The sequence below is a fragment of the Capricornis sumatraensis genome, chromosome 15 (assembly GCF_032405125.1).
Source record: "Capricornis sumatraensis isolate serow.1 chromosome 15, serow.2, whole genome shotgun sequence".
Classification (NCBI taxonomy): Eukaryota; Metazoa; Chordata; class Mammalia; order Artiodactyla; family Bovidae; genus Capricornis; species Capricornis sumatraensis.
In genome coordinates, this window is record NC_091083.1 from 23,108,766 (window position 1) to 23,397,123 (window position 288,358).

Consider the following 288,358-nt stretch of genomic DNA (forward strand, 5'->3'; position numbering starts at 1 on the left):
TTCCTTGTCTTACCAAACACATAGGAGAGACATGAGAAACACTTTGAAGGTTGGAGCCCAGAGACACAGGCTTATTTAGACACAGGCTGAAACCTCATCAGAGGATTACAGAATCCTTCCCCTTCCCTGACATCTTACCACCATATTAATAGGGCTCCTATATAATAGCAAATTGCAGCTAAAAGAACACCAAGTCACAGACCCTATTTAAGGCATCTAGAGGGAAACCCAAAGATACCAGGGGAGACAAAAAAGAGATAATAAAGGAACTTTTAGCTTATGATACCTACAGTTAGAGTAAACAAAAAATACAGACTAACACCTAGCCAGAGAAACATGAAGCCTCACACTAGAGGTCTATATACTTCAGTTACTTTTACCCAATGTATCATGTCTGGATTTGAACAGCAACAAAATGTAAGACATGCTTAAAAATAAAAACCCAAACTGAAGAGTGCGAGTACCAGACTCACACAACAGAAATTTGAGCATAATCATAAAGAGTATCTGAGGTAACTATGACTAATTTTTGTAGAAAATGAGACAACATATAAGACCAGAAGAGTAATGTAAGAAGAAATATGGAAGCTCTAAGAAAAAAAATCACAAGGAAATGTTAAATATTTAAAATATTGCAACAGAAGTGTAGAATGTCTTTGCTGTGTTCATTAGTAGATTGGAACACAGTTAAGGAAAGACTCAGTGAGCTTAATGATATGACATTAGAAACTTTCCAAATTGAAAAGAGAACATAAATGGAAAAAAAGGAACAAGATATCAGAGATCTTTTAGAAAATTACAAAAGGCATAACACACACACATAATGAGGATACTAGAAGGAGAACAAACAATGCAACAGAAGAGATATTTAAACAATGGCAGAGAATTTTCCAACGTTCAGTTCAGTTCATTTGCTCAGTTGTGTCCAACTCTTTGCGACCCCATGAATCACAGCACGCCAGGCCTCCCTGTCCATCACCAACTCTCAGAGTTCACTGAAACTCATATCCATCGAGCTGGCGATGCCATCCAGCCACCTCATCCTCGGTCGTCCCCTTCTCCTCCTGCCTCCGATCCCTCCCAGCATCAGAGTCTTTTCCAATGAGTCAGCTCTTCGCATGAGGTGGCCAAAGTACTGGAGTTTCAGCTTTAGCATCATTGCTTCCAAAGAACACCCAGGGCTGATCGCCTTCAGAATGGACTGGTTGGATCTTCTTGCAGTCCAACGGACTCTCAAGAGTCTTCTCCAACACCACAGTTCAAAAGCATCAATTCTTCAGCGCTCAGCTTTCTTCACAGTCCAACTCTCACATCCATACATGACTACTGGAAAAACCATAGCCTTGACTAGACGGACCTTTGTTGGCAAAGTAATGTCTCTGCTTTTCAATATGCTATAAAGATTGGTCACAATTTTTCTTCCAAGGAGTAAGCATCTTTTAATTTCATGGCTGCAGTCACCATCTGCAGTGATTTTGGAGGCCCCCCCCCAACAAAAAGTCTGACACTGTTTCCACTGTTTCCCCATCTATTTCCCATCAAGTGATGGGACCAGATGCCATGATCTTAGTTTTCAGAATGTTGAGCTTTAAGCCAACTTTTTCACTCTCCTCTTTCACCTTCATCAAGAGGCTTTTATGTTCCTCTTCACTTTCTGCCATAAGGGTGGTGTCATCTGCATATCTGAGGTTGTTGATATTTCTCCTGGCAATCTTGATTCCAGCTTGTGCTCCTTCCAGCCCAGCGTTTCTCATGATGTATTCTGCATATAAGTTAAATAAGCTGGGTGACAATATACAGCCTTGAAGTACTTCTTTTCCTATTTGGAACCAGCCTGTTGTTCTATGTCCAGTTCTAACTGTTGCTTCCTGACCTGCATACAGGTTTCTCAAGAGGCAGGTCAGGTGGTCTGGTATTCCCATCTCTTGAAGAATTTACCACAGTTTATTGTGATCCACACAGTCAATGACATACAAATCAGTGAGCATAGGAATTCAGAGAACACCAAAAAAGATAAATGCAAAAAAACGACACCTATTCATATCATATTCAAAATGCAGAAAATCAAAGACAAAGAGAAAATTTTAAAAGACTTCAGGGCAAAACAAAAACAAAATAGAAATATATCTTATCTGTAGAGGGATAAGGATAAAAATATATTTTACATCTCATCAAACTATGCTAGCAAGAAGAGAATGGAGAGAAATTTAAAGTGTCTAAAGAAAACATATCAACCAAGCTAGAATTTTATTAATTTGAGACAAGGCAGACTTTAGAGCAAGGAAAATTATCAGAAATAAAGAGAGGCCTACATGATAATAAAGGGGGTCAATATCTAAGAAAACATAACAATCCTTAATGAGTATGCACCTAACAACAGAGCAACAAAATACATGAGGCAAAAATAGAAGTACAAGGAGAAACTGACAAATGTATTACATGTGCTGTTTTCAATACCATCTTATCAGTAACAGACAGGTACAACAGGCTGAAGATTCATACCTTAAAAAATTTAAAAGAACAAAAGTCATGTGAACATACTTTCAGATCACAATAGAGTTAAGCTCTATTATTTCAATGCAAAAACTAGATAAATATCTCTCACAAATAAGATGCAAAAATTCTTTAAAAAATAATAACCAATGATGTGAAACAATGTATAAAAATGATTCTATATCATGACCAAGGAGGATTTATTTCAGGCATGTAATGCTGACTCAATATGTAAAATCAATTAATGTAGCAGTTTTAGAAAAGACAGAGGAACCAGAGATCAAATTGCCAACATCCGCTGGATCATCGAAAAAGCAAGAGAGTTCCAGAAAAACATCTAATTCTGCTTTATTGACTATGCCAAAGACTTTAACTGTGTGGATCATAATAAACTGTGGAAAATTCTTCAAGAGATGGGAATACCAGACCACCTGACCTGCCTCTTGAGAAACCTGTATGCAGGAAGCAACAGTTAGAACTGGACATGGAACAACAGATGGGTTCCAAATAGGAAAAGGAGTATGTCAAGGCTGTATATTGTCACCCTGCTTATTTAACTTATATGCAGAGTACATCATGAGAAATGCTGGGCTGGAAGAAGTACAAGATGGAATCAAGATTGCTGGGAGAAATATGAACAACCTCAGATATGCAGATGACACCACCCTTATGGCAGAAAGTGAAGAGGAACATAAAAGCCTCTTGATGAAGGTGAAAGAGGAGAGTGAAAAAGTTGGCTTAAAGCTCAACATTCTGAAAACTAAGATCATGGCATCTGGTCCCATCACTTGATGGGAAATAGATGGGGAAACAGTGGAAACAGTGTCAGACTTTTTGTTGAGGGGGGCTCCAAAATCACTGCAGATGGTGACTGCAGCCATGAAATTAAAAGATGCTTACTCCTTGGAAGGAAAGTTATGACTAACCGAGACAGCATTTTGAAAAGCAGAGGCATTACTTTGCCAACAAAGGTCCATCTAGTCAAGGCTATGGTTTTTCCAGTAGTCATGTATGGATGTGAGAGTTGGACTGTGAAGAAAGCTGAGTGCTGAAGAATTGATACTTTTGAACTGTGGTGTTGGAGAAGACTCATTAGAGTCCCTTGGACTGCAAGGAGATCCAACCAGTCCATTCTGAAGGAGATCAGCCCTGGGTGTTCTTTGGAAGGAATGATGCTAAAGCTGAAACTCCATGCGAAGAGTTGACTCATTGGAAAAGACTGATGCTGGGAGAGATTGGAGGCAGGAGGAAAAGGGGATGACAGAGGATGAGATGGCTGGATGGCATCACTGACTTGATGGATGTGAGTTTGAGTGAACTCCGGGAGTTGGTGATGGACAGGGAGGCCTGGCGTGCTGCAATTCATGGGTCGCAAAGAGTCGGACAAGACTGAGCAACTGAACTGAACTGAACTGAATGTAGCTCATCACATTAACAGACAAAAGAAAAAAATCATTTGATCAATCAGAGATGCAGAAAAATTATTTTAAAAAATCTAAACCCCGTGCATGATAAAAACTGTAAGCACACCAAGAATAGTGGGAACTTCCTCAATTTGATAAATGACATCTATCAAACCCAATAGATAACATCACACTTAACAGTGAAAAACTAAATGCTATCATTATCATATCAGGATAAATCAAGGATGTCTCTTTTCACAGCTCCTACCCAGTATCATAGTGAAGTGAAGGTGAAAGTCAGTCAGTTGAGTCCACCTCTTTGCAACTCCATGGACTATAGAGTCCATTGAATTCTCCAAGCCAGAATACTGGAGTGGGTAGCGTTTTCCTTCACCAGGGGATCTTCCCAACCTAGGGATCAAACCCAGGTCTCCCGTATTGCAGGCAGATTCTTTACCAGCTGAGCCACAAAGGAAGCCCCAAAATACTGGAGTGAGTAGCCTATCCCTTCTCTGGGGATCTTCCTGACCCAGGATTCTTTACCAGCTGAGCTATCAGGGAAGCCCTATCATAGTGAAAGTCCCAGCTAATGTAATAAATCAAGAAAAGGACATAAAAAGTATATAAATTGAGAAAATTTTACAAAACTCTTCTTGTTAAAGAATAACAGCAACAACACTCCTGGAATTATACGCTGGATATAGCAAGGTTTCCAGATACACATTAATATACACAAGTCAACTGATTTCCCATATATCAGCTGTGAACAAGTGAAATTTGAAACTGACCACAATACCATTCATATTAGCATCAGTGATGAAATCTAACATATATAAAGGAGTCATCAAAGATTTAAAGTAGAGATTTTTCTATTTTCATGGATAGGAAGTTTCAATATTGTTAAACTGTCAGCTCTTTCCAAATTGATTCAGTGCAATCCCAATCAAAATCCCAACAAGTTATTTTGTGGATATTGATAAACTTATTCTAAACTTTATATGGAAAAGCAAAATACCTATGTTAGCTGACACAATATTGAAGAAAAACAAGGTGAGAGGACTGATGCCACCCAACTTCAAGACTTACTAAAAGCTACAGAAATAAGACAATTGGTGAAAGAACAGTTAAATATGTCAAGATAACAGAACAAAGAGATATAGACCTATACAAATACAGTCAATAATTTCTGACAGAAAAGCAAAAGCTCTTCAATGGAGAAAGGATTGTTTTTTCAACAAATAGTACTGACACAATGGAACAGGCAAATTAAAAAAAAAAAAAGTGAATCTAGACACAGACGTCACACCTTACTGAGAATCAATACAGAATGGATCATAGACCTAAATGTAAAATACAAAGCTATAAATGTCCTAGAAGGTAACACAGATGAACATTTTGGGGATCTCAAGTTTGGTGTTGATTTTTCAGGTAGAACACCAAAAGCACAATCCAAAAAAAAAAAATTGATAAGTTGGACTTTATTAAGAAAAATATACATATGACTTATGTTCTGTGAAAGACACTGTTAAGAGAGTGATAAAACAAGTCACAACTGGGAAAAAATATTCCCAGAACATATATCTGAAAAAGTTTTATCTAAAACATACAAAACTCTTAAAACTCCATAATTAGAAAAGAACACAATTATAACATGGGAAAAAATGTGAACAGATATTTTATCAAGGAAATCATTTAGATGGCAAATAAGAATATGAAAAGATGTTCTCTCTCTATCATAAAGGAATTGAAAGTTAAAAGAACAGTGAGATATCGCTACATCAGTTCAGTTCACTTCAGTCGCTCAGTCGTCTCCGACTCTTTGCGACCCCCTGAATTGCAGCACAGCAGGCCTCCCTGTCCATCACCAATTCCCGGAGTTCACTCAGACTCACGTCCATCGAGTTGGTGATGCCATCCAGCCATCTCATTCTCTGTCGTCCCCTTTTCCTCCTGCCTCCAATCCCTCCCAGCATCAGAGTGTTTTCCAATGAGTCAACTCTTCGCATGAGATGGCCAAAGTACTGAAGTTTCAGCTTCAGCATCAGTCCTTCCAAAGAACACCCAGGACTGATCTCCTTTAGGATGGACTGTTTGGATCTCCTTGGGGTCCAAGAGACTCTCAAGAGTCTTCTCCAACACCACAGTTCAAAAGCATCAATTCTTCGGCACTCAGCTTTCTACACAGTCCAACTCTCACATCCATACATGACCACTGGAAAAACCATAGCTTTGACTAGACGGACCTTTGCTGGCAAAGTAATATCTCTGCTTTTCAATATGCTGTCTAGGTTGGTCATAACTTTCCTTCCAAGGAGTAAGTGTCTTTTAATTTCATGGCTGCAATCACCATCTGTGGTGATTTTGGAACCCCCCAAAATAAAGTCTGACACTGTTTCCACTGTTTCCCCATCTATTTCCCATCAAGTGATGGGACCAGATGCCATGATCTTAGTTTTCTGAATGTTGAGCTTTAAGCCAACTTTTTCACTCTCTTCTTTCACTTTCATCAAGAGGCTTTTTAGTTCCTCTTCACTTTCTGCCATAAGGGTGGTGTCATATACATATCTGAGGATATTGATATTTCTCCCAGCAATCTTGATTCCATCTTGTGCCTCTTCCGGTCCAGCATTTCTCATGATGTACTCTGCATATAAGTTAAATAAGCAATATACAGCCTTGTAACAATATACAGCCTTGTAACAATATACAGCCTTGATGTATTCCTTTTCATATTTGGAACCCATCTGTTGTTCCATGTCCAGTTCTAACTGTTGCTTCCTGACCTGAGTATAGGTTTCTCAGAGGCAGGTTAGGTGGTCTGGTATTCCCATCTCTTTCAGAATTTTCCACAGTTTCTTGTGATCCACATAGTCAAAGGCTTTGGCATAGTCAATAAAGCAGAAATAGATGTTTTTCTGGAATTCTCTTGCTTTTTCCCTGATCCAGCAGATGTTGGCAATTTGGTCTCTGGTTCCTCTGCCTTTTCTAAAAACCAGCTTGAACATCTGGAAGTTCACGGTTCACGTAATGCTGAAGCCTGGCTTGGAGAATTTTGAGCATTACTTTACTAGCATCTGAGATGACTGCAAAGCAAATACAATACCCAGTTGTGGATGTGACTGGTGATAGAAGCAAGGTCTGATGCTGTAGAGAGCAATATTGCATAGGAACCTGGAATGTTAGGTCCATGAATCAAGGCAAATTGGAAGTGGTCAAACAGGAGATGAAAGAGTGAACGTCAACATTCTAGGAATCAGTGAACTAAAATGGACTGAATGGGTTAATTCAAGTCAGATGACCATTATATCTACTACTGTGGGCAGCAATCCCTTAGAAGAAATGGAGTAGCCATCAAGGTCAACAAAAGAGTCCAAAATGCAGTACTTGGATGCAATCTCATAAACGACAGAATGATCTCCATTCATTTCCAAGGCAAACCATTCAATATCACAGTAATGCCAGTCTATGCCCCAACCAGTAACGCTGAAGAAGCTGAAGTTGAACGGTTCTATGAAGACCTACAAGACCTTTTAGAACTAACACCCAAAAGAGATATCACTACATAACTATAGCTAAAATCCAAATGCTGAAAGCAACAAATGATATCAGAAATTTGGAGCAGCGGGAAATTTGATTTGTAGCTGGGAGGAAAGCAAAACACTACAGCCACTTTGAGGACGGTTTGGCAGTTTATAAAGTTAATAGTTTTACCATATGATTTAGCAACTGTATGAAAATTTATGTTGCCACAAAAGTTATGTAGTATCCAGCAGGTGTTAAGTTGTTTGTACACAATTAACAAACAAACTGTTTGGCTTTTCTTTTGGTTTAGGATCATTATGACAAAAACTACTGACATCATACAAAACACCATGAACTTCTGTCTGAACTGTTTACAGAAGACAGAAGACTGTATACAGGAGACTGGATAACTACTTATCATAAGAAAGCAAATATGGCTATACTATTATAAGGTAAAATAAATATTAAGTAAAAAAATATATCCCTAGAGATAAAGAATATACTTTTATAGAGATGAAGGCTCATGTTTACCAGGCAAATATAACAAGTATAAATTCATATGCATTTAATAACATCACTTCCAAATATATAAATCAATCCGGCAAAAAACTACCTGGAAACACAAAGAAATCCATAATCTTAGAAGGAAAATTTAACATACATCTCTTAGTAACACAGAATAAACAGAACTTCAATTAAAGAAGAACCAAACACAGTAAATATATTTGATGTAACAGATGTATACAAAAGATATGATTAAACATTCACAAACCTAAGACAGGATTTTTTGCTTTTTACTTTAGTTAAAAATAAGTTAATATTGAAATTTATCATACTTACTATTCAGGGTTTCCATTTTGCCAGCTCTAAGTTTCTCAGCTTGAGACTGGCTTTTTGATCCAACTTCATCCTCAGATGATATGTCTCTTGCTTTCTGAGCTATAAGAAAGATGTTTTTAATCCATTAAGTAGAGAACTGGATTTACTGAAAATCTTCTGTAATTCAAACACACTTCAATTATCCAGGAATTTTTCTTCTTATAGTTTGAAACAATAAAGTCAAATACCACATTATTGAGATAGTGAATTATAGAGTAAGTATGTGAAGTGTAGAGAGATGTGAAATGTAGAGGGACTTTTCAAAAGAATAGTTTTATGAGGTATTTACATTTTAGGATTAAATGTGATATTTTCTTAACAGATACAGATGAGGAAAAAAATGATAAATAGTATATTTAAAATTTAGAAGATTTATACTGGATTAAAAAATAACTAATTAGAATTTCCCTGGTGGCACAGTGCATAAGAATCTTCCTGCCAGTGTAGGGGACATTGGTTCAAACCCTGGTCCAGGAAGATTTCACTAACGGCGGAGCAACTAAGCCCACGCACCACAACTACTGAAGCCTGCATGTCCTAGAGCTAGCAAGTTGCAACTACTGAAGCCTGTGTGCCTAGAGCCTGTGCTCAGCAATGAGAAGCTATCACAAAGAGAAGCCTATGCACCACAACGAGAGAGTAGCTCCTGCTCTCTGCAACTAGAAAAATCCCGAGTGCAACAATGAAGATCCAATATAAATAAATACACCCGTGTGTACACGTAAAATTAAAAAAAATAAAAGATTTCTGAAAAAAATTAGGGAAGGTTTAAATAAATAGAGAAATATATTTAAAAACAAAAAAATCCAAAAACCAAATAAAAATTAGCAATTATATACAACTAAATCATAATATGAAAAGGTTAAGAATAGAGGGATAAAAAAATCATTCTATGCAAATAGTTACATAAAGATACTATGCCAACATCAGATAAAATAAAGGTACAAAAAATTACTACAAAATGTCTATCATAAAGACAGAATTTCAGTTCACTAAGAACATATAACAAACGAAAATCTGCATATTTATTATACATACTTACATGTAATATACCACCTATATATATGACATAGATCATGCATCTGTATTTTTATATATAATAAAGCTTTAGAAACATAAAACTGAAATTGACAGAACAAAGAGTAATGGAAAAATAAACACAGTAGTGGAATTTAACATACCTTTCTCACAAATGATAAAATAAACATAGAACTTCAATGAAATTAAGAAGGTAAAAACATCATAGTTAATCAACTTCACCTAATGGAAAACATACATACACAAACAAACACGTATTTGTTATGTATATGTGTGCATATAAGTATAAATGATACATATATAGCATATATTCCTGTCTTCAACTGAATAAATATTAAAGAACTGGAGAAAATTAATTAAAAATCATTATATGATATTCTTACTACAAAGCCTCACTTTTCTGGCAGTTCCAAGTGTTTTAATTCAAGATGAGTTTTATAAGATTTAAACTTTTTCTTTAGGTGTAAGATTTCATCTGACATCTCATCCATTTTTTCAGCTATAAGTTATAGAGGCTCTTAATCCAATAAAAAGTAAAACAGCTGGACTGTGAAATCCTTGGATTATTATGTATACCAAGAACTTAAGGTTTCCATCCAATTTTACAAGTAAATACACACAATTTAAACAAATGATCAAACCATCCTGCCCTTGCCCACCCCATCCCCTAACTGATAGTGCATTTTCAAAATGGACTATGAAATTAAGTATAAAATCATCAGAGTGGTTTCCTTAAAGTATGTGGAAGACTTGTTACTGCATACAAACACTTAAAAAGTTGTAATTAGACTTTATTGTACTAAGGATATTCATATTTAAAAATACTTTAAAACTTTTAACAACATATACAATGGGTTTAAAAGTTAAACTGATTAAAAAGTAGTAATTTCAAAATAAGGAAAGAAATAGAAAGAAACCTGAATCAGGTGCAAAAGTTAGAAAGCACCCAAAAAAGGAAATACTTAAATTTAAATATATTAGTAAGTACAATAATTATAAGTGGATTACATGTTGTTGGGCTAGACAATGACAGTCACACTGGATTTATAAACAATTTAACTATAATCTATAAGAGATGTCACTGGTTTATAAGAATATTAAAAAGATATGCAAATATGAACCGAAAGAAATCTGTAGTAGTTATATCAATGTCATACAAGCTAAGATTCTAATCAAAAGACCTTACTGGAGACAGACTAACATGGTACTATTCTCATAAAAACATTAAATAGAGAATCAGAAATCTGCAGTGGAACCTCTAGGTTTACAAGTTATGTTAGTTATCCTACAATATTGTATCTTATCTTCAAATGATATAAACAAATCATTGTCTATTTGAAGTGCAAACATCATGTGAATATGTTTTTCACATGTATATATGAAGCAGTCATTACTTTCCAGATATACAGATGCATCAAATACATTTAAAGCAACAGTTAGAACTGGACATGGAACAACAGACTGGTTCCAAATAGGAAAAGGAGTATGTCAAGGCTGTATATTGTCACCCTGCTTATTTAACTTCTATGCAGAGTACATCATGAGAAACACTGGGCTGGATGAAGTACAAGCTGGAATCAAGAATGCCAGGAGAAATGTCAATAACTTCAGATACTCAGATGATACCACCGTATGGCAGAAAGTGAAGAACTAAAGAGCATCCTGATGAAAGTGAGAGAGGAGAGTGAAAAAGTTGGCTTAAAACTCAACATTCAGAAAATGAAGATCATGGCATCCGGTCCCATAACTTCATGGTAAATAGATGGGGAAACAGTGGAAACAGTGAGAGACTTTATGTTTTGGGGCTCCAAAATCACTGCAAATGGTGACTGCAGCCAAGAAATTAAAAGACGCTTACTCCTTGGAAGGAAAGTCATGACCAACCTAGACAGCATATTAAAAAGCAGAGATATTACTTTGCTGACAAAGGTCTGTCTAGTCAAAGCTATGGTTTTTCCAGTAGTCATGTATGGATGTGAGAGTTGGATTGTGAAGAAAGCTGAGCACTGAAGAATTGATGCTTTTGAACTGTGGTGTTGGAGAAGACTCTTGAGAGTCCCTTGGACTGCAAGGAGATCCAACCAGTCCAACCTAAAGGAGATCAGTCCTGAGTGTTCATAGGAAGGACTGATGTTGAAGCTGAAACTCTAATACTTTGGCCACCTGATGAGAAGAGCTGACTCACTGGAAAAGACCCTGATGCTGGGAAAGATTGAAGGTCGGAGAAGAAGGGGACGACAGAGGACCAGATGGTTGGATGGCATCACCGACTCAATGGACATGAGTTTAGATAAACTCCAAGAGTTGGTAATGGACAGGAAGGCCTGGCGTGCTGCAGTCCATGGAGATGCAAAGAGTTGGACACGACTGAGGGAATGAACTGAACTAAACAAATATATTTAATTTGGAAATAATACTATTACTATAAACATTGTTATAAATACTTACATTTAAAATTATTATTTAGTTTTCTTATTGTATTTGTAGTTTTGAATAAAGCTTAAAATTTTTGGTATGAAATATGGCCAAGCAAAACACATATTATGTTAAAGAACATAGTGAAAGACTGAAAGAAATATATCAGATAGGAAAAATAGTGGAACTGCACTTAAATATATCAATAATCAGATTATGAGAGGTAATTAAAATATCAGGCTGAATTCTATAAGTTTCTTACCAGAAATTCAGCAAAATCACAAAGATACAGGAAAATTAAAGTAACAAGAGAGAAAAAAATGTATCGTGCAAATACCAACCAAAAGAAAGTTTGTGGAGCTACGCTGATAGCAGATAAGGTAGTTTTAAAGGAAAATAAATAAAAACTATAAAAATAATGAAGCCTCTCCCTTAGGATAAAATGCTCTGTCTCCAAGAATAATGTCACTTTAAAATTTATATGCACAAAAATAATAGAATATCACAAGATATAAACCAAAGCCTGTCACAACTACAAGAATAGAGAAATCCACAAAGTGTAAGATATAACATATTTAATTCAGTGATTACAAAAGAAAGAGATAAATCATCAATAAAGACCTGAAGTACAATGAGAATGTACAATGGGCACTGTCACAGTACAAAGTACAATGGGCTTCCTGGGTAGCTCAGTCAGTAAAGAGTCTGACTGCAATACAGGAGACCTGGGTTCAATCCCTGGGCTGGAAAGATCCCCTGGAGAAGGAAATGGTAACCCATTCCGGTATTCTTGCCTGGAGAATCCCTTGGACAAAGGAGCCTGGCAGGCTGCAGTCTATAGGGTCGCAAGAGTCGGACACAACTGAACGACTAAGTGCACAGCACGCACATTCAGCACGGGCACAATGAGAGTGATTACTAAATAAGCAAATGGTTGAAGATATATTCATAAACAAAAAACAGCATTCTGAAATTAATTGCCTACAGTTTATAAGATTTATGTTTAATTACTTACCGTCACGATTCTTCTTTTTGATAGCTGTAGGTTTCTGAGTTTGGGATTGCTTTCTTGAAAACAAATCCTTCTCAGGATGTAGATTTTCAACTGTTATCATATCGTTTTTCTGGTTTTGAAAAGGATATGCTAGGTAGAAAAACGTACATGTATAATGGAACTTCTGGATATGCCAAATAATCAAATTTTCTTTGCATAGAGCTGAACTAAGAAACATCATGTGAATAATTGTCATGAGTGTGTGTGAAAGCAGTTTTGTTACTGAGTGACCAACCTAGGTAGTATATTGAAAAGCAGAGATATTATTTTGCCAACAAAGGTCCATCTAGTCAAGACTATGGTTTTTCCAGTGGTCATGTATGGATGTCACAGTTGGACTGTGAAGAAAGCTGAGCACTGAAGAACTGATGCTTTTGAACCATGGTGTTGGAGAAGACTCTTGAGAGTCCCTTGGACTGCAAGGAGATCAAACTAGTCCATCCTAAAGGAGATCAGTCCTTGGTGTTCATTGGAAGGACTGATGCTGAAGCTGAAACTCCATACTTTGGCTACCTCATGTGAAGAGTTGACTCTTTGGAAAAGACCCTGATGCTGGGAGGGATTGGGGGCAGGAGGAGAAAGGGACAACAGAGGATGAGATGGTTGGATGGCATCACCGACTCGATGGACATGAGTTTGAGTGAACTCCGGGAGTTGGTGATGGACAGGGAGGCCTGGCGTACTGTGATTCATGGGGTTGCAAAGAGCTGGACATGACTGAGTGACTGAACTGAACTATTACCTGTGCAAATACCAACAAAATGGTATCATTACTTTTGCCATTGTTCTCAAATTATCTTAGGTCATTCATTTTGACTGCTATAAAATATATGCTCAAACACATATTCATGAACCAAAGGAAAAAAAAATCTTTTGAAGAGTTTAAAATCATTTAACATTTCCTTTAATTATTATACTTACTATAGCGTCTTTCCTCTCGAGAAGCTATCTGTTTCTTCACTTGCTTTTGGGGTTTTGAAACTGAATCTTCATTCACAAGCAGAGGATTTTGACCTGATGCTCCAAAATAACCTAAATAAAAAGACGCATTTAGTTGATTACGTGGAAAAATAGAACTATCGGGCCATCTTTAGATTTCAAATTTATAATAAGGGTACAGTAGAATTTTCTCTCATTTTTATGAAGTCATAAGTCATTGACTAATATTATAATGCCAGATCTGTCATAAAACTAGATGTTGTTGAAGCTATCTCATTATATAAATTTTCCTAAGCAGCAAGTATATTTTATTTATTCTTTTTTTGGAGGAGAAATTGGTTTTAAAAAATATATAAATTTATTTATTTTAATTGTAGGCTAATTACTTTACAATATTGTAGTGGTTTTGCCATACATAAATCTGCCACGGGTGTACATGTGTTCCCCATCCTGAACCACCCTCCCACCTCACTCCCCATCCCATCCCTCTGGGTCATCCCAGTACAACAGTCTGAAGTACCCTGTCTCATGCATTGAACCTGGACTTGTGATGCATTTCACATATGATAATATACATGTTTCAATGCCATTCTCCCTAATCAGCCAACCCTCGCCCTCTCCCGAGAGTCCAAAAGACTGATCTATACATCTGTGTCTCTTTTGCTGTCTCGCATATAGGATTATCATTACCATCCTTCTGAATTCCATATATATGCGTTAGTATACTGTATTGGTGCTTTCCTTTCTGGCTTACTTCACTCTGTATGATAGGCTCCAGTTTCATCCACCTTATTGGAACTGATTCAAACGTATTCTTTTTAATGGCTGAGTAATAATCCATTGTGTATATGTAACCACAGTTTTCTTATCCATTTGTCTGCCGATGGACATCTAGGTTGCTTCCATGTCCTGGCTATTATAAACAGTGCTGTGATGAACATTGGGGTACACGTGTCTCTTTCAATTCTGGTTTCCTTGGTGTGTATGCCCAGCAGTGGGATTGCTGGGTCATAAGGCAGTTCTATTTCCAGTTTTTTCAGGAATCCCCACACTGTTCTCCATAGTAGCTGTACTAGTTTGCATTCCCACCAACAGTGTAAGAGGGTTCCCTTTTCTCCACACCCTCTACAGCATTTATTGCTTGTAGACTTTTGGATCACAGCCATTCTGACTGGTGTGAAATGGTACCTCACTGTGGTTTTGATTTGCATTTCTCTGATAATGAGTGATGTTGAGCATCTTTTCATGTGTTTGTTAGCCATCTGTATGTCTTCTTTGGAGAAGTGTCTGTTTGCTTCTTTGGCCCATTTTTTGATTGGGTCATTTATTTGACTGGAATTGAGCTGCATGAGCAGCTTGTATATTTTTGAGATTAACTCTTTGTCAGTTGCTTCATTTGCTAATATTTTCTTCCATTCTGAAGGCTGTCTTTTCACCTTGATTATAGTTTCCTTTGTTGTGCAAAGGCTTTTAAGTTTGGGTTCCATTTGTTTCTTTTTGCTTTTATTTCCATTACTCTGGGAGGTGGGTCATAGAGGATCTTGCTGTGATTTATGTCACAGAGTGTTTTGCCTATGTTTTCTTCTAGGAGTTTTATAGTTTCTGGTCTTATGTTTAGATCTTTAATCCATTTTGAATTTATTTTTGTGTACGGTGTTGGAAAGTGTTCTAGTTTCATTCTTTTACAAGTGGTTGGCCAGTTTTCCCAGCACCACATGTTAAAGAGATTGTCTTTTCTCCGTTGTATATTCTTGCCTCCATTGTCAAAGACAAGGTGTCCATAGGTGCATGGATTTATCTCTGGGCTTTCTATTTTGTTCCATTGATCTATATTTCTGTCTTTGTGCCAGTACCATACTATCTCGATGACTGTAGCTTTGTAGTATAGCCTGAAGTCAAGCAGGTTGATTCCTCCAGTTCCATTCTTCTTTCTCAAGATTGCTTTGGCTATTCAAGTTTTTTTTTTTTTTTTGTATTTCCATACAAATTGTGAAATTATTTGTTCTAGTTCTGTGAAAAATACTGTTGGTAGCTTGATAGGGATTGCATTGAATTTATAGTTTGCTTTGGGTAGTATACTCATATTCACTATATTGATTCTTTCAAGCCATGAACATGGTATATTTCTTTGTCTATTTGTGTCCCCTTTGATTTCTTTCACCAGTGTTTTATAGTTTTCTATATATAGGTAGGTCTTTAGTTTCTTTTGGTAGATATAGTCCTATTTTATTCTTTTCATTGCAATGGAGAATGGAATTGTTTCCTTAATTTCTCTTTCTGTTTTCTCATTGTTAGTGTATAGGAAGGCAAGGGATTTCTGTGTGCTGATTTTATATCCTACAACTTTACTATATTCATTGATTAGCTCTAGTAATTTTCTGGTGGAGTCTTTAGGGTTTTCTATGTAGAGGATCATGTCATCAGCAAACAGTGAAAGTTTTACTTCTTCTTTTCCAATCTGGATTCCTTTTATTTCTTTTTCTGCTCTAATTGCTGTGGCCAAAGCTTCCAAAACTGTTGAACAGTAGTGGTGAGAGTGGGCACCCTTGTCTTGTTCCTGACTTTAGGGGAAATGCTTTCAATTTTTCACCATTGAGGATAATGTTTGCTGTGGATTTGTCATATACAGCTTTTACTATGTTGAGGTATGTTCCTTCTATTCCTGCTTTTTGGAGAGTATTTATCATACATGGATTTTGAATTTTGTCAAAGGCTTTCTCTCCATCTATTGAGATAATCATATGGTTTCTAAAGTTTGTTAACGTGGTGGATTACATTGATTGATTTGCAGATATTGAAGAATCCTTGCATCCCTGGGATAAAGCCCACTTGGTCATGGTGTATGATCTTTTTAATATGTTGTTGGATTCTATTTGCTAGAATTTTGTTAAGGATTTTTGCATGTATGTTCATCAGTGATATTGGCCTGTAGTTTTCTTTTTTTGTGGTATCTTTGTCAGGTTTTGGTATTAGGGTCATGGTGGCCTCATAGAATGAGTTTGGATGTTTACCTTCCTCTGCAATTTTCTGGAAGAGTTTGAGTAGCATAGGTGTTAGCTCTTCTCTAAATTTTTGGTAGAATTCGGCTGTGAAGCCGTCTGGCCCTGGGCTTTTGTTTGCTGGAAGATTTCTGATTACAGTTTCAATTTCCGTGCTTGTGATGGATCTGTTAAGATTTTCTATTTCTTCCTGGTTCAGTTTTGGAAAGTTGTACTTTTCTAAGAATTGTCCATTTCTTCCAAGTTGTCCATTTTATTGGCACATATTTGCTGGTAGTAGTCTTTTATGATCCTTTGTATTTCTGTGTTGTCTGTTGTGATCTCTCCATTTCTAATTTTGTTGATTTGATTCTTCTCCCTTTGTTCCTTGATGAGTCTGGCTAATGGTTTGCCAATTTTATTTATTTTGTCAAAGAACTAGCTTTTGGCTTTGTTGATTTTTGCTATGGTCTCTTTTGTTTATTTTGCATTTATTTCTGCCTTAATTTTTAAGATTTCCTTCCTTCTGCTAACCCTGAGGTTCTTCATTTCTTCCTTTTCTAGTTGCTTTAGGTGTAGAGTTCGGTTATTTAGTTGACTTTTTTCTTGTTTCTTGAGGTAAGCCTGTATTGCTATGAACCTTCCCCTTGGCACTGCTTTTACAGTGTCCCATCGTTTTTGGGTTGCTGTGTTTTCATTTTCATTCATTTCTATGTATATTTTGATTTCTTTTTTGATTTCTTCTGTGATTTGTTGGTTATTCAGTAGTGTGTTTTTCAGCCTCCACATGTTGGAATTTTTAATAGTTTTTCTCCTGTAACTGAAATGTAATCTTACTGCATTGTGGCCAGAAAGATGCTTGGAATGATTTGAATTTTTTTTGAATTTACCAAGGCTAGATTTATGGCTCAGGATGTGATCTATCCTGGAGAAGGTTCCATGTGCACTTGAGAAAAAGGTGAAATTCATTGTTTTGGGGTGAAATGTCCTATAGATATCAATTAGGTCTAACTGGTCCATAGTCATTTAAAGTTTGTGTTCCCTTGTTAATTTTTTTTTTTAGTTGACCTATCCATAGGTGTGAATGGGATATTAAAGTCTCCCACTATTACTGTGTTATTGTTATTTTCTCCTTTCAGACTTGTTAGCATTTGCCTTACATATTGCAGTGCTCCTATGTTGGGTACATATATATTTATATTGTCATATCTTCTTCTTGGATTAATCCCTTGATCATTATGCAGTGTCTTTCTTTGTCTCTTTTCAAAGCCTTTAAAGTCTATTTTATTTGATATGAGTATTGCTCCTTCTGCTTTGTTTTGGTCTCTATTTGCATGGAATGTCTTTTTCCAGCCCTTCACTTTCAGTCTGTATGTGTCCCTTGTTTTGAGGTGGGTCTCTTGTAGACAACATATATAAGGGTCTTTTTTGGGTATCCATTCAGCCAGTCTTTGTCTTTTCGTTGGGGCATTCAACCCATTTACATTTAAGGTAATTATTGATAACTGGACATGGAAAAACAGACTGGTTCCGAATAGGAAAAGGAGTACATCAAGGCTGTGTATCATCACCCTGCTTATTTAACTTATATGCAGAGTACATCATGAGAAACGCTGGGCTGGAAGAAGCACAAGCTGGAATCAAGTTTGCCAGGAGAAATATCAATAACCTCAGATATGCAGATGACACCATCCTTATGGCAGAAAGTGAAGAGGAACTAAAAAGCCTCTTGATGAAAGTGAAAGAGGAGATTGAAAAAGTTGGCTTAAAGCTCAACATTCAGAAAACGAAGATCATGGCACCTGATCTCATCACTTCATGGCAAATAGATGGGGAAACAGTGGGAACAGAGTCAGATTTTATTTTTTTTTGGCTCCAATATCACTGCAGATGGTGACTGCAGCCATGAAATTAAAAGACACTTATTCCTTGGAAGGAAAGTTATGACAAACCTAGATAGCATATTCAAAAGCAGAGATAATACTTTGCCAACAAAGGTCCATCTAATCAAGACTATGGTTTTTCCAGTGGTCATGTATGGATGTCACAGTTGGACTTGAGGAAAGCTGAGTACCGAAGAATTGATGCTTTTGAACTGTGGTGTTGGAGAAGACTCTTGAGAGTCTCTTGGACCCCAAGGAGATCCAAACAGTCCATCCTAAAGGAGATCAGTCCTTGGTGTTCATTGGAAGGACTGATGTTGAAGCTGAAACTCCAATACTTTGGCCGCCTCATGCTTAGAGTTGACTCATCAGAAAAGCCCCTGATTCTGGGAGAGATTGGGGGCAGGGGGACAAGGAGACGACAGAGGATGAGATGGTTGGATGGCATCACTGACTTAATGGACATGAGTTTGGGTAAACTCTGGGAGTTGGTGATGGACAGGGAGGCCTGGAGTGCTGTGATTCATGGGGTCGCAAAGAGTTGGACCTGACTGAGCGACTGAACTGATTATCCTATTGCCATTTACTTTGTTCTTTTGCATTTGAGTTTATACACCCCTGTGTTTCCTGTCTAGAGAAGATCCTTTAGCATTTGTTGGAGAGCTGGTTTGGTGGTGCTGAATTCTCTCAGCTTTTGCTTGTCTGTAAACCTTTTGATTTCTCCTTCATATTTGAATGAGATCCTTGCTGGGTACTGTAATCAAGGCTGTAGGTTTTTCTCTTTCATCACTTTAAGTATGTCCTGCCAGTCCCTTCTGGCCTGAAGACTTTCTATTGAAAGATCAGCTATTAAACTTATGGGGATCCCCTTTTGTGTTATTTGTTATTTTTCCCTTGCTGTTTTTAATATTTGTTCTTTGTGTTTGATCTTTGTTAATTTGATTAATATGTGTCTTGGGGTGTTTTACCTTGGGTTTATCCTGTTTGGGACTCTCTGGGTTTCTTGGACTTGGGTGATTATTTCCTTCCCCATTTTAGGGAAGTTTTCAACTATTATCTCCTCAAGTATTTTCTCATGGTCTTTCTTTTTGTCTTCTTCTTCTGGGACTCCTGTGATTCTAATGTTGGGGCATTTAACATTGTCCCAGAGGTCTCTGAGATTTTCCTCATTTCAATTCTTTTTTTTCTGTCTGCTTCATGCAGGAGACCCGGGTTCTATCCCTGGGTCGGGAAGATCCCCTGGAGAAGGAAATGGCAACCCACTCCAGTACTCTTGCCTGGAGAATCCCATGGAGGGAGGAGCCTGGTAGGCTGCAGTCCATGGGGTTGCAGAGAGTTGGATATGACTGAACGACTTCACTTTCACTTTCTATCTTCTACCTCACTTATCCTATCTTCTGCCTCCATTATTCTACTGTTGGTTCCCTCCAGAACGTTTTTGATCTCATGTTTTTACTGATTATTCATTATATATTGACTCTTTTTTACTTCTTCTAGGTCCTTGTTAAACATTTCTTGACTTTTCAGAATCCTTGTCTCCAGGCCATTTATCTGTAACTCCATTTTGTTTTCAAGATTTTGGATCATTTTCATTATCTTTATCTGAATTCTTTTTCAGGTAGATTCCCTACCTCTTTCTCTTTTGTTTGGTTTGTTGGGCATTTATCCTGTTCCTTTAACACTGAGTATTTCTCTGCCTTTTCATTGTTTAGATTGCTGTGTTTGGGGTGGCCTTTCTGTCTTTTGACAGTTTGTGGTTTTTCTTTATTGTGGAGGTTCCTCGCTGTGGGTGGTGTTGGACAGGTGGCTTGTCAAGGTTTCCTGGTTAGGGAAGCTTGTGTCAGTGTTCTGGTGGATGGAGCTGGATTTCTTCTCTCTGGAGTGCAATGAAGTGTCCAGTAGTGAGTTTTGAGATGTCAGTGCTTTTGGTGTGACTTTGGATAGCCTGTATATTGAAGCTCAGGGCAATGTTCCTGTGTTGATGGAGAATTTGTGTGGTATGTCTTGCTCTGGAACTTGTTGGCCCTTGGGTGGTGCTTGGCTTCAGTGTAGGTATGGAGGCTTTTGGATGAGCTCTTATCAATTAATGTTCCCTGGAGTCAGGAGTTCTCTGGTGTTTTCAGATTTTGGACTTAAGCCTCCTGCCTCTGGTTTTCAGTCTTATTCTTACAGTAGCTTCAAGACTTCTCCATCTATACAGCACTTAAGATAAAACATCTAGGTTAATGATGAAAAGTTTCTCCACAGTGAGGGCCACCTGGAGATGTTTTCAGAGTTACATGGAGAAGAGAAGAGGGAGGATGGAGATAGAGGTGACCAGGAGGAGAAGAGGGGGAATCAAAAGGGGAGAGAGCAAGCTAGCCAGTAATCAATTCCCTATGTGCTCTCAACAGTCTGGACCCCTCAGAGATGTTCATAGAATTATACAGAGAAGAGAAGAGGGAGGAAGGAGACAGAGGTGATCAGGAGGAGAAAAGGGGAAATTAATCAGAGAGAGACAGATCCAGCCTGTAATCAGTTCCCTAAGTGTTCTCCACAGCCCGGAACACACAAAGATTCACAGAGTTGGGTAGAGAAGACAAGGGGGAGGGATGAGATAGAGCCGATCTGATGGAGAGAAAGGAGAGTCAACAGGGGGAGAGAGCAATCAAGCCAATAATCACACTCCCAAGTAAAAATGGGTACTGCAGATTGGGTTTTAAAGGTACAAAATTGATAACAAATACCAGAAAGCAAAGATTAAAAATCTAGAGTAGAGGTTAGACTCTCAGAAATACAATATTAAAAATACAAAAAAAAGTCACAAACATTATAAAATATATACATGAAGTTTGCTTTAAAAATAGGGTCTTTTTTGTTGTTGTTGTTTTGCAAAGTACATCATGAGAAACGCTGGGCTGGATGAAGCACAAGCTGGAATCAAGATTGCTCAGATATGCAGATGATACCACCCTTAGGGCAGAAAGTGAAGAGGAACTAAAGACCCTCTTGATGAAAGTGAAAGAGGAGAGTAAAAGGTTTGGCTTAAAGCTCAACATTCAGAAAACAAAGACCATGGTATTTGCTCCCATCACTTCATGGGAAATAGATGGGTAAATAGTGGAAACAGTGTCAGACTTTATTTTCTTGGGCTCCAAAATCACTGCAGATGGTGACTGCAGCCATGAAATTAAAAGACACTTACTCCTTGGAAGAAAAGTTATGACCAACCTAGATAGCATATTCAAAAGCAGAGACATTACTTTGCCAACAAAGGTCCGTCTAGTCAAGGCTATGGTTTTTCCAGTAGTCATGTATGGATGTGAGAGTTGGACTGTGAAGAAAGCTGAGCAACAAAGAATTGATGCTTTTGAACTGAGGCATTGGAGAAGACTCCTGAGAGTCCTTTGGACTGCAACGATATCCAACCAGTCCATTCTAAAGGAGATCAGTCCTAGGCGTTCTTTTGAAGGACTGATGCTAAAGTGAAACTCTAATACTTTGGTCACCTCATGTGAAGAGTTGACTCATTGGAAAAGACCTTGATGCTGGGAGGGATTGGGGGCAGAAGGAGAAGGGGACGACAGTGGATGAGATGGTTGGATGGTATCACCGACTTGATGGATGTGAGTTTGAGTGAATTCCAGGAGTTGGTGATGGACAGGGAGGCCTGGCATGCTGTGATTCATGGGGTCACAAAGAGTCTGACGTGACTGAGTGACTGAACTGAACTAAAGTAGGTCATAAAAATGAAAATTAAAGGAGTAATAGAGGACTTTTAAAATAAGTTGAAAGAAATTTAAAAAATGATAAAAGTAAAAAATATATCTAGGAATTTCTCCGGAGCTGTTGCGGACAGTGTGGGGTCAGTTCAGTTTCAGATAGTTCCTTGATCCAGCTTATACTTCTCAAGATCTATAGGCCTTTTCCAATGTAGTCAGTGCTAACTACAGGGTTTTAATCTGTTGCACCTGTCACTTCCAAAGCCATTCCCTCTGTTTATTTTAGCTTCTTCTGTTTGCTGGTCTCTTCAGTGTCTAATTTCCACCCTGACACCAGGGGGCGAAGGTGGTCACTTATTTAGGCTCGCTTGTTCAGTCCTGCTGTGGGGAGGGAAGAACACTGCAAACAAATATCACTGGCGTGTATGGGGAGTGCTCGCAGTGTTTCTGCAGCACTGGGTTTGTCCCCGCTCACGGCATGTGTGCTTTCATGGTCTACACTGCTCAGGCTCCAGGTTGGTCTGCTAGGAACTGTCTGAGGCTGGCCCTGGGTTGCGTGCACTTTCCAGGTCTAAGCCACTCAGGTTCAGGTTCTTGGGTACTCCACAAGGTGCAGACTCAGTTGGGCTTGCGTTTTGTGCTCTTCCCAGGTCCGAGCAGCTCTGGTGACCAGGTGCTTGGCGAGCACAGTCTCCTCCAGGTGAGGGGGGTGTGTCTTATCGCCTCCCCCGTCACAGCTGCTCAATTTTCTGGGTGTACAATGGGCGTGCCTTCTCAGGTGTGCCGTGTGTCTCTTTTGGGGAGCTGATCTCTGGCTGTGACCCTCCTGGCAGATGTCAACAGTCTAGAATTCCAAGCAGTCTTGGTAGCAATGAAGCCTGCTTACAGTTTGGTAGAGGATGCCTCTCTGGTGCCGTGATTGCCCCTTTATGGCTCTGGCTGCAACCCCCCACCTCCTGCTTGTCTCTGACAGGGGATGGGCTGGTCTGCAGCCTGCTAGCTCTCCTCTGGTATTTGCTCAGTCCTTTGTTCTGTGAGTGGGCCTGGAGGTGTCTTAGGTTAGGGCTTTTTGCGGGACAGTTCTCTCTCTCTCTCTGTGGCTATCCCACAGTTTGGGTTGCTATCTCAGGTTAGTTCCTCAGATTGCCCTTAGGGCATTCTAGCCCAGTCCTTACCCTAAGCAATGCAGCCTGTGCCTCCCTGTTCAGCCCCCACTTGCTGGTGGTGGATGTGAGCACTGGGAGTTGCCATTAGACACGTAATCTGTGGGGTTTAATTATTGATTTATTTATTTTTCCTCCCAGTTTTGTTGCCCTCTGAGATTCCAAGACTCCCCACAGACCTGCCAGTGAGAGTGTTTCCTGGTGTTTGGAAACTTCTCCTCTTTTAAGACTCCCTCCCCAGGACGGATCTCCGTCCCTACCTCTTTTGTCTCTCTTTTTATCTTTTATAATTTGTCCTACCTCCTTTCGAAGACAATGGGCTGCCTTTCTGGGTACCTGATGTCCTATGCCAGCATTCAGAAGTTGTTTTGTAGAATTTGCTCAGTGTTCAAATGTTCTTTCAGTGAAATTTGTGGGGGAGAAAGTGGCCTCCCTGTCCTATTCCTCTGCCATCTTAGGACTGCCCCCCAGCAAGTATATTTTATTCTGGTCTTCAGATTTCATGAGCTATTTATACTTTAGGTTAATACATAATAATAGACCAAACAATGAAAATGCCTGTGTAGAAAGTCATTCATTAATTATAAAACACAGCCATCTAAATGTTCAAGCATAGGAGATTGGTTGACTAAAGTGATTATGTATACCACAAGTATGGTATTGGTATAAAGTAAATATGCTACAATGGTAGATAATCCTGTATGTATATACATATACACACACACACATACTATATATAGTATATAAATATCTGAACAAAGAGAGGGACATTCACTTCCCTTATTATCAATACATCAGATGCTTGCCAGATGTCATGGCATGGGAAAATGAAAGTGGTGGGGACACTGGTAGAGCTCCTGCCCTTTCATGTTTAGACTCTTACTAATACTATTGCAGTAAGTGAACAAAGACTTTTTACTTTCAGTTTGGTTCACTGTCTTTACTTTCAGTTTTGGTTCACTGACTAACTTCACAACTGATAGCTCTCTTTTCAGTGACAAATAGTGGCAGGCAGGGTGGCCCAACTAAGTACAATGTCTTTCTGGAAAAGTAAAAAGCATGAAGATCCACCTGGGCATTTTGGGGGAAATGCTAGACAAGACTACAAGGCTTGTTGGGGAGTACTAGCTGGTCAATTGCAAGAGTCTGAGGGTCCAACAATGCACTGTGCTAGCCATAGCAATGAGCCTCAGGAAGTGCTACATCAAGAATACCCAGGAGCACTCTTGGAGAGGACTTGCTGTTCAGTTTTCAGGAGGGTCTAACTATTTGTGACCCCATGGACTGCAGCATGCCAGGCTTTCCTGTCCTTCACCATCTCCCAGAGTTTGCTCAAACTCATGTCCATTAAGTCATTGATGCCATCCAACCATCTCATCCTCTGTCATCCCCTTCTCCTCCCACCTTCAATCTTTCCCAGCATCAGGTCTTTTCTAAGGAATCAGCTTTTCACATTAGGTGGCCAAAGCATTGGAGCTTCAGCTTCAGCATCAGTTCTTCCAATGAACATTCAGGATTGATTTCCTTTTTAAGATTGATTGGTTTGATTTCCTTGAAGCCCAAGGGACTCTCAAGAGTCTTCTCCAACACCACAGTTCAAAAGCATCAAGTCTTTCGTGCTCAGCCTTCTTTATGGTCCAACTCTCACATCCATACATTACTACTGGAAAAAGCATAGCTTTGATTAGATGGACCTTTGTCAGCAAAGTAATGTCTCTGCTTTTTAATATGCTATCTAGGTTTGTCATAGCTTCTCTTCCAAGGAGCAAGCATCTTTTAATTTCATGACTGAAGTTACCATCTGCAGTGATTTTGGAGCCCAAGAAAATAAAGTTGGTCACTGTTTCCACCGTTTCCCTATCTATTTACCACGAAGTGATGGGACCAGATGCCATGATCTTCATTTTTTGAATGCTGAGTTTTAAGTCATATTTTTCACTCTCCTCCTTCCCGTTCATCAAGAGACACTTTAGTTCCTCTTTGCTTTCTGCCATAAGGGTGGTGTCATCTGCATGTCTCAGGTTATTTGTATTTCTCCTGGAAATCTTGATTCCAGCTTGTGCTTCCTCCAGCCTGGAATTTTGCATGATGTACTCTGCATGTAAGTTAAATAAGCAAGGTGACAATACATTGCCTTGATGTACTCCTTTCCCAATTTGGAACCAGTCCGTTGTTCAGTGTCCGGTTCTAACTGCTGCTTCTTGACCTACATACGGTTTTCTCAGGAGCAGGTAAGGTGGTCTGGTATTCCCATCTCTTTAAGAATTTTCCACAGTTTGCTGTGATCTACACAGTCAAAGGCTTTGGCGTAGTCAATGAAGCAGATGTTTTTCTGGAATTTTCTTGCTTTTTCTATGACCCAGAGGATATTGGCAATTTGATCTCTGGTTCCTCTGCCTTTTCTAAACCTACATTGACATCTGCAAGTTCTCAGTTGACATACTGCTGAAGCCTAGCTTGGAGATTTTGAGCATTTCTTTGCTAGAATGTAAAATCAGGACAACTGTGTGGTAGCTTTAAAATTCTTTGGCATTGCCTTTCTTTGGGATTGGAATGAAAACTAACCTTTTCTAGTCCTGTGGCCACTGCTGAGTTTCCCAGTTTGCTGGCATATTGAGTGCAGCACTTTCACAGCATTATTTTAGGATTTTCAATAGCTCAGCTGGAATTCCATCATCTTCACTAGCTTTGTTTGTATTGATGCTTCCTAAGGCCCACTTGCCTTCACATTCCAGGATGTCTGGCTCTATGTGAGTGATCACACCATTGTGATTATCTGGGTCATGGAGATCTTTTTTTGTATAATTCTTCTGTGTATTCTTGCCATCTCTTCCTAATATATTCTGCTTCTGTTAGGTCTGTACTGTTTCTGTCCTTTATCGAGCCCATCTTTGTATGAAATGTTCCCTTGGTATCTCTAATTTTCTTGAAGAGATTTCCAGTCTTTCCCATTCTGTTGTTTTCCTCTATTTCTTTGCATTGTTCACTAAGGAAGGCTTTCTTATCTCTCCTTGCTATTTTCTAGAACTCTGCATTCAGATGAGTATATCTTTCTTTTTATCCTTTGCCTTTTACTTCTCTTCCTTTCTTAGCTATTTGTAAGACCTCCTCAGGCAACCATTTTGCCTTCTTGCATTTCTTTTTCTTTGGGACGGTTTTGATCACCACTTCCTGTACAATGTTACGAATCTCAGTCCATAGTTCTTCAAGCACTCTGTCTATCAGATCCAATCCCTTGAATCTATTTCTCTCTTCCACTGTATAATCATAAGGGATTTGCTTTTGTTGATACCTGAATGGCCTAGTGGTTTTCCCCACTTTCTTCAATTTAAGTCTGTAATTTGCATTAAGGAGTTCATGATCTGGGCCACAGTCAGCTCCATGTGTTATTTTTGCTGACTGTATAGAGTTTCTGCTGACTGTATAGAGCTTCTGCATCTTTGGCTGCAAAGAATGTAATCAACCTAATTTTGGTTATTGACCATCTGGTGATGTCCATGTGTATAGTATTCTCTTGTGTTGTTGGAAGAGGATGTTTTCTACGACCAGTGTGTTCTCTTGGCAATAGTCTGTTAGCCTTTGCCCTGCTTCATTTTGTACTCCAAGGCTAAACTTGCTCTTTATTTTAGGTATCTGTTGACTTCCTACTTTTGCATTCCAGTCCCCTATGATGAAAAGGACATCTTTTTTTTTTGGTGTTAGTTCTAGAAGGTCTTTCTTCATAGAACAATTCAACCTCAGATTCTTTGGCATTAGTGGTGGCATTACTGTGATATTAAATGGTTTGCCTTGGAAATGAACAGAGATCATTCTGTTATTTTCCAGATTTCATCCAAGTATTGCATTTCAGACTCTTTTGTTGACTATGAGGGCTATTCCATTTCTTCTAAGGGATTCTTGCCCACAGTAGTAGATATAATGGTCATCTGAATTAAATTCACCCATTTCCATCTGTTTTAGTTACTGATTCCTAAAATGTCAAAGTTTACTCTTGCCATCTCCTGTGTGACCACTTCCAATTTACCTTGATTGATGGACATAACATTCTAGGTTCTTATGCAATACTGTTGTCATTTTTAATGAGGTCCCAGACAATGAAGGACAGCCTAAAACTGAGACTCATGATTGAATTAAGTGAATACAGAACTCTTTGGGATTGCTCTGTATGTGATGTAAAGAGGCCTTAGAGATTTAAGTTGTTCACTTGCTTGATGAAAGAAGTAATCAAACTCAGTGAGGCACTGTGGTACTTTGTGGGCTGCATCACTATGAAGCCCCTTCTTAAGTGTGCCCTGAAAGCAGGAAGTTTGCTCAAGCTGGAGGGAGAAAGAGGGAAGAGGACAGGCAAACACTGAGACCCTTTCCTTTCTCGGTTGGGTATTATTTATGCTCTGGCAGCTTTCATTCTGAACCTGTCACTAAAATCATGTTTGGACCACCACTGCAGAGTCTATAGCGGCCCTGTTAACCATGCTATAATAATGAATAAGAACGGTAGATAAGCTTGTTAATCAGGCCAGTTTTCTAGATTTACTTCTGCTATTCCTGCTGGTTATTGAGCTAAACCAAAGCTCCTTATAAGGTCAGGTGATAATGTTCTGCAACAAATTCCAGAACTTAACTGACCTACTTTTAGACACAGAGAAAACACCTTTCTGCTCAAATGGTAAAGACTGGCTAAGACAGCAATATAAAATGGTAACCATGTACATTCTCCTGGATGATGCTTCCAGAGAAGCTCTCTGAGTCTGGATACTCAAAGAGGAGGTAGATGGCCAGGTTTTAGGACATAAGGGCCACAAAACACAGCCTCATTAGAGTCTGCATGTTTAACAACTTCTATGATGAATTGAAATTATTCCCTCTGGCTCTCCCTGTGAATATGGAGATGAGTAGGTGAGTACCTCTAACATTTTAGCAACAAACAAGTCAAAACTGCAGATCAGATCTCAGGATCTCCAGTAGGGACCAGAGGTTGTATCCCAAGGTCAGAGTTGAATATGGAGGTAGGGAAGAGTTACATTTCTGGGACTTTGGGATACCAGTACAGAGGTGGCTATGACCCTGGATCTGAGGTCATTACTAGTGGGACCCTTACCTAGATCCAGCTATGGATGGGTCTCTTTGGCCAACTCCAAACTCCAACAAAAACTTCTTAGGGCATTCACTATTGAATTTATGAGTAATATAGATGTGCTGCCTAAGTGAACACCTGCTCACACTTGCCCATAAGCCCTGAAGAAAACTGCTCCAGCTGGCACCATTTTAATGGGCATATGGAAGACCATAAACCTCCCGGACTAGCAGCCCCTAGTGCTGTTGTTTCTCAAAAACAGTAGCAACTGCCTAGAATAAAAAAGCAAAAAGCAACGCCTTCATTGCTGAGTTCAAGAATAACAAGGTCCTTTGTGAGACTAATTCTCACTCAATAGCCTCATCTAACCTGTGCACATGGCCTTAGGAGCATGGAGTCTCGATGGCTGTTGGCAGCTCAACATTGTAGTAAAACTCTGAGCACTGGCAGTACCTGACTTTGACACTGTCACAGAGGCTATTGCCCAAGATAAAAAACTTGGTATACAACAACTGACATCTCAAACTTCCTTTTCAGCATCACTGTCAATGTGGATAATCAGGATCAGTTTAATTTTGTGTGTAATGGGTTGCAATATACCACTAATGTCCATCCAAAAGTCTACCTAAATTCCCCTACTATCTGTCATTAGATATGATGAGACCTAGAAAAATTCAAGCTACTGGAAGGAACACTAGCCTTCCACTATGTTGAAGACGTCTTCCTGGTGGTCCCAGACAAGGGCACTACCCAATGATGACTGGTCATTCTGTGGACTCACATGAGGCAACATGATGAATCATTACTATAGATGAGGCACCATGACCCATTACTATATGGAAAAAGCAACAACATCCTATCCAGAGAAAATGACTGACAATATCTGGTCCTCTCAACTTCTCCAAATAAAAAGAGTTCCAACAATCAGTGGTACTTTTCTGGTATTGATACTTTCCAAACAGGGAACTTGATGGCACCCACCTATGATGTCACCAAGAAGATCTCACCTTTGTGTGGCCCAACTAACAGAGTACCCTGGTGGGGGTCTCCATTAAGCCTCCAGGCTGCCCTTCCCCTAAGCCTCTCTGATTTCTATTTGTTGTTTTAGTTACAGATCTCAAAAACTTCTGTTTATCATTTGGAGCCTAGGCAGAATGACACTGCTACTGGTCAGAAGTGCACTCTGTGCAGAATTTCCTGGAACCTGTAGTCTCCCAGAGTCAGCTAAAAGGTATACACAATTCGAGATATGATCGGACAGTTACTGAGCTTAGTGGATACTGAGTGCATGCTTTATGGCTGTGAAGTAATCTTATGACAAAGAAATTACAGTCCAAAGGTATTAACACTTTGGATCTTGCTCTCTAGTTATCTTTGGTATTCGCAGTTTAGGTCATTTATTTTTACTTCTATAAAATATACACTCAAATGCATATTCATCAACCAAAGAAAAAAGATTTTCTAATGAGATTAAAATAATTTAAAAGTTACCATAATTATTATGCTTACTTTGACTCCTTTCCTTTCTGTAATTTATTTGTTTCTCTACTTGCGTTTGGAGTTTTGACACTGGATATTGATTGAAAACCGTAAGATTTTCATCTGGTACTCCAATATGAGCTACGTAAAGAGATGCATTTAGTTCATTAAATGGAAAAACAGATCTATCATGAAATCTCTAGATTTCAAATTTACAGCAAGTGTACAGTAGAATTTTCTTTCATTTTTAAAGTTATCAGTAAATTTTCATAATGATCTTATATGCAAATAAGAAAATTTTTAAAGGATGTTACTGAAAATGTCTCATTAATTTAAAGATATTCTGAGGCATCAAATATATTTCATATTAATTTCTACTTTGGGGGCATGTATACACTAGGTAAATAGACAATAGCAGATGAAACAATAAAAATACATATGCACAAAGTTATTCATTATAGTATTATCTGTAATTGCAAGATATTTTATTTCCTGAAGAGCTAATGTTCAAGAACAGGATATTGGTTAAATGCTGTACTAAGTCACTTCAGTTGTGTCTGATTCTTTGCAACCCTATGGACTGTAGCCCACCAGGCTCCTCTGTCCATGGGGATTCTCCAGGTAAGAATACTGGAGGTGGTTGCCATGTCCTCCTCCAGGGGATCTTCCCAACCCAGGGATTGAACCTGCAGCTTTTATGTCTTCTGCACTGGCAGGCAGGTTCTTTACCACTAGTGCCACCTGGGAAGCCCCTTATTGGTTGAATAAACCAAGGCATATACAATTAATTATGGTATAGTATAAACTGTGGTATATAATGTGGTACTATTTTATATATTTATGTAAAAATAATAAAAGATTTTTATAAACTACATGGAGGGATTTCTAGGAGATAATGTTAAGTGGAAAAAAATTTTAAAGGGTAGGTAGTATGCTAAATTTTGATTCAGAAAGAAGTAATCAGAAAAATGAAAAAATAGATATTAACTTTAGAAGATGAAGCACAGAAAAGAGAAGCATAAGAAGAAAGGGAGAGAGAGGACTGGGGAATGCACAGGGATGCACTGGAAAGAAATGATGCTCTTAAGTGTACCTTTGGTAAGTAGGTCAATATGTTGCATACATTTCAAAAATAGAACTAAATCAATAAGGATAAGAAGACGAATGAAAACTGAAAGTGAATGAAAACTGAAAGCAAATGAAATGAACCTGCTGCTGCTGCTGCTAAGTTGCTTCAGTTGTGTCTGACTCTGTGTGACCCCATAGACGGCAGCCCGCCAGGCTCCCCTGTCCCTGGGATTCTCCAGGCAAGAACACTGGAGTGGGTTGCCATTTCCTTCTCCAATGCATGAAAGTGAAAAGTGAAAGTGAAGTCGCTCAGTTGTGTCTGACTCTTAGCGATCCCATGGACTGCACACCACCAGGCTCCTCCATCCATGGGATTTTCCAGGCAAGAGTACTGGAGTGGGGTGCCATTGCCTTCTCTGGAAATGAACCTACTAAAGGGTTAAAAAACCAACAATGATCCCAATTAGTCATAAATACATACCCTCAATCTTGGGCAAGAGTATGCGGAAAGACAGAAACCAAATCACTAAATATTTTCAGTAGGCTTTTCTCTTTTTTTGTTGTTGGTAGTGGTACGTGCTAAGTAATTCTGTAACAGGGGTGGAAGCACTGCAGGATTGGAGCAAATATATAGATCTGTTGATGTAAGAGTCAGGTTTAAGACCATAGAAAAAACACACACGAAATGAAGGAAGGCAAGCAGACCTGAGAGACTAAAACTAAAGGAGTCTGAGAGTCCTCATGATTTCTTGAATATAAGTGTGCATGAACATATGCATATTTATGTGCACATGTACACGTATGTGTCTATGAATATATGTACATGTGTATAAAAACTAAGGCATATGGATCCAAGTTAAAATACTGTGTGTATTGGGTAGTTTGATTCACTGATGGAGGAGGTAATTTTGTTTAATTTAGTAACAATGGCACCTGTAAGATCCATCAATACAGATGCATCCTACTTTTACTCAGACCTCTAAGCTTTCATAAATAAACATAACTACACATTAGACAAGGTCTCTACATCTCCAGTGGGGACCTGAGGACATACCCTTACAAAGTTCCAAGTAAGGAGGGGAAAAATTGCATTTCTTGGGCTTTTTGGATACTGGTGAACAAATTTCTTTGATTCCCATACCCATTATAGAAGGATGAGGAGGAAACAGATAATTCTGTATAGTTTTATTTCACCACAACAACTCTTTTCCAGACACAACTATGAGTAAATACACTTTGGGCCTCTACAAACCTCAAATATTGTGGTTTCTACCAAAGAATATGTTATTGGTAGAAATGTACTTTTTATATCAACTAGCACAACCCCCACCATGCCCCCACCATGAGATTTACTGAGTTCAGGGTATTTTAATGGGGTACGTTAAGGGGAGATAAGAAAGACTTCCTCAGCAATCAATGCAAAGAAATAGAGGAAAACAACAGAATGGGAAAGACTAGAGATCTCGTCAAGAAAATTAGAGATACCAAGGGAACATTTCACGTAAAGATGGGCTCGCTAAAGGACAGAAACAGTCCATTCTGTTAGGTATGGACCTAACAGAAGCAGAAGATATTAAGAAGAGGTGACAAGAATACACAGAAGAACTGTACAAAAAAGATCTTCATGACCAAGATAATGATGATGGTGTGATCACTCACTAGAGCCAGACATCCTGGAATGTGAAGTCAACTGGGCCTTAGGAAGCATCACTATGAACAAAGCTAGTGGAGGTGATGGAATTCCAGTTGTGCTATTTCTATTCCTGAAAGATGATGCTGTGAAAGTGCTGCACTCAATATGCCAGCAAATTTGGAAAACTCAGAGGTGGCCACGGGACTGGATAAGGTCAGTTGTTATTCCAATCCCAAAGAAAGGCAATCCCTAAGAATGCTCATACTACCACACAATTGCACTCATCTCACACACTAGTAAAGTAATGCTCAAAATTCTCCAAGTCAGGCTTCAGCAATACATGAACCATGAATTTCCAGATGTTCAAGCTGGTTTTAGAAAAGGCAGAGGAACCAGAGATCAAGTTGCCAATATCTGCTGGATCATCAAAAAAGCAAGAGAATTCCAGAAAAACATCTATTTCTGCTTTATTGACTATGCCAAAGCCTTTGACTGTGTGGATCACAATAAACTGTGGAAAATTCTGAAAGAGATGGAAATCCCAGACCACCTGACCTGCCTCTTGAGAAACCTATATGCAGGTCAGGAAGCAACAGTTAGAACTGGACATGGAACAACAGACTGGTTCCAAATAGGAAAAGGAGTACGTCAAGGCTGTATATTGTCACCCTGCTTACTTAACTTCTATGCAGAGTACATCATGAGAAATGCTGGGCTGGAAGAAGCACAAGCTGGAATCAAGATTGCCGGGAGAAATATCAATAACCTCAGATATGCAGATGACACTACCCTTGGGGCAGAAAGTGAAGAGGAACTAAAAAGCCTCTTGATGAAAGTGAAAGAGGAGAGCGAAAAAGTTGGCTTAAAGCTCAACATTCAGAAAACGAAGATCATGGCATCTGGTCCCATCACTTGATGGGAAATAGATGGGGAAACAGTGGAAACAGTGTCAGACTTTAGTTTTTTGAGCTCCAAAATCACTGCAGATGGTGACTGCAGCCATGAAATTAAAAGACGCTTACTCCCTGTAAGGAAAGTTATGACCAATCTAGTTAGCATATTGAAAAGCAGAGACATTACTTTGCCAACAAAGGTCTGTCTAGTCAAGGCTATGTTTTTTCCAGTGGTCATGTATGGATGTGAGAGTTGGACTGTGAAGAAAGCTGAGCACCGAAGAATTGATGTTTTTGAACTGTGGTGTTGGAGAAGACTCTTGAGAGTCCCTTGGACTGCAAGGATGTCCAACCAGTCCATCCTAACGGAGATCAGTCCTGGGTGTTCTTTAGGAGGACTGATGCTGAAGCTGAAACTCCAGTACTTTGGCCACCTCATGTGATGAGTTGACTCATTGGAAAAGACCCTGATTCTGGGAGGGATTGGGTCAGGAGGAGAAGGGGATGACAGAGCATGAGATGGCTGGATGGCATCACCGACTCGATGGACATGAGTTTGGGGGAACTCCAGGAGTTGGTGATGGACAGGGAGGCCTGGCGTGCTGCGATTCATGGGGTCGCAAAGAGTCAGACACAACTGAGCAACTGAACTGAACTGAATGGAGTATGTTAAAGATTATGACCTACCACACTATCAGCACCTAGCACCTCAGTCTACCAAATACAAAGTTACCAGCCTTGAGAATAAAAAGGAGCAACCACCCTCACTGTTGAGCCTTTACAGGCCAACACTATCTGTAAATTTTTTATCCATTCAGTAACTCCACATGACCTGTTTACAAGAATTTTGATGCCCAGACTCTAAATTGATTGGGGCTACCCCACATCCGAGGTCAGAGGTGGTGGACGAGAGGAGCAACCCCATGCCCAAGGAGCGGCAGCTGTGCGTGGTGCAGGAGGGCCAAGAGGAGCTACTCCATGTTCAAGGTCAGGAGGGGCGGCTGTGAGGAGATACCCCTCATCCAAGGTAAGAAGCAGCAGCTGCAATTTGCTGGAGCAGCCATGAAGAGATATCCCACGTCTAAGGTAAAACAAACCCAAGTAAGACGGTAGGTGTTGCAAGAGGGCATCAGAGGGCAGACACACTGAAACCATACTCACAGAAAACTAGCCAATCTGATCACACGGACCACAGCCTTGTCTAACTCAATGAAACTAAGCCATGCTGTGTGGGGTCACCCAAGATGGGAGGGTCACGGTGGAGAGTTCTGACAGAATGTGGTCCACTGGAGAAGGGAATGGCAAACCACTTCAGTATTCTTGCTTTGAGAACCCCAGGAACAGTATGAAAAGGCAAAATGATAGGATACTGAAAGAGGAACTCCTCATTGGTAGGTGCCCAATATGCTACTGGAGATCAGTGGAGAAATAACTCCAGAAAGAATGAAGGGATGGAGCCAAAGCAAAAACAATACCCAGTTGTGGATGTGAGTGGTGATAGAAGCAAGGTCCGATGCTGTAAAGAGCAATATTGCATAGGAACCTGGAATGTTAGGTCCATGAATCAAGGCAAATTGGAATTGGTCTAACAGGAGATGGCAAGAGTGAATGTCGACATTCTAGGAATCAGTGAACTAAAATGGACTGGAATGGGTGAATTTAACTCAGATGACCATTATATCTACTACTGTGGGCAGGAATCCCTTAGAAGAAATGGAGTAGCCATCATGGTCAACAAAAGAGTCTGAAATACAGTACTTGGATGGAATCTCAAAAACAACAGAATGATCTCTTTTTTTTTTTAATGTGTACTTCTGTTTTTATTGAATACCTTTATGTGATTTCCTTTTTTTTTTTTTTTTTTAACTTTACAATACTGTATTGGTTTTGCCATACATCAACATGAATCTGCCACAGGTATACACCTATTTGTTTCCAAGGCAAACTATTCAATATCACAGTAATCCAAGCCTATGCCCCAACCAAAAATGCTGAAGAAGCTGAAGTTGAATGGTTCTATGAAGAGCTATAAGGCCTTTTAGAACTAACATGCAAAAAAGATGTCCTCTTCATTATAGGGGACTGGAATGCAAAAGTAGGAAGTCAAGAAACACCTGCGGTAACGAAAATTTGGCCTTGGAGTACGGAATGAAGCAGGGCAAAGTCTAATAGAGTTTTGCCAAGAGAACTCACTGGTCATAGCAAACACCCTCTTCCAACAACACAAGAGAATACTATACACATGGACAGGATCAGATGGTCAACAGCGAAATCAGATTCATTATATTCTTTGCAGCCAAAGATGGAGAAGCTTTATACAGTCAGCAAAAACAAGACTGGGAGCTGACTGTGGCTCAGATCATGAACTCCTTATTGCCAAATTCAGACTGAAATAGAAGAAAGTAGGGAAAACCACTAGACCATTCAGGGATGATCTAAATCAAATCCCTTATGATTATGCAGTGGAAGTGAGAAATAGATTTAAGGGACTAGAGCTGTTAGAGTGCCTGATGAACTATGGACATTGTACAGGAGACAGGGATCAAGACCATCCCCATGGAAAAGAAATGCAGAAAAGCAAAATGGCTGTCTGAGGAGTCCTTACAAATAGCTTTAAAAAAAGAGAGGTGAAAAGCAAAGGAGAAAAAGAAAGTAATAAGCATCTGATGCAGAGTTCCAAAGAATAGCAAGGAGAGATAAGAAAGCCATTCTCAGTGATCAATGCAAAGATAGAGGAAAAGAACAGAATGGGAAAGACTAGAGATATTTTCAAGAAAATTAGAGATAGCAAGGGAACATTTCATGCAAAGATGGGATCGATAAAGGACAGAAATGGTATGGACCTAACAGAAGCAGAAGATATTAGAAGCGGTGGCAAGATTACACAGAAGAACTGTACAAAAAAGATCTTCATGACCAGATAATCACAATGGTATGATCACTCACCTAGAGCCAGACATCCTGCAATGTGAAGTCAAGTGGGCCTTAGCATCACTACGAACAAAGCTGGTGGAGGTGATGGAATTCCAGTTGCGCTATTTCTAATCCTGAAAGATGATGCTGTGAAAGTGCTGCACTCAATATGCCAGCAAATCTGGACAACTCAGCAGTGGCCACAGGACTGGAAAGTGTCAGTTTTCATTCCAATCCCAAAGAAAGGTGATGCCAAAGAATGCTCAAACTGCTGTACAATTGCACTCATCTCACACACTAGTAAAGTAATGCTCAAAATTCTCCAAGTCAGGCTTCAGCAGTACACGAACCATGAACTTCCAGATGTTCAAGCTGGTTTTAGAAAAGGCAGAGGAACCAGAGATCAAGTTGCCAATATCTGCTGGATCATCAAAAGCGCAAGAGAATTCCAGAAAAACATCTATTTCTGCTTTACTGACTATGGCAAAGTCTTTGACTGTGTGGATCACAATAAACTGTGGAAAATTCTGAAAGAAATGGGAATCCCAGACCACCTGACCTGCCCCTTGAGAAACCTACATGCAGGTCAGGAAGCAACAGTTAGAACTGGACATGGAACAACAGACTGGTTCCAAATAGGAAAAGGAGTACATCAAGGCTGCATATTGTCACCCTGCTTATTTAACTTCTATGCAGAGTACATCATGAGAAATGCTGGGCTGGAAGAAGCACAAGCTGGAATCAAGATTGCCGGGAGAAATATCAATAACCTCAGATATACAGATGACACTACCCTTGGGGCAGAAAGTGAAGAGGAACTAAAAAGCCTCTTGATGAAAGTGAAAGAGGAGAGTGAAAAAGTTGGCTTAAAGCTCAACATTCAGAAAACGAAGATCATGGCATCTGGTCCCATCACTTGATGGGAAATAGATGGGGAAACAGTGGAAACAGTGTCAGACTTTATTTTTTGAGCTCCAAAATCACTGCAGATAGTGACTGCAGCCATGAAATTAAAAGATGCTTACTCTTTGGAAGGAAAGTTATGACCAACCTAGACAGCATATTCAAAAGCAGAGACATTACTTTGCCAACAAAGGTCTGTCTAGTCAAGGCTATGTTTTTTCCAGTAGTCATGTATGGATGTGAGAGTTGGACTGTGAAGAAAGCTGAGCGCTGTAGAATTGATGCCCTTGAACTGTGGTGTTGGAGAAGACTCTTGAGAGTCCCTTGGACTGCAAGGATGTCCAACCAGTCCATCCTAACGGAGATCAGTCCTGAGTGTTCTTTGGGAGGACTGATGCTGAAGCTGAAACTCCAATACTTTGGCCACCTCATGCGAAGAGTTGACTCATTGGAAAAGAGTCTGATCCTGGGTGGGATTGGGGGCAGGAGGAGAAAGGGACAGCAGAGGATGAGATGGCTGGATGGCATCACTGACTCGATGATGAGTTTGGGTATACTCCAGGAGTTGGTGACAGTTAGGGAGGCCTGGCGTGCTGCATACCATGGGGTTGGAAAGAGTTGGAGATGACTGAGGGACTGAACTCAACTGAACACAAAGCATTAGAGCTTCTCTGGCACCAGTGGTACCTGCCATTGTGACACTTACAGAAGATAGCATTCAAGATAAAGAATCTTGGTACCCTTCAGCTGACCTCACCAATGCCCTTCTCAGCATCACTCTCCACTGGATGATAGGATTAGTCTGATGTATGCATTATGGGTTACAGTGCACATCAAGATCTTCCCATGAGACTCCCTAAATTCTCTATCTGTAATCAATGCATAGGTTAAGACCTGGGAAAAGCCCTGCTCCTGGAGGGAGTGCTAGCCTTCCACTCTTTCAGTGAAATCATCCTAGTGGGCTCAGACAAGGGACTACCCCAAAAGAACAGGATGCTCTATTTGCTTACAAGTAGGATGCAGTTAGGCCATTATTAACAAGGTACAAGGACTCAAAACTGAAGTAAAATTCCTGAGCATGATTTGTAAGGGGCATTGTCCAGAGAAAATGACTGTCATGCTTTTGACCCTCTCTGCCTCTGAAATAAAAATCTTCAGAGTAACCAGTGGGACCACACAGACATAGCCTCACTCTCACAGGATCACCTAGTATCCATCAGGTTCCCACAAAGACCAGTGTTTGCTTATGGCCTTGATGGGTAGGACCTGCTGGAAGCCCTTCAGCTGACTGCCCTATGTGCCCTTTTCGTGAAGCCCTCTGATTTCCAAGCACTGTTTCAGTTAGAGACCTTAGTAACATCTCTCTTTGCCTATGGCAATCTATGGCCACTACCACACACCAAAGTCATTCACTGGGCTTTGAGTCCATAATCTGCCATAGCTGGCTAAAAAGTACATATTCTTAATGAGGTCTATTATTGGTGTTGGTGAATAATAAGAGCATGACCTTGGTCATGTAATAATCCTAGGATAAGAAATTGCAACTAAAACATATAATACATTTGCTTTTGTTCTATAATTTTGTCAGGGTTATCATATTTTATGTCACAAAGTTTTAAATTTCTACAAAATATTTGTTCAAACACATATTTATGAACCAAATAAAGCTCTTCTGACATATTTAACTTAAAACTATATAAAATTATTGCTAATTATCATACTTACTCTTGAGTCTTTCTCCTATGGAAGTTCTTTGTTTCTTTACTTGTGCTTGTTTTTTTAACTCTGAATCTTCATGTTCAAGTATAAGATTTCCACGTGGCACTTTATCAGGAACTAAATAAGGAGATAAATTAAGTCTCTTAATAGGAAAAATTATGACTGTAAAAATTCTAGATTTTAAACTCAGAAACATTTTCTCTCATTTGCATAAAGCCCTAAGTAAATTATCGTAACACTAGATCTGATATGAAAATTTACAGAATATTTTTAATGGGTATTTATTGAAGCAGTCTCTTTGTTTCATAAATATTCTCAAGTATCAATATGTTTATATTAGATTCTAATGTTCATAAATTATTTATGCTTTAGGATAATATATATGTACAGACCAACCAATGAAAATACTTGTGCATAAGGTTGGTCATTATTGCATTATTTGTAATCACAAGATATTCAAAATCATCTGAGTGTTCAAACAATAGTATAGCACCTTCCACAATATATGTAAATCAAATCATTATGCTGTGTATCTTAAACTTATACAATGATATATGTCAAATATATCTCAATAAAATGAAAAAGTAACATAGTGCCCATTATAGTATATGATGATATGTGTATATAAATCGTAGTATACATGGTGTACAGGTGATGTGATGTGGTGTAAATATCTGTACTCAGAATGAGACATTCCCCTCCCCTATTATCAATACATCAAATGCTTGCCAGATGTCATGGGAAAAAGAGTGGTGGGAACACCGGTAGAGCTCATGCCCTTTCATGTTTAGACTCCTAATTAATTATTGCCGTAAGTGAATAAAGGCTTTTTACTTTCAGTTTGGTTCATTGTCTTTACAGATCACCTTCACAACTGATAGCTCTCTTCTCAGTGACAAATGGTGGCAAGCAGGGTGGCCCAATTAAGCAAAATGTCTTTCTTGAAAAGTAAAAAGCATGAAGATCCCCCAGGGTTTTGGGGAGATACTAGAGAGGACTACAAGGCCTGCTGGGGAGTACTAGCTGGTCAGTTGAAGAGTCTGAAGGTCCAACAATGCACTTTGCTAGCAACAGCTGAGTCTCAAGAAGTGCTACATTACGAACTCCTGGGGGCACTCTTAGAGAGGGCTAGCAAATTGTTTATGCAAGCTTCCTGGGCTAGAGGGGTAATGATGGTCCTTCTCTTTAGCCCCAGAATTCCTGCCAAAATGCCTGGTGGAATTAATGATCTAACAGAGGGACTCTGGGAAATTTATGGAAGCAATCCCTGGGTACTCCTTGTCCTCTGATGACAGTACTTAAAATTGTCACATCCTCTGCAAGCTCAGTTGCACCCAAAGATTGTTGTCAACTTTAATGAGGTCCCCATTCTGGCGGGCTACAGTCCATGGGGTTGTAAAGAGTAGGACACGACTGAGCATCTAGGCATAGCACACAGCACCAGCAACAATGGACAGCCTACAATACAGCAAGTTACTGAGACTCATGATTGAATTAAATGAACACAGAACGCTTTGAGATTGCATTGTCCATGATATAAAGAGACCTCAGAGACTTGCGTTGTTCACTTGCATGATGAAGTAGGAATCTTCTTTACCCTACTTTTTTTTTCTTCAACACTTTCCACTTCTAGTCTGGTAATTTTACTAATTCATAAAATTTTCAAGGAAGCAAATTATGGAATGAACTGATTTCAAGGAAGTAATTTTCTTAAAGTTAGCGAGAACAGTGTTACTGTGTGGGTGGACCTGTTTAACAGTGTCCTGAAAGCAGAAAATTTGATCACGGAGGCTAAGAGGAACATCCACATCCTTCTTCCTCATCTGGGAACTATTTGGGCTCTGACAGCTTTGGCCCAACAGTGATGGGCTCCCTACAACCAAAACACATGTTTAGACCAAGCTTTGAGAGGACAGCATATCTGCAAACTACACTGGTGGTCCCCAGAATTCTATAAGGAGAGAATGACAGTGATAGATAATAAGATTGTTATCAGTAACAAGACTCTAGGTTAATTGGTGCCATTCCTGCTGGTTATCTAGCTCAAATAAACCTCCTCGGAAAGTTAGATCCATTTGTCAGTGACATAATCCAGATGTTAACTGACAAATTCCTGGGAAGGCTAAATGCAACTACTGCTAAAATGACAGAGAGAGGTCATCACAGAAAGTGACATTAAAATGGTAACTGGGCACATGTAGGAGGATCTGGTAGGGCTTTTCCAAATAAACCTCTGGGTCTTATTGTTAAACAATGGGAGCGCAAAAGAAAAGATCAGTGGGTTCTCCACTTAGAAACTCAAAACTCGTGCTTTCAAGCTCCGGGAGATGGTGAAGGACAGGGAAGCCTGGCATGCTACAGTCCATGGGGTCCTTTAGAGGCCAAATGGCGTCCCTTCCTAAGGTCTGCTTCTAACTAATAGAAGCACTGTTCTTTCTTCTCCCAGGATATTCTAAAATGAATCATAGAGTCCTACGAATTTTTACCTAAACATTTTTGATTTAAAAAAAAAAACAAGACTATGAAATGTCCTATGCCCAAAGTGAGGAAATGTGGTCCTGTGAAAGGGTCAAAGTTCAAAGTTCAATGGGGAAGAACTGCATATTTTGGACTTTTGGGATAATGATGCACAGCTGACTATGACCCCCAAAATCCCAGCGTTGAGAATGAGGAGAAATGGATAAGGCTCTGATTTCCTGTCGGAAGGCACCACCAAGACCCCTACACCAAGCTTGACTACAGATATAACATATCATTATTGTGGCACTACTACTGAATGGATTTTTATTAGAGACATATTGTTGATACCCATATCTGACAGCATCTAATTCAAGCCGTAAACAAAATTACTGTAGTTAAGAAAATTTTAGTGGGACATATGGAAGATAGCAAACCTACCAAACTACCAGCTAGAAGTTTTGTCCCTCAAAAAGAGCATTAACAGGCTCAGCAATTAAAAACAAACAGAAACAACAAGAAAACTGCCACTATTGCTGTGCTTAGGAAGCCCAGGTTCATTATCTGAGCTTCCCAAAAGGCCTTGGGTACTTGGAAACTCAATCCTCAGTCACTCAACAGTATAGTACAATGATGTTTGGAAACACCATTACCTGATGACACTGTGACTGTCATAGAGGCTCTAGCCCAAGTTCAAAAAAATAGGTCTGAATCAATTCTTATTGCAAATGCCCTTTTCAGCATCCCTGTCCACAGAGATAATCAGGATCTGTTTGCCTTTTGTGTAATACTTTTCAATACTCCTTTAATGTCCTTCCACAAGGCCATGACCAGGAAATCTCACTCCCATACGGAGGACTAGCCTTCCGAAGAGTAAGGAATGTCTCCTAGTTTGTCGAGACAAGGGTACTACCCAATCAGCACTGGATGCCATTTTGACCCATATGTAGCAACATGTCTAGGATATTACTGGGACAAGAAACAAGGACCCAAGACTTATGGGAAGTTCTTGACTGGGAAGGGAGGGTAGGACTCTCTCTGGAGGCAATAACTACCCGAGTTTTAGTGACACTCAGGCTCTCAGCCCTTACAAATACAAAGGATCCCCAATGACTGGTGGGACTGTTCAGACACTGGTACTCACACATCTCCCTACATGGCCATCTTGATGACAGCACCCAGCAATCAGGTTATCAAAAAGACCTGTATGCTAACTAGGGCCTGGAGACCCTTTAAATGGCTACACAGGAAAACCTTTTCCTTGACCCCTTGAATCCACTGCCTTTTAAGTTACAGGTCTTTCTGATGCCTATTGGAGCCTGTGGCAAAAGAATAGAGCCACACATCTGAGGTACCCACCCAGCTTATGGACCCCTAATCTCTTATTGGTAGGTGAAAGTATAGAATCTCTTTGAAAGACTACTGAGCAGTTACTGGGCCTTGGTGGTCACCAAGCAAGAAGTGTTTCTACAATGCAGCCTTATAACAAGACATGTCAGCCAAATGTTAAATGGTTCCAGTTCTCTAATTTTTTATATTATTCACATTTGAAGTGCAAAATTGCTATATGTGCACAAACACATATACATGAACTAAAGAAAAAAGATCAGGTAAGATTAATTTAAAAAAAAATTTAAAGGCATCTATAACTGTTGTACTTACTACTGTGTTTTCCTTCTCCGGAAGATATCTGTTTCTGTATTTGCACTGGGAGTTTTGACACTGAATCTTGATGCTGAAGCACAGGAGTATTGTCAGGCACATCATCAGGAGCTGCACAAAATAGATTCATTAAATTCCTTCATAGACACATCAATTCAGTTCAGTCACTCAGTCGTGTCTGACTCTTTGCAACCCCATGGACTGCAGCATGCCAGGCCTCCCTGTCTATCACCAACTCCCGGAGTTTACCCAAACTTATCTCCATTGAGTCGGTGATGCCATCCAGCCATCTCATCCTCTGTCATCTCCTTCTCCTCCCGCCTTCAATCTTTCCCAGCATCAGGATCTTTCCCAATGAATCAGCTCTTCGCATCAGGTGGCCAAAGTATTGGGGTTTCAGCTTCAACATCCATCCTTCCAGTGAACACTCAGGACTGATCTCCTTTAGGATGGACTGGTTGGACCTCCTTGCGGTCCAAGGGACTCTCAAGAGTCTTCTTCAACACCACAGTTCAAAAGCATCAATTCTTCAGCACTCAGCTTTCTTTGTAGTCCAAATCTCACATCCATACATGACTACTGGAAAAACCATAGGCTTGACTAGATGGACCTTTGTTGGCAAAGTGATGTCTCTGCTTTTTAATATGCTAACTAGGTTGGTCATAACTTTTCTTCCAAGGAGCAAGTGTCTTTTAATTTCATGGCTGCAATCATCATCTGCAGTGATTTTGGAGTCCCCCAAAATAAAGTCTGTCACTGTTTCCCCATCTATTTGACATGAAGTGATGGGATTGGATGCCATGATCTCAGTTTTCTGAATGCTGAACTTTAAGCCAACTTTTTCACTCTCCTCTTTTGCTGGGGTCCTGCCCCAGTGGATCCAGGGAATTCAAAGGGGAGACGGCATAGGTGAGGAAAAACTTATTTATTTAATTAAAAATATAAAGAGAGATTAGGAAGAAATAGTGTAGTAGGAAAATTTAGTGGACAAAAGAGGCTGAATAACTTGGTTTACGTGGAGAACCAATAAAATTCCAAGACAAGGAACTTGCACCATCTACATTAGGCCACCAGCATCCTCTTGAATAGTGGGGGGTGCCCCGCCTTGGGCTCCCTCTCTTGTGGATCTTAGAAGCCAGGGCAAGTAAGTAGACATGGCGCTCCTCCACGCCCCAGATGGGAATTAAGCCAGAAGATAGAGTAAAGACACGGAGGAAACCAGTCCAGTGACTGGCCCATCTTCTATTGTCCAGAATGTTCTTTTATACCTTTTTTTTGTACATAGAGATCAATAGATAATATAAAATTATGCAGTGTCAGCAGCCCTGACTCTTATTAAGACTAGGCTTTCTCTCTGCATACCTAGTTGTATACATAAGTCTTAGGTGATTTACATCATCTTCTGGCCAGAAGGCCAATTAACAGTTTACGGCCCTTTTCTGATAAGGTTTGTCAACCAGAAGATTTATTTGTTTTAAAAATGTTGTTCTTCCCAAAGTCTGGTGCCACTCTCAGAAAGCACTAAATAAAGTTACATTCTTACATAGCAAAGATACAACAATTTATAACAATGAAAAGGAGTATAGTGATTTATAAAGAGAAAAGTAATTAACTCAAAAGTCTAGTGTTGCTAACATTAAAACTACTATATTCCTATTTCTGCATTTCAATTACATTGATTGATATCCTCCCAGGTGCCTAAAAGATAAAGAATATGGAGGCCTGGCAGCAGTCATTGAGTCAACAGTGAAAACCTGTCACCAATATAATTTTTAGCTCTTTAGAAAAGGCTCTGTATCTTTAAGATGCTTTAAGCTTTGTGCCTCTCGAGGTTGCGGGGCTGTAAGCAATTCACAAGCTGCAAAAAGTCCGGGGGAACCTGTCATGCAAGTTAGAGAGCCACCAAAGGGGTTTGAGCTGATGCAGGAGACTGAAGCCCTGAACTAACTTTTTTCCAGACAATGTCAGAAGAGCGCAAAGCACAGTAATAAAGCAGGCAGACTCTGGTTTTTGGGGGTAGATGTTCAGGAAAACTTAGGGTGAACCCCTGAAGCCAGATCACACCTTTGTGTTTTGTCGGGCTTCCTTCCTCATGACCTTTGCCATGGGCGGGATTCCTCACACCGGCTCCCGGCACTCTCTCACTTCCACCAAGAGGTTCTTTAGTTTTTCTTCACTTTCTGCCATAAGGGTGGTGTCATCTGCATATCTGAGGTTATTGATATTTCCTCCCAGCAATCTTGATTCCAGCTTGTGCTTCATCAAGCCCAGCACTTCTCATGATGTACTCTGCATATAAGTTAAATAAGCAGGGAGACAATATACAGCCTTGATGTACTCCTTTTCCTATTTGGAACCAGTCTGTTGTTCCATGTTCAGTACTAACTGTTGCTTCCTGATCTGCATATAGATTTCTCAACAGGCAGATCAGGTTGTCTGGTATTCCCATCTCTTTAAGTACTTTCCACAGTCTGCTGTGATCCACACAGTCAATGGCTTTGGCATAGTCAATAAAGCAGAAATTGATGTTTTTCTGGAACTCTCTTGCTTTTTTGATGATCCAGTGGATGTTGGCAATTTGATATCTGGTTCCTCTGCCTTTTCTAAAACGAGCTTGAACATCTGGAAGTTCACAGTTCACGTATTGCTGAAGCCTGGCTTGGAGGATTTTGAGCATTACTTTACTAGTGTGTGAGATGAGTGCAATTGTGTGATAGTTTGAGCATTCTTAGGGATTGCCTTTCTTTGGGACTGGAATGAAAACTGACCTTTTCCAGTCCTGTGGCTACTGCTGAGTTTTCCAAATTTGCTGGCATATTGAGTGCAGCACTTTCACAGCATCATCTTTCAGGATTTGAAATAGCTCAACTGGAATTCCATCACCTCCATTAGCTTTGTTCGTAGTGATGCTTTCTAAGGCCCACTTGACTTCACATTCCAAGATGTCTGGCTCTAGGTGAGTGAGCACACCATCGTGATTATCTGGGTCATGAAGATCTTTTTTGTACAGTGCTTCTGTGTATTCTTGCCACCTCTTCTTAATATCTTCTGCTTCTGTTAGGTCCATACCATTTCTGTCCTTTGTTGATCCCATATTTACATGAAATGTTCCCTTGGTATCTCTAATTTTCTTGAAGAGATCTCTAGTCTTTCCCATTCTGTTCTTTTCCTCGATTTCTTTGCACTGATCACTAAGGAAGGCTTTCTCTCCTTGCCATTCTTTGGAACTCTGCATTCAAATGGGTATATCTTTCCTTTTCTCCTTTGCTTTTGGCTTCTCTTCTTTTCACAGCTATTTGTAAGGCCTCCCCAGACAACCATTTTGCTTTTTTGCATTTCTTTTTCTTGGGGATGGTCTTGATCCCTGTCTGCTGTACAATATCACGAACCTATGTCCATAGTTCATCAGGCACTCTGTCTATCAAATCTAGTCCCTTAAATCTACTTTTCACTTCTACCGTATAATCATAAGGGATTTAATTTAGGTCACATTTGAATGGTCCAGTGGTTTTCTCTACTTTCTTCAATTTAAGTCTGAATTTGACAATAAGGAGTTCATGATCTGAGCCACAGTCAGCTCCCGGTCTTATTTTTGCTGACTGTATAGAGCTTCTCCATCTTTGGCTGCAAAGAATATAATGAATCTGATTTTGGTGTTGACCATCTGGTGATGTCCATGTTTAGAGTCTTCTCTTGTGTTGTTAGAAGAGGCTGTTTGCTATGACCAGATCTACAATAAAATCTCTTGGTTTCATACTTACAATAAGTATACTGTGAATTTTTCTCTCATTTTGATAAAGTTAAGTAAATTGGGTTTCCCTGGCAGCTCAGCTGGTAAAGAATTCTCCTGCAATGCAGAAGACCCCAGTTTGATTCCTGGGTTGGGAAGTTCCATCGGAGAAGGGATAGGCTACCCACTCAAGTAATCTTGCGCTTCCCTGGTGGCTTAGCTGGTAAAGAATATGGCTGCAATTTTGGAGAACTGGGTTCAATCCCTAGGTTGGGACGATCCCCTGGAAAAAGGAATGGCTACCCACTCCAGTATTCTGACCTGGAGACCATGGGGTCACAAAGAGTTGGACACGACTGAGCGACTTTTACTTTCACTTTGGGACTTCGCCAGTGACTCAGTGGAAAAGAATGTGCCTGTGATACAGGAGATGCTGGTTCGATCCCTGGGTGAGGAAGATCCCCCAGAGAAGGAAACTGCACCCTACTCCAGTATTCTTGTCTGGGAAATTCCATGGGTGGAGGAATCTGGCAGGCTACAGTCCATAGGATCGCAGAGTCAGACACAGCTGAAGAGACTGAGCACACATAAGTAAATTACCATAAATAACATGTGACTAGAAATTGTGAGAACATTTTTAATGAATATACTTTAAAGAGGCTGTAACAACGTAATATACATACATAGAAACATCCATATATAAAGTCTCTATTTTTCCTAGGTTATTTATACTTTGTGTGTATATCCAGTTGCTTAGCTGTGTTCAACTCTTTGGGACCCCATGGACTGTAGCCTGCCAGGCTCCTCTGTCCACAGAATTTTCAGACAAGGATACTGGAGCAGGTAGCCATTTCCAAATCCAGGAGATCTTCTTGACTCAGAGCTTGAACCTGTGTCTCTTATGTCTTCTGCACTGGCAAGTGGATTATTTACCCCTGCACCTCCTAGGAAGTCCTGTTTATACTTCAGACTAATAAAAATTCTTAGAGCTAAAAATACAAATGAGTATGTACATGGTTATTAAATACAACATATTTGTAAGTGAAAAATATTCAAAACCATATACATTTTAAAGCAAAGAAGATTAGTTCAATAAACTAGGGTACATGCTATCCACTATGGAATAATATGAATTATGGTAAATACTGTGGTACAGCTCTACACAGTGCTATAATCTGAGTGAAATGAATCTCTACATACTGATTTAAAGGGATTTCTTAAAGGGATCATCAGGAATAATGTTAAATTTAAAAAAAAAAACTAAAAAAAAGGAAAACTAGTATGGATAAGAAAAAAGAAATGAGAAAAAACAAGGATGGAGAGAAAAAATACAGGAAACACAGGAAACCTATCACAAAACAATGTATATGGTTACCAACAAGATGAGAGGGAAGACTGAGGAAGGAATAATAAGCTTCTAAGCATAGCTCTTCATATGCTTTTTAACTTTTGGAAATAGGTTCATGTTCTATGTATTTCAAAACATAATTAAACCAGTGAGGGTAAGAAGATCAAACGTAAAGAGAAAGCAAACTTATGAAATGAAACAATTGAAGGCAAAATAGAAATGGTAACTTCTCAATATAGTATTTAATATAAACCCTCACTCTTGGACATGGGATTGAGATGAGAATGGGACGGAGAATAACAGCAAGTCATGAAATCTTTTTAAAATTTGGTTTGTTTATCAAGTGGTATGTTCAAAGCTATTCTGAAACCATTTGAGAAGCATTACAGGATTGAGCAAACGTGTAATTGTGGTAAACTGTTTCCTATCTCTAGCTACATGGGCACTAATGTCCTTCATATGGCCATCAAATTGCTCAGGTATCAGTAATCAGTGCACAGGTCATGACTTTGAAGCACCTGCTCCCACAGAGAGGACTAGTAAGGACTAGACGCCCTGTGGAACCACCAGTGGCTCTTGGCTGGGCCATTAGTATACTCAGTTAATTACCTGGTACCCTAGTGAAATTCCTGGGCATGATCTCTAAGGGGTATGACTCCTCATTCCAGAGGATAGGACTGCCAACTATTCAACTCCAACAAATAAAACAGGCCCAGAAAATAGTGGGACTCTTTGACCACTTGCATTCTCATTTCCCCATGTGGAGCTCTTAATGACTCTGATCTCTGGGGTTACCAGAAAAGCTGCTTCCTTTTAGTGAGGACACAGCTAAGGGCCTAAAGGCCCTCCAACAGGGCCTGCAGAACCCATCAGATGCTTGATTTACAGATCTCAGAAATATTGCTTTGGCAAAGGAATCTATGGCAAAATGCTCCTGCCATGCATAGAGGCATCTGTTGGGCTTCTGTATCCATAATTACCTGTAGCTGACTAAAAGGCACTCTACTTTGGAGAGACACTTATTAACCTACTACTGGGCCTTGGGGCATTCATCTTCTCACAAAATAATCTTAAAAACAGAAATTCCAATCAAAGTTTAACAATATTTCTGCTTTTTTTCTCTAGATATCTCATGGTAGTCACACCCTAGTCGAAGTATAACATTTCTATAAAATACATGTTCAAAAATATATAACATGAACCAAAATAAAAACATCTTCTACTGAGTTTAATATAAAATAATTTAAGGTTTTCCATAGTTTTTATACTTACCAGTAAGTCCTTCCCCTTTGTGCAAGCTTGGTTTCTTCACTTGAATCTCTGATTTTGACACTGAGTCTTGATGATCAAGAATACGATATCTATCTGGTACTTCATCCTGAGCTGCATAAAGAGAATTTGACCCACTAAATGAAAAAACTTCACAAAAAACTTCATGTTTATGAAGTTATAAGAACATCACCAAATGCCAGGTTGTACAAGAAAACTGTGGGAAGAATGTTAACAAGGGTGCATGGAAGGTATTTTAGCACATCATTAATATTCTTACACTTCTAATATGTTTTATATTAGTCTCTCATTTTCTTAGTTTTCCAAATATTTTCAGGTAATACATATTGAAACACCAAAAAATGAAAATATACACGTACAAATTATTCATTAACAGCTAAATAGTCAAAACCACTTAAATATAAAAGCATAGGAGACTGGTAGGCTAAAGTAATGCCTGTAAACTAAGAAAATACAGACTATGGGATATAATGTGGCACACACAGCTGTACAAACAGGTATAAAAGGAATGAAGAAGACCCAACAAACTGACTCAGAAGCATTTCTAGGATTTAACTCTTAACGGGCAAGAAACAACCTCACAGAGAATACATAGTATGCTACAGGCAGGCAAGCAGGAAGGCAGGAGGAAGGAAGAGATGAAGAAAAGGAACTTTAAAAAAGTGATAAAGGTATTCATCTTTTAAAAAGGAAATATAGGAAATAAAAATCAAAAACTAATACAGTGGGTCAATTAGTCACTGCAGACATGGCTGACTGAGTTGTGCCCAGTGACTGCTGTTTGCTCTCAGCTTATGTCTGACACTGATGGATACTCCATGATATACTGAGGTTTTGAGAATCATGTCTAAAGAAAAAAATCCAGGTTTCTCAGTTCCACTTGACCAGCAATCAGAGGAGACTATATAGATTCCACTGTAGAGGAGCTACTCTTGTTAACTTAGTGTGGGACACCGGCACCTTGCTGGTAGTGTCTCAACAGAACCCCTGGTTCTGAGTTCCCTGACAGGGGCCACTGTGTCCAAGGAGGACAAGGGAGGGGATGCGGAAGAAAAGACACAAACACCTGAGACCATCTCCTTCCTCTCCTGGCTGACACTTAGTTTCTGAAAACTTCTGTCCAGGCATGGCGAACTCCCTACCACTGGAAACACTGTCTAGTTACCCAGCAATGGAGGCTCAAGAAAGGGATGGATGGGACTCTCCACCACTCATCTTGTTCCAGAAAGTGAACCATGGAGGCCAAAACAGCCTCACAAGGATCAAAACAGTGATGATACTTAGTACTAATAATGATGATACTTAGTCCTAATAATGTGCTCCCTCTGCTCTCCCCCGCTGGCAGTGATCCTAAGATGAATTCCACAGCTCTGCCTATTTTTACCTAGAATACTTGACTTTTCAAAATAAACATGATTAGGGATGAGACCATCATCCTTATATCCCCAGTGGTATCTGATGATGTATGCCAACTCAGAGTTCAAAGTGGCAGTGGGGAAAGATTGCATACCTTAGGCCATTTGGCTTCTACTTTACCAATGACTGTTATCTCTACAACTCTACACCAAGATTAGAGGAACACAGTAATGCTTTTTGACCCTTACTTACACCTGACCATAGTGCGGGTTTCTTTGGACATTATAAACCTCTATTTCATAGCTCCCACTACTGAATACATCAGTAGTGCAGATGTATTTTCTATGTGAACTCCAACTCACATCAACCCCAAGCCGTGATGAGCACTGCTGCACTCAGGATCATTTCAGTGGGGCACATGGAAGACTGCAAACCTACCAGACTCCCAGTGCCTACAGACTTCTATTCAGAACAACTATTAAGAAGAGAAAGAGGAATGTCTGCCCTGTTTGATGAGTTTAAGTGAACCAAACATCTCTGTGAGATTCTCTCTCCATTCAGTAACTAAGTAAACCTATACAATTGGCCTTGCATGCATGGACTGGACTACAGGACCACTTACTACAGCGTAACGCTATGGTACGGATCAGGACACTGGCCTTAACTGACATTGCAACTGCCATAGAGGTTCTTGCTCAAGCTAAGGCAAACAGGTATGAAGGAATTCATATTGTAAATGCCCATTTAGGCATCCCTGTCCACACAGATGATCAGGATCTGTCTGCCTTTTCTGCAATACATTTCAATACTCCTTTAATGTCCTTCCACAAGGCCATGAGCTGCAAGTCTCATTCCCAGATGGAGCACTAGCCTTTCACCTGTAATAAAGAATGTCTCCTACTTGGTCCAGGCAAGGGTACTACCCAACCAGAACTGGATGCCATTTTGATCCACATGTAGCAACGTGTCTAGGATATTACTATGGACAAGGCAAAAGGACCCATGACTCAGGAAATTCCCGGGAATAAACTGGGAAGCGACAGTGGGTATCTCTTCAGAGGCAATAATTGCTAAGTTTTAGTCATGCTCAGGCTCTCAGCCCCAACAATACAAAAGATGCCCAGTGACTGGTGGGACTGGTGAGACATTGGTACTCACACATCCCCCTACATGGCCATCCTGATGATAGCACCCAGCAATCAGATTACCAAAAAGACCTGTATGCTGAGTGGGGTCTGATTATAGGAGGCCCTGGAGGTCCTCCAACTGGCTACACAGGAAACCCTCTTGCTTGCCCTCCTGAATCCAATGCCTTTTTAAGTTATAGGTCTCATCAACATTTCTGATGCCTATTGGACCCTGTGGCAAAATAACACAGCCACACATCAGAGGTGCCCACCTGGCTTTTGGACCCCAATCTCCTATTGCTGACTAAAAGTGTAGAATCCATTGGAAAAACTACTAAGTAGTTACCGGGCCTTGGTGGACACTGAGTGCAAAGTCTTTCTACAGTGGAGTCTTATAACAATAAAGAAAGAAAGTGAAAGTGGAGTTGCTTAGTTGTGTCTGACTCTTTGCGACCCCATGGACTGTAGCCTACCAGGTTCCTCTGTCCAAGGGATTTTCCAGGCAAGAATACTGGAGTGGGTTGCCATTTCCTTCTCCAGGAGATCCTCCCAACCCAGGGATTGAACCTGGGTCTCTTGCATTGTAGACAGACGCCTTACTGAATACCAACCAAATGTTAAATGGTTCCTGTTCTCTAGTTGTTTTATATTATTCATGTGCATGCATGTTAAGTCGCTTCAGTCATGTCTGACTCTTTGCAAACCCATGGACTGTAGCCACCAGGCTCCTCTGTCCACAGGATTTCCCAGGCCAGAATACTGGAGTGGGTTTCCATTTCTTACTCTAAGGGATCTTCCCGATCCAGGGATTGAACCCAGGTCTCTCCTGCATTAGCAGGTTGATTCTTTCCCACTAGCGCTACCTGGCTATTATTCACATTTAGATCACTATCCTTGTAGCCCACCTGTAATCAGTCTGCCTGCAATGCAGGAGACCTGGGTTCAGTCCCTGGATTGGGAAGATCCCCTGGAGAAGGGAAAGGCTGCCCACTCCAGGATTCTGGCCTGGATAATTATTTGAATTGTATAGTCCCTGGGGTTGCAAACAGTTGGACATGAGTGAGCGACTTTCACATTCACATTTAGATCAAAGTGACACTATGAAATTTATGCTCAAACCAGGTGGCACAGTGGTAAAGAATCTGCCTGACAGTGCAGGAGGCATAAGAGATGTGGGCTTAATCCTTGGGCTGGAAAGATCCCCTGGAGTAAGAAATGGCTACCTATTCCACTATTCCTGCCTGGAGAATTCCATGGGCAGAGGAGCCTGGCAGGTGGGCTATAGTCCGTGGGGACTGAGCACACACTTAAGCACAAGCAAGCATATGCTCAAACACACATTCTTGAACTAAACAGAAAAATCTAATGAGATTAATTTTTTTAATTTAAAGGCATCTATAACTGTTGTACTTACTACTGTGCTTTCCTCCTCTGGGAGTTATCTGTTTCTGTACTTGCACTGGGAGTTTTGACACTGAATCTTGATGCTGAAGCACAGGAGTATGGTCAGGGACATCATTATCAGAAGCTACACAAAAGAGGGCAAAGACTAATAGAGTTTTGCCAAGAAAATGCACTGGTCATAGCAAACACCCTCTTCCAACAACACAAGAGAAGACTCTACACATGGACATCACCAGACAGTCAACACCAAAATCAGATTCATTATATCCTTTGCAGCCAAAGATGGAGAAGCTCTATACAGTCAACAAAAACAAGACCGGGAGCTGACTGTGGCTCAGATCATGAACTCCTTATTACCAAATTCAGACTTAAGTTGAAGAAAGTAGGGAAAACCACTGGACCATTCAAATATGACCTAAATCAAATCCCTTATGATTATACAGTGGAAGTGAGAAATAGATTTAAGGGCCTAGATCTGATAGATAGAATGTCTGATGAACTATGGACAGAGGTTCGTGACATTGTACAGGAGACAGGGATCAAGACCATCCCCATGGAAAAGAAATGCAAAAAAGCAAAATGGCTGTCTGGGGAGGCCTTACAAATAGCTGTGAAAAGAAGAGAGGCGAAAAGCAAAGGAGAAAAAGAAAGATATAAGCATCTGAATGCAGAGTTCCAAAGAATAGCAAGGAGAGATAAGAAAGCCTTCTGCAGTGATCAGTGCAAAGAAATCGAGGAAAAGAACAGAATGGGAAAGACTAGAGATCTCTTCAAGAAAATTAGAGATACCAAGGGAACATTTCATGCAAAGATGGGCTTGATAAAGGACAGAAATAGTATGGACATAACAGAAGCAGAAGATATTAAGAAGAGGTGGCAAGAATACACAGAAGAACTGTACAAAAAAAAAAATCTTCTCTACCTGGATAATCATGATGGTGTGATCACTCATCTAGAGCCAGACATCCTGGAATGTGAAGTCAAGTGGGCCTTACAGAGCATCACTACGAACAAAGCTAGTAGAGGTGATGGAATTCCAGTTGAGCTGTTTCAAATCCTGAAAGATGATGCTGTGAAAGTGCTGCACTCAATATGCCAGCAAATTTGGAAAACTCAGCAGTGGCCACAGGACTGGAAAAGGTCAGTTTTCATTCCAATCCCAAAGAAAGGCAATTCTAACGAATTCTCAAACTACTGACAAATCTCACATGCTAGTAAAGTAATGCTCAAAATTCTCCATGCCAGGCTTCAGCAATACATGAACTGTGAACTTCCAGATGCTCAAGCTGGTTTCAGAAAAGGCAGAGGAACCAGAGATCAAATTGCCAACATCCACTGGATCATCGAAAAAGCAAGAGAGTTCCAGAAAAACATCAATTTCTGCTTTATTGACTATGCCAAAGCCTTTGACTGTGTGGATCACAATAAACTGTGGAAAATTCTGAGAGAGATGGGAATACCAGACCACCTGACTAGCCTCTTGAGAAACCTATATGCAGGTCAGGAAGCAACAGTTAGAACTGGACATGGAACAACAGACTGGTTCCAAATAGGAAAAGGAGTACGTCAAGGCTGTATATTGTCACCCTGCTTATTTAACTTATATGCAGAGTACATCATGAGAAACGCTGGGCTGGGAGAAGCACAAGCTGGAATCAAGACTGCCGGGAGAAATATCAATAACCTCAGATATGCAGATGACACCACCCTTATGGCAGAAAGTGAAGAGGAACTAAAAAAGCCTCTTGATGAAAGTGAAAGAGGAGAGCGAAAAAGTTGGCTTAAAGCTCAACATTCAGAAAATGAAGATCATGGCATCTGGTCCCATCACTTGATGGGAAATAGATGGGGGAAACAGTGGAAACAGTGTCAGACTTTTTGTGGGGGGGGGGGGCTCCAAAATCACTGCAGATGGTGACTGCAGCCATGAAATTCAAAGACTCTTACTCCTTGGAAGAAAAGTTATGACCAACCTAGTTAGCATATTCAAAAGCAGGGACATTACTTTGACAACAAAGGTCTGTCTAGTCAAGGCTATGGTTTTTCCTGTGGTCATGTATGGATGTGAGAGTTGGACTGTGAAGAAGGCTGAGCACCGAAGAATTGATGCTTTTGAACTGTGATGTTGGAGAAGACTCTTGAGAGTCCTTTGGATTGCAAGGAGATCCAACCAGTCCATTCTGAAGGAGATCAACCCTGGGATTTCTTTGGAAGGAATGATGCTAAAGCTGAAACTCCAGTACTTTGGCCACCTCATGTGAAGAGTTGACTCATTAGAAAATACTCTGATGCTGGAAGGGATTGGGGGCAGGAGGAGAAGGGGACGACAGAGGATGAGATGACTGGATGGCATCACTGACTCTATGGACGTGAGTCTGAGTGAACTCCGGGAGGTGGTGATGGACAGGGAGGCCTGGCGTGCTGCGATTCATGGGGTCGCAAAGAGTTGGACACGACTGAGCGACTGAACTGAATACAAAAGAGATTCCTTAAGTTCCTTCATGGATACACAGATCATACTTGTGAGTGCAAAATATTCGAAAGTGTATAAGATTTTAAAGCAAAGAAGATTAAATAAACCATAATTACACACAATGGTATATATAATGTATAGCAAATAATGTGTAGAAACAGCTGTATCCATGCTATAATCTGAGTGAAACCCATCACTAGATATTGACATGAAGGGATTTCTGGATATAATGTTAACTTAGGAAAAAAACTGAAAAGGCGAAAGCTAGTATGGAAACTCTGGGTAAAGAATAAGAAGAAATGAGAAAAAAACAAGGAGAGAGGAAAATAAATAGATAAAACACAGGAAAGCTATCACCAAATGTACGTGGATATCTACAAAAGGAGAGGAAGACTGAGGAAAGAAAGATAAACCTCTAAAAGCACTGTTTTATGTACTATTTAACTCTTGAAGAAGACTCAACTCTGTACATTTCTAAATATAATTAAACTAATAAGGACAAGAATATGAAATGGAAAGAGAAAGCAAACATAATAAAACAAAACTGCTGTAGGAAAAATAAAAGGAATAATACATGGTTACCATAATTAATATAAACCCTCACAGCTGGACACGGGACAGGGGTAGGTAGGGGAAAATTGACCATAGTCAAGTCGTGAAATCAATTTCAACTTGGCTGTTGTCCTAGTGGTATGTGCAAAGTTATTCTGAAACCATGTGTAAAGCATTACAGGATGGAGCAAATGAATAATCATGCTGATGCTCTTTAGAACTCTAAGTACCTGAGCCCTGGGATCCATAAAATTGTAGGAGCCTTTTGTTTGGGGTTCCTTCAGCTGGGAGACCACCCCTCACCTCAGTCTGCACTGATGTATCCGCCCCTTGGCAGGGGTTCTTCCAATGGTGTGAAAGGGACCACAGTGGAGCTGGTTCCCATGGTGTGAAAGGGAACACAATGGAACTGGATCTACAGACAGACTGTAGACCCCTGTCTGATCTACATCCTATACTCTGAGGGTAAGTGAATAATGATTCACTGTAACCTTGAGTTTGGTTATTATCTTAATAGACCTACTCAGAAACTGGCATTTCCTTTCTCTCATTACCAAGTTAGCACAAGGAGCAGTGTGGTCAATGAAGCCCAGTGCTTTAGTGAAGGGAACATGGTGGGAAGTACCACTGAGCATGCACAGCATCATGGGGAGGGAGCTACTACTAGCTTACTTGCAAGATACAGAAAGGGGACTTTGCCAAGGAGGCAAAAGAGCTTCATAAACTACTAGGGGATACCATGCGGCTCTCAAGAGTACCTACTGCACTGTTTGCAAAAGGTCTGATTAAACTGGAGTTGATTTTAGTTCAGTTCAGTTGCTCAGTCATGTCCGACTCTTTGCGACCTGATGGACTGCAGTACGCCAGGCCTCCCTGTCCATCACCAACTCCTGGAGTTTACTCAAACTCATGTCCTTTGAATCAATGATGCCAGCCAACCATCTCATCCTCTGTCATCTCCTTCTCCTCCCACCTTCAATCTTTCCCAGCATTAGGGTCATTTCAAATGAGTCAGCTCTTCGCATCAGGTGGCCAAAGTATTGGGGTTTCAGCTTCAACATCAGTCCTTCCAATGAACACTCAGGACTGATCTCCTTTAGGATGGACTGGTTGGATCTCCTTGCAGTCCAGGGGACTCTCAAGAGTCTTCTCCAACACCACAGTTCAAAAGCATCAGTTCTTCAGCGCTCAGTGTTCTTCACAGTCCAACTCTCACATCCATACATGACTACTGGAAAAGCCATAGCCTTGACTAGAAGGACCTTTGTTGGCAAAGTAATGTCTCTGCTTTTGTGTATGCTAAGTTGGTCGTAACATTCCTTCCAAGGAGCAAGCGTCTTTTAATTTCATCGCTGCAGTCATCATCTACAGTGATTTTGGAGCCCAGAAAAATAAAGTCTGACACTGTTTCTACTGTTTCCCCATCTATTTGCCATGAAGTGATGGGAATAGATGTCATAATCTTTGTTTTCTGAATGTTGAGCTTTAAGCCAAATTTTTCAGTCTCCTCTTTCACTTCCATCAAGGGGCTCTTTAGTTTTTCTTCTCTTCCTGCCATAAGGGTGGTGTCATCTGCATATCTGAGGTTATTGATATTTCTCCTGGCAATGTTGATTCCAGCTTGTGCTGCATCCAGTCCAGCGTTTCTCATGATGTACTCTGCATATAATTTAAATAAGCAGGGTGACAATATACAGCCTTGACATACTCCTTTTCTTATTTGGAACCAGTCTGTTGTTCCATGTCCAATTGCTTCCTGACTTGCATATAAATTTCTCAAGAGTTGATTTAGTACCATAATACTATGTTGTGATAGTCACTCAGTCCTGTCTGACTCTTTTTGACCCCATGGAGTATAATCCATGGAATTTTCCAGACCAGAATACTGGAGTGGGTAAGCTGTTCTGTTCTCCATGGGATCTTCCAACCCAGGGATTGAACCCAAGTCTACCACATCGCAGGCAGATTCTTTACCAAGGAAAAGCCCAAGAATATTGGAGTGGTTAGCCTACCCCTCCTCCAATGGATCTTCCCAAACCAAGGATCGAACCTCCTGCATTGCAAGTGGATTCTTTACCAGCTGACCTAGTTTTAGGTACACAGCAAAGTGATTCACTATTTTTTCAGACTATAATCCATTGTAGGTTATTACAAGATAATGGATATAATTCTTTGTGCTCTATAGTATATCCTTGCTGCTTATCTACTTTATACACAGAAGTTTGTATCGGTTCATCCCACCACAACTGTCCTTCCCATCTTTCGTACTCCTTTTGATAACCACAAGTTAGTGTTCTATATCTGTGAGTTTTGTTTCTACTTTGTAAACACATTCGTTTTTATTATTTTTGAGATTACAGATATAAGTGATATCATACAGTATATGTCCTTTTCTCTCTAATTTGTCTCACTATAAAATACTCTCTGGAATCCATCATGTAACTGCAAATGTCAGTGCTGCACTCCTTTTCATGGCTGAGTAACATTCCATTGTATATCTCATCTTAATCCCATCATTTGTGTCTAATTCCTTGCATAAGCTTTTCAGTTCTGAAGGAGAAAAACTGTCTTTGTCCTTAGTCTTTGATTCACCTAACAAGATGCTGAATGACTCAGAAGAGAGACTCAATACACAGGCTCTGAAAAACTAGAGAAAGAATTTTATAGTTACTGATGCGTCCAGAAACTTTGGAGGCCCTGTGTGCTGAACTGCACCCCTGAATTGCACTGACCACTCTAGCATGCCCTGGAACCAACAGATAGCCTATGAGGCAGTGAGTTGTTGAGATTCACACTTTAATTGAAAAAGAAAGCAGAGTCCTAAGGATTGTTTTCCCTAGCTACTCAGAGAGACTTTGCTGACTAAGGTAGTTTGCCTCTGTGAAAAAGAAGTCATTTTGTTAAACTAGGTGAGGCAGAGGATACATTGTAGGGCTTGTTACTGTAGAACCCATTGTATGATGTGCCAGTCCCTTCTTGCCCAATGAGATAGACGAAAAGGGGGATCAGAGACATGAACACCTGAGACCTTTTCCCCTCCTTGGTTGAGTACACATCTGGCTGCAACAGAATAGCCCTTACATTGGAATTTCCATTGCCTTGAAAAACACACGTGGATCATCATCTACAGAGGTTCTTAAAGGCACTATGAGCCACACTGCTGATCTCTAAAGTCATGCGTAGAGAAAGGACAGTAAAAATATTTCTGATCTGACTCAGATTTCTATTTTGTTTCCGTCAGGTCAACTTTATAGGTTTTTAAGCTCAATTAAACCTGCTTATAAGATGATGTCTATTAGTTCACAGCGCAATGCAGATCCTGACTGACAAATTTTAAGACATAGGAAAAGAAGCTACAAAGAAAACAGTACTAACTGACCACTGAACAGACCTAAAAATGCTAAAGGGCACCCACCCCTAGATGATCTGGTTAAAGATTTTCCTAAATAAATCTCTAGGTCTAGTTCCTAACCAGTGGGGCCTCAAAGAGAATATTAATAGGCGTTTTACCAAAAAGCTCCTAGCCACATAGTGGGCCATGGGTCCCAGCACACACTAAAGTCCAAATTGTGATGACACTTGTAACTAATATTGATACAAATGCTCCTCTCTCTGCTCCAAGTGAAACTGATGTGAGTCAGAGAAGCCTCCATTACTTTTATTCAAACCTCCCAGGTTTAACCCATAAGCAACATTAGGCATTGGGTCAATATTCCAACATCATCAGTGGTTATCTGAGCATGTGTGCGAAAGTCAGAACTCAAAGTAGAGAGCAGGGATATTGTATTTCTAGAGTCATTTAGTGACTGGTGCAGAGGTGATCATGATCTCCAAGACCTTCCATGGCACAAGGGCCCTGTCATGGGTAGAAGCATCCATTGGGCTTCTGTTCCCATAATTACCTGAAGCTGGCTGAAAGGCACACAAATTCGAGAGAGACAATTATTCACCTGCTATTGTCTTTTTGGAATTGGTGATGGACAGGGAGGCCTGGAGTGCTGTGATTCATGGGGTCACAAAGAGTGGGACACTACTGAGCAACTGAACTGAACTGAATTGATTGTCCTTGGGGCATTGATCTGCTGGTCATCACCAAATAATCTTAAGAATAGAATTTTCAACCTAAGGTATCAATATTTCTGCTTTTTTCTCTAAGTAGCTCATGGTATTCACTGTTTAGTCAAAGTGTATTATTTCTATAAAATATACCTCAAAGTTACATAATCATGAAACCTAATAAAAACATCTTCTAATGAGCTTAATTTATAATAATTAAAACTTTCCTATAGCTTTTATTGTTCTTCTGTTTCTAAGTCGTGTCCAACTCTTAGCAACCCCATGGACTGTAGCACACTAGGGTCCTCTGTCCTCCAATATTACCTAGAGTTTGCTCAATCTCCTGCCCATTGAGCTGGTGATGCTATCTAACTATACTTACTAGTAAGTGTTTCCCCTTTGTGAAAACTTGGTTTCTTCACTTGAATCTCTGATTTTGACCTGGAGTCTTGACGCTCAAACATAGGATTTCCATCTAGTACTTCATCTTGAGCTGCATAGAGAGAAGAATTAAGCCCACTAAATTAAAAAAAAAAGAGAGATCTACTGAGAAATTCCTCGATTTCAAATTTATAACACGTGAACAGCAGCTGCTGCTGCTGCTACTGCTGCTAAGTCGCTTCAGTCATGTCCGACTCTGTGTGACCCCACAGATGGCAGCCCACCAGGCTTCTCTGTCCCTGGGATTCTCCAGGCAAGAACACTGGAGCGGGTTGTCATGAAGGTACAAGAACATCACTATAATGTGAGATCTTATGTGAAAACTATGAAGAGTCTTAATGAACGTGAGGAAGGTATTTTACCACATCATTAATATTTCTAGACTTCAAATATATTTTATAGTAGACTCTCATCTTCAGATATTTATTAATGTTTCCACCTAATATATATTGATATCTGTAGACAGGTCAGGAAGCAACAGTTAGAACTGGACATGGAACAACAGATGGGTTCCAAATAGGAAAAGGAGTATGTCAAGGCTGTATATTCTCACCCTGCTTATTTAACTTCTATGCAGAGTACATCATGAGAAACACTGGACTGGGAGAAACACAAGCTGGAATCAAGATTGCTGGGAGAAATATCAATAACCTCAGATATGCAGATGACACTACCCTCATGGCAGAAAGTGAAGAGGAACTAAAAAGCCTCTTGATGAAAGTGAAAGAGGAGAGTGAAAAAGTTGGCTTAAAGCTCAACATTCAGAAAACGAAGATCATGGCATCTGGTCCCATCACTTCATGGGAAATAGATGGGGAAACAGTGGAAACAGTGTCAGACTTTATTTTTTTGGGCTCCAAAATCACCGCAGATGGTGACTGCAGCCATGAAATTAAAAGACGCTTACTCCTTGGAAGAAAAGTTATGACCAACCTAGATAGCATATTCAGAAGCAGGGACATTACTTTGCCGACTAAGGTCCGTCTAGTCAAGGCTATGGTTTTTCCTGTGGTCATGTATGGATGAGAGTTGGACTGTGAAGAAGGCTGAGCACCGAAGAATTGATGGTTTTGAACTGTGGTATTGGAGAAGACTCTTGAGAGTCCCTTGGACTGCAAGGAGATCCAGCCAGTCCATTCTGAAGGAGATCAACCCTGGGATTTCTTTGGAGGGAATGATGCTAAAGCTGAAACTCCAGTACTTTGGCCACCTCATGCGAAGAGTTGACTCATTGGAAAAGAGTCTGATGCTGGGAGGGATTGGGAACAGTAGGAGAAAGGGACGACCGAGGATGAGATTGCTGGATGGCATCATGGACTCGATGGACATGAGTCTGAGTGAACTCCGGGAGATGGTGATGAACAGGGAGGCCTGGCGTGCTGCAATTCATGGGGTCGCAAAGAGTTGGACACGACTGAGCGACTGAACTGAACTGAACTGAATATATATTGATAGACCAAACAAAGAAAATACATATGTGCAAGGTAATGCATAGCAGCATATTCATAATTACAAAAAACTCAAAATCACTTAAACATAAAAGTATAGGAGATTGGTAGCTAGAGTAACACATGTAAACTATGAAAATACAGACTATGGGCTATAAAGTGGCACACAATTGTACAAATACCTGTACAAACAGGTATAAAAGGAATGAAGATCCCAACAAACTGAGTTGGAAGCATTTCTAGGAATTAACTCTTAAAGGACCAAAAAAAAAAAAAAAAAAAAAAAACCCTTAAAGAGAGAATACCTAGTGTTCCATGATGACCCAGAGAGATTTTATGGGGAGGGAGATGGGAGGGGGGGTTCATGTTTGGGAATGCATGTACACCCATGGTGGAGTCATGTCAATGTATGGCAAAACTAATACAGTATTGTAAAGTAAAATAAAGTAAAAATAAAAATTAAAAAAAAAAACGAAAGGGAACTTTAAAAAATGACAAAAGATGGTAATCTATAAAAAAGGAAACAAAGGAGGGGGCTTCCCTGGTGGCTCGGTGGTAGAGAACCTGCCTGTGGATGTAGGAGATGTGGTTCGATCCCTGATCTGGGAGGATCCCACATGCCTCGGAGGAACCAAGCCACACACTACAACTATTAGGCCTGTATTCTAGAGCCCATGTGCTGCAGCTACTGAAACCTGTGTGCCCTACAGCCTATGCTCCTCAACAAGAGAAGCCACCACCACGAGAAGGCCTCACACTACAACTGGAGGGTAGCCCCGACTTGTCACAACTAGAGAAAAGCCCCCACCGCAGTAAAGACCCAAAACATCCAAAACTAAAATAAAATTATAAAAAAATAAATACAGGAAATATAAACCAAAAACAACTTACACCGTGTGTGTGCTTAGTTGCATCTGATTCTTTGGGATTTCATGGACTACTAGGCTTTTCTGTCCATGGAATTTTCTAAGCAAGGTTGATGGAGTGGGTTTCCATTTCCTACTACAAAGGATCTTCCTGGCCCATGGATACAATGCATGTCTCCTGAGTTTCCTGTGTTGGAAGGTGGATTCTTTACCACTGTGCTAGTAGCTCACAAAAGTCACTGCAGACATGGCTGGCTAAGCAATACCTAGTGACTACTATTTGCTGTCAGCCTATCTATGACACTGATGGATACTCCAAGATGTGGTGAATTTCTGACACTCATGTCTAATGAAAGAGAACTCAGGTTTCTCAGCTTCACTTGACCAGCAACAGAGGAGACTATACAGACTCCACTGTGGAGGAGCTACTCTTGTTAATTTAGTGCGGGACACTGACACCTTGTTAGCTGTGTCTCAACAGAACCACTGGTTCTGAGTTCCCTGACAGGGGCCACTGTGTCCAAGGAGGACAAGGGAAGAAGGTGCAGAAAAAAAGAAAAACACTTGAGACAATTTCCTTCTTCTTCTGGCTGACATTTATTTTCTGAAAACTGTCCATTCATGGTGAGCTCCCTGCCACTGGAAACGGTGTCCAGTTACCCAGCAATAGAGGCTCAAAGAAGGGATGGATGGACTCCACCACTCACCTTGTGCCATAAAGTGAACCATGGAGGCCAACACAGACCCATGAGACTCAAAACATTGATGATATTTATTACTAATAACCAGCTAGTCCCTCTGCTACCCACAGTGACCTTAAGTTGAATCTGACAACTCTATTTTTACCTAGAACAGTTGGCTTTTCAAAATAAACAAGATGAGGGATTAGACTAATATCCTTTTGTCCCCAGCAGCATCTGATGATATAAGCCAACTCAGAATTCAAAGTGGCAATGAGGAGAGCCTATCCATTGGGCCATTTGGCTTCTACTTTACCAATAACTGTTATCTCCACAACTCTGATACCATGATGAGAGGATGCCATGATGAAAAGTAATGCTTTTTGACCCTTAATTAAGCCTGTCCATGGTTCAGGTGACTTTGGGCATTATAAACCTCTATTTCATAGCCCCCACAACTGAATTAAACATTAGTGCAGATGTATTTTCTGTGTGATCTCCAATTCACATCAGCCTCAAGCCATGATGAGCACTGCTGCACTCAGGATCATTTCAGTGGGGCACATGGAAGACTGTAAACCTACCAGACTCCCAGTGCCTACAGACGTGTCTCCAGATCAACTGCTAATAAGACAAAAAGTAATGCCTGCCCTGTTTGATGAGTTTAAGTGAGCCAAACATCTCTGTGAGATTCCTTTTCCATTCAACAACTAAGACAACCAGTGCATACGGCCTTACCTGCCTACAGACTTAACTATAGGCAGCTTAATGCTGTGGTACAGATCAGGACACTGGCCTGATGTAGTGACACTGTAACTGCCCTAGAGGCTCTTGACCCACCTGAAGGAAATAGGTATGAAGCAATTCATATTACAAATGCCCCTTTCAGCATCCCTGTCTACAAGATGATCAGGTTCACTTTGGCTTTTCTGCAACAGGTTTTACTACACCTTTAATGTTCTTGTCTGAAATGCAGTACTTAGGTACAATCTCAAAAAATGACACAATGATCTTGATTTGTTTCCAAGGCAAACCATTCAACATCACAGTAAACCAAGTCTATGCCCCCAACCCCTAATGCTGAAAAGCTGAATGGTTCTATGAAGACCTACAAGACCTTTTAAGCTAACATCAAAAGAAAGATGTCCTTTTCATCATAGGGAATTGGAATGAAAAAGAAGGAAGTCAAGAGAAATCTGGAGTAACAGCCAAGTTTGACCTTGGAGTACAAAATGAAACCTGGCAAAGGCTAACAGAGTTTTGCCAAGAGAACCCACTAGTCATAGCAAACACCCTCTTCCAACAACACAGGAGATGATTCTACATATGGATTTCTCTAGATGGTCAATACCAAAATCAGACTGATTATATTCTCTGCAGCCAAAGATGGAGAGGCTCTATATAGTCAGCAAAAACAAGACCTGGAGTTGACTAACTGTGGCTCAGATCATGAAATCCTTATTGCAAAATTCAGACTTAAATTGAAGAAAGTAGGGAAAACCACTAGGCCATTCAGATATGATCTAAATCAAATCTCTTATGATTATACAGTGGAAGTGAATTAAGGGATTAAATATGATAGAAAGACTGCTTGAAGAACTATGGACAAAGATTCATAACATTGTACAGGAGGCGGTGACCAAAACTATGCAAAAAGAAAAAGAAATCAAGAAGGCAAAATGGTTGTCTGAGGAGGAATTAAAAAGAGCTGAGAAAAAAAGATATAAAAGGCAAAGGAGAAAGGGAAAGATATATTCAAACAAATGCAGAGTTCCAGAGAATAGCAAGGAGAGATAAGAAAACCTTCTTAAACAAACAATGCAAAGAAATAGAGGAAAACAATTGAATAGGAAAGACTAGAGATCTCTTCAAGAAAATTGGAGATATCAAAGGAACATCTCATGTAAACATGGGCACAATAAAGGAGAGAAATGGCAAGGACCTAACAGAAGCAGAAGAGATTAAGAAGAGGTGGCAAGAATACACAGAAATGTACAAAAAAGGTCTCAATGACCCAAATAAGCATAATGGTTTGTCACTTACCTAGAATCAGACATCCTGAAATGTGAAGTCAAATGGGCCTTAGGAAGCATTACTATGAGCAAAGCTAGTTGAGTGATGAAATTATGGGTCCATCTAGTCAAAGCTACGGTTTTTCCACTAGTCATGGATGGATGTGAGAATTTGGACCATAAAGAAGGCTGAACTACAAAGAAATTATGCTTTTGAAATGTGGTGCTGGAGAAGACTCTTGAGAATCCCTTGGACAACAAGGAGATCAAACCAGTCAATCCTAAAGGAAATCAACCCTGAGGACCATTGCAAGGACTGATGCTGAAGCTGAAGTTCCAATACTCTGGCTACCTGATGTGAAGAGCTGACTCACTGGAAAAGACCCTGATGCTGGGAAAGATTGAGGCAGGAGGAGAAGGGGATATCTAAGAACGTGTTTAATGTGTTGGTTGCAAGACATCACTGACTCAATGGACATGCTGCTGCTGCTGCTAAGTCACTTCAGTCGTGTCTGACTTTGTGTGACCCCATAGACAGCAGCCGACTAGGCTCCTCTGTCCTTGGGATTATCCAGGCAAGAATACTGGAGTGGGTTGCCACTTCCTTCTCCAATGCATGAAAGTGAAAAGTGAAAATGAAGTCGCTGTCATGTCTGACTCTTCGCGACCCCATGGACTGCAGCCTATCAGGCTCCTCTGTCCATGGGACTTTCCAGGCAAGAGTACTGGAGTGGGTTGCCATTGCCTTCTCCGCAATGGACATGAGTTTCAGCAAACTCTGGGAGATAGTGAAGGACAGGGAAGCCTGGCATGCTGCAGTTCATGGGGTTGCAAAGAGTCAGACACAACTAAGACACTGAACAAATGTCCTTCCAGAAGGTTGGGCAGGAAGTCCAACTCCCAGATGGAGCACCAACCTCCACATATAATCAATGTCTCCTACTTGGTACAGGAAAGGGTACTACCCAACCAGAACCAGATGCCATTTTGACCCGCATGTGGCACTATGTCTAAGACATTATCATGGACAAGGCATAAGACCTGTGACTCATGGGAAATTCCTGGGAATAAACTGGGAAGGAAGAGTAGGTCTCTCTCAGGAGGCAATAATTGCCAAGTTTTAGTCATGCTCAGACTCTCAGTCCCAACAATACAAAGGATGCCCAGTGACTGGTGAGACTCACATATGGTAGCAGACACTGGTACTCACACATCCCCCTGCAGGGTCACCTTAATGACAGCACCCAGCGACCAGGTTACCAAAAAGACCTGCATGCTGAGTAGGGCCTGACAACAGAATGCCCTGGAGGCCCTCCAAATGCCTACACAGGCAACATTTTTCCTTTCATTAAATCTGCAGCCTTTTAAGTTACAGGTCTCAGTAATCTTTCTGATGCCTATTAGAGTCTGTGGCAAAAGAACATGGCCACACATCAGAGGTGCCCACCTGGTTCTCAGATCCCTAATCTTGTATTTGCTGGCTGAAAGCAGACACCCTTTCAAAGACTGCATACAAGTTTTGGGCTTTGGTGAACATCGAATGCAGAAGTCTCTCCATGAAATAGTCTATTCAGAAGAAATTCCAACCAAATGCTAAATGGTTCTTCCTCTGAAGTTGTTTTATATTATTCAGAGTTAGATTAAAGTGTAAAATTGCTATAAATTAAATGCTCACACATAAATTCTTGAACTAAAGAAAAAACATATGATGAGAACTTTTTTTTAAATTTAAAGGCATCTGTAATTTTATGGGCTTCCCAGGTGGCTCAGCAGTAAAGAATCCACTTGCCAATGCAGGAGACACAGATTCAATCACTGGGTTGGGAAGATCCCCTGGAGAAGGAAATGGCAACCCACTCTAGTATTCTTGCCTGGGAAATCCCATGGACAGAGGAGCCTGGTGGGCTACAGTCCATGGGCTCACAAAAAAGCCAGACATGACTTAGGGACTAAAATAGCAATAATAATAATTGTTACACTTACTGATGTGTTTTCCTCCTTTGGAAGTTTTCTGTTCCTGTACTGGAAGTTTTGACACTGATTCTTGATGCTGAAGCACAGGAGTTTTGTCTGGAGCATCATCATGAGCTACATAAAAGAAATATATTGAGTTCCTTTACAGAAAAACAGATCTACTAAGAATTCTCTAGATTTCAAATTTGTAACAATATACAGCATACTTTCTCATATTTTGAAAAAAGTTTTTATAAGTAAATTACCATAATGGGTTCCATCCCTTCATGGGAAATAGATGGGGAAACAGTGGAAACAGTGTCAGACTTTATTTTTCTGGGCTCCAAAATCACTGTAGATGGTGACTGCAGCCATGAACTTAAAAGACACTTACTCCTTGGAAGGCAAGTTATGACCAACCTAGATAGCATATTCAAAAGCAGAGATATTACTTTGCTAACAAAGGTCCACCTAGTCAAGGGTATGGTTTTTCCAGTAGTCATGTATGGATGTGAGAGCTGAACTGTGAAGAAAGCTGAGCACTGAAGAATTGATGCTTTTGAATTGTGGTGTTGGAGAAGACTCTTGAAAGTCCCTTGGACTGCAAGGAGATTCAACCAGTCCATCCTAAAGGAGACCAGTCCTGGGTGTTCATTGGAAGGACTGATGCTGAGGCTGAAACTCCAATACTTTGGCCACCTCATGTGAAGAGTTGACTCATTGGAAAAGACCCTGATGCTGGGAGGGATTGGGGGCAGGAGGAAAAGGGGACAACAGAGGATGAGATGGCTGGATGGCATCACCGACTTGATGCACATGAGTTTGGGTGAACTTGGGAGTTGGTGATGGACAGGGAGGCCTGGTGTGCTGCGATTCATGGGGGTGCAAAGAGTCGGACATGACTGAGTGATTGAACTGAACTGAACTGAACCATAATGTTAGATGTGAAATAAACATTATGGGAACATTTTTAACTGGTACACCGTAAAGCTGTTTCAGTAATATTTCTGGACACTTTATATATATGTGTGTGTGTGTTTAGATATGCACATACACACACATACATATATAAGGTCTCAAGTTTTCCTAGGTTATTTATACTATAGGCCAGTACATGCTTATTGAACTAAAAATACAAATGAATATGTCCATAGTTCCTCATTACAACAAGTTTGTAAATGTAAAATATTCTAAACCATATAAATTCTAAGGATAAAAATTCAAGTAAATAAACTAAGGTATATATTACCCGCTGATTTATAACATAAATTATGGTAAACACTGTGGGACAAACAGCTGTACCTAGAATTATAATCTGAATGAAATTAATCTCTATATACTGACTTACAGGGATTTCTAGAAGGGATTTCTAGGAATAAAGTTAAGTTAAAAAAAAAACTAAAAAGGGAAAATCTAGCATGTAAACTTTGGGTAAGGGAGAAAAAGAAATGAGAAAAAACAAGGAAAGAAAAAATAAATAGGTGAAACCCAGGAAAAGTATCATAAATCAATGTACTTGGTTGGGTACAAGATGAGAGGAAAGATTGAAAAAGGAAAGATAAGCCTGTAAAAATATCTCTTTGTACATTTTTTAACTTTCAGAAATAGATTCATGCCCTTTATATTTGAAAATATAATTCAGCCATTAAGGGTAAGAAGATGGAATAGAAAGAAAAAGTAAATGATATGATTCTGCTGAAAGCAAAATAAAAGTAGTAATTCATTGATATGGTATTTAATACAAACCCTCATAGTTGGATGTGGAAGTGGGGTGGGTAGGGGAAAGTCAACGACAGTCAAGTCATGAGATCATTTTCAAACTTGGATGTTGTCCTAATGGTATGTGCAAAGTTATTCTGAAACCATGTGTGAAGCATTACAGGATGGAGCAAATGAGTAATGATGCTGATGCTCTTTAGAACTCTAGCTACCCGAGCCCTGGGATCCATAAAATGGCAGGAGTCTTTTGTTTGGGGTTCCTTCAGCTGGGAGACCACCCGTCACCTCAGTCTGCACTGATGTGTCTGCCCCTTGGCAGGGGCTCTTCTGTGGTCTGAAAGGGAACACAGCAGAGCTGGTGATCTCCCCTGTCTGACCTACAGCCTACACTCTGAGGGTAAGTGAATAATGGTTCACTGTAACCTTGAGTTTGGTTGCTATGTTAATCGACCTATTCAGAAACTGGCATTTCTTTTCTCTCTTTACCAAGTTAGCACAAGGAGCAGTGTGCTCAATGAAGCCCAGTGCTTGTGTGGAGGGAACACTTTGGGAAGTGCCAGCCAGCATGCAGGACATGGTAGCGAGGGAGCTACCAGAGACCCACAAGGCACTCTGCCAGCAGGGAAATGACTCTCCTAAAGTTGATGCCACAGGGATCTGGAGAGTGCTATTGTGTTATTTCCAAAGTTTTCATCAAATTGAAGTTGACTTAAAATATTGTATTAGTTTCAGGTGTACAGCATAGTGATTCACTATTTTTGCAGACTATAATCCATTATAGGTTATTATAAGATAATGAATATAATTCCCTGTGCTATATAATATATCATTGTTGCTTACCTATTCTATACACAGCAGTTTGTATCTGTTCATCCCAAACCCCTGATGGTGCTTCCCATCCTTCATCTCCCTTCTGATAACGACAAGTTTCAGTTCTATATATGTGAGTCTGTTCCTATTTTGTATACACATTTATTCTTTAGAATCCTAATATAAGTGGTATCATACAGTATTTGCCTGTCTCTGGTGACTTGTCTCTCTATATAATACTCTCTGGGTCTGCACATGTTGCTGTAAATAGCAGTATTTCACGCTTTTCATGGCTGAGTAATATTCCACTGTATGCCTCATCTTAATCCATCATCTGTGCCTGGATTATTTGCATAAGCTTTTCAGTCCTGAAGTAGAACAACTGTCTATCCCCTTAGCCTCTGATTCACCTACCAAGATGCTCAATGAGTAAAGGAGAGACTCAACACATAGGCTTTGAGAAAATTAGAGAAGCAGCTTTACAGCTCCTAATGGGTCCAGAGTCTTTGGAGGCCCTGCATGCTGAATTACACCCTGGAGCCACTGTCAGCTTTAGCATGTCCTGGAACTAACAGTCTCTGGGCAGTGAGTTGTTGAGATTCATACTTTAATTAAAAACATACAAGGTCCTGAGTATTGCTCTGCCTAGCAACTTTGTGAAACATCAGTGACTAAGGTAGTCTTCCTGCATAAAAGGAAGTCACTTTATTAAACCAGGTGAGGGAGAGGGTACACTGTAGGGCCTGTCACTGTAGAACACACTGCATGATGTGCCAGTCCCTTATTGCCCAATGAGGTAGAGGAAAAGAGGGATCAGAGACGTGAACACCTAGGACATTTCCCCCTCCTTGGTTCAGTGCATGTTTGGCTCCAACAGAAGAGCCCTTACACTGGAATTCCCCTTGACTTGAAAAACACACTTTGATCATCAGTTGCAGAGGTTCTTAAAGGCTCCATGAGCCACACTGGTGTTCTCTAAAGTCACAGGTGGAGTGAGGACATTAAAAATATTTCTGATAAGACTCATATTTCTATTTAGTTTCCTTCAGGACAACTTCACTGGTTTTTGAGCTCAGTTAAACTTACTTAAACAACAGAGGATGAGATGGCTGGATGGCATCACTGACTCGATGGACGTGAGTCTGAGTGAACTCCGGGAGTTGGTGATGGACAGGGAGGCCTGGCGTGCTGCAATTCATGGGGTCGCAAAGAGTTGGACACGACTGAGCGACTGAACTGAACTGAAACTTACTTATAAGATGATGTCTGTTGGTTCACGGCACAATGCCTGACAAATTTCAAGATAAGGGAAAAGTAGCTACCAACAAAACAGTACTAATTGACCACTGAACAGACCTAAAAATGCTAATGGACATCCACCCCTAGATGATCTAGTTAAAGATTTTCCCACAGAAATCTCTAGGTCTAGTTCCTAACCAGTGGGGCCTCAAGGAGAACATTAACAGGAGTTTTACCAAGGAGCTCCTAGCCAAGTAGTGGGCCATGAGTCCCAGCACACTTCCTCACTAAAGTCCAAATTGCGATGGCACCTGTAACTAATATTGATACAAATACTCCTCCCTCTGCTCCAAGTGACAGTGACGTGAGTCAGAGAAGCCTCCGTTACTTTTATTTAAACCTCCCAGGTTTAAACCATAAGCAACATTAGGGAGTAGGTCAATATTCCAACATCATCAGTGGTTATCTGAGCATGTCTGCCAAAGTCAGAACTCAAAGTAGGGAGCAGGGATATTGTATTTCTAGAGTCATTTAGTGACTGGTGCAGAGGTGACCATGACCTCTAACACCAGATACTGAGGGGAAAAGACAACTCTCTCTGGTTGTTCATCAGAGGCCATCACCAAGGACACCCTAGGTCAAAGCCTGCATTGAGTGTATCCTGTCAGGCAACCACAGAACTCCATTTGCATGGCTTCCACTACCGAGTGTTTGTTGACACAGATGTAGTTCCTATGTGAGTGCACCTGCACTTACATTCAACCCCAGCCCTGATGGGACCTGCTGCATTTAGGGGCAGTTTTCGGGGCACAGATAAGACTGAGAATCTCCAGACTAAACAGTGTGTCCTGTGTCTTATCCAACAAATTAATGGGAAGAAAAGATGTAACTGTTCTCATTGCTAAGCTTAATGAATAGAAATGTCTCTATGAGACTTTTTTCATTGGAATAACTAACTTGATCGTTGCACACAGCCTCACACACATGTTACTCACCGATTCTAGTATGTCAATGCTATAGTATGGCCCTGAGCCCTGGTGGTACCTGCCACTGTAACTGACATACAGGTGATTCTCCAAAGTAAAAGTACTCGAAGTCCCAAACCTGATAAATCCAATATACTTTGTATGTACTTTGTATGCATTCATCTGCATACAAGCGATCCCAGTCAGTTTAAGCTTATATAGAAGGACTTGTGATATCTTACCAATGTTCTGCTCGTGGCCACCAAACAGCTCCAGTATCTGTAATCAGTGCACAGGTCACGGTTTCTAAGTGGCCTTGCTCTTACAAGGAGGAATAGTTTTCACTCAAGCGGACCCAGACAAGGACACATGCAGCAAGCACTAGATGCCCTGTGGACCCATCAGTGGCTCTTGGCTGGGCCATTAACACACAAACTTATTTACCTGGTACCCTACTGAAACTCCCGAGTGTGATCTCTAAGAGGCATACCATAACCTTGGGCTATTCAGTTCCAAAAAATGAAAAGAGGCCCAGCAGTTAATGGGACTCTGCAACCACCTGCACTAGAAGTTACCTAGGAGCAGTCTTTGATGAAACTGATCTATGATGTTACCAAAAAGGCTGTTTCATTTCAGTGAGGATACAACAAAGAGGGTACCCTAAAAGCCTTGCAACATGCCTCTTATATCAGAAACATCCCTTTACACTGGAATTTATGGCAAAAGACCCCTGCCACATGTTTAGAAATCCACTGGGCTTCTGTTCCCATAATTACCTGGAGTTGGCTGAAAGGCACACAACTCTGGAGAGACAATTATTCACCTGCTCTTGTCCTTGAGGCATTCATCTTCTAGTCACAAAATAATATTAAGGACAGAAATTCCAACAAAGGCATCAATATATTTGCTTTTTTTCCCCTAATTATCTCATGGTATTCATACCTTAGTGAAAGTATAGGATTTCTATAAAATTTATGCTCAAAAATATATAATATGAACCAAAATAAAAACATCTTCTAATGAGTTTAATTAAAGCAATATAAAGCTTTTTGCAGCGTTTACACTTACTACTAAGCCTTTCCCTTTTGTGAAAGCTTGGTTTTTTCACTTGAGTATCTGATTTTGACACTGAGCCTTGATGTACAGGCATACCGTTTCCATCTGGTACTTCATCCTGAGCTAAAGAATTCAGCCCACTAGATTAAAAAAAAAAAAAAAAGGTCTACTGGGAAATCCCTACATGGCAAATTTATACATGTGAACTGGGCAGTTTCTCCCAGTTTATGCAGCTATCATTAAATAACCATAATGTGTGATCTGTTATGAAAACTATGAGAAGAGCCTAAATGAGAATGTGTGAAAAGTATTTTATTGTTATTAATATTCCTAGATTTCAAACACTAGTTGCTCTTTTTCTGAGTTTTCTTAATATTTTCTGTTAATATTACATTGGTGCAAAAATAATTGAAGTTTTAAGTTGAACTTTGCCATTTGATACTGGAATACATTCTTAAATAAATGTGGCTGTGTTATATATCATTTTAATGTGCATTTCTCACTTTATACTTTTTTGCAAATGACATGTAATTTATTTTGTATTTATTTTAGACTATAGAAATTATGTTAGACAGAAAGCAAATTCAAACAAAGTGCAATTGTGCGGTAGTTTGAGCATTCTTTGGCATTGCCTTTCTTTGGGACTGGAATGAAAACTGACCTTTTCCAGTCCTGTGGCCACTGCTGAGTTTTCCAAAATTGCTGGCATATTGAGTGCAGCACTTTCACAGCATCATCTTTTAGGATTTGAAATAGCTCAACTGGAATTCCATCACCTCCACTAGCTTTGTTCGTAGTGATGCTTCCTAAGGCCCACCTGACTTCACATTCCAGGATGTCTGGCTCTAGGTGAGTGTGAATGATCACAGCTTTGTAAGTATCTGGGTCGTGAAGATCTTTTTTGTACAGCTCTTCTGTGTATTCTTGCCACTTCTCAATATCTTCTGCTTCTGTTAGGTCCATACCATTTTTGTCCTTTATTGAGCTCATCTTTGCATGAAATGTTCCCTTCAGTTCAGTTCAGTCACTCAGTTGTGTCTGACTCTTTGCAACCCCATAAATCGCAGCACTCCAGGCCTCCCTGTCCATCACCAACTCCCGGAGTTCACTCAGACTCACATCCATCGAGTCAGTGATGCCATCTAGCCATCTCATCCTCTGTCGTCCCCTTCTCCTCCTGCCCCCAATCCCTCCCAGCATCAGAGTCTTTTCCAATGAGTCAACTCTTCCCATGAGGTGGCCAAAGTACTGGAGTTTCAGCTTTAGCATCATTCCTTCCAAAGAAATCCCAGGGCTGATCTCCTTCAGAATGGACTGATTGGATCTCCTTGCAGTCCAAGGGACTCTCAAGAGTCTTCTCCAACACCACAGTTCAAAAGCATCAATTCTTCGGCGCTCAGCTTTCTCTACAGTCCAACTCTCACATCCATACACGACCACTGGAAAAACCATAGCCTTAATTAGACAGACCTTTGTTGGCAAAGTAATGTCTCTGTCTCTGCTTTCCAACATGCTATCTAGGTTGGTCATAACTTTTCTTCCAAGGAGTAAGCATCTTTTAATTTCATGGCTGCAATCACCATCTGCAGTGATTTTGGAGCCCCCCAAAATAAAGTCTGGCACTGTTTCCACTGTTTCCCCATCTATTTGCCATGAAGTGATGGGACCAGATGCCATGATCTTCATTTTCTGAATGTTTAGCTTTAAGCCAACTTCTCTAATTTTCTTGAAGAGATCTCTAGTCTTTCCCATTCTGTTGTTTCCCTCTATTTCTTTGCATTGATCACTGAGGAAGGCCTTCTTATCTCTCCTTGCTATTCTTTGGAACTCTGCGTTCAAATGCTTATATCTTTCCTTTTCTCCTTTGCTTTTTGCCTCTCTTGTTTTCACAGCTATTTGCAAGGCCTCTTCAGACAGCCATTTTGCTCTTTTGCATTTCTTTTCCATGAGGATGGTCTTGATCCCTGTCTCCTGTACAATTTCACGAACCTCATTCCACAGTTCATCAGGCACTCTATCAGATCTAGTCCCTTAAATCTATTTCTCACTTCTACTTATAGTCATAAGGGATTTGATTTAGGTCATAGCTGAATGGTCTAGTGGTTTTCCCCACTTTCTTCAATTTAAGTCTTAATTTGACAATAAGGAGTTCATGATCCTGGCCACAGTCAGCTCCCGGTCTTGTTTTTGCTGACTGTATGGAGCTTCTCCATCTTTGAGATGCTTACTGATAAGGTAAGCTCCTTATTGATGAGGCTGATCTAATTTAATTTACAGAAGGGTCCTACTTAAAGGATGAACAGGGACCTTACTGAGCTGGATATGCAATAATGTCCACAGCGGACATAATTAAAAACTTTTATTTATCAGAAACAAAGGCAACATAACAAGCCAAATTAAAACTCTTCTTACTCTAGCTTGTAAACTAGCTAAAGACCAGGATAACAAATATTTATATGACAGTCACTATACTTTTGAAATGGCACATAATTTTGGAATGCTATTAAAACAATGAGCTTTTTAACCTCCTCAGGAGAACTTTAAAAATCTTTTGTAATATAGCTGCCAAAACAGTTAGCAATTATTGAAACAATAGGGCACTCATTCCAAATCTGACACTACAGAAGCTAAAAGAAATCAGCTTGCTGATGCTGCAACAAAACAGACAGTTTTAAATATTAATCCTGTCCAGTCTTGAAAATGTCCACTTCTCTCCATTAACCTTGATAACCAAATAAAAGATTTCTTTATACAGGCTCAAGAGATAACCACTAAAGAAGAGAAACAGATACAACAACAGAACTAGGGAATTTTGACCCAGCTACACAAATACGGTTTAGATCAAACAAAGCAAACACTATCTAACGAAGCCTAACTGCCATTACTCCAACATGTACATTCTTTAACACACTGGGCTTTTAAGAAAATGATTCAATGGGAAAAATAATTTTGGAAATTTGCACCCATGATGGTTCAAAGGAAATATATGACATTTATTGACAGGGCTTTATTGAGACACTTAAAAAAATACTAAGTACTTTTATATTGAGCTCCCATGAAAAGGATAATGAATTACAATCTAGAGATTTTATTAGAAAGGACATCAAATAAAAGATTATTTACAGGCACAGTGAAAAAAATCTTATCAAGCATTATTAACTAGTCTATATGAAGCCAAACTGAAAGACATTAATTCATAGATTCACATCTCTCATTTTGAAAAGGCCTTCCACCTGAATGGACTTTGACTCCTGTTCCTAGCACCTGCCTTCAACTAAGCCAAGCATCACTAAGCTAGGAGAAGAAGATAACAGTAACAGACAGCTGACCCACGAGTCTGGACCAGGCTTGAAAGACCCATTCTACCAATTCAATTGTACTGCTGACCAAAGGTCTGTCTATCAAAATTAAAAGCTGTTTAATTTCTAGCTATTTTGCCCCAATGTTTAGGATGGAAATAAAACTCTTTGGTAACACTAAGTATAGCAGCAGCTGCTGCTAAGTCTCATCATTCATGTCCGACTCTGTGTGACCCCACAGATGGCAGCCCACCAGGCTCCACTGTCCCTGGGATCCTCCAAGCAAGAATCCTGGAGTGGGTTGCCATTTCCTTCTCCAGTGCATGAAAGTGGAAACTGAAAAATGAAAGTGAAGTCGCTCAGTCGTGTCTGACTCTTAGCGACCCCATGGATTGCAGCCCACCAGGCTCCTCTGTCCATGGGATTTTCCAGGCAAGAGTACTGGAGTGGGGTGCCATTGCCTTCTCCTTAAGTATAGCTACTAGGGGCAAATTAACTGACTTTTGGATTTTTATCAAATTCCTTGGTCAATACAAGGCCAACATAAGCTTCTCATAAATTTTGTCACTGACTCTTCAGATGTTCCTATAATCTATAAAATGATTTCTCATAAGCATATCCCTCCATGTTTTTGTTGTTCAGTTGCTATGTTGTGTCCAATTCTTTGTAATCCCATGGACTGCAGCATTCAGGCTTCCCTGTCCTTCACTATCTCCCAGAGTTTCCTCAAACTCATGTCCATTGAGTCAGTGATGCCATCCAACCATCTCATTCTCTGTTGTCTCCTCCTCCTGCCTGCAATTTTTCCAAGCATCAGAGTTTTTTCAAATGAGTCAGCTCTTCCCATCAGGTGGTCAAAGTACTAGAGCTACAGCTTCAGCATCAGTAATTCCAATGAATATTCAGGATTGATTTCCTTTAGGATTGACTGGGTTGATCTCCTCTGCTGTCTAACTTGAGTCTCAAGAGTCTCCAGCACCACAATCTGAAAGCATCAGTTCTTTGGTGCTCAGCCTTCTTTATGGTCCAACTCACATCTGTATGCACATGACTACTGGAAAAACCATAGCTTCGATATATGGACCTTTGCGGTAAAGTGATATCTGCTTTTTAAAACACTGTCTAGGTTTGTCATAGCTTTTCTTCTAAGGAGCAAGCATCTTTAATTTTGTGGCTGCAGTCACTGTGTGCATTGATTTTGGAGCTCAAGAAAATGGAATCTGACACTGTTTTCACTTTTTCCCCATTTATTTGCCATGAAGTGATAGGACTGGATGCCATGATCTTAGTTTTTTGAATGCTGAGTTTTAAGCCAGCTTTTTCACTCTCCTCTTTCACTTTCATCAAGAGGCTCTTTAGTTCTTCTTTGCTTTCTGCCATTAGAGTGGTATCATCTGCATAACTGAGGTTGTTGATACTTTTCCCAGCTATCTTGATTCCAGCTTTCAGTCGTCCAGCCTGGCATTTTGCATGATGCACTATGCATATAAGTTAAATAAGCAGGATGACAGTATACAGCCTTGATGTATTCCTTTCCCAATTGTGAACCAGTCCGCTGTTCCATGTCTGGTTTTATGGCCACTGTATACATGTACCACAACCTTTTTTATCCATTCATGTATCAATGGACATCTAGGTGGCTATTCTGTGCTGTGCTTAGTCATTCTGTTGTATCTGACTCTTTGTGACAGCATGGACTGTAACCCGCCAGGCTCCTCTGCCCATGGGGATTTTCCAGGCAAGAAGCTATTATAAATAGTGTTGCAATGAACATTAGGGTACATACATCTTTTTCAATTATGGTTTCCTCAGGGTATATGCCCAGTAGTGGGATTGCTGGCTAAAACGGTAGCTCTATTCCTAGTTTTTTAAGGAACCTCTATACTGTTCTCCACTGGAGAAGGCAGTGGCACCCCACTCCAGTACTCTTGCCTGGAAAATCCCATGGATGGAGGAGCCTGGTAGGCTGTAGTCCATGGGGTCACAAAGAGTCAGACACAACTGAGTGACTTCACTTTCACTTTTCACTTTCATGCATTGGAGAAGGAAATGGCAACCCACTCCAGGGTTCTTGCCTGGAGAATCCCAGGGACAGGGGAGCCTGGTGGGCTGCCGTCTATGGGGTCACACAGAGTTGGACACGACTGAAGCGACTTAGAAGCAGCAGCAGCATACTGTTCTCCACAGTGGCTGTATGAATTTACATTCCCACCAACAGTGCGAGATGGTTCCCTTTTCCCACACCCTCTTCAGCATTTATTGTTTGTAGATTTTTTGATGATGGCCATTCTGACCGGCGTGAGGTGTTCCCTCACTGCAGTTTTTATGAGAACGTTTTTAATTGGTATACCTCAAAGAAGGTGTTTCAATAATATTTCTAGACATTATATAATAATACACACACACATATATGTCTCTTGATTTCATAAGTTATTTATACCTTATGCCAACACATGTTCATAGAATAAAAAATATAAATGAATGTGTACACAGTTATTCATGTACAATGTATTGGGTTTGCCAGAAAGTTCAGCCCGGTGTTTATGTAAGATGTTATGGAAAAACTTGAACAGATTTTCTGGCCAACTAAGTATTTAGAAGTGCAAAATATTCAAAACCATAAAAATATTAAAGGAGAGAATTAGTTAAATTAAGGTATGCATTACACACTGTGGTACAATATAAATTATGGTAAATACTGTGTTACAAACAGCTATACGTAGCACTATACTCTGAGTGAAACTGAACTCTATATAATGACTTGGAGGGATTTCTATAAATAATATTAAGTTAAAAAAACTGGAAGGGGAAAACTAATATGCAAACACTGGGTAATAAAACCGAAATGAGAAAAAATAAAGGAGAGACAAAAAATAGAGAAAAGACAGGAAAACTATCACAAAACGATGCACATAGATACCTACAAGAAGAGAGAGAAGACTGAGAAGCCTCTAAGCATACTGCTTTGTATATTGTTAACTTTTGGAAGTAGTTTCATGCTCTATGTATTTCAAAATAAAAATTAGGCCAAAACAAATACGAAAATGGAATGGAAAGAAAATGCAAACTTGAAGAATTGAAACTACTGCAGGGAGAATAAAAGCAGTAATTCCTCAAACCAGTATTTACTAAAAACCCTGTCTTGGACATGGAAGTGGGGTGATCTGGGGGGAGGTGGACAACAGACAAGCCATGCAATCATTTTATAACTTGATTTGTTTCCGTAATGGTATATTCCGAGCTATTCTGAAACCATTTGAGAAGCATTACAGGATTAAGCAAATGAGTAATTGTACCAATGCTGTTTCAGAACTCTAGCTACCTGAGCTGTCATGTCCTACACGTGGCCACCACACTGCTCAAATATCTGTTATTAGTGACTGTGTCTGTGTGTAGGACTGTTAGTTGCTCAGTCATGTCTGACTCTTTGAGACCCCATGGACTGTAGCCTGCCAGGCTTCTCTGTCCATGGAATTCTCCAGGCAGGAATACTGGAGTGAACTGCCATTCCCTTCTCCAGAGGAACTTCCCAACCCAGGGATCAAACCCTGGTCTCCTGCCTCGCAGGCAGATTCTTTACTGTTTGAGCTACAGGGAAGAGGTCATCAATTTTAAGTGGCTTGCTCCTACAGGGAGGATTAGTTTTCACTCAACTAGGCCTCCCACCACAAAGGACACCACCCAACAAGGACTAGACATTGTGTGGATCTACCAGTGGCTCCTGGCTGAACCATTAGTACACACGCTTAGTGACCTGATACCATAGTGAAATTCCTGGGCGTGATCTCTAAGGGGCATGAATTCTCATTTCAGAGGACAAGACCTCCAAACTTGGGTGATTCAACTCTGACAAATAATTGGGCCCACCAAAGAGTGCATTCTCCTTTGCCCATAGAGAGTCCTTGATGAAACCAATCTATGTGGTTACCAGAGAGGCTGCTTCATTTTAGTGAGGATACAACCAAGAGAGTGCTCAAAAGGCCCCCCAACAGGCCTCCTGACCCTCATTAGATGCTTGATTTACAGATCTCCAAAACATCTGTTTGCTAATGGAGACTATGGCATAAGGGCCCTATCATGGGTAGAGGCATCCATTGGGCTTCTGTAGTTATAACTACTGGGAGCTGGCTGAAAGGCACACTGCTTTGGAGACATAGGTATTCACCTGCTCCTGGGTGTTGGGCCATTCATCTTCTGGTCACAAAATGCTCTTAAGGACAAAAATTTCTATCAAATGGTATCAGTATTTCTGCTTTTCTCTCTAGGTATCTCATGGTATCTGATTTTAGTCAAAGTGAAATATTTCAGTATGAATATATGCTCAACAAATACATTTTCATAAACCAAAATAAAAACATCTAATGGGTTTAATTTAAAACAATATAAATTTTTCTGTAGTTTTTGCACTTACTAGTAAATCTTTCCCCTGTGTGAAAGCTTTCTTTCTTCACTTGAATCTCTGATTCTGACACTGACTCTTGATGGTCAAGCATATGATTTCCATCTGGTACTTCATCTTGAGCTACAGAAAGAGAAGAATTTAGTCAACTAAATAAAAATAAAGATTTATGGTGAAACGTTTAGCTTACAATTTATAAAATGAAAACAGCAGCAGTTATCTCATTTTTATGAAGTTAAGAAGAAAATCAGCATATTGTGAAGTCTGCCATGAAAACTATCAGGAGTCTTAATGTGTGTGTATGAAAGGTACTTTACCATAAAAATAATACTCGTGGAATTCAAATGTGTTTTATGTGAAGTTTCTCATTTTCTGAGTTGCCTCAATATTTTTAGTTAATATAATTCAATAGACCAAACAAAGAAAATACATATGTACAAGGTTATTCATAGCATAATATTTGTAATTGTAAATATTAAAACCACTTAAACATAAAGCATAGGAGACTGGGAGGCTAAAGTAGCATATGTAAAGTATAAAAATATAGACTGTAGGGTGCAATGTGCACATGGAGCTGTACAAACAAGTCTAAAAAGATCCTGATGAAATGATTGGGAAGCATCTCCAGGATACAGTGCTTAATGGGGGGAAAAAACCTAAAAGAGAGAATACCAAGGATGGTTTAAGAAAGAAGGAAGGAAAAGGAAATTCAGGAAAAAAAAAAAAAGATGATGAAAGATCCTTATTTTAAAAACAAGAAATACAGGAAATGTAAATCAAAAACAATATACTGGGTCACAAGAGTCCCTGCAGACATGGCTGACTGAGCCATACCCAGTAACTACTATTTGCTCTCATGCCACTCTGACAATGACGGATATTCTGTGATATAGCCAGGTTCTGAGATTCAAGTCTAATGAAAAAGAATCCAGGTTTCTCAGTTTCACTTGACCAGCAACCTGAGGAGACTATACAGACACCACTGTGAAGGAGCTACTCTTGTTAATTTAGTGAGGGAAACAAACAGACACCTTGCTGGTTGTGTCTCAACAGAACCCCTGGTTCTGAGTTTCCTGACAGGGGCCACTGTGTCCAAGGAGGACAAGGGAGGGGATGAGGAAGAGAAAACACAAACACCTAAGACAATCTCCTTCCTCTTCTGGCTGACATTTGATTTCTGAAAATGTCTGCCCACACACGGTGAGTTCCTTGCCACTGGAAACACTGTCTAGTTACCCAGCAATGGAGGCTCAAGAAAGGGATGGATGGACTCTCCAGCACACATCTTGTGCCAGGCAGTGAGCCATGGTGGCCAACACAGCCCCATGAGACTCAAAATGGTGATGAACTTATTACTAATAATGTGCTCCCCCCAGTGACCTTAAGATGAATCTGACAACTCTATTTTTAGCCAGAATACTTGGCTTTTCAAAATAAGCAAGATTAGGGATTCTAGTCCCCAAGATTGGCTTTTAGTTTACCAAGGACTGTTATCTCCACAACTCTGACACCAGGATGAGAGGAACACAAGTAATGCATTTTGACCCTTACTTAAACCTGACCATGGTGTGGGTGCTTTTAGACATCATAAACTTCTATTTCATAGCTCCCACTGCTGAACACATAATTGCATGCATGCTAAATTGCTTCAGTCATATCCAACTCTTTGTAATCCCATGGACTGTAGCCTGCCAGGCTCCTCTGTCTGTGGCATTCTCTAGGCAAGAATACTGGAGTGGGTTCCCATGCCCTCCTCCAGGGGATCTTCCCAATCCAGGAAATGAATCCGTGGATCTTGCATCTCCTGCATTGTCAGACAGGTTCTTTACTATTTGTGCCACCTGGGAAACCCTAAATATATCATTAGGACAGATGTATTTTCTATGTGAACTCAAACTCACATAAGCCCCAAGCCATGATGAGCACTGCTGCACTCAGGATCATTTCAGTGGGGCACATGGAAGAATGCAAACCTACCAGACTCCCAGTGCCTACAGACGTGTCTTCAGATCAACTACTAAGCAAAGGAAAAACAAATGCTAGCCATCTTTGCTGATTTTCAGGAAGGCAAATGTCTCTGTGAGATTATTTCTCCATTCAGTTTAACTAAGTAAACCTATGCAAAGAGCCTTGCGTGCCTGGACTGGACTACAGTATTAGAGCTCAGTGCTGTGGTACAGATCAGGACACTGGCCTTACCTGACATTGTGACCATCCTAGAGGCTCTTGTCCCAGCTGAGGAAAATAGGTATGAAGGAATTCATGTTACAAATGCTCCTTCAATGTCTCTGTCCACACAGATGACATGATCAGTTTGCTTTTTGCTTAAAAGGTTGCAATACACCTTTAATGTCCTTGCATAAGGCCATGAGCAGGAAGAAGTCCCATTCCCAGATGGAGCACTGGGCTTCCACACTATTGTTGACATCCTCATCCTTCTGGTGCATCCTGGCATGTGTACTATCCCACAAGGCCAGATGCTATGTTGACCATGCTTAGCAGCATAGCAGGGTCATTAACAGAAGCATGGACAAGGACCTTGTAGGAATACACATCATTCTAGAGATATCTTCCAAAATTTGTCCTGTCAGTCACAACAAATGAGAGCCCCCCAAAACTCTGTGGAACTATTCTGCTACTGGCACTCTTACATTCCCCTCATGGGCCCTGATTGCAACCATCTACTAAGTTTCAGAAAACACACCTGCATATGAAAGGATCTCAACTAATAGGATGGTCTGGAGGTAAACAAAAAAATCTTCCCAGTCACATTTTCCCTTGAAACTTCTGATCTGATTTTCAGATAAAATTCTCAGCACTTCTCTGTTTATCAGTTAGTCTTTGGAAGATGGCAATTCCATAGGACAGGGGATTAGTCTGTGACTCTCTATGTCTAACTTACTGGAGTAGGGTGAAAGGCACATACCTCTTGAAGACAATTATGTGCCTTTTATTGGTTTGGTGGATACTGAGTACATGACCCATGACTAAGAAAAATACTACAATCAGAAATATTGACCAAGTATTTCACAACTTTAGTTTTTATCCTCTAGTTGTCTTAGGATATTTATACATTAGGTCAAAGTATAAAATATCTACTATATATATGTATACACACACAATCTATGAAGCAAAGAATAAGATCATTGGCGGTAATTAACTTTAAATAATTTAAAGTTATCTGTAATTAGTATACTTACTGTGTTTTTTCTCTTTTTGCTGCTTTACTGTCATTTGGCTTTTTGACATTGATTCTTGATGGTCACGCACAAGATTTGCATCTGATGTTTCCTCTTGAGCTACAAGAGAGATATAGTTAGCTCACTGAACAGAAAAATACATCTATTATGAAATCTCTACATATCAAATTCATAATAAGCAAACAGAAATATTCTAATTTTTCTGAAGTTATAGTGTAGTTACCATAATGCTAGATCTGATAACACTGTGAGAGGAGTTTTAATAGATGTGTTTTGAATCTTTCTCATTATCTTATAAATATTTCCAGGCATTATATATAGTTTGTATTTGTCTCTGTTTCTCTTAGGTTATTTATATTTTATAGATTGACATAGACTTCAGAGACCAACTAACAAAACATATGTGTACTATTTGCTAATTACAGTAATATTTGTAACTGCATATAAAAGTTCATGCATGGAAAATTGGATAAACAATCTAATATATGTACTACAAACTTTGTGAAGTGAAGTGAAAGTCGTTCAGTCATGTCTGACTCTTTGTGACCCCATGGACTATACAGTCCATGGAATTCTCCAGGTCAGAATACTGGAGTGGGTAGCCTTTCCCTTCTCCAAGGGATATTCCCTACCCAGGAATCAAATCAGGGTCTCCTGCCTTGCAGGTGAATTATTTACTAACTGAGCTATCAGGGAAATTCCATAAACTGTGTAAATTATGCTAGATAATATGGTACCATCAGATGTATGTAAAGATGTAAAAGGAATCAAATGAATCTCTATAAACTGACTTGGAGGGATTTCAAGGAGGTAATATTCAGAGAGGGAAAAAAAAAAGGAGAAATGTATGGTATCTTTCAGATAAGGAAGATGAGGGGGAAAGGAAATAAATAAGAAAGAGGAAGGGAGAGAATTAGAGAGATAGTTACCTTTACAAAATGACACACAAGTGAGATAGAAAAAAATGTAACTGGCTACCTACAGGATGCAAGGGAGCAAACTGAGGAAGAAATGGTACTCCTTTAAGTATACCTTTTTGCATAGTATTTACTTTTGGAAGCAAGTTCAGGTTCCACATGTTTCAAAAATAAAATTAAAACAAAAAAGAGAAACTAAAACTGAAAGCAAACTTAGAGAAATTAACCTACTGAAAAAAACAAGTACTAATGCAAGTAACTCATCAGTACAACATTTGACATATACCCTCATTCATGGGCAGAAGAATGGAGAGATTGTCAACACGTGACAAAGTATTTCCAGTAGGCTTTTTTTCCCATACTAATAGGCAAAACAATTTCAAAATAATTTTCATAGTCTAACAAATGAGTAAATGTGTTATTTAGAGAGAACAGCTGTAGAGTGTGTGCATGTGTGCTAAGTCATTCAGTTGTGTCTGACTCTTTGTGACTCTTTGGACTGTAGCCTATCAGACTCCTCTGCCCAAAGGATTTTTCAGGCAAGAATACTGGAGTGGGTTGTCATTTCCTTCTCCAGGGGATCTTCCTGACCCAGGGATGAAACCTGCATTTCCTGTGTTTCCTGCACTGCGGGAGTATTCTTTACCCACTGAACTATGAGGGGAGCCCCTTAGAAAGGAAATACACACATGAAATGAAAGAATGCAGAACAGTCCTGAGGGGGTAAAGCAGAATTGAAGATTTCCAAGATTTATCATGAATTCTAAACATGTCTATGCAGGTTTATATACACATATATAGGTATACATGCTAATGTACGTGTATAAAAATATGTACGTATGTGTAAGTACATATATAAAAATGTGAACATACTTAAGAAACCTGACCAGTCTAGATCTTATATGTGATCTTTCAGGCAGAATCAGACAACTATAAAGGCATTACCCGGAGTTAACTTTGGGGCTTCCCAGGTGGCGTTTAGTGGGAAAAAAATCCTCTTGCCGATGCAGGAGACAAAAGAGACACTGGTTCAACCCCTGGGTTGGGAAGATTCTGTGGAGCAGCGCATGGCAACGCACTCCAGGATTCTTGCCTGGGGAATTCCCTGGACAGAGGAGCCTGGCAGGCTACAGTCCATGGGGTCACAAAGAGTTGGACACAACTGAAGCAGCTTCGCACACATGCAGCACGTGCCATGGGGAAAAGAAGTTTAACTCACAGAGACTTGATGCACAGCCAGTGCACTGCAGCCACTGGAGAAGCTGCAGTCATGGACATAGCCCTCCCTTCCCACCACTCTCTTAAGCACACTGCATTCTTAGCTCAGTCACCATCAACTGGAAGCCTCAGTGTGGCGGTAGTAGGGGTGGGCTTGATTAGGGCGTTGTACTATTCAAGCACTGCCACTGACTGCATTACCTTATGGGAGGAGGGTGAGGAGGGATTGAAGAAACTTTTCTCAGTTACGATTCAGTATTCAAGATGCCTCAGAGGATCCATAAAATACCGCTGTGAGGTGATACTCTTCTACATCTCATACCAGGTTTGCACTGGTATTAATACATCTAACCCTCACCTACTGCTGCTCCAAGTGGGGAAACAGAACATGGCTATAGCTTGGGCCCTTTCCTGCTTGAACTATTGCAGTAAGTGAGTAAACATTTGTTACTTTTAGTTTGGCTTGCTATTTTAATTGGCCACCTCAAAAACTGTTATCTCTCTCTCAGACAAATTGGAACAGCAAGCAGGGTAAATGTAGCTCAAAGCCTTTCAGAAGGCACACTTCGGGATGGCAGTTTGGGATGTGCTTAGTAAATCTGTGGGACCTTCTGGGGTGAGGTGGGGGAGGGTACCACAGGAGCATTAGCAGAGTCTGAGCGGACCCTGGGGCACTCTGACAGACAGGCCAGTGTGTTTTGGACAGGGCTAGCAACCACACAGGGTGCCCTAGGAAAGTGCAACTGTATTTCTTTAGGCTTTTCAGTTCTGAGGGGGAACAGTTTCTTTTCTCTAGACCTTGATTCATTAGCCAAGACACCTGCTGGGTCAGTCAAATAAGATTCACCAGAGGGGCTCTGAGAAAGCTAGGGCAGCAATTTGTGTGCTACTGCTTATGGTCCACTAGCAATGGCATGTAAAGCTGTGGAAAACCCTGCATGTTGAGCTGTACCCGCTAACTACTGTTAGCTACTGTTAAATTTGCTCCTGGGACTGACAATGAGCCACTGAGATGTACGTTTTACCAAAACAACAACAACAACAACAACAACAACAAAAAAAAACGAGAGAGAGAGAGAGCCATAGGATCACTGTTTGCAGTAGCAAAAGAAGAGAAACCTGATAGTTTGCCTTCATACTAAAGGTATTAATCTTGTTAAACTTAGTGAAGGAGAGGGGCACACACACACTGTGCAGTAGGTATAAAATACCTTCTTTAAAGAGCCTTGACAGCAGTCATGTTGGCTGAGGAGGTAGAAGAGAAGTGGGGAATAAAAAGAGCATACATTTGAAACTCTCTCCTTCATCAGTGGGGAATTATTTTGGCTCTCACAGAATGACCAACCTGTGATGAGTTCTCTACCACTGAAAAACATGTTTGGATCATCACTGCTGAAATGATAGTGTCCCTTTGTGCCACACTGGTGGTCCCAGGGTCTACAGTGAGAACAGTGAGATATTTAACCAAATTTGGATTTCTTGATTCATTCATGTCACCCTTGCTAGATAACTATTGAGCTCAAATAAGCCTCCTCATAAGGTCAGGTTATTGGGAACTATACAATCTAGATATTGACTGACACGGAATAGCACCCACTGCCAATGTAGCAGTGACTAACAGTAAAAACAATGTGAAAACAGTAATCAGTAACATATTCCTGAACAATCTAGGCCTGGATCCCGAGAAGAGATCTACCGGTGAATATCCAATATGAGGTGTCAGAGAGGTAGGCTGATGGGATTACTGTCAAGGAACTTAAGACCCACTGGATGCCTAGAAGGAAGCTAAACTAGTGTCCGCCTAGAGATGACTCCTACAACTAATACAGTATCACTGCTCAGTGCTTTCCACTGAATTTTGACATGAGTATTCTGAGAGTCCACCAACTTCTATCAAGAACTCTCTTGGACTTCCTTGGTGGCACAGTGGATAAGTGCCAATACAGGGGACACAAGATTGATCCCTGGTCTGGGAAGATTCCACATGCTGTGGAGCAACTGAGCCCATGCACCACAGCTACTGAGCCTGAGCTCTAAATCTGGTGAGCTGAAAAATAGCCGAGCCTGCATGCTGCAACTACTGGACCCATGTGCCCAGAGCCTATGGTCCACAACAAGAGTAGCCACTGCAATGATAAGCCTGAGCACTGCAACAAATAGTAGGCCCTACTCACTACAACTAGAGAAAGCCCACTCAAAGCAACAAAGATTCAGCGAAGCCAAAAATAAGTAAATGTCTTAAAGAAAGAAAAGAAAAAAAGAAGAACACTTTGCTTTCAAAAATGCACAAGACTATGAGTAAGACCAAGTTCCTATGTCCACAGTGGGAACATGAGGACAGAGTTCAGTATATTTCCTGGATCTTTTGGATATGGTGGTTATGTGTCTATGATCTCAACTCCTGACACCAGAATGATGGAGAAACACACAATATTCACCACATAAGGGAGAGAGATCTGGGTAAGCACCCCAGGCCATTGGTTCTGAGGCCATTACCAGTGGGATCCTTACCAGATCCAACGATGGGTGTGTCCCTTTAAATCACTACAAATTTCCATTGTTTTGGCCCCACTGATATATGTATCATTAGTATAGGTTAACTGTCAGTGTGAAACCCTGCTTTGTATTCCTGAGAGGAACTACCACACTTCCACAAGGCTAACAAAATTCTCTGAATATCTGTCATCAATGCAAAAGTGATGATATGGAAAATGTTCCACTATCAAATGGAGCAACAGATTTCCACTTTATTGATGACATTGTCTTTGGGTCCAATATGCACACTACTAGACAAAGACTGGATGGATGTCCCACAGACCCACATATGGCAACTCTGTGGAGCTATTATTATGGACAAGGTAGTTACCTGGCACTCTTAATAAAATGCCTGAGCATGATCTGTAAGTGGAAAGATATCTCATTCCAGAAAACAGTGCGAAGCTTTGGTTCTCTCTACTTCCACAAATGAAGAGAAGGCCCAGAGACTGGTGGGACAACTAACAGATTACATTCTCACATTCCTTATGTATAGTCTGTGATGACACTCATCTATAGGGTAAATAGAAAGGCTGCTTCCTTTCCATGGGGCCATGACTAATAGGATGCCATGGAGGGCCCTTCCCTGGCACCCTTCTAATCCCTATGTGTTCTTTGAGTTACAGAATTCAGCAGCATTTCTGTTTACCAGTTGGAGGCTGTGACAGAAGACCACTGACATAGGTCAGAGGCACCCCTTTAGGCTTTCAAACCCACATCCTAAGAGTCAGCTGAAAGGTAAACATCCTTCAAGAGAAATTTACTGGTCTATTATAGGGCCTTGGTAGATGCTGAGTGATTGACCTATGACCACAAAATCAGAAATACCAAACAAGAGATATGAATAATTTTGCCTTTGTTCTCTAGTTGTCTTAGAGAATTCACACATTAAATCTTCTATATAGCATATTTCAAATACATACTCATGAGCCAAAGAGAAATAGTCTACTGATGAGTTTAATTAAAAATAAGTTAACATTATCTATAATTATTATACTTACTACTGAGTCTTCTTCCTTTAGAAGGTCTTTGTTTCTTTACTTCCAGTTGAGTTTCTGACATTGACTCTTGCTCAAGCACAGGATTTTCATCTGGTACTTTATCACTAGCTATATAAACAGAGATATTTACTCCAATAAATGGAAAAATAGATACACTGTTTGATTCTATACTTTCAAATTACTGACAAATGTATGTCAACATTTTCTCACATTTAAAAAAAACTATAGGAAAGTATTATGATACTGGACTGATATGAAAATGGTAAGAAGAGTCTTAACGATATATACTGAAACTGTCTCATCATTTCATTCATATTCATAGGTTTCAAATATGTTCTGTTAGGTCTCCAGTTTCCTTAAGACTTCAGATTAAAACATAGTCATAACCCAAACCACAAAATGGTATATACACAAGATTATTCATCACAGCATATTTGCAATTACAAAATACTAAAAATCACGTATACATGCAAACTGGTTCACCAATAAGCCAAAGTATACACTATAAACTATAGTAGTATCAACTATGGTATACAGTATGGTCCAAACAATTGTGCACACAACTGAAAGGAAATGAAAAAGATACCATGAACTAACATGGAGGTATTTCCAGTATATAAAGTTAAGTGAAATAAAAAAACTAGATCTCTAATATACTATCTTTTAGGACAGAACAAAAGAAAACCAAAAAACTTGGCAGACACCTTTACAAAATGAAACATAAGGAAAATCAGAAAACAAAACAGCTTGTTACCAAAGACACTGCAGACCATGCTCACTGAATTACGCTTGATGACTACTGTTAGTGCTGTTTGTCCCTGGCACTGGTAGACAGCCTACAACACAGCGAATTTTTGAGACTCATTTTTAGTGAAAAAGTATCTAAAGCTCTCAAGGTCATTTTGCCAGTGACCTGAGGAAACCAGTCAGACTGGGATACTTCTCAAGAGGTAATTGCTGAGTCTTGGTGAGGGGGTGTGTCACAACAGACTCCCTCATTCTGAGTGCTTTCACAGTGACCACTCTGCCCAAGAAAGGGGGAAGACAATGATGTGAACACTTGATTCCCTCTCTTCTTCGCCAGCTTGTTTCTTAAATTTGGCCCACTTATGATGAGTATACTAACACTTAAGAAAGTGATGCCTGATAAGCATCTGATGGTCTTTTGGTTCAGCAATGAACATAAAGAAGAGTAGATGATGTGACTGGTAACCAGACTCAGATTACCAGTGTCATTTGTGCCACCTGTGCTGGTTTCCTAGCTGTATTAAGCCTCCTTTTAAGGTTATATCAGTTGGTTCACAAGACAATCCAGATATTCAGTGACAAATTTCAGGGAAAGGAAGAACCAGTCACAGACAGATATTGTTTGGCCAGTGAAGAAAGTGTCCTAAAAATGGTAATCAAGAACCCACATATGGATGATCTGATTAAGTGGTTTCTCAAGGAAATCTCTGGGTCTAGTTACTTAACCATGGGATCTCAAGAACACTGAAGGGCTGTCCACCAAGGAATTCATGGCTAGGTAGTGGTCCATAGGTGACCCAAAACCCAGAAACTCTAGAGTTCAAATGATGATGACATCTATGATTAACACAAGTGCTCTTCTTTTGCATTTCCCAGTGAATCTTGAGGTGAATCTGAAACACACCCCACCCCTACTACTTTTATGCAATTTCTCAGTATTCTATACAAACAAGGTTAGGCCAAGGTCTGCATAGTCAAAGTTATGGTTTTTCCAGTAGTTACGTACAGATGTGAGAGTTGGACCATAAAGAAGGCTAAGCAATGAAGAATTGATGATTTCAAACAGTGGTGCTGGAGAAGACCCTTGAGAGTCCCTTGGACAGCAAGGAGATCAAACCAGCCAATCCTAAAGGAAATCTGTCCTGAATATTCATTGGAAGGACTGGTGTTGAAGCTGAAGCTCCAATAATATGGCCACCTGATGTGAAGAGTTGACTCACTGGAAAAAACCCTGATTCTGGGAAAGACTGAGGGCAGGAAGAGAAGGTAGGATAGAAAGAGAAGTGGCTGACAGAGGATGAAATGTTTGGGTGGCATCACCGACTCAATGGACATGAGTTTGAGCAAACTCAGGGAAACAGTGAAGGGCAGGGAAGCCAGGTGTGCTGCAGTCCATGGGGTCACAGAAAGTCAGATATGACTTAGCGACTGAACACAACAAAGCTCCTTAACTTCCCAGTTGTGACATGAGGATACATGATAAAGTCACAGTTCAGTAGAGAGATAGGTGAAAATTGCTTATCTGGGCCTTTTGGATACTGATGTACATATGACTAATATGTCCATGAGCACAGACACTACAATGAAGAGGAACCAGATAATGCTCACTGGTTTTTGGTCTGAGCTCACCAAATGGAATCATTATCCAAATTCAACTATAGGTGTATCCTTACATGCCACTAAAATTTTCCATTGTTATGGCTTCCATTACTGAAAGTATTATTGGTACAGATGTATTTTCTACAGCATCTCACTCACTTCTACCATTAAGATCTGATGGGACCTACTGCATTTTGGGTCATTTTAATAGGGCATTTGGAAAACTATTTTTGGGCAAGAGGAGAAGTGGATGGCAGAGGATGAGATGGTTGAATGGCATCACTGACTCAATGGACATGAGTTTGAGCAAACTCTGGGAGATGCTGAACGACGAGGAAGGCTGCTATGCTGCAGTTCATGGGGTCCCAAAGAGTGGGACACAACTTAGCAAATGAAAAACAACAACCAGACTACCAGTGTCTAGCACCTTTACCATCCAAAAACAGCTCACTGTGGTTAATGCTGAGCTTAATGAAACTAAAGTTCTCCACAAAGTTATTTCTCCATTTATACATCCTTTCAGTCTGTGTGTAAGGCCTAGGGATGCCTAGAGACTTGACTGATTATTGTTTGCTCAATGCCACAGTAGAGCTCTGGATACGGGCGTTTCATGCTCCTGTGACCTTCATAGAGATCTACTGCCCAAGTAGAGTGAAGTAAGTATGCAGCAACTGATATCACAAATGCCCCCCCTTTTAACATTCCTGTTCACACTAATGACCAGGATTGGTTTGCCTTATGTGGAATGGGTTGTGATATACCTTCATGCCCTTCCACAAGCCCATGACCTAGAAAAAGCCCTGCTCCAAGATTAAGTACTAACCTTCCACTATATTGGACTTACCTGGTGGCTCAGATGGTAAAGCCTCTGCCTACAATGCGGGAGACCTGGGCTTAATCTCTGGGTTGGGAAGATCCTCTGGGGAAGGAAATGGCAACCCACTCCAATACTCTTGCCCCAAAAATCCCATGGATGGAGGAGCTTGGTGGGCTACAGTCCGTGGGGTCGCAGAGAGTTGGACATGACTGAGCAACTTCACTTTTACTTTTTTACTTTCCACTCTATGGATGGCATTCTCCACTGGACCCAAACAAGTGTACCACCCAACAAGGACTGGATTCTATGATGACCCACATATGACCATATCTGAGTCATTAATGTAAAGATGGTACAAGGACCTAGTATCTAACTGAAATCCCTAAGGGCAAAGTGGAAAGGGGTATATTGTCTCATTCCAAGCTTCAAGGAACCGAGGTTTTCCCTTCTCTATCCCCTCAAAGTACCAAGCAGGCCAGGCTTTTTTCGAAGCACTCCAAAGTGTCAATCTTATTTCAGTCTCTACCACAACAAACACAAAGGACACTCAGTGTAGGTGTATGAATATATGTATGTTTATGTGCATGTATATGTACATACATATGTATACACGAGTTCAACTCCAGGTCAAAATCCTATGTTTGATTTTGCAGGTCCAACCACAGATAATTACAAAGTATCCACCTGACAGTTCTCATGGGGGAATACTTCTCACCTCATACCAAATTTGATGCATATCCAGTGAACTTTAAACACTGAAAGTAGTTGCAGTAGAGGACCAAGGCCCATCCACACCGTGTTCTTATGCATTCTGGATTCCTATACCAGCTGCCTCTATTAGAGGCCTCCCTATGAAAGGGAGAGGAGGGGTCAGCTGATATTTGTACTTTTCAGGTGCCTCTTACAGACCACTTTACTGGGGGAATCTGAAGATAGTTTTCTTGGTTACTACTCAGTATTCGGGACTTACACTCCTAGCCATCCTGCATCAGTATTCACAAGGTTATTGGGGCCACAGTAAGGAAGAGCCTTTTGTGTGCGGCTCCTTCAGATATGACATCATCTTCCCTCAGCCCCTACTCCCATCAGTATTGATACATCTGACCCTTGCCTGTTTTCTTTCTGTGGGAAAAATTAAACAGTGGTGGAGCTGAGGCCCTTTCCATTTAGACTTACTTATACTACTAAAGGAAGTGAATAAAAGCTTGTTACTTTCAGTTTGGCTTGCTCTCTTAATTGACCAAGTCAAAACAGGCAGCTTTCTCTGCCAGATTAGTGCAGAGAACAAAGTAGTCACTAAAGTAAAATTCTTTTCTGGAAGGAGCACTTTGAGAGGTGCTAGGGAGACTCTTTCAAGGCTCAGGGTTGGATCATTTGCAGGAGTCGAAGGGACCCACAATGCACATTGTCCGTCGGGCTAATGTGTCTCCAGAAGAGCCAGTGGACACCACGGGGCTCTCCAGCAGAGTACCACTGTATTGTCTGTGCAACTCTACTCACATTCTTCTAAGCCCTGCTTAACTGCAGTTAAGGCCATGTTAGGGGAGCATAGGAAGATTGTGAACCTATCCAATTTGAACATCTGTCTCTCAAAAATTTGCCTGGGAAAGAAACAGAAATAACTGCCCTCTTTTCTAAGCTTCATGCAGAAAAAGTCCTTGAGACTATATCCCTATTCAGTAACTCAGCTGACTTGTATACCAGATCATGAGTTCACAATTACTCAACTGATTCTGGCTGTTCAATCAACAGAACAACCTTGGCAACAGTAGTATTTGACATCATGAGGATTGCAAAAACTTGTCCAGAGTGTGGGAACTTGTTAGGCAGCAACTGATGCCACAAATGCCCTTTTCCATATTCCTTCAAACAGGGATGATTCAGATCAGTTCATCTTTGTGTGGAATGATAACAACCCACCATTTACACCCTTCCACAATGCTACTTGAATTTCCTATTTGTCAGCAATGCATCACCTGGAAAATCTCCCACTACTAGAGGAGGGGCTTGTCTTTCTACTCTGCTGATAATATCATTCTATTGAGTCCAGAGAAGAGAGCTACCTAGCAAGGGCTGAACATCCTGCTAACACATAGGTGGCAACTTGCTGGGCCATTTATTACAGAAAGCGTACAAGCACCCAAGTGAAATTTCTGGGCATGATCAGGATATGGTGTCTCATTGTCTCATTCCGTGGGAGAAGACTGCTTCTGACCCTTGCCACTCCAACAATTAAAAAGGAGATCCGTGGACTGATGGAACTCTTCACCTGCCTGCATTCTTAATGCCAACCATTTACAGGGTTACATAAAAGGTCATTTCCTTTCAATGGGGCCACAGCCAAGAGGATGACCTGGAAGCCCTTCAACAAGCCCCAGGCTACCCCCTTTTTTTGGGCCCCTCTGATCCATTTTGCCTTTTGAGTTAACAGATATCAGCAACCGCTCTATTCACCAATTGGACTTTAAGGAAGAAGGACACTGCCAGAGGCATCAGCTGGAGTTTTTAATTCATCATCTCTAGGAATAGCTGGCGGAAAGGTACACAGCCTTTAAGAGAAAATTATTAGTCCATTATTGGGCTTTAGTGCATACTGAGCACATGACCCATGACTGTGAAATAGTCTCAAGAGAAGAAATTCCAACCAAAAGTTATCAATAGTTTTGCTTTTGCTAATTATTTAAGGGCATTCTCACTTTAGGTCAGTGTAAAATTTTTATAAAAATATGACCAGCTAGGATTCCTGGAGTGGAGATGGCCATGCTTGCTCTGCTGCTCCTATAGTTTAGGAGCATACAGCATCATCTGAGGATGGCTCATAAGCTGGACAAGTAAGACCTTGTGGTTTATTACTGTCTTTTCTATGTGATGCAAACTGGAATGAAGATTGATAGTAAAAACTAAATGTCATAAATTTTTATAAAAGCTAATAAAAGTTCTTAAACAGTTGGGTGATAATGAATGTTACTCAAGAAATAATTGTTGTTTACTCAGTTGTGTCTGACTCTTTGCAACCCCATGGACTGCAGCATGCCAGGCTTCCCTGTCCTTCACTATCTCCCAGAGGATGTTCAAACTGATGTTCACTGAATTGGTGATACCATGCAACCATCTCATCCTCTGTTGTCCCCTTCTTCTCCTGCCTTCAATCTTTCCCAGCATCAAGGTCTTTTCCAATATGTCGGCTCTTTGCAGCAGGTGGCCAAAGTATTGTAGCTTCAGCTTCAGCACCAGTCCTTTCAATGAATATTCAGGGTTATTTTCCTTTAGAATTAACTGGCTTAAACTCCTTGCTGTCCAGGGGACTCTCAAGAGTCTTCTCCAGCACCACAGTTTGACAGCATCGATTCTTTATTGCTCAGCCTTCTTTACAGTCCAACTCACATCCACACATGATTACTGGAAAAACCACAGCTTTGACTATACAAATCTTTGTCAGCAAAGTGATATCCATGTTTTAATATGTTGTCTAGGTATGTCATGGCTTTTTTTCCAAGGAGCAAGTGTCCTTTAATTTCATGGCTGCAGTCTCTGTCCATTTGGAGAACTATGTTTTGAAAATGTTATGTATACAGATAATGAAGTTCATGCTGGGTGATTTCACAAAAACATGATCAAGTCCCACTACACTGCAAGTCTTTTAACAGATGTCAAAACAGTGTTGGAGAACTCACCGATGAAAATGTATGGAAGATGAAAGGCAACATGAAAGATAACATATTTATAATTGTTTATAGAATGGAGAGACTTGGGACTGGTGGGACTGAAGAATATACTGATGTTGAAGAAAAATGAAAATATGGGAGCAACCTCTCTGCCCACTCAGCCACTTCAGCCATGATCTTCAACCTAGGACCCAAGCAACATGACATCAGGCAGCTATGAAAGTGAAAGTGAAGCTGCACAGTCATGTCCGACTCTTTGTGACCCCATGGGCTGTAGCCTACCACGCTCCTCCATCCATGGGATGTTCCAGGCAAGAGTACTGGAGTGGGTTGCCATTTCCTTCTCCAGAAGATCTTCCTTACCCAGGGAGTGAACCCGGGTATCCCACATTGTAGACAGACACTTTACCATCTGAGCCACCAGGGAAATCTGAACATAAATTTCTCCTGGTGCCCACAATCCAGCATTCCAGCTAATATCCCAGCAGAATCTTCTCACAGTACAAGTTTAGCAAATAACACTACCCAGCCTACTCCACAGACTACTCAGGCATTGATTCTGCACTGTACTGCAGTTTCCCAGAGAGATATTCAACTAACATCAGAGGACTCTGCTAGAGCTCAGAAATATACCACATATGCTGGCAGAGCTTTGCACTATGATGTCACCAATGCAGTGCAAAATCTAGAGAAGGCCCTCAAGTTACTGGCTATAGGTAGAGATTGAAGTCTTCGTAGAAAAGATCCATGCTTAAAGAATTAACAGACTAACATGCTTAAAGAACTCAATCTTCAGCTTATCATGAGCAGTTTTAAAGACTTCATTTCCACTATCTGTAACAATGAAATCTGTGTCTGTGTATCAGATTCCTGTTGATGCTTTCAGCAGACTTAAACCGTTTTCTTTGTCCTTTAGTGGATCCAGAAGTCTCTGGATATATAGGAATGATGTGAGCAAGATCCTAAAAGTGCCCACTGAACCCTGCTTGCTCTAAAAATGAAACATACATCTATAAAATACTTTGGGAATTAGCTTAGTATCTTAATCTACATAAATTAAGGAATCTTTAAATCTATAATTTGGACCAACAGTCCTTATTACTTTGCTATAAAATGCAAAACTGAACTTTTAATAAACACTACCAGAATACTCTACACTCAGTTCAGTTCAGTTCAGTCGCTCAGTCGTGTCCGACTCTTTGCGACCCCATGAATCGCAGCACACCAGGCCTCCCTGTCCATCACCAACTCCCAGAGTTCACCCAGACTCACGTCCAGCCATCTCATCCTCTGTCGTCCCCTTCTCCTCCTGCCCCCAATCCCTCCCAGCATCAGAGTCTGTTCCAATGAGTCAACTCTTCGCATGAGATGGCCAAAGTACTGGAGCTTCAGCTTTAGCATCATTCCTTCCAAAGTACTCCCAGGGCTGATCTCCTTGCAGTCCAGGGGACTCTAAAGAGTCTTCTTCAACACCACAGTTCAAAAGCATCAATTCTTCGGCGCTCAGCCTTCTTCACAGTCCAACTCTCACATCCATACATGACCACAGGAAAAACCATAGCCTTGACTAGACAGACCTTTGTTGGCAACGTAATGTCTCTGTTTTTGAATATACTATCTAGGTTGGTCATAACTTTTCTTCCAAGGAGTAAGCGTCTTTTAATTTCATGGCTGCAGTCACCATCTACAGTGATTTTGGAGCCCCCCAAAATAAAATCTGACACTGTTTCCACTGCTTCCCCATCTATTTCCCACAAACTGATGGGACCGGATGCCATGATCTTCATTTTCTGAATGTTGAGCTTTACGCCAACTTTTTCACTCTCCTCTTTCACTTTCATCAAGAGGCTTTTTAGCTCCTCTTCACTTTCTGCCATAAGGGTGGTGTCATCTGCATATTTGAGGTTATTGATATTTCTCATGATGTACTCTGCATATAAGTTAAATAAGCAGGGTGACAATATACAGCCTTGACGTATTCCTTTTCCTATTTGGAACCAGTCTGTTGTTCCATGTCCAGTTCTAACTGTTGCTTCCTGACCTGCATACAGATTTCTCAAGAGGCAGGTTAGGTGGTCTGGGATTCCCATCTCTTTCAGAATTTTCCGCAGTTGATTGTGATCCACATAGTCAAAGGCTTTGGCATAGTCAATAAAGCAGAAATAGATGTTTTTCTGGAACTCTCTTGCTTTTTTGATGATCCAGCGGATGTTGGCAATTTGATCTCTGGTTCCTCTGCCTTTTCTAAAACCAGCTTGAACATCAGGGAGTTCACAGTTCACGTATTGCTGAAGCCTGACTTGGAGAATTTTGAGCATTACTTTACCAGCATGTGAGATGAGTGCAATTGTGCAGTACTTTGAACATTCTTTTGCATTGCCTTTCTTTGGAATTGGAATGAAAACTGACCTTTTCCAGTCCTGTGGCTACTGCTGAGTTTTCCAAATTTGCTGGCATATTGAGTGCAGCACTTTCACAGCATCATCTTTCAGGATTTGAAACAGCTCCACTGGAATTCCATCACCTCTACTAGCTTTGTTCGTAGTGATGCTTTCTAAGGCCCACTTGCCTTCACATTCCAAGATGTCTGGCTCTAGATTAGTGATAACACCATCGTGATTATCTGGGTCATGAAGATCTTTTTTGTACAGTTCTTCCATGTATTCTTGCCACCTCTTCTTAATATCTTCTGCTTCTGTTAGGTCCAGACCATTTCTGTCCTTTATCGAGCCCATCTTTGCATGAAATGTTCCCTTGGTATCTCTAATTTTCTTAAAGAGATCTCTAGTCTTTCCCATTCTGTTGTTTGCCTCTATTTCTTTGCATTGATCGCTGAAGAAGGCTTTCTTATCTCTTCTTGCTATTCTTTGGAACTCTGCATTCAGATGCTTATATCTTTCCTCTTCTCCTTTGCTTTTCGCCTCTCTTCTTTTCACAGCTATTTGTAAGGCTTCCCCAGACAGCCATTTTGCTTTTTTGCATTTCTTTTCCATGGGGATGGTCTTGATCCCTGTCTCCACTAGACTACACTAGAGACCATGTTTCTGTTTTCCTCAGAAAAATGGTTATGAATGTCTCAAACTGTTACATGAATCTCAAGGAGACTTTTTAAATTTCAACTTATATTCATACTAAACATAGATGCATTTATTTTTTTTTCATAGATGCATTTAAAGTTAAAATGTTCACGGAAGGAAATATATTAAGGTAAAGAGGCAGAATCAGTTTTAGATGTAAGAATGACATTGGCTTCCTAACTGTTTTCCCTTATCCATTGAAGGTGAAGATGAATTGGGATTTGCTTCACAGGAATTTAACCATGTATTAGAGAATGAAAACAACATGTTTGCAGTAATGCCTGGAAACTTGGTGCTTTGAGATAAGGTTCTTTGCTATTATGGAATGAATTCCAAAGAGTGTACAGCTATGAAAGATGGAGATCATAAGAACATAGATTCTCAGTTGCTAATTATATAAGTTTTGTGAGCAACTGTGGATTTACAATGTCTCCTGCATTTATGCTATGTAAAAAATAAATACAAGGACTCTTTGAACTAGTGTTTTTTAAAATCTCAAATACATCTTCATGAACCGAAGAAAAGATCTTCTGATGAGTACAATTTAAATTTTTTTCATGTATTCAAAAACTATTTATTGGATGCCTGTTTTGGGTCAGGCACTGCACTTTTGCTGAGGATATACTAGAAGCAAGATAGCCCAGGGTCCATCCTTGTGGTGCTTACAGCTTATTCAGAGAGACAGCAAGGAAACAAAAAACAGTGTGAAAATTGGAACAGGTAAAAAACAAGGTTATCCACAATTATTTTACTTACTAATGACACTTTCAGGTCCAGAAGATTTTTGTTTCTCTACATGAATTTCTGTTTCTAACTTCAAGTCTTGCTGCATAAACATGAGACTTTCATCCGATACATCATCAGGAGCTACATAGAGAGACACATTTAGTGCATTAAGCAGAAAAATGGATCTTGAAATCCCTATATATCAAGTTTATACACGTGTTTATAGTATTTTTTCCTTTTTATAAATATATAAATAAACTACCATCATGTTAGACCTGATATGAAAATGGTGAGAAAAATTTCAGTGTGTGTAAGTCTCATTATTTCACAAATGTTTGCTGATGTCAAATATATTTTATATTAGTCCCTACTTGTTTTACATTATTATAGTTTAGGTTAATATATACTCATAGACCAAACAATGAAAATGTATATGTAAAGGTTATTCATCACACCACATTTTTTATCACAAAATACTCAGAAGCCCCTAAATATATTAGCATATGAGATTACTTGAATAACAAGGTACTTACTATAAATTAGGGTAATATAAATTATTATTTATACAAAGAGTTACACATAAAGCTATAAAAAAGATACTTATAATCCAACTTGGAAGGATTCCTAGACGAGAGGTTAAGTATAAACAAAATAATGGAAAGAGAAGATATCAAATATTCTATTTTTTAGGAAAGAAGAGTAAGAAATAAAAAGAAAATATAAGATATTTACCTTTAGAAAAAGAAATACAGGAAACAGAAAGAGAAAACAATGTATTTGGTCACCAAAAGTTGCATGCAGAACTGGTCGCAATGACTAGTATTAAATCTAAACATGTTGCTGGCAGTGATGACATCCTCAATACAAGAACTGTTTCTCATATTTAATGACAAAGTAGGTAGAGCCCCAGGGATTGCTTTGCCCAGAGACACAAAGAAATGATAGAGATTTAGATAGTTTGACTCCACTATAAGGAAAGTAATATTGTTAGAGTTAACTGGAGACAGCAGCACCTTTTCTGGTGTGTCACTGCAGAGCCTCTCTTTCAGAACATCTTCCATGGTTATTATGCCCAAGGAGGATGAAGAAAGGGGTAGGTGGGAGAAAAGTCATGTACACCTGAGCCTCTCCTTCCTTTACTAGCTATTATTTGCTCTTGACTGGTCCAATGGTGGTTAGTTCTCAAACAATTCTCAAAAAACGTTTGAGTTTTCAAACAATTTTTGAGTTCTCAAACAATTCTCAAAAAACTTTTTTGGCCCACCCTTACAGCCACCTGCTCAGGTATTCTGCAAGCCACTTGATAGTCCCTTGATTCAACAACAACAACAAAAAAAAAGTGAGAAAAGTAAATGATGAGACTGTTTACCAGACTCAGATCTAAGGTCATTCTTGCCACTCTAACTGGTTACCTGGCTCAATTAAACCTCTTCATAAAGTGATGTCAACTGGTTCACGGCACAATCTATATGTGAACTGAAAACTTTCCAAGCAAAGAAAAAGCAGTAGTAGTCAGAGTGATGTAAAAACGGTAATAGGGTACTTACTCCTGGATCACAGGGTCAAGATCTTTCCCAAACACATCTATGGGTTTTCTTACCCAACAGTAGGTCTCAAGGAGGAGACTGACAGGCTCTACATCAGATATCTGGGACTAGATAATGACCTTTGGGCATAATGGTGTCCACATACTGATAACTCCAATGACTAATGAAAGTAATATTCTCTCCAACCCTTCCAGTAAATCTTGATATGAATCAGAGTGCATCCCCTTACTTGTATCCAGATCTCTTAACTTTAAAAATAAACAAGGCACACTGATAATGAGAAAGTAGAAAAAGAAATTAAGGAAACAATTCCATTCACCATTGCAACGAAAAGAATAAAATACTTAGGAATATATCTACCTAAAGAAACTAAAGACCTATACATAGAAAACTATAAAGCACTGGTGAAAGAAATCAAAGAGGACACTAATAGATGGAGAAATATACCATGTTCATGGATCGGAAGAATCCATATAGTGAAAATGAGTATACTACCCAAAGCAATTTACAAATTCAGTGCAATCCCTATTAAGCTACCAGCCATATTTTTCACAGAACTCGAACAAATAATTTCAAGATTTGTATGGAAATACAAAAATCCTCGAATAGCCAAAGCAATCTTGAGAAAGAAGAATGGAACTGGAGGAATCAACTTGCCTGACTTCAGGCTCTACTACAAAGCCACAGTCATCAAGACAGTATGGTACTGGCACAAAGACAGAAATATAGATCAATGGAACAAAATAGAAAGCCCAGAGATAAATCCACACACATATGGACACCTTATCTTTGACAAAGGAGGCAAGAATATACAATGGAGTAAAGACAATCTCTTTAACAAGTGGTGCTGGGAAAACTGGTCAACCACTTGTAAAACAATGAAACTAGATCACTTTCCAACACCATTCACAAAAATAAACTCAAAATGGATTAAAGATCTAAATGTAAGACCAGAAACTATAAAACTCCTAGAGGAGAATATAGGCAAAACACTCTCTGACATAAATCACAGCAGGATCCTCTATGATCCACCTCCCAGAATACTGGAAATAAAAGCAAAAATAAACAAATGGGATCTAATTAAAATTTAAAGCTTCTGCACAACAAAGGAAGACATAAGAAAAGTGAAAAGACAGCCTTCTGAATGGGAGAAAATAATAGCAAATGAAGCAACTGACAAACAACTAATCTCAAAAATATACAAGCAACTTATGCAGCTCAATTCCAGAAAAGTAAACGACCCAATCAAAAAATGGGCCAAAGAACTAAATAGACATTTCTCCAAAGAAGACATATGGATGGCTAACAAACACATGAAAAGATGCTCAACATCACTCATTATCAGAGAAATGCAAATCAAAATCACAATGAGGTACCACTTCACACCAGTCAGAATGTCTGCAATCCAAAAATCTGCAAGCAATAAATGCTGGAGAGGGTGTGGAGAAAAGGGAACCCTCCTACACTGTTGGTGGGAATGCAAACTAGTACAGCCACTTTGGAGAACAGTGCGGAAATGCCTTAAAAAATTGCAAATAGAACTACCTTATGACCCAGCAATCCCACTGCTGGGCATACACACCAAGGAAACCAGAATTGAAAGAGACACATGTACCCCAATGTTCATTGCAGCACTGTTTATAATAGCCAGGACATGGAAACAACCTAGATGTCCATCAGCAGATGAATGGATAAGAAACCAGTGGTACATATACACAATGGAGTATTACTCAGCCATTAAAAAGAATACATTTGAATCAGTTCTGATGAGATGGATGAAACTGGAGCGATTATACAGAGTGAAGTAAGCCAGAAAGAAAAACACCAATACAGTATACTAACACATATATATGGAATTTAGAAAGATGGCAATGACGACCCTGTATGCAAGACAGCAAAAAAGACACAGATGTGTATAACGGACTTTTGGACTCAGAGGGAGAGGGAGAGGGTGGGATGATTTGGGAGAATGGCATTGTAACATGTATACTATCATGTAAGAATCGAATCGCCAGTCTATGTCTGACGCAGGATATAGCATGCTTGGGGCTGGTGCACGGTGATGACCCAGAGAGATGTTATGGGGAGGGAGGTGGGAGGGGGGTTCATGTTTGGGAACGCATGTACACCCATGGTGGATTCATGTCAATGTATGGCAAAACCAATACAGTATTGTAAAGTAAAATAAAGTAAAAAAAATAAAAATTAAAAAAATAAAAAAATAAAAATAAACAAGGCTATGAGTTAGGCCAAGGTCCTTCTGTCTCCACTGGGAACATGAGAATGTTTTACAAATCTCCCCTCTCCCCAACATGAGGATGGGGAGGTGAGGAAGAATTTCATTCTTTGGTCTTTTTAGAGCAAGATGAGGGGAAAATGTGTGTGTGTGTTTATCCCCAATCCATGCTCAGAAATCCTATAACTGAGGCCATTTCAGTCGCCCTACGTAAAAAACTGAACCTAACAAACTACCAGTACCTAGTGCCTTCAACAGCCAAAGCAACTACCTAGAGGATTAAAACCTCATTACTGAGCTTAATGAAGCAAAAGTTCTTCACAAGACTATTTCTCCATTTCAGTAACCCCATCTGGCCTGTGGATGAGGCCTCAGGTATATAGAGAGTCAATTGATTATTAGAGGCTTAATGCTGAGTGCAGAAGAATTGATGCTTTTGAACTGTGGTGTTGGAGAAGACTCTTGAGAGTCCCTTGGACTGCAAGGAGATCCAACCAGTCCATTCTGAAGGAGATCAGCCCTGGGATTTCTTTGGAAGGAATGATGCTGAAGCTGAAACTCCAGTACTTTGGCCACCTGATACAAAGAGCTGACTCATTTTGAAAGACCCTGATGCTAGGAAAGATTGAAGGTGGGAGGAGAAGGGGATGACAGAGGACGAGATGTTTGGATGGCATCACCGACTCAGAGGACATGGGTTTGAGTGGACTCCGGGAGTTGGTGATGGACAGGGAGGCTTGGCGTGCTGCAGTTCACAGGGTCACAAAGAGTCGGATATGACTGAGCGACTGAACTGAACTATGGAGAACAGTATGAGGGTTCCTTAAAAAACTAAAAACAGAACTACCATATGACCCAGCAATCCCCCTACTGGGCATGTACCCTGAGAAAACCATAATTCAAAAATACACATGCACCTCAATGTTCATTGCAGCACTATCTACAATAGCCAGGACATGGAAGCAACCTAGATATTCACTGACAGATGAATAGGTAAAGAAGATATAGTATGTATATACAATAGAATATTACTCAGTCATACAAAAGAAAGAAACTGGGTCATTTGTAGTCACATGGTAGAACCCAGAATCTATCATACAAAGTGAAGTCAGTCAAAAAGAGAAAAACAAATATCAGATATTAACAAACATATATGGAATCTATTAAAATGGTACTGATAAACCTCTATGCAGAGGAAAAAAACGCATGCAGGCATAGAGAACGGACTTGTGGACAAAGAAAGGGAAAGAGAAGTCAGGACAAACTGAGAGACTGGGACTGACGTAAATACACTACCACGTATAAAATGGATAGCTGGTGAGAACCTGTGTACAACACAGGGAGCTCAACTCGTTGCTCTGTGGTGACGTAGATGGGTGGCAGCGGGGGCACAGGGTGAGAAAGATCCAAGAGGGAAGGAATACATGTACACTTACAGCCAATTCAGGTTGTACAGCAGAAACTAACACAACATAACATTGTAAAGCAATTACACTCCAACTAAAAAAAGATCCTATGATAGCTGGGTGGGCTATCATCCATGGAGTCACAAAAGAGTTGGACATGACTTAGCAACTAAACAGCAACAGCAACAATGAAAAACCATAATGGAAAAGAATATTTTAAAAAAGAGTATGTATATATATGTATAACTGAATCACTCTGGTATGTAACAGCAATTAACAACAATGCAAACCAAGTACACTTCAATAAAAATAAATAAGAAAAATAATACTTAAAATAAAATAAAACACATGCCATATACATATTTATGAATCAAAGAAAAAAGATAATTTGATGAGTTTAATTTAAAATATTTATTAAAAATTATCTATATTTATTATACTTACTAGTGTGTCCTTCCCTTCTGTGACTTTTTCCTTTCTTTACATATTGTTGGACTTTTGAATCTTGATTCTCATGCATACGCTTTTTATCTCGTACTTTATTATGAGCTATATAGAGAGATACATTTAGTCCACTAAGTGAATAAAACAAATATTATTGTGAAATCTCTAATTTCAAATTTATAATAATTGTGCAATAACATATTCTCTTATTTTAATAAAATTTTAAATGAACTGCCACAATGCCAGATCCACATGAAAATTTTGAGGTAAATTCTGATAGATGTAAGTTGAAGCTGTCTGTTTCATAGGAATCAAATATTTGTATATTAGTCTCCAGTTTTCTTGTGTTATTTACACTTTAGGTAAATACATATTTATAGACTAAACAATGAAAATGTGTATGTACAAGTTTTCCATTACAATATTATGTGTAATTACAAAATAATTAAAATCACCAAATATATAAACATAGAAGATTGGTTGATCTTTGGTTGATTGGTTGAGTCAAACTAAAGTATATATTATAAACTATGGTAAAGTATAAATTACAGTACTTGGTAGTATAAACAAGTGTACCTATTGCTGCAAAGGAAATGAAAAAAAACCTCTACAAAATGCTTTGGAGGGACTTCAAGGAGGTAGTATTAAGTGAAAAAAAAACTTAAATAAGTATCTTACATACTACCTTTTGTGAAAGACAGGGACATAAGAAAGAAATATAAAAACAGGGGAAAAATGAGTTATTTTTCAATCAAACATGGAGAAGACAAATCAGAAAACAATTTAGTTGGATACCTACAAAAGGAGGGTGAGGACTAAGGAATGCAGGGAAGGTAAAAGAAAGGAATGACAATTTACATATATCACTTTGCCCTTTTATTACTTTTGGGAAAAGGTTCATGTTTTATACATTCAAAAAACAAAACTAAATTAAAAAATAAAAAGGAAGACTAACATTGAAAGCAAACTTGAAGCTACTGAATGAAAAGATAAGCACAAATTCAAGTAACTCATCAACTACAGAACAACCATCAGCTGCTGAACCACTATTAACAGGACGATGTTGGAATCCACCAAGAAAAAGATACTCCGTGTCCCAGAACAAAAGAGATGCCGCAACAAGGCAGTAGGAGGGAGACAATCACATTAAAATCAAACCTCATACCAGCCAGAGATACTTGGAGGGCACAAACAAAACCTTATGTGCACCAGGACCCAGGGAAAGGACCAGTGATCCCTACAAGATCTAAGCCAGGCCTGTCTGAGAGTGTTTGAGGTCTCCTGTAGAGGCATGAGTCAGCAGTGGACTAACATGGGAACAGGAGCACTGGCAGTAGTAGTCCTGGGAGGTGTGGCATGTTGGCATTAAGTTCTCTTGGAGATCACCATGCGTCCTACAGTCCTGACACAGAGACTGCAGACTCTAGGAATGGGCCACCTCAGGCCAAACTACACGGAGGGAGCACAGCCCCACCCATCAGCATAAAATTGTATAACAGATTTACTGAGTATGGCCCAGAGTAAGACCCAGGTTTCCCCACAGCCAGTTCCTTAAGGAGCTTCCACAAGCCTCTTATCCTCTTCCATCAGATGGCAGAAAGAATGAAAACCACAATCACAGAAATGAACCAAAATGATCACATGGATCACAGCCTTGGGTAACTCAATAAAACTATGAGCCATGCTGTGCAGCACCAGCCAAGACAGATGGGTTATGGTGGAGAGTGCTGACGAAATGTGGTTCACTGGAGAAGGAAATGGCAAATGACTTCAGCATTCTTGCTTTGAGAACCCCATGAATGGTATGAAAAAGGCAAGAAGATATGACACTGAAAGAGCCCTCCAGGTTGGTGGGTGTCCAATATGCTACTGGGGAAGAGTGAAGAAACAGCTCCAGAAAGAGTAAAGAGGATAAGCCAAAGAGGAAATGAGGCCCAGTTTTGGATGTGTCTGGTGATGAAAGTAAAGTCCGATGCCATAAAAAGTAATATTGTATAAGAATCTGGAATGTTAGGTCCATGAATCAAGGTAAATTGGATGTGGTTATACAGGAGATGGCAAGAGTAAACACTAACATTTTAGGAATCAGTGAACTAAAATGCACAGAACTGGGCAAATTTAATTCAGATGACAATTATATCTGCTACTGTGGGCAAGAATCCCTTAGAGGAAATGGAGAAGCCCCATAGTCAACAAGAGAGTCTGAAATGCAGTACTTGGGTACGATCTCAAAAAATACAAAATGATCTCAGTTTGCTTCCAAGGGAAACCATTCAACATCACAATAATTCAAGTCGGAGAAGGCAATGGCAACACACTCCAGTACTCTTGCCTGGAAAATCCCATGGACAGAGGAGCCTGGTAGGCTGCGGTCCATGGGGTCGCTAAGAGTCAGACACGACTGAGCGACTTCACTTCCTTTTTTCACTTTCATGCATTGGAGAAGGCAATGGCAACCCACTCCAGCGCTCTTGCCTGGAGAATCCCAGGGATGGCAGAGCCTGGTGGCCAGACACGACTGAAGCGACTTAGCAGCAGTAGCAGCATGCCCCAACTGATGCCGAAGAAGCTGAATGATTCTATGAAGACCTACAAGACCTTCTAGAACTAACACCAACACAAGGTATCCTTTTCATCACAGGGGATTGAAATGAAAACATAAGAAGTCAAGAGACAGCTAGCTGCTGCTGCTGCTAAGTTGCTTCAGTTGTGTCCGACTCTGTGCGACCCCATAGACGGCAGCCCACCAGGCTCCCCCGTCCCTGGGATCCTCCAGACAAGAATACTGGAGTGGGTTGCCATTTCTTCTCCAATGCATGAAAAAGGAAAGTGAAAGTGAAGTCGCTCAGTCATGTCCGACTCCTAGCGACCCCATGGACTACAGGCTACCAGGCTCCTCCATCCATGGGATTTGCCAGGCAAGAGTACTGGAGTGGGTTGCCACTGCCTTCTCCAAGAGATAGCTAAAGAGCAAATTTGGGCTTGGAGTACAAAATGAAGTAGGGCAAGGATGAGTTTTGCCAAGGGAATGCACTGATCATAGCTAACACTCTCCCAACAACACAAGAGATGACTCTACAAACGGACATTCAGTTCAGTTCATTTGCTCAGTCGTGTCCGACTCTTTGTGACCCCATGAACTGCAGCACGCCAGGCCTCCCTGTCCATCACCAACTCCTGGAGTTCACCCAAACTCGTGTCCATCGAGTCGGTGATGCCATCCAACCATCTCATCCTCTGTCGCCCTTTCTCCTCCTGCCCTCAATCTTTCCCGAGGCACTCTTGTTAAATGATGGGCCATGAGGACCTAACATGTAGCCCCACTATGGTCCACTTTGTGCTGGCCGCTATGAATAAAGCAAGTGCTATTTTCTATACTTTTATCAATGAATCTTGAGACAGATTGGAAACTAGCATATACACTTATCCTGATTCCCAGCTTTCAAAAATAAACAAAATAGGACTATAACAAAGCACCTATTTCCCCGGTAAAAATATGAGAGCCTATTCCAGGACAAAGTTTGAAAGGCAGTTGGAGGAGAATTACATTTCTTGGGCTTTTTGGATCGTGGTACACTAATATCTGTAATCCTCACAAGCCCTGGCACTAGAACGAGGGGAAAACAGATAATGCTGTCTGTTTTGGGGCCACCATCACAAACAGAAACCTTTTCCAGGCCAGACTATGGTACGCTGTATTGTTATTGCCCTCATTGCTGAATGTATTATTGGTAGAGATATATTATTTAGGTGACCCACCACTTGTATTCACTCCCAAGCTGTGACAGGATTTGATAATGTTAGGATATTTTAATGGGGCAGGCTGGAAGATCTTGAGCCACCCAATTACCAGAACCTAGAACCCTTATCTGTTAAATACCAAAAACAATACTGACATGCTGGGTGTAAAAAATAAATAGCTGCCCTTGTTGCTGAGCTTAAACAAACCAACAAATTCCACAGACTATATCTGCATTCAATAGCCCCATCAGACCTGTGCACAAAACCTCAGGTGCCTACAGACTAACATGATTAAGGCTGCACAAAGTGTTAGTACCAACCTTACACTGGTATTGTGACTGTCACAGAAGCTATTGCCCAAGGTAAAGGAACTCAGTATACAGCAACCAACAACTTGAATACTGTTCAGCATCTCTCTTCATGCCAATGACGATGATCAATTTACCCCTATGTAGAATTAATTGAAATATGCCACTAATGTCCTTCCACAGGGATCTCTCAATTCCCCATCTGCCTATCTTCAATGGGTGGAGCATGACTGAGATAAAGTCCCACTCACAGAGGGAATGATAGCCTTGCTATATTGATGACATCTTTCTGGTGGGCCCAGACAAGCACCATCCCACAAGCGCTGAACATCCTGTTGATCCATATGGGACAACATAGCTGGGCCATTAATATAGACAAGGACCTAGTATCCAAGTGAAATTCCAGTGTGTGACCTGTAGCAGATAAAAATCTTACTCCAGAGATGTTTGCAAACTTTTGGGCCCTCTCTTCCTCAAATTATTTATTTTAAATGTATTGATGGGACTTTTGATGGGATTTGTTGACTACTAACACATTTGCATGCTGCCCACAGGGATGTGATGGCGCATTTCTAAGAAGTTACCATAAAGGCTATCCCCTTTGAGTGGAGACCCAGCCAAAAAGATGCTCTGGAAGGCTTCCAACAGATCGTTCAAGCTCCTTCCCTGGACTCTTCTGAGTCCCCATTTGTTTTCTGAGTTACTGACCTCTTTGTAGCTTACTGACATTGTAGCCTATAGCAAAAAGACACTGACAGAGGTCAGAGGCAGCCGTTGGTTGTTCGGAGCAGAAATTTCCCAGGTTGGCTGAAAGGTACATAGCCTTAGTGAGATTACTACTGATCTATTATTGTCCTTAATGGATACTGAGCATGAAATAGTCTTAAGGTCAGAAATCCCAACTAAACTGTATCAAGAACTTCGTTTTTGTTTTTAAGCTGCCTTAAGGTATTCACACTTTAAATCAAAATGTAAAATTTTATCCATACAAAACATATGCTGAGATATATCTTCAGGAAACAAAAAAGATCTGATAAGTTTAATTTTAAATGATATGAAGTTATTTATGATTATGATGCTTACTAGAGAGTCTTTCCTTTTTGAGAGTTCTTTGCTTCTTTACTTGCATTTGGGTTTTTGACACCAAATCCTGATGGTTAAGCATAACATTTTCATATGATGCTTCATCATATCCTACATAAAGAAGTACATTTAGTCCGCTGAACAGAAAAAAACAGATCTACTGTGAAATATATAAACTTCAAATTTATACAAGTGTACAACAGAATTCCCTTTCATTTTGATAAAAAATAAATTATCATAAAGCTAGATATGACATAAAAATTGTGAGAAAAGTTTTAGTGAGTGTTTTGAATATATTTCTATCAGTCTCTAGTTTTCTTGGGTTATTTGTACTTTAGGTCACTATCAATCATAGATCAAACAATGAAAACACATAGGCACAAGATTACTCATCATAGCATCATGTGTAATTGCATAATATTCAAACTACCTGAATATTCATATATCAATCATTGCTTGAATAATCTAAGATATGTACCATAAACTATGATATAAATAATGGTTTAAAATGTGACACAAACAGCTGTACATTCAGCTATAAAATGAATGAAAAAGTTATCCAGACATGAAAGAATTTCCAAGAATGTTATGTAAAAAATAAAAGTGAAAAAGTATATATTTAGTATATTACCTTTGAGGTAAGAAAGAAGGGGAAGTTAAGGGGAAAATTAAGAAAAATAGACACATTGACAAATGATTTAAAGAAATAACAAACCAGAGGACAATATAATACATGGTTACTTACAACAGAAGAGATAAACTGGGGCATACAGGGGAAGGGATTCAGGAAAGCATGATCTCTTGCAATCTCTTTTAGAGGTAGGTTGGTATCCTATATATTCCAAATGTGAATTAACGGGGCAGTCCTAAGATGATGGAGGAATAGGATGGGGAGACCACTTTCTCCCCCACAAATTCATCGAAAGAACATTTGAACGCTGAGCAAATTCCACAAAACAACTTCTGAATGCTGGCAGAGGACATGAGGCACCCAGAGAGGCACTCCATTGTCATCGAAAGGAAGTAGAACAAAATATAAAAGGTAAAAAGAGAGACAAAAGAGGTAGGGATGGAGATTCATCCCGGTAAGGGAGTCTTAAAAGAGAAGTTTCCAAACACCAGGAAACACTCTCATGGGGGTCTGTGGGGAATCTTGGAATCACAGAGGGCCACATAACCAGGAGGAAAAATTAGTCAATCAATAATTAAAACCCACAGATTACAGTGCCTAGTTACAACTCCCAGTGCTCCCAGCTGCCACCAGCAAGCAGGGGATGAACAGGGAGGCCCAGGCTGCATTGCTTAGGGTAAGGACTGGGCCAGAATGCCTTGAGGGCAATCTGAGGGAACTAAAGTGAGATAGCAACCCAAACTGTGGGATAGCCAGAGAGAGAGAGAGAGAAAAAGAAAGAGAGAGCGAGAACTCTCCTGCGAAAAGCCCTAACCTGAGGCACTGCCAGGTCTGCTCACAAAACAAAGGACTGAGCAAACACCAGAGGAGAGCTAGCAGGCTGCGGACTGGCCCATCCCCCGCCAGAGACAAGCAGGCAGGGAGGCAGCCAGAGCCAGAAAGGGGCAATCACAGCCCCAGAGAGGCATCCTCTACCAAACTGCAAACAGGCCCCATTGCTAACCAAGAGTTCTTGGGTTTCTGGATGGTTGACATCCACCGGGAGGGTGACAGCCAGAGATCAGCCCCCCAGAAGAGACACATGGCACACCTGAGAAGGCACGCCCATTGTACACCCAGAAAACCAAGCTGCTGGGACGGGGCAGGCGATAAGACGCACCCCCACCTGGGGGTGACTGCGTTCGCCAAGCACCTGGTCACCAGAGCTGCTCGGACCTGGGAAGGGCACAAAACACAGGGCCAACCGAGTCTGCCATTTGGGGAGTACTTGAGAACCTGAGCAGCTTAGACCTGGAAAATGAATGCAACCCAAGGCCAGCCTCAGACAGTTCCTGGCAGAGCAACCTAGAGCCTGAGCTGTGTAGACCATGAAAGCACACATGCCGTGAGCGGGGGCAAACCCAGTGCAGCAGAAACACTGCGAGCACTCCCCACACATGCCAGTGATATTTGTTTGCAGTTTTCTTCCCTCCCCACAGCAGGACTGAACAAGTGAGCCTAAATAAGTGACCACCATTGCCCCCTGGTGTCAGGGTGGAAATTAGACACTGAGAGACCAGCAAACAGAAGAAGCTAAAATAAACAGAGGGAACGGCTTTGGAAGTGACAGGTGCAACAGATTTAAACCCTGTAGTTAGCACCAACTACAGTGGAAGGGGCCTATAAATCCTGAGAAGTATAAGCCGGATCAAGGAACTATCTGAAAATGAACTGACCCCATACTGTCTGCAACAGCTCCAGAGAAATTTCTAGATATATTTTTACTATTATCATTTTTTTAATTAAAAAAAAAACCTGTTTTTAATTTTAAGGCCTCTATACTCTTTTAGTCTTCATTTTTATAATCTATTACCTTGCAAAAAGTGACTATTTTTAAAGCAAATTTCATATGTATGTATTTTATAATGTTTGAGACTTTATTTTGTTTATTAATATTGTATTTTTGAGAGTCTAACCTCTCCTCTAGATTTTTAATCTTTGCTTTCTGGTATTTGTTATCAATTTTGTACCTTTAAGAACCCAATCTGCAGTACCCATTTTTACTTGGGAATGTGATTACTGGCTTGATTGCTCTCTCCCCCTATTGACTCTCCTTTCTCTCCATCAGGTGGCGTCTATCTCCTCCCTCCCCCTTCTCTTCTCTACCCAACTCTGTGAATCTCTTTGTGTGTTCTGGGCTGTGGAGAACACTTAGGGAACTGATTACAGGCTGGATCTGTCTCTCTCCTTTTGACTCCCCCTTTTCTCCTCCTCTAGTCTAGTCTATGATTTTTCCAGTGGTCATGTATGATTGTGAGAGTTGGAGTGTGAAGAAAGCTGAGCACCGAAGAATTGATGCTTTTGAACTGTGGTGTTGGAGAAGACTCTTGAGAGTCCCTTGGACTGCAAGGAGATCCAACCAGTCCATTCTGAAGGAGATCAGCCCTGGGATATCTTTGGAGGGAATGATGCTAAAGCTGAAACTCCAGTACTTTGGCCACCTCATGCGAAGAGTTGACTCATTGGAAAAGACTGATGCTGGGAGGGATTGGGGGCAGGAGGAGAAAGGGACAACAGAGGATGAGATGGCTGAATGACATCACTGACTCGATGGACGTGAGTCTGAGTGAACTCCAGGAGTTGGTGATGGACAGGGAGGCCTGGCGTGCTGTGATTCATGGGGTTGCAAGGAGTTGGACACAACTAAGCAACTGAACTGAACTGAACTTTTTCCCCCCTTCCTCCCTCTTCTCTTCTCTGTGTAACTCTGTGAACATCTCTGAGGGGTCCAGACTGTGGAGAGCACATAGGGAATTGATTATTGGCTAGCTTGCTCTCTCCCCTTTTGATTCCCCCTCTTCTCCTCCTGGTCACCCGTCTCTCCCTCATCCCTCTTCTCTTCTCCATGTAACTCTGAAAACCTCTCCAGGTGGCCCTCACTGGAGAAACTTTTCATCATTAACCTAGATGTTTTATCATTGGTGCTGTATAGATGAAGAAGTCTTGAGGCTACAGTAAGAATAAGACTGAAATCCAGAGGCAGGAGCCTTAAGTCCAAATCTTGAGAACACCAGAGAACTCCTGACTCCAGGGAACATTAATCAATAAGAGCTCATCCAAATGCCTCCATAGCTACACTGAAGCCAAGCACCACTCAAGGGCCAACAAGTTCCAGAGCAAGACATACCACACAAATTCTCCAGCAACACAGGAACATAGCCCTGAGCTTCAATATACAGGCTGCCCAAAGTCACACCAAACCCACTGACATCTCAAAACTCACTACTGAACACTTCATTGCACTCCAGAGAGAAGAAATCCAGCTCCATCCACCAGAACACTGACACAAGCTTCCCTAACCAGGAAACCTTGACAAGCCACCTGTCCAACACCACCCACAGTGAGGAAGCTCCATAATAAAGAAAAACTGCAAACTGCCAGAATAGAGAAAGGACACCCCAAACACAGCAAATATAAACAAGATGAAAAGGCAGAGAAATACCCAGCAGGTAAAGAAACAGGATAAATGCCCACCAAACCAAACCAAAGAGGAAGAGGTAGGGAATCTACCTGATAAAGAATCCTGAATAATGATAGTGAAAATGATCCAAAATCTTGAAAACAAAATGGAGCTACAGATAAATAGCCTGGAGACAAGGATTGTGAAGATGCAAGAAATATTTAACAAGGACCTAGAAGAAATAAAAAAGAGCCAATATACAATGAATAATGCAATAAATGAGATCAAAAACACTCTGGAGGGAACCAACAGTAGAATAACGGAGGCAGAAGATAGGATAAGTGAGGTAGAAGATAGAAAGTGAAAGTGAAGTCACTCAGTCATATCCAACTCTCTGCAACCCCACGGACTGCAGCTTACCAGGCTCCTCCCTCCATGGGATTCTCCAGGCAAGAGTACTGGAGTGGGTTGCCATTTCCTTCTCCAGGGGATCTTCCTGACCCAGGGATAGAACCCAGGTCTCCTGCATGAAGCAGACAGGAAAAAAGAAAAAAGAATTGAAATGAGGAAAATCTCAGAGACCTCTGGGACAATGTTAAATGCCCCAACATTCAAATCATAGGAGTCCCAGAAGAAGATGACAAAAAGAAAGACCATGAGGAAATACTTGAGGAGATAATAGTTGAAAACTTCCCTAAAATGGGGAAGGAAATAATCATCCAAGTCCAAGAAACCCAGAGAGTCTCAAACAGGATAAACCCAAGGTGAAACACCCCAAGACACATATTAATCAAATTAACAAAGATCAAACACAAAGAACAAATATTAAAAGCAGCAAGGGAAAAACAACAAATAACACACAAGGGGATTCCCATAAGGATAACAACTGATCTTTCAATAGAAACTCTTCAGGCCAGAAGGGAATGGCAGGACATACTTAAAGTGATGAAAGAAAATAATCTACAACCCAGATTACTGTACCCAGCAAGGATCTCATTCAAATGTGAAGGAGAAATCAAAAGCTTTACAGACAAGCAAAAGAATTCAGCACCACCAAACCAGCTCTCCAACAAATGCTAAAGGATCTTCTCTAGACAGGAAACATAGAAAGGGTGTACAAACTTGATCCCAAAACAATAAAGTAAATGGCGATGGGATCACACTTATCAATAATTATCTTAAATGTAAATGGGTTGAATGCCCCAACCAAAAGACAAAGACTGGCTGAATGGATACCAAAAAAAGACCCCTATATATGTTGTCTACAAGAGACTCACCTCAAAACAAGGGACACATACAGACTGAAAGTGAAGGGCTGGAAAAAGATATTCCATGCAAACAGAGACCAAAAGAAAGCAGGAGTAGCGATACTCAGTTCAGCTGCTCAGTCATGTCCGGCTCTTTGCGACCCCATGAATCGCAGCATGCCAGGCCTCCCTGTCCATCACCAACTCCCAGAGTTCACCCAAACTCTTGTGCATAGAGTCAGTAATGTCATCCACCCATCTCATCCTCTGTCATCCCCTTCTCCTCCTGCCCCCAATCCCTCCCAGCATCAGGGTCTTTTCCAATGAGTCAACTCTTGGCATGAGGTGGCCAAAGTATTGGAGTTTCAGCTTTAGGATCAGTCCTTCCAAAGAACACCCAGGACTGATCTCCTGTAGGATGGACTGGTTGGATCTCCTTGCAGTGCAAGGGACTCTCAAGAATCTTCTAAAACACCACAGTTCAAAAGCATCAATTCTTTGGTGCTCAGCTTTCTTCACAGTCCAACTCTCACATCCATACATGACTACTGGAAAAACCATAGCCTTGACTAGACAGACCTTTGTTGTACTCATATCACATAAAATAGACTTTAAAACAAAGGCTGTGGAAAGAGACAAAAAAGGACACTACATAATGATCAAAGGATCAATCCAAGAAGAATATATAACAATTATAAATATATATGCACCCAACATAGGAGCACTGCAATATGTAAGGCAACTGCTAACAAGTATGAAAGGGGAAATTAACAATAACACAATAATAGTGGGAGACTTTAATACCCCACTCACACCTATGGATAGATCAACTAAACAGAAAATTAGCAAGGAAACACAAACTTTAAATGATACAATAGACCAGTTAGACCTCGTTGATATCTATAGCACATTTCACCCCAAAACAATGAATTTCACCTTTTTCTCAAGTGCACATGGAACCTTCTCCAGGATAGATCACATCCTGGGCCATAAATCTAGCCTTGGTAAATTAAAAAAAAAACTGAAATCATTCCAAGCATCTTTTCTGACCACAATGCAGTTAGATTAGATGTCAATTACAGGAGAAAAACTATTAAAAATTCCAATATATGGAGGCTGTACAACACACTGCTGAATAACCGACAAGTCACAGAAGAAATCAAAAAAGAAATCAAAACATGCATAGAAACGAATGAAAATGGAAATACAACAACTCAAAACCAATGGGACACTGTAAAAGCAGTGCTAAGGGAAAGGTTCATAGCAATACAGGCTTACCTCAAGAAACAAGAAAAAAGTCAACTAAATAACCGAACCCTACGCCTAAAGCAACTAGAAAAGGAAGAAATGAAGAACCCCAGGGTTAGCAGAAGGAAGGAAATCTTAAAAATTAGGGCAGAAATAAATGCAAAATAAACAAAAGAGACCATAGCAAAAATCAGCAAAGCCAAAAGCTGGTTCTTTGACAAAATAAATAAAACTGACAAACCATTAGCCAGACTCATCAAGGAACAAAGGGAGAAGAATCAAATCAACAAAATTAGAAAGGAAAATGGAGAGTTCACAACAGACAACACAGAAATACAAAGGATCATAAGAGACTACTACCAGCAACTATGTGCCAATAAAATGGACAACTTGGAAGAAATGGACAAATTCTTAGAAAAGTACAACTTTCCAAAACTGAACCAGGAAGAAATAGAAAATCTTAACAGACCCATCACAAGCATCGAAATTGAAACTGTAATCAGAATCTTCCAGGAAACAGAAAGCCCAGGGCCAGACGGCTTCACAGCCGAATTCTACCAAAAATTTAGAGAAGAGCTAACACCTATGCTACTCAAACTCTTCCAGAAAATTGCAGAGGAAGGTAAACATCCAAACTCATTTTATGAGGCCACCATGACCCTAATACCAAAACCTGACAAAGATGCCACAAAAAAAGAAAACTACAGGCCAATATCACTGATGAACATAGATGCAAAAATCCTCAACAAAATTCTAGCAATCAGAATCCAACAACATATTAAAAAGATCATACATCATAACCAAGTGGGCTTTATCCCTGGGATGCAAGCATTCTTCAATATCAACCAGTGTAATACACCACATTAACAAATTGAAAAATAAAACCCATATGATTATCTCAATAGATGGAGAGAAAGCCTTTGACAAAATTCAATATCCATTTATGATTTTAAAAAAACCCTCCAGAAAGGAGGAATAGAAGGAACATACCTCAACATAATAAAAGCTATACATGACAAACCCACAGCAAACATTATCCTCAATGGTGAAAAATTGAAAGCATTTCCCCTAAAGTCAGGAACAAGACAAGGGTGCACACTCTCACCACTCCTATTCAACATAGTTTTGGAAGTTTTGGCCACAGCAATCAGAGCAGAAAAAGAAATAAAAGGAATCCAGATTGGAAAAGAAGAAGTAAAACTCTCACTGTTTGCAGATGACATGATCTTCTACATAGAAAACCCTAAAGACTCCACCAGAAAATTACTAGAGCTAATCAATGAATATAGTAAAGTTGCAGGATATAAAATCAACACACAGAAATCTCTTGCATTCCTATACACTAACAATGAGAAAATAGAGAAATTAAGGAAATAATTCCATTCACCATTGCAATGAAAAGAATAAAATACTCAGGAATATATCTACCTAAAGAAACAAAAGACCTATATATAGAAAAGTATAAAACACTGGTGAAAGAAATCAAAGAGGACACAAATAGATGGAGAAATATACCATGTTCATGGATCGGAAGAACCAATACAGTGAAAAATCAACATAGTGAAAATATACTACCCAAAGCAATCTATAGATTCAATGCAATCCCTATCAATCTACCAACGGTATTTTTCAAAGAGCTATGACAAATAATTTCACAGTTTGTATGTAAATACAAAAAACCTCAAATAGCCAAAGCAATCTTGAGAAAGAAGAATGGAACTGGAGGAATCAACATCCCTGACTTCACAGGGATGAAGCCACAGTCACCTACTACAAAGCCACAGTCATCAAGACAGTATGGTACTGGCAAAAAGACAGAAATATAGATCAATGGAACAAAATAGAAAGCCCAGAGATAGATCCACGCACCTATGGACATCTTATCTTTGACAATGGAGGCAAGAATATACAATGGAGGAAAGACAATCTCTTTAACAAGTGGTGCTGGGAAAACTGGTCAACCACTTGTAAAAGAATGAAACTAGATCACTTTCTAACACCATTCACAAAAACAAAATGGATTAAAGATCTAAACATAAGACCAGAAACTATATAATTCCTAGAGGAAAACATAGGCAAAACACTGTTCAACATAAATCACAGCAAGATGCCCTATGACCCACCTCCCAGAATATTGGAAATAAAAGCAAAAATAAACAAATGGGGCCTAATTAAAATTAAAAGCTTCTGCACAACAAAGGAAACTATAAGCAAGGTGAAAAGACAGCCTTCTGAATGGGAGAAAATAATAGTAAACAAAGCAACTGACAAAGAATTAATCTCAAAAATATACAAGCAACTTATGCAGCTCAATTCCAGAAAAATAAATGACCCAATCAAAAAATGGGCCAAAGAACTAAACAGACTTTTCTCCAAAGAAGACATAAAGATGGCTAACAAATACATGAAAAGATACTCAACATCACTCATTATCAGAGAAATGCAAATCAAAACCATAATGAGGTACCATTTCATGCCAGTCAGAATGGCTGCTATCCAAAAGTCTACAAACAATAAATGCTGGAGAGGGTGTGGAGAAAAGGGAACCCTCTTACACTGTTGGTGGGAATGCAAACTAGTACAGCCACTATGGAGAACAGTGTGGAGATTCCTGAAAAAACTGGAAAAAGAACTGCCATATGATCCAGCAATCCCACTACTGTGCATACACACCGAGGAAACCAGAATTGAAAGAGACAAGTGTACCCCAATGTTCATCACATCACTGTTCATAACAGCCAGGACATGGAAGCAATCTAGATGTCCATCAGCAGATGAATGGATAAGAAAGTTGTGGTTACATATACACAATGGAGTATTACTCAGCCATTAAAAAGAATACATTTGAATCAGTTCTAAAGAGGCGGATGAAACTGGAACCTATTATACAGAGTGAAGTAAGCCAGAAAGAAAAACACCAGTATAGTATACTAACGCATATATATGGAATTTAGAAAGATGGTAACAATAACTCTATATGTGAGACAGCAAAAGAGACACAGATGTATAGAACAGTCTTTTGGACTCTGTGGGAGAGGGCGAGGGTGGGATGATTTGCGAGAATGGCATTGAAACATGTGTATTATCATATGTGAAATGAATCACCAGTCCAGGTTCGATGCATGATACAGGGTGCTTGGCGCTGGTGCACTGGGCATGGTATGGGGAGAGAGGTGGAAGAGGGGTTCAGGATGGGGAACACACGTACACTTGTGGTGGATTCATGTCAATGTATGGCAAAACCAATACAATATTGCAAAGTAATTAGCCTCTAATTAAAATAAATAAATTAATATTAAAAAATAAAAATAAAGGTTGGGTTAAAAAGGGAAAGACTTAGTGAAACTGAACAGAGGTAAACTGAGATTATCCAGTCTGAGGACCATGAAGAGAAATAAACAGAGCCTCAGAGATTGATGGAAACAAGCGTACCAAGATAAGCACAATGGGCAACAAAGAGGAAAAGCAGAGAAAGAAGAAATAATGATCAGTAACTTCCCCAATATTATGAAAAACAGTAATCTTCACATAAAGTAGCTCAACAAGCCCTAAGTAAAGCATACTCAGTGAGATCCACACTTATACATATCATAGTCAAGCTGGCAAAAACAGTTTCCTAGAACTTCCAACATTCTTAATTTGAGGTGGGATTTTTGAGATTAAAACTTCATCTTCATTTGACATATTTTCATCTGATACCCATTTTCTCAACTATAAGAAAAGATTTTAATCCACTAAAACAGGAAACTTTTATTGTGAAGCTTCTGAATTAAGATAGACCAAGTATCACCTAAAGTTTCCTTTCATTTTTGTAACAATTTAAGTAAATGACCACAATTTTTTAAAAGATCAAAATATAAGACTGGACTATGATGTTTAGCGTAACCATGAGAGTGTTTCTACTGAAAGAATGTGTAGGCACTCTGTTATTTCATACATATACTTAAAAGTTGAAGGTAACTTCATTTTTCTAAGCATATTCACTTTTTTTAAGTTTTCACATTTTAAACCATGAGATTGATTTTAAAACTGGAATAAAAAATAGTGATTCAATATTCATTTAAAAATGAAAAATGGAATACGAGGGTAAAAACATAGTATCCAAGGATACTTATATCCAATATATTTATAGTTTTAATAATTATAGATTATGTGTTCCTGGAATAAAGGAAAAAATATTGGATTTGTAAACAATCTGACTATAAACTATTTATAAGATACACCACACCAAAGCTTATTAATACATAAAGGTGGAAAGCAAATATATGAAAAAAGCTATGTATGCATATATTAATCAAAATAGATCTGCTATAGTTATGTCAACGTCAGACAAAACAGAATTTAAGTCAAAGGAACTTACCAAAGATTAAGATGGTCTATTTAATAAAAAGTTGAGTTCACTAGAAACATGCACTTTTATAAAACTGTATATACTTAATAACACAGGCAGTATAAGGAGGCCAGTAATACAAAAATAGATAAATCCAAAATTATAGCAAAAGAATTCAATATGCATGTTTCAGCAAATGGTAGAATGAACCAAAAATTCAAGAAAACCAAGAAATTAAAAAAAAATTTTAATATAGCTTTTAAAAACTTTGCAGTGATATTGTAAGTCTGAATCAGGCTACATATGTCACTTAATTAAAATCAATTAATTCAATTAAAATAATTTAATAATTTTTATAATAATATTTACGACTGAATTTTTTCATCAACTCCAAGGAAAATAATTTATCTGATACTTCATGCATACTCTGAGCTATAAGATGACTTTCAATGCACTAGACAACCAGATTTGTGCTATAAGCAATATATGCAATATATGTTAATTACCCAACAATATTTTGTCTCATTTATTAAAATATAAACAAGTCATACTCTGTGGTAATAAAGCATTAAAAAGATTATTGAAGAATAAACATATGTGACTACATTTTTCATGTCTATAAATAGAATCAGTCTTGTTTAGATATTCAGAGATATCAATAATCTAAAGTGAATAATAACTTAATATTGGCTAAAGCTCAACATTCAGAAAACAAAGATCATGGCATCTGGTCCCATCACTTCGTGGGAAATAGATGGGGAAACAGTGGAAACAGTATCAGACTTTATTTTTGGGGGCTCCCAAATCACTGCAGATAGTGACTGCAGCCATGAAATTCAAAGACGCTTACTCCTTGAAAGGAAAGTTATGACCAACCTAGAAAGCATATTGAAAAGCAGAGACATTACTTTGCCAACAAAGGTCCGTCTAGTCAAGGCTATGGTTTTTCCTGTGGTCATGTATGGATGTGAGAGTTGGACTGTGAAGAAGGCTGAGCACTGAAGAATTGATGCTTTTGAACTGTGGTGTTGGAGAAGACTCTTGAGAGTCCCTTGGACTGCAAGGAGATCCACCGAGTCCATTCTGAAGGAGATCAGCCCTGGGATTTCTTTGGAAGGAATGATGCTAAAGCTGAAACTCCAGTACTTTGGCCACCTCATGTGAAGAGTTGACTCATTGGAAAAGACTCTGATGCTGGGAGGGATTGGAGGCAGGAGGAGAAGGGGACGGCAGAGGATGAGATGGCTGGATGGCATCACCGACTCGATGGACGTGAGTTTGAGTGAACTCCGGGAGTTGGTAACGGATAGGGAGGCCTGGCGTGCTGCGATTCATGGGGTCGTAAAGAGTCGGACATGACTGAGCGACAGAACTGAACTGAGCACTATTTAAAATATTATTTCACTTTCTTGGCATATTCACACTTTCATTTCAGTTCTGTCGCTCAGTCGTGTCCGATTCTTTGCGACCCCATGAACCGCAGCACGCCAGACACTTTAGAATAAAGTTAAAATTTGCAGTGTTAGATATGTCTAAGAAAAAATATGTAATGATACAAAAATATATATCAGAAAAAGAGTAAAAGAAACTTATAAAGCAGGAAGAATTGAAGCACAAAGAAAATGGTATAACTTTACTCTCAAAGCATCAATATTTGATGAAGTGTGACTATGACTGCTAATTAAAAGACAAAGATATAGGGACTTCCCTTGTGGTCCAGTGATTGAGACTCCACCTTACAATGCAGGGGACTTGGGTTTAATCCCTGGTCAGGGAACTAAGATCCTACATGCATGGTGCAACTAAGCCCATGTGCCACAACTAAGACCCAACAAAGCCAAATAAACAAATATTCAAAGAAAAAAAGACAAACATTTCAAGCTGATTTTGAAAAATACTCAGTTATAATCTTCATACTAAAAGAAAAATCATAATGATACAAAATGATTAAAACAACAGGACAGAAAAAAAATGTGTCATGAAGATACCAGTCAGAAGTTAAAGCCACATTAAAAGCAGGCATGGTAGTTTTTTTATGGCAAAAAAAAAAAAAAAAAACCTATAAAAATGATAAAGTGGGTCCTTTATTCGAAAAGGGTCTGTCCTCTCAGGGCTTCCCTGGTGGTTCAGATGGTAAACCATCTGCCTGCAATGCAAGAGACCTGGATTTGTTCCCTGGCAACCCTGGAAAATCCCCTGGAGAAGGAAATGGCAGCCCATTCCAGTACTCTTGCCTAGAAAATTCTAGGAAAATTATTCATTTTAACTTTATATGAATGTCAATGATAAAGTATCATAAGACAAGACTTGATACAACATAAGAACAGAACAGAGTAATTCATAATCATAGCAGGAAATTTAACCCATCCAACTCAGGAATTATAGAACACAGATAAATAATCAATGAACAAAATACTTATAGATACATTCATAAACTATGGATCAAAGCTCTCCTGAATTTAACTGAAAATATTTTTCAAGATTTTAAATTAATTACTTACTATCAAAACTGCCATTTCCTGAAGCTTCAAGGTTAACTTGATACTGCCTGTTGAGAACTGAAGCTATATCCTCAGGCAATTGATCATCAATAGTCATAGCTTTTGGCTCTGTTATAAGAAACGCTAAATAGAAAAATGGATCTATTACAAAACTTCTGAATATACCAAGTAATCAGCAAAGTTTCTTCCAATTCATTCAACACTAAAGGAGGAGGACTGCAAAGCAGTGAATTATAATACATATTCAGAGAGACCCTGGAAGAGAAGTAGGCAATTTGTGTAAGCAGTTTTCATGAGTGTGTGTGGAGGCAGTCTTGTTATACACTAGTCATTAACCATGCAAATACCAAACAAAGTTGATCAAAGGTTTCATTTAGTTTTCTAGTTATCTTAGGGTATTTACACTTACATCAAGGCGTAAAACTTCTATAAAATATATGCACAAATATTTATAAGGTGTTGTTCAATTTTTTTGCTCTATCTTGATCTTTGTTGCTTTATCCATTATTTAATGAAAATTAAAGAAAAAGTATCTTTTAATGAGCTTAACTTCAAATAATTTAAAGTGAAAGTTGCTCAGTTGTGTCCGACTCTTAGCAACCCCACAGACTATACTGTCCATGGAATTCTCCAGGCCAGAATACTGGAGTGGGGAAGACTTTCCTTCTCCAAGGGATCTTCCCATCCCAGGGATCGAACCCAGGTCTCCTGCATTGCAGGCGGATTCTTTACCAGCTGAGCCACAAGGGAAGCACAAATAATTAAAAGATATCTATAATTCTTACCATTGCGTCTATTTGCTCTAGCAGTTCCTGGTTTCAACAACTGTTTTTTAGCTTCTGATGGTGTTTCATTCTCAAGCAGAGGATTTTCATCTAATTCTCTACCAGGAGCTACATAAAGAGATGCATTTTAGTCTACTAAATAGATAGAACTATTGTGAAATCTCTTTATTTATAACAAACACACAGCAGAATTGTCTCTCATTTTTTTAAAGTTATAACTAAATTGCTGACAAAGGTTCATATAGTCAAAGCTATCATTTTTCCAGTATTCATGTAAGAGAGTTGGATCATAAACAAGGCTGAGCACTGGAGTGTGCTTTCAAAGTGTGGTGCTGGCGAAGACTCTTGAGAGTCCCTTGGATAGCAAGGAGACCAAACCAGTCAATCCTAAAGGAAATCAACCCTGAATATTCATTGGAAGGACTGATGCTGAAGCTGAAGCTCCAATACTTTGGCTATGGTCATGATGGGTAGAGCCGACTCAGTGGAAAAGAACCTGATGCTGGGAAAGACTGAAGGCAAAAGAAGTGGGCAGCAGAGGGTGAGATGGTTAGAGAGCATCACCAACTCAATGGACATGAATTTAAGCAAACTACAGGAGACAGAGATAGTGGAGGACAGAAGAGCCTGGCATGCTGCAGTCCATGGGGTTGTGATAGTCACACATGACTTTGTGACTGAACAACAACAACTAAATTACCATAATGCTAGGTTTGACATAAAAATAGCTTTAATGGGGTTGTGTTTTATTATTTCTAGCACATAATGTTAAATGAGAAAAAAAGAAAAAGAAGATATTCAGTATGTTACCATTTGAGAAGGAAAACATGGGAAATGAGGGGGTAAAGTGGAGAGAAACAGAGACACTAATCTTTACAAAACAAAACACTAGAAAGTTAAATCAGAAACACTATACTTATTTGCCTTCAAGGGGGTAATAGTAGGGCTGGAGAGTACAGGAGGAATGACAATTCTCCAAGCACAGTTGGCCATTTGAATCTGTGTGTACCACCATCTGCAGATTCAATCAACTGCAGGTTGCAAACATTCAGAAAAAATTCCACAAAGTTACAAAAAGAAAAACTCTGCCATGTGCTGGCAACTACTTAGATAATATTTCCATTGTAGTTACAACTATTTACATACTGTTCACATTGTATTAGGCACTCTAGGTAAGCAAGAGATAATTTAAAATATTTGGGAAGATATGCATAAGCTATATGCAAATATAGCAAATATATACACCATTTTATGTAAGGGACTTAAGCATCTCTGGATTTTGGTATCTAGGAGGGTCCTGGAACCAATCTTTTGTGGGTACCAAAGGACAACTGTACATCCTTTGCATGCTTATACTTTGGGTAGTAGGTTAATGTTGTACATATAACCTGCAAAATAAAATAAACAAAATACTAAAATGGAAATAAAATGGCAAAGAATTCTCAAACAAATTTAGCAGCATTATAGGATACATCAAATGAGTAAATGTGCTGCTGTTGTTCAGAGTCAAGTTCACACTGTAGAAGGAAGGACATACACATACAAAACAAAAGAAGGAAAAAATAAGACCTGAGAGGATAAATTAGAATTGAAGACATTCATGAGAACTCATGATTTAAAAATATATCTATGTATATGCATTTATGTCTATGTAGGTATATATGTGTATGAATATGTGTATCTATATTTCTGTATATTGAGGAGTCCACCTCCAGACCAAAATGTTATGTGTGATATTTCATGACTGACCATATGAAGTTACAGACAGACACTACAACAATAATATTCAGAGACTTCAATAGTCCAAATTTAACCATGTTCATGGTTCGGAAGAATCAATATAGTGAAAATAAGTATACTACCCAAAGCAATCTACAGATTCAATGCAATCCCTATCAAACTACCAGCCATATTTTTCACAGAACTAGAACAAATAATTTCAAGATTTGTATGGAAATCCAAAAAAACTCAAATAGCCAAAGCAATCTTGAGAAATAAGAATGGAACTGGAGGAATCAACTTGCCTGACTTCAGGCTCTACCACAAAGCCACAGTCATCAAGACAGTATGGTACTGGCAAAAAGACAGAAATATAGATCAATGGAACAAAATAGAAAGCCCAGAGATAAATCCACACACCTATGGACACCTTATCTTCGACAAAGGAGGCAAGAATATACAATGGAGTAAAGACAATCTCTTTAACAAGTGGTGCTGGGAAAACTGGTCAACCACTTGTAAAAGAATGAAACTAGATCACTTTCTAACACCATTCACAAAAATAAACTCAAAATAGATTAAAGATCTAAATGTAAGACCAGAAACTATAAAACTCCTAGAGGAGAATATAGGCAAAACACTCTCTGACATAAATCACAGCAGGATCCTCTGTGATCTACCTCCCAGAACACTGGAAATAAAAGCAAAAAGAAACAAATGGGATCTAATTAAAATTAAAAGCTTCTGCACAACAAAGGAAAATATAAGCAAGGTGAAAAGACAGCCTTCAGAATGGGAGAAAATAATAGCAAATGAAGCAACTGACAAACAACTAACCTCAAAAATATACATGCAACTTATGCAGCTCAATTCCAGAAAACTAAATGACCCAATCAAAAAATGGGCCAAAGAACTAAATAGACATTTCTCCAAAGAAGACATACGGATGGCTAACAAACACATGAAAAGATGCTCAACATCACTCACTATCAGAGAAATGCAAATCAAGACCACACTGAGGTACTATTTCACCCCAATCAAAATGGCTGCAATCCAAAAGTCTGCAAGCAATAAATGCTGGAGAGGGTGTGGAGAAAAGGGAACCATCTTACACTGTTGGTGGGAATGCAAACTAGTACAGCCACTATGGAGAACAGTGTGGCGACTCCTTAAAAAACTGGAAATAGAATTGCCTTATGACCCAGCAATCCCACTGTTGGGCATACACACTGAAGAAACCAGAATTGAAAGAGACACATGTACCCCAATGTTCATCGCAGCACTGTTTATAATAGCCAGGACATGGAAACAACCTAGACGTCCATCAGCAGATGAATGATTAAGAAAGCTGTGGTACATATACACAATGGAGTGTTAATCAGCCATTAAAAAGAATACATTTGAATCAGTTCTAATGAGATGGATGAAACTGGAGATGATTATATGGAGTGAAGTAAGCCAGAAAGAAAAACACCAATACAGTATACTAACATGTATATATGGAATTTAGAAAGATGGTAAGGATAACCCTGTATGTGAGACAGCAAAAGAGACAAAGATGTATAGAACGGACTTTTGGACTCTGAGGGAAAGGGAGAGGGTGGGATAATTTGGGAGAATGGCATTGAAACATGTATGCTATCATGTAAGAAACGAATCGCCATTCTATGTTTGATAAAGGATACAGGTGCTTGGGGCTGGTGTACGGGGATGATCCAGAGAGAAGATATGGGGTGGGAAGTGGGAGGGGGGTTCAGTATTGGGAACTCATGTACACCCGTGGTGGATTTATGTCAAGGTATGGCAAAACCAATACGGTATTGTAAAGTAAAATAAAGTTAAAATAATAGTCCAAATTTACACAATGAATACAGCAACTAAGATCAAGAGGGAAACAGAATTGAACAAAACTATAAGAGTTCTGCAGAGGTTTTTTTGTTTCTATAGAACATTCCATCTAACAACAGCTAAGTCTGTATCCTCCTTAAATGCATATGGAAAGACATTGTAGCCAGTTTTCAGAGATAACTGGAGTTCCTGTGACTGCAACTTCTACCAGGGGCTAGAGCTGGCACTGCAGTGAGACTAACCCAACTGACCCAAAATGCTCTCCAGAATCAGGATACTACAGAAACTTTACCATCTATGGGACTGCAACTGTTGCTATACATCCCATTTCAGATCCCAAGTCATTGCTCTGACCAACCATTAATAGGTATGAGCTGCTATTTGTGAGTGAAAAGCATATACTGATACTTTTGCAGAACATACCATATAAAACAATTAACTCAAAACTAAATTCATAAATCTCCTATAGCAAAACATAGGAATAAATCTCTATTACCTTGGATTTTGCAATGAATTCTCACATATAACACCAAGAGCACAAGGAACAACAACAAAAAATGATAAGGTGAGCTTTGTGAAATTGAAAATTCTTATCCATTAAAGGATATTATCAAGAAAGTGAAAAGATAACCTATAGAATGACAGAAAATAGTTGCAAACCATATATCTGATAAAGGTTTAATAGCCCAAACATATAAAGAACCTCTAGAATTCAACAAAAAGAAATGACCCAATTAAAAAATGGGTGAAGCACTACTATTCAACATAATTTTGGAAGTACTAGCCACAACAATCAGAGAAGAAAAAGAAATAAAAGGAAACCAGATGAGAAAAGAAGTAAAACTCTCACTGTTTGCAGATAACATGATCCTCTACATAGAAAACCCTGATGACACCACCAGAAAATTACTAGAGCTACAATGAATAAAGTAAATTTGCAGGATATAAAATTAACACACAGAAATCCCTTGCATTTCTATACACTAACAATGAGAAAACAGAAAGACAAATTAAGGAAACAATCCCATTCATCACTGCAACAAAAAGAATAAAATATTTAGAAATAAATTTACCTAAAGAAACAAGAGACATATATATAGAAAACTATAAAACACTGATGAAAGAAATCAAAGATGACACAAATAGAGGAGAAATATACCATGTTCACAGATCAGAAGAATCAATATAGTGAAAATGAATATAATACCAAAGCACTCTATAGATTCAATGCAATCCCTATCAAGTTACCAACAGTATTTTTCACAGAACTAGAACAAATAATTTCACAATATGTATGGAAATACAAAAAACCTCGAATAGCCAAAGCAATCTCGAGAAAGAAGAATGGAACTGGAGGAATCAACCTCCCTGACTTCAGATTATACTACAAAGCTACAGTCATCAAGACAGTATGGTACTGGCACAAAGACAGAAATATGGATCAATGGAACAAAACAGAAAGCCCAGAGATAAATCCATGCACCTATGGACAACTTATCTTTGACAAAGGCAAAAATATGCAATGGAGAAAAGACAATCTCTTTAACAAGTGATGCTAGGAAAATCAGTCAACCACCTGTAAAAGAATGAAACTAGAACACTTTCTGACAGCATACACAAAAATAAACTCAAAATGGATTAAAGATCTAAATGCAAAACCAGAAACTCTTAAAACTCCTAGGGGAAAACATAGGCAGAACACTCTCTGACATAAATCACAGAAAGATCCTCTATGACTCACCTCCCAGAGTAATGGAAATAAAAGCAAAAATAAACCAATGGGACCTAATTAAACTTAAAAGCTTTTGCACAATGAAGGAAACTATAAGCAAGGTGAAAAGGGAGCCTTCAAAATGGGAGAAAATAATAGCAAATGAAGTAACTGACCAAGAATTAATCTCCAAAATATACAAGCAGCTCATGAAGCTCAATACCAGAAAAATAAAGGACCCAGTGAAAAAATGTGCCAAAGGACTAAACAGACACTTCTCCAAAGAAGACATACAGATGGCTAACAAACACATGAAAAGATGCTCAACATCACTCATTATCATAGAACTGCAAATCAAAACCCACAATGAGGTACCATTTCATGCCGGTCAGAATGGCTGCCATCAAAAAGTCTACAAACAATAAATGCTGGAGAGGATTCGAGAAACCAGAACCCTCTTACACTGTTGGTGGAAATGCAAACTAGTCCAGCTACTATGGAGAACATAGTGGAGATTTCTGAAAAAACTGGAAATATGACCCAGCAATTCCACTACTGGGCATACACACCAAGGAAACCAGAATTGAAAGAGACACATGTACCCCAATGTTCATTGCAGCACCGTTTACAATAGCCAGGACATGGAAACAACCTAGATGTCCATCAGCAGACGAAGGGATAAGAAAGTTGTGGTACATATACACAGTGGAATATTACTCAGCTATTAAAAAGAATGCATTTCAGTCAGTTTTAATGAGATGGATGAAACTGGAGCCTATTATACAGAGTGAAGTTAAGTCAGAAAGAAAAACACCAATACAGTATATTAATGCACATATATGGAATTTAGAAAGATGGTAATGATGACGCTATATGCAAGACAGAAAAAGAGATATATGTTAAGAACAGACTTTTGGACTCTGTGGGAGAAGGTAAGGGTGGAATGTTTTGAGGGACTAGCATTGAAACATGTATATTACCATATGTGAAACAGATGACCACCACAATATTGTAATTAGCCTCCAATTAAAATAACTAAATAAATAAATAAATAAAAGTATTTAAGTTTTGAAATTCTCTAAGAACCATTTAAACAATATTTTTCACATTTGGATATATAATATTTTCCTTATCATTAAAAGTTCTATTTTCTAATTCCATTTTTATATCTTATTTGATTAATAAATTATATACAATTTATAAAAATTATATAAAAATTTTAAATGACCAAATACATGATTTTAAAGTATTTATTTCCAAGTTAATTTAATTTTGATAAGGGGATATCATTTATATGGTTGCACAATTTTGTTGTGTTTTATTGAGACTTGGTTTAAAGTCAAGTAGGTAATAAATACTCTAAATATTTTTTTAAAAATGGTGAAGGAGTTGTAAAGACATTTTTTTCCAAAGAAGATATACAAATTACTAATAAGCACATAAAAAGATATGTATAATCTTTAATAATTAAGTAAATATGAATCAAAATTATAATGAGATATACTTCATACCTACTGGAATAAACATGATTCAAACAAAAAGGAAAACAAGGGTGTGTACCATTGTACATTGTTACTGAGAACAGAAAATGGTGCTGCCGCTGTGGAAAACAGTTGTGCAGTTCCTCAGAAAGCTAAACTTGAAATTATTTTATGATCCAGCAAATATACTCCTACCCAAACAATTGAAAACAGAGATTTAAACAGATATCCTACACCATGTTCAGTATAGAATTATTCACAGTAGCCAAAAGTGGAAACAATCTAAATGTCCATCAGCAGATGAATGGATAAACAAAATGTGGTACGTAAATACAATACATTCAGTTCAGTTCAGTTGCTCAGTTGTGTCCGACTCTTTGTGACCCCATGAACTGCAGCACGCCAGGCCTCCCTGTCCATCACCAACTCCCAGAGTTTACCCAAACTCATGTCCATTGAGTCAGTGATACCATCCAACCATCTCATCCTCTGTTGTCCCCTTCTCCTCCTGCCCTCAATCTTTCCCAGCATCAGGGTCTTTTCAAATGAGTCAGCTCTTCGCATCAGGTGGCCAAAGTATTGGAGTTTCAGCTTCAGCACCAGTCCTTCCAATGAACACCCAGGACTGATCTCCTTTAGGGTGGTATGGAATGGTTGGATCTCCTTGCAGTCCAAGGGACACTCAAGAGTCTTCTCCAACACCACAGTTGATAAAAAGAAACAAAATTCTGACATATGCTAAACTGTGGTGAACCTTTAAAATATTATGCTAAGTGAAACAGGCCAGGTGCAAAAGGACAAATATATAATAACACTTACATGAAACATAATAGCCAAACCCACAGAAAGTAAGTGAGTAAGTGAAAGAAAGTGAGTAAGTGAAAGAAAGTGAGAGGTTACCAGGGGCGGGATGGAGGCAGGAGTGGGAGTTACTGTCTAACATGTTTATTTTCAGGGTGATGAAAGTTGTGGATATAGATGTAGTGATGATTGCACAACACTGTGAATGCAGTTGATGCTATTGAATTTTATACTTTAAAGATGATTAAAATGTCAAATTTTATGTATCTTTTATCACAATGAAAAAAATGTGTCAATTAATTGAGTTCAACCACTGGTTAAAAAATCATGATAAACTCTGCACAAAAGAAAACATCCTGACCATAATCAAAATATTTATCTCAGGTAACTAATCATCATAGGTGAAACCACAGAAACACTCTCATTTCAAAGCACAAAAGAAGAGCGATGCTTCCATACTCTCAGTTCAGTCACTCAGCCATGTCCAACTCTTTGCAACCCCATGGACTGCAGCACACCAGGCTGCCCTGTCCATCACCAACTCCTGGAGCTTGCTCAAATTCAAGTCCATCAAGTTGGTGATGCCATCCAACCATCTCATCCTCTGTTGTCCCCTTCTCCTTCTGCCTTCAATCTTTTCCAGCATCAGGGTCTTTTCCAATAAGTCAGTTCTTCATATCTGGTGGCCAGAGTATTGGAGTTTCAGCTTCAGCATCAGTCCTTCCAGTGAATATTCAGGACTGATTTTCTTTAGGATTGACTGGTTTGATCTCCTTGCATCACAACTGTTTAAAAAAAATTACTTTGGAAGTTTCAACCAATGCAATAAGATATGGATGGGTTATAATAAAAGCTACGTATGTTGGGAAAAAAGAATAAACTCATGTTTTATAAAATATACATTGAACACCCCCAAACCCAGCTAAAACATTAATTATTTATAACACAAAGCATATTTTTTTCCCTGCTATACTCTGATGGATTTAGGGTATAATATTATGTTAAGAATTCATAATGCCAAATAGTGTTATTTGTTTGAGACAAAGCTATCACTTTCCTTTTACACACAGTTAAGATAGACTGAGCAGTATGTTAACTCACCAAATTAATCTTTACACATTGGTCAGTATATTTATATATTATCTCATGACTGTCTAAAAAGTTATTTCTATACTTAGTAATGTTCTCACTTCATTTACTTATAACATGGGAACACAAAATCATTAACATCTTTTTCTTACAAGACATAATCATTTTACCTTGAAATTCTCTTGCTTCTTGGTAAGTTTGTTTTTCAATCTTAGTTTGTAAATTCTCTTCTAAAATATCAGCCTTAATCACAAAAGTTAAAACAAGTAATTACAAATTATACATCACAGAACTCTAATTACCTTCTTCTATAACTACAATGTCATTAAAGAAACTTTTTATCTTTCATTATTTCCTGAATGTATCAAACTTAAAAATGAAAACAATTAATATATATGAGGGACATTTGGGAACACTTCATAGTGTGGAAGGACCTTTCCCAAGCAAAATTGTGATTCTTCTTCATAAATAATTCCAAATAAATCGTTAATATTTTAAAATTATGAGTCTAGTTTAGATTTATATTTTCACCTAATTCAATCTCTAGACAAACTCAAATGGCTTGACAAAATTATTTTTATAATGCCACTTAATAGCTTGCATGATAAAAAATATTGTGAATATGTTAAATATAATTTATATATATGAATATGTCAAATATCATTATCATTTTTCTTTTTCCCAGAATTTTAACTAAGAATTTCCTAGTTAAATAGTATTTTAGCAAAGGCAACTTTAATAATTTTCTAAGGCATATTTAAGGTATATAAAATTATTTCCAAACAACTATGCTCTCACAATTATCTTAATATGTAAAAATTTTTATAGATGAACATGAAATAATTTCTGTCTCAGAAATCACATATCTTTCAATTTATCATTAAAATTATATCTCAAGCCACAAATTCTTTGTTGGTACAGATGAGAACTTTTACATTAAAATATTGATTCCCAAACATCCCTTTAAAATTCTAAATATATAACAGGTTTTATCATAGGGAGTCTGGGATCAATATTTACACATTGCTATATTTAAAATGGGTAACCACAAGGACCTACTCTATAGCACATGGAACTCTGATCAATGTTATGTGGCAGCCTGGATGGAATAGGGGTTTGGAGGAGAATGGGCACATGTATATGTATGGCTGAGTCCCTTTGCTGTCCACCAGAAACTATCATGACATTGTTAATCGGCTGTACTCCAAAACAAAATAAATTAGAAAAAAAATAATGAATTGAATCAAATGGCAAACTTTTAATTCCATTTAAATAAGAAAATATTGATGTTTTAAATTAACATTGAATGAAAATATTGAAGAAGTATAGCAATTAAAATTAAAAGCTTTCAATTTATTATGCTATATCTTACCACCTTTGAGACATCAGTACCCAGCACCCTTCTTTTAACAACAGAAGGTGAGATGAATGGTGCTGTAAACATTTCATTCTCTTGAAGCAATTTTCCAACAGACTGTGCATCTTTAATTTCTTCATGCCATAACATTGTTGTGAATGTTTTATCATAGTTCTTTGATGAAACTATACGGGATAGATCTTCATCAGTTAAAGGTTCACTTGGAGTCTTTAAAAAAGGTGACCCATCTTGAGACTTGAGGATCTGTGAAAGATCTGAAATAGCAGGGCTAGCTCTTTCCTTCTCTGAGCTTTAGAATTACAAAACATCTGGTATTAGATTATATGAACAACATTTTTCATTTGTAACTAAAGAATCATTTGCATAATCTATAAGGATATTAAATGAGTAATTATAATTATTCACTAATTAATAGTAATACAAATGTGAAATTGATGCTAGATAACAAGCTAAGGATAACATATTTCATGGGTTTTAAAATAGAGACAAAGAGTCTCAAATTGGCCAAGACAGCAGAGTGGGAACACCCTGAGCCCACCTCCTCTAATGGGCATACCAAAATTACAACCATTTACAGAGCAACTATTGATGAGATAAACTGGATGGTTAGCAGAAAAGATCTTCTACTAAATATTTAAAGAAGGAACCACAAGAAGATAGGGAGAAGAAGTGGAGTCAGACTATAGTCAAGATCCACAGCCCCAAGTGAGTAACCCACAAAGGGAGGATGATTACAATTGCAGAGGTTATCCCCAAGGAGTAAGAGGTCCAAGCCCCACACTGGGGTTGCCAGCCCAGGAGTCCTACACCAACACAAGCCATCTAGAACATTTGGCTTTGAAGGTCAATGGGACTTACTTTCAGGAAAGTCAGAATATTATGGGAAATAGAGACTCCCTTCTAAGAAAACACACACATCATCTCACACACTCCAGGAATCGTAGCAGAAGCAGTCATTTAAAAGGAGACTGGATTACACCCACCTGCTGTTCTTGGAGAGCCTACCAGAGAGGCAGAAGGAAACTGGAGCTCACCACGGGGACACAGACACTGGTGGCAGGCAATTTTGAAAGTTCTTTCTACCACATGGTCACTGGCATAACCAAGCTCCACTCTGGAATACTCCCTCTAGCTTATTGGGACCCAGCCTCACCCACCAGTCTGTCAGAACCAGAACTGGGACCCCTCAGGCCAGGCAACTAGCCAGGAAGGGACTTACTCAGTAGCTGCCTTCAGAGGACCTGAGCCCACAGTCAACCTGGGACACAGGGTGTCCTATCCACCAGCAGTCAGACACCAGCCCCAGGACCACTGCAGCCTGCAGCCTGCCATGGTAGGACCCAGCCCACTCACCAGCAGGCCAATACCAAGTATTTAAACACCTTAGGCCCCTTAGCCAGCTGCCCAGGGATTTGGCCACATCCTTAACCAGGCTGGAACAAGCGTCAGATAACCACTGATCCTGCAGCCAGCTGTATCATGAACCAGCCCAACATCAAACCTCCTAATATTGGCATTATAGAAATCTCAGAAGGAGAAGTGAGAGAAAGGGGGCAGAGGACATATCTGAAGATAAAATAGCTGAAAAACTCCCATAGCCTGGGAAAGGAAATGGTATCAAGGTCCAGGAAGCACTGAGAGTTCCAAACACAATCATCCCAAAGAACCACACCAAGACACACCACAATTAAAATGAGACAAATTTAGATAAAGAGAGAATAGTAAAACAAGAGAAAGCAACAAGTTAGGTAAAAGAGAACTCCTATAAGGCCAGGCTATCAGCTAACTTCTCAGCAGAAACTCTATAGGCCAGAGGGGAGTGGCATGATGTATTTTAAGTGATGAAAGGGAAAACCTACAACAAGAAATGCTCTACCCCATAACGCTTTCATTCAGATTTGATGGCGAGATCAAAAGTTGTACAACCGAGCAAAGGCAAAGAGTTCAGCATTACCAAGCCAGCATTACAAGAAATCTTAAGGGAACTTCCCAAGTGAAAAGAAAAGGCAAAAACTAGAAACATAAAAAGCACAAAAGTGAAAAGCTCATTGTTAAAAGCAAATATACAGTAAAGGTAGTAAATCAACCACATACAAAGTTAGTAGAAGATTAAAAGACTAAAGTAGTAAAATTCTCTATATTCACAATAAGCAGTTAAGAGATACAAAAAGATGTAAAAGATGATGTCAAAAACAGTAATCATGGGGTGGGGGGTGGAGAGAAGTGAAAACAAAGGGTTGTTAAAATGTTTGAAATGCAGAAATCAGCAACTGAAAATAATCACATGTATACTGAGAGATTCCTAAATATAAAACTGCTGGTAACCACAAATCAAAAATCTACTCTAGACACACAAACAAAAGAATCCAATCATGACACTAAAGGCAGTCGTCAAAACACAAGAGAATGAAAGGAAGGGGAAAAAAGGTCTAGGAAACCAATTCTAAAACAATTAACAAAATGTCAATTAGAACATACCAATCAAAATCACATTGAATGTAAACAGAATAAATGTCCCAATCAAGACACAAAGTGACTGAATGGATACAAAACAAGATACACACACACACACACACACACACACACAGCCTACAAGAAACTCACTTCAGACCTAAGACATCCAACCGTCTAAAAGTGAGGTGGTATAGAAAGATGTCTCATGCAAATTAAAATCAAAAGAAACCTGGCATAGCAATACCTAGAAAAAAGTATATAGATTTAAAACAAAGACTATTATAAGAAACAAAGAAAGGAATTAAACAATGAGAAAGGGATCAATTCAAGAACATAAAACTGTAAATATACATGCACCCATTGTAGGAACACCTAAATGCATAAAACAAATATTAATAATACATAAAGAGAAACTGGCAGTAACACAAAAATTGTAAGGGACTTTAACACCCCACTCACATCAAAAAGATAGATGATCCAGACAGAAAATCAATAAAGAAACACTAACTTAAATCACATATTAAACCACATGGATTATGTATATACATGGAACGGTCCATACAAAATCAGCAGAATACATATTTTTTCAACTGCACATGGAATATTCTGTAGGAAAGATCCCATGTGAGGCCACAAAAGAAGTCTCAGCAAATTCAAGAAAGCTGAAATTATATCAACCATCTTTTCTAATTGCAACACTATGAAACTAGATCAACTACAAGAAAAAAAACTGCAAAAAAACCCACAAACATGTGGAAGTTAAACAATATGCTACTGAACAACCAATGAATCACTGAAGAAATCAAAGAGGAAATAAATACCTAGAGACAAAAGATAACAACATGACAATCTAAAACCTATGGGATGTAGCAAAAGCAGCTCTAAGTAGGAAGTTAACAGCAATACAAGCTTACCTCAGGAAATAAGAAAAACATCAAATAAACAACCTAATCTTACACCTAAATGAGCTACAGAAAAAAACAAACAAAACCTATAGTCAGTCAGAGGAAAGAAATCATAAAGATTAGAGTAGAAGTAAATAAAATAGAAACTAAAAAAAAAAAAACAATGAAGCTAAAGGCTGGTTATTTGAAAAGATAAGCAAAATGAATAAACCTTTAGCCAGACTCACCAAGAAAAAAAGGAAGTGTCCAAATCAATAAAATCCCAAATGAAAAAGAAGTTACAACCAACATCACAAAAATAAAAAGAATCATAAGAGACTACTTGCTGCTGTTTTTTAGCATTCAGTTGTGTCAAACTCTTTTGCGATCCCATGGACTGTAGCCTGCCAGGCTCCACTTTCCATGGGATTCTCCAGGCAAGAATCCTGGAGTGGGTTGCCATTTCCTACTGCAGGGAATCTTCCCAACCCAGGGATCGAATCTGCCTCAACTGCAGCTCCTGCATTGGCAGGTGGATTCTTTACTACTTCGGGAACAGACAACCTAGCTTTTTAGGACAAATTCTTAGAAAGGTACAATCACCTAAACTTAAACCAGGAAGAAACAGAAATATGAACAGACCAACTACCAGTACTGAAACTGAATCAATAATTTTAAAATTCACAAGAAACAAAAATCTAGCTTCAGAGGCTTCACAGGTAAATTCTACCAAACACTTAAAAACTTAACCCTATGCTACTAAAACTATTCCAAAAAATTGCAGAGGAAGGAACACTTCCAAATTCACGGTATGAGGCAGCATCAATCTGACACCAAAATAAGACAAAGATACCACAAAAAAAGAAAATTACAGGCCAAAATCACTAACAAATATAGATGGAAAAATCCTCAATACTAGTGAATTATATTCAACAGTACTTTAATACATGATTAAGTGGGATTTATCAGAGAATTTGGCTTAAAACTCAATATTCAAAACACTAAGATCATGTCATCTGGTCCCATCACTTCATGGCAGATAGATGGAGAAACAATGGAAACAGTGACAGACTTTATTTTGTGGGGCTTCAAAAAATTGGGGGGCTCCAAAATCACTGCAGATGGTGACTGCAGAAATTAAAAGACACTTGCTTCTTGGAAATAAAGCTATGACCAACCTAGACAGCATATTAAAAAGCAGAGACAGTACTTTGCAAACAAAGATCTAGTCAAAGAGATGGTTTTTCCAATAGTCATGTATGGATATGAGAGTTGGACTATAAAGAAAACTGAGTGCAGAAGAATTGATACTTTTCAACTGTGGTGTTGGAGAAGACTCTTGAGTCCCTTGGACTGAAAGGGGATTTGGGATCTAACCAGTCCATCCGAAAGGAAGTCAGTCCTGAATATTCATTGGAAGGACTGATGCTGAAGCTGAAACTCCAGTACTCTGGCCACCTGATGCAAACAACTGACTCATTTGAAAAGACCCTGATGCTGGGAATGATTGAAGGTGGGAGGAGAAGGGGATGACAGAGGACGAGATGGTTGGATGTCATCACCGACTCGGACATGAGTTTGGGTAAACTCCGGTAGTTGGTGATGGACAGGGAAGCCTGGTGTGCTGCAGTCCATGGGATCTCAAAGAGTCTGATACAACTGAGCGACTGAACTGATACTGATCACACAAATGCAATGATTTTTCATTATCTGCAAATCAATGTGATATGTAACACATTAAAAAATTTAAGAGTAAAAACCATATGATTATCTCAATAGATGCCTTTGATGAAATTCAACATCCATTTATGATTAAGAAACTCTCCAGAAAGTGGGCTTAGGGGGAACATATTTCAACATGATAAAGGCTATATATGACAACCTTAGCTAACACATATTCAACAGAGATGAAAGCATTTTCTCTAGTATCAGGCAAAGAACAAGGATGCCCACTCTTGCCATTTTTATTCAACAGTCTGGGAACTCATGAACACAGCAATCAGAAAAGAAAAAGAAATTTAAAAAAATCCAAATTGGAGAGAACAAGATGGCGGAGGAGTAGGTGGATGTGGAGTACATCTCTCTCCACAGATATATCAGGAATACACCTTCAGACACAGAAGTGCATGCAGAAAACCAGCTGAGAGCAGACAGGAGTACCTAACCAGAGGAAAAGAAGATATAGAACCATGCAAAACTTGGTAGGAAGAAAGAACTAGGCGGAAAAACAGGAGTGTTAGTAGGACTGGACCTGAACTCAGCAGGTGAGGGAACTGAAGCAGGGGTCCAATCCCCACATCGGAGCAACTGTTCGAGTCAGAGGAGAAACATTTAAGCCTGAGAGTGAAACAGCTCATCTGTGGCAGCCTAAATGGAATGAGAATCAGACAGTTTTTGCTGCAGCCATACATATCTCAGACAAGAACACAGGTCCTCTGGAAGGCGCAGCAGCTGGAAGCTGGAGTTTGGGGATTGTGGAGCAATCCCAGAGCAAGGGCTGCTGTTGACTGCAGAGAGATGATTGAGAGGATGTGAGGAAGGAGACTGTGGTGGGAAATGCCTGTGGAGGAAAGCCGGGCAGCCATGGAGGCAAGGAGATACTCCTGAGTCACATGTAGGGAGTGGATTCATCACCATAGCCTCTCTCCCCACATGCCAGCACTGGCAGCTGAATAATAGAGAGGATGGCCCATCAAACACCTAAGGCACTGAACTACAAAGTAGGGCCCCACCCAGACTGCTCCTTTAAGTGTCTGGTGCACCGAACTACAGAGTAGGACTTCACCTAGGGTGCCCCTTTAAGTGCCTGACGCACTGATCTACAGAGTAGGACCCCAGCCAGGGGGGCCCCCTCTAAGTGCCTGAACAGGCAGAGCTATGGAGAAAGACTGGCCAAAAAGGCCTTCTGATGGCCAGCTACAAGATGCTAGAAAAAAGACTCTCATAGGGCCGTAACTCCTGCAGTGGAGGCAGTCCGTGTCCCTGAATACTTGGTGCCACCAGGGCCCCCACAAGCCAAGCAGCTGTGCCACCTTCATGCTAAATTCTGATTGAGGCATAGCTGCCACAGGCAAAAAAAGGTCTTTCATCTATGCGCACAGTGTCAGACTCCTTGCGACCCTGTAGACTGTGGCCTGCCAGGCTTTTCTGTCAGGGAGGGGTTTCTCCAGGCAAGAATACTGGAGTGTATTGGCCAATACTGGTTGCCATATCCTTCTAGAGCACTATATTTCCTGCTGCCCTAGCCACCAACTCCCCTGAGTACCTGGTGCTGGAAGAACCCCTGCGACCTAAGCAGCTACACCACCTCCACACCTGGGCCTCATATGGGCAAACCCAAGTCCTCCAAGGCAGCATCAGGAGCAAACTCCAGTGGACAACCCACATGCAGAAGTGGAAATAAAACCACAGTTTAAACCCAGGGGCAGTGTGGCTAAGGAAGAAGACCCAAAACCTTCCCACCAGCTGTACAAAATGAAGATTAAGTCCACACAATCAACTAGGAAGACTCTGTGTCTATGGAATATATAAAAGGTCATTGAGAGCTCCCACAAAAGACAATGCACTAGTTCTGATAGCTGTAGACACTGGAGGCAAGAACACACAAGTTGGACCAGATTAGAATCTGAGCTGCCCCCACAGCAGGTCCAGAGATAAGCACAGTGTTGGAGGGCCTCCTAGGGTAGTGAGGTGGACGTGACTCCCAGCAAGGGAAAGGACTCTGACAGCAATATGACTCAAGAAAAACATTTATTATTGTTTTGACTTGTTCTGTAGATTCTTTTGGATTTTTTTCATTTTTCCTTTTTTGTACCCCTCTGCTGTCGTTGTCGATTTTATTGGCACTATGAAATCCAATTAAGCTTTTGAGCATTTTTTTTTCTCAGTCACATTTTTTATTGTTGTTATAAACCTCTGCCTCTACATTGGGCTTGTGCAGTTCTGTGGAGTTTCCTTCTTTCTCTCTTTTTTAAATTTTTAAACCTATTATTTTTCTACATTTATTCCTTTGTTTGCTTTTCCTACCATTTCTTCCCCTTGCACTTATCTTGAATGTATATAAATCTTCTTCATCTACCTCTATTTAACTGTGCATATCTATTCTTTCTTTCCTTTCCTCACAACATATTTCTTAGTTGTGTTTTCACTGCTTTATTCCCCACTTGGCACCTTGCTGTAACTTTGTTTTCCAGTTTGTGCTTTAGTTAGTTTTGTTCTTAACTGGTAAATACAATTTTTTATTTCCTTTGTTCACTGGGTCAATCTACTGTATGTTATTTTTGTTGGACTGTTTTGACTTTGCTCATGGGTGTATATATGTATATATTCCATTATTTTAATTATTATTTGCCTGATTTTGTAACTGCCATGTATCTGGGGTTCATCTTTGGCTTCTCATTTTTGGATATTTGTTTTAATCTCACTTAATGCCATAACAAACCACTTGTGGAATCTTCATTCCTGACCAGAGATCAAGCCGGAGACTTTGGAGTGGGAGCACTGACTCCAAGACCTTATACTACCAGAGAACTAACCCTAGGGAGCATCAGATAGTGAGAACTCAAAGGAAATCACCTGAAAACAAGACCCGGCAACACCTAACCATGAGTAACACTCTTTGCAGGACGCTTCATCTAAACAACAAACAAAACAAAAATATAAACCCAATTATTAGAAGACAGGAATACCACCTCACTCAGCCTTGCCCATCAGGGGAAAAACAAACAAAAACTCATCACAGATCTCACCCTATACAAAGCTTGCAAACCACTGGACCAAACTTAGGAGGGCAGAAATCAAAAGGAAGAAAGAACTTAACCTTGAAGCCTGGGAAAAGGAGACCTTAAACACAGTAAGTTTTAAAAAAATGAAAAGGCAGAGAAATACTACACAAATGAAAGAACAAACTAGAAATGTAGAAGTCCAAATAAATGAAGCAGAAATAGGCAAAACACCTGAAAAAGAATTTAGAATAATTATAGTGAAGATGATCAAAAACCTTGAAAACAAAATGGAGAAAATGCAAAAATCAATTAACAAAGACCTAGAATAACTAAAGAATAAACATACAGAGACATACAACACAATTACTGAAATTAAAAACACTCTAAATGGAATCAATAGCAGAATATCTGAAGGAGAAGAATGAATCAGTGAGCTGGAATATAAAATGTGGAAATAACTTCTGAAGAGCAGAATAAAGTAAAAAAAATGAAAAGAACTGAGGACAGTCTCAGAGACATCTGGGAAAATATCAAATGCGCCAACATTCAAATTATAGGGGTCCCTGGAGAAGAAGAGAAAAAGAAAGGGTATAAGAAAATTTTTGAAGAGATTATAATTGAAAATTTCCCCCAACATGGAAAAGGAAATAGTCAATCAAGTCCAAGAGGCACAAAGAGTCCTATTCAGGATAAACCCAAGGAGAAACACACTAAGATACATACTACTGAAACTAAAAAAGACTAAACACAAAGAAAGAATATTAAAAGCAGCAAGGGAGAAGCAACAAATAACATACAAGGGAAACCCCATATGCTTAACAGCTGATCTTTCAGCAGAAACTCTGCAGGCCAGAAGGGAATGGTAGGATATATTTAAAGTACTGAAAGGGAAAAATCTACAACCAAGATTACTGTACTGGCAAGGATCTCATTCAAAATTGATGGAGAAACAAAAAGCTTTTTCAGACAAGCAAGTTAAGAGAATTCAGTACCACCAAACCAGCTGTACAACAAATGTTACAGGGACTTATATAGTCAAGAAATACAGAAAAAAAAAAAAAAGATCTACAAAATGAACCCCAAACAATTAGAAAATGGCAATAGGAACATATATATCAATAATTACTTTAAATGTACATGGATTAAATGCTCCAACCAAAAGACACAGACTGGCTGAATGTATACAAAAACAAGACCCATATATATGCTGTCTACAAGAAACCCACTTCAGACCTCAAGACACATATAGACTGAAAGTGAGAGGATGGAAAAATATATTCCATGCAAATGGGAAGCAAAAGAAAGCTGGAGTAGCAATCCTCGTATCAGACAAAGTAGACATTAAAATAAAGAAGATTACAAGCAATAAGGAAGGACACTACATAATGATCAAGGGATCAATCCAAACGGAAGACATAACATTTGTAAATATCTATGCATCCAACATAGGAGCACCTCAATACATAAGACAAACACTAACAGACAATAAAAGGAGAAATTGACAGTAACACAATAATAGTAGGAGACTTTAACACCCCAATCACACTGACGGACAGATCATCTAAACACAATAAGGAAACACAAGTCTTAAATGATACATTAGATGAGCTGGATCTCACTGATATCTTCAGGACCTTCCATTCAAATTCAGAAGAACACATGTTCTTCTCAAGTGCACATGGAACATTCTCCAGGATAGACCACATCTTGGGTCATAAATCAAACCTCAGTAAATTTGAGAAAACTGAAATCATATCAAGCATCTTCTCTGACCACAATGCTATGAGACTAGATATCAATTACAAGAAAAAAAACTGTAAGAAACACAAACACATGGAGATTAAACAACACATTTCTAAATAACCAACAGGTTACTGAAGAAATCAAAAAATTTCTAGAAACAAATGACAATGAAAACACAACAACACAAAACTTATGGGATGGAGCAAAAGCAGTTCTAAGAGGGAAGTTTATAGCAATACAATCTTACCTCAAGAAACAAGAAAAACATCAAATTGACAATCTAACTTTACACCTAAAACAATTGGAAAAAGAAGAACAAAAACCCCCAAAATTAGTAGAAAGAAATGTCGTAAAGATTTGAGCAGAAATAAATGAAAAAGAAATGAAAGAAACAATAGTAAAGATTAATGATTTGGGAGAATGGCATTGAAACATGTGTAATATCATATAAGAAACAAATTTCCAGTCTAGGTTCGATGCAGGATACAGGATGCTTGGGGCTGGAGCACTGGGATGACCCAGAGAGATGGTATGGGGTGGGAGGTGGGAGAGGAGTTCAGGATTGGGAACATGTGTACACCCATGGTGGATTCATGTTGATGTATGGCAAAACCAATACAGTATTGTAAAATAAAAATAAAAATAAAAGCTGGTTCTTTGAGAAGATAAACAAAATTGACAAGCCTTTAACCAGACTCATCAAGAAAAACAAGAGAAGAATCAAATAAGCAAAATTAGAAATGAAAAAGGAGAGGTTACAACAGACAATGCAGAAATACAAAGGATTATAAGAGACTATTATAAACAACTATACGGCAATAAAATAGAAAACCTGGAAGAAACGGACAGGTTCTTAGAAAAGTTCAATCTTCCAAGACTGAACCAGGAAGAAATAGAAATTATGAACAACCCAGTTACAAGCACTGAAATTGAAGCTGTGATCAAATATCTCCCAAAAAACAAAAGCCCAGGAACAGATGGTTTCATAGGAGAATTCTATCAAACAATTAGAGATGAGCTAATGCCTTTTCTTCTAAAACTCTTTCAAAAAATTGCAGAGTAAGGAACACTTTCAAAACTCATTCTAGGAGGCCACCATCCCCCTGATATCAAATCCAGACAAACACACACACACACACAAAACTACAGGCCAATATCTTTGATGAACATAGATTCAAAAATCCTTAACAAAATTTTAGCAAACAGAGTTCAGCAACACATCAAAAAGCTCATACACCATGATCAAGTTGGGTTTATTCCAGAAATGCAAGGATTGTTCAATATATGCAAATCAATCAATGTGATACACCATGTTAACAAACTGAAAGATAAAAACCATATGATAATCTCAATAGATGTAGAAAAAGGCTTGGACAAAATTCAGCACCGATTTATGATTAAAACTCTTCAAAAAATGGGCATAGAGGAACTTGCCTCAACATAGCAAAGGCCATAGATGATAAGCCTACAGCAAACATTATTCTCTGTAGTGAAAAACTGAAAGCATTCCCCCTAACATCACGAACAAGACAAGGATGTCCACTTTTATCACTTTTATTCAACATAGTTCTGGAAGTCCTAGCTACAGCAATCAGAGAAGAAAAAAAAGGAATCCAGATTGGAAAAGAAGAAGTAAAGCTCTCACTGCAAATGACATGATACTGTACATAAAAAGCCCTAAAGATATTATCAGAAAATTACTATAACTAATCAGTGAATTTAGAAAAGTTGCAGGATACAAAATCAATACACAGAAATCACTTGCATTTCTATATACTAACAATGAAAAATCAGAAAGAGAAATTAAGGAATAAATCCCATTTACCATTGTAACAAAAAGAATTAAATATCTAGGAATAAACTTACCTAAGGAGACAAAATAACTGTACACAGAAAATTATAAGACACTAATGAAAGAAATCAAAGATGGCATAAACCAATGGAGAGATATTCCATGGTCCTGGGTTGGAAGAATCAGTACTGTGAAAATGACTATACTACCAAATGCAATCTACAGATTCAATGTGATCTCTATCAAATTAGCAGTGGCAATTTTCACAGAACTAGAACAAAAAATTTCACAATTCATATGGAAACACAAAAGACCCCTGAATAGCCAAAGCAGTCTTGAGAAAGAAGAATGGACCTGGAGCAATCAACCTGCCTGACTTCAGATTATACTACAAAGCTACAGTCATCTAGACAGTATGATACTGGCACACACAAAAAAAGAAAGAAATACAGACCAATGGAACAAGACAGAAAGCCCAGAAATAAATCCATGCATCCATGGGTACCTTATTTTTGACAAAAGAGGCAGGAATGGAGCAAAGACAGCCTCTTCAAAAAATGGTGCTGGGGAAAACTGGACAGCTACATGAAAAAGAATGAAATTAAAACACTTCCTAACACCATACACAAAGATAAACCCAAAATGGATTAAAGACCTACATGTAAGACTAGAACTAGAAAACTCATAGAAGAAAACAGAGGCATAACACTTGATGACAAGTGTTCGATAAAAAAGCAAGATCCTGTATGACTCACCTCTTAAGAGTAATGGAAATAAAAACAGAAGTAAACAAGTGGGACCTGATTAAACTTAGAAGATTTTGCACAGCAAAGGAAACTATAAGCAAGGTGAAAAGACAACCCTCAGAATGGGACAAAATAATAGCAAATGAAACAATTGATAAAGGATTAATTTCCAAAATATACAAGCAGCTCATAGAACTCAATGCCAGAAAAACAAACAACCCAATAAAAAACAAACATTTTTCCAAAGAAGACATTACAGATGGCTAACAAACAAATGAAAAGATGCTCAACATCACTAGTTATTAGAGAAATGCAATCACAATTACAATGAGCTATCACCTCACACCGTTCAGAATGGCCATCATCAAAAAGTCTACAAACAATAAATGCTGGAGAGGGTATGGAGAAAAGGGAACGCTTTTGCACTGTTGGTGGGAATGTAAACTGATACAGCCACTATGGAAGACGGTATGGAGATTCCTTAAAAACCTAGGAATAAAACCACCATGTGACCCAGCAATCCCACTCCTAGGTATATATCCTGAGGAAACCAGGGTTGAAAAAGACACATGTATCCCACTGTTCACTGTGGCACCTTTTACTATAGCTAGAACATAGAAGCAACCTAGATGTCCATTCACGGATGAATGGATAAAGAAGTTGTGGTACATACACACAATGAAATATTACTCAGCCATAAAAAGGAACACAATTGAATCAGTTCTGATGAGGTGGATGAACCTACAACATATTATACAAAGTGAAATGAGTCAGAAAAAGAAAGATGAATATTGTATTCTAACGCATATATATGAAATCTAGAAAACGGTACTGAAGAATTTATTTATAAGGCAGCAATGGAGAAACAACCCATATAGTCATGATGTGTGATCACTCACCTAGAGCCAGACATCCTGGAATGTGAAGTCAAGTGGGTCTTAAAAAGCATCACTATGAACAAAGCTAGTGGAGGTGATGGAATTCCAGTTGAGCTATTTCAAATCCTAAAAGATGATGCTGTGAAAGTGCTGCACTCAATATGCCAGCAAATTTGGAAAACTCAACAGTGGCCACAGCACTGGAAAAGGTCAGCTTTCATTCCAGTCCCAAAGAAAGGCAATCCCTAAGAATGCTCAAACTACCACACAATTGCACTCATCTCACACGCTGGTAAAGTAATGCTCAAAATTCTCCAAGCCAGGATTCAGCAGTACGTGAACCATGAACTTCCAGATGTTGAAGCTGGTTTTAGAAAAGGCAGAGGAACCAGAGATCAAATTGCCAACATTCACTGGATCATCGAAAAACCAAGAGAGTTTCAGAAAAAACATCTATTTCTGCTTTATTGACTATGCCAAAGCCTTTGACAATAAACTGTGGAAAATTCTTCAAGAGATGGGAATACCAGACCACCTGACCTGCCTCTTGAGAAACCTATATGCAGGTCAGGAAGCAACAGTTAAAACTGGACATGGAACAACAGACTGGTTTCAAATAGGAAAAGGAGTACATCAAGGCTGTATATTGTCACCCTGCTTATTAACTTATATGCAGAGTACATCATGAGAAATGCTGGGCTGGAAGAAGCACAAGCTGGAATCAAGATTGCCAGGAGGAATATCAATAACCTCAGATATGCAGATGACACCACCCTTATGGCAGAAAGTGAAGAAGAACTAAAGAGCTTCTTGATGAAAGTGAAAGAGGAGAGTGAAAAAGTTGGCTTAAGGCTCAACATTCAGAAAACTAACATCATGGCATCTGGTTCCATCACTTCATGGGAAATAGACGGGGAAACAGCGTCAGACTTTATTTTTCTGGGCTCCAAAATCACTGAAGAAGGTGATTGCAGCCATGAAATTAAAAGGTGCTTACTCCTTGGAAGGAAAGTTATGACCAACCTAGACAGCATATTAAAAAGCAGAGATATTACTTTGTCAACAAAGGTCAGTCTAGTCAAGGCTATGGTTTTTCCAGTAGTCATGTATGGATGTGAGAGTTGGACTATAAGGAAAGCTGAGCACCAAAAAATTGATGCTTTTGAACTGTGGTCTTGGAGAAGACTCTTGAGAGTCCCTTGGATTGCAAGGAGATCCAAGCAGTCCATTCTAAAGGAGATCAGTCCTGGGTGTTCATTGGAAGGACTAATGTTGAAGCTGAAACTCCAATATTTTGGCCACCTGATGCAAAGAGCTGACTCATTTGAAAAGACCTTGATGTTGGGAAGGATTGAAGGCAGGAGGAGAAGGGGAAGACAGAAGATGAGATGGTTGGATGGCATCACTGACTCAATGGACATGAGTTTGGATAAACTCAGGAGTTGGTGATGGACAGGGAGGCCTGGTGCGCTGCAGTTCATGGGGTCGCAAAGAGTCGGACATGACTGAGCGACTGAACTGAACTGAACTGAACTGAAGGGACAAACAGACATAGAGAATAAACTAATAGACATGGGGAGAGGGGAGGAGAGGGTGAGACGTATGGAAACAGTAACATAGAAACTTAATTACCACATGTAAAATTGATAGCCAACAGGAATTTACTGTAAGGCTCAGGAAACTCAAACAGGGGCTCTATATCAATCTAGAGGGGTGAGATGAGGTGGGAGATGGGAATGAGGTTCAAAAAGCAGGGGATATATGTATACCTGTGGTTGATTCATGTTGAGGTTTGACATAAAACAACAAAATTCTGTAAATCAATTATCCTTCAATAAGAAATAAATTTAAAAAATCCAAATTGGAAAGGAAGTAAAACTGTGATTCTTTGCAGATGACATGGTGACATGGTGACATACACAGAAAATCCTAACCATGCCACCAGAAAACTACTCAAGCTCATTTTGAATCTGGTAAAGTTGGAGGATACAAAACTAATATAGAGAAATCTGTTTCATTTCTACATGCTTACAATGAACCATCTGCAAGAGAAACTAAGGAAATAATCTAATTTACCATCACTTCAAAAGGAATAAAATACCTAGAAATAAACCTACATAAGGAGGCAAAAGAACTTCACTAGGAAAACTGTAAGACACTAATGAAATAAAGAAAACTCAAACAGATGGAAAGACATACCATGTTCTTGGACTGGAAGAATTAATATTGTTAAAATGAACATACAATACAGGACAATCTACAGATTCCATGGAATCCCTATCAAAACGGCACGGCAGCCACTGTGGAAAACAGTATGGAAAGTTCCTAAAACGTAAAAAGAGAACTTCCATATGATCCAATAATTCCACTCCTAGGTATAGTTGATTTACAATTTTATAGATATATATGTATGTGTGTATTGTTTTATTCAATATTTAAATTGAAGTATATAGTTTTCTACTATTGATGTATGCTATTATACACCAATTTTTAAACTGGTATACTATTTAAAATTGATGTATACTATTATACACTATATGTTGGCTCTATTTCTCAACTTGTACAATGCATCCAATATTTTGTAATAACTGTAAATGGAGTATAACCTTTAACATTGCATTAAAAGTTTCTTATTTTTTAAAAAGTACCAATGGAAACAGAAAAATGCTTAAATAAATAGGTACTGCAAACTAGTAAATATAACAGAAAAGCAGCAGACTCACACATACAGGGAACAAACTACTAGTTACCAGCAGGGAGAGGGAAAGGTGGAGGGGCAATATAAGATTAGTGGATTAATAGCTACTAATGACCTGGATAACCACAGTGGTGTGGTTGCTCACTTAGAGCCAGACATCCTGGAGAGTGACATGAAGTGGGCCTTAGGAATCATTACTATGAACAAAGCTAGGGAAGGTGATGAAATTTCCAGTTGAGTTATTTTAAATCCTAAAAGATGATACTGTTAAAGTGTTGCACTCAATATGGCAGCAAAGTTGGAAAACTCAGCAGTGGCCACAGGACTGGAAAAGGTCAGTTTTCATTCCAATCCCAAAGAACCCAAAGAATGTCCAAACTACCGCACAATTGCACTCATTTCACATGCTAGTAAAGTAACGTTCAAACTCCTTCAAACAAGGCTTCAATAGTATGCGAACCAAGAACTACCAGATGTACAAGCTGGATTTACAAAAGGCAGAGAAACCAAACCAAATTGCCCACATCCGTTAGATCATAGAAAAAAGCAAGATAATTCCAGAAAAACATCTACTTCTGCTTCACTGACTGCTAAATAAGGCCTTTGACTGTGCGGATCACAACAAACTGTGGAAAATTCTTAAAGAGATGGGAATACTAGACCACCTGACCTGCCTCCTAAGAAATCTGTATGCAGGTCAAGAAGCAACAGTTAGAACCGGACATGGAACAATGGACTAGTTCCAGATTGGGAAAGGAGTATGTCAAAGTTGTATATTGTCACCCTGCTTATTTAACTTATATGCAGAGTACATCATGAGAAATGCCAGGCTACTGAACCTCAAGCTGGAATCAAGATTTCAGGGAGAAACATCCATAACCTCAAATATGCAGATGACACCACCTTTATGGCAGAAAGCAAGAGGAACTAAAGAGCCTCTTGATGAAAGTGAAAGCGGAGAGTGAAACAGCTGGCTTAAAACTCAACATTCAAAAAACCAAGATCATGACATCTGGTCCCAACACTTCATGGCAAATAGATGGGGGCAAAATGGTACCAGTGACAGACTATTTTTTTGGATTCCAAAATCACTGTAGATGGTGGCTGCAGTCATGAAATTAAAAGACGGTTGCTTCTTGGAAGAAAAGCTATGACAAACCTAGACAGTGTATTCAAAAGCTGAGACATCAGTTTGCCAACAAGGCAAAGCTAATGTTTTCCTAGAAGTCATATACAGATGCGGAGAAGGCAATGGCAAGCCACTCCAGTACACTTGCCTGGAAAATCCTATGGACAGAGAAGCCTGGTAGGCTGCAGTCCATGGGGTCGCTGAGTCGGACACGACTGAGCAACTTCACTTTCACTTTTCACTTTCATGCACTGGAGAAGGAAATGGCAACCCACTCCAGCGTTCTTGCCTGGACAATCCCAGGGACGGGGGAGCCTGGTGGGCTGCCGTCTATGAGGTCGCACAGAGTCGGACATGACTGAAGCGACTTAGCAGCAGCAGCATGTACAGATGTGAGAGCTGGACCATAAAGAAGGCTGAACACTGAGGAATTGATGCTTTGTGGTACTGGAGAAGACTGTTAAGAGTCCCTTGGACAGCAAAAAGATCAAACCAGTCAATCTGAAAGGAAATCAACCCTGAATATTCATTGGAAGGACTAATACTGAAGCTGAAGCTCCATTACTTTGGCCACCTGATATGAAAAGCCTACTTGTTAGAAAAGACCCTGATGCTGGAAAAGATTGAAGGCAGGAGGTGAAGGGAATGACAGAGGATGAGATGATTGGATGGCATTACCAACTCAATGGACATGAGTTTGAGCAAACTCTGGGAGATGGTGAAGGACAGGGAAGCCTGGTATGCTGCAGTCCATGGGGTTGCAAGAGTCAGACATGACTGAGTGACTGAACAACAAGAATATACCTATCACTTTAAAGTAAATAAATTAAATTCTCAAATCAAAAAACATATGAATATATTACAACAAACACACACACACACATGCATGCGCATGCACACCCCTAGATGCTGCCTATAAGAGACCCATTTCAAATCCAAAGACACAGACTGAAGGTGAAGGGATCCAAAAAGATACTCCATGCAAGTGGAAACCAAAAGAAACGGAGTGGCTCTACTTCTATCAGACAAATAAAATTTGAAATATAACTATAATAATTGTCAAAGAATGGTATTACATAAAGATAAAAGGGTCAATTCAACCAGAGGATGTAATATTATGCACTCAATATAGGAGCAATAAATATACAAAGCAACTGTTAACTGATCTAAGGAAGAAATATACAGCAATAAAGGGGGGCTTTAATAAGGGGGCTTTAATAACCCCACTTACATTAACAAATAGAGCATTCAAACTGAAAATCAATAAGAAAGCATTGTCAGGAATTTCCTTGTGGTCCAGTGGTTAGGACTCCATGCTTTCACTGCCGAGAGTGTAGGTTCAATCCTTGGCTAGGGAACTAAGATCCCACTAGCCATGTGGTGTGGTCAAAAACAATAACATAATCAAACAAAAAACATAAGAAAGTATCATATATAAATGGTATATTTGATCATATTAACTTGAAAAATATATATAAATAGATAGAACATTCCATCCAAAATAAACAGGATACAGATTCTTTTCAAGCAGACATAGAACATTCTCCAGAACAGATTGTATGTTAGGCCACAAAACAAGTTTTAACAAATTTAGGATTAGATTAAAATCATATTAACTATTTTTTCCAACCACAATATTATGAAAGTAGAAATCAATTACAAGAAGAAAACTGGAAAATTTACAAATATGTGAAGATTATATAACATGCTACTGAACAACCAATGGATCAAGAAAGAAATCAAAACCAAAATTAAAATAGTACCCTGAGACAAAAGAAAATGGATATATCACATACTGAAATTTATGGGATGCAGTGAAAGCTATTTTACAAGGAAAGTTCACAGTAATAAATGCCTACTTTACAAATAAGAAAAATCTCAAACCAGTAACAAATTTATATTCCAAGGAACTAGAAAAAGAAGAACAAAGTCCAACTTTAGTAAAAGAAAGGAAATCATAAATAATTACAGCAGAAATAAATGAAATGGAGGCTAAGAAGACGTCAAACAAACAAAAAAATTAATAAAACCAAGAAGCGGGTCTTTGAAAAGATATACAAAACAGACAATTAGCTAGACTCACAAAGAAAAAAGAAGGCTCAAATTAATAAAAGAAGAAATATGACATCTGATATCACAGAGATAAAGGATCAGAAGTGACTACTATGACAATTATACAGCAATAGTACTAACAATTGAGAATAAATTAATCAATAACTACAACATACAATCTTCTAAGATTGAATCATGAGGAAACAAAAATTACTCATTACTACTATTAAAGATAACGAGTCTGTATTTTTAAAACTCCTTACAAACAAAAGTACACGACCAGGACATTTCCCTCCTGAATTCCACCCAATATTCACAGAAGGATTAATACCAATTCTTCTGAAACTCTTTCAAACAATAGAACAGAAGGCAATATTTCCAAACTCATTTTATAACACCAGCATTATTCAGATACTAAAACCAAAGACACCACAATAAAAGAAAATTACAAATATCCCTGATAAACAAAGATGCAAAAATAACAAAATATTAGCAAACTGATTCTAACAATCTATTAAAAGGATCATACAACATGAACAAGAGGAATTTCTACCAGGGGTATAGAAATGATTCATTATCTAGAAATTAGTCAATGAGGTATACCACATTAACAAAATGAATAATTTGGAAGATCATCTCAGTAACTGTAAAAAAACTGAAAGCATTTCACAAAATTCAACATTTATGATAAAAAGCTCTCAATTAAGTGGGTATAGAGGGAAAGAAAATACTCAACATAAAACCGGCCGTGTATGATAAACGCATAGATAACATCACACTCAAAAGTGAAAAGCTGAAAGCAATTCCTCTAAGATCAGAAATAAGAAAAGGATGCCCATTCTTGCTGCTTTTATCCAACATATTAGTGGAATTCCTAGACAGAGCGATTTGGCAAACAACAAACAAAAGCTGTCTACATTGGAAAAGAGGAAATAAATCTGTCACCATATTCAGATGACATGATAGAGAAAACCCTAAAGACTACCCCAAAACTGTTAGAATAAATAAAGTTGCAGGATATACAATTGATGAATAACAATCTACTGTATTTTTACATGCTAAAAATGAACTATCTAAAAGAGAAGTCAAGAAAACAATCTCATTTGCAATTACATCAAAAAGAATAAAATACCTAGGAATAAATTTAACCAAGGAGGTGAAAGACTTATACACCAAAAACTATATGATATTGAGGGAATAAGACAGAAAGAAGTGGAAAGATAGTCTATGCTCATAGACTGGAAGAATTAATACTGTTAAAATGTCCATACTATACAGAATAATCTATAGAATCCATGAAATCTATCAAAATTCCAATGACATTTTTCACAGAAATAAAAGAAATAATTCTCAAATTTGTATGGGACCACAAAAGACCCTGAATAGTCAGAGGAATCTTGAAAAAGAATAACAAAGCTGGAGGCATCATGTGCCCAGTTTCATATTATAGTTGTCATATTCTATGGCAATCAAATCAATAGGAGATGCGGGGAGGAAAACAGACATATGGATTAATGGAACCGAGTAGAGAACCCAGAGGTAAACACACATACACATAGTCAATCAATTTATGATGAAGGAGCCTCGAATATACAACAGAGAAAAGACAATCTCTTCAATAAATGTTGTTGGGAACCTGGAATCTCACATGCAGAGAATGAAACTGGACCATTTTCTTATACCATATACAAAAATTAACTCCAAATGAATTAAACACTTGAATGTAAGACATGAAACTATAAAACTTCTAAAAGAAACATAGACAATAAGCATAACATAGGTCTTATTGAATTCGGGTGTTTGACATCAACAACAAAAATAAAGTGGAATTACATCAAACTAAAAAGCTTCTGCACATCAAAGGAAATCATCAACATAATGAAATGGCACCCTACTAAATGGGAGAAAACATCTAAAAATCACTTATCTAATAAAGGGTTAATATCCAAAAATACATAAAGAACTCATACAACTCAATTGCAACACAAACAAAAAACTGCGTCAATCTGAGTAAAAAATGAACAGCTGATCTGAATAGACATTCTATGAAAGAAAACATACAGGTGGCCAACAGATACATGAAAAGATGCTCAACATCACTAATCATCAGAGAAACACAAATTAAAACCAAAATGAGATATTACTGCACACCTGTCAGAATTGTTATTAGCCAAAAACCAAGAAATAACAAGTATTGTTATGTAGATAAAAGGGAACCCTTGCACACTGTTGATGAGAATGTAAATTGATGAAGCCATTATGGAAAAGAGTATGGCGGTTCCTCAAAAAATCTAAAACTAGACCTACCAGATGATCCAGGCAACACCCACTTCTAGATATTTATCCAAAATAAATGACAACACTAACTAGAGAAGATATACGTATCGTATGTTCACTGCAGCATTATTTACATTAGTCAAGATGTGGAAATAGTCTGTATATCCATTGATGGGTGAATGGATAAAGAAAACATCACATATGTACACATATTCCCTGGTGTCTCAGACAGTAAAGAATCTGCTTGCAATGCGGGAGACCTGAGTTCAACTCCTGGGTTGGAAAAATCCCCTTGAGAAGGGAATGGCAACTCACTCCAGTATTCTTGCCTGGAAAACTCCATGGACAGAGGAGCCTGGCAGGCTGCAGTCCATGAGGTCGCAAAGAGTCAGACATGACTGTGCAACTAACACTTACACTTACACACACACACACACACACACACATATACATATAGTAGAATATTATTCAGACACGAAAAATAATGAAACTTTGCCATTTGTGACAACATGTATGGATCTTGAGAGTGCTGTGCTAAGTCAAATAAGTCAGACAGGGAAAGACAAATACCATACAATCTCACTTATACGTGGAATCTAAAACAAAATGAAAACTATGCTCATAGATACAGAGAACAGATTGGTAGTTGCCAGAGGCATGGATTTGGGGGTGAGCAAAACGGGTGACAGGAGTCAAAGGTACAAACTTCTACTTTAAACAATTCCAAGTGGTGTAAAGTACAGCACAGTGACCACAGTTAATAATACTGCATTGCATAGTTGAAAGCTGCTACTACAGCAAATCTTAAAAGTTCTTGTCACAAGAAAAAAATTCTGTAACTGTGTACAATGTTATTAACTAGATTTATTGCGGTGATTCAGTCACAGTATATTCAAAATACTGACTTATTAATCTGTATACCTGAAAATGTCAATTATATCTCAATTAAAAAATTTCAATATAAAACATAATTTTATATCTGACAAGTCTACCGTATCAACTATCCTGAAGAAAAATGCAAATATTTGGATTACCAAAAACCCACAAAAATCAATACACATTTAATTTAGATTTGAATTCAAGATGTTAATGAACTGATACATCCAAAAGGAACAATTCTAAGTAAAAAAAGAAAAAGCATAGAAAAATTTAAAAAATAATATACAAATGAAGTTAATATTATAAAAGGGTAAATTTCTTACTGCAAATATTACTGTTTCTATTTTGATTATTTCTTTACCTGTGGATGTGTAATTTTATCATTTGTGTTTTGTCCACCTGAATCTCCCACTACTGCTTTTCTTGTTCCATTTTCCAATGGTATATATTTTGAATCTTCACCTTTAGCTTTTAATTTACCAGTACCCATTTCTGTGGGTGTCTTGCTCTTTGCCTCACTTTTAAGAAACTCCTTTTCTTGATTTAGGAAATAGGCAAGTTGCTGTTTAGCTCTTTCAGCTTCCTGTTTTTAAAAGAGTAACTTTTAAAAGTATCATTTCTGTGACGTTTTCCTGCCAATATTATAATTTTCAGGAATCTTCATATATTCATGCCCATACTAATTCTCAATTTTATTTTCACAGACTAAAAGAAAGTTAAATTAAACCATTGGCATAATACATAGTTTAACAGATCCATAATTAAAATTAAAAATTATGAAGAAATCTCTTCTACTTAAACAGCTATTTTTATACCCAAGAGGTTTTCCTGCCCACTGGTTTTTAAGGTTCTAGTTATAATATAGGCACAATAAAAGTTAATAAAATGCATACATTATAGAAGGTGATAGAATGTACCCAAGATAATTAAGACCTATAATATCAAATAGTAAATGTGAAAAATAATTTATTTCTTCTAGAATTAAATCTTTCTTTAAAAGTCACTTTTAATAAATTTTAGTTTCATTAAATTACTTGTATAAAAGAATATATAAATCAATAAAAAAGTTCACAATCTCCCCACAAACAGAAAATGTACTGTTGACATATATACTTTTAAATTATTTCTAAATATGCTAGTGCTGCTGCTGCTGCTGCTAAGTCGCTTCAGTTGTGTCCGACTCTGTGAGACCCCATAGATGGCAGCCCACCAGGCTCCCCTGTTCCTGGGATTCTCCAGGCAAGAACACTGGAGTTGGTTGCCATTTCCTTCTCCAATGCATGAAAGTGAAAAGTGAAAGTGAAGTTGCTCAGTCGTGTCCGACTCTTAGCGACCCCATGGACTGCAGCCCACCAGGCTCCTCTGCCCATATGCATATATAAATTTTTAATTTTTATCCAGATTGGATCATACTATACACACACACATATACGCTCTTTTCATTAAATAATGTCACAGTATGTTCTCATTGGAGAAGGCAACAGCAACCCACTCCAGTTTTCTTGCCTAGAGAATCCTATGAACAGAGGAGCCTGGCAGGCTACAGTCCACAGGGTTGCAAGAATCAGACATGACTCAGCGACTAAAGAGAGAGAGAGAGATTCCCATGATGATAAATATACATCCAAATTAGAACAAGCTAACAGAAACAAAGTTGCTCAGTCCTGTTTGACTCTGTGACCCCAAGGACTATACAGTCCATGGAATTCTCCAGGCCAGAATCCTGGAGTGGGTAGCCTTTCCCTTCTCCAGGGGGTCTTCCCAACCCAGGGACTGAACCCAGGTCTCCCACACTGCAGGCAAATTCTTTACCAGTTGAGCTACCAAGGAAGCCCTAGGTAACAAGTAAATATTAATAATATATCTTAACCAATTTAGCAAATTGCTTATCAATGGATATATTGGAAATTTTAAAACTTTTGCTATTAAAAATTTCCTATTCTACATAGTTGTACAAACTTTGTACACTTTTTCATTATTTACAATAAATTTTAGAAGTGGAATGGTTCACTGTAAAGACTATGTTTTTCCAAGACTTTCTCTATATATTTTCTTCCAGAGAATTATCAATCCATACTGACAACAGAAGTATATGAAAGACCTGCTCATCTCAACATAAACCCACAAATATTAAATATTTCTGTTCCTTCAATTTTTAAAAAAATAGTAGGTAAAATATATCTGCACTGCTGCTATTTTAATGTTTTTTATTCGGCTGTACTGAGTCTTAGTTGCAGCACACAGGATCTTCATTGCCCTGTGCAGGATCTTTGAAGCATGCGAGCTCTTAGCTGCAGCCTGAAGGATCTAGTTCCCTAACCAGGGATTGAACCCAGCACCCCTGCACTGGAAGCATGGAGGCTTAACCACTGAACCACCCTCTCTGTGTTATTTTTCAACTGCATTTACTTGGTAATTCGTAGAGTTTGTATGCATTTATTGGCAATGCATGTTTCTCAATTGATGTGCTTATGTCCTTTGTGTATTGAGGAGGAAGATCATCCATATTTTCTGTAGATATGTAAAAGATCTTGATACGGGAACATTTTATAAAGATCTTCCATTTATCTTTATATCTTAAAAATTTTAACCATAAAAAGTTTTATTTTATATATATATAGCCGAATATATTAACATATTCTTTTTTGGTATAATGCTTAGAAAGCCCTGCTTTAGCCAAGACATGCAATTGTTATTCAGTGTTTCTTCCATTTTATACTTAGTTCAATTATGCCTAAATCTTTAATCAATTTTTAATTTGTTTCAGTATATTAAATCAACTAGAAATCACAAGTTTTTCATAGTAGTTTACTTTTGTGACTTTATCCTTCTATAAAAAAATTTAATAAGCCAAACAATAAAATACAAAATTATTATATTCATTTGAATCTGTTTCTGGACTTTTCATTCAGTACCAAATCTAGAACCACACTGCTTTAGTAATATATTTTTATGTCTTATATTAATTTTTGATGAGCAAATCATAATTGTTCCTCTGTAAAATAACCAGTTTCTTATCTCAATATATCTTATAATTCTGCTAAGTTCAAAAAGACTCCATCTATATCTAGAAATAAATTGCTTTAAGTGTGTACATCAGTTCTCTCTCTAGCTTACTATTTTGGAGAGAATAAATATCAAATTTTATCAATATATTTCTACTACATTAAATAAAAATACTATAAGCTGGTAAAACAATATAATATACAGATTCTTGGTTTACAAATTAAAAATTATTCATTTAAAAAGCTGTTTAAGGATATTTTCTTCAATTTTTCACAATATGAAGGAACATGACATCTTTTACCTGTAAAGCTTGTTTCAGTTGTTCCCGAAGAACTTTGTTCTCAATTTCCAGAGCATGTGCTGCTTTCTAGGATGTAATATGGGATGGGGGAGAAAAGTATTCATTTTTTTTAAACTAATTTATTGTCATAATTATCTTTCTAAAACCCATAGATAGCCAAGATGATGACTTGAGCACAAACATTTACTACACACTTCTTAAGCACAATGACAGATAACATACCTCAGCTGGTGAAGAATCTGCCTGCAATGCAGGAGACCCTGGTTTAATTCCTGGGCTGGGAAGATCCCCTGGAAAGGGGCTAGGCTACCAACTCCAGTATTCTTGGGCTTCCTTGGTGGCTCAGCTGATAAAAGAATCCACCTGCAATGTGGGAGACCTGGGCTCAAATCCCTGGCCCTGGGATGGGAAGATCTCCTGGAGAAGGGAATGGATACACACTCCAGTGTTCTGGCCTGGAGAATTCCATAGACCGCTTAGTCTATGGGGTTGCACAGAGTTGGACAGCAACTTTCATTTACCCTTTCCTAAGAATATAGCAGAATCCAGAGCTTCAGCAACGTGACATTCCCAATGTCTGAGATACAGTTAAGAGTAATTCGAATTTGCAGAAACAGGAAAATGAGACTTACTCTTAAAAGAAAATCTACAGGGAAGGTGACTGAAGATGGGGCATAGCAAGAACCTTTTCCCATGGATCAACAAATATACACCTGCAAAGAGATCAACTCCCTGTGAAAAGAACCTTAGAACTAGTCAAACATGCTCCACAACAAAGAATAAAAAGGACTACATCAAGACAGGTAGTAGAGGAAAAGAAACACTCTCACTAATAACCATACCCCGAGCATGATGGCACACAACAGAGAGGGATCTCACCAGACAGGCACTTTTGCCAGGCGAGCAAAGGGTTGGTGCCCACGTCAGAAACCTTGGCTCCTGGATCTACACCAGGGAGAGGAACCCTTGAAATGCTTGGCTTTGAAAAGCAATAGGGCTGACATCCAGTGGTCCAAAGTGCTACAGAAAACTGAGACTCCCTCTTAAACAAAGGCTTGAAAGTGAAAGTGAAGCCGCTCAGTCGTGTCCGACTCTTTGCAACCCCGTGGACTGTAGCCCACCAGGCTCCTCTGTCCATGGGATCTCCAGGCAAGAATACTGGAGTGGGTTGCCATTTCCTTCTCCAGGAGATCTTCCTGACCCAGGGATTGAACCCAGGTCTCCCACATTGCAGGCAGATGCTTTAACCTCTGAGCCACCAGCTTACATGTGCTCAATTAAACTATGACAAAAGAAGCAAGAATATACAATAAGGAAAAAAGAGCCTCTTCAGTAATTGGTATTTGGAATAGAGTGGAACTGGATTACCTTTTACATCTTATACAAAAATAATCTCAAATGGATTAAAGGCTTAAATATAAGACCTGAAACCATAAAACATCTAGAAGAAAACACAGGCAGTTAGTTGTCTGAAATAGGTCTTAGCCACATTTTCTGTATATGTCTCAACAAAGGGAGACAAAAGTAAAAATAAATGGAACCCAAACTAAAAAGTTTTCATACAGTCAAAGTATCACCAAAACAATACAGTTACCTAGTAAATTAGAGACGATTATCTGCAAATGAGATATCCAATAAGGGATAAATGTCCAAAATATACAAAGAACTTGTACAAGTCAACATCAAAAGATCAAACCTAGAGGGGTGGGATTGGGAGGGAGATGGGAGGGAGGTTGAAAAGGGAGGTGACATATGCATGTCTATGGCTGATTCATGTTGAGGTTTGACAGAAAACAACAAAATTGTGTAAAGCAATTATCCTTCAGTCAAAAAAATAAGTGAATTAAAAAAAAAACCTGGGCAGAGTACCTAAACAGACATTCTTCCAAAGGAGACAGACAACCAATACATATAAAGATACTCAATATCACTAATAATCTGGGAAATACAAACCAAAACCACAGTGAGATACTCCCTTTTCCCAATCAAAATCATAAGTATCAAAAAGAAAAGAAATAACAAGGGGAAGGATATCAGGAAAAGGGACAATTGGTACAGCCATTGTGGAATAGAGATTCCTCAAAAAATTAAAAATAGAATGGCCATATGATCCAGTAACATCACTTCTAGGTACTTACCACCTCCCCCAAATTCAATGCTATATGTACCTCTACATTAACTGCAATCCCTGATATTTTGTTAAAGCAGTCTGAAGGGATTAAGACATGGCCCAAGTGAACTAAAACACTAAAGACTTAAAACATGATGGAATTATAATTTTTTAAATACACAAAATGCTGAAATATATAAAATCACGACAGATTTCTAAAATGGCCTCCAGGATCTCCATCCCTAAGGTTAAATGCAAGTCATAGGTGGTATCCACATTCAAAAGGAGTGGACTATACAGAGCATAACCTTAGGGATGGAGATCCTGGTTATTAGACTGCACTACATAGTTGACCTTTGAACAAGATGGGTTCAAATCACATGAGTCCACTTATACAGGATATTTTTCAATGAATATAGTATCCATATTTTCACTTTACAGATGTTTAACTAAATGTAGGGGAAGTTTATCTCTGGTTAGAGATCACAATTTGTGGAATCAAAGAACTAGGGTTTGAGTCCTGATTCTATCCAAGTCATTTTACCTTTGTGCCTTTTGGTGAGTCATTTATCAATTCTTTTGTTTTTGAGGCATAGATAGCAGTATGCAAATTTTCAGCTGTGAGGGAGTGGGTGGTATCCCTAAACCTCATGTTGTTCAAGGATCTATTATATAGCTACAGTGAAAAGGTATCATTCATGATCATGTTATTCATGTTATATTACATAAGACTGTCTTAGCAAAAAAGAAAAAAGAGAGAGAGACTCTTAGCTGGCCTTTAAGAAGATGTAAGATGCTATAAAGTAAACTGTTTGTGGAGAAGGCCACTGGCTAAGTCCCCCAGTCCAACAACTGCAAAGAACTTAAGTTTGCCATTTCCACTTGAGCTTGGAAGAGGACCCCCATGTGACCAAAAAAAAGAGCCTAGCCAACACCATGACTGCAGTTTGGTGAGTCCTTGAGCACAGGATACAGCTAAGCCATGCTCAGACTCCTAAGCCATTTAAACCATGAAAACAATTTAATTATTTTAAGCTGCAAAATGTGAGGTAGCTTGTTATATAGGAACAGAAAACTAATACCATAAAGTTTTTCCTTTTATATTCAGTATCTCAAGAAGTACTCTCATTTTCTTCCCAAATGTATGCTATTTGATTCTTGAAACATGCAAGTATATACTTGTGGGACAGTTAAGTCCAGTCACTCACTGGAAAAGAGTAACCAAATGGGTGACATGATGCTCTGATGGTTAAGAAGTTTTAACTTTCAGCAAAAGAAAGTTTATCAAATAGAAGATAAAATAAAGGGTTATTTGTATTCTTTTCAGAACACACATGGATCAAGAGTGAGCTACATTAACAATCTCTGAAATATTTTCCTATTTGCCGCTTGCATCTCACACCTTTCTGAGATAGATGGGACAGCTATTATTTTACCCATTTTAGATGAAACACAAAGTTTAAATAGGTTAAAGGGACTTGTCTAATGTCACTTAACTAGTAAGTCTGTTCTGACTCATAATATGGTGTTCTTTCCTCTATGACATTGCCTATAATTGAGTGAATAACAGTAATTTTCATAACCTTGACAGTAAACATACCTGAATTCACTATTTGATTTTCTAAAACTTGCTGAAAAAAGTCAACCAATAGTAAAGAAGCATTGTAAGAAGAAATTTAGTACATATGCACACACACAAACACACATACACCTGTATTCACATACATATGTTGTCTATATATATAAACAGTTATCAGAACATCATTAATCAAATTTAGATGCACAGGGAGAGATTCTGTTACCTGGACTTGAGGCATATTTTCTTTTACTTTAAGCTCTTTCCCTACAGACTTTTTCCTGAAAAAGAAATATTTTTAAATATATCAAGATGTTTTATGATATCTGATGACTATGCTTTCTTGGTGAGTACTTAAATCATTTTAAAGAAATGAAATTTTGAGAGGTGCACTCAAGACGATGGAGTAGGAACACCCTGAACCTAACCTCCTCCCAGAGGCACATTAATTAGAACTATTTACAGAGCAACTATTGATGAGAATGACATGAAGACCACCAGAGAAGATTTTCCACAAATAAAGATATAATCAAGTTAATTACTATGAGATGAATATGAAGGGCAAAGACTCAGTACAGTGAAGAAGCACACTCCTGAGTAAGCGAAAGTGAAAGTGAAGTCGCTCAGTCATGTCCGACTCTTTGCGACCAATGGACTGTAGCCTATCAGGCTCCTCCTTCCATGGGATTTTCCAGGCAAGAGTGCTGGAGTGGATTGCCATTTCCTTCTCCAGGGGATCTTCTCAACCCAGGAATAGAACCCAGGTCTCCCTCATTGCAGGCAGATGCTTTGCCATCTGAGCCACCAGGGAAGCCGTGAGTAGGTGACCCACAGATGGCAGCACAATCACAATTGCAGTGGTTCTCCCCCAAGGAATGAGGGGTCTGAGTTCCACATCAGGCTCCCTACCCCAGGGGTGCTATACTGAAAACACAAATCCCAAGAATATCTGGCTGTGAAGGACAATAGGGCTTGCATATTGGAGAGCAAGAGGGCTGAATCTATGTAGGAAATACAGAGCCTACTCTTACAAGGAGCATGCAAATCTCACATGCTCTTAGTCCCCCGGTACAGAGGCAGTAATTTAAAAGAAGCCATGGGGCTTCCTTGGTGGTCCAGTGGTTAAGAACCTGCTTTCCAATTCAGGGAACACAGGTTCAACCCCTGATCAGAGCACTAAGATCCCATACGCCATGGGGCAACTAAGCCTGCATGCCACAACTACAGAGCCCAAGCACTACAACAAAGATCCTGCAAGTTGCAACTAAGATCCAGTGCAGTCAAAAATTAAATAAACTGTTTATAATAGCCAGGACACGGAAGCAACCTAGATGTCCATCAGCAGATGAATGGATAAGAAAGCTGTGGTACATATACACAATGGACTATTACTCAGCCATTAAAAAGAATACATTTGAATCATTTCTAATAAGGTGGATGAAACTGGAGCTGATTATACAGAGTGAAGTAAGCCAGAAAGAAAAACACCAATACAGTATACTAACACATAAATATGGAATTTAGAAAGATGGTTAACGATAACCCTGTATGCGAGACAGCAAGAGACACAGATGTATAGAACAGTCTTTTGGACTCTGTGGGAGAGGGAGAGGGTAGGATGATTTGGGAGAATGGCATTGAAACATGTATAATATCATATAAGAAACAAATCACCAGTCTAGGTTCGATGCAGGATACAGGATGCTTGGGGCTGGTGCACTGGGATGACCCAGAGAGATGGTATGGGGAGGGAGGTGGGAGAGGTGGTTCAGGATTGGGAACATGTGTACACCCATGGTAGATTCATGTTGATGTATGGCAAAACCAATATAGTCTTGTAAAGTAAAATAAAGTAAAAAAAAAAAAAGTAAAAGAAGCCAGGGTTTGACCCAGTTTCTGATCTTGGAGAGCCTCCTAGAGAAGCAGGAGGCAGCTGAGACTCCCTCTGGGGACACAGAGGCTGGTGACAGCCATTTTTGCGAGCTCATTCTACCATGAGGACAAAGTGCTGGCAGAACCATTTTAGAGTCTTCCCTTTAGACTAGTAGTAGTTAGTCTAATAGTCTAATTGGCTTATCCACTCACCAGCCAACTGACACTAACCCAAGACATCCCTGAACCCCAGCCTGGGTACCCAGCCCTGTCCACCAGAAGGCCAGCAGCCACTACATGAGGCATGGTCTAGCACCCTACCTCAGGAAACAAAAAATCTCAAATAAACAATCTCACCTTACACCTAAAGGAATTAGAAAAAGAACAAAGTCCAAAAATTAGTAGAAGGAAAGAAAAAAGAGGTTGGAACAGAAATAAATGAAATAAAGATTAAAAAATTTTTTTGAAGATCTATAAAACTAACAGCTGGTTTTGAAAAGTTAAAAAAATTGATAAAACTTTATCCCAGCTAAAAGAAGAAAGAGGGGGCCCAAATAATAGAAAATGAAAGAGAAGTTATAAAAAAAATTAAAGAAGTTATAACACACACCACAGAAATACATGAGATTAGCACAATTATACACAATAAAAAGGACAACTTAGGAAAAAATGGACAAATTCCTAGAAACAGACAATTTCCCAAGACTGAATCAGGAAGAAATAGAAAATACGAATAGCACAATTACCAGAAATGAAATTGAATCAGTAATCAAAAAATTCCCAATGAAAGAAAATCTACAATCAGATAACTTCATAGGTTAGTTTTACCAAACATTTAAAAAATAATTAACACTTAGCCTTCCCAAACTATTCAAAAATTTAAAGAGAAAGGAACACTCTGAACTCATTCTATGAGGCCAGCAAAACCCTGATATTAAAACTAGACAAAGATACCACAAAAAGGAAAGTTACAGATCAACATCACTGATAAATATAGATATAAAAATCTTCAACAAAATACTAGCAAACCAAATTCAACAATATACTAAAAGAATTACAGGACTTCCCTGGTGGCCAGTAGTTGACAGTCTGCCTGCCAATGCAGGTGACATGGATCTGATCCCTACTCTGGGAAGATCCCATATGCTGTGCAGCTACTAATCCCATGCACCACAACTACTGAACCCATGCTTTAGAGTGTGTGTGCCACAAGAGAAGCCACTGCAATGAGAACCCTGTGCACCACAACCAGAGAGGAGACACTGCTCACTGCAACTAGAGAAAGCCTGCACGCAGAAATGAAGACCCAGTGCAGCCACAGATAATTTTTTTAAAGGATCATACACCATGATCAAGTGGAATTCTAACCATTGTGGCAAGGATAATCTGACATCCAGAAGTCAATCAACATGATAAAGTACATTAACAACAAACAATAAATATTATCTGATCATCTCAATAGATGAAGAAAAACTTTTGACTAAGTTCAAAATCCATTTACGTGAAAAACTCTAAACAAAGTAGGTACAGAGGGAATATACCTCAACATAATAAATGTCCTATATGACAAACCCGAAGCCAACAACATACTCTATGAGAAAAAACTGAAAACATTTTCTCTAACATCAAGCACAAGACAAGAATGCCCACCACTTTTATTCAGTATTTTCCAGCCACAGCAATCAGATAAGACAAAGCATAAAAGGAATCCAAATTGGAAAAGAAGAAATAAAACTGTCATTGTTTCCAAATGACATGATATTATACTTAGAAAATCCTAAATATGCTATCAAAAAAATTATTAGAAATAAGTGAACTCAGTAACGTTAAAGGATACAAAATAAATGTACAGAAATCTGATGTGTCTCATACAGTAACAACAGACTACTAGAGAAATTAAGGTGAGTCCCTTCACTGTTAATCTGAAACTACAACCACACTGTTGTTAATTATACCCCAATGCAAAATAAAAAGTTAAAAAAAGAGAAATTAAGAAAACAATCCCAGTCACAACTGCATCAAAAAAGAATAAAGTACTTAGGAATAAATCTCAAGGAGGTACAAGACCTGTACCCGGATGACCATAAGATGATAAAAGAATTAAAAATAACATAAGCAAATGGAAAAATAGTTCATGTTCATGAATCAGAAGAATTAACACTGTTAAAATGACCATACCATTATTCAGAGAAATCTATCTATATAAAAATACCAAAGGCATTTTTCACAGAACCAGAACAAATAATTCTAAAATTTCTATGGTAACTCAAAAGACCCCAAATAGCCAAAACAATCATGAGAAAGAAGAACAGAACTGGTGGTTATCATGTACCCAGATTTCAAGATTTGGTAATACAGTTTGAAATCAGAGCATAAAAACAGATACACAATTCGATGAAACAGAATAGAAATTCCAAAAATAAATCCATATGTATGTGGTCAATGAATCTAAGACATGAAGGCAAAAATGTACAATGGGAAAAAAAGCATCCTCTTCAATAAACAATGCTGGGAAAACTAAACAGTTACATGTAAAAGAATTATATTGGACTACATTCTCACATCTGATACAAAAATAAACTCAAAGGTTTAAATATAAGACCTGAAACCATAAAACTCCTAGAAGAAAACGTAAGTGGTACACTCTTTGACACTGATGTTAGCCATATTTTTGGCATATGTCTCCCCAGGCAAAAGAAACAAGAACAAGTAAACTAATGGAACTACATCAAATTAAAAGGCTTTGCACAACAAAGGAAACTATCAACAGAATGAAGTCAGGCTACTATATGGGAGAAGATATTTCCAAATAAGATATATCTGTTAAGGGTCAATATTCAAATACAAAAAACTCCCACAACTTAACATAAAAAAACTCCAAAACCTGATTTTAAAATGGCAGAGAATCTGAATAGATATTTTTCTAAACAAGGCATCTAGACAGCTGACAAGGTATATGAAAAGATGCTCAACAATACTAATCATCAGGGAAATGCAAATTAAAATCTCAATGATATATCCTTACACCTGTCAGAATAGCTATTACCAAAAAGACAACAAGTAAGTGTTGGCAAAAATGTAAAGAAAAGGGAACTCTTGGTGCTTTGATGTTGGAAAAGGAAATTGGTGAAGTCACTATGAAAACCGGTACAAGAGTTCTTCAAAAAACTAAAAATAATACTACCACATGATCCAGCAAATCTACTTCAAGTATATTTCCAAAGAAAACAAAAATACTCTCCCCAAAATGCCCCACGTTTATTGTAGCATTATTTACAATTGCCAAGTCATGAAAGCAAGTGCTTAAGTACCCATCAACAGATGAATGGATAAAGATGTGGTGTATGTATGTGTGACATATACATACAAACACACACACACGTATATGTGCTTAGTCGCTCAGTCGTGTCCAACTCTTTGCAACCCCATAGATTGTAGCTTGCCAGGCTCCTCTGTCAATGGGGATTCTCCAAGCAAGAATACTGCAGTGGGCTGTCCAGGGGATCTTCCCAACCCAGGGATTGAAGCCAGGTCTCCCGCACTGGAGGCAGATTCTTTACCATCTGAGCCAACAGGGAAGCATATATAAATGTGTGTGTATACAAACATACATACACACACCCATATATATATATATATATATACATATATATATATATGACAGAAAATAACTCAGCCATAAAAAAGAATGAAATCCTGCTATCTGTGACAAAATGGATGGACCTAGAGGGTATTATGCTAAATGAAATAAGTCAGGTAAAGAAAAATATTGTATGATTTCACTTATACATGGAATCTGAAAAACAAAAGAAATGAACAAACACAGCAAAACAAGCAAACTTATAGATACAGAGAACAAACTGGTCATTACCAGAAGGGAGGAGGACAGAGGGATAATTAAATACGTAAGGAACATTAAGAAGTACAAACTTCTAGTTATAAAATTAGTAAAAGTCATGGAGATATAATGTACAGAATACAGAATATAGTCATTAATATCATAATAACTGTCTGTGACAGGTATGATTATTTTGAAACACATTAAAATATCAAATTACTATGCTGTATGGTGGTGGTGGCAGTTTAGTCACTAAATCATGACAGACTCTTGCGATCCCATGGACTGAAGCCCGCCAGGCTCCTCTGTCCAAGGGATTCTCCAAGCAAGAATACTGGAGTGGGTTGCCATTTCCTTCTCCAACTATGCTGTATGCCTGTAACTAATATATTAATTATACTTCATAAAAAAGAAATCAAATTTCATAAAAAATGCATATTTTTATCAACTATACTTCAATTTAAGAAAAGAAATTCCTATTTTTAAAAGCCATAAAATTCATAAAGCTTAAATGATAAATAACTGAATAATATTCGTCAAACTAACATCTCATTGGTATGATTAAAATATGCTAAGCTGAGATGGGAAAAGGATTTTCAAAGTACACTGGTCATTTTTTCTTCTCTGATTTTCTTTCCCTCTCTTAAGAAAGGCCATTTGTCTGGTAAGTTTCTTTTTAGACTTTGTGGAACTGTACAAAGATTGAATTAATAGTTTCCTTTTTAAACTATATATTTATATTAGGGTTTGATCAAGAAATTTCCAATGGCATAAATTATTTTATATTAATAAGGAAAATATTCTCTTAATAAGGCCACTTTCAAATAACCTACATTAAAATCAGATACTTTTCTTCATAAAATAAGACAACTAAGAAGTGCAGTAAAAAGGAACAGCCCAGACTGGGGAGAGGGGTTAACATACAAATCACAAATCATGAGCTAACACATCAATGAAACATTGTAAATCCTTTCATCTCTAAAATTATTTGGGTTTAATTTTGTCTACCTATACCTGAATATCTTGTGATTCTCTCTAACCCATTTTTAGTTCTTTGTTCTTCCCTTCTCAGCTTTGTTCCACCCATATCCTGGTCTGCTTATAAAACTATACATTTGCTAACGTTGTGTTTTTATAAACCTGTTAATAAATTATGTTTATATGACTCTGTATAAAATGAAAATATAAATTTATAACTAAAAAAATATTAACAAGTATCTTTTTGTCTTACGCTTCTGAATCTTCAGACTTTCCTTTGTCCTTTTTCTTCTCTGTTTTCATAACTTTCTTTGTTCGCTCACTTGTAGCCTTTGTTTTCTGTGTAGTTTTATATATGCCAGAAATAGGAAGAAAATATATCATAAGTAAATACATGATAATATACATTACTTAGATTTCCATTTTACTCTGAGAATCACCACACTGTGTTTTAAGGGAAATTATTGAATAAAAGCAAAACAAAAATAAAGATATAGCCAGTGCTATATTGTTACAGTGCTATATAGAATATATATATATTGTTACAGTGCTATATAGAATGTAATTTGCCAAATAAGCTAATACATATGAAACAAACTCATCTGACAAATTACAGTCAGTTCTTCTATAACATTGTATATGCCATCTTGAAAATCACCTCCCTGTGAAAAATCATATGATAAAAACTGCAGGATACATGGGGGAAAAGAGTCTAGGTTATGCAAAAACACTGTTAATGATACAGTTAAAAAACTAAAACCAATTAGGAACATTAGTTCAGTTTTACATAGTTAAATGATTAAGAAATAAGATACTATGAGAAACATAGCTCTTTATCCTAGAAAAGAAATCAAGTTTCTTTGAGGAAATGAGCATCAAACAGATTTCAAGTTGAAAGCTATTAAGCAGTATTGGAAGGAGGGTTTCTGAAATTGGACAAAAATTTCTAACACCTGGATTGGTGTGGTACACTATATACCTGGTAAACTAAGGAAGCTTGCAGAAGCTATTTTCTACCTTCACCTAGTATTATTTCCAGATGAATTTGTGTGTAAACAATTGTAAAATTCACATTATGCTCAAACTGTTCAGTCACATTGGAAAAAGTTTGCATTTCAAAACAAATATTATAGCAGAACTGGGATGTTTTGAAATACTATGTAGTATCAGGTTATTTTATACAAGAAAGTATAAAAAATTGACAATTAGATTACTAAAAAATTTAGACAAGCTTAATAATAGAGACCTATTATGATACTGAGTGGTTATTTCCTACTTCAGACCACAACTTCCAACAGATACCAAATTCATCATAGCAAAGTTCTCACAAGTTAAACACCAAGTGTAATAATTTCCTAAAACACAAAGTTAGTATAATAATACATTTTTAACGAAAATTGTTAAGGTTGTGAATAGTTTTCCAGTTTAAATCTGAATTTTGGTATGTATTTCCTATTTAGAATAATCTAATATATGGGCAATCAAAACACACTAAAATAATGAAAGGGATAAAAGAATTAAAAAATAATGAACATATCATCAGTGAGCTACGGGATAAATTCAAATGGATTAATATGCTTACAACTGGAGTTCATGATGGAGAAAAGGGGTGGGAAAAGAATATTTGAAGAAATAATGGCCAATTTTTTTCAAATTTGATGAAAACTGCAAATCTACAACAGTATAAGGAAAACTAACCCCCAAGACACATAATTAAATTACTTTAAAGCAGTAATAAAAAGAAAATCTTAAGAGTGGACAGAGGAAAAAAAAAAAACACCAACAACAACAACAAAAAGAGTGGACAGAGGAGACACAATAAGGAGAACAGACACAATAAGGAGAACACAGACTTCTTGCAAGAAATACTGCAAGCCTGAAGAGAAAGGAACATCTTTAAAGCACTGGAAAGGGGGACAAAGGTAAACCAAGAATTCTTTATTCAGAAAAAATATCTTTCAAAACTGAAGGCAAAAAAATTTGTCCAGAAATCAAAAAGCAGCAACCCTGCACAACAAAATGACAAAGAATCCTTCAAAGAGAAGAAAAATGATACCAGATGGAAATAAGGAAATAAACAAATAAAGAATACAATAAATGATAATTATTTGGGTAAATATAAACACTATTTTCCTGTTAATTAAATTTCTTTAAAGGGCAATATTTTACAACAAAACTAATAACAATGTGTTATACAGTAGTAAAATGTTTAAAAACAATAGCACAAAGCTGGAAAGGGACAAATGAAAGTATGTTTTAAGGTTCTTATGCATAAAGTAATTCAATATCACTTGAACAGAGACTACAATAAGTTAAAAACAAGATTGTAAACTCTGAAAGCAGGGTGCTATTGCAACACAACTAAAACTGTGGAAGTGGCTTTGAAACAAGGCATTGGGCAGAGGATGGAGGAATTTTATGCAGTATTAAAAGAAATTCATGAAAAAATAATATGACAAAAGAAAAAAATCCTTTCATCTGATACATTGCTTTAAGAGACAGAGAAACAGAAAGGCAGGCTGCCTGATCACAAGAATAAAAAAAAATTTCCCTTGAAATCAGGAATAAAAAAGGCCTGCTTTCAACGTGTTTACTCAGTATTATTCTAGAGATCTTTTCCAGTATAAGAAAGAAAATTTGGGCTATCATTTACAGATATGTCGATTATGCAAATAGAAAAATAAAAATCTAACCATTATGATAGTGTGACGAGGTTTGTAGATGCAAATACACAAAAATTTGATACATTTCCCTAGCAATAGCATTAAAATATTTTAATATATCAACTTAGCATAGAAATAAAAGCTCCTAACATTAACATAACAAAGACAAATAAGACCTTTATGAAGAAAATCATAATATTCATTGTGTTATGAAACATTCCAAAATTGAGACATTTAGTATTTGTTAATGAAAAGATGTATATTGATAGCCTATACATCTCTCATGTGATGTATAACTTCACTGCAAGTGTAGAATTTGACAATTCTAAAATTTACAAGAAAGTGCAAAGGTCAAAAATAAATAAATTCTCATAAATAACAAGGTGGATTCACTTGCCCTTCAAAATATCAGGACTTTCTTTAAATATATAATCATTAAAGGTCTCAAGTATTGGTATAGGAATAGACAAGGCCAACAGAAAAGAATAGAAAGAGCAGAAACAGATCTTTTTATGCAGAGATATTCTCTAGCAACATCATACCAAAACATACATATCTAGGAGATCCTATTTAGGAAGCTACAACAGAAAGCCAGGTGATAGCAGGAAACGAATAAGGAGTCAGCAGACAGCTGTTGTTCAGTTGCTCAGTGGCGTCTGACTCTTTGCGACCCCAAGGACTGCAGCGTGCCAGGCTTCCCTGTACTTCGCCCTCTACCAGAGCTTGCTCAGACTCATGTCCAATGAGTTCATTATGCCAAACAACCATCTCGTCCTCTGTTAGGCTGTATATTGTCACCCTGCTTGTTTAACTTATATGCAGAGTACATCATGAGGAACACTGGGCTGGATGAAGCACAAACTGAAATCAAGATTGCCGGAAGAAATATCAATAACCTCAGATATGCAGATGACACCATCCTTATGGCAGAAAGCGAAGAAAAACTAAAGTCTCTTGATGAAAGTGAAAGAGGAGAGTGAAAAAGTTGGCTTAAAACTCAACGTTCAGAAAACTAAGATCATGGCATCTGGTCCCATCACTTCATGGCAAACAGATGGGGAAACAGTGGAAACAGTGAGAGACTTTATGTTCTGGGACTCCAAAATCACTGCAGATGGTGACTGCAGCCATGAAATTAAGATGCTTGCTTCCTGGAAGAAAAGCTATCACCAACCTAGACAGCATATTAAAAAGCAGAGACATTACTTTGCCAACAATGGTCCGTCTAGTCAAAGCTATAGTTTTTCCAGTGGTCATGTATGGATGTGAGAGTCGGACTATAAAGAAAGCTGAGCACCGAAAAATTGATGCTTTTGAACTGTGGTGTTGGAGAAGACTCTTGAGAGTCCCTTGGACTGCAAGGAGATCCAACCAGTCCATCCTAAAGGAGATCAGTCCTGACTTCATTGGAAGGACTGATGCTGAAGCTGAAACTCCAATACCTTGTCCACCTGATGTGAAGAACCAACTCACTGGAAAAAAATCCTGACGCTGGGAAAGATTGAAGGCTGGAGGAGAAGATGACAGAGGATGAGATGGTTGGATGGCGTCACTGATGCAATGGACACAAGTTTGAGTAGGCTCTGAGAGTTGATGATGGACAGAGAGGCCTGGCGGGCTGCAGTCCATTGGGTCACAGAGTCAGACACGACTGAGCAACTGAACTGACTGGTGGTAATTTAGAACACAGCATTCTTTTTTTTCCAAAGCACACTGCTGCCAATTAATACGGCTTCTCAATTGGCACTAGTAAGAAAGAATCCGACTGCCAATGCAGAAGACATAAGAGACCCAGGTTGAATCCCTGGGTCAAGAAGAGCCCCTCGTGTAGGCAATGGCAACTGGATCCAGTATTTTTGCTAGGAAAATTTCAGACGGAGAAGCCTATAAGGCTACAGTTCATGGGGCTGCAGAGTTGGACATTACTGAGCACAGGCTACCAATTATTAGTACTGGTATGTATGCCATTTTCAGACACTAAACTTAACTAACCTCTGTACTTTTCAACTTTTGCAGTTCATTTTCCAGCATTAATTTCTCCTCTGATAATACTTGGAGATCACTTTGAATCTGTGTGCATTTCTAAAAACAAATATTATAACTTCATTAATAATGAAAAGCAAACATATCAATATGGAGAGGTTATTCGGGTACTTAATTATTACAGTAAAAAAGTCTTTATTAACTCAGAAATCATGAACCACTGGTATTAATCTGCATAGTGAAGTTGCAACAGGTGCTGAAAGAGGCAAAGGTACTATGATTGACAATGGAAGTTCAGAGACTGGGGGATATTATAGTTCAGTATTTCAAAAGTCGAGTGTTCCTGAATGATAATAAAGTCTACTAAAATCAAAGAATAGACAAAAATTTCTAGCTCTCATATGCATAAAACTCTCTTGAATAAACTAAGTATTAGATCTTTATTTAAGATTACATATCCTGACAATTTCTAGAATCTATCAGCAACATCAAGGACAAAGTGCAAATTCAAATTGAGAGGACTATACTTACAGCCTCTAACATCAGCTGCTCATTCATAGCTCTGAAAAACAAACCAAAAATACCTAAAATGTATTATAACTTAAAATTTTTATTTATGTAGTATCATGTATTTTCTAAGTAAAAAAAATTAATATAAATAAGGTTCAGTTCAGATCAGTCGCTCAGTCGTGTCCGACTCTTTGTGACCCCATGAATCGCAGCACATCAGGCCTCCCTGTCCATCACCAGCTTCTGGAGTTCACTCAGACTCGTGTCCATTGAGTCAGTGATGCCCAGCCATCTCATCCTCGGTCATCCCCTTCTCCTCCTGCCCCCAATCCCTCCCAGCATCAGAGTCTTTTCCAATGAGTCAACTCTTCGCATGAGGTGGCCAAAGTACTGGATTTTCAGCTTTAGCATCATTCCTTCCAAAGAAATCCCAGGGCTGATCTCCTTCAGAATGGACTGGTTGGATCTCTTTGCAGTCAAAGGGACTCTCAAGAATCTTCTCCAACACCACAGTTCAAAAGCATCAATTCTTCAGCACTCAGCTTTCTTCACAGTCCAACTCTCACATCCATACATGACAACTGGAAAAACCATAGTCTTGACTAGATGGACCTTTGTTGGCAAACTAATGTCTCTGCTTTTCAACATGCTATCTATGTTGATCATAACTTTTCTTCCAAGGAGTGAGCATCTTTTAATTTCATGGCTGCAGTCACTATCTGCAGTGATTTTGGAGGCCCCCAAAATAAAGTCTGACATTGTTTCCACTGTTTCTCCATCTATTTCCCATGAAGTGGTGGGAACAGATGCCATGATCTTCATTTTCTGAATGTTGAGCTTTAAGCCAACTTTTTCACTTTCCTCTTTCACTTTCATTAAGAGGCTTTTTAACTCCTCTTCACTTTCTGCCATAAGGGAGGTGTCATCTGCATATCTGAGGTTATTGATATTTTTCCTGGCACTCTTGATTCCAGCTTGTGCTTCCTCCAGCCCAGCGTTTCTCATGATGTACTCTGCATAGAAGTTAAATAAGCAGGGCGACAATATACAGCCTTGACATACTCCTTTTCCTATGTGGAACCACTCTGTTGTTCCATGTCCAGTTCTAACTGTTGCTTCCTGATCTGCATATAGGTTTCTCAAGAGGCAGGTCTGCTGGTCTGGGATTCCCATCTCTTGAAGAATTTTCCACAGTTTATTGTGATCCACACAGTCAAAGGCTTTGGCATTGTCAATAAAGCAGAAATAGATGCTTTCCTGGAACTCTCTTACTTTTTCAAAGATCCAGCGGATGTTGGCAATTTGATCTCTGGTTCCTCTGCCTTTTCTAAAACCAGCTTCAACATCTGGAAGTTCACAGTTCACGTATTGCTGAAGCCTGGCTTGGAGGATTTTGAGCATTACTTTACTAGCATGTGAGATTTGTGCAGTAGTTTGAGCATTCTTTGGCATTGCCTTTCTTTGGGATTGGAATGAAAACTGACCTTTTCCAGTCCTGTGGCCACTGCTGAGTTTTCCAAACTTGCTGGCATATTGAGTGCAGCACTTTCACAGCATCATCTTTCAGGATTTGAAACAGCTCAACTGGAATTCCATCACCTCCACTAGCTTTGTTCGTAGTGATGCTTTCTAAGGCCCACTTGACTTCACATTCCAGGATGTCTGGCTCTAGGTGAGTGATCACACCATCGTGATTATCTGGGTCGTGAAGATCTTTTTTGTACAGTTCTGTGTATTATTGCCACCTCTTCTTAATATCTTCTGCTTCTGTTAGGTCCAGACCATTTCTGTCCTTTATCGAGCCCATCTTTGCATGAAATGTTCCCTGGGTATCTCTAATTTTCTTGAAGAGATCTCTAGTCTTTCCCATTCTGTTGTTTGCCTCTATTTCTTTGCATTGATCACTGAAGAAGGCTTTCTTATCTCTTCTTGCTATTCTTTGGAACTCTGCATTCAGATGTTTATATCTTTCCTTTTCTCCTTTGCTTTTTGCTTCTCTTCTTTTCACAGCTATTTGTAAGACCTCCTCAGACAGCCATTTTGCTTTTCTGCATTTCTTTTCCATGGGGATGATCTTGATCCCTGTCTCCTGCACAATGTCACGAACCTCTGTCCATAGTTCATCAGGCACTCTGTCTATCAGATCTAGTCCCTTAAATCTATTTCTCACTTCCACTGCATAATCATAAGGGGTTTGATTTAGGTCATATCTGAATGGTCTAGTGGTTTTCCCTACTTTCTTCAATTTCAGTCTGAATTTGGCAATAAGGAGTTCATGATCTGAGCCACAGTCAGCTCCTGGTCTTGTTTGTGTTGACTGTATAGAGCTTCTCCATCTTTGGCTGCAAAGAATATAATCAATCTGATTTCGGTGTTGACCATCTGGTGATGTCCATGTGTAGAGTCTTCTCTTGTGTTGTTGGAAGAGGGTGTTTGCTATGACCAGTGCATTCTTTTGGCAAAACTCTATTAGTCTTTGCCTTGCTTCATTCCGTATTCCAAGGCCAAATTTGCCTGTTACTCCAGGTGTTTCTTGACTTCCTACTTTTGCATTCCAATCCCCTATAATGAAAAGGACATCTTTTTTGGGTGTGAGTTCTAAAAGGACTTGTAGTTCTTCATAGAACCATTCAACTTCAGCTTCTTCAGCGTTACTGGTTGGGCCATAGACTTGGATTACTGTGATATTGAATGGTTTGCCTTGGAAACGAAGAGAGATCATTCTGTTGTTTTTGAGATTGTATCCAAGTACTGCATTTTGGACTCTTTTGTTAACCATGATGGCTACTCCATCACTTCTGAGGGATTCCTGCCCACAGTAGTAGATATAATGGTCATCTGAGTTAAATTCACCCATTCCAGTCCATTTTAGTTCGCTGATTCCTAGAATGTCTACGTTCACTCTTGCCATCTCCTGTTTGACCACTTCCAATTTGCCTTGATTCACGGACCTGACATTCCAGGTTCTTATGCAATATTGCTCTTTACAGCATCGGACCTTGTTTCTATCACCTGTCACATCCACAACTGGGTATTGTTTTTGCTTTGGCTCCATCCCTTCATTCTTTCTGGAGTTATTTCTCCACTGATCTCCAGTAGCATATTGGGCACCAATCAACCTGGGGAGTTCCTCTTTCAGTATCCTATCATTTTGCCTTTTCAACTTATAAATAAGGTTTGAGTATACTTTGACTAGCATTCCAAAATTTCAATGTTCTTCCTAGAGATACTGTTCGATTGCTATGTATCTTTCCAGAACTTGTTCCATGGATTTATATGACACTTTACGTACCTATTCTACACTTTTTCTTAATGAGCTGGACGTTTGTTTTGTTTCCTTTTTCACATAAACGACATCACTGGATATGTTGTTTTCAACATTTTTTTCACTTCACACCACTTCTGAGATCTATTTATATAGGTAAACACAGATTCCTCTCACTCCCTTTAAATACAACTTCTTATTCCATATCAAGATTTGGCAAACTTTTCCAGTAAAGAGCCAGATCATGAGTCTTTTACACTTACAAACCAGATGGTCTTGTCACTACCAGCCAGCTCTGCAGTGGATATGGCTGTGTTCTAACAAAACTTTACAAATAAAAACAAGCTTCAGGCTAGATTTGACTCATGGACTGCAGCTTGCTGACAACTGTTCCATAGTACAGATAAACTATTTTTTGGACTAATGAGCTTTTTATTAATTATAATCAGAATTTTTAAAAAGTATTAAGATTAACATATGATAAAATTAACTCACTTAAAAGTATACAATACATTTTAATATATTCACTGAGTAATAATTGTTGTTGTTTAGTTACTAAGTTGTATCCAACTCTTTTCTGACCCCATGGACTGTAGCCAACCAGGCTCCTCTGTCCATTGGATTCTTCAGGCAAGAATACTGGAGTAGGTTGCCATTTCCTTCTCCAGGAGATCTTCCTGACCCAGGGATTGAACCTGTGTCTCCTGCATTGCAGGTGGATTCTTTACTGCTGAGCCACCAGGAAAGCCCAACAGTAACTATTACCACTATCTAATTTTAGCACATTTTAATCACCTCAGAAATAAATGTGGTAGCCATTAGCACTCACTTGCCATTTCTCCCAGCACTACCTCAGTCCTGGCAGTCCGAAGTCTATTGTCTGTCACTATATATTTCATATAAAAAGAATTACAAAATATGTGGCCTTTTGAGACCATTTTCTTATACCTAGCATAATGTTTGTAACATGTATTAGTACTGTGTTCCTTTTATAGCCAAATAACATTCCATTTTATGGATATAATCACTTTATTAATTCATTTATCAGTTTATGGGCATTTGGGTTGTTTCCACTTTTTGGCCACTATGAATAAACATACTTGTCCAAGTTTTTGTGTGGACAAATATTTTCATTTCTATTAGGTATAAACATAGAAACAGAATTTAATCATATGTCAACTGTATATTTAACATTTTGAGCAACTAGCAAACTATTCCATAGCAGATGTACCATTTAAATTCCCACCAGCAATGTATGTGGGTTCCAATTTCTCTACATCCTTGCCAATACTGGTTACTGTCCATTGTTTTCATTGATATTATAGCCATCACTGTGCTAGTGGATATGAAGGGGTATATGACTATAGTTTTGATTCCCTAGTAACTAATGATGTTCAGTATCTTTTCCTGGGCTTATTGATCCTTTCTGTATATTGTGTGGCAAAATACTTATTTGGATTATTTGCCCATTGTCAAATATGATTATTTATCTTTTTTATGATTGAGCTTAAGAGTTCTTGTGTGTATTCTGGATGTAAGTTCCATGTCAGATACATGATTTATGAACAGTTTTCACATTCTATAAATTGTCTTCTCCTGTTCTTAATGGTATTATTTGCAGCACAAGTTTTTAATTTTTAAGTTAATTTTTCTTTAGTTGGTTGTTCTTTTGATATCTTTAGAAACCATTGGCTAACTCTAAGTAAAAATACTTACTCCTATATTTAAAAAGTTTAATTTTAGCTATGAAATTTACATCTGGTAATTTTGAATTAATTTCTGTGCATGGCACAAAGAAAAGGATCCAACTTCATTCTTTTGCATATGGATATTCAGTTCTCTAAGCACAGTTATTTAAAAAAGTATTCTTTCCTTTCTGAATGGTCTTGACCTCCAGGTTGATAATCAGTTAACCATAAATGTAATGATTTATTTCTGGACATTATTTCCATTCATTCTAGTCCACTGATCTATACAGGTTTATCCTTACACCAATATTACATTGTCTTGAATACTATAGGTGTATACAGAGCTAAAACTACTGAAGTATGAGACTTCTAACTTTGTTCTTCTTAAGATTTCTTTGACTGTTCTGAGTTCTCAGAGCTCTTTTCATCTTGCAAAACTGAAACTCTATACCCACTAAAAAACAACTTCCCATTCCTCATCCCTCCTGGCAATCACCATTCTATTTTCTCTCTGGGTGAATTTGACTACTTAAAATGCCTCATAAGTATCACACAAAATCACACAATTTTGTCTTTTATGACTGGCTTATAATTACTCAGCATTAAGGTCCTCAAGACTCACTCCAGTGCTCTTATCTGGAGAATCCCAGGGATGGGGGAGCCTGGTGGGCTGCCATCTATGGGATCACACAGAGTCGGACACGACTGAAGCGACTTAGCAGCAGCAGCAGCAAGGTCCTCAAGATTCATCTGTGTTGTACCGTATGTTCGAATTTCTTTCCTTTTTAAGACTGAATAATATTCCATTGTATGTATAAGACACATTTTCTTTATCTATTTATCCATCACTGGATACTTGGGTTGCTTCCACTTCTTTGCTATTCTGAATGATGCTACACTGAACATGCTGTACAAGTATATCAAGACTGTAAATTCAATTTGGGGGGGTTACATTCCCAGAAATGAAATTGTTGTATCTCTACCTCATGATCCAAACAAATGAATCATATTTTTTGAGGAACTGACATACTATTTTCCATTGTGGTCATACAGCTTCACATTCTGTATGATTGTAATTTTAAGCTTCAAAATTAAACATATCATAAAAATTAACAAAATTAAAATTTTTAACAGTAATTTTATTTTCTATGTTTCCAATTTATCTGCAATAAATATGCACTTATATTTATAATGAGGAAAAGGAGTTACTTTAGAAGCTTACCTTTCTAATTTATTTGCCTGATTTTCAAATATTTTCAACATGGTATTCAATTGATTAGTTACAGGAGAAGTTTCTACTGTTAAAAAAAAGGAAAACATTTAAAGGAATTACAAATGGCAGCGGCTATATGTATATGCTGACAAAACTCACTGCTATATGTGAGAACCAAACAACGAGGAAACAGCAGAAATGTGCAACATATAACAAGGGGACCAAATAAATCAAGTATATCAAGAATCTAAGTAAACCAGAGACCTTGCTTTGGGAGGGTCAGTACTCCCTGAATATTCAAGGAGTATATTGGGAGAAGTCAGCTTTAGAAGAATAAAGTTCAGAATTTCTTATAGGTAAGAAAGTATTTAATAATGCTTGTATAGAAAGTAATATGGTATAACAAACAATATTTTAAAATTAATCCAATAAAAGCATAGCACATAATTTTAAATTATGTCCTGTATGCAGTAAAAGTTTACAAAGAAATAAACTATTATTTATGTCACAATCTGAAAAACAGTTCTCAAGAGGGAGAAAGGACCCTGCTATGGACTGATTATTTGTGTTCACCCAAATTCATGTTAAAATCCTAATCTCCAATACAATAATAATTAGAGATGGGGTCTTTGAGAGAAAATTAAATCATGAGAATGGAGCCATGTGAGACACAAGAGAGCTTGCTTGCTCTCTCTTAGTGGTCTCTCCATTATTTAAGGACACAGCAAGATGTCCATCTGTAATACAGGAAGAAAGAACCTGACCAGGATGGAACTCTGATTTGAACTTCTCAGCCTCCAGAACCATGAGAAATACATTTCTATTGCTTAATCCACTCAGTCTATGGCGATTTGTTATGGCAGCCCCCCTAAAATGGGCCCATATCTATAATTTTACTAGTTCAGGAATTTCAACTCAGTAGCATAGAATGTGTAGATGAGAATATTACATATCCATTGCCAAATGGAACAGCTTAGGAAATCATCCAAGTGCTCTTCCTCAAGACCTCATTATGAATGACCTTAAAACAGAAGAAAAAAGATCAGAGAATCCAAGTCTCATTGAACTGTTCTATTATAGTTAAGACCCTTTTCTGAGCAGAGTGTCTCTGGTTAACAAAGTGGTTTAAAAGTTACTTTAAAGTAGCCCAAATTTTTTTCCTTAAAAATTATGAGTAAAATTTCTACTTGTATATTTTACTATTTTAGAACGGTTTTATGATTAGATGTGTTCCATTGGTCTATAAGTGGGCATAGAGACCTCTGTTTTTGTCCATGATGGTGCAACAGGGACCAGAGTTACACTTTCACTTTAAACCTATTAAAAACAAGACAAATATATGATATAGTATTCAGACACCAGAAAACAGAAGGGACAAGGCAGTAATCTCTCACAGAAGGAAAACAAAGAATTGCTCAATGACGACCCTACCTTACTGCCTGAAGTTCCAGACCACAGGCATAAGGAAGGGAAACCCAGATAAAGTTACTGGTCTCCTTGAGTTCAGAGACAAGGTTTAGAGACTGGAGAGGCCAAGCAACTAGAATTCACAGGGCACAGTAGTAGACAGAAGACAGCTGCATAGATTGAGGAAGAGCGAGCTCCACAGACATGCAAATGGTTCCCCCTAAAGCAGAGAAAGACTTTTACTGTCTGCTCCAAAGCTCTAGATATCTTTCTATCCAATCTGGTCAGTCAGGGCTGCCTCAGATCAGAAGTCTCTATAGATCTTGGGAGTACTGTAGAATGTAGAGAAGGCCTTCATTTAAACATGACACTGTTAGAGTTTATAGCTGAAGCTGAAAGAACAGGATTACCATCAACTTTTCCAACCAAGTCTTATTTTCCACTTCCAAAACAGTATTCCACAGCACACATGATTGTTTAAAAATTCTCCCCAGTATTAAGACATAAAAAAGGCAGTTTCTCCTTTCTGTTGATAAGTAGTCAGAAGTTTGAAGTCTAGCAGCTCTTTATATTCATGAATTGATAGGTACTCAGCTACAGTCAATGTATAAGTGTACACGGGATGATGTGTAATTCACAGTAACAGAGTCTACAAATGACCTCTTAAATTTATCCCTGTTCCTTCCTCAAAGGTCTACCACCTCTGCAACATTTTTGTAGCATATTCTAATCATAATTAAAAATCCTCCACTCCAAGTAATAACATAGAACTCCTTAAAAATGAGTCTATTAAAAAAAAACAAACAATATTTTTGGTAGGCAGTAGCTAACTACGAATTTTAATATTTACTTGATAGCCAGCTCAACTGTATGGCTCCAAACTCCAGGGAATTTATGCTTTAACTTAACAAGTATTATTTTAAATTATAGAAAATTATAGAAATATACATAACAGAGGTTATTAATACGATGATGTTTAATGAGTAGAAACTTACATGGCTCAGTCACAGAAACATCTGTAATTTCTTCAGTTGAGTGTGTTTTTATGAATTCTGAAATAATTAATAGTTATAAGTTTCAATATCAATCATATATATCAATTGAATTTAAATTTCATAGTTTTTTTAATAACTCATTCAAGAGAAAATTCTTGGGCTTCCCTGGTGGCTCACTGGTAAAGAAGCCACCTGTCAGTGCAGGAGACACAGGTTCAATCGCTGGTTGGGGAAGATGCTGCATGGGGCAGAACAACTGAGCCTGCACCACAACTATAGAGTCTGAACTCAGGAGCCTGTAAGTCACAACTGCTGAGTCCCAAGCATGCTCTGCAACAAAGAGAAGCCTGTGCACTGCACCTAGAGAGTAGCCCCAGCCTCTCTCCAACTAGAGAAAATCCTGCACAGCAACGAAGACCCAGCACAACCAAATGGAAGTAAAGATTTTTTTAAGAAGAGAACACAAAAAGTCTAAGAAAAGCAACAAAGCTGCCAATATTGTAGATCCTCTAAATCAGGCAACAAATTGGAACATCTAAAAAAAATGTGCGTTAACAACTGAGTGATGTGAACTCACCATTTTCTCATCAAAACTTGTTTTTCCTCTTATATTCTCCCATCTAATCTCCCTTCCTTTCATATCCAAATCTGCCCCCTTTCCTCTTTTATTTGTACTCTAATACAGGCACTTATTACACATTTAAGATACAACAGTTAACTTCCCTTTCTTACTCCCAACCCCCAAATCTACCTTCTCTATGTGGTCAGAATAATCTAAATTTCAACATGCCACTTCCCTATAAAAAAAGTCTTCAGTGATTCCCTAATTAAATATATTGGCGGGGAGGAGAAAGTGTTCCTTAGCACAGAATCTAATCCCTTGGCATAGGCTTTCTCCTATCTTATCCCTTCCTATTACTCTATACTTGAATACCATACCAGTAGTAAGGTGGCGCTAGTCGGACACGACTGAGCGACTTCACTTTCACCTTTCACTTTCATGCACTGGAGAAGGAAAATGGCAACCCACTCCAGTGTTCTTGCCTGGAGAATCCCAGGGATGGGGGAGCCGGGTGGGCTGCCATCTACGGGGTCGCACAGAGTCGGACACGACTGAAGTGACTTAGCAGCAGCAGTGATAAAGAACCCAGCTGCCAATGGAGGAGACAGAGGAGATGCAGGTTTGATCCTTGGGTTAGGAAGATCCTCTGGGGGAGCGCATGGCAACCCACTCCAGGATTCTTGCCTGGAGAATCCCATGGACAGAGGAGCCTTGGGGGCTATGGTCCATGGGGTCGCAGAGTTGGACAGGACTGAAGCAACTGAGCGCACACACGCATAATTCCCTATTCATGCTGTTTCTCGTGCTGTACCTTCTTCTTAAAATACCAAATATCTCCCTTCTCCACTTGACAAAATCTTACTGATCCACTATTGTTGTTGTTTAGTCACAACGTTGTGTTTGACTCTGCAACCCCATGGATTGTAGCCCTCCAGACTCCTTTGCCATGGGAGTTCCCAGGCAAGAAAACTGGAATGGGTTGCCATTTCCTTCTCCAAGGGATGCTGCAGACCCAGGGATGAAATCCACATCTCCTGCACTTGCAGGCAGATTCTACACCACTGAGGCCACCAGGGAAGCCCTTTAAGGTTGCATAAAACCTTAAGTCTCTCAGGCTGAACAAGCTGGCTCCTTTCTGTGGAATCACTGCAAATAACACGTATCTTTTTCATGCATTACAGTATATTAAGATAATACATAATGTGCTTGTATCCATATCATGTTGTGGATTTTGAGGGTAAAAACCAAGTTTTATTAATTTTGTATACTCCCAGAATTTGAAACATAAGAACTTCTATGAAAAGATCAACTACTATTGAATATCTTTAAATTTATCATATAATTTATATGGCTATAAATTTTTACACTTTAAATCTCAAAATGTTAGTGTATTTAGGAAACTCTATAAAGGCTGGACTTGTGCAAAATATTATCACCTTCAATTTTCTGCTTCATAATTTCATAAGTTTGCACATCTTCTGGTGGAATTCCACTATCCCTGTTAAAATTTAAATAAATAAAACATATCAAACAATTTAAGAATCAGAATATATGCTCTAGACATATGCAGTTTGTAAAATAAAATTTAATATTTTCTTTAACCTTTATTCAGACATTGAGGTAAATTATCTAGTAAATAAGTAAAAAATATCAAACTACATAATTCTATGAATTCTATATATTGACAGAATGTATTCCATGGATATAACTGGGCATATTCCATGAATATAATTAGGCATACCATGTATATGACGTATTCCATGAATATAATTAGCTATACCAACTACCACATAAACGAAACTAGTAAAAAATATATTTGGTATAAGCATGACATTTCTTTGTATCAATGTATTACTAATATGTAATCAATTGTTAAGAGCACAAGTTCTGGAGTCAGACTACTTGGCTCAAAACCTGTTTTATCCATTTACTAACTATGTGATCTTGGGTAAGTCATTTAACCTGAGCCTCAGTTTCTTAATCTATCAAAATTGGGTATTAGGGTACCTATTTCATAAAGTAGTTGTAGGACCAAAAGACACACATAAAGTTACTAGGAAAATACCTAGCACACATCTGATGCTTAAATATCAAGTATTAACATATGAAATTAATCCTATGCTTCACAATAGATAGCACAGGTGAATTTATAACTGAACCTCTGAACCAAGGCTGTTGTGCAGTTCCCATTGAAGCCAACACAAGTATCATTCCTTTCATTCCTTTAAGTCTAGTAATTGACATATGGAGATATCAATGAAGTTACTGCATAATAAATAGTAGCCTCTACCAACTACGGGTATTTTCTATTTTAACACTGTAAAATGAAAGGATTTTGTTCATGTTTAATGTAACAAAATGGTTGTTGATTAAACAGAAAGTTTTATTAGGATAAGTTACTATACCAGATATGGTTAGGGATGGGGAACAAATGAGTTGAATTCAGGTAGCCATAAAAATTCATATTTATTTACTATTTATTACACGTGATAGGAAATATGTAGATGTGCATGACTAGTTCTTATCTTAAGAAAGTAACAATCTTGACAGGAAAACTTACACATGAATAATCAAATTAATAACTTATGAAGTTACACTGGTAGCTAATCATTGATTAATTCACAAGAAAACTATTGGCTATATTATTTGTTGTCAAACAATAGGGGACAAGAAAGAAGTAAAAAAAGAAGAGATCACTATAGGATGGATTTCTCAACCCGAGTACTATTGACATTTTAGACTGGATAATTCTTTGTTGTAGGGGCCTGTCTTATGTATTTTAGAATGCAGCATCTCTGACCTATACCTAGTAAGTGCCAGTAGCATTCTCCCACTTCCTAGTTCTGATAATCAAAGTGTCTAAGTACAAATACAAATGTCTTCTGGGGCACAAAATAGCCCTCATGTAAGAATCAGTGCTATAAAGAAGCTCTACCATGGCACTCTATCAACATTACACAGGTCCATAAAGTCTATATAAATAATACTTGACAGCAGCCAGATCCAAATCTTGATAGAATGTCCTAAAATTTCTGCTAGAGAAAGAGAAGATAAGGCTGGTGAACAGAGTCCACTAGATAGCTTCTCATTCCTGTCTCATGGAAGACTGACACAAACTTATTTTTCATCTATCCCCTATTTCCAGTTGAACACGGGGCCTTCTACCCCTCTCTTCCTTACAGCCCAACTGAAGGATTCCGTTAAGACTATAAAGATGCATACAGCAGAAACTAACACAACACACAAATCAACCATACTCCAGTAAAAAAAAAATCAAAAATAAAACATTATAAAGATGCACGGCTCTAGTTTAGACTTTGCTCCTTTCACGTCAGCAACAAATTGCTTCTCTAGCCTGTCACCTGGTCCCTTCTGCTGTGTCATCCTGTGGAGCAAGGAACACAGGGAGCTGACACCATGCTGATCCTGCTCTTGCTGCTGGCCTAAGTAATTCAACACCGTTTGTGCCCACTGTCTCCGTACTTCCTTAATATTCCGAAGTATGATAAGCCAGTCTCATAGCTACCACTATGCTGCTACTTCGGGGCTGCCTGCTTGCCAATAATGTTAACAAAAGTATATTTGAAAAATAGTTTTAAGATACAATGAAAGAGGATAGAAAGTACTGAGGAATTTTACCAGAATGAGTTGGAAATAATTGGGCAAATTATGAAGTTTATGAAGATTATAAATCAGATAATACTAAGTGAAATATCTCAAAACTGGAATTTTGTTCAGGCTAACTTCTCACTAAGGGAGAAAAGGTCTGATGTTCATAAGTGGTGTTATATAACAGTAACACTGGAATTCCACTGACCCAATTGGAAAATAGCTCTGCCCTGAGCCATTCAAGTTTCTGCTAACTGCCCTGGCCCCTCAACCTTCCCAGGATCCAGCACCTAAAGGAGTAATCCTTAGCACAAACAGGACCCTGCTTTGGTGATAATATCTATTCTAATCAGTTGGTGCCCATATTATCCTGGTTCTTCATATATTTGGCACTACCACCAAGAACAGAACAGTATGTGCCTAAAGAATATAAATTACACATGCACATTTTTTTCTAGTACCAAAAAAATTTTTAAAAGGAAAATTATAGTTTGGGTTGGAAATAAAAGCAGAGTAAAAGTATTTTATGTCAAATATAGAAGGAAATGCTGCCATTTGTGACAATATGGATGAACCTGGATGATGTTATACCAAGTGAAGTAAGTCAGAGAAAGATGATTAATGTGTTATTTCGCTTACATGTAGAGTCTAAAAACTCAAATTCTTAGAACCAGAAAGTAAAATGGTGGCTTCCAGGGTTGAAGAGGGTTAGGAAGACAGGGTAATGTTGGTCAAAAAGTACAAACTTTCAGTTATAAGTTGAAAAAGTTCTAAAGCTCTAAAGTACAGCATGGTGTTTACTGTTCATAACACCACTGTTATCATATACCTGAAATTGCTAAAAGAGTAGATCTGAAGTGTTCTCAAGGAAAAATAATAACCACAGAGGTACAAAATATTCTATGAAGATACCCTATGAAGATATTATATGATGATTTAATTACTCATCTATTTCATTTCAATAGAGCTAAACCTCAATAGACAACAGAAGTATTCTTATAATCATTCATTTTAATCTCCCTCCTACCTACCGAAAAAGAAAAAGGATTTTCTCAACTATAAAGTAGTAATTCGTTTTTTGGAATATATCCCTGTTCGTATGCAACACCAGTGATGGTGTTCTTGAATAATGAAATATTTCACTATGCCTTAAATATATTATGCTGCTAAGTCGCTTCAGTCGTGTCTGACTCTGTGCGACCCCAGAGACGGCAGCCCACCTGGCTCCACCATCCCCGGGATTCTCCAGGCAAGAACACTGGAGTGGGTTGCCATTTCCTTCTCCAACACATGAAAGTGAAAAGTGAAAGTGAAGTCGCTCAGTCATGTCCAACTCTCTGAGACCCCATGGACTGCAGCGCACCAGGCTCCTCCATCCATGGGACTTTGCAGGCAAGAGCACCAGAGTAGGGTGCCATTTATGGAAGCCACCAAATCATTCTGAGAAAAAGGTTTATAAACCAGATATTTCGAAGCCAGTAGTGTTCAACAGAACTTTCAAACAATAGCTACATGTGGCTACTAAGCACTTGAAATGTTGTGAGTATGACTGAAAAATTGGTTTTTTAATTAAATTGAATTTTAATAAGCACAGGTGCCTAGAACCATTTCAAACCACTAAAAATTTCAAGTAGGAGTGAGCTAATTATATCTTCTAATTTGATTTAGAAGCTCTATGTACAGTATAATACCTGAACCATTATCTTATAAGCGTTACTAATTATATACCTACTCTTACTTTTTAAAATTCTTTTAACACTTTTAACATTTTACTTACTTGGGTTTAGACAACAGTTCTCTGAAGTTGTATTTAGACCCTTCTTTAAGGCGATTTTTCAGTTCTTCAAGTTTGTGTACCTGCTTTACTATTTGTGCAATGCTTAAACTGACTGTTTTATCCGGTGTTGGAAACTCTGCTTCTGAAAAAGTTTGATCTTTGCTTACCTAAAAATAATAAAATTATCCAATTACTTGGGAAATACTCATTTTGCTCCCATACCTCAAAGAAACTTCATTTCACTTATCATATCTAAATAAATTTTATATTGTCAATCTATAGCTACAATCAAATACTAATTTTACAAATATATGAGCAACTCCCTAGCAACAGAATTACAGGAAGTGTTGGGTTTTATATGTCAAAATTCAAATTCAATCTTCTGTTTATTTTTTTAATATATAAGGATTTTAAATAAGTTAAATAACAGTTTTAGCAGGATCAGTTACAGGCAACTCAAAATATTTAAAAAAGAATGCTAATCCTTGGGATGAGAGGATAAATTGGGAAAAAAGTAGTTAAGCCATAATCTTTGGGGCATAGCAAAGAGAAATTCTAACACTGGGAATTTAAAACAGATACTTCACCTTACGAACATTAACCTGGAATGGGACTAAAGATATAACAGCATGAAGTACTGGGCAATGTACTAGACGTCTGAGATTGTGGGATGAAGAACAAATGGAAGGGAAGCAGGAGATAAAGAAATACCTTATGGACAAAGGCAAGATCCCAAATAAGAGGACACCAATTACAAACTGAACCTAAAAAGTGACATAGCAATCAGCTACAATTATCCATACACTGCATGTCATCAAAAATCCACTCTCCATTGTCCCTACTTATAGCAGTGGAACATTTCTATCTTGACAGGCAGCATGGTATTAACCTTTGTCAACAGAGGATCCTGAAGATTTAGAGGAGGAAGAAGCTTTTCTTCCAAGTCCTGTCATCTCTCTGCTTAATCCTAGGGCAGTACACAGTGTAACTAGTAGTACTCACCTACAGCAAGTTTTAACAGCACCCACCCCATGGATGGCTTTCTGACAGGTCCCTGGTATAGCACATTCCCCACAGGCATCTTCTCTCAAAACTTTAATTGGACTAAACAATAAACACAGCAGCCAAGGTAGAACTAGTATAATTCTCTAACTCCCTAAAGCTACCCAGGAAATCATTCTGCTGTATTAGTAACATACATAAAATCTTTTTCAAAGTGGAATTTAAAGCCCATAAGGATAGGGACCAGCAGTCCTCAAACTGGTGGCAAAAATGTGAAAATGAAAGTATTAAAAAAATCATTAAAGTAACATTACATTTAAAGAAAAACAAATATAAAATTTTATGAATAAGCATATATCATACTATGAATTTTTACACAGGAGAAATCTTTAAGTTGATAAGGCCTCTTGTCACTTATTTACTATTTTAGTAAATTATGGAAAAAATTTAGTCACACTTCCATTTTAATTTTAGAAGAATGAGTCAAATTCAGAGTAAGCCAGACAATACAGGAATATTGTGTACAAATCACTAAAAAACATTTTATTCTACCTATTTATTCCTCTTCTTTCTAAGTCAAAAGATTATAACCAATAGTTATTAAAATTCTTAAATTTATACTTCAAATTTGTTTTCAAATGAGACAAAATATTAATTTAATTAATAAGAAATGTTATGCTTACCTCTTCCATCTGATTGACCTGTCGCTGAAACCACTTTTAAAAAAAGAAAACAAAAAGAAATATTGACAACTTAATTTCTGCAGTGAAATAAATGAGTCCATATGTCTAAGTGTATGTGTGTGTCTGTGTATCAAATGTTAGCCCTACATCGAATATCATTTTATCCTAGTGTTCAGAATGGAGCTGATGCCACATAAAACTGAAACATAAAATTTTTAAATATATATAGCAGCAAGTTTGGGAGCTTTTATTTTTCATTTCTTCAAAACTTAGAAAACTCTTTTTCATTTATATGCATTTCTGTTAAATTACAGTAAGCAATATATTGAACATACCTTAAAAAGAGATTCCAAAATCTGGAAAATAAAGTTTTAATTAAAACACTTAAAAATAAAATTCTCACAACATAAAGTATCTAATTCAAATCTCTTGAAATTTTTAATCACCAAAATACACTAGTTACTAAAATACACCTATAAATCTATAATCCAAATCACAACAATTTTATATTTACAGATGGTTTTTAATATATCTTGCCAAGACAATTTAGTTCTAGGAAAAAAAAGAATTTTCCATCCTTATAGATCTATATTAAAAAACTCAATTCACATTTATGATTTCATGTATTTTCTTAATATAGATAAGAAAAAAAATTTTAATTCCTCTCAGAAAAACACTATTTTTTCCACAGAGCAGATAGTACAATAATGAAAAGCATTATCTTATCATTATTATTTCTTAAATATAACTTTGCTATACTAAAAGGTCTAAGAATCAAGATATAAAATACTACACTACTACTTGTTTTTTTTAATGGAAAATGCAAAGAACTAGTTTTGGAGATTGAGAGAAAATGAATACACAAAACCCATCACACAGTCTAAAATTCTAATATTTACCACTTTCAAAATGTAATGCTAAACTGATAATCTTTGCCACAAAAACAACCAAACTCAATCACAACCAAGTAAAACTTCTGAGTTACATTATTAAAGAAAAATTTTATTACATACATTCAGGCAGAAGAAAAGTTGCCTAACTGAAAAAAAAAAAAAAAGCATAGGGACTTTCCTGACAGTCTGTACTTACTTTAAAAACAATAAAATGTAAATACTAAATATGAAAATACTAATGACCCAGTCAATGCTGTACATAAAGGAAAATTCACAGAAATAAATGCCTATGATAACAAATAATGCTTTCCAATGCCTTTTATAACAACTTAAGGCACTATACCTAGACTAATATTGCTGATTGGATTGTCATATTTAAGATAAACAGCAAATATAACTGTTTTTTTTTACTAAAATATTACTAATAATTTAATTAGTAATTATCAGTTTATATTGTTTTATCATTTTAAACTTTTTAAAATATTAAGTAATATCTTATACTTGGCAGTTTACACTGAATACATACATTATGTTCTTCCTTAGCTGCTGCTTCTAACTGAGTTGCAAATTGTGAACAACATATTAAGAATGAAGTCAGATCATCCCCAACCTTATGAAAAAAGCAGCAAAACACAGTCACTTTTATTTCAGAATTCATATGCATATCCATCCATATTTCAGTATACTTAACTATTTTTGAAAATAGTTTTGTATGTGTAAGTTATATCCCTTGAAATGCATCAAGATAGGAAACCATGTTCACTACACTAGCAAATTCTCCCAGAAAGAAAGTACATTCTGAGAAGTGGTTCAATAACGACATAGACCCAACTATGTCTTTCCTTACATTCTCCTCTACACAGATGCAGAATATCAGGCATTCCAGCCTCAGACTCCTGAAATTTGGGAATACCAAAAAAAAAAAAAAAAAAAACATACACTTAAATATGCATTATAGTAATGCTTTGTGTTAAAAACAAATGCTGACTATGACTTCTGATTATAAGTATACTTACCAAGAGGTATAGTCTTTCATCCTCACTTAATGAGCAATAGAAATTTTTGAAGAAAAAGTTACATATTAAAATGTCACAATGACTGAATCTCTTTTAGTAGAGCTGCTGCTGCTAAGTCACTTCAGTCGTGTCCAACTCTGTGTGACCCTACAGACAGCAGCCCACCAGGCTCCACCATCCCTGGGATTTTCCAGGCAAGAAAACTGGAGTGGGTTGCCATTTTCCTTCTCCAATGCATGAAAGTGAAAAGTGAAAGTGAAGTCGCTCAGTCGTGTCCGACTCTTGGCGACCCCATTAACTGCAGCCTACCAGGCTCCTCCATCCATGGGATTTTCCAGGCAAGAGAACTGGAGTGGGGTGCCATTGCCTTCTCCGTTTAGTAGAGCAATGATTATCAGACAATTGACCAAAGATTTTTTAAAAATCTCAGATGCTTATACACAGTTATAACATTCTCAAGAGAATGTTCCCCAGGAGGAATATGTTCCCTCAACATTACATTTTAAATACACTCAAATTCATATCTTCTTTTATCATGGTAAAAACCGATAGTCATATAGGAGACAGAGGGGGAGATTAGTCATTAAGGAGAGTGGTAAAATGAATTAACCAGAATTACTGTTCACCAGTAGAAAATGAAACCATTTGAATACTTGGGGATTTCCTCCCACCTACATTCAAGTCACAAATAGAAGATGAAGATCAATTTGATCAAGATACACATTCTTTTTCAAGTATACATGGAAATTACCCAGGACACATGCTGGGCCACAAAGTAAGCCTCACTAAATATAAGAAAATTGAAATCGTATCAAGCAAACTGTCTGACACTATGATGCCAGAAATCAACTACAAGGAAAAAAACCTGCAAAAAACACAAGCACATGGAGGCCAAACAATATGCTACTAAACAACCAATGGTTCACTGAAGAAATCAAAGATGAAATAAAACAATATCCAGAGACAAATGAAAATAAGAACATTATGACCCAAAAACTATGGAATGCAGCTAAAGCAGTTCTATAGAGGGAAGTTTATAGCAATACAAGCTTATCTCTGGCAAGGAGAAAAATCTCAAGCAACCTAACCTTATACCTAAAACAACTACAAAGAACAAATAAAACCCCAAGTTAGTAGAATAAAAGAAATCATAAAGAATCAGAACTGAAATAAATTATAGACTAAAAGAAAAAAAAATAGAAAAGACCAATGAAACTAAAAGCTAGTTCTTTGAAAAATTAAACAAAATTGATAAACTTTTAGCTAGAGTCATCAAGAAAAGAAGGGAGAGGACACAAATCAATAAAATTAGAAGTGAAAAAGCAAAAGTTACAATCAAACCATAGAAATACAAAAGATTATGAGACTACCATGAGCAACTACAGGCCAATAAAATGGACAACCTCAAAGAAAACAAAAACAAATCGAAAATATGAACAATTATCAGAAATGAAATTGAAAGAGCAATTTAAAAACTCCTAACAAACAGAAGTCCAGGATCAGATGACTTCACGGGGGAATTCTACCAAATATTTAGAAAAGAATTAACACCTATCCTTCTGAAAATATTCCATAAAACTGTAGAGGAAACAACACTTCCAAACTCGTGCTATTAGGCCATCATCAGTTCAGTTCAGTCGCTCAGTCATGTCCAACTCATTGCAACCCCATGAATTGCAGCACGCCAGGCCTCCCTGTCCATCACCAACTCCCTGATTTCACTCAAACTCATGGCCATCGAGTCGGTGATGCCATCCAGCCATCTCATCCTCTGTCGTCCCCTTCTCCTCCTACCCCCAATCCCTCCCAGCATTAGAGTCTTTCCAATGAGTCAACTCTTCACATGAGGTGGCCAGAGTATTGGAGTTTCAGCTTTAGCATCAGTCCTTCCAAGGAACACCCAGGACTGATCTCCTTGCAGTCCAAGGGACTCTCAAGAGTCTTCTTCAACACCACAGTTCAAAAGCATCAATTCTTCGGCGCTCAGCTATCTTCACAGTCCAACTCTCACATCCATACATGACTACTGGGAAAACCATACCCTTGACTAGATGGACCTTTGTTGGCAAAGTAATGTCTCTGCTTTTCAATATGCTATCTAGGTTGGTCATAACTTTCCTTTCAAGGAGTAAGCATCTTTGAATTTCATGGCTGCAATCAACATCTGCAGTGATTTGGGAGCCCCAGAAAATAAAGTCTGACACTATTTCCACTGTTTCCCCCATTTATTTCCCATGAAGTGATGGGACTGGATGCCATGATCTTCATTTTCTGAATGTTGAGCTTTAAGCCAACTTTTTCACTCTCCTCTTTCACTTTCATCAAGAGGCTTTTTAGTTTCTCTTCACTTTCTGCCATAAGGGTGGTGTCACCTGCATATCTGAGGTTATTGATATTTCTCATGATGTACTCTGCATATAAGTTAAATAAGCAGGGTGACAATATACAGCCTTGACATATTCCTTTTCCTATTTGGAACCAGTCTGTTGTTCCATGTCCAGTTCTAACTGTTGCTTCCTGACCTGCATATAGGTTTCTCAAGAGGCAGGTCAGGTGGTCTGCTATTCCCATCTCTTTCAGAATTTTCCACAGTTTATTGTGATCCACACAGTCAAAGGCTTTGGCATAGTCAATAAAGCAGAAATAGATGTTTTTCTGGAACTCTCTTCCTTTTTCGATGATCCAGCGGATGTTGGCAATTTGATCTCTGGTTCCTCTGCCTTTTCTAAAACCAGCTTGAACACCTGGAAGTTCACGGTTCATATATTGCTGAACGTCCAAGGAGCGGTGGCTGTGTGGGCGCAGGAGGACCGAGAGGAACTACTCCTTGTTCAAGGTCAGGAGGGGCAGCTGTGAAGAGATACCCCTCGTCCAAGGTAAGAAGCAGTGGCTGCACTTTGCTGGAGTAGCCATGAAGAGATACCCCATGTCCAAGGTAAAAGAAACCCAAGTAAGACGGTAGGTGCTGCAAGAGGGCATCAGAGGGCAGACACACTGAAACCATAATCACAGAAACTAGCCAATCTAATCACATGGACCACAGCCTTGTCTAACTCAATGAAACTAAGCCATGCCTGCGGGGCAACCCAAGACGGGAGAGTCATGGTGGAGAGGTCTGACAGAATGTGGTCCACTGGAGAAGAGAATGGCAAACCACTTCAGTATTCTTGCCTTGAGAACCCCATGAACATATGAAAAGGCAAAATGAGAGGATACTGAAAGAGGAACTCCCCAGGTTGGTAGGTGCCCAATATGCTACTGGAGATCAGTAGAGAAATAACTCCAGAAAGAATGAAGGGATGGAGCCAAAGCAAAGCAATACCCAGTTGTGGATGTGACTGGTGATGGAAGCAAGGTCCGATGCTGTTAAGAGCAATATTGCATAGGAACCTGGAATGTTAGGTCCATGAATCAAGGCAAATTGGAAGTGGTCAAACAGGAGATGAACATCGACACTCTAGGAATCAGTGTTCTAAAATGGACTGGAAAGGGTGAATTTAACTCAGATGACCATTATATCTACTACTGTGGGCAGGAATCCCTTAGAAGAAATGGAGTAGCCATCATGGTCAACAAAAGAGTCTGAAATGCAGTACTTGGATGCAATCTCAAAAACTACAGAATGATCTCTGTTTGTTTCCAAGGCCATCATCACTCTGATACAAAAACCAGACACACCATGAAAAAGAAAATTATAAGACAGTATCACTGATAAACAAAAATCCTCCAAATACTAGCAAACCTACTCCAACAATATGTTACAAGGACCATAAAATAAGATCAAGTGGGATTTATCCCAGGGATACAAGGGTTTTTCAATATCTGCAATCAATGTGATACACCATATTGACAAATTGGAAAATAAACACCATATGATAATCTCAACAGATGCAGAAAACATTTCTGATAAAATTCAACATCTACTTATAATTAAAAAAAAAAAAAAACTCTTTAGAAAGTGGGAATAGGGACTTCCCTGGTGGTTAAGAATCTGCCTTGAAATGAAGGGGATGTGGGTTCGATCCCTGGTGGGGGAACTAAGAGCCTGCATGCTATATAGCATGACCAAAAAGAAAGAGAGAAAGGAAGAAATAAAAACATTCAGATTGAACAAGAAGAAGTAAAACTGCCCTTATTTGAAGATGACATAATTGCTTAGGTGAGCTTCCCTGTTGGCTCAGATGGTAAAGCGTCTGGCTGCAATGCGGGAGACCCGGGTTCAATCCCTGGCTTGGGAAGATCTCCTGGAGAAGGAAATGGCACCCCACTCTAGTACTCTTGCCTGGAGAATCCCCCGGATGGAGGAGCCTGGTAGGCTATAGTCCATGGGGTTGCAAAGAGTCGGACACGACTGAGCAACTTCACTACACTATTAATTGCTTAGGTACAAAACCCCAAAGTATCTATAGAAAAATCCTAAAACGAAAAACAGTACATTGAGCAAGTGTGTAAGATATAAGATCAACACATGAAAATCAATCATATTTTTATATACTAATAAGGGAAAAATTAAAAAAAATAATGCCATTAAAAATCATTCCAAGTAGCATAATATTAACGTATAAATCTTAAGAAAACTATACCAGATCTGTATGATGAAAATCACAGTTGCTGAAAAAATAAAACAAGAAAAAGAAATCAAATACACCCAGAAACATACTGTGTTTGAAAGACTCAACACAGTTGTTGGGTTTGAAAGATCCAACATAGTTATTTTATTACATGAAGCCAAACCCAATCCCTAACTAACAAAATTAATTATAAAATGTAATCACTTTAATAGTTACATCATTTCAATATATACAACAAAGATATTTGTTAAAATTCAATAATCTCTTTAATGTTCGGGATTCTTTTATTTAGTAAACCAAAAAATAGAAAAATAATTTCTTAACCCAACAAAGACTACACATTTGCAAATCAACTCCAACCAAAGCTTAAATATTAAGCAGGAGATACATTAGCACCAAAAGTAAGCTCAAGATACAGATATGCCTTAATTAAACTTTAAGTATTTGGCAGAGGATGGAAAAAATCAGTACAGTACTTTCAGGTTTCCTAAGACAATCATTTTCATGGATGGCGAATTCAGAGAACATATACAGATTCTAAAAGAAAATCTAGGCCCTTTACAGCATTAATGTCTCTACATTAGCATTACATATACTTACAGAAAAGGTTAATTCTTCATGTTCAGGCTTCACAATTTCTTTTTCTCCATTTTGAGTGCCATATCCATAGGTTTCTTCCAAACTGGCAACCACCTATGAGAAATAGCAAAGTGAATTATATACTTATGGTGCAAAAATTGTATTAATATACTAAACATAAAAATGTACTTAATCAACCATGTCAGAATCATTTTAGCAGTAAGACTTATTTCTGCCAGTGCCATACACTTAAATTTTCCATCTCATGCCCCACCTCATATCATCCTGAAGAAGCAGTGTAAGTAATAGTCCTTGATGTCTCTCAATGAAGACAGGCCCTATGACTCTACCATTTCTGCATTGAAGGAAGAGTCTATGAACAGCTGAAGCCTCAACTCTACTTACCACCTCAAAATCTGACTTGACTTTCTTTTCTTCCTTGAAGAGAGTAGGAAAAATAGAGAGATGGAGACCACAAAACAATATGTTTTTAAAGGAAATTCTCGGAGCTAACCCTTTGAACTTTGAGCAAACTTGTACTTTGGAAGTTTGATGAACTATACTTTTTGTATATTTGTGCTATCCCTCACTGTTCTCACTTGGTATTGGGTGCATGTACAATTACTCAATCCTGGATCAATGTGCAAAAAAGAATCTCAGAGAAAAGGAGATTCCCGCCCCACCCCCATCACTGAGAGCTAGAGTTTCTAAAGTGCAGAGAAGAGCTAACAGAGCAAGCAAGAAACTTAGAAAGGCCTATTCTTAGAAAGATCTGCTTATGTCTCAGAACCTGTATTTCAGGAGGATTCCCACTGTTTGCTGACTGATGATAACGGCTCATTGTCCCTAAAATCACTGTACAAACTGTATGATTTATGCTGAACACCTGCTTTCCTTCAGGGAGTATGGAATTTTGGTATATGCAGTCACGAAATTAAAAGATGCTTGCTCTTTGTCTATGACAAACCTAGACAGTGTATTAAAAAGCAGAGACATCACTTTGCCCACAAAGGTTTGTATAGTCAAAACTATGCCTTTTCCAGTAGTCATGTACAGATGTAAGAGCTGGACCATAAAGAAAGCTGAGCACTGAAGAATTGATGCCTTCGAATTATGGTGCTGGAGAAGATTCTTGAGAGTCCCTTGGACAACAAGGAGTTCAAACCAGTCAATCCTAAAGGAAATCAACCCCGAACAATCCTTGGAAGGACTGATGCTGAAGCTCCAATACTTTGGCCACCTGATGGGAAGCTCCAATTCATTGGAAAAGACTCTTCATGCTGGGAAAGATTGAGGGAAGGAGGAGAAGGGGGCAACAGAGGATGAGATAGTTGGATGGCATACTGATTCAATGGACATGAGTTTGAGCAAACTTTGAGAGACAGTGAAGGACAAAGAAGCCTGGTGCGCTGCAGTCCACGGATTCACAAAGAATCTGATACAACTGAGCTAGTGAACAACAAAAAGGCAGAGAGTACCAAAGCGACCAACCTCCAATGAAACCCTGGACACTGAGTCTCTAACTATTCTGGTATACATTTCACATGTGTTGCCACAATTTGCTGTTGGGGGAATTAAGCATGTCCTGGGTGGCTCGAAAGGTAAAGAAATCTAGGAAGCTTGGACCTGGTTTCCTCCAGACTTCATCCCATGTGCCTTTTCCTTTCGCTGATTTTGCTTTTCTTTCACTATATCTTAGCTATCAATATGACCATACGCTGAGTCCAGTGAGTCTTCTCAGGAAATCAATAAACCTAGAAATGGTTATGGGGATCAAGCATCAACAAGTATCTTACCATCTTCAGATGTTTGGTAATTTTCCTGATCAATTCATCTTCTGCTATTAACTCCTTTGTCTTATTTGATGGAATGGGCAAAGCATACCTTACAATGGATTCTCCTGTTGGTGGAGATCTTAAGACCATCGGTTCAAGTTTATCACGTGCTAATTTTGCACTATGTTTTTCCTTTGGTTTAGGTGACAATGGTGAATTAAATAGTCCTTTTTTAAATGTTAATTCTGGAACGTTTACCAATTTACTACTAGAGGTCAACAGATGCTTTACTGGCTTCATTTTGTTATTTACTTAGCTTCTGAATTATAGATGAAAAATCTGTTTTCCTCCCTGTGAATAAAGCATTAAGATTTCAGATTAAAAATAATGAAATAATGCCATTTGCAACATGAATGGACATGGTGATTTTCATACTAACTGAAGTAAGTCAGAGACAAGTACCATATGATATCACTTATCTGCAGAATCTTTAAAAAAAAAAAAAAGATACAAATGAACTTATTTACAAGACAGAAACAAAATCACAGACTTAGAAAACAAGCTTCTGGTTACCAAAAGGTAAAGGTGAGGGGAACAGATTAATCTGGAGTTTAGGATTGGCATGTATACACTACTATATTTAAAATAAATAACAAGGACCTACTGTATAGCACAGGGACCTCTACTCAATACTCTGTAATAACCTAAAAGGGAAAAGAACTTGAAAAAGAATAGATAAATATGTACACACTAACTCAATCAATTTGCCAACTAAGTGCTAACTTTCTGAAACTAACATATTATAAATCAATTATATTTCAATACAAAACAAAAAAATTTTTAAAGAAACAAAAAGGATAGCAGGATTATCAACTGACATGAAGATGGTGAATCCTAAAATCAACTCTGGAGAAATTACAAAATGGAGAGGGAAACATTCCTAACAGCAACAACTAAAACCCGTGAAAAACCCCTAGACGTGTGATTTATGAGTGGGCATTTAGGACAGGTGCTGAAAGGCAGGAACAAGACAGTGGCAACAGTGAAAGAATGTACTTAGAAAACTTTACAATTTTATTTTTACCTTTCCCCCATTCTTGAGCTAACACATGCCTTTTATGAATATTATTATTTCCACAGAAAGTAATAGCCTTTCAGCAGAGCAATATCAGGGCAGCACCAAAGTCATGCTGGACTAAGCAAGGAAGTAAGACCGGGCAGGCCTTAAGATTTCATCCGTCTACTTCTCTTTGTCCAAAGCTGATTAACATTCAGGACAATGCCTCCTCTCCAACAGTTTAAATGCATGTGCCTGACCCTGGGAGTTGTCTGATAGACTGGCATAATTAAGATGAAATAGCATTGGTTCCCTGTTGTCTGAAGCACTCCAGACCTAGATTAGTCTCACTGTTGTAATCTGAAGTATGTCCTCTAACAACACATGTTCAAGTCCTAACCCTTGATACCTGGGAATATGATCATATTTGAAAAGTCTTTGTAGATATGATCGAGTTAAAATTAAATCATATTGGATTAGGGTGGGCCCTAAACCCATTGACTGGTGTTACTATAAGAAAGGAAGATGAAGACACTTGTGCATAGACATACAAGGAAGAAAGCCATGAAATGACAAGGGCAGAGATTGGAGGGGTGCAGCCATAAGGCATGGAATATTAAGGATTGCCAGCATCTACCAGAAGCTGAAAAGCAGCAAGAGAGGATTCTTCCCTAGAACTTTCAGGTGGAGCACAGCCCTGCCAACATATTGATTTCAGACTCAGGCTCCAGAATAATCAAAGAATAAATTTCTCTCACAATAAACTGTTTCAGGGACTTCCCAGGTGGCCCAAGTAGTTAAGATCCTGTGCTCCCCAATCCCTGGTCAGAGAACTAGATCTCACAAGCTGTAACTCAGAGTTTGCATGAAGAAATGAAAGATACTCCCTGCAGCAACTAAAGATTCCACCTGCCACAACTAAGTCCCCATACAACCAAATACATTTTAAAAATAATAAATTGTTTTGAGTCACCTTATTTGTGGCACTTTGGTACCACAGTCCTGGGAAACTAATTTGCTGATTGTAATGATTCAATAAAAAGAAAAAAGTATGACTGAGAGTGAGGGAATTGCTGTGAAGAAGTCCTTGTGTAAACAGAAAAGGGTTTTAAGGCACAAATGGGCCTTTAGAGGAGGGAACAGAGCAAGTTTATCTAAGAAGATGGGAATGCAGAGATAATGGGCTACTTTAAGAAACCAACAGAAAAGGATGAGAAATTCACCAGGTGCTAGTAATTAACCTAACAAACCACTCCATCAAGCACACCACAATTTTTTAAAAGTTACATGTGGTGAAAACATACAAGAAAATACTTAGAATTTTACACCTCTGTTCCATTTAATCCTCCTAACAGTGCCAGGAGGTTGATTCTCTCTCACCAGAAATTTACCCAGGTTACCAGTCACGCTGGTTCAGTGGTAAAGAAACCGACTGATAATGAAGGAGATGCGGGTCTGATCCCTGGGTCTGGAAGATCCCCTGGAGGAGAACAAAGAAACCCACTCCAGTATTCTTGCCTGGAGAATCCATGGACAAGAGGAGCCTGGCGGGCTACAGCCCACGGGGTCACACAGAGTCAGACTCGACTGAGCAACTGAGCAACAACAACCAGTCACTTTTAAACACGAAGACAAATGTATAGTGTTCCTTCAAGGATTCGCTTGATACCATTTCAAGCACTTTAGAGACATTATAAAAAAGGGGGAGCGAGGGGAGGCGAGATGTGGGTACAAGGATCACTGGCTTTAAAGTCTGCATCAAGATAAGAAAACAGAGAAAAAACAAAGAAGCCTCTGCCAGAGAAACTAGTGGAAACGCTCGGAGAGGACGAGGGAGGTAGCTCATCCCCTCGGTGTACCTGCTGACGCTGCGGGCACTCGGGCTACTGGGTGGGCTGGCGCTGCCGTGGCTGGCTCTAAGGTGAACACGTTGGAAATTCTGAGCCTCCCGCACTTCCTGCAGGACTGAAGCCTGCAAATCCTGCAGACGCCAGCACTACTGTTTTACAAACGGACATTTGTGCTGAAAGGAAAGGGCGGGCTCCGACGACCCGCGGCGGCAGCTGCCAGCCGTAGCCCGACGGCCGTTGACGCCACGTCACGACGCTGTCGCCCAGTAGCAGCGCCAGCGGCGGGAGCCGAGAATCACCTGCGGGAGGGGGAGGGGCGAGGGCTTCCGCGCCCCCTACTGGCCCGCCCCGCCCGCTCTCCTAGGTGATTCCTTCCAGGTGATTCACGTGCGCAGGTGATTCACGTGCGCAGGTGCTTCTAGGCTTTCGGCCTGGAGAGCTAAAACACCATCCTATGTGGTGCTTTGAGAGCTTGGGCTTCACTGGCAAAACCTGAGTCCCAGGACCTCCTCTGGCATCAGCTAAAGGTTTCACTGGGAGGTGTTGCGGAGTCAGTGGCCACGCTTTTATTTATTTATTTTAGACCACTAAATGTTTTGTTGAGAAATAATTGATTTGCCTGCTAAGTCACTTCAGTCATGTCCGACTCTGTGACCCCCACGAACTGTAGCTGGCCAGGCCCCTCTATCCATGGGGATTCTCCCAGCAAGACTACTGAAGTGGGTTGCCATGCCCTCCTCCAGGGGATTTTCCTGACCCAGGAATTGAACCCACATCTCTTCTATCTCCTGCATTGGCAGGCGAGTTCTTTACCACTAGTGCAGCCTGCTTGCTGCTTCTGCTGGTAAGTAGCTTCAGTCGTGTCCAACTCTGTGCGACCCCATAGACGGCAGCCCACCCGGCTCCCCCGTCCCTGGGATTCTCCAGGCAAGAACGCTGGAGTGGGTTGCCATTTCCTTCTCCAAAACATGAAAGTGAAAAGTGAAAGTGAGGTCACTAAGTCAGTCCGACTCTTGGCGACCCCATGGACTGCAGCCTACCAGGCTCCTCCGCCCATGGGATTTTCCAGGCAAGAGTACTGGAGTGGGTTGCCATTGCCTTCTCTGAGCGAAGCCTGAGAAGCGTGTAATTTATGGATACTCATTAAGTACTCACAGGAATTTTGCCTCAGGAGGTGGTCAAAATTAGTCTTACACTAAACACTTCCCTCAGTTCAGTTCAGTCACTCAGTCGTGTCTGACTCTTTGTGACCCCATAAATTGCAGCACACCAGCACACCAGGCCTCCCTGTCCATCACCAACTCCCGGAGTTCACTCAGACTCACGTCCATCGAGTCAGTGATGCCATCCAGCCATCTCATCCTCTGTTGTCCCCTTCTCCTCCCGCCCCCAATCCCTCCCAGCATCAGAGTCTTTTCCAATGAGTCAACTCTTCCCATGAGGTGGCCAAAGTACTGGAGTTTCAGCTTTAGCATCATTCCTTCCAAAGAAATCCCAGGGCTGATCTCCTTCAGAATGGACTGGTTGGATCTCCTTGCAGTCCAAGGGACTCTCAAGAGTCTTCTCCAACACCACAGTTCAAAAGCATCAATTCTTGGTGCTCAGCTTTCTTCACAGTCCAACTCTCACATCCATACATGACTGCTGGAAAAACCATAGCCTTGACTAGACGGACCTTTGTTGGCAAAGTAATGTCTCTGCTTTTCAATATGCTGTCTAGGTTGGTCATAACTTTCCTTCTAAGGAGTAAGTGTCTAGACCTGGCAAAAATGAATCTTCAAAGTAATACCTGAGTGAAATACTTTCAATAATTTGACTAAGAGTTCAAGGATATTTACAGGCATATTAAAACATCCAGTACCCAACAAGGTAAAAATCAGTCAAGTATGCAATCAAAATTGCCTGACTGGGGGAGGGTGGTGTCTATCTCTCAGAGTTTGCTCAGACTCATGTCCACTGAGTCTATGATGCCATCCAACCATCTCATCCTCTGTCATCCCCTGCTCCTCTTGCCCACAAATCTTTCCCAGCATGAAGAGTCTTTTCCAATGACTCGGTGCCTCCCATCAGGTAGCCAAAGAATTGGAGCTTCAGCATCAGTCCTTTCAATGATATTCAGGGTGATTTCCTTTAGGACTGACTGGTTTGATCTCCTTGGTGTCCAAGGAACAAGAGTCTTCTCCAGCATCACAGTTCAAAAGCATCAGTTCTTTGGCACTCAGCCTTCTTTATGATCCAACTTTCACATCCGTACATGATCACTGTACATGTACATGAAGAGATTATCTGGGATAATCTGGGTGTCAGCAAGTGAGAAAGAAGCAGAGGGGGACTTCCCTGGTGGTCCCGTGGTTAAGACTCTATGCTTCCACTGCAAGGGGCACAGCAGGTTCCATCCCTGTTCAGGGTACTAAGATTCCCACATGCTTCCAGGCACGGCCAAGGGGGAAATAAAAGGCAGAGGGAGATTTGACATAGAAAAAAAGAATGCAACATTACCAGCAAGGCAAAGATTCAAGCAATGTGTTCATAAGTCAAGGATTGTCAGCAGCTACCAGGAACTGGAAGAGGAAAGAGGCAAATTCCCTTCTAGAGCTTCTGGAGGTAGTGTAATCCTGCCAACACTATGACTTTAGCCCAGTGAAATATTTCACATTTCATGAGAGATTATTTTGTTTTAATCCACCAAGTAATAATTTGGAACAGAAGCTACAAGAAACTAATACATGTAGTAAGTTAAAGACAGATACTCTAAAACCTAAGTGTTAGTTGTTCAGTCATGTTCAGCTCTTTGCAACCACATGGACTGTAGCCCGCCAGGCTCCTCTGTCCATGTTATTCTCCAGGCAAGAATACTGGGGTGGGTTGCTATTCCCTTCTCCAGGAGATCTTTACAACCCAGGGATTGAACTGGGTCTGCCGCATTGCAGGCAGGGTCTTTACTATCTGAGCCTAAAGTGAATCATAAAATAAGACAGAAAAGAGTTGTAACCAGTGACTCAAAAGTAAAAAGGAGCTAAAATGGAATTTTAAAGATATCATGGGAAGTGAAAAAACTGGGGCCATTTGCTGCTATTTCCAATATTGAGAAGTAAGATTAAGAGAACAGCGGTTAAACTGCAATCAAAGCTCTCTAACAGACAGCAACCCAGGAGTCAGTTAAATTAAAGGAACTTGCAGTAGTTTGGGAAAGTTGCACTAAGGCATTTTCCTTTGTGAGGAAGAGTCCTAGAGCTGTTCTAAAAGACAAAAAAATATTAATGTCCCTTCATTTCCCTCTACTTCTCAGTGCTTAAGTTGCTCCCTCCCCAGATGCTTTTTGTTTTTTTCCCCCTATCTTTCCATTGCCACAAAATTCATGGGTCCCATTCCAGGAACTATAACTACATCTTTCCAATAATCCTTTATTGTCACCCAAGCTTTTTATCTGGAAGAATCAATCAGGAGCAAGAGAGACAAGAGGATTTTTATAAAACTTATAAAGATCCATAATGTGTCTGTCTTTCAGCCCATGAGGGCCAGTATAGGGGAGCATACAGGCAAAAGGCAGAGCAATATATGCCCAGATACTATGCAGGGCTTTATCTGTGACTTCTCATGGGATTTTTCTATCTCAGGGAACTTTTACTAAGAGGACCAGGGTGCCCTTATGACCAAAACCCGCTTCAAAAAAAAAAAAAACTTTGAGGCTTTTTAATGTCATCTTTGAAAGATCTGAGATTGGCTTGATAGCATTCAGGAGAAGTTGAGCTGTAAGAGGGCCAAGCTATTCCCATCAAACAGCTTGTGAAAAGAAATAGTTTTGCGTAGAGTGCTGAACCAAACTGTCTTTTACAGCACCCTAGGAAGAGCTATTCCTTCCTTTTCACACATCTGACTGCTTAACAAATAGTATGTGTGCCTGCCTTTTATCTCCCAAGCTAACCAGTCAGAGTTCTGTAAATGTGCAAGATTTCTACTCAGAGCATACATAAATTTCACTCTTTTTGCATTTGGCATAGGTGAGTGTCTCTGTAATTATTGTCTGAAAAGGATCAGAACTTTCCTCTAAGCCAGGGTGAATCTTAGCATTGGTTAGGATGGGTGTGCGGAGAAGGCAATGGCATCCCACTCCAGTACTCTTGCCTGGAAAATCCCATGGATGGAGAAACCTGGTAGGCTGCAGTCCATGGGGTCTCGAAGTCGGACACGACTGAGCGACTTCACTTTCACTTTTCACTTTCCTGCATTGGAGAAGGAAATGGCAACCCACTCCAGTGTTCTTGCCTGGAGAATCCCAGGGATGGGGGAGCCGGGTGGGCTGCTGTCTATGGGGTCGTACAAAGTCGGACACGACTGAAGCGACTTAGCAGCAGCAGCAGCAGTAGGATGGGTGTGAGGCTGATCATATGGACCCTCTAGCCCTCATCCCAAGGATAACAACAATCAAGTCACTGTTCAGGCAGCTGTCTTTGAACCTGGTTCCCAGTGCTCAGTACAGCCTTATCCCTAATTCCTCCTCAGTGAGAGAATAGAGGATTATTTATTGCCAGATTGAATAACATAGCTGTTACTAAATCCAAGGACTTTTTTCAAATCATGTTGCTGTTGTTCAGTCACTAAGCCGTGTCCGACTCCCTGAGACCCCATGGACTGCAGCACACCAGGCTTCCCTGTCCTTCACCATCTCCCAGAGTTTGCTCAAATTCATGTTCATTGAGTCGATGATGCCATCCAACCATCTCATCCTGTGTCACCCTCTTCTCTTCTTGCCCTCAATCTTTCCCACTATTAGAATCCTTTCCAGTCAGTCAGTTCTTTGCATCAGGTGGCCAAAGTATTGGAGCTTCAGCCTCAGCCATCAGTCCTTCTAATGGATACTCAGGGTTGATTTCCTTTAGGATTGACTGGTTCGATCTCCTAGGAGTCCAAATCATGTTAAATGTACTAAATGGACTGTGGAGAAGCTCTTATATTTTCTGTTCTAGGAAGTCATGTCTTGTTAGTATTCCATCTTTGTCACTAAAACTGCCAACAACTGGGAAGGGTCTACAGTTTTGCTTATTTGTTAGAAAACAAGTCAGCATACCACAGTATCATAGATCCTGGCAGAAGCTATGAGCCTCCTGAGCCAGAGTCAAAGGAAAGTTTATTAATCATAGCAATAGCAGCAGCCAGAATAGTAACACTTGTGCTCGTTCCCAAAGCCCTGACTCCTACAAAGCAATGGTGGCCAGCTGATGCTTGTAGAGTTGAACTGGGTTCCTTGAGAGGAATCCTATTTAAGAAAGCCCTATCTTTTCTCCCCCTCTGGGAACTCACCGCCCTGAACCTCAAGAAGAGTCCTTGTCTCACACCTTCCTGAAGACTGTGGGGTAGAATGACTAAATCTGTTCAGCTCATAGCCCCACCCATGAGCTTCCCTCCACCCTATCCCTCATCTTTTCTGAAAACCTCATCTTTTTTCAGTGGGAGACATTGTCTTTACTATCATGATGAGTCAACAAATCTGCCCTCTGCCCCAAAGAGGGATGTTAAATTTCTAAAAACCATTTGCTATACAAATATCCTTGAAAAGATAGTCCAAATCAAAAAGGTATGAGGAGATATGCAGAAACATGAAAGACTGATGGAGAATTTTAAAGTCACAGTGAATATAATCTTTTAAGATTTAGAAGTTTTTTTTTTTTTTTTAAGTTTCATTCCTAGTCAACAGAACATGCTGTCCCTGGATCCTTAGTTAAAGCTATGCATGCAATATATCTTAGTTAACTGAGTAATACATTGTATTCAATTCCAGCTGTGGCCAGTTTAGCTTGATCTAAAGTAAGTTTATAATAGTTCTTCCTAGGGAATATTAAACATATGTAGTTGTACAGCCAGGAAATGAAAGCAACCTAGATGTCCATCAACAGATGAATGGATGAAGAAGCAATGGTACATTTATACAACAGAATATTACTCAGCCATTAAAAGGAACGAATTTGAGTTAACTGTAATGAGGTGGATGAACCTGAAGCCTCTTATATGGAGTAAAGTAAGTCAAACAAGTATCATATATTAACACATATATATGGAATCTAGAAAAATTGTACTGATTAATCTAATAGAGAACAGGCTTATGGACACAGCAGAGGAAGGTGAGGGTGGAACAAACTGAGAAAGTACCATTGACATATATACACTATCATGTATAAAATAGGTAGGTAGTGGGACATCAGTAAGTAACAGAAGGAGCCCAGCCTGGAGCTTTGTAATGACCTAGAGGGGTTGGATCGGGGAGGCTCAGGAGGGAAAGGATATATATATATAATTATGACTGATTCATGTTGTACGGCAGGAAACAACACAAAACTGTAAGGCATTTTTCCACCAAGTAAAAGATAATTTTTTAAAAATATGTAGTTTAAAAATATTTTTAATTCCCTAGTTGTTTTGACTTTATCTTGAAATTAGGACTAGAAATGTCCCTTTAAGACTTTATGTTCAAAAACAAAAGAGGTGAATATAAATTTATATATATATGGGGCTTCACAGGTGGCACAGTGTTGAAAGAATCAGCCTGCCAATGCAGGAGCCCCAAGAGATTCTGGTTTTATCCCTGGATTGGGAAGATCCTCTGGAGAAGGAAATGGCAACCCACTTCAGTATTCTTGCTTGGAAAATTCCGTGGACAGAGGAGCCTGGTGGGGCTCCATGGGGTTCCCTCATGGGCTCCATGGGGTCCATGGGGTTGCTGTATATACACATCATATATACAATGGGCCAATTCACGGTCATGAAATTAAACTGAATTTCATAGACAGTACATACCTTTTCGTATGGGAGATTTAGACTTGCCTTTAATATCAGAATGTTGAAACACACTATTTTACATAAAAGTCTTAAAGGGTCTTTGAACCATAACACTGGAAGCACATAATAAGAAATACACTTGTACAAGTAATAAAATAGTTTGTTTCAAAAGGCCCCTGATGCTGAGGTTAAAATCTACCACATAAATCCATAGTCTTTGATTTCTCTCCTTCAGTGTCATGGGTATTTGTTACATTTCATCCCAATCTGTGAAGCGTTCATATTTGTTAAAACCTAAAGAGTCGGACACACTGAGAGACTGAACTGAACTGAACTGAACCACGCGTGGGGGTGGGGAGGCAGGAAATGAAACAAGTATGTAGAAAATTGGCTTATACAAATGTGGACTTCTTAGTTAACTGAATAATAAACTTAATTCAATTCCAAGTGCAGCCAACACTTCTTTCAAGTCTTTTCTTAAGTCAGTTTACAATAGTTCTTATTAAAGAGCATTAGATAAACATTTTTATAATCCCTGGTTGTTCAAGTTTTTTCCTTGAAATTTCAGTTTCTGTTTTGCACTTTGTAGCTATTCCTTGTTTTTTTAAACTGGGAGGAACGATTCCTAGGATTCATTTTAACTAAAGGAACTTATTTCCAATCAACACCTCACAAAATACGCTTTTTTGTTTTGTGGGCTGGAGATCCTCGAAAACACCTAATACTTTGGAAAATAGGGAGACCTTAAACTAGTCACAAATGCAGTACTTGGACGCAATCTCAAAAACAACAAAATGATCTCTGTTCATCTCCAAGGTAAACCATTCAATATCACAGTTATCCAAGTCTATGCCCCAACCAGTAATGCTGAAGAAACTGAAGTTGAACGGTTTTATGAAGACCTACAAGATCTTTTAGAACTAACACCCAAAAAAGATGTCCTTTTCATTATAGGGGACTGGAATGCAAAAGTAGGAAGTCAAGAAACACCTAGAGTAATAGGAAAATTTGGCCTTGGAATACAGAATGAAGCAGGGCAAAGACTAATAGAGTTTTGCCAAGAAAATGCACTGGTCATAGCAAACACCCTCTTCCAACAACACAAGAGAAGACTCTACACATGGACATCACCAGATGGTCAACACCGAAATCAGATTGATTATATTCTTTGCAGCCAAAGATGGAGAAGCTCTATACAGTCAACAAAAACAAGACCGGGAGCTGACTGTGGCTCAGAACATGAAGTCCTTATTGCCAAATTCAGACTGAAATTGAAGACAATAGGGAAAACTGCTAGACCATTCAGGTATGACCTAAATCAAATCCCTTATGATTATACAGTGGAAGTGAGTAATAGATTTAAGGGTCTAGATCTGATAGACAGAGTGCCTGAGAACTATGGAACGAGGTTCATGACATTGTACAGGAGACAGGGATCAAGACCATCCCCATGGAAAAGAAATGCAGAAAAGCAAAATGGCTGTCTGGGGAGGCCTTACAAATAGCTGTGAAAAGAAGAGAGGTGAAAAGCAAAGGAGAAAAGGAAAGATATAAGCATCTGAAGAATGCTATCCAAAGAATAGCAAGGAGAGATAAGAAAGCCTTCCTCAGCGATCAATGCAAAGAAATAGAGGAAAACAACAGAATGGGAAAGACTAGAGATCTTTTCAAGAAAATTAGAGATACCAAGGGAACACTTCATGCAAAGATGTGTTTGATAAAGGATAGAAATGGTCTGGACCTAACAGAAGCAGAAGATATTAAGAAGAGATGGTAAGAATACACAGAAGAACTGTACAAAAAAGATCTTCATGACCCAGATAATCACGATGATGTGATCACTAATGTAGAGCCAGACATCCTGGTATTTGAAGTCAAGTGGGCCTTAGAAAGCATCACTACGAACAAAGCTAGTGGAGGTGATGGAATTCCAGTGGAGCTGTTTCAAATCCTGAAAGATGATGCTGTCAAAGTGCTGCACTCAATATGCCAGCAAGTTTGGAAAACTCAGCAGTGGCCACAGGACTGGAAAAGGTCAGTTTTCATTCCAGTCCCAAAGAAAGGCAATACCAAAGAATGCTCAAACTACCGCACAATTGCACTCATCTCACATGCTAGTAAAGTAATGCTCAAAATTCTCCAAGCCAGGCTTCAGCAATACGTGAACCGTGAACTCCCTGATGTTCAAGCTGGTTTTGGAAAAGGCAGAGGAACCAGAGATCAAATTGCCAACATCTGCTGGATCATCGAAAAAGTAAGAGAGTTCCAGAAAAGCATCTATTTCTGCTTTATTGACTATGCCAAAGCCTTTGACTGTTTCCACAGTAAACTGTGGAAAATTCTTCAGGAGATGGGAATACCAGACCACCTAACCTGCCTCTTGAGAAAGCTGAATGCAGGTCAGGAAGCAACAGTTAGAACTGGACATGGAACAACAGACTGGTTCCAAATAGGAAAAGGAGTACGTCAAGGCTGCATATTGTCACCCTGCTTATTTAACTTCTATGCAGAGTACATCATGAGAAACGCTGGACTGGAAGAAACACAAGGTGGAATCAAGATTGCCAGGAGAAATATCAATAACCTCAGATATGCAGATGACACCACCCTTATGGCAGAAAGTGAAGAGGAGCTAAAAAGCCTCTTGATGAAAGTGAAAGAGGAGAGCGAAAAAGTTGGCTTAAAGCTCAACATTCAGAAAACGAAGATCATGGCTTCTGGTCCCATCACTTCATGGGAAATAGATGGGGAAATAGTAGATTGTCAAACTTTATATTTTTGGGCTCCAAAATCACTGCAGATGGTGACTGCAGCCATGAAATTCAAAGAGGCTTACTCCTTGGAAGAAAAGTTATGACCAACCTAGATAGCATATTCAAAAGCAGAGACATTCCTTTGCCGACTAAGGTCCGTCTAGTCAAGGCTATGGTTTTCCCTGTGGTCATGTATGGATGTGAGAGTTGGACTGTGAAGAAGGCTGAGCGCCGAAGAATTGATGCTTTTGAACTGTGGTGTTGGAAAAGACTCTTGAGGGTCCCTTGGACTGCAAGGAGATCCAACCAGTTCTGAAGATCAGCCCTGGTATTTATTTGGAAGGAATGATGCTAAACCTGAAGCTCCAGTACTTTGGACACCTCATGCGGAGAGTTGACTCATTAGAAAAGACTCTGATGCTGGGAGAGATGGGGGACAGGAGAAGGGGACGACCGAGGATGCGATGGCTGGATGGCATCACTGACTCGGTGGACATGAGTCTGAGTGAACTCCGGGAGATGGTGATGGACAAGGAGGCCTGGCGTGCTGCGATTCATGGGGTCGCAAAGAGTCGGACACGACTGAGCGACTGAACTGAACTGAAACTAGTCACATGGGATTCCCAGGTAAAGAATGCCAATGGTAAGAATCGGTCTGCCAAATCAGGAGACGCAGGAGAGGAGGGCTGGATCCCTAGGTCGGTAAGATCCCCTGGAGAAGGAAATAGCAATCCACTGCAGTATTCTTGCCGGGAAGGGAAAATCCCGTGGACAGAGGAGTCTGGTGGGGTTCTGTGCGGTAGCAAAGACTGGAATAGGACTTGAGAGCACATAGAGCACCAATCAGTCACACAGCCGAACTCTGTGGCTACAGGCATTCCATGCATCCTTTCGTAATCAATTCTATTCAGAATTAAGAATCACTGCAGAAACGAAGCTTGCCCGCCAGCCTAAACTTGACAGTTGAAACACTCCTCCCTTTTGTGCAGCAAAGGGCAGCTGCTCAGAGAAACTGTAGTCTGTACCCAGGTTTAAGGACTAGGAAGGCTCCTCCTAGTCAACAGAAACTCAAGAAAGGTAACTCAGCAACAGCTTCTAAACAGGAAGACACCGCAGGAAGCGTTCTTCACGAGAAACTCCGCGATTTCCACGCACTCCCCCGCTTTCCACCCCTCCGGTAACTCGGAGCCCGCCCACCGGAAGTGAAACTTGAGGAAACGCCACATCGAAGGCGTGTGCTGACGTAAGCGCGCCGACGTCCGGCGCCGTGCTTACGGCGATGGGCGGTCCATGGATCGAGAAGGGAGGCGGAGCGGAGGCGGGGCTTGGGGCTGGTTGAAGCTCTGGTGGGTAGGTGGGTTCAGACCGAGGGGACTACGGGTCGGCGTTGGGCTCAGTGGGCTCGAACAAAGGACTCTCGGCCCGGGGCTCGGCGCAGTGCCTTCTGACGGGTAGCTGAGCGCCAGATCTCGGCTTCTCCGCCAACCAGTGCCCTCGCCGCGCGGTCCCAGTCGGCTTTACCTCGGTGCCCTACGGCCAGTCCCGCGGTGGGGGGCCCGGCGCAGCGGCACCTGCTGCTGAGGGACCCCGCGGCCCGCCAAGGTGCTCATGATGGGGCTGATCTTCGCAAAACTATGGAGCCTCTTCTGTAACCAAGGTGAGAAGGATGGAGCTGCGCAACGGCTCGAAGCCGAGGCAGAGGGTCTAACCGCTGGAGGGGACAGCTGTCTGGGGGTTAGGGCAAGGTAAGGCAGGGCCCTCACAAACGTTCTGAGACGCAGAGAAGTGACTTAGTCAAGGGAGGTGGGTAGAAACGCACTGTTTTAGGTTGGAAGAAGGTGCAAGTGATGGTTGCGAGAAACGGAATGATAGTTGCGAGAAATGGAAAGTCAGAATAGGAGGCATTTGGTGTCCTGGGATCCAAACCAAGAATTTGGAAATTTTACCGAAGGAAAGCGGAGAGCAACCTAATGTTACCCGGAGACATTTGGAGGGCCTTTTCCTTTTCTAATTAAGTATCCTAAGTCTTGCCCCAGGATGTGTTCGCCCAGAAATCTATCAACTTAAAAAAAATAACGTTACTAGTGCTGCTTTGTTTTCCGCCCTGCTCTTTTATCTAGTTCGCCGTCACGTTCTCGCTGATTTCGCCCGCTTTCCCGGACTTGGGAATGAATTGAGATACACGGGTTTCTGGAAATCTTCCTACTAAACCCTTTAATCCTTTCTTCGATATTGAAAAACTCAATGCTTTTGGTTCTGTGGAGGATATTGCGTGTCCGTAATTAGTTTAGAAACTGGTTCTGAGATGTCTAAAAGTTGCAAGTCCAAACGGCCGAGAAGCTGGTAAAACCTGTTCTCAGTCAGAGTGAGTAAGACCTGATGGCTTATGAAGAGAATATACCCAGACAAAAGGGCCGGCTGTAGGTAAAGTTTTAGGCATTCTTTTAACTGTTATCTCAGTAATTAAAACCGTTCTAAAACAGTTTTATTTTCCATTTACCATCCGAACATAATAAAAGCCAGTGTATTATGATAGTACCAATCAGTTATTGCTAATGTGATTTATTTTTTATGGATTTAAGAAGTTAGGAGAATGAAATGACTTTAGTCACTTGTTCTTTTTCAAGGTTACAAGTTAATAAAGATGGATATATGCATACACATATACGTGTGTGTATAAATGAAATTACTGCAGGTTTCAAAGTGGCCAGAGTTTTAATTCCATATGGATATTATCCATAACTTTAATACATTATTTTTTCAGCAGGGTATGTTTTCTAGTCCTCATTATGTGAATTTACTATAAAGCAACATTTTAAGACATGTTTGAAAGTATAGAGATTAATAATCACCTGCTTATCTTTTCTCATAGTTTAAGAGTTCTCTGTGTGTAATTTGTCCCATCCCCTTTTCTCTCCTTTCTGTTTTATTACTGTGTTTATCATTTTTTTATAGATTTTTTTTTTTGGTGTGGACTATTTTTAAAGTCTTCATTGACGTTTTTACAGTATTACTTCCCTTTTATGTTTGGTCCTGGGGCATGTGGGACCTTCGCTCCCTGACCAGGGCTTGAACCTGCAGCCTCTGCATTGGAAGGTGAAGTCTTAACCACAGAACCACCAGGGAAGTCCCTGTTTATCATCTTTTTGAGGCTTCTTAATCAGACTAGGCTTCCTTGGTGGCTCAGAGGTTAAAGCATCTGCCTGCAGTGCGGGAGACCTGGGTTCGATCCCTGGGTCGGGAAGATCTCCTGGAGAAGGAAATGGCAACCCACTCCAGTATTCTTGCCTGGAGAATCCCATGGACAGAGTAGACTACACAGTCCACGGGGTTGCTAAGAGTCGGACACGACTGAGTGACTTAACTAACTAACTAATCAGACTAGAAGGGAATAAAGTATGAAGAGGGAAAATTCAGGAGATGATGAAAGACATTCAGTGGGCTACTTCTAAAAGTCATAACTGTTTCGTTTAGGAATTTTTCTTTTCCATTAACTTCCTTGTTTAGAAAATTTAGAACTACGTGATGATTATTCTGTCATTGTATTCATTCATACAACTAACATTTACTCATAGGCCATAAAGCCAGACATGAGATTTAGGCATAGGAGAGACAAAGGTTAAAAAAAAACAGAAAAGTTAAAGTTAAGGTAGTTACTTGCTCTCAAAGTACTAAAAAAAGATGCAGCATGGTAAATTATTTCACAGATAATGTAATAAAAGCGTGGTGATGGTCACTGAGAAGGAAGCAATAAATTTTTTCTCAGGTTGTTCCTAGAAGACATTACAGGAAAAGATATACTTGGACTTTAGTGATAAATAGGTGTTTATGAGGCATGCTAAGCAGTCTGAGTGGAAGGACTGATATGCAAATAGGAGAGGAATGAAATAGTGGGGTAAGTAGTTTTGTTTGGCTTTATCTTAGTTTGCCTGTCGGGGTAGTTAGAGGAGATGAAACTGGAGAGGTAACCGGGAGAACCAGATCATAGAAGGTCTTGTGTGTAGACCTGCTAGCCATAGAGCCCCTCAAGAGTTTGGTCCTTGTATTTTTAGAGCAGGGGAATAATATGATCAGATTGATACTTTACTTCTGTATTTTTACTTTCTATTTGTATCATCTGACAATCTCAGCATTTTCCATTTTCACTACTGTGACACATCCAGTGATACTCAAATCACTCAGTCTTGGTTGCATATTAGAATAATATGCCCAAGGCCCCACCTCAGACCAGTTGAATCAGAAGGGGGAGGAGTGGCCCTGGGCGTCAGTGCCAAGATGACTGGAATTTAAAGAGGGAATTGAGGACTGTTTATCTTGCCTTAAATAGTCCTTTCCCTTATCTTTCTTCCAACTTTTGTTTCCTATAGTATTTTAGAGCACCAGGCATCTTCTCATAAATGTGATACCTTTCTGGGAATAAGTATACTAACAGCACGTTTGGCTAAATAAAGATAATGCAAAGTACATACTTAGTCTCTGTGATTTTTGTGCTTCCTTATTTTAAGCTAGGAGACTGATTACTTCAATGTACTTATCAATGAAGGAAGTAATTTAAAATCTGATTATCTTTGCAAACTATTGTATATATCTTTGGTTGTTTTGTACAAGCATACCTCAGAGATAGTCTGAGTTTGGTTCCAGACTACCAGAATAAGGCAAATATTGCAAAAAAGCCAGTTACACAGTTTTTTTGCTTTACCAAAGCACATAAAAGTTATGTTTAGGCCATACCGTAGTCTGTTAAATGTGCAATAGCATTATGTCTAAAACACAATGTACAGATCCTAGTTTAATTATTGCTGAAAATTGCTAGCCATCATCTGATAATGCAGGATTGCCACAAACCTTCAATTTGTAAAAAATGAAATACCTGTGAAGTGCAATAAAATGAGCTTATGCCTGTAGAAAATACATATGTTGATATCTGTCTTTAGATTCACCTCTGAATTTGAGCACTCTTCTTTTTTTTTTTTTAAACTTTCTTAACTCTCTTAGACCTTGGTCTTTTTTTCTATGTGTTGTCACCACTATACAGTTGGTCATCAGTTATTTCTTATTTTACCCAGAGTTAGGAATGAGTGGAATATGATTTTAATTGTAGTTCATTTTCAGAACCAAAGAACAATGACATTTTAATTTCATTAACTCATCATTTCCTTCTCATTGGTTAATTTCATGCTATCATTTTGAGCAGTGATAGCCAATTTGTATGACATTGTTACTGTTCACTTCTGATGGCTTACATCTGATGTCTCCTATTAGTATTTTGCTCTTAATTCTGGATTTTTTGCTAGTTTCAAACACAGCAGACTTAAATTTATCACTGCCCCATTTTCTAAAACCTGCTTTATCCATACCTTCAAATGGTTCAGATTTCTGATCAAATGTCATTCCTCAGAGAGCCCTTTCCTTTCCTGACCACTTTTACCCGAACATTCACTGTCTCTACCCACCTTGTTTTTCTGAGTAATACTTACCACTCCCTGTAATCATATAAATTTAGTTGTTTACAGTACTTATCTGTTTGTTTCAGTAGAAATGAATTCCTTGAGGCATGAACTTTGTCTTATTATTGTATCCCCAATATAAAAGAACTTTTTTTGTTGTTTTTCAAACAAAAATTTTATATCAAAGTAACACACTTTTTAAAAAGTTATATAGTTCTAAAGTCTGTAAATGATACATTAATCAAATCACACGTTTCTGAATAATATGCATATTCTGGATAACATGGAAATTTTAAACATAATTTGGGGTTTTTAAAGAATTGAGGTATAATCAACACATAACATTATATTTGTTACAGGTGTACTAATTATTTGTGTTATTGTGGTAGGAGAGAAATTAGTATTTTTATACCCTTTTCCCTCATTATCCTAGGATAGTATTTTGGGTTAATCTGCATCTTGTCTTTTCATTTTTGTGACTGTAAAGTTTTATTACTACTGAGCTGCAATATGCTATAATTATGTTTCCCTTTTTTCTACAACTTTTCCCCCCCTTGAATAATCACATCTCATTGCCTTAGTTTTCTTTGTGCATGTTGTGTGCTAAGTCGCTTCAGTTGTGTCTAACTCTTTGTGACCCCATGGACTGTAGCCCCCCAGGTTCCTTTGTCCGTGAAATTTTCGAGGCAAGAACAGTAGAGTTTCTGCATCACACCTATCATGATCTATTCTTCCTACTCGCCCCCTCAGTATTCCATCCTGCTCTTAGTGGGCCTGTTTCTCATCTTTGACTGCTATACTACTATTCTGGACTTGTCTTTGCTACCATTCTAGGAATTTCCTTTGCTTTTCGATTTTATTAGAAATTTCTTTTTTTCTTATTTCCTGACTGTACTCCTTGATGAAGTTCATCCTTCAGAAATTTCCTGCAAAGGTGTCCAAAGTGATAATTTTTTGTGTGTGATTCCAAATACCTGAAAATATCTTGGACTCCTCATTTTTGATTTATACTTGAGCTGGATATAGAATTCCAAGTTGGAAAGCATTTCTTTCAGAATTTTGAAGGTATTACTGTCTTCTAGCTCCCAGTATTTTTCATTCTAGGAAATCTGTTTTCTTTCTTCTTAAATTTAGGATTTCTTCCTCTACTAACCTGTAAATCTTATTGGTCCTATGGTACTAAACGTCCTTTCCATTTTTCTGTCTTTTGAGTGTGTGTGTGTGAGTTCTGGGCTATTTCTTTGTCTTCCAATCCTATTGACTATTTTTAGCTGTTATATTTCTAATTTATAAAAACTTATTATTTACTAAATGTTATTTTGTTGTTGTTCTTATGTCATTGCTTCACAATGCTATGTCTTCCAAGTGTCTTAGGTTTGTTTCTGTCTCTGTTTATTTTCTGTTTCTGTGTATTTACCCTGGGAGCTTTCCCTATAGAGCTGTTATAAGCAATTCCATTGCATGAATATACCACAGTCTGTTTATTCATCTGCATCATGATGGGTTGTCAGATTGTTCTAAAGTGGTTTTACTTTTTTTTTTACTTTTACAGCAACATTTGAGGCTTCTACTTGTTCCATATCTTTACCAACATTTGGTGTTGTCAGTATTTCAATTTTAGCTATTTTGTTGGGTGTGTAATGGTGTCTCATTTTAGTTTTAATTCGCATTTCTCTGGTGACTTTAGATGGGGAAACAGTGGAAATAGTGGCTGACTTTATTTTTCTGGGCTCCAAAATCACTGCAGATGGTGATTGCAGCCATGAAATTAAAAGATGCTTACTCCTTGGAAGGAAAGTTATGACCAACCTAGACAGCATATTAAAAGGCAGAGATTACTTTGCCAACAAAGGTCTGTCTAGTCAAGGCTATGGTTTTTCCAGTAGTCATTGTATGGATGTGAGAATTGGACTATAAAGAAAGCTGAGCGCCGAAGGAAGAATTGATGCTTTTGAACTCTGTGGTGCTGGAGAAGACTTGAGAGTCCCATGGACTGCAAGGAGATCCAACCAGTCCATCCTAAAGGAGATCAGTCCTGGGTGTTCATTGGAAGGTCTGATCTTGAAGCTGAAACTCCAGTACTTTGGCCACCTGATGCAAAGAGCTGACTCATTGGAAAAGACCCTGATGCTGGGAAAGATTGAGGGCAGGAAGAGAAGGGGACGACAGAGGATGAGATGGTTGGATGGCATCACCGACTTGACGGACATGGGTTTGAGTGGACTCAGGAGCTGGTGATGGACAGGGGTCCTGGCGTGCTACAGTTTCATGGGGTCGCAAAGAGTCGGACATGACTGAGTGACTGAACTGAACTGATGACTTTTGGGTATTAACACTTCTTTATGTGCTAACTCAGAGAAGGCAATGGCACCCCACTCCAGTACTCTTGCCTGGAAAATCCCATGGACGGAGGAGCCTGGTGGGCTGCCATCTATGGGGTCGCACAGAGTCTGCTTCGACTGAAGCGACTTAGCAGCAGCAGCAGCAGCATGTGCTAAGTGGTCGTTTGTGTATCTTTCTTGGCAAAATGTTTGAATCCTTTTCCCTGCCCCAATTTTGGGGGTTGAAAAACTTTTTATTTATCCTGGAATTGTACTTCCCGGGTGGCGCTTGTGGTAAAAAACCCTCCTGCCAATGCAGGAGAGGTAAGAAACATGGGTTCTATCCCTGGGTTGGGAAAATCCTCTGGAGGAGGGCATGGCAACGCACTCTAGTAGTCTTACCTGGAGAATCTCATGGACAGAGGAGCCTGGTGGGCTACAGGTGGACACAACAGAAGCGACTTAGCATGCATCCTGGAATTAAGTTTTCTGTCACATGTGTTCTGTGAATATATCCACCCCTAACCCCCCAGCCTATGACTTCTCTATTCAATTTTTAATGCAGATTTTTGCTGATTGGACGTTTTGGTTTTGGTGAAGTCTCATTTCTCTATTATTATTTAAGTGATTGTTACTTTCTGTGTCCTGCTCCTTTCATCTAGAAGCTTTAGATTTGATGCTTTGGTCTGTGAGTCATCTTAGATTGTTTTGGGGTTGGGATTCATTATTTTATTTTATTTTTTTAAGTGGATATTTGTCCCAGTAGAATTTACTGAAGGCTTTTTTCCCCCAGTTGATTACTTTGGAGTCTTTACTGAAACAGAAATGTTTCTCATTTGTTAGTCACTCAGTGTCTTGACTCTTCCTAACCCAGGAATCCCACATTGCAGGCAGATTCTTTACCCTCTGAGCCATCTGTTACCTTTAGACTTTCTCTTTTCTTGAAGTAACTTCACCATCAATTTTAAAGCTGGTATTAGTCCCACCTTTGTTTTGTTAGATATTTTCAAAGAAAAGGTTTTAATTTTCTCTTTTGTTTCTTTGTTTCTGTTTCACTAATTCTTGTTTTTCATTTCCTCCCATCTACTTTTGAGTTTCCTATCCTCCCCTCCCCCTACCTTCTTAAGGGTTGGGTGGGTGCCACTCCAGTATGCTTGCCTAGAGAATCCTGTGGACAGAGGAGTCTGTTGGGCTGCTGTCCATAGAGTTGCATAGAGTTGGGCACGACTGAAGCAGCTTAGTATGCATGCATGCATTGGAGAAGGAAATGGCAACCCACTCCAGTATCCTTGCCTGGAGAATCCCAGGGATGGGGGAACCTGGTGGGCTGCTGTCTATGGGGTCGCAGAGTTGGACACGACTGAAGCGACTTAGCAGCAGCAGCAGCAGGGTGTCATTGTTTTTATCTCTTTTTCCTTTCATATATAAACATCTTAAAGCTATAAATGTTCCTCTTATGTACTGCCTGGCTTTATTCCCCAGATTTTAATATATTGTATTGCATTCAGTTTTAAGAGGGGGTAAATGTTCTCTAACAGGCAAATTTGGCCTTGGAATGTGGAATGAAGCAGGGCAAAGACCAATAGAGTTTTGCCAAGAAAATGCACTGGTCATAGCAAACACCCTCTTCCAACAACACAAGAGAAGACTCTACACATGGACATCACCAGATGGTCAACACCGAAATCAGATTGATTATATTCTTTGCAGCCAAAGATGGAGAAGCTCTATACAGTCAACAAAAACAAGACCGGGAGCTGACTGTGGCTCAGAACATGAACTCCTTATTACCAAATTCAGACTGAAATTGAAGAAAGTAGGGAAAACTGCTAGACCATTCAGGTATGACCTAAATCAAATCCCTTATGATTATGCAGTGGAAGTGAGAAATAGATTTAAGGGTCTAGATCTGATAGATAGAGTGCCCGATGAACTATGGAATGAGGTTCGTGACATTGTACAGGAGACAGGGATCAAGACTATCCCCATGGAAAAGAAATGCAGAAAAGCAAAATGGCTGTCTGGGGAGGCCTTACAAATAGCTGTGAAAAGAAGAGAGGCGAAAAGCAAAGGAGAAAAGGAAAGATATAAGCATCTGAATGCAGAGTTCCAAAGAATAGCAAGAAGAGATAAGAAAGCCTTCTTCAGCGATCAATGCAAAGAAATAGAGGCAAACAACAGAATGGGAAAGACTAGAGATCTCTTCAAGAAAATTAGAGATACCCAGGGAACATTTCATGCAAAGATGGGCTTGATAAAGGACAGAAATGGTCTGAACCTAACAGAAGCAGAAGATATTAAGAAGAGGTGGCAAGAATACATGGAAGAACTGTACAAAAAAGATCTTCACGACCCAGATAATCATGATGATGTGATCACTAATCTAGAGCCAGACATCTTGGAATGTGAAGTCAAGTGGGCCTTAGAAAGCATCACTACGAACAAAGCTAGTGGAGGTGATGGAATTCCAGTGGAGCTGTTTCAAATCCTGAAAGATGATGCTGTCAAAGTGCTGCACTCAATATGCCAGCAAGTTTGGAAAACTCAGCAGTGGCCACAGGACTGGAAAAGGTCAGTTTTCATTCCAGTCCCAAAGAAAGGCAATACCAAAGAATGCTCAAACTACCGCACAATTGCACTCATCTCACATGCTAGTAAAGTAATGCTCAAAATTCTCCAAGCCAGGCTTCAGCAATACGTGAACCGTGAACTCCCTGATGTTCAAGCTGGTTTTGGAAAAGGCAGAGGAACCAGAGATCAAATTGCCAACATCCGCTGGATCATCGAAAAAGCAAGAGAGTTCCAGAAAAGCATCTATTTCTGCTTTATTGACTATGCCAAAGCCTTTGACTGTGTGGATCACAATAAACTGTGGAAAATTCTGAAAGAGATGGGAATACCAGACCACCTAACCTGCCTCTTGAGAAATCTGTACGCAGGTCAGGAAGCAACAGTTAGAACTGGACATGGAACAACAGACTGGTTCCAAATAGGAAAAGGAGTACGTCAAGGCTGCATATTGTCACCCTGCCTATTTAACTTCTATGCAGAGTACATCATGAGAAATGCTGGGCTGGAAGAAACACAAGGTGGAATCAAGATTGCCGGGAGAAATATCAATAACCTCAGGTATGCAGGTGACACCACCCTTATGGCAGAAAGTGAAGAGGAACTAAAAAGCCTCTTGATGAAAGTGAAAGAAGAGAGTGAAAAAGTTGGCTTAAAGCTCAACATTCAGAAAATGAAGATCATGGCATCTGGTCCCATCACTTCATGGGAAATAGATGGGGAAGCGGTAGAAACAGTGTCAAGCTTTATATTTTTGGGCTCCAAAATCACTGCAGATGGTGACTGCAGCCATGAAATTCAAAGACACTTAGTCCTTGGAAGAAAAGTTATGACCAACCTAGATAGCATATTCAAAAGCAGAGACATTCCTTTGCCGACTAAGGTCCGTCTAGTCAAGGCTATGGTTTTTCCTGTGGTCATGCATGGATGTGAGAGTTGGACTGTGAAGAAGGCTGAGCACTGAAGAATTGATGCTTTTGAACTGTGGTGTTGGAGAAGACTCTTGAGAGTTCCTTGGACTGCAAGGAGATCCAACCAGTCCATTCTGAAGGAGATCAACCCTGGGATTTCTTTGGAAGGAATGATGCTAAACCTGAAACTCCAGTACTTTGGCCACCTCATGCAAAGAGTTGACTCATTGGAAAAGACTCTGATGCTGGCAGGGATTGGGGACAGGAGGAGAAGGGGACGACAGAGGATGAGATGGCTGGATGGCATCACTGAGTCGATGGACGTGAGTCTGAGTGAACTCCGGGAGATGGTGATGGACAGGGAGGCCTGGCGTGCTGCAATTCATGGGGTCGCAAAGAGCTGGACACGACTGAGTGACTGAACTGAACTGAACTGAAAATGTTCTCTTATATTTACCCACGTTGCTGGTTTTCATGTTTTGAATTTCCATCTTGTATAATTTCCTTTCAGGCCAAAGGAACTACACTACCATTTTTGTAGTGTGGTTTTGCTGGTGAATCAGTTCTCTTAGCTTCCTTTCATCTGCAAATGTCTGTTTTAGGTTCATTCCTAAAGTGTATTTTTGCTGAAAGTAGCATCTTGAGTTTTTTTTTTTTTTTTAACTTCATAGGCCTGTGATTTCTTAATGTGTTAAATATGCAAGGTGGCCCAAGTCAATATTTTTGTGCATTTTTGGAGACCTAGGTTCCTCAGATTTGCCGTGTAGGTAACACATTCGTTGATGAGGAGGTGGAAGAGAAGGAGCAGATAAAGCTATGATGTTTTATGATTCTGTAGTAGTATAATATAGGACAGGGATTTTTAATGGCTCTCCCTTTTGCCTTCTCCAGAAGGCAGGCTACGACTCATTGCTGTCCAGGCCTTCAGATCTCAGGTTGTGACCTCATATTCTCTGACATTTTACACCCTACCTATTGCAGTAATGCAAACTTATTTTCTATACATGCAGTATTTAAAATTTCTAAATCACTAAATTTTGGCGTAGGGCATCTTTATTTGTTAGTCACATAGTTGTTCACATTCTCTGTGTTCATAGAGGGTTTTTCTCATTATATGACAATTTTAGTGCAGATATTATGTATCTCGAAGATAACAATCCCTATTTTATGATATTTAGGTGGCTATCTTTTGTTGTAAGTTTAAAAATTGGTCATTTTATATACTTTTTTTGCCGTTAGTCCATTTTCATTGTTTAATAGTCTATGTTAAAACTATAAATTCTATTTGTTATCCTTACTAAGTATATAAAAAATTTTTTAGTTGCATAAAAGGAGAAACTTTTTTTTTCTTTTTCCTCCTTTTTTTTTTTGAAGTTCCTTTTTCATCATATTTTTCCTGTTAGCCATCTTACCTATATTTGTCTACAAGCCAGTGAGCGTACTAGTTTTCTTTGAAGCCTCGTGCCGTATAATCTTTATGTCTTCCTTGCTCGGGGGTGGGTGGCGGGGGTGGGTGGTGGGGAGTGGGTGTATGCAGCTTTTGAGGAAATCCAAGAGAATAAACACCAAAGCCAAGCCCTGTCAAAAAACTTCTGTGCAAACACTTGGTCAAAATTAAACAAAAGCTCTATGATTGAATATTTTCCTTCATTTAATACAAATAAACCTGCTTTGTGCTGGTCTCACACACCATGAGATGGTCTCTGTGGGCACCTTACTTCACTAGAAATCTCTTCCAGGAGACCCAGCTGCACCTCTACCGTCAAGAAAGGTCTGAGAATTATGTTTCCAATGCTACTAGTTGATGCATCTCCAGAGCCCAAATGATCTGGAAGAGATTTCTAGTGAAGTAAGATGCCCACAGAGACCATCTCATGGTGTGTGACACAGTTCTAAAATGTTCGGATTCCTTGTCATTCTGATTGTTATGGCTTAACCCCAGAATTACTTGTTTTTCCACACACAACCATGCCTAAAACACACATTCCTTTCCCTAAGTGTGGGCAGCCTATTACTCTATGACAACATGTTTTTTAGATAAATAATGCTATCTGGAAACATTGGGGAAAAGACAGTAAATCTTAATTTAATTACATTTGTAAAGTCCATTTGAAATAAAGAATTTAGTGTTACCCATGTTATGATTTGCCCTCTTTAAGCTTAACTAAAAATTAACTTTTTTTGTATTCATGGAGAGTAGTTTGAAGAGCTGGAAGATAAGAATATATGGCTTACATATACATGTTGAAGAGAAGTTGTAGTTATAAAAATATACAATTGTATAATTTTCTCATAACTTTAGAAATTTCAGTTTTAGTGAAATGGAAATCTCTATTCCCTGCTCTGTAAATAAAAATGACATTAAAATATTTCAAGTTCATCTCAGAGGTAGCAGTTTGCAGTTCGACCTTTGGCATAAATCCTTTCTCACCTTAATTTGAGACTCACTTGAACCATAACTGATATATTTTGAAATATGTTTTTTTAGCATACTAGGTAAATAAATAATAAAAGGACATCTATTTTAGTTAATTATGAAAGGCAAAGGAAATTGTTTTTAATCGAAGCTACTCTACAGGAAATCACTGACAGTTACATAGCTTGGTCTCTTAGTTGATCTTTGGTTATCAGTGAGTTAAGATAAGCGAACAAGTTGTGTTTCTTTTTTTGAAAAGTAACTCCTGCCATAGTGAAAATAGCCTTTCCAGAGGACATGTCGTTTGTCTTGCAGTACTATAGACAGTGCCCGTGTAGCATGTGGGTCATGAGAAGACAGAGCTGTTTTGTCACATGAGAACTCGTATGTGAATTCTGGCTCCTCTTTTTGAGGGGTGCAGTACTGATGCTATTTGATGAGATGTATAATCAGAACTTTGACATTCATCAGCGGTTACCAAGAGCATCAGGGATCTGATGTGAAATGTAGCAGATTCACCACAAATCGGTTGATTATGTGGCTGTGCTTATGATGACTTCCTTACATACCCTGTTGAACTCACTGGTAACTTTTTAAATGTTCTGCCCTGGGAAAGAGGAATCATACATTCTGTATAGGTTAAAAGTCTAGCAAAGATGATATGTAAAGTATTTTCTGAATTCTAAGGCAGTTCCCAAATATCTACTACTTAACAGAATAATTAGCTGGGCCTTAAACATGTGTTATGAAAGAAATGGCACATCTAACATAAGGCACTAGCAGGAGGGAACTGAAGAGCTGTTTTTGTATGAAGGGTGGAAACAGTTGAAAAAGCATGAAAAACTCAGTATTGCTTATTTGTCTGGAAATTAATGGGAGGAAAAAAGTCTGGCTGAAATTATGTGTCTTAAAAAAAGAAATTATACATCTTATTATTGACAGGGAATACTTTTCAGTTTTTTTGGATTTTTAAGTGGAAAGAAAAAAAATCTTGGTATGTGTAGGTCGGAAAACATCCGACTGTAAAAACAACTTGATAACTAATTTGATTGGTAGAGAGGGCAAGCAGGTCTGTACAATGCTTTTTTTTTTTTTTTTCTAAACTTACAGTCTAAGTCATACTGTCTCATCAAGATTACTGTTTGGGTTTTTCCCCCAAACTCAGTATAAGTGACAAAGTTCTCTCGTGCCTGCATCTTACCCATCTCCCAGATTCTTGAGAAAGAGAACGTCATAACAATTACCTCACTTAAGACAAATAGTCTTGACATCATAAAGTTTTCTTTCTGTCTGTGCCTTAATCCAGGAATAAATATCCAGTGAATGATTCTCATTAGAGAGCTGACTAATAATCATTGTTGAAAGCGTGTAATTGAAGTGCACAGCAGTGTTAAATGTTTCTGGTTTGCTTTCTTTTTGTAGAACACAAAGTAATTATAGTGGGACTGGATAACGCAGGGAAAACCACCATTCTTTATCAATTGTAAGTATGGGTGTTTAATTAAACAGTTTTTATTTTCAATATTGGAGCTAATTTTGTATAATTAATAAGAATGAGATGCCATTATAAGGGGAAAACTTAAACATATGGTTTTGTATTTAGCCAAACACAAAATTTATTAAGCAGTTTTTAAGGTAAATTTGCTGTATGTTTGCTACAACCTTCAAAAACACTCATTTTTTTCCAGCCTTTAAAAAAGAATTAATATTAAACTAAAAATAACTGAAGCACACATTCCTGTGAGGGAAGGATGGGATAAAGTACATTTTGCTGAGCTCTTCCCTCTCTGAAGTCCATGTGAATAGAATGATATATTAAAGCTATTATTGCTCTCCTGACTAACAGCTCAGGAATTGTTTAACATACCGAGACTTGTCAAATCAAAAGAAATGAAGATCACACCTGAAAATACTGCTTTAGCGGCTTGCAACAAGAGGCTTGAGACTTCCAGAGAAATACATTACTTTCAGGATATTTTAACAGCCCATCAATCCACTTGTCAGACTGCCTCCCATTATCCTCTCAGTGCCAATGCAGTGATCCTTGTTAAACAGTGGAAGTGGATCTGTGTCCTAGGCATTTTAACAAATAATTATAAAATACAGTGCTCCATTGTGTGCTTCTTGTCTCTTGCCGCCTCATCTTAAGTACATCAGCTGACAACTCTCCAGAAATACTTCACTTAAGCAATGCTTAGTGTTTTTTTTCAGCTGCTTTGCTGAAAAGCTACCAACTTACGGCTTCTTTCAGAGTTGAATGACTACTTGTTTTTCTTTAAAACATTCATCCATTGGTCGTTATGTATGCCTTAGCCTTTGGACATTAGAAACAAACATTTTAGAAACCTGTCATCATTGAAGTAATTTTGCATATAGTTTCAAAAATCTGTACATTAAACCCAAAGGAGAATTACAAGCTTCTTCCAACGTAGTACTGACATATTATAGGCAGATAAATTTTGTTGAATTAATTGGTTAATAGGATGATGATGATAATACACGTGATATGAACATCAGTATATTTTCATTTGCCCATCGACTATAGTTTTGGTTAATAGACATCTAGTAATCTTTATGGCTGAGCCAAGTGTTAGCTTTCTCACGTAGACACTCTTTAAGATGATCTCAAGCCCTTGTAGCTCAGCTGGTAAAGAATCTGTCCGCAATGCAGGAGACCCGGGTTTGATCCCTGGGTTGGGAAGATCCCCTGGAGAAGGAAATGGCAACCCACTCCAGTATTCTTGCCTGGAGAATCCCATGGACAGAGGAGCCTGCCAGACTACAGTCTGTGGGGTCGCAAGAGTCAGACATGACTTAGTGACTTAAACAACCACCATACTCGCACCCAGAACAGAATGGCACATCGACTGTAGTTTTAGTTAATAGACATCCAGTAATCTTTATGGCTGAACCATGTGTCAGTTTTCTCATGTAGACAGTCTTTAAAAAATGATAGCCTACTTACTATTCGTTGGTTACTACTTTACAAGTATAGATGACACAGTCACCTAGAAATTTGCTCTTTCGGCCTAGGGGATTGGTTCTGCTCTAACTGATAAGAGGACATGGGACTGTTGGAATTCTGGCCACAAAAATGCACTTTCACTCCACGCAGTTGTGTCCAGATCAAGCCTGTAGTTTATTCTAAGAGCCAAAAAGCATTCCTTCAGTTGTTGTTTGTGTAGGTATTTGTTTGCACAAATGTTCTGCAAAGTTCTATTTTTATTGCTAGTGATTACCATCATTGGTACAAGTAAAAAAGGTGGATTCATATGAAAATACAGAGATAACAGTTGCTTTGGGTTCTCAAGATTTACAAGAGTTTTTATGGTGTCTGTCTTTTAACAGCTTAATGAATGAAGTGGTTCATACATCTCCAACCATAGGAAGCAATGTTGAAGAAATAGTTGTGAAGAACACTCATTTTCTTATGTGGGATATTGGTGGTCAAGAGTCACTTCGATCATCCTGGAACACGTATTACTCAAATACAGAGGTATACTGAGGTTACTTCTGAATTTGAATGAGAAGAACCAAAGAGTAAACCCAGAAAACAGATAGGCTGTACAGAAGGCATAGTGACAGTTCCCTTTTAATAACATTCTTTTTCTGTGAGGAATTGGAGGTTTTCAAATTAAAGAGGAAAGGCAAGTTGGAAGATTAGTGGGAGCTATCACTAGTGGAGTTTACTGTTGCTTGGCTCTCTCAATTCATCCTTAGGCTAATACTGTAGTATCTCTATTGCTGGAGGACGTGGACACCAGGATAAGCTATATAACCTTTCCCAGCCTTACAAGAGGCTGTGGTTAGAGGGGAATACAATATTTTAAGCATAATTTAATACAGGAGTTTTAAATCACATGAATTGAACATTCACATTTTTGGTGAGATTATATTTTAAATAAAAAGCAAATGATTTGCAAGCCATCCTCCCAGCATTCGCTGTCACTTATTTCATTATTTGAGTCAACCTAGGAAGCAAATCTGGAATATCTTTTATATTTGTGTTTATTTAATCTTTTTAGAGGCAAATTCTTTAAAAAAAAAAAAAAGTTCAGTGCTATTGAGAGAGGTTTATCTTCAGGAATAGTAATGCACAATTGCATCCATAGTTTTTCTTTACAAAGAGGTACACCAAACCAGTTACTTTTTCTGTAATGAAACCTCTTAAAAATTGACTTTTTTTTTGAGAAGGAGTTGCAGAGGAGGTGGGAGTATTGATGCAAGGAATTTTTGGTGAATAATTTGTCTTTAAAAAAAAAAAAAATTCCTCTAGATTTATAATATAATAGCCTATGTGTATGTGTGTATATATTCTAGTGCAGTGTGTGACTGGTCAAACCATGATGGCATATCATAGATATTTAGCAGTTGTAGTAGTGCTTAATTATTTTTATTTGCAAGGGGAGGATAGGTTGATAAGCTAATATTTATGGTTATAGGTTAGTTATAGTTCTACATAACATAGTAAATTAACATTCTGACACTAAAATGTGTTAGAATAAGGGAAGAACAACATTTTAACATAGCTGTAATTTCTTCAAAGCTCACAGTTAACTCCAAGTCTGAAAGGAGCAGTTACCTTTGGTGAATAGATCAAAGTTGGCTCCAGCTGATTCATATGTACTGATAACATTCCTAAATGATAGTTTTTCAGTTTGTTGACATAAAAAGACTTCACTAATAATGTATTATTATTAGTGACTCCACTTACATGAATTGTCCTTAGAAACTGTTTCTACAAGAATATCAAAATTACTACAGAGAACTTTTTTGGCCTTCCATGTAGCACAGTAGCATAGCACATAGCATTTGCAGTCTTAGATTCTTAGGTAGAGATTTTATCTACATAGTGATTTTTGTTCACTTTGTTCATCCTTCTTATCTTGCTTCTTAAATTGTTTACATGGAGGCGTCATTTAAAAGCTGAAATACCTCCATACAGTAAGTTACACAGTCATTGACTAATTTCTGACACCTTCCTTCTTTAACTTACAGAGTTGCTTCCCCGTATTCTGTCTATTCTGACTTGCCCATATTTCTTATATTTATCCCCTGGTTTTAGATTTCCTTTTATCTCTTTATAAGCTCTTGTTTGTGCTCGAATTGCTCTGTTTGTTTCTTTTCCCTAATTATAAGGTCATTTGGACAATATGACTCTACCCTTCCTGTGTTTTTGATTCCTCTTCTATAACCCTCAAAATATTTAGTCTCATTTCTTTTTCTTCTGTATAAGATGTTCAGTTTAGGGGCCGTTTCTCATTGTATCTTATTTTTCTTATCAAAGATGCTTAATTTTAAATATGTAACACACCTTTCTTTATTTACACCATAATCAATAGCTTTCTCCTGTTCTCTTAGAGTATTAGTAACATCCAAGTGTGTATATATATATTTCCATTTAACACATTTTTCTTGCCCTTCTATTGTTGATATTTTATGTAAAAATTTTTTTTTAAGTTTTAGTGAGTTATTTAAATTACTATTACTTTTTTTTAAGACTGTGGCTTTCTTTTTTAAAAATACCTTTTACTATTTGCATTTTAAAGTAAATCTTAGTATATATATTAAGGGCATATTATATATTTCAAATATCACTTAAAAAATAAACTGCATCGTGGTTTTTATTTATTGAAGTTGTGAGTTATTTTTCTTATTAACATTTGGATTTTACTGCTTGATGTGATTCAGTATAATACAAATTCTTTATGATGAAAAAGACCAGTTTTGTAGTGATGATATTGCCATAGTAGAAAGTACTTCTAGCACTTGGAGTAGTTTTGCAGAAAACAGGAACATCCCATTCAATTTTCTTTCTTTTTGCTTGTCTTCTAGTTCATCATTCTTGTGGTTGATAGCATTGACAGGGAACGACTAGCTATTACGAAAGAAGAACTATACAGAATGTTGGCTCACGAGGTAAATTTTGAAAACAAACAGAAATGGAGTAAGCTATCCATATACTGCTTTTGTGTTTTCACAAAGATTAATGAGCTCTGCTGTTGGTTATTTCTTCATTAACAAAGTTTTATATATCAAACTGATGAAAGTCATGAAGTCAAAAAATTTTAATACTTTATCAAACTTAAGAAAACCTAACACATTAATCTGGAGACTGATGCTGTTAATTGAAAATAATTTTCACAGTTAAAACTACTTGTTCATACCTTAAAAAGTCTGATGAATTGTGGCGAGAGGATGGAAAATTTAAGATCTTTTCCTCTCTATAGTTTATAATGGGCTACCCTGGTGGCTTGGTGGTAAAGAACCCTCCTGCCAATGCAGGAGGTGAAGGTTAATCTCTGGGTCAGGAAGGTCCCCTGGCAGAGGAAATGGCAGCCCAATCCAGTATTCTCTTGCCTGGAAAATCCCATGGACAAAGGAACCTGGCAGGCTACAATCCATGGGGTCGCTTAATTCTAAATAGTTCATATATACAGAAGACTTAGAAAGTAAAACATTTACGTAGCTACCACTCAATATAAGATGTTAAATACCTTATGAGATCTCTCCAATCTGATTTTCTTCCCTTCTCTCTGAGAGGATCCTGAAAGATTACACCATTCTAAAAGTAGTGAATTTTATGCATATTATTACTGTGCACATTATTACTTCAATTTTATGTACCCATCAACAACTATATAGTATTTTACTCTAAGTATATATACTACACTTGATCTGTTCTTCTGTTAATGAACATTGAAGTTACTTCCAGTGTTTCCAGTTCTGCAGTGAACGTTAATCAATGAGCTTCGGTTGGACAGACTAATTAGCAGTATTGCCCACCCCTCACCTTCAGTACTCTCCTTTAAATCCTGGAGAGATTGTATAGTATACTATATTCACCTACTAGAATATTGCTCAGATAATTTTAAGTCATTATTTCGGATTCAGGTTTATGTTACTTTTAGCTTGACCCATTTGGACCAACAACAGAAAAATAACTTTTAATATCCAGCTTATATTAGTTTAATGTCTTTTTTAGAGTGAATCATTAAATCATGGTTCTTTGACATCATTTTTTATTTCAACAAAACTTTTAAATGATTAGTGCCTGATTATTTTAAAGTACAGAGATTTCATTAGAATTGTTCCATAGGGCCTATTCTACCCTCCTGCTCCATTAGTTTTCTTTTGAATTGTGATATTTGACATATTATAAATATTTCATTGGGGGAGAATAGATACATGTATATATATGACTGAGTCCCTTTGTTGTCCACCTGAAACTATCACAGCATTATTCATTGCCTGTACTCCAATATAAAATTAAAACGTTAATAAAATATTTCATGTTGATTGCAGGATTTACGGAAGGCCGCAGTCCTTATCTTTGCCAATAAACAGGATATGAAAGGGTGTATGACAGCAGCTGAAATCTCTAAATACCTCACCCTCAGCTCAATTAAGGATCATCCATGGCACATTCAGTCCTGCTGTGCTTTAACAGGAGAAGGGTGAGTATGTGACTTCTTTCAAATTTCTTACAAGTGTGTTCCACCAACTTGCTTTCTTCTTTGAATCCTGTTCCATTTTTGTTCTTATGGTGACTCAGGTTGAAAGAATTTGACTCAATTGCTACTGTTAAATTACAATTTAACTAAGTTACCAACAATTTTTTTGGTAACGTTTAGTGTAAATGGAATGTTTTACCAAAAAGGGGGCAAGAACAAACTTTTGAAGAAAGTGTTTACAATCTAGATTTTCAGTTGTTGTTCATTTCTTACTTGTGTCATTCATTAACTGGGAGAAATCTAATGTAACCGGAATAAAAGAGGAGACGTCAAAGAAATTAAGTCTAAACTCCCAGCTTTCCACAAGAGTGCATGTCTTTCTTGGAGAAGGCAATGGCACACCACTCCAGTACTCTTGCCTGGAAAATCCCATGGATGGAGGAGCCTGGTGGGCTGCAGTCCATGGGGTCGCCAGGAGTCAGACACAACTGAGTGACTTCACTTTCACTTTTCACTTTCATGCATTGGAGAAGGAAATGGCAACCCACTCCAGTGTTCTTGCCTGGAGAATCCCAGGGATGGGGGAGCCTGGTGGGCTGCCGTCTCTGGGGTCGCACCGAGTTGGACACGACTGAAGTGACTTAGCAGCAGCAGCAGCATGTCTTTCTTATCAGGAGTCATTTTGGGAGGCACACTTGTAAACAATGAACAATTAAGAAAAATGCCATTCTAATGTATTCCTCCTTTTCTAAGAACTTACATTTAGACATAGTAGGCTGAGGAGAACCCATTGTATTATATATGGACTACCCAGTTTATTTCTAGGAACTTCTAGGAACTTACTTATCCTCCAATCAAACTGACCTTCTGATTATTTCTCATACTAGAAATAACTTGTAATATAGTAGCTATATGTTGATGTTTGGACCTATACTTGTTAAAGTATACTTATAGTAGACTTAAAGGATGCTTTCAGTTCTTAATGTATAGTTTTTTTATTTTGAGAAGACTTTCGCTTTCTGTTTCAGGTTATGCCAAGGTCTAGAGTGGATGACCTCCCGGATTGGTGTGAGATAACTTTTTTGCTCGAAAGAGACTCTATTTATTCTGTGACATGAACCTAGTACATTTGGCTGCTAAAGCAGCAGCATGTTTAATTAATTTATAACAACACAAACCTCTGTGAGCAACACTTGAATCAAGTGCAGCTGAACTGGAACATAAAAGATTTTTACTTAAATTTTTTTTTAATGCACTAATCTTCAGTTGGATAAACATAATGTATAACTGTTTTCAGCAACAGAATTCTTCAGACTGCTTATTCTAATTATTCAACGACTGCCTTTTAAGAAATATTTGTCATATGTTTAATGTTTTCTGAAATATTGTAATAACTTTAATGACCAGTTTCTTTTCATTTCTTGACTGCTCCCTCCCCCTACCAGATAATTACCAGTTGTGGAAATTGTCAGGTACTGTTTGCAAACTTATCCAGCACTTAATATTTGTTCCCTCTGTAAACCACTTACTTTTGGACAGAACTTTATTATAGAGAAAGAAATATGCTAAAAGATATATATTTAAGGAGTGGATGAAAATCATGAGACCTGCCTTTTAAATGAGTTGCTTTACCCCACATTATTGCAAGTCATGGAATAATTTTAAGTTTCTAGTATCATCTCTGTTAAGAAGGGTGTTTATCTTAGAAGAATTAAGTTCAGTTTTCAGCCTACAACATGGGATTGGTTTTGGTTAAAAACTAATAATAGTAAAATATTTATTTCAAAGCCCAACTTCGATAGTAAATACTTTGATTAAATATGGTATTTTTAAGAATGTCACATTATTCAATGCATATATAACTATCAGAAAGTACTAAAGTATACCAGCACTGAAAATATAACAAGGCACTTGAAATATATTTTTACTATTAATTACAAACAACTTTATTATCAGCAAAAAGTTAACTGTTTCATCTGCTTTGGGCAGTAGCTAAAAAGCAGAAGAATAAACAGTTCATTTTATTTCTTAGAATTTCAAATCATGTGATAGCATTTCTACCACCAGCAGTATATTACTTAAAAAAATCCATACGACTTTCCTTAAATCTGTTGTAGTGTAATAGGCTTGAAACAATTGCCATTTGTGTAATTATACGTCATGTTCTAAAATCTTTTACTAGATTATAGGAAACTGCTGAACTTAATTGTGGCTTTTAGAATATTACTATGAAACGCAAGTTTAATACACTAACAACTTAAAAAAAATTTTTGCTAGTTAAAAACTCATAATCTAGCAAAAGTTTATTTTATTGGCTAGCATTAAAACATTTTTAAGGCAGTGTCTAATACGAACAGTAATCTAAATAGTGCATACCTTAAGAGAGGGGGGAAGTATTGTAGTTTTGATCCTCTTTATTTCAAATATGTGCTTTTGGTATAATGAAAGGGATAATATACATACATAGAGAATAATACTTTATTTTTGCAGTATTCTTTCATTTGGGTAAAAAATAGGATTCAGTGTTCATAAAAATATCAATACCTATTCAAAAGTGATATTTTAATATTTTTACTGTAGGTTGTTTAAATTTTGCTGTTTTCAGGTATACCGGATTTATTATACTTAGTCTAAATAATTTAGTTGACTGTGGTGACATTTTTCTGATTCCTATTTAGTGGTAGTACTCCCTGGAACTGGAAATCACCAGAGGAAAACTCTCTGGGCTTTGGGACCTAGTTGTTCATTAACCTTGTTTTCAACCTTTTTCTTAAGTGATACTGTACCAGGTAGAGGGAAATTTTGTTTTTAATATAATGTATAGTCAGGAACAGGAGAGAAAAGTAGACAAGAATCAACATGGTGTCTATGTGGGATAGAATAGGGGCAGGAGAAATTATGAAAATCCCGTTTACCTAAAGCACACTTTGGCAGAATTTCTATCTTGGGTTGTATAGTTTAGCCATGAATACTGGGGATAATTCTCTGAATTCTTTCCTGAGAAAAATCATATTTAATACTTCTGTATTTGTTCTTATTGTGATATCTTTCTTCTTGTATCTAATAAGATTGGCTGGCTCCATTTTCTTCTATCAAATTATATGGTTATTTTTTTATATTACCACATCAGCATTATACTGAAAGTGTTAATAGTCAATTGTATTTTGTCAGACTACTAGTGTAGCCTCAAGTTTTCTATTTGATCTTTAAAATACAATTTGTTTATTTTCTAAATGCTTTTAAAAAAATATTTGTTGGTTCTGGATTAGAAATTTTTAGCTGTGTGTTGAAGATGAAATAGATGTCCAGCTAGGTTTTGTGCCAACGATTGGGAAAAGTTCAATTAGAAAATTCATGTAAGACTTTTTAAGTTTTTTTTATGGGTTCTCATTAGATATTTCCTCTTGTAGTAATATGAAAACTGATTATCCTTTACTCCAAGAGAATGTTTTGACCCAAGCACATATTTAACATTGAAGCATTGATTCTGACATTTATTGAAAATCAGTCAACTGTAAGATACTGTCTGATGAAAAAATGTAAATTGTGATTAGTGCCTTTAGTTGTATTTTGAGATAAGTTCTCAATTTTGTATTATACCTGTTCTTTAGAAGTCATAATTGGAGCTCATTAATTTAACAATAGTTCAGGTTTCACGCTCCCCGTCAATCCCTTGGTTGCCTAGCAAAATTTCTAATAAGTGGTAGAAGGCAGGGGGACCCACCCATGTTACTTCTGGGAGATTATTCTACGTATTGTTTTTAATTTGAGATAAAGAAACTAAATTTAAACAAATCTTTGGTTATAACTAAAATGTAACTGTTACCCTTGTAAGTTCAAGGCATTTTTCTTAATTTTGAACATGTTGCATTCTTCCTGTTTAAACCCATCTTTCTTATCAAAGTCCATTTGAGAATTTTTAGAATTAATAAGCCTTTTTATATGAGAACATAGCTGTGTATTTTGTTAATGTAATTTAATTCCTTAAAATTTGAAATAATATATCTATAATCTATTAAATAACATGATTAAGTACAAATTTTTGCCTTTAGGTTCTTTGTTAGTATGCTTAAAGGTATAATTTTATTCTAGCTTCACTAGAGGAATGATGATAAATTGAAATTTCATTGTTAAAAATTATGTTTTAAGTGGATGCTACTCTTGTAACCATAGTCATTTTGATTAAGCATAAATTAACTTTCATTATATTTAGCATAAAGAAAAAGCAATTATTTTCCTAGGGAAACCATGAGTGATACAGGCAGTGCTGTAAACATTATTCTCTGAAGAGTTATGGGGAGCCACAAAGCAAAGAAAATTTTAAAACAATAAAAGCTTTATTTTAAAAAAGTATTTTTGATGTAGTATCTTAGGATGAATTATAAATGGGTTTGTCTCTGCCTAGAGCTCATTGAATTCTTACTTATGTAGAAGAATACCAGTTGAAAAACCATACTGGTATTATACCTAGAATAGGTTAATTCCCTTGATATTTTATCTTTGAAGACCAACTTCCTGAGCCTAACAATGGCTTTGGATCCAAAACATATTTCATACCTAGTTCAGTTCTAAAGGATCTTTTTTATCTTGTCAGGGTATAGTCACTTCACCATACAGCATGATGGCTTGTAGCCAGTAGAATGTAGGGCATTCTGAAAGTTTATATACTACTATTAAAAACTGAAGGAAGAAAAAAACACCCAAAACACAACAACAAAAAAGAAGCAAACCAGACGGAGGAAGGACATGTGACATGAAATTGCATTTATTTTAATCTATTATTTGATTCCCACCTCATTATCATATCGATACAATCAAATAAAGCAAAGAATCAACTAGTAACTGCTTCTCCACTTAAACTGAGCTAATAGGTAATGAAAATGCAAAAGAGAAAATAACCCACATATTGCTAAGAAGATATTTAAGCTATTTACAAAACACTGTATACTGGGAAGTGCTCTCTTCTAGAAACTATCTTGCTTGTTTTCCTGGCTTTTACTAATTGGATGGAAGTGGTTAGTTTGTTCAGAGCTTATTCGCTTTAGAGGATTACCCCAAACTCCAGTTCTGTGTTGATTTTCCAGTATTGAAAGGATAGTTACCAGCCAGGATTGTCAATATTTTACAAATATCTCTATAAATCTGTAAGTAGTTTAGATTCAACGTCAGTTTTTTCAGTAATGTCTCATCCTTATTCATTTAGCATTACTGTGAAGACTGGCATCTAAAAGCCAGGTCCCCAAAAAGTACTTTTTAAGAGTTTCAGGTAACCAGAGTTATACAGAGAAGGCCAATTAAAAAAAAATTTTTTTTTAGCTGCTTTGTATTAAATTCAAGATAGACAAAATATTGTTTTGCAGACCTAAAATCAGCTTTAAATATATAAAGTCTTATGAGATGTTTGAGAAATATTAATTTAGAGGTTTAGAAGCAGGCGTAGAAACAAAAGTCAAAAAACTTGGTAAAGTGAGGTTAAAATCTTCAATAGAAAATTTGAATGAAAACAGTGAAGTGCCCCCATTCAGGGCACTTAAAACTACTAGAAAATTCAGTCTTACTGTAGAACTGGATGGCCTATATTATTATTAATGTGACCAAAAGATTGAAGACTGATCGGATTTCTAGGATTTGAGAGTATAGTCACAAAAAGCCCCTTTTGCATTTTTATAAACCAGTCATCTGCCTTTCCCCCCACTCTGGAAATGGAAAAATAATGTGCTGTGCATGTCTTCTGGAATTGGAAACAAAATTCTAGAAGAATAGAAATGTTCTCTTGCACAAACTTGTAAAATTTTAATTTAAAAATTACTTCATTTTTCAGTCCATATGGTGTTGTCCTCCAGTTTGTGTGATGTGGCACCATCCCATTAAAGTCCTCTTCCCCCAAACTGTATTGAAATAGGCAGATTTCACAGCTAAGGGAGAACATTCCTCAAAGACTGTTTTCTTTTAGTCTAGTTTACCACCAGCAGGACTAATGTGGAGCAGACCCACATACTGTTCATTAAAGCACATGGCCAAGTGCTTAGTCAATATTTAATCAGTTTAATTAGAACCAAGTAAGGGAAAGGAAAAACCTTAAAATTTAATTGATTTTTATTATACTGTGAATATATTTCCATCAGTGTTGGTAAGATATCAAATGACTATCAGTTGATGTTGGTTATATATCATTCATTTGTTATCTTTTGGCCATATTCATAAGAGACTATAATCATTTTAATCTTACATTTTACTTTAGGAAATTCAGGGACTCTATAGCCCCTATTTTGTTCTCTTGGAGTAAACTATTCAGTGTAGATATGAAAACTTTTCATTTTGATTTTTCTTAAAAGTTGAGCTGCTATTTCATTAAAAGTGTGAAATAAAATAATGGTTATGATTTTTTTTCCATTATGTAGCTATTATAAATTTTACCTTATTGATCACTGTACAGAGGATGGTTAAAAAAACAAAAAATAAAGCTAAGAGTCATTGCAGCCTTGCTTTGTGTTAGTTCTAATCAGAATATAATGATTATAATTGCACATTGCCATCTTAACATAAATTGGTGCTTTAGAGCATGAAAGAGGAAACAGCAGGCCCTATATAATATACTTCTTGCCTCAGAATGTAAAACTACATTCAAGTGTCTGTATATTTATGTTCATTTAAGATTTAAATATAAATTGTTATCCATGAAGCTTCAGGCTTTGTGCAAACACTGTAACAATATCTTAGCTAATCAGCTTGGTAAAATGAAGATGGTGTTAGTAAGGCCAAAATTATGAATTGGATCTCTCTGGGGGTCCACTGGTATTGTGCAGAGGAAAAAAAGTGTCTTTCATGCCACAAACTGTGCTTCTTAAACCCAACCAAACAACTAAGATGTGTGCTATTGGTTCTGTATATAAGCATTCATAGAATTACAAGAGCAAGCAAATTATTTAATGCACTTACATCATCACTTCTTGAAAGTGGTTCAAAACATGTTCTTCTAATGGTGGGGTTGTTTTAAAGACATGTTTTAAATTTTTAGTAGTTTTATTACTGTCATAAAATGCTTCTATATGTTAAGTTTAGGTTACTGGTACTCATGACTTATTGCTTGCATGCCTACTTATCCAAGTGCAAGGATGCTGTTTGCTCTGAAATGTTCATCTTTTAGACAGGTTTTGGCTCATTTGCAATCATGGTGCAATAAATACAGTGTAACATTGTTTTCAGTCAACAGTTTTATTTTTGTCATAATAAATAATTACTTTTCCAATATGACATGAACCCAGTGTTGTTGTTGCTTTTAAGATAAAATTTAACAGTCTTGCTGCAGGTGAAAGAAACTCACCTAAGCAAAGTAGAGAAATTTTTATAATTAAAAATGAGGTGCTGGTGCAACTGCTGAGCCCACATGCCGCAACTACTGAACCCCGAACACCTAGAGCTCATGCTCTACAACTGAGAAGCCAGCATCATGAGAAGCCCATGCGCTGCAACTGGAGAAAGCCTGCATACAGCAACAAAGACCCAGCATAACCAAAAAAAAAAAAAGCAAAAACAATGAGGTGGCGGGCTCTCACGGAACCCAAGGTCAGGAATACGCTTGGACTTCTGGACCAGCCTGGGACTGGAGACCGAGAAGCACTGAGGAGAAACCAAGAGCTTGCCTTTCTCTTACTTTTCTTTCTCAAATCCACTTCTAGACTGGATTTTTCTGTTTCCTAGTCCTATGCCATATAATGTCCAAGTTTATAATAGCTCCCGTAGTTTTATCTTTATGAAACGGAGACATCAGATTATCATTGTTGTTCAGTTACTAAGTCATGTCCAACTCTTTGCAACTCTATGGACTGCAGTATACTAGGCTTCCCTGTCCTTGACTATATCCTGGAGTTTGCTCAAACTCATGGTCTTTGAGTTGATAGTGCCATCCAACCATCTCATCCTCTGTCACCCCCTTCTCTTGCCCTCAGTTTTTCCCAGTATCAGGGTTTTTTTCCAATGAGTTGGCTCTTTGCATCAGGTGGCCAAGGTATTAGAGCTTCAGCATCAGTCTTTCTAATGAATATTCAGGGTTGATTTCCTTTAGAATTGACTGATTTGATCTCCTTGCTGTCCAAGGGACACTCAAGAGTCTTCTCCAGTACCACAGTTTGAAAACAAAATTCTCTGGCACTCAGCCTTCTTTATAGTCCAACTCGCACATCCATACACAACTGCTGGAAAAACCATAGCTTTGACTAGACAGACCTTTGTTGGCAAAGTGATGTCTCTGCTTTTTAGTATGCTGTCTAGGTTTAGTATGCGTGCTGAAGTCCATGGGGTCTCAAAGAGCTGGACATGACTGAGTGACTGAACAACAACTAGGTTTGTCAGAGCTTTTCTTCCAAGGAGAAAGCACCTTTTAATTTCATGGCTGCAGTCACCGTCCACAGTGATTTTGGAGCCCAAGAAAATAGAAACCACCATTTTATTTTATTCTATCAATTGTTCAGTCGTTTTTATTGCTGAGCAGTATTCCACTGTATAGAGGTAGCCCAATTTGTTTATGTACTCCCTGTCAGTGCACATTTGGGTGGCTTCCAGGGTTTAACTATTACAAATGAAACTACTGGAGTGCTAGAATGTTTACATTTAAGTTTTTGTATAAACATTTACTTTCACTTGTCTTGGGTAAACTAAGAAAATTAGTGGAACGACTGGGACATATGGTAAGTGTCCATTGAACTTTTTATGAAACTGGCTAGCTTTTTCAAAGTGTGCTATTTTACATTCCCACTATTGGTATAGAAGGGTCCCAGTTGCTCTACATTCTTGCCAACATTTGGTCTGGTTACTCTGATTTTAGACATTGTAATTGGTATCTTGTGAGTTTAGTTTGCTTTAGTTTAGTCATTTCTGTAATGACTAATGATGAACATCTTTTCAAGTGCTTGTTTACCATCCTTGTTTTGGCAAACTGTTCAAATATTTTGCTGACTTTTCATTGGCTTTTCTTATGATTGAGTTTTGAGAGTTGTTTATTCTGCATAGAAGCTATTAGCAGATACTATCTGCATTGCTTTTTTATTAACAATGTTTTTCTAACATTCTGCCTGTTTTTAACACTGCTTAATTTACAGATGGCAAAATATAAGGGGATCAGTACATGGGTTTTGGCTAATTACATGGTTGAATATACTTAACAGATTCCTATGTAGTGTCTGCATGTAATTTTTATGTAGTCCATGCCATTTTCTAATCACTAACCCAAGCTTGCTTGAAATGAACATGCTTGCTTCATAGGAGAAAAATTGTCTGTTCTCCCTTAATATGGAAGGCTGATGTCAAAGTATAATTTTAAAAAGTTAAAACAAACTCATATAATTATATGGTGATCACATTAAAGATTTAAGTCAGTGGTCAAGGAACCAGCAGGCTACAAAGCTGATTCAAAAGAGTACACATCTGAAAAACTTGCAAGCTAATTTTCTGCACATTACCATCTAACTTATAAAGTCTGGGGCCTAAATGATAGTAAGCAGAGATCATTTATGTCTTCCTCTAGAAAATCAGATGAACTTTCAGTGGGCTTGGTGGACAATGCCACAGTATGACTTTGAAAGTGTATGGTAATCTTTTTTACCTTATCTCTAAGTTTTAGGTTAATTTAATTTATTTTAGTTTACTAAAACTCTGGCCCATCAAAATACGGAATACACAGTGGGTTGCAAAGACGGGAATCAACCAACTAGAGACATATTTTTGGTGTCCCTAAAATCCAATGTAAATACTAACTAGTGCAGAACAGGTTCTCTGACTTACCATCTCAAAATCCAGGATGGTTCCAACTAAACTAATTATGCAGAGAATCTTCTGGAAGCAATAGCTGCTGGGAAACCAAACTAGAGAGCTCTGGTCAGTGGTTTCTTTATTAACCGACACTCTCCCAAATGACAATTGAGTCAGAAAAGTGACCAGGTACCAGCATGATGGGTTGTTTTGATTCTGGGCACTCCTTTTAGCTCATGTTAAGTACTGATTCATTCCCCAGAACCTGTGACTACTACCTTACATGGTAAAAGCATCTTGAGATGGGGAGATCATCCTGAATGGTTCAGATAAACCTAGATGTAGTTGCCAGGGCCTTTATGAAAAGGGCCAAAGTGGATCAGCCTCAGGATCAATAGGAGACAACAGAAGGAAAATTTTGGAGTAAAGTGAGGAAAGGGCTAGGAGCCAAGGGATGCAGGAGGCCTCTGAGAAAGGCAAGGAAAGCTTGTCCCCTAAGGTCTCCAGAAGGAATGCAGCCAGCCCTGCTAGCAGCTTGATTTTATGTTTTTAACATTTTTTTTTTAAGATATTTGACTGCCCTGGATCTTAGTTGTGGCACGTGGGATCTTCCGTATTCCTTGTGGCATGTGGCATCTAGTTCCCTGACCAGGGATGGAACCCATGTCTCCTGCATTGGGAGCATGGAGTCTTAGCCACTGGACCACCAGGGAAGTCCCAGCACCTTTATTTTAGACTAAGGTTCTAGAATAAATTTTTATTTTAAACCATTAACATCTGTGGTAATCAGTTACATCAGCAGGAAGAAACTAAAACAGTACCATATTGTGTTTCTCCAAACTATTTGAAATCAGTGAATTAGAGAATCCAGCAAACCTGACTTACCATTTTAGCGGAGATGTTTAATCTGAGATTTTTGTGGGGATTTGAAGACTTGGTACTGTAGTCATCTGGGGAGATTCTTCTGCAACAGTAGCAAAGGCAACATGAGTTTTATGACAAAATCCATGCCCTCTGAATGGGGTTGGTTATTTTATCATTTCTTTCAAATTAATCACTTCATTTTTGGTAGATGACGTATAACTCAAAGTCAGGGTACTGCTTAACCTGATAGGAGTCATCTCATCTATCTAGTGCTTGATGATTCTGTGCTGAATTATTTTCACATTCTGTTTTAGTTACAGCCTATTGAATTCTGCCTAAGTAGAAAAAGATTATTTTTGGCACTGGATCCAGTTGCTGAGCCAACAGGAGATGGGGAGTCAAATATAGCCAGTTACTGTGGAATTGGTGGAGAGATGAGATGCGAGCCACGGTATTGAAGAATGTGTTCAGAGGATCAGACAGATAATTGTCATAAGTTAACAATGTCATCTACTGTTTTGAGCTTCCCACACACCAGGCCCTATGCTAACCACTCTATAACTCATTTTACTACAACAGCCTTATGAAGGTAAATGTATTTGTCCTATTCTGTAGTAAGAAAACTGTCTCAGAGGGAAAGTGACCTGTGCAAAATCACAAGGTTAGTAAATGGCAGAGCCAGGACTCAGATACGTGTCATTCTAAGCTGTTAACTATTAATGGAGAAGGTTTGGAAACTTTAGTTCTGGCTTCATTTTCTCCTATCAACAGAATGAAAGAGACATGAAAGAATTCCCTGCGAAAATGCCTTGACCAAAAGCAGGTTCAGAGGATCCATAGGCATAATGGAAATTATATCTAACAAAGAGAGTGAAGTGAAAGTCACTCAGTTGTGTCCGACTCTGCAACCCCATGACCTATACCGTCCATGGAATTCTCCAGGCCAGAATCCTGGAGTGGGTAGCCTTTCCCTTCTCCAGGGGATCTTCCAAACCCAGGGATTGAACCCAGGTCTCCCACATTGCAGGTAGATTCTTTACCAGCTGAACCACAAGGGAAGCCTAACAGTCTGGATTCAAAAAAAGACCCTGTGGCCAGAAGAGACTTAGAGAAGGATTTCACGTTCTGGGGAGAAATTAGTGGAAAGCTTGACTGAGCTAAATATGGACACTGGTTTCCTCTGCTTCATAAGAAAACAAAAAGCAAATGTTAAAAAAAAAATCTTTTTGTTCCTTCCTCATTAGTGTTATAATTTCCTTTTTGGTGTGAATTATTAACTTTAATAAAGTACACAAAACAGTGTGCACAACTAATAGAGTGAACATATGTACCCACAGCTTGTCATTGTCATCTTGGTCCACATGGGATTCCTCCCTGGAAAAGGCCACCTTCATATGGTCGTGGCTACCACGCTCATTCAGCGTGGTTAAGACCATCTGCTATCTCCAAAAATTTCCCTAGGTGGGCTTAGGACTGTGACTGGTCCTCTCTCAAAGAACCCACAGAGCTCCCCAGTGATAGGTAAAAGTTATAGGGACAAGGAGAAATCTAACAGGGAAAAGCTTTGGTCTCCTATTCACCTCTTTTATTTCCTGGAGCTTGTGACATGGAAATAACTCAGATTGAGCTAACAGAGAAAAACAGAATCAAAACAAGTCAACACTGATAAATGTTGATGAATGGGGAAATCCTCAGTAGTAGTGGATGCCCATGAGTATTAACTTCCAAAGACCCCCATTGAATTTCATCTGTACACGAGTCTGTTCAGTCGCTCAGTTGTGTCTGACTCTTTGCAGCCCCATGGACTGCAACACGCCAGGCTTCCCTGTCCATCACCAACTCCCAGAGCTTGCTCCAACTCATGTCCATCGAATCGGTGATGCCATCCAACCATCTCATCCTCTGTCATCACCTCCCGCCTTCAATCTTTCCCAGCATCGGTCTTTTCCAATCAGTCAGTTCTTCACGTCAGGTGGACAAAGTATTGGAGTTTCAGCTTCAACATCAGTCCTTCCAATGAATATTCAGGACTGATTTCCTTAAGGATGGACTGGCTGGATCTTCACGTAGTCCAAGGGACTCTCACAGGTCTTCTCCAACACCACAGTTCAAAAGCATCAATTTTACAGTGCTCAGCTTTCTTTAGAGTTTAACTCTCACATCCATACATGACTACTGGAAAAACCATAGCTTTGACTTGATGGACTTTTGTTGGCAAAGTTATGTCAGGCAAAGTTTAAAAGACAGCTTTTTAATATGCTCTCTAGGTTGGTCATAGCTTTTCTTCCAAAGAGCAAGCCTCTGAATTTCATGGCTGCAGTCACCATCTGCAGTGATTTTGGAGCCCCCCAAAATAAAGTCTACCACTGTTTCCATTGTTTCCCCATCTATTTCGCCATGAAGTGATGGGACCGGATGGCATGATCTTAGTTTTTTGAATGTTGAGTTTTAAACAAACTTTTTCACTCTTCTCTTTCACTTTCATCAAGAGGCTCTTTAGTTCTTTTTTGCTTTCTGCTATAAGGGTGGTGTCATCTGTGTATCTGAGATTATTGATATTTCTCCTGATTATAGTCTTGATTATAGCTTGGGCTTCATCTAGCCCAGCATATTGCATAATGTACTCTGTATATAAGTTAAATAAACAGGGTGACAATATACAGCCTTGATGTACTCCTTTCCCAGTTTGGATCAGCTTGTTCCATGTCCAGTTCTAACTGTTGCTTCCTGACCTACATATAGATTTCTCAGGAGTCAGGTCAGATGGTCTGGTATTCCCATCTCTTGAAGAATTTCCCATAGTTTGTTGTGATCCACACAGTCAAGGGCTTTAGTGTAGTCAATGAAGCAGATGTAGATGTTTTTCTGGAAATCTCTTGCTTTTTCTATGATCCAACAGATTTTGGCAATTTAATCTCTGGTTCCTCTGCCTTTTCTTCCAGCTGGTACATCTGGAAGTTCACAGTTCATGTACTTTAGAAGCCTGGCTTGGAGAATTTTGAGCATTACTTTGCTAGCATGTGAGATGAGTGCAATTGTGTGGTAGTTTGAACATTCTTTGGGATTGCCTTTCTTTGGGATTGGAATGAAAACAGACCTTTTCCAGTCCTGTGGCCACTATTGAGGTTACCAGATTTGCTGGCATATTGAGTGCAGCACTTTAACAGCATCATCTTTTAGGATTTAAAATAGCTCAGCTGGAATTCCATCACCTCCACTAGCTTTGTTTGTAGTGATGCCTCCTAAGGCCCACTTGACTTCACATTCCAGGATGTCTGGTTCTAGGTGAGTGATCACACCATCATGTTATCTGGGTCATGAAGATCTTTTTGTATAGTCTTCTGTGTATTCCACCTCTTCCTAATTGCTTCTGTTAGGTCCATACCATTTCTGTTCTCTATTGTGCTCATCTTTGCATGAAATGTTCCCTTGGTATGTCTAATTTTCTTGAAAAGATCTCTAGTTTTCCCCATTCTATTATTTTCCTCTATTTCTTTGCATTGATCACTTAGGAAGACTTTCTTATCTCTAACTTGCTGTTCTTTGGAACTCTGTATTCAATTAGGTATATCTTTCAGTTTCTCCTTTGCCTTTAGCTTCTCTTCTTTCTCACCTATTTGTAAGCCCTCTCCAGACAACCATTTTATCTTTTTGCATTTCTTTTTCTCAGGGATGGTCTTGATCTCTGCCTTCTGTACAATGTCATGAACCTCCATCCATAGTTCTTCGGGCACTCTGCCTGTCAGATTTAATCGCTTGAATGTATTTGTCACTTCCACTATATAATCATAAGGGATTTGATTTAGGTCATACCTGAATGGTCTAGTTTTTCCTACTTTCTTCAATTTAAGTCTGAATTTGGCAATAAGGAGTTCATGATCTGAGCCACAGTCAGCCCCCAGTCTTGTTTTTGCTGACTTTATAGAGCTTCTCCATCTTTGGCTTCTCCATCTATATATTAGAATATAATCAATCTTATTTCAGTATTGACCATCTGGGGATGTCCATGTGTAGAGTCTTCTCTTGTGTTGTTGGAAGAGGGTGTTTGCTATGATCAGTGCGTTCTCTTGGCAAAACTCTGTTAGTGTTTACCCTGCTTCATTCTGTATTCCAAGGCTAAATTGCCTATTACTCCAGGTATCTCTTGACTTCCTACTTTTGCATTCCAGTCCCCTATAATGAAAAGGACATCTTTTTTGGGGGGTGTTAGTTCTAGAAGGTCTTGTAGGTCTTCACAGAACTGTTCAACTTCAGCTTCTTCAGCATTACTGGTCGGGGCATAGACTTGGATTACTGTGATATTGAATGGTTTGCCTTGGAAATGAATAGAGATCATTCTGTCGTTTTTGAGACTGCACCCAAACACTGTATTATTTCAGACTCTTTTGTTGACTACAAGGACTACTCCATTTCTTCTAAGGGATTGTTGCCCACAGTAGTAGATATATGGTCATCTGAGTCAAATTCACCCATTCGAGTCCATTTTAGTTCACTGATTCCTAAAATGTCGATGTTTACTCTTGCCATCTGTTTCACCACTTCCAATTTACCTTTATTCATGGGCTTAACATTCCAGGTTCCTATGCAATATTGTTCTTTACAGTATTGGACTTTACTGCCATCACCAGTCACATCCACAACTGGGTGTTGTTTTTGCTTTGGCTCTGTCTCTTCATTCCTTCTGGGGTTATTTCTCTACTCTTCTCCAGTAGCATATTGGGCACCTACCAATCTGGGGAGTTCATCTTTCAGTGTCCTATCTTTCTGCCTTTTCATACTGTTCTTGGGGTTCTCAAGGCAAGAATAAGATCCTTGCATTTCTTTCTTTTTTTTCGATAGGCAAGAAGTAGATTTATTAATATAGGACACTTGTAAGAGATGCAAGTGGGCAGGTGAGGCAACTCTGCAAGCCCTGCAGTTTTAATGAGAGTCTCTTGGTAATCTTTCAATAAGAGACAGTTTTTGGTTTGGTTTATTTTGGGGCTTTTTGGCCAAACCATGTGGCATTGTGGGATCTTATTTCCCGGACCAGAGATTGAACCTGTGCCCCTTGCAGTGGAAGAGTAGAGTCTTAACCTATGGACTGCCAGGGAAGACCCTGGGAGACAACTTTTATGCAAATTCTTTCAGAAGAAACCAGACATCTCCGCTTTTGAAGAGGCAGGAACAGTCTGAGTATGTGCCTATTGTCAACTAAAACAAAACAAAAATATTGCGAGTTAATATTTATTTGGGGCAAAATGAGAATTCCAGCCTGGGAGATAGCACCTCAGAGAGCTCTGAGAAAATGCTCCAAAGAGGCAGTGGGGGAAGGTTCATATAGGTGCTTTTGGTGAAGGGAGAGTTCACACAGTCAAGCACTTATCTTACAAAGGATTTTCTGCTAGGCACAGCGAGCTGATGTCACCTTGAAGGGATTTAGTACTTTTAGGTATGAGTAAATGCAAGGCTTGGGATCTTGAAATCAGTTCCTTAAAGACCTGTCCCACCAGTTTCCCTGGAGCATGAAGTGCCTCACTCTCCACCCTGAACTGCCTTCAGAGTGTGTTGAAGGTCAACAGCTTCTGGGACACAGGGTTCCATCTCTGGTGTGTGTGTGGGCTGAGTCGCTCAGTTGTGTCTGACTCTTTGCGACCCTTGGACTGTAGGCCACCAGGCTCCTCTGTCCATGGAATTTTCCAGGCAAGAACACTGGAGCGGGTTGCCATTTTCTCCTCTAGGGGATCTACCTGACCTAGGGACTGAACCTGCATCTCCTGCATTGGCAGGCAGATTATTTACATTGTGCCACCTGGGAAGCCCAGTCTCTGTAGAGGCAGATGGCAAATGCCCTTTGCAAGCACCGATTTGTTGTTGACACTATGAAAGTGAGAATAAAAAGGTTTTATGCTCCAGATTCAAGAAAAGAAGTCCATGCTTTTGTAACAATGCCGCAGTGCAAGGAGTGTTCTGTCCAAACCAGGAGACACTACTAACATCACCACATCCTATGGTGCCTCTCTAGTGCCAGGGCACTGCTGTTCAGTTCAGTTCGGTTTAGTTGCTCAGTTGTGTCCGACTCTTTGTGACCCCACGGACTGCAGTATGCCAGGCCTCCCTGTCCATCACCAACTCCTGGAGTTTACTCAAACTCACGTCCATTGAGTCGGTGATGCCATCCAACCATCGCATCCTGTGTTGTCCCCTTCTGCTTTCAATCTTTCACAGCATCAGTGTGTTTTCAAATGAGTCAATTCTTCGCATCAGGTAGACAAAGTATTGGAGTTTCAGCTTCAACATCAGTCCTTCCAATGAATATGCAGGACTGATTTCCTTTAGGATGGACTGGTTGGATCTTCACGTAGTCCAAGGGACTCTCACAGGTCTTCTCCAGCACCACAGTTCAAAAGCATCAATTCTTCAGTGCTCAGCTTTCCTTATAGTCCAACTCTCACATCCATACATGACCACTGGAAAAGCCATGGCTTTCACTAGACGGATCTTTTTTGGCAAAGTAATGGCAATGCTGTAGTGCAAGATATTGTCATGTTTGGCCCCCTAACTGGGCTTATGCAAGGTCTCTTCTTTCTCTCTGTCACTCCCTGGATCCAGTGCAAGCTTTCAAAAGCACAAGTCTGATTATCTAAATCCACTTCCCAAAACTCTCCAAGTCTCGCTATTGTCTGTCATGGCCCTGCTCATCTCCAGATGGTGACCCCAGTCAGTCTAAGCAGACAGCTCACAGCTGTTTCTCACTGATCTTTCAGTTCCACTAGAGTATCAACCTTCCTCCTATCTCAAGACCATTGCAAGTGGTGTTTACTCTCCCAGGAATGCATTTTTCTCTCTGCTTTCCTTAGATAACACCTATTTATCTTTTAAATCTCTATCTAAAAGTAGCTTCTTTAGAGAAATCATAGCTGCTTTTCTAGACCAGACCAAGTTCTGCTCCCACTAAATTCTTAATCTCCTGTACTTTTTTTTTTGTCTTTATTAAATGTGTTACAATATTGCTTCTGTTTTTTTTTTTTTTTTTCTTTTTTTCTTTTTATGTTTTGGGTTTTTGGCCATGAGGTCTGTGGGATCTTAGCTCCCCGATCAGGGATCAAACCCAAACCTGCTGCATTGGAAGGTGAGCTTTTAACCACTGGACCACCAGGGAAGTGGTGTACTTTTGTAATTTTATATGGCTCTGATTAATGTTCCATTGCCAGCAGTTAGGGTCTGAAGAGCAGGGACTGTATTTTTCCATTTGCTTGTTTGCTTTTCAGCTGGCATTTTCTGCTCAGTGCCTATCACAATACTTGGTCCATAAGTGCAGGTAAGTGCTAAGTGTTTGTTGAATGAATAGATCCATGAAGTGGAAAACATTGGATTTAAGACTAGACAATGAAAAAAAAAAAAAAGAGTAGGCCATGTGTGTTATCATGAAAACTCCACTGATAACTGGTGTGTGATCTTAAGACAGAGTTATAGTCTTTTGATCTCAGTTCCTTCTACCAAAAAACGAGGAAGTTGAAATAGGTCATCTTTACTATCCTTTCAGTGGTGAAGTTCTCAGTGGTGAGTACAGGCATATCTTGTTTTCTTGCACTTAGCAATATGGCAAATTGCTGTGGAATTCTGGGATGAATCATTTGGAGAGAGTCAAGTTAGAATACCATCAGAAGTATTTGAAAAATTGCTGATTGACTCTAATGAGGTCAAACCCAGATGCCTTAGATAACTCTGATTACCCTATGGCAGGCACAACAAAGGCTGTACTGTTTGTCTTTCGGTGGCCAGGAATGTTTCTTAGGGCATGTAGCTGTGGCCAGGGCTCTGCTTTTGCAAGTGGACAAATCCTTGGAGGCCAAGATGGGGTCAAGAAAATTTGATGAAGTGTAAAACCTCAGTTTGTTGCGTATCTAATCCACAGTTTTTAATTTTAAAAATTGCTTTTAAAAATATTGTTTTCTTCTCTATGGCAAAATCTGATATAATGTTATAGAGCAAAACATACCACCCTCTTTTTTTTTAAACAGAATATCTCTTTTTATTTTAAGCTTCAGGGGTCTTTAAAGACAAAATATTTTCGACGCCGTTTGTGTGTGTCCTCTAGATGGCAGAACAGGATTTCATTTTGCATTGCTGAATCCTCTTGGCTATTTAATTGAAGTTTCCTATTCCCTGGGTTGGGAACCTGGAGAAGGAAATGGCTATCCGCTCCAGTAATCTTGCCTGGAGAATCCCATGGACAGAGGAGCCTGGCAGGCTACACAGTCCATGGGTGGCAAAGAGTCAGATACGACTGAGCGACTAAGCATGGGCTTTAGAACATTGTAGAAAGAGCTTAATTTCCTTTTTTACAGATAACACCTCACTTATCCAAAGTCACAGGAAGGAGAAGCAAGGTACACTAGTGTAAAAACAGAACAATACATTAAAAAAAAAATCCAAAATGCCAAAATGTTTGATGTTCTTAGGTTGCATGCTATCTTGAATAAATTGCTAATTATCTTGCTAAACTGTAGATCCTGATCTACCAGGTTTAAAAAAGGAAAGATAAGACCTGTTGTTAACTGACATTTATTGTTTCTACTTAATGAATGTCACTGGAGTCCTGGAAAATTATTCTGTCACTCTCTAGGTTGAAAAGTTGTTACATTTACCTTTATGTTGCGGATTTGCTCACTGACACATTTTTTTCCCCAAGAGAAATTTCAAAATGAAACTTTAGAATAGACCTGGCTTAGTTTTAGGAATAGGAATTTGGGATTAGTGACATCCAAAAGATTAAATTTATGTCAGTCCCCTTAAGAAATCATCATTTATAAAAGTTTATGATATTATGAAATGTCATCTCTGAATCAGTTGCCAGTGGGGACTATTAGCTTTCTTTCATCTCTTAATAACCTATTCCTGAAAAGTGAAAGTGTTAGCCAGTCAGTCGTGCCTGACTCTTTGCGAGTCCATGGGCTACCGCCCACCAGGCTCCTCTGTCCATCGCATTTTCCAGGCAAGGATATTGGAGTGATTTACCGTTTCCTTCTCCAGGGGATCTTCCCAACCAAGGATTGAACCCAGGTCTCCTGCACTGCAGGCAGATTCTTTGCTGACTGAATTACCAGGGAAGCCCAACCTATTCCTACCAGGGAATATATTTTCCACAGCAGACACTCAATAAATACACATTTGTGTTTGAGTAGATTTAAACACAAGTCACTGTTGGTTCAATGGCTAAAATTCATCACTCCCAATAAAGGGGCCCTGGTCTGATCCCTGATCAGGGAACTAGATCCCATGTGAAACTAAAGATCCTGGAGGCTGCAATGAAGATAAAAGATCCCACAAACCTCAACTAAGACCCTGAGCAGCCAAATAAATAAATATTTTTTTTAGATGTCACATTCACATCTTTAATCTGAAACATCCAAAGAGGTGTACTTGAAAGTTCAAGTTTAACCTTTCTTTTGCAGGGGTCATATTTCCATCACAAACGCTTGGATCTCATGTTTCCCAAAATGAAGATCATTCTTTCTCCACTAATATGGAGGTAAAGTAATAAAGGCTAACATATAGATTTTAGGTTTACATACATTGAGGTCTGTGTTCTATAATATTTGTTTTAGGTAGTAAAGTAATAATTTTACTTTACTAAATTGCTTTCTCAATCTCTGTTCAATCTTTCCTCAGTCAGTGCTTTCTCAATCTCTGATAATTTGCCCTAGTCTGACTAATACAAGAAACAATGACATATATCTAGAGTAATGACAGCTATGGCGTCTAAGAGAGCCTTGCTGAGGATTCTGGGACCACGTCTGGGTTCAGAAGGGAAGGACACTATGATTGATTGATGAGCATTTTCTGTCTTGTGGAAGAGTAGGGAGCAGGAGCAAGTACACAAATTTGCCTTCACCTCTGGGTTCTGGCTTCATTGTCAGAGGGATTTCAAGTTCATCTCTTCAAAGGAATTCAACAATGTGATTTCAGGATTAGACTAGCTCCACTAAGAGGTCGTTTCTGGTCCACTCTGCTTATGCAATAGGCTAGAGATGAACAATCCCAATTTTCTAATCTTGTGTGTTTCCTAAGGCTTTGCCAGGCTTCTCACCAATTGCAGGCTTCTGTTTTTTTATTGTTGCTGTTCTTTCCTGGTTAGCAGGCAGGTAGAAGGTGTTAGCTGGGAAAAATATCTCATTACACATTTTAAGGACCAGTAGCACTGTTTCGTTTCATTTGAGGCCACAATTTACTCATTCATCTCATCCACAGATACTCGTTTAAAAACTATTATGCAGCAGGGAACTTTGTTACGTGTGGGATTCACAGTGCTGGGTAAAAATTAAAAATACCCCTTGCTCTTCTGGAGTTTCCTTTTAGATTTGAGTTCCTCTAAAATTACTTTATTCAATGGCTCTTCTGTGTCCTCTAACTCCAACTATATGCCAGCAGTTATTCTAGGTGCTGTGGATATAGCAGTGACTAAAACAAAGCTTCTTGCATAAAGCTTTCATTGTAGGGGGAAAAAAAGTTAAACATAGTGTAATGTCTGTAATACATGCTAGAAAGAACAGGAGAAGGTAATAAGAAGTGAAAGACTCATCAGGGAAGGTCTCTTTATGGGTTTTTTAGTTTCTTCGCCACCCCATGCAGCTTGCAGGAACTCAGTTCCCTAACCAGAGGTTGAACCTGGGCCACAGCAGTGAAAACCCAGAGTCCTAACCGCTAGGTCACCAGGGAACTCACTCTCTGTAGATTTTTTCTATTTAAGCAGAGATATGAATGAAGTGAAGGAGACATTTGTGTGAAGGCCTATAGGAAGAGTACAGATAGGTGGTAGGTGCAAAGATTCTGAGACTCATGCCTGTTGAATGAAGTTATCACGGAGAAGGCCCTGTGGTCTAATTCCATTAGGTCCCTAATGGGAAGTGGTAAGATAGCAAATTAGACATGTAGCCAGATATGAAAACTTGGTAAGGACTTTGGCTTTTATTCCAAGCCTTTTGGGGGATATTGGAAGGTTGTGAATAGGGGAATAATACAATCTGAATTTGTGTTAAAATATTTACATCTATAAAGTAAATGCCAGGGGAAAAACTAGATAAACAAGAAGACCAGATAATAAAATATCTATTGTAAAGAGTGATAAAAATTATCATAAAATTCTATTTTAAATAGTCAATAACATATACAATTATATGCATTATTGTCAAAATCCTTAGAAGTTAAATCCATGCACTTTTTAAGGAATTCTAAGCCTGTTAGCCCTTGTCTTATGTTGTCTGATATTATTCAAATATCTATCTATATATATATATCATGATATTTTAGAATTTAAAGAGTATATAAAAACAGTGATTTCTTAATTTAGGTACAAAGAAATACCCAGGCCCCTTCCCAGATGGCATAGACACTGATGATATTCAGTTTGAGATTACTGGGGGCAAAAGAAAGTATGTCCAGGCCTCACCAAACCCTGAGCTTCCCAGGTGGTGCTAGTGCTAAAGAAACTATCTGCCAATGCAGAAGACATAACAGACATGGATTCGATCGCTGGGTCTGGAAGATCTGGTGGAGGTGGGCATGGCAACCCACTCCAGTGTTCTTGCCTGGAGGATCCCATGGATAGAGGAGCCTGGTGGGCTATAGTCCATGGGTTCGCAAAGAGTCAGACATGAATAAAGTGACTTGGTATGCACGCATCAAACCCTACATTGAGGCACCGGAAGGTCTAAGCAGTTTGGATGGCAGTTCCAAGAATATATAGGGTGTTAACAAAGATTATTAATTGTTATGATTACAAACCTCCAATTTGACCATGTGAGTAGGATTATTTGACCTTCAGGTTGGGAAACAAAGATAAAAGTTTCCTCAAAGTAATATTTGTTGAGATTTTGGGGGCAGTAAGGGGAGTGTTGTGTTGTTAGTGTTATTTTCAAACATTTCTATTTCTTTCTCACTCTGGGCACTTGGGAAAAATGGAACTTTCTGACTTCCCGTGGTTGAGAAGCCACATAAGTGATTTTGGAAATGCTGCCCATCACTTCCGGGCCAAAACTTCGATACTCGTACAAGACACTCCAGAGTACTTTGCTTCCTCTGGCACGGAGACCAGTACTTGGAGCAATGTTTCTCGATCAGCTTGAGTCTTGTAATAGCAACAATGAGCAAATTCTAGCCCTCTGCCCAAACTCATTCCCTCCATCTTAGCTCTGGAGATATATAGTAGGAGCAGGAAATGAATCTGGGTAGTTTTATGCCACTTAGAATTTAAGATTACTTGCTGGTCCATATAACCTACATCCTGATACAGGCAACAAAGTTCCCTGTGAGTAGAAATATCATTTAAGTGTCATCATTAGTAAACTGTCACACTTTCATTCAATTTGGCTAATAGGCCATTTCACTTATCCAAAGATACTGTCTGTCACTGACAGAGCAGTTATCAGATGGGATTTTGGAAACCATCAAGTCTTGTAAGAGATTAATTAGGGAAGCATATACAGCATAACACAGCACTAGGTAGCTGAAGAAAAGCTCTACTTCTTACTTTTTAGATGACCATGAAACTTGGATCTGTTACAGTTTTCAGATCGATTCTGTGCTATTTCCATCATCTTCAGGCCATACTTAACATCAAGACCAAAGAAAAATGTCACATCCAAGATTCTAAAACTTATCTGATTCATGGCAGTAAAGTATCCTAAACTGGTAAAGAAAATATGAAACAAAATAAAAGAGTTAAAAAAAGTATAACCCAAAATAAGATGAGCTAGAAGAACATCTGTGTTAAGCAGCCTCCAGGATGGCCCACTAGGAGACTCCTGTCTCCTAGTGTTCATGCCCTTATGTAATGCTCTCCCCTTAAATGTGAGCTGGACTTAGGGATTCACTTCTAACACATAGGTCATGAAAAATATGACTGCTACGGCTGAGCTTAGGTTACAAAAGACTGTGACTTCCATCTTCAGCTGCTCTCTCTTGCTCATTCATGCTGAGGGAAAAGCCAGCACCTCTGGAGCTGCCCTATGGAGACACACTTAGCAGGGACCTGAGGGAGAATTCTGGAGAAGGCAGTGGCTCCCCACTCCAGTGTTCTTGCCTGGAGAATCCCATGGACAGAGGAGCCTGGTGGGCTGCGGTCCATGGGATTGCTAAGAGTCGGACAAGACTGAGCGACTTCACTTTCACTTTTCACTTTGATGCATTGGAGAAGGAAATGGCAACCCACTCTAGTGTTCTTGCCTGGAGAATCCCGGGGATGGGGGAGCCTTGTGGGCTGCCACCTATGGGGTAGCACAGAGTCGGACACGACTGAAGCGACTTAGCAGCAGCAGCAACAGCAGAGAGAGAATTCCAGCCCACAGCCAGTGAGGAACTCGAGTTCCCAGTCCAGCAACCTGTGAGGAACTGAATCCTGCCAAAAACCATGGAAGTGACCTGAGAAACAGATCCTCCTCTAATTAGACCTTTCCATGTATCCTCACCCCAGCCACCCAGTGTGACTGTAAGCTCAAAGCTCTTAAGCCAGAGGCCATGTCCGAATTCATGATCCGCAGCAACTGTGAGATAATGAATTTTTGTTGTTTTAAAGCTGCTAAGTTTTAAGATCATTTGTTATGTAGAAATAAACTACCTTAAATATATCCTAGTACACAATGCCAAAGAATCTAAATGCAAAGCTGTAGGTTTCTGAGTGTATATTTTAAAAGTGTCTGGACTAAACCCAATTATCGTAAAAGAAATAGCTCTTTTATCTAAACCATCAAGACTGGGTGTCAAAAAGCAAAATTGCTCTGAAAGACCCAACTTAACTGTGGCAGAAACAGTTAATATTCATATCCACATGCTCCCTCTTCATTTCTCATCTTTTCTTACAGTTGGATTCACCATGTGATGAGTTCTGCCCCATGGAATGTAAGTAGAAGTAAACTGTTTTACTTCAGGTTTATTCCTTTGCCCACTAATGCAACTAGTCTTTAAGCCAGAAGATGGCAAGACTCCAAGATAGAAGAGGCAGGTGGCAAAAGGGAGAAACAAACAAATTAAGCCACTAAGATTGAATGCTTTATTTTTTGAAAGTGAAAGCCGCTCAGTCATGTCTAACTCTTTGCGACTCCATGGACTATACAGACCATGGAATTCTCCAGACCAGAATACGGGAGTGGGTCGCTGTTCCCTTCTCCAGGGGATCTCCCCAACCCAAGGATCAAACCCAGGTCTCCCACATTGCAGGCAGATTCTTTACCAGCTAAGCCACAAGGGAAGCCCTTTCATTTGTTACCATAGTGTAACACACCAGGCTCCTCTGTCCATGGAATTCTCCAGGCAAGAATATTGGAGTGGGTCAGTCAGTTCAGTTGCTCAGTGGTGTCAGACTCTTTGCGACCCCATAGACTGCAGCATGCCAGGCTTCCCTGTCCATCATCAACTCCCAGAGCTTACTCAAACTCATGTCCATTGAGTCGGTGATGCCATCCAACCATCTAATCATCTGTCATCGCCTTCTTCTCCCGCTTTCAATCTTTCCCAGCATCAGGGTCTTTTCCAATGAGTCAGTTCTTTGCATCAGGTGGACAAAGTATTGGAGTTTCAGCTTCAACATCAGTCCTTCCAATGAATATTCACGACTGATCTCCTTTAGGATGGACTGGTTGGATCTCCTTGCAGTCCAAGGGACTCTCAAGAGTCTTCTCCAAGACCACAGTTCAAAAGCATCAAGTCTTCAGTGCTCAGCTTTCTTTATAGTCCAACTGTCACATCCATACTTGACTACTGGAAAAACCATAGCTTTGACTAGATGGACCTTTGTTGGCAGAGTTATGTCTCTGCTTTTTAATATGCTGTCTAGGTTGGTCATAGCTTTTCTTCCAAGGAGCAAACGTCTTTTAATTTCATGGTTGCAGTCACCATCTGAAGTGATTTTGGAGCCCAATAGTCTCTCACTGTTTCTACTGTTTCTCCATCTATTTGCCATGAAGTGATGGGACCAGATGCCATGATCTTGATTTTCTGAATCTTGAGCTTTAAGACAACTATTTCACTCTCTTTTTCACTGGAGTGGAGTGGATAGCCATTCCCTTCTACAGAGGATCTTCCCAACCCAGGGATAGAACCCGGGTCTCCTGCATTACAGGCAGATTCTTTACCATCTGAGCCACCAGGGAAGCCCTAAGATTGAGGTTTTATTTGTTACCATAGGGTAACCTAGTGTAGATCCTGGTTACTATGCCCAGAAATAGTCAGAATGCAGTTTCCAAGTGCTCTGACTGATGGAGACAGTATCACTAGTCCAATTTTTAGAACAAATTCTTTGTGTATATTAATTTTTCCTCATTTGAGGAAAACATTCTTCTCATCCTCCACAAGGATCTGGCTACATAGTTCAGAGAGGATTTAGATGCAGTCTGTGCCATGGAAATCAATGCCACTTGTGTTTTTGCTTATTTCCATCTAACCTTAATGACCAGTATACTTGTATATGAAACTTCTGTATTTTTAGTATTACCCTGTGTGCTTGTTTATTTTTCTTTCAGGATATAAATAAATTCTTGGATCTCTTCAGCTCTTTGGAAGATGACAAATGGTCAGAGTATCTGCTTTAATAAAGAACTATGTGCTTTAGGGAATTCCCTAGTGGTTCAGTGCTTGGGACTCAGTGCTTTCATTGCTGAGGACACGGGTTCAAACCCTCTTTGAGGAATGAAGATCCTGAAAGCTGAGCTGAGCAGTGTGACCAAAAAAAAAAAGATGGGGCTTTTGGTTGCACTTTTAGTTTTTGGCCACAGTTATACACTTGTGTGTCTAGACATGGAATATTCTTTGGAGACTTCGAAAGCACTATGATATCATGTTTTAAAAGTAACTGTTTTCTGGTACTAATTCATGATGACCCTGTAAAAGTGCATCAACATGCTTGAATTCATCCAGTCATGTTTCATCAAGTAATTCAAGAAATAATTATTGAGTGCCTAAAATGTGATGGGCTCTATGTTAAGTGCTAGGGACACAAAGATAAAGAAGACTAGGTCTCAGTCATCATGGATCATGTGGACTATAGGAAATATCCATGCTGAAAAGTCACTATAAGTATGAAGAACTCTACAGAGGAGGTCTGGGGGCAATAGTGAAAGTGAAAGGGTGTGAGGGAAGTAAACCTGGATTGGGGGAATTTGTCTGAGATCATCACTGTGAGGGGGTGATATTTAAGTTGAAATTAAAGGAGAGGTCAGAGTGAGCTTGTGTGGGAGAGGGCATGAGGGATGTTCCAGGTTGAGGAGGGCCAGTGTGATGGCTCTGAGTGGAGGAAAAACTGAATGAGTTGGAGGAACTGAAATAAGATCAGGTTGGCTGGAGGCAGGTGGATCTTCCAGAGCCTAATACTGAAAAGAGTATCTTCTCACAGTCAGAGAAGTTTGCAGAGATACCCTGATTAGAAATTTCCAAATTCAACAGAGAAAATGAAAGATTTTTTTGTTTGTTTCTGATTGATTGTTTCCTTCAATGTTGTCCATTTTAGAAAGATGAAGTTGATCAAATGCTTTCTTTTTTTTTCTTTTTTGAGTTTCACTGATGGTTGAGCTTACTGTACTTGGCTCAAACTCCCCGTTCTTGACTCTTCTTTTTTTTTAGGATCATCAGTGACATATTAACACGTTGGAAAAGTTGAGAGGCTAAATGCTTGAGCTTTAAACAGTTGTAGAATAGACTCTGTGGTAAAGAGGATGCTTAATTTTCAGTCTGAATATTAATCAAAGAATTCAAAGTCTTTGTGAAATTCTCACTCTAAAGTCATGTTTGTCGCTCCCCTCTGACCCTGAAAACTCTCATCCTCAAACTTTACTCAAAACACAGACTTTTTTTTTTTTTTCTGATTTCATCCTGGAAAATACGAGAGCAACCAAAACACTCTATTATTCTGTCTGCGCTATGTGATTATGTCTGCTAGTGGCCTGGAAATGAATCAACTGGACCCTTTTAGAAAGGATATCTTTGCAAACCAAACCATAGAATAATATGAGAGGATATTGTCTGATGACAATCAGTGACTGGCAAAAGCCACGTGGCCCGAAACACAGAGAGTGCCAGGTGCCATCCTCCGAATCCTGGGTGCCAAGAGTGGTTTGCAGAGTGACATTGCTTTTCCCTATGCTCATCTGGTTGTGGCAGGACACGCTGTGCTGGCAGCTCATTTATCAGGAAGCAGCGCCATTCACATCGATAATGTCTGCAATTAGAGCCTATTAGTCCTGATTGAAAGTGAGCCATCAAAGGTCTTATGTAATCTGAGGAAGGAGAACTAACATCTGGATCCCTGTCATCTCGGTGGGACAGAGTAATGAAAACCCCGTAAGAGTGAGTGCGAGCTTTTGTAAACAAGAAGTGGTGGGGCATTTTCTTTAGAGATCAAATGCCGTGCAACTTCGTAGATTTTTAACAACACTAGTTATTATTTCTGGAGTGCTGCAAGGATCATCCTACGTTTACTCGTGTGAATTCCAACTCTCAACAGAGAAAATCAAAGTTTAATAATATGTATACTTGGGAGAGACTCAGGAAAACTGAATAACTTGCCAAAAGAGATGAAACCTTTACCTTAAATACCAACTTCAGCTAAAGATAAAGAGGATGTTGAGGGTAGGGGTTTGGGACTTTAAAGGGGTGAAAGGCGATTGATGTGGAGGTGGATGAGTGAATGTTTGGTAAACAAACCTTTGCTGGGCCTGCTGAGACAAGGGGACACACAGGAATTTTAACAGAAATACTTTGCTAGGGTCCTCTCTGTCTACCACAGCTAGTTTATGCTATAGCTCTCTATGATGATAGCTCTGTTCCTGTTAATGGGCTCTTGATTTAAATTCTTTAGGCAGCTAAAGGGGGAGGTAAAGTTTCTACCTGAGTCTCATGGGCCTTGGTTATTTTTATTTCAAAATAATCCACATGCCAAAATGATATGTCGTAGTGGCAAGTTTTGCTTCCCTACAGATGAGATGCTTGGGTGTCCCTGGATATTTTCTTCTACTGCCAGCTGATGCTTGAAATTCCAAAGCCTTCAACCTCAGGCTCTAATCTTTTCTTTTCTCTGTTAAAATCCAGGAAGGATAGATCTTTAAACTTGAAATCAGTCGTGGTATTTGTATAATGTGACTAAAAGGCAGAGATCTGATTTCCCCAGGAAAATGGGGCACTGTAAGGTTGATTAATGGAAGAGGCAATAAGAAGAAAGAAAAGAAGGAACATAAATAGGAGCACTTATTTAGACTACAGTGTGAATGGTGTGTCCAGAAATGCCAACATGGTGATGGGCAGGGAGTCAGATCAAAGTGTGTGTGTGCATGCTTGTGTGTTTGTGTGTTTAACTGAAGATGAACTGAGGACATAATTTTGCTTCCTTGTCAAATACTTCTTATTGCAGTTTTCAAGGCACTCCCATGCTCAACTTTAAAATTTGCTCTACTATTACACTGAGCTGAATTTAAGAAACTCTCCTGAAACGCCGAACTGACCTACATATTCCATAAAGTCAAATAGACTTAACAACTTCTCCATGTTGTGACCACAGAGAACATACATGATATCAATACTCAGTGTTATTTCATTTGTTAAAAAAGAAAAAGCATAAACTATGTGCCTCAGTAGTTTATTAATGTTTTATTGAGTGCTGATTAGACTGGGAAAAATTTTTTAATTTCCTTAGCATCAAAGTTATTAAAAAAATTAGTCTTTTAAAAATTGTTACTATTGGCAACCTGCTTTGAATTATTACAAAGCAGAAAAAAACATGGGCCACGTTAAGGCCAGATGATTGAAAATGAAAGCTACATGTGGTTTTTCTAGCAAGCGTTCCCAGAGGGGCCTTGATGGCTGTGTACATAGTTTTGATTAAATTCACTGAGTTGCCTCTATTGTGGCTACAGTTCTGGGCTGGTTACCAAATGTTTTGCTTTCATGGGGATCTGTGCATTAAAAAAAATCACAGAAAGGTGCTTTCTGAATATGCCATATTATATGAAAGTTTTATAACAGCACACGAATGTTGACCATTTGGGGTAAGGATTTTAACTTCAAGATAATTACTCCCAGTGTACCTAGTGCGGGCACCCAAAGGTCAGCAAGATGGAAGCTACATTTCATTTGCCAGTTCCTAAAGGTTCCTTCTCCTTGTAGTATGAGTGAAAAACCCTTCAACTGAACTGTATTTTACTGATAAGTATAGACATTAGAGAGTCCCTTGGACAGCAAGAAGATCAACCAGTCAATCCTAAAGGAAACCAACCTGAATATTCATTGGAAGGACTGATACAGAAGTTGAAGCTCCAATAATTTGGCTACCTGATGCAAAGAGCCAACTCATTGGAAAAGACCCTGAGGCTGGGAAAGATTGTGAGCAGAAGAATGGAGCAGTGGAGGATGAGATGGTTGGATGGCATCACTGACTCAATGGTCATGAGTTTGAGCAAACTCAGGGAGATAGTGAAGGACAGGGAAGCCTGGCATGCTGCAGTCCATGGGGTTGCAAAGAGCTGGGCATGACTTAGTGATTGAACACAACGATAGACATTAGAGTCAAATGGCCTGGATTTGAATTCTACCTCCGTCATTCCTTAACTGTCTAACTTTGGGCAAAGTATTTAACTTCTTGGTGTTACGGTTTGCTTCTTTGTTAGAATGAAAGTGATAACAATACCTATTTTGTTGTATTGTGGACATTAAATGAGATAATGTACATGATTTGTAAAGCACCTAGTAAGTTCTTAATAAATATTCATTATTACTATCACCCTTTCTAGTTTTCTTTTCCTAACCTTTCCCCTCAAACTGCTCTCCATCTTCTTGCGGCAAACATTTCTTAAAAATTTGCTGTTTGATCTCAAAGTTTCCTTCTAACTCTGAACTTAAGATTCTAGGATTCTTTTACATGTCAGGCATTCCAAAAGTTATGCTGGGGAGGACAAGAAGAGTAGTAAGTTGTATTCTCTGCTCTCAGATTACAGCCCTGAAAAGGAGATAGACAGTCTTAGCTGATTGCTGCATTAGGAAGAAGGTGATTGTTCCTACACATGTATAAAATGCATCGGTAATGCTGGAAGAGTGAGGGACTTCCCTGGTGATCCAGGGATCAACCAAAGAGGAGTTTCAGTGCTGCAACTAAGATCGAAGATCCTGTGTGCCACAACTAAGACCTGGTGCAGCCACCCCCACCCCACCAAAAAAAAAAAATACTGAGAGAGAGAAGAAAGATACATTTCAGTGGGAGAATGAAATATGATTCAGGAAAACTTTTCTGCCAGATTGGCCTTTGCATTAGATCTTGAGTGAGGCTATATTAAGGATATTTTAAGATGAGGGGACATATGAGCAAAGGCACTGAGCTGGAAAGTGAAGAATGAGTCTGGAGAATTTAAGGAATTCGTTGAAACTGGAACCTATGGAATGATGACTGCCAATGCAGCCTAGGAATTAGTGATCGTGTGACATGTTAAGGACTTTGGAATTTATTTTACTGATAATGAGAAGCCATCAAAAGGTAAGAACAAGAAGGGGCAAAATAGCTCACTGTTTTTTTCTTTCTTTCTGTTCTATTCCCTCATCTGTTCCTTCTTCATCTTCACCACCGATTAAAGGGTTGCTTTTCATTAAAGCACTAGGTCAACCCCACCTCATCTTTCCCTTTGCCTCACTAGACCTGCTGTATGTAATTCACTCCGCACAGACAGTACTGTACCCTCTGTTAAGGTTGTTTATTCTTGGTGAGGTCTTAACTCACATCAACATATTCTCAGTGACAGATGCAAAAAGAACATCTTTTTAAAAAAATGTGTATACTTTTGGCTGTGGTGGGTCTTTGTTGCTGTGTGCAGGCTTTCTCTATTTGCTATGAGCAGGGGCCTACTCTCTAGTTCTGGTGCCCAGGCTTCTCACTGCAGCAGACTTCTCTTCTAGCTGAGCACAGGCTCTAGGGCCCTTGGGCTTCAGTAGTTGTGGTCCCTGGGCTGCAGGCTCAATAGTTGTGGCTCAGGGGCTTAGTTGCTCCACAGTATGTGGGATCTTCCTGACAGGGATCAAACCCATGTCTCTTGCATTGGCAGGCAGACTCTTTACCGACTGAACCATCAGGGAAGCCCGAGAATACTGGAGTGGCTAGCCTATCCTTTCTCCAGGGGATCTTCCCAACCTAGGAACTGAACCAGGGTCTCCTGCATTGCAAGTGGATTCCCAGCAGAACTACCAAGGTAACTACATTTAGAAAGAATATTGCATTTTTAATCTATAAAAAACAATGTGATTTTCTGTTGAGATCATTGCACAGTTGACTCTTGAACAACATGGAGGGGTTAGGGGCCTTGACCCCTGCATAGTCAAAAATCCACATATAATTTTGACTCTCCCCAAACTTAAATTACTAATAGCCAACTGTTGACAAGAAGCCTTACTGATGACACCGAGTCAACAGATATTTTGTATAAGTATAATGTTCTGTATTCTTACAATAAAATAAGCTAGAAAAAAGAAAATGCTGTTAGGAAAATCATAAGGAAGAGAAATACATTTAAAAAACCATACTGCATTTATTGATACCATAAGTTTACATTGTCTATTTATAAAATGAATTGTCTGTCTATACCTACATCAATATTGTCTCATATGACACAAAACACTACAGATGTTCTACATATGATAACACTAGACATCAAAAATTAAAAGATGATGTAAAAAGGAAATTCATGTTTATTTACAGGTATAATGATCCATGCATTGATAACAAAAAAGCAGCAATTATACTTATTTTATGATTGCCTAGTGTTTTTGGTACACTTTCACTGTAGCTTAGCCTATACACTAATGAATGAATTTTTATAAAATTTTTATTGTAGACAGTATTACAGTCATATTCATAGTACAGCATTGGAAATATTTAAAAAATCACTTATCTATTTATGATAGATTGATAAGCAGTTTATCTAATTATGAAAGAGAGAGGCATATTTGTCTAGTAATGGAATTCTTTCAAGGTACAATTATAAGACAGTAAAATATTGATACATTATTAAATTTAAAATTAAACATCACTCATCTTACATCTGCATAAGGATAGACTAGTGTGTACCTCTATTTTGTGCCATTATGACATACCTTTTTCTTAATTTTTTTGATATTTCTAGGCCACATGATTAGTCTGTGAACTTTTTCAAGCTGTTGCAAATTTCCAAAAAATTTTTCTTCAAACCCTTTCTTCAAGGGTCAACTGTATTTCTGCATAAATTGATTCTTTAGTTAGTAATACATAGTTTAGTATAAAAAGTATAAAATTTCAAAACTCTTATTATGAGTAGGACTGTATTTAATGCCCCCAAACTTAGCTGTATTCTATTAAAGTAATCAACTAAGGAGACTGTTAGAGTGAGGTGGCTCTCATACCTTGGGAGTCTATGTAAGCCAGAGGGGATGCACCTGAACCTGAGAAAGGACAATTAGGAGCAACTGATCACAAATAACCAATTAGGTTTTCCCAAATAGAGCAACCAGAGAAGCTATAGCGGATCAAATAATTTCCTTGCTTTGCTTCTGCTCTGTCCAATAAAAGCCCTTATACTAGCTTCTATCGATGGAGTGCTCCTAACCATTTTCCATCTGACACAGTGACTCAAATGGATATTTGGTCAAATAATCTTTTGGAAATTTAATGTACCTCAGTTTCTGCCTTTTTGTTGTCTTAGAAAGTATGAACCAGACATTATCTGTCTTTCTGTTTTTCTGCCTTCTCAACAACTCCCTGAGTGTATTTCCTTGTCTGAACAGACTGATGTCGAAGCTGAAACTCCAATACTTTGGCCACCTGATGCGAAGAGCTGACTCATTTGAAAAGACCCCTATGCTGGGAAAGATTGAGGGCAGGAGGAGAAGGAGACGACACAGGATGAGATGGTTGGATGGCATCACTGACTCAATGGACATGGGTTTGGGTGGACTCTGGGAGTTGCTGATGGACAGGGAGGCCTGGCATGCTACAGTTCATGGGGTCGCAAAGAGTTGGACACGACTGAGCAACTGAACTGAAACTGAAATAGGAGTAATTATAAAAGTAGCTACTTCATAGAATATTGTGATGATTGATTAAGTACATTTGATTATTGAGTAAGTTATGCACACCAAGTGGCTCAGATGGTAAAGAATCTGCCTGCAATGCAGGAGACTCAGGTTCCATCCCTGGGTCAGGAAGACCCCCTGGAGAAGGAAATCCAATCAACTTCAGTATTCTTGCCTGAAGAATTCCATGGACAGTGAAGCCTGGTGGGCTATAGTCCATGGGGTCGCAAAGAGTCCGACATGACTGAACGACTAACTCTTTCACATGTACCGCAAGCTTTTTCAATATGGTTGATATAGGAAACTGCGTACCGGTAAATCACTGCTTTATAATTAGGAAGAAATTGTTTTCTTTACTTGGTAAATTTTCTTCATTCATTACCGCACTTCAATCCTTTAAAAAAAATTAGACTTTTTTTTTTCAGGGCAGTTTTAGATATAAAGGAGTGTTGAACAGAAGTGTTTGCACAGCCTTCCTGAGCATTAGCTTACATCACCAATATGATAAATACATTACAATTGATGAGTCTACATTGACAGGATTTTTTCAGGCAGTGAAACTACTCTGTATGATACTATAAGTGAATACATGTCATTACAAACTTGTCTGAACCTTTAAAGTATACAGCACCAAGACTGAACCATAACACAAACTATGGACTTTGGGTGATGGTGTGTTAACGTAGGTTTATTGATTGTAACAAATGTACCACTCTGGTGGGTCATGTTGACAGTGGGGGAAGCTGTGTATAAGTAGGGGCAGGGCATATATGGGGAATCTGTGTACTTTCCTCTCAGTGCCTATGAATCTCAATCTGTTCTATAAAATAAAGTCTATTAAAAAAGAAATCCCCTATATTGGACCTTTTCATCCATTCCCTCCCCCTCATCTCTGGCAACCACTGATCTTTTTACTGTCTTCATAGTTTTGTGTTTTCCAGAATGCCATATAGTTGGAAACATACAATCTTTTTAATTTATTTTGGCCATACCATGAAGCATGTGGGATTTTAGTTCCTCAGCCAGGGATTGAATCTGTGTTCCCTGGATTGGAAGGGAGAAGTCTTAGCCACTGGACCACCAGGGAAGTCACTATACAGTCTTTTTAGATTACCTTCTTTTACTTAGTACAGCTTATACATTTGTTTCCTCCATATCTTTTCATGGCTTGACAGCTCATTTCTTTTTTCTTTTTTGCTGTACCACAAGGCATTTTGGGATCTTAGTTCCCCAGACCAGGGATCGAACCTGTGCCCCTGAATTGGAAGAGTGGAGTTTTAACCCCTGGTCCACCAGGGAATTCCTGACAGCTCATTTCCTTTTAGCAGTGAATAATACAGTCCATTGTGTGGATACTCACAGTTTATTAGTCCATCCACTTACTGAAGGACATCTTTGTTCCTGCCAATTTTTGACAGTTATGATTAAACATCCATGTGTAAACTTTTATGCGGACATAATTTTTAAGCTCATTTGTATAAATACTAAGGAGCACAATTGTAAAACGATTGTAAGAGTCTGTCTAGTCAAAGCTATGGTTTTTCCAGTAGTCATGTATGGATGTGAGAGTTGGACCATAAAGAAGGCTGAGTGCCAAAGAATTGATGCTTTTCAATTATGGTGTTGAAGACTCTTTTGAGAGTCCCTTGGATGGCAAGGAGATCAAACCAGTCCATCCTAAAGGAAATCAGTCCTGAATATTCATTGGTAGGACTGATGCTGAAGCTGAAGCTGAAGCTCCAATACTTTGGCCACCTGATGCAAAGAACTGACTCATTGGAAAGGACGCTGATGCTGGGAAAGATTGAAGGCAGGAGGAGAAGGGGATGACAGAGGATGAGATGATTGAATGGCAGCACCGACTCAACAGACATGAGTTTGTGCAAGTTCCAGGAATTGGTGATGGACAGGAAAGCCTGGCATGCTGCAGTCCATGGGGTCACAAACAGTCAGATATGACTGAGTAACTGAACTGAACTGATTTTAAGAGTATGTTTAGTCATAGAGTCGGACATGACTGAAGCAACTTAGCAGCAGCAGCAGCAGCAGCAGCAGCAGCAGTCTTATAAGAAGCTGCCAAATGGTCTTCCACAGTGTCTGTACCATTTTGCATTCCCACCAGCAATGAGCAACAGTTCTTGTTACATATCCTTGTTAGCATTTGGTGTTTTGTATCTTGGCTATTCTAATAGGTTTGTAGCGTAGTACCTCAGTGCTATTTAATTTGCTATTCCCTAGTGATGTAAGGTATTGTGCACCTTTTCATATGATTATTTGTCTTCCATATATCTTCTTCCATCAGGTGTCTATTCTTTTGCTCATTTTAAAATTGGTTTATTTGCCTTCTTATTGTTGAATTTTTAAGAATTTGTTGTAGATCTTAGATCACAATCTGTTATCAAGTACATCTTTTGCAAATATTTCTCTCTGTGTCTTGTCTTCTCATCCTCCTGACCTTGGTCAATTTTTTAAATGAGAACATTCTTTTAATTAGAAAAAAATTATAAACTTAAAAGAGAGTGATGAGAAACAGCATTTCAGCATTTAAAGAAGGTTGTGGTGTTTTGTTTTTTATTTTTAAAATTTTATTAAAAAATACTGAATGGTCTGATTGCTTTTCTAGTCTTTTAAAGAACATTTGTATTTTGAACTAATTTTAGAAGTACAGAATTGCAAAGTTAGTACAGAGAGTCCTGGTTTATTCTCTCCCCAGTATCCCTTAATGTTAACATCTTACATAATGTTAGTACACAATCAAACTAAGGAATTAACATCAAAGCAACACTATTAACTAAATTAATACAAACTGTTATAGGATTTGATCAACTTTTCCACTAATGTCCTTCTTCTGTCCGTAGGGTCCCTTTTGTGGTTTCTTGGTCCCTCCTTGTTTTTCATGATTTTAACCCTTTTACCTGAGTACCAGTCAGGTATTTTGTAGAATATCTCTCAGTTTTTCATGATTAATTGGATTGGGGTTATGGAGATTTGGGAGGAATATCACAGAGATAACATGCCCTTCTCACATTGGCATCTTAATGAGAATATGATATCAACATGACTCACACTGGTAATGTTAACCTTGATCATTTAGTTAAGGTGGTGTCTGCCAGGTTTCTCTCCTATAAAGTTACAAAATTTCCCATACCACATTCTATTCATTAGAAGCCAGTCAATAAATCTGGACCCCATTCCACCTCCTGGAACCACAGTAATTAACAGGCAACACAGTAATTAATAAATATTATGAGGTGATACTTTGAGGCTATGCTAATATCCTGTTTAATATCCTGTTTCTCCTTAAGTTTTACTCACTAATTTTAGTATCCATCAGTGGGATTTTCCTGCAGAAATAACCACTGTGGTTTTCTATTTCTTTCATTTCTGCTACATTTATTTTTGGAATTCTATTTAAAAAAAACATCTTGTCCCCATTTATTTATGTTTTCAGTCATTTACTCACATCATGGGTATTTATTTTATTCTTTGGGTTATCATCCACTACTACTGTTTACTGCGTTGCTCAAATTGCCCCAGCTCTGGGCCTGAGAGCACTTTAAAGATTGGCTGCTGTATTCTGTTCACATGTCCTCATCCCAAGCAGCATCTAAAATGGGCACAGCCTGCCCCACAATGACCCCTGTTTTTATTTCACCAGCTAGCCCAGACCTGCACTTTGACATTCTGATTAGGACCAACTCTGGCATCTGCTTGTTATGCCTTCTCAACTGCTCCCATCAGCTTGTCATGTCTTCTCAGCTGTAGGTGACATTCTCTCCCTCCTACTAGAAGCCCTTGTTGGGCTTGACCTTGAGAACAGCTCCTGTTGAGCCAGGCCTGGCCTTCCTGCCTGGAGGCTCTGCTCTGTCATCAATCCTATGCCGACCCTGGCTTTGAAGGGTGGAGCCTGTGACAGTCTATAGTCATGAATGTAAATTAAAAGTCAAAAGTGAGCTTAGATGAAACAGTCAGTCACGGAAGACTGTTCTCAACAAAATCAGATCCTGGTAGAGTCAGCAAATTAGCATTTTTTTCTGAGTCAGTTTCTTGAGCTAATTAAGCTTTCCTTTGCTCACCACATTTTGTTGGATTTTCTCAAGCTTTTTATGACTCATTGAAAACACAAAGTTGTGCCTCTCTTCATACATTACTTAATAGATCAGCAAGTCAGCAAATAACTTATTAGCAGGGAGCTGGTGAAAGGTGGGGATGACTGACAATTGTTCAATGTCTAGAAAAAACGCACCATCAACTAGAGCACCTTGGGAAATGAGTATAGAGACTTGAAAGCTGTAATCTTTGATTCGAGGTCTGAATGCTGAGTGGATTAATACAACAATGGAGACTGTACCTATTGATTGCTGGGGGGAAAACATCAGGATATTCCTTTTGCATGGTATTCATTAAGCACTGGCAAAGACACAGTGTCACCATATTTTGGCTTTTCATATATGTCATCAGAGACAGAAATTGAATTTCTTTATTTGGGCCTGTCAGATCTGAATGATGGAAATAGCTAGCAAATTAGCTAAAACATTTACAGTGTTGTTTGGCATTGTGAGAGCTGAAATATTAGAAAGGGGATGTGTGGGAAAAGACTGGGTGAGAGGAAGAAGGGGCTTCCCAGGTGACTCAGTGGGAAAGAACCTGCCACCAATGCAGAAGAAGAGAGTTCGATCCCTGGGTCAGGAAGATCCCCTGGGGAGGGAAATGGCACCCACTCTAGTGTTCTTGCCTGAGAAATCCCATGGAGAGAGGAGCCTGGTGGGCTGCAGTCCATGGGGGTCACAAAAAAGCAGACATGACTTAGTGACTAAAGAACAACAACCAGAGGAAGAAGTCATGAAAGTTACAAATAGCACTTTTAAGGAAGATAGAACTGTAGGGAAGACAAATCTGGCAGTACTTGTTGCACAGGTGGTTCTCCCCTTGTAGATCCACATTCTAATACTGAGCCTCTTCCATGTGTGGGAATGGTAATGGTGGCCATAGCATTGGCAGAGGTAACTTTCCATGTGGGGCTTAAGAGATGGGATCTGTGCAGAGTCTGGAGGCCTCCATCACTGTGTTTCTAGAATATTCAGAATGTCTGCAAAAAAAATGACATTTATATCTTTGTATCGTAATTTCTGTTTCTCAATCCTCCTGTTATTAGGACAGAGGAATATTTCAAACATTAATAACCATCAATATTCTAAGTAGATTTCCCCCTTGGCAGTCACGAAAACACACTAGAATGCAATAGAGGTACCCTGGGCAGTAGACAATGATGAAAAAGGTGGGACTAGTTCTGCCAAAAGTGGAAGGATGGACAAAAGTAAATATATTAAACTTGTTAGGGCAAGAGCTCAACTGTGGATTTGGAAGATCTGATATTCAGGGGTGGTGAATGAAAAATTGGTCTTTTTATAGTACTGACACAGTTTGAGAGTTGGACTGTGAAGAAGGCTGAGCGCCGAAGAATTGATGCTTTTGAATGTGGTGTTGAAGAAGACTCTTGAGAGTCCCTTGGACTGCAAGGAGATCCACCCAGTCCATTCTGAAGGAGATCAGCCCTGGGATTTCTTTGGAAGGAATGATGCTAAAGCTGAAACTCCAGTACTTTGGCCACCTCATGAGAAGAGTTGACTCACTGGAAAAGACTCTGATGCTGGGAGGGATTAGGGGCAGGAGGAGAAGGGGACAACAGAGGATGAGATGGCTGGATGGCATCACGGACTCGATGGACATGAATCTGAGTGAACTCTGGGAGATGGTGATGAACAGGGAGGCCTGGTGTGCTGTGATTCATGGGGTCGCAAAGAGTCGGACACGACTGAGCGACTGAACTGAACTGAACTGACACAGTTTTGCTTTTTTTTCTTTTTCTTTTTTTAAATTACTAGTTATTTCCATTGTTTCTTCTATTTAAAATGCAATTAATTGACTGAAACATAGTGATAGCAGTAGAAACCATTTTACCCACACTTAGGTCCTTGTTCTGCATAAAATTTGATACCTCCTAAAAGTCTGTATCCAGTTATGTAATATTACAAGCAATCTAATGTTATTTAAAGCTTAAAACTGTAGTCAAAACACAAGTAAAATGTCATATTATATTTGCTTTATTTCAAATGAATCAACTGGTACTAACCTGCAAAGCAGCTATTAACATTAGGTAACTGTCCACATCTGAGAGTTAAATGCTCCAAGGACACACAAGGAATACTTGGCTGACAAAATCATGCAGAAGAGGTTCAAAAACATTTCATTAGACAGTAATGCCAATTTGAGTTTTTATCTTTACAATGTTTTGGTTTGGAAGTGACTTCGGTTGTATGGATTTTTATTGGTAGAAGGCCAAGCAAATTCACTTTTCAAAAATTGCACGTGTGTGTATTCAGTCATGTCTGACTCTTTGCGACCACATGGGCCCACCAGACTCATTGGTCCATGGAACTTTCCAGGTAAGAATAGTGGAGTAGGTTGCCATTTCCATCTCCAGGGCTTCAAAAATTGGCTGAGGAATAACAGTTTCTCCTTACTATAGAGTAATTATTTATCTCTCATTTCTTGTTTGTACTCTTATCCCATTATAGTCTATTTGCATATGACATCTAGAGCAAACTTCTCAGTGGAAACAGTATAATGTCACCCTCTGCTTTAACTTTCCATTGGTTTTTTCCTGTGTTTAAAATTCAAGCTATGGTTTTTCCAGTAGTCGTGTATGGATGTGAGAGCTGGACTATAAAGAAAGCTGAATGCCCAAGAATTGATGCTTTTGAACTATGGTGTTAGGGAAGACTCTTGCGAGTCCCTTGAACTGCAAAGAGATCCACCCTAAAAGGATTTCCTAAAGGAAATCAGTCCTAAATATTCATTGGAAGGACTGATGCTCCAATACTTTGTCCACCTGATGTAAAGAACTGACTCATTGGAAAAGACCCTGATACTGGGAAAGATTGAAGGTGGGAGGAGAAGGGGACGACAGAGGATGAGATGGTTGGATGGCATCACTGACTTGATGGACATGAGTTGGAGCAAGCTCTGGGAGTTGGTGATGGACAGGGAAGCCTGGCGTGCTGGAGTCCATGGGGTCACAAAAAGTCAGACCTGACTGAGCGACTGAAATGAACTGAACTGAACTGAAAATTCCAGGAACTTCTCTAGGGCTTTAGTGGTTGAGACTTCCAGTTTCCACCATAGGGGGTGCAGGCTTGATCCCTCATTGAGGAACTCGGACCCTGCATGCAGCACAGCATGGCCAGAAAACAAACAAAACCCCTCAAACCAAAAACCACCCCTCAAAGCAAAACAAAAAAGCCCTAAAATAAAATTCCAATTTCCTTGCTCTTTGTTCAGCTAAAAAGAATGAACCCTTTTCTCCAAGCTCATCTCATGACACTTTCCCACTGGCTCTCTTTTCTAATTATAGACCATCTTTCTAAATAAACTGCCTACCTTTTTCCTACCCTAGACCTTTGCCATTGCTGGCCATGCTGACTTGAAAATCCTGCTCCCCAGTTGTGGCATGATTGGCTGCTGAATCAGTTTACACTCAAATGTTATCTCCCTAGTAAGTTCTTTCTTGATTTTCAAACCTGAGGGTGACTTTTATCACCTGGCACTTTTAGGAAAAAATACTATTTTTCCTTATCTGAAATTATCCTCTTTAATCCTCTAATTTTTGTCCTTCCGCAAGACTGTATTCTACACAGTGGAGGGCCATTGTCTGTTTCCCCTCCCCCTCCATACTTTGAGTCTAAGAAACTTCAGTCACATCCAACTCTTTGTGACTCAATAGACTGCAGCCCACCAGGCTCCTGTGTCCACGGGAGTCTCCAGACAAGAATACTGGAATGCGTTGCCATCCCCTCCTCTAGGGGATCTTCCTGACCCAGGGATCAAACCCATGTCTCTTAGGTCTCCTGCATTAGCAGGCTGGCTTTATACGACTAGTGCCATCTGGGAAGCTTGGTAAGTCTGGAGCTCTGCAATTTTTTTTTAAATATTATTTGATTGAGCAAATGAATACATTCTTCTTGTATTGGTTGGTTGACAATTATCCTTATCAACTTCTAGGAGATCAGGTTCCTCTGGCCTTTGACCTAAGAGTAGACCTTTGCGTCTAGGAAAAAAAAGAAATGCTGCTGGTTTATTAAGAGAATGGTCTCTTCAGATTAGTCAATCAGACAATATAAATCACTGAATAAAATACATACTTAGAAGAGGGCTAGGAGACGAGCCCAAGAGAGGCTGCAGGGTATACCTAATATATAGATTAACCAAGAGAATCCTTGTTCTCAGTGTCAGGGCCTCAAGATAAGCCTGTGACTGGTAAGGACATTGAGAGGAGGACCGATAGATTGCACCAGGAAAACTGAGTTAGTTATGTGGGGCATACAGCAAGAAGGCCAATCTCTGTGTTAAGCCAGCGATTAATACGGAGGAAGGGAAAATTTCCCACAACATAATTGGGGAAGCAGTGATAGTGCAATCCCCAGAGGGTTAGAGTGAGTCTGTGGGTGTAGCATAGGGGGTAAAGCACGGCTAAAATAGATAATAAAGTTCCCCTGGAAGGGAGAAGATAGTTTTTATTTTTTAATTGGAGCATAATGACTTTACAATATTGTGTTAGCTTCTACTATGTGGATCGGCTGTATGTATACATACATTCCCTCCCTCTTGGATCTCCCTCCCACCGCCAACCCCTGCCCCAGCCCATTGTATCTCTCTAAGTCATCACAGAGTACTAAGCTGAACTCCCTGTGGAGGAAGAGTTTCTAAAAATAAAGGCTGTACATAGAGGGAGAAAGGGGGCTATCTTAAACTTCGTCCTTAATGATAATTGAAGAATGGAATGCAGTCTTGGGGACTGGTTGTGGGGAAATGTAACTCCAGCCACGTTATGAATAGTAGTTCATAGAATCAAATGTTTTCTGTTCACTGGCCACCTTCTTACGTCACTGTGCGGACATGGGAAACTTAAAACTGACACATAATAACCTTCCCAGGCAATGGTACTCATTTCAAAAGCTGTGGGTAAGAGTTTTAACCAGATGTTCATGAGTAAAATTTGGGAATATGTGAACTGAAACTACATATGTTTCTGATTATGAAAACTAGAGTGGGTTGCCATTCCCTTCCCCAGGGGATCTTCCTGACCCAAGGATTGACTCCGGGTCTCCTGCACCACAGGCAGACTCTTTACCATCTGAGCCATCAGGGATGCCAGTTATCCCCTATGTGTATTTACTTCTAGGGAAATTATTTGTAAGTTTTTCTAGCATTCTCAAAGGGGTCTGAGGTTTTTTAAAAAGCAAGATCCTCTATTGGATGGCTTTGCCAATGCAATAGTTTTTATGAGAAAACTCAGGTAGTAACAAGTTAGGTGACCCATCAAAAGGGCAAAATTGGAACTAAAGTCCTGTTGTTTAGTCACTATATCATGACTGACTCTTTGGTACCCCATGGACTGCAGCCCACCAGGCTCCTGTGTCCATGGGATTTCCCAGACAAGAAAACTGGAGTGAGTTTCCATTTCCTTTCCACAGGATCTTCCTGACCCAGGGATTCAACCTTTGTTTCATCTCCTGCATTGGCAGGCAGATTCTTTATTGCTGGGGAAGCCCCAAAAGCCTTTCTACTGTTTGGTAAATTTGTGAATAGCAGTCTAGGAGGGAGTGATAAGAGAGAGCGATCCTGCTACGCAGAACATAACTATGTCTATCAGCAACTCTGAAAAGCAAGCTCTTATTGCAGTGTAAATAAGACTGTATATAGAGTTTGGCTGAGAGACAAATGACTCATTGTCCTTGATAATACTATGGAAAAAGCTAGGTTTTGCATCTTTCTTGGGTGTAAAATTTGCTTTTGATTGAAGCTGTGATGGAAAACAATTTAAAGTAGAGAAAGACAGAAGTGTCATCTTTGTGGGCAGATGCTACTATTAGAAGCTGAAAATGTGATGGAAGTGCTTTTGAAAATGTGTTATTTCTCCATGTTCTTTATGCCACTGTAAGCATAGGAAAAACATTTTTTAATTCTTACTCTTAAAGTCAGCAGATGATGACACTCCCTGTAAGCACAAAAACATTGTGAATTTGCATTTTTGTGGTGGCTATATAATTGTTTCCTAGTAAATGTTTTTTGGGGGGGCTGTAAAGACAATTATCGTTGCAATTTATACTGATATAACAACTTTAAAAATTATTTATTTAGCTGTGTCAGGTCTTAGTTGCGGTATGTAGGATCTTCCATCTTCATTGTGGCATTCAAACTCTTCCTTGCAGCAAATTGGATCTATTTCCCTGACTGAGGATCGAACTCAGGCCCCCTGCATTGGGAGCCAGAGTCTTAGTCACTGGACCACTAGGGAAGTTCCAGAGCAGCTACTCTTGATGAAACACTATTGTGTGAAAACTCACAAGCATTTATTGGAGAGTCTTTATGCTTTTTCTACTGGAGTTCTGGGCTCAAAATCTTTGATTTATTGGGTAGATTGCATTGTTCTAGCCCAACATCACTTTTGTGGCTCCTTAAATTCAGTCAGTGATTTTGGTATTTGCAGATGATATGGTAATTAAAAACAAAAAACAAAAAACCATTAGGGAGACTTTTAAATAAGCACTACCATGTAGGCCTGAACAAGTTCATGTCTTTTATTCCAAGCAGTTGCCTAAACCCTGGAAAGATAAGATGGGAAACTAGCACTCCCTATTCAATAATAGATAAGAAATAAGCACTTTTTTCTTTCTGAAAGCTATGTAACCTTTGGGTTAATTTGTACGTTTAGAGAATTTTTCTTTTTGTACTTTATAGGAGTGTGTATATATATATATATATATATATATATATATATATATATATATATATATATATGCACACACACCAATGAGATTATTTAGAAAAAAATGACCTATTTAAAATAGAAAAAAAAAAAAAAACTGGTTCCATTCGTCTGAGCCAGCAGAAGCTGAAAATCCTTTACACTGTTCTTTTCTACCAATTGTCTCACTTTGGGCATTTCTTTCAATTTCCCTGACACTCCTCATTGCAAAGGGGCTGAAACCTATCAAGCCCAACACTCTTTCAAACGTGCACTGCAGATTCTTTCTGGGAGACCTCTTGGGCTCTTCACTCTGAGTTATTACCTGATAAAAAAGGACTTACATCCAGAAGCTGTCACTCAAACTCCCTCCACTCCCTAGCTTAGTGTATCTGAAGCAAGGTTTCCCGCACTCTGAACTCAACAGGCACTTGGCTTTGGCTGATCTTTAGATATCAAGATTTTGTCACCATCTAGTCTCACGTGTCTGCATCACCATGTCATTCTCTGCTTTACTTTAGCTGCTTATGGCTTCCAGAATCCAGAAAGAATTCAGAATGTGAAAAGTTTACAAAGGTCTTCATAAAGCTAAATAATCTGACTCCCAAGGACTTTACTTTCTTACTTTTCAGTATTAATTTCTTTGAGGAGTTTTGCTATTTTTCTCAATTATGTAAGGCCAATGTGAGAATAATGACCATTACTCACTTTCCAACAAATTGTGAATTTGAGCAGACATCAAACTTATTGCTTCTCACATCCAAGGAGAGAGAGACAGAGAGAGACAGAGGGAGAGAACTGTATGATGCATGCACCCATGTATATGTACCATCCATTAGAAACTGGTATCCAGAATTCTAGAATTTCCTAGAAACTGAGGAATAATGGACAACATTATATTAGCTTATGTGTGCAACATACTGAGTTGATATTTATATATATTGTGAAATGACCACAATAAGTCTAGTTCACATCCACCACCAGTCACAATATTTTATGATAAGAACTTTTAAGAGCTACTCTCTTAATAGCTCTCAAGTATAAGATGCAATATTATTGATTATAGTCACCATTATAGCCCCATGACTTATCTATTTATAACTGGAAGTTTGTACCTTTTGACCACCTTCACCCATTTCATTCACCCCTCACCCCAGAATTCCAGAATTTAAAGACCCATTTCACTGACGCCAAATAATTATTGTATCAGAAAGCTCTAGTTCCTTTCTGCAATTTTAATTTTCAAAAAGTTTGGTCATGCAGTGTAGCTTGCAGGATCTCAGTTTCTAGACCAGGGATCAAACCCAGGCCCATGGCAGTGAAAACAAGTTCTAACCTCTGGACCTCCAGGGAAGTCCCCAGAATCTTGAGTAAACCATGTGGGACAGTAGTCTGGATGGAGTGCTTACCTCTCTCCAAGCATTTGCAGGGTATGATGTGTCCTGAGGAACTAGAGAATAGTAGACTAATATTTATCAGTTACTGTCATTCTGAAGAGTTTTAAGTTAAAAATTCACCAGCGTTACAAAGTGATTTATTATGAAACCATTATAATTCTGCATTTCAGAAAAGAATAAGCATGCATACTGAAATTCTTTTTTAATAGAAAATTACTGTCTTTTGCCAACCAAGAAATGCAGAAGGCTGTAAACAAGAAAAGAGTTTATATGGGGTCTAATATCACAATTTGAGAGATACAGATCTGGGTAAAACCAAAAGACTGTTCTGGGGAAAAGAAAGTTCAGGGCTTATAAAGGCAAACCCCACAAGATTGTTACAGATGTCTGGCAAGAATTATGATTGACCTTAACTCAAGAAAGGAAATATTTATTCTTAGGATATAGGCAATCATGAGTTATTTTACAAGTAAGGGTTCAATAAGTATCTGAATTTCTGGAGCACTGGGCAGATGTTCTAGATGCCTGCATTAAGGCAGTAAGACAAAGTTCAGATTCCATCCCGGCTAAGACATGCATACGTCACACATCCTCAGTGCCTCCTGGCTCCACTTTAGACAGCTCTCTTAGCAATACTGACTCCATTTTTATTTTCCTTTCACACTTTTTAATCAGGAAATTGATGTCATTTATTACACCCAAATGCATTCTATTATTCCTTTCTGCAAAGTCCAGAGCTAACCTGATCAAAGAAAAAGCATTATATTATAAAATAATAAATTTCATGTCTGCTTGATATGAAAGAAGCTATGCTGTAAGCAGTGGGGGAAAAAACGCTTTTGTCTTTGAAGCAAAAATTTTAGAAATGATTCCCTTACCCCTAGTAAATTGAAAGATAACATCTCTTGATCAGAAATAATCACTCCTGGAGGCCACTTTCTCTTTATCTCAGAGGATTTTTCTGAGGATGAAGTGTGAAAGTATAAAACTGTGTCTTCATTCTTTCAAAAAATTTTAACTGAATACGCCTTTTATGAAAAAGTGTCAAATGGCTAGTCTAATCTATGCAATATCTAATCTATAAAAATGGTTTATGTAACAATGTATTTTCTATTTTGTCCTATCCAACATGGTGCCTTTTTAAGTAGTACATATAACCATGGAGAGGGAAAAAAAAAAAGAGCTAAGGAAGTGCTGACTACCTTTTTGTCTCTTTGTTAACTGTGACCCCAGTGTTTTCCATTCCTTTTGCTACCTGTCTCCTGTAGCCTTGTTACTAGCAAAGTCTATTAAAAATTTTCCGGAAATAAACATGTTAATGACTGAGGACAAAGATCCCCAGACAAAATAAGTTGATCTCCCCAGAGTAAATCCTGAGATCTCAGCCCAGGGATGGGTGCTACAAGCTGAAAGAGCTAGTCCTGTGATAGTCCATCTAAAACCCAGACATACAAAGCCCAATAGAAAACAATACTAACAATTACAGTGCAAATAAAGAAAAACAAACAAACAAACATGTATTAAAAAAAGGCAGGGTTGGGGTGGGAAAGTAAAGAAAAACAGTACCCAATCCCAAGGCCTATTGGGCCTTGCTCCTGTTATACAGGACCTAATTGACCAGGTCCTTATGAGACCATCCAGTCAGCCTGTAATACCTCCATTCTCCCTATAAAGATACCCAGTGGGGGATATCAGATGGTACAGGGCAGTAATATATATCCAGTGTTCCCTAAACCCTAGGTCCTGCTGGCCACTCTACCATCCACCAGGAATACTGATATACCATGCTAGCTTTAAAAGATGCCTTCCTCTGTATTGCATTAGCCTCAGAGGTACAAGAAATTTGGCTTTCAAGTGGTAGGACTCAAACATGCAACAAAATAGCCATACTGCCAACAGTTCTGCCCCAAGGCTAAAAAGGACAACTCTAGGAACCTCTCTCTGACCTGAAGCTTCCCTTCTATCAAACAACCTAAGCTTTTTGACTAGGGAGATGCAGGCCCTGGCAGGGCCTCATCACCAGGGCCCACTCACCTACAGGCCGAAGACTGAGATACCTGCATTTTTAGGAAACTCTGACACCTGACCACTATGTTCTTTCTTGTATTGGAACCACAGACCTTAAATTGCCTGGTGTCCTTTGTCTCTTAAAGGTTAGACAAATGAGGGTCGAAGAGTGAGGGTCCAAGTCAGTTCACTAGCAAGCACATCAAAAGGAGCTGAGGGAATCTCAGCTCCTCCACTGGCGGTTATGACGAGGCCCTCAGTACTGTAGGAAGCAGTTACAGAAGTCAAACCATCGCCCACCCACCCCCGCCCCCCGCAGTGACCTTCAAGAATAAGAAGCCAGAGGAAGGTAGAGAAGAGATTGGTCACTGGCAAAATCCATTCACAATTCCCAGGAAATAAAAACAGAACCTGGGCAATAAAATAAAGTCTGACCTTTCTTCTTCTCCTTTGTGGCTAGTTCAGCTTCTCTGACTCACAGAGGTCTAGGGCCTGGCATTTCCAGCCAGAGTTCCTCCTTGTGAAATGGCTGCCTGGACAAGTCGGCTTGGTAGCTGAGTGAAAAGAGGCTGCGCTCGACACCTCAATTCAAGATGGCAGCAGTGTGCCATGGGCAGAGAAGCTGCGCCTGGCATGGGGTGCACTCCACCCCCTCCCCCAAACTGCTGGGGTTCCCACGAAACAGGTCCACCCACAGACTGTCAGGGAGCCTGTGCTTTACAGCCAGAGCTGGCATCTCTTCATTCTTTCTTCAAAGATTAAAGAGTTCCTTTGTTTCTGAACCCAACTCAGCCCTGTTCTAGTGACACTGACAGGAGGACCCTGGGTGGGGCCTGACTCGAAACGGTAGGTAACAGTCTGGAACTACATGAGAATGCAAACTACAGCCCACAAGTGGGTAATTTTCATCCATTTAGAAGTGTCTTTTGGAATGTGTATTTTAATGTCAGAAAAGCTTTATGAAAATCCCTGGTGGGCTTTGGAGAATGAAAATTCTGGCTTAGCATTTGTTTTGTTGGTGTTCAGTTCAGTTCAGTCGCTCAGTCATGTCCGACTCTTTGCGATCCCATGAATCACAGCACGCCAGGCCTCCCTGTTCATCACCAACTCCCGGAGTTCACTCAGACTCACGTCCATCGAGTCCGTGATGCCATCCAGCCATCTCATCCTCGGTCTTCCCCTTCTCCTCCTGCCCCCAATCCCTCCCAGCATCAGAGTCTTTTCCAATGAGTCAACTCTTCTCATGAGGTGGCCACAGTACTGGAGTTTCAGCTTTAGCATCATTCCTTCCAAAGGAATCCCAGGGCTGATCTCCTTCAGAATGGACTGGTTGGATCTCCTTGCAGTCCAAGGGACTCTCAAGAGTCTTCTCCAACACCACAGTTCAAAAGCATCAATTCTTCGGCGCTCAGCCTTCTTCACAGTCCAACTCTCACATCCATACATGACCACAGGAAAAACCATACCCTTGACTAGATGGACCTTAGTCAGCAAAGTAATGTCTCTGCTTTTCAATATGCTATCTAGGTTGGTCATAACTTTTCTTCCAAGGAGTAAGCCTCTTTGAATTTCATGGCTGCAGTCACCATCTGCAGTGATTTTGGAGCCCCCCAAAATAAAGCCTGACACTGTTTCCACTGTTTCCCCATCTATTTGCCATGAAGTGATGAGACCGGATGTCATGATCTTCGTTTTCTGAATGTTGAGCCTTAAGCCAACTTTTTCACCCTCCACTTTCGCTTTCATCAAGAGGCTTTTTAGTTCCTCTTCATTTTCTGCCATAAGGGAGGTGTCATCTGCATATCTGAGGTTATTGATATTTCTCCCGGCAATCTTGATTCCAGCTTGTGTTTCTTCCAGTCCAGCGTTTCTCATGATGTACTCTGCATAGAAGTTAAATAAGCAGGGTGACAATATACAGCCTTGACGCACTCCTTTTCCTATTTGGAACCAGTCTGTTGATCCATGTCCAGTTCTAACTGTTGCTTTCTGACCTGCATACAGATTTCTCAAGAGGCAGGTCAGGTGGTCTGGTATTCCCATCTCTTTCAGAATTGTCCACAGTTTATTGTGATCCACACAGTCAAAGGCTTTGGCATAGTCAATAAAGCAAAAATAGATGTTTTTCTGGAACTCTCTTGCTTTTTCGATGATCCAGTGGATGTTGGCAATTTGATCTCTGGTTCCTCTGCCTTTTCTAAAACCAGCTTGAATATCAAGAAGTTCACAGTTCATGTATTGTTGAAGCCTGGCTTGGAGAATTTTGAGCATTACTTTACTAGCGTGTGAGATGGTGTAGCCTTCATTTAAAAGTGAGGAAGCTAATATCTGGTTCACAGATTGCTGAAAGCATTTATTGAGTGATATAAGTTGCGTAAAGCACCTGGTGTCTGACTTGGTAGTTCGAGAGGACCTAACAAAGAGTCTTGAGGGCGTTTTCTTGAAGCAACCTTTCTAGACTGTCTTTTCTGGGATGGGGGTGTGAGATGATGGGGTGGTTCTTTAAACTGTGAGTTAATTGGTGCTGGAACTGCTTACTTGGGTTGGAAAATACCTTGGAACTCAGTAAAACTGGTGAATATAAGCACTGGAGAGTATTTAACAAAAGAAACCTCTCAATGAACTCAAGACTGGAACTTCTATCTCTGTGCAACTAGGGTGCATCACCCTCCAAGCACGTGAGGTTCACCAGCTCAGAAGCTCATTGTATCTCGTTTAATAGTTTTAGAGAGTTTAATCTCTAGCCCACTGCCTCTCTCTTCACTTCCTTGAAATTTGTGGCTAGGCCCTATAATCACCTGATCTTTCCAGTAACCAACCCCAGCCTGAGGCTATGTAGGGTCCCACCCTAAGTCAGAGCTTCCCTGATAGCCCAGTTGGTAAAGAATCCACCTGCAATGCAGGAGACCCCAGTTTGAGTCCTGGTTTGGGAAGATCTGCTGGAGAAGGGATAGGCTAACCACTCCAGTATTTTTGGGCTTCCCTTGTGGCTCAGTTGGTAAAGAATCTGCCTGCAATGTGGGAGACCTGGGTTCAATCCCTGGGTTGAGAAGATCCCCTGGGGGAAAGGCTACCCCAGCTGGTATTCTGGCCTAGAGAATTCCAAGATCTGTATAGATTGTGGGGTCACAAAGAGTCAGACACAACTGAGTGACTTTCACTCACTCAGCCTAAGTCACCTCATTAATAGAAATTCAGGTGAGTTCCAAAGAGCTTGCTCAGAATAATGAGACAGTCTCATCATTGTCAGCTCCCTGGTAGCTCAGGTGGTAAGGAGTCTGCCTGCAAAGCAGGAGACCCAGGTATGATCCCTGGATTGAGAAGATTCCCTGGAGGAGAGCATGGCAACCCACTCCAGTATTCTTGCCTGGAGAATTCCATAACAGAGGAGTATAGTCCATGGTAGGCTGTAGTCCATGGGGTCGAAAAGAGTTTAACATGACCGAGTGACTAACACTTTCATTTCACTTGTCATTTAGCAAATTAAGAGTTTCAGGAGCTCTGTACCAGAAAAAAGAACAAAGACCAAATCTATTTCCTATTATACCACAAACTGGGTGATATAACAAATTTACCACAGACTGGGTGACTTAAAAACCAGAATTTATTTTCTCATAATCATGGAGACTAGAAGTTCAGAAGCAAAGAGTTGGCAGGGTTGGTTTCTTCTGAGGCCTCTCTCCTGGCCTTGTAGAGGGACATCTTCTCACTGTATCCTCACCTGGTCTTCCCTCTGTGTCTTGTCCTGATCCTCCCAATTTATAAGGACACAATCATAATGAGTTAGTGTCCACCCTAGTGACCTCATTTTAAATTACTTATCTCTTAGGAGACCCTACCTCCAAATATTGTCACTGCTGAGGTCTTGGGAGTTAGGGCTTCAACATATGAATCTTACTGGGACACAATTCAGCCCATAATACACGTCCTAAATAATCTTACCTAGAAGGTCACAGTAAGGTAAGGCATTTATGCATATTAGCTGGATAGGGGATGCTTGGTCATTAATGTGGCTTTGCTGATGTTCATGTTTTGCTTGTAGTAGGCAAACACAGTGCTCTTGTTTTTGTCTTAATCTATCATGGCGTTCTATAAATATTTCATGTTCAACAGGAGTACATTAAATCCTACCTGTGGATTCCAGGCCAGTTCCTAGATGTCAGGGACTGCTTTCCCCTGCTTTTCTCAGCATCCTTAAAGAAGGAAGAGGGAAAAATGAAATGCAACAACCATTCATAGTGACCCTTACCAATTTGAAACTAAGTATTTTTGGCCAGTAGAATATAGAGAACCTTTCCAAATTGATTGCTTCCTATTGTGTAAATAAAAGCCTTATTTCCAAACAAAATAAATGGATAAATAGGAAATTGAAATGAAAACTGCAATGTCACAAGACTTTTGCCAAAGTTGACTTATTATTAAAAATTCTGTTAAGTAAGAGACAAGATGATTACTGTGTGTATTTGGCATAACGGAAAGGCTGAGTATGTTCTGCTTAAGTGAAGGAAAGCACGTGATACCATTTAATGGTAATATGATTGGAGTCAGGGATATAACAGGAAGAACCTGAGCTTTAATGGCAGGACTGGATTTGAACCGGAACTTTTCTACTTATTAGCTGGAGTACAGCGCTTAGTTTTCCTGGGCCTCTAGGATTCCCTTTGAAGGGTTGTTTTGAGGAACAGAAGGAGAAAGTGCAAATGATTGGACTGAGCATACTGCCAGACATGTAATAAATGCATAACATTATTGATGATGCTGATAATGATAGTTTCTCTGTTCCTCATTCTCCAGAGTCAATCTTTTGGCAAACATTATGAGCCCTATCTTTAAACTTTGTA

The 288,358-nt window shown here is 38.9% G+C and overlaps 2 protein-coding genes across 2 annotated transcripts; one reads left to right on the forward strand and one right to left on the reverse strand.

The window, feature by feature from the left end:
* Positions 1–101,016: 101,016 nt before the first annotated feature.
* Positions 101,017–202,395, reverse strand: CCDC7 (coiled-coil domain containing 7). Its single transcript, XM_068987553.1, has 21 exons — positions 202,117–202,395; positions 200,342–200,434; positions 194,681–194,764; positions 193,597–193,617; positions 193,262–193,294; positions 191,577–191,743; positions 187,627–187,688; positions 185,629–185,685; positions 183,236–183,311; positions 177,082–177,112; positions 176,560–176,649; positions 172,158–172,243; positions 165,443–165,497; positions 161,531–161,596; positions 158,585–158,806; positions 137,922–137,980; positions 135,962–136,256; positions 134,760–134,832; positions 125,941–126,048; positions 125,156–125,278; positions 101,017–101,135 (listed from the first exon to the last, which is right to left on the reverse strand). The coding sequence occupies exons 1-21, from the start codon at positions 202,393–202,395 to the stop codon at positions 101,017–101,019; spliced, it is 2,199 nt and encodes a 732-aa protein (XP_068843654.1).
* Positions 202,396–216,060: 13,665 nt separating this feature from the next.
* Positions 216,061–236,723, forward strand: ARL5B (ARF like GTPase 5B). The gene is made up of 6 exons (XM_068987658.1): positions 216,061–216,186; positions 229,615–229,675; positions 231,541–231,688; positions 234,028–234,111; positions 235,498–235,649; positions 236,675–236,723. Exons 1-6 carry the CDS (start codon positions 216,138–216,140, stop codon positions 236,721–236,723), a joined length of 543 nt encoding a protein of 180 aa, XP_068843759.1. The 5' UTR covers positions 216,061–216,137.
* The last annotated feature ends 51,635 nt before the right edge of the window (positions 236,724–288,358 follow it).

Coding starts and splice junctions, on each gene's coding strand:
- ARL5B (XM_068987658.1), top strand. CDS start 216,138: ATGATGGGGCTGATCTTCGCAAAACTATGGAGCCTCTTCTGTAACCAA. Junction 231,689..234,027: donor CGTATTACTCAAATACAGAG/GTATACTGAGGT, acceptor CTTGTCTTCTAG/TTCATCATTCTTGTGGTTGA. Junction 235,650..236,674: donor TGTGCTTTAACAGGAGAAGG/GTGAGTATGTGA, acceptor TTTCTGTTTCAG/GTTATGCCAAGGTCTAGAGT.
- CCDC7 (XM_068987553.1), bottom strand. CDS start 202,395: ATGAAGCCAGTAAAGCATCTGTTGACCTCTAGTAGTAAATTGGTAAAC. Junction 185,686..187,626: donor TATGAAGCAGAAAATTGAAG/GTGATAATATTT, acceptor TAATTATTTCAG/AATTCATAAAAACACACTCA. Junction 101,136..125,155: donor AGGAAATGGCAGTTTTGATA/GTAAGTAATTAA, acceptor CTCTCTATGTAG/CTCCTGATGATGTATCGGAT.